Source organism: Anastrepha obliqua, chromosome 5 (genome assembly GCF_027943255.1).
Source record: "Anastrepha obliqua isolate idAnaObli1 chromosome 5, idAnaObli1_1.0, whole genome shotgun sequence".
Lineage (NCBI taxonomy): Eukaryota > Metazoa > Arthropoda > Insecta > Diptera > Tephritidae > Anastrepha > Anastrepha obliqua.
The window spans coordinates 12,781,617-13,025,409 of NC_072896.1; the positions used below are offsets into that span (position 1 = coordinate 12,781,617).

The 243,793-nt window shown below is 36.9% G+C and overlaps 1 protein-coding gene across 1 annotated transcript; it reads right to left on the reverse strand.

Moving 5' to 3' along the window:
* Positions 1-21,574: 21,574 nt before the first annotated feature.
* On the reverse strand, positions 21,575-229,434 carry LOC129249266 (uncharacterized). The gene is made up of 13 exons (XM_054888975.1): positions 229,209-229,434; positions 216,167-216,418; positions 182,844-183,205; positions 171,551-171,723; positions 165,902-165,964; positions 153,037-153,183; positions 152,519-152,648; positions 122,753-122,886; positions 98,079-98,223; positions 72,317-72,576; positions 47,526-47,648; positions 41,181-41,319; positions 21,575-22,459 (listed from the first exon to the last, which is right to left on the reverse strand). The coding sequence occupies exons 2-13, from the start codon at positions 216,231-216,233 to the stop codon at positions 21,737-21,739; spliced, it is 2,466 nt and encodes an 821-aa protein (XP_054744950.1). The 5' UTR covers positions 216,234-216,418; positions 229,209-229,434; the 3' UTR covers positions 21,575-21,736.
* Positions 229,435-243,793: the final 14,359 nt, after the last annotated feature.

Below are 243,793 nucleotides of genomic sequence, written 5' to 3' on the forward strand. Positions count from 1 at the left end.
CAGTCGAAAAGAAACGTTTAGATTGGGGCTTCAAGCATGCACTTCTTTCAAACTGTGGCGCGCTCCCTTTTATTCATGCATGAGCACATTTGTCGACACCTTTTTGAGGTTTCTCCTTTACCCTCTCTGCCCTTTTTCCACTTTTTGGCATTTCGCAGCTTCTACTGAAATTTGCTTTCTCTTGAATATTTGATTGACGTTTTTTAGTTGGTGCCCTCACGCCACGCAGTTCCAATTCCACAGCGCTGAATTTATTATATCCTTTCTGTGGCTGCATACAGGCTTTCTTCATTACTCTTCGGCTTGTTTGTTTTCAATTTTAGTGTCGTTTTATTTTCGCATTCTTTCCATATACTCCTACACTCATAAATTTGCACTGGCAGAACAGATTTCAATTTTTAAAAGTGAAAATTTGCGCTCGTAAATAACGTACACACAAACATTTGTATACCCAAGAATGCTCAGTCTTTACTGGTGTTGCTTGTGCTATTGCCTATAGTAAGAACAAACCGCGCCACATAGCCAAGTGAATTGTAGCACCACAACTGCAATACAATGGCTTTCACATACATACACACATACATTCGCACATGCACAGAATATTTCTTGTTTATGCATGCCGCTTCCCAAAAATGTTCGTACATAATATTATTGTATTTGTGTTTTTTCGCCTGTTTTGCATTTTATTTCATTGCCTTTTCACTTTTCCACTTTTGCCTTACTGACTTTTGCCGCCTTGGGAATATTACATTACTCTCCTTTGATATTACTCATACGCCACGTTGCACTAAAACACCCACGACGCGCTTATACGACAAAGTCAACCAGTTGCCTTTCCCGTCATATTTTTTTGTGCGGATTAAATTAAATTGTAATAAAATTTTTATTTTCCTTTGCGCTAAGGGCAAATGTGCAAGCATAAAAAATGCTAAATTGTATTTATGTATTATTGAGTGCATGTGATTGTGTGTCGGCCGACCAAGCACAGCAGCATCTCTTTCGTGTGATATATGGCAAAAGTCAATTGTGCTGACAGCTTGTCGGACCCATTGCCCTACTGACGACAATCACTTGCGCGCTGGTCGGCTCCCTGGTTGGCTGGCTGGTTTGTTGTTTTTGCCAACTGATTGACTGGCAGACTGCTGGAGTGGCACTCTGCCGCTTCTCAATGACAGACAGGCTGATGTTATGTTGAACTGCGTTTCATGCCATTTTATTTTATTCGCATAGATTTATTTTTCATCCCGATATTGTTTTTTTTTTGGCAGCGTTCTCTTTGGTACTGGCTGACATATGCCGTGCCAGCTGAGAATTTCCTTTCAGTTTGTGTTAATATTGGATTGAAGTGCAGACACGTACAAGTGTTAATACGCGAATAATGTTTGGTTGAATGGACATACTCTCACACATGCATATACATATGTAAAATTATAATATAAAAGTAAAATTTCTTTGGCAGTATTCATTGACACGCAAGAGTGATTGCTTCATAGGTTACATTTGATCAGATAGAAGCATCAAATTTTTTTACGAAATTCAATAAATAATAATTATTTATGTGTGCATATAATTGACGCGTGCACCCTTTTGGGTATTTGGCTCTTCCTATTTGTGGAGTGCGTCTTGACGTTGTTCCACAAATGGAGGGATCTACAGTTTTTACCGACATTTTTGTAGATCTCTACAACACATGCCTAAAGGAAGGCACATTCCCAACTCAGTGGAAGTTACAGAAACTGGTGCTGATTCCAAATGGATCTAATCCTGCGGAAGATCTTACAGGCTACCGCCTCCTTTGCATGTTCGACACCGCAGTCAAAATCCTGGAACGGTTGATCGCTAATCGTCTTGAGGCTGCGGTTAAAACCATTGCGCAGAAGGCAATCGAAGGAACTCGTTGGTTATACGGTGGCAACGAGTACTGTCTAATGGCAACGCTGGACGTAAAAAATGCCTTCAATACCGCGAACTGGAACCAAATCCTGATGGCGCTTGATTGCTTCCAGGTTTTAACGTATATAGTTATTTCACTGACAGAACCCTTCGCTATAATACCAATGCGGGTGTTAGGGAATATAAAATAACTGGCGGAGTTCCACAAGGCTCAGTCCTAGGCCCCTTGCTGTGGAATATTAGGAGTCCTACGTCTCAGTTTAACCCCAGGGTTAAAAACTATTGGGTTTGCTGACGATATCGCTGTTATGGTCGTAGCTAAAGTACTCCACCAAGCTGAAGCAAGCTACAACCAGGCTGTCGGCATGGTAAAAGAATGGCTGCGCAAGAATTTTTTAACTCTTGCGAATCATAAGACGGAAGCAGTGCTCATTAGCAGCAGGAAGAAAGTGGAGTCAGCAAATAAAATGGTGGGCGAAAATACCATGGGATCGAAGCCGTTCATTAAATACCTGGGCGTAATAATCGACTTCAGAGATCACCTATCATACGCGAGCAGCAAAGCAGCAGAGGCAGTAACAGCACAGACGCGCATAATGATGAACACTAGAGGCCCTAAGCAAAACCGCAGGAGACTACTTAATACCGTGGTCTCATCGATTTGTCTGTATGCAGCTCCAGCATGGGCGGAAGCAACTAATTGCTGCTCATATGTGAGTTGTATGAAATCAGTGTATCGACTGAGAGCCCTCAGAGCGTGCTGTACGTTTCGAACGGTATCCGAAGACGCCATTATGGTCATTGCAGGACTACTTCCAATAAATTTAATGGCAAAAGAGTACGCTGAAGTTTACGGCAGACAATACGCAAGGAAGCAAGAGAGCGTAGCTTGCGTTCATGGGTCTATATAGGTTTAAGCACGAAGACGACTCGTACTGTTTTTTTGTGCACCAGCTGTAGAAGACACAGAACATGTTTTGTTTGTCTGTCCGCGATTTGTGTTCGAAAGGGAGGAATTAAACACTAGGGCGGGGAGGCCAATTTCGGCTGATAACCTTGTGGATATTGTGTTAGAGTCAGAAGAATTTTGGTCCGCAGTATGTAATATGGCAAAAATAGTAATCTCCAAACTGCGTCGCGCTGAAGAACAGCGTAGATCTTCAGGAAGAGGCAAAAGGCCGCTCCCCCTCCCGCGAAGTCATGCCAAACGGTGGTCCAGCGGTGGGAGGAAAACGGAGCTGGGGTGCGGTTTTAGTGAGTAAGTCGAAAGACAAGTCCCACACTTTTCGGTTTTCAATGCTTTGTGCCACCTCAACAAAAAAAAAAGAAAACAAAAAAAAAAAAAACAGTTTCAAGCCGATTCCGAACGGCAGATATTTGTTTTTATGAGGAGCTTTTTCATGGCAGAAATACACTCGGCCCTTTGCCATTGCCTGCCTAATAGCTACCGCTATTAGAAACAAACGTTTTCTTTATTTTACGTTCTCTCTATAAATTCCAAATGGTAGTCACGCACCAACCAATTCGGTTACGGCAGCCGCGACTCTTACCTATACTATTAATTAGATTTTGCATACAATCGCGGTATTAATTTGTCTTGATTGACTCAAAAGTGAAATATGATATTTACACCTTTGAAACTCTTTTAAAACGAACCTGGGATCTAGTCATTTGATCTCGCCATCAGCGCTTGAAGAAACTATAGCATTTTAACTGCTTTTCTTTTATTTTTCCATTTCATGTTTAATACATTTTTATAAAAACATAGTTCATTCCACAATCACTATCATATAAATCATATAAAAGTTTCACACTCTGTACAAGACTTACTAAAATCTTACAAATTTCGATCAAAACGTGAAACTTTTAATCAGAGTATAAATAACATTTTTATTACGCATATAATCATTATTATCATATTGATAAGGTCGGTTCTTGGGTTCTGCAAGGCTTCAATAACTAGTTTGCAGCTTTGCTTTATCAAAGGCAGGACACTCACAGAGAAAATGCTCAGTGCTATGCGTCTTCTGTAAGAAAGACAGGCAAATCGAGTCCTTAATGATTTCAGTGGTAATCGTATCCTGCCTGTCCCTATGGGTTATGTCCTATAATAATGCCCACTATCAACCAAAAGTCATTTCTACAAAGTTTTAGAAGAAAGTTCGACAGTTCTAGACTGTTGATGTAAATTGCACACATAAGCGCTGATCCAATTCATGATTCCTGTAGAACCGATTCCGATTATTGGTTCTGGTCCCTGTGGGGTAACCACTAATCCGCAGTTGACCAAATTATCGGCAATTTCATTTCCTTGAACACTGCGGTGTTGTGGAACCCGTATAAGTACAAACTTATTCTGTCTTGAATCTTGCAAAAATTGACTTCAGTGGGGGAGGGATTGGTTTGACTGTTGCTTTAAAATATTCACTTATTTACATTTGCCCCTTTGTTTCCACAAACAAACAACAATACGGGAAGTAATGCACTTAAGTGCATAAATTAAATATTGTGCAGTCAGGCTGAAAACAAAAGCAAAAAAAGAAAAAAATTCTACTTGCCAAGGAACCTTAACTTTTGCAATCCCGTCGGTAAAAGAGTGCAGACGATTGGTTATTATTGAGAGATAACCACGAAAAAGTATATTTCACAGTCAGATAAGCAACCAGAATGCCTAAGAGTACTCGTATGCTGTGCTATACAGACGGGAAAATAACTGTAAACATACTTGTATACACACACGTATACTAGTTAACATATCCGCACATCTATAATGAGTATGCTTACGTGAACACTTCTCATTTTTTTTCCTTTTCTTCTTCGCAGACATATCGGCGATGCAGCAATTACGTGCCACTGCCCGAGCGGTTTTAAAGGCACCAAATGTGAAATACCGGAGATAAATGAAATAACGAGGGGTAAGTGCGTTTGTGTGAATATGTGAGTGAATGTTTGCTGGTATGTCACGCGTGTGTAAGTAAATATTTATGTTTTGGTTCATTACTACACGCGGAAAACTCTGAATATATATTTTTTTTTTTTGTAATTTTCTTATATTTTATTCATTCTCGCTGTTGTTGTTGAAAACTGCGGTAAAGCACGTGTTGGTGCTGGTGTTAAAATTAATTGGCTTTAAAATTCAACCAGATAATGTTGTCACTGTCGCCAGCGGTGAAGACAGTCAGCAGACGCCGAAAGTAGTAAAACGCCACAAACAATTGTAGGCTGTCAGCAGCGTAGTCAGTTGTCTTCTGTTCACGTGACAGTCCCAAACCGCTGCTATGCTGTGCTGTGCTATGGTATGCTGCATACCGTCCATGCACTCCCATGGTTGACCAGCAACGCCGGCTGGGACATTAAGCAGTTACGCACACGCATTGGTGTTTTTTATTTAATTAAGAAAATAATTAAGCATTCATAAATTTACAAGCATGCCAATTCATGCAAGCGTGCTTGCAACAGGCAAGGTGAGGCTGCATGGCGCGCCTGCAAATACGCTTCGAATAAATATTACGTATACGCCGTTTGCAAGCCTACATATGCGTGTACATAAGTATGGCCACAGCCACTTGCACACGCCTTCAACTGCATTTACATGCTTTGCAGTCTCTCGTAATTTGCTGCCGTTCAGTATCCATAGCGAGAATAAAGTCACATTTTAAGGTTAAAGCCACTTTCACGCCAACATTTTCCTTTATTTAATTTATTTTCCTGCTTTCAGTCGCAGTCATTTATTTTATGTTATGTCTTGTTTGTTTTCGGTAAAGTGCATAAGAAGATTTATTGTGAGAAAAAATGTTACATGCGACGTGCTTCCACTTCAAGCAACGTGTGCGTTGATTTATGTACTCTCATATGCTTACGTGTGTGTGTGTGAGTGTGCACGTAATGCAATGAAGCGCAAAATAAAGTCACCAAAGCGATGAAGTGTGATATGAAAAATGTTTTCATTAAAAATATTTTCAGAACTGTAATGTGTGCCTGAATAAATTTGGGTATAATTCAAGGTACTACTAATATTGGGAACCAATAGAAATTCTATAAATGGAATAAGTGAATAAATAAAAAACGAATAATTTATAATAAAATCAAAAATATTGAAAATATTACTAAATTGGGAGAAAAGGAAAAATAAGTACGGCTAAAAGTGGAATAATATTAAAATTCGTAAAAATTTTGCTGAAAGCGGAAACGAATAAAAAAAATTAGAATATTATTAATAAATAAAATATTAAATATACAAAGATAATAAAATAAAAATATTCTTAAAATTGAAAGCAAATAAAAACAAGTTAACAGCATTAAATTGACTCAAAATATTACCAAAATTAGAAACAAAGGAAAAACATAAAACATTGAAATTAATTAAAATATTTAAAAATTTAATTACAATTGGAACTAAATTAAAAAAAGATGAAAAATATTTTGAAATTAAAATAAACTAACTAAACTAAATAAAAATTAAAACTTTATTATAATATATATAGTTTTTTTTTTATGGCAGAAATACACTCATAATATTTATATGGTAACTAACCGGTCGCCGTAGCCGAATGGGTTGGTGCGTGATTACCATTCGGAATTCACAGAGAGATCGTTGGTTCGAATCTCGGTGAAAGCAAATTTAATAAAAACATTTTTCTAATAGCGGTCGCCCCTCGGCAGGCAATGGCAAACCTCCGAGTGTATTTCTGCCATGAAAAAGCTCCTCATAAAAATATCTCCCGTTCGGAGTCGGCTTGAAACTGTAGGTCCCTCCATTTGTGGAACAACATCAACACGCACACCACAAATAGGAGGAGGAGCTCGGCCAAGCACCTAACAGAAGTGTACGCGCCAATTATTTATTTTTTTTTTTTTTTAATTTTTACTAAAACTGTAAAAAAAAAACTCAAAACAATATAATATAAAATTGTGCGAAATATTACTTAAAGTGGACTAAGAAATGGGAAAAGAAAGAAAATAACATTAAAAAATTTTAAATTATTCTTACATAATAGGAAAATAAAAAACCTAAATGCTAAAAATATTCTTAAAATTGGAAATTGGAAAAATATTCTGAAAGTGGAAAAACCTCAAAACAAAAACAAAAAATTTGAAAATTCAAAACAAAAAGAAAGAATAAAAACAAGAAGTAGGACACTATGAATGTAATGTACAATATTACCAAAGTAGAAGGAACTAACTTATGAAAAATGTGCAATAATATTAAAATAATTCAATATTAACATTACTGAATTGCAAACACAAAAACAAAACTAATTAAGAATACTAAATTGACCCAAAATATTACTAAAATTAAAAATAAAGTAAAAACATAAAAGTTTGAATATATTAAAATATTCAAATTTTTTACTAAATATGGAAACAAAACAAGAAGAAAAAGCTTGAATAGAAACATATCAAATTTATTTAAAATATTTCTAGTTATAAAAAAAAAATAATAAGTAAATAAGTAAAATTGAATTGAAAAATATATTATAAAATTATTTAAAATAATATTTTTGTTGCGCATCGGGACAGACTAGCAAGTACAGCACTCAGACACAATGCACTCCGACTTCCTTTTTAAGAAAGTGATGCGCCGTCTCATCCTCTTCTTCACAAGCTGGGCAGAGGGCAATGTCTGAGATGTCCACCTTTTCCATGTGCCTCGCCCATAGAAAGTGGCACATCATCAGTCCAACCAGCCTCCTACTGTCGCCTCTGCTTAGTGACAGCAAGAACTGCGACAGTCGGTCGGACATGACAGATAACATCAGTTTTGTCCATCTGCATCCTCTTTCAGCCTGCCAAGGGTAACCCGTTTGCTAACCGTGGCTTTGATGGCTGCTAAACGGAGTGGCAGAACGGGCTCCGGGCCAAGGAATTTGGCCTCAGAGTTCATTCTGGCTAAAGAGTCAGAGATATCGTTGCCCGCGATACCCACATGTCCTGGGACCCATGTTAACATCAGGATATTATGGCTGCCGGGATAGCTTAACCTGGATTTACACTACTCGTCTACTCTTGTAGTGGTTGGGGGCTGTCTAAGGCCATGAGCGCAGCTTAGCTGGCCCCACAGATACATACAGATCTGGTTCTCCATCTGTTTTCAACAACTTGACTCCCACGAGTGGGATCACTGATGCATAGGTGATAATAGGCCTTATCATAGCCGTGTAGATCCACAAGACCTTGTTATGAGAAAGACCCCACGTTTTCCCAAAGACACATTTGCACTGTCAGAAAGCTGTCAGTGCTTTGGATGCCTTTGTTTCAACGTGTGATTTCCAGAGGAGTTTACTATCGAAGATTACTTCCAGATATTCCTTGGATAGCTGGATTGTGACTCCTTTTAGCTTAGGCAGAACGAGTCCATCAAGCTTCCTCCTTCTGGTGAAGAGGACAATATCAGTCTCCACAAAGACCTTGCCAATAGCCCATTCGCACAGCATCAGCCATATCCAGAGTTTTCTGCACTTTCCTGCAGATGTTCATAAGCGGAAAAATTACAATATATTACTAAAAGTCGAAACGAATAAGTAATCAGAAAAAATAAAAGCAAAAGTAATGAAAAAAAGGTTTAGAAAAACATAAAATTTATTCAAAATATTACTTATAGTCAAAATAAATAAAAATAAAAAATACAAAACAAGTGAAAAAATTTAAGTTACGAGTGGTGGCGTTTCGGATAAACGCAATTAAAATATCAAAGTATCTCAATTGGATATTGAAACGTTAAGAGTTTACATCTATTAGTTTAATTGTTTTCAGGAACCGAATAGCAATTTCTAATACCCAGTTTGTTGCACTATCCAGGTTTAAAGAGATATTAAAAAAAAAAAAACCGTCAACACAATTGATGTTTCTTCAGTAGTCTGCTAGAGCAGCTGCATTAGATTTATTTTTGTTGTTGTATTATTTATCAATGATTTTTTTTACTTCAGAGAAATACTAAAGAAATTGATGTAAAACTTTTGAACTTGATCGAAGGAAACTCATATCTACAAACAGCTTTTCGAGAAGAACTGTTCAACGTGCTTCTTTATATATAAAAATGCTATTGTACTTTATTTTCTATGTAGGTCCTGAGAAGCTAAATTAACTCAATTAACCTTCGGTAGACGACACCAGTGTCGCATACGTTTTTTTGCATATAGAGTCAACGCCAGAAGAAAGTGTACACCATAGCACACTATCATCGTCATCAAAATCAATCATTTCATCATCCAAATCAGTTAAAAGATTTTGCACCTCGCTTTCTTATAGTGACCGACTTCTAGGCCAAATTGCCATTATTGCGCTAAACGAAAATTACTCCTTATAGAGATGGAATTAAAAAACATAATTAAAAAAAAATTGGTTAAAATTTAGCGAAATATATATATGGCATACATACTGTCAGCGTCTAAGGAAAGTTTGCATAACATATTGAAAAGGTCTGACTATTTATTTATTTACTTTTTTAAATTTATAAAAATATAGTTCATACGACAACAAAAACCAAATAATGCATCTAACTAACTAATTAATAATTCAATAAATAATTTATATGAATTTGCTCTTTTTTCGTACTCTTTTAGTTTATGTGGTTTTCGGAAGTCCAAGGGATTTCTCCGCAATATTTTTTCTGTAGGATCCAGATAAAAAAAATTTTTATGTGAATAAAATCCCAGCATGTCATTATATTAATATGTTTGAATAAATTAAATTAAACAGTTCTATCTGAGTAGTTACAAAAAAACGTGCGTGTAGCGTAGTACACATAACAGACGTGAAACTTTCAAGGCAGAAAAAGAAAGAGGGAGAGACCCGAAAGAGAATGAGAGAGAGAGAGAGAGAAAGATTATATATCTAAATAAATTTACAACATTTGCAGAGAATACAAATAGACAAAATTTACAAAACACGAGTAGATAAACACCGGACACAAACCATGGCAACAACGCGCAGTACTCCGAGCGTTTATCACCCGCTCAAATGCAGCAATTCCAGGACCGAAGCAACGGCACAAAGTACCGCAAGGCAATATCAATAAATCCGACGCCAGAATGGATAGCACTTTATAGTACGCACAAGCACAAGCCAGGAAACGGAAATAAGAGCCAAAAAAGTAGGCACCAAAAAAAAAACACCCAAAAAAAATTGAGACTAAACAACGCCCCAAACAGTAGGCACCAGGAAAACATATCGCCAAAAAGTAGCCACCAAAAATATATATCCTACAAGTTTGCACCAACAAACAAGCGCCAAAAAGTAGGCATTTTCTTACTAGAAATTAGCAACCACGAAGAAAAACTCTAAGATATATAAAGTATAGCTCTCTCTCTCCTTTTACTCCACGATATATCTTTTTTCTCTTCCGCGGAACGAAAATGCCCAAAACGTTGCATGACCTTGAAATTTTACTCTCCATTCTCGCTCGTCAATCGACGCCCGAGAAGTTTCACTTCAAAAAGGTGTAAATCCAATTTTTAACCAACTCTGTTTGTGGACAAATGTTTATGAGTTGGGGTGTCGGTTACGTCAAAAAAAAAAAAAAAAAAAAAAAAAAAAAAAATATGAGTGACTACCGAAGATTAATAAACATTATACGACCGTAGCATGTAATTTGGTTTCATCATAAATTCAGCGCTCACACAATACGTTTGACCTGATGTGTATCTGTAAATTCTCATCTAAAGAGTATTCAATATACTCTACTCTCCAACTGATTTTACCACCTTACCTCCAGTACTTTCTAAGATAGTCATATAGACTGAACGCCAAAAACTTTTACTGCTTACTTTATAATAAATCTTCAAACTTGATACTCTTCGCATATAACTATAATTTCCTTACTAAATACCTAACTCCGTCTTGATATTTTCGTCCCGAAATTAATTTTTATGCTAAGGCGATAAAATAAAATCTCTTAAAACGAAGCGTACATTTTTGATGTTAAAAATTTGAAAAATAATTATTTTGGGTCGCTGTTTTAAAGTTACATAATCCATACAAATACAAGCACTGAATATAGCTCCCATCAGCTTTATTTTTTCTACTTCAGTCTGTGGCCTGTAATTTTTTTTCCTTGTTCATTCCTCTCGGGAGCATAGGGCCTCGACAAGACGCTTCCAGCTACACGGTTCTGTGCTGTGGTTTTTGCACCGTCCCATAAGATGTCGGCATCTGCTAGTTCGCGCAACATCGACCTTTGCCAAGTGATTCTTGGCCGACCGCGAATTTTACCGCCTTGCGGGTTCCAGTCAAATGCCATCCTCTAGTCTGTGGCCTATAATATGGCCTTAAAAATAATATCTGAGACCGAGGAAATGAGAGTAAAGAAACCATTATTTGGAAATATTCTAATTTCTCCATTAAATATTGAATCTATGTTACATAAGTTGGATCGCCTAATGAGCGCTCATTTCAGTTTTCTGAATTTTGCTCGAATTGCTCGAACTTTGTGCACATATAAATAACAAACTAAAACGAGTGGATAAAAAAATATTTTTTCCACAAAACAGTCGACGAGAATTTTATATTTTTATTAATCAAACCTTAAATAACTTCTGATTTAAATTTCATGCCATTGACCTTCTTTTCTTAAAACCTTCCAGTTATTCAATTCTATTATTCAACTATGAACTCAAGCCTTAAAAATACTATTAAATTTCTATTGCAGCTGGTGAGTTCTTAGCAAATTCATACCCTTCACTATACTTCCATTAAACTACTATTGGATTCTCGAGCAGGATGAGCGCTTCCACTAACACGTTTTCTCATATCGTTCACGTGAGCCCATAAGTAGACGAAACCATAAAGAGTATGTTCCGAAATTCAATTTGATGTGATAACCTGTGAAATTGTTGCGACACTTATTGTAACAGCAGCCGTCAATCGAACAGCTTCCCAACTGCTACCAACATTACTCTGATTGTCATATGCACAGACATACATACATATTGTAGTTATATGTGCTCATGTGTTTGAATACATATGCATTCACTTCTGCTGTTGTTTCAGCAATAAAAGCGTTCTCGACAAGAACCAGCCCATTGTAGGTAGTTTAGGGCGATGGAGACAAGGAACAAGCGAGCAGAATTGAATGTCATTGCTTGATGTGTGCTCGAGCTCGAGCTTTGTTATTTCAATTTTCTTACAAACTTGTGCGTATACATACTTACACATGCATGTATGTACCGTGCATATGTAGAAATGCTTGTGTTCGTTGTAGAATCTACTGCAAGTGGTTATTGCTGAAAACCTCCAGCACCGTTCGGTTGTGTGTCGCTCCTAAAAAATCTTTACAGCACTTCCTGTGCTTTTGCTTGATGTCAAGCACTCACTCGGCAGTTGCTTCAGTTTCTATTCTCTACTTTTCTACACATTTCTTTACAATTTTTCATCTTTTTTTTTGTGTGTTTTTTTTTGTTATAATTCAATATGTTTCTCATCTGTCGCCCGTCGCATACATACACAGGAACCTGTAAAAATAAGCTCCTTGCACTGTGTCTCGCCTCCTGCATTGCGCCGCTTAACCGCGGCTTAAGCGCTTCAGATTTTCGTTTTAGTCTTTGTTGGTAGTCTGCTTCAGTTTGGTAAATTGTCGTGTATTGCAACATCTCATATGCAATCAGTTTTTGTCATTTACACTCATCTTTTAACAAGTCACTCAAGTGTTCTTAGGTGCTTTTATTTAAACTGAGGCTTAGTGAGTGTCTAGCGGTAAACCGCTAGGTGCTTATTTTTGGCACTTTGCTTTGGATTTTGACACCTGTGAAAGCAGGTTTATTTTTCTCTTTATGATTGGGTGTGAATTTAATGTTTTATAGGTAGCAAAGGCTGTTAGTGTGCTGCCGATTAGCTAAGGAAGCCGTGCACACGAATTGTAAACATAGTAATGTTAAAAAAGATATTTTAATGAGTGACATTGGACTAAGGTGCATTATAAAAAAGGCTTTGATGTCAAGAAACTGTACAACAACAAAAAACAAATGGTTCCAGCAATATAAGCTAACACATGAAAACCCTCACCACCGTGACACATGAAACCCTTTGCTGCAGAGCAGACGATAGCTTAGGAATTCTGCCAAAATGCAAGCGCGTGAACTGCTCGCGTCAGCGTATTCCCACGCCTCCTGCGAATGCTACAACAACAACGTAAGCGCAACCTAACCAACAATGTCAGCGGAAACGTCCACAACAATAACGTCAGCGCGAGCTACACCAACAGCAACGCCGTCGCCGAATTGTGCCAAGAATAGGGACATATAAGTAGGTGAAATTATTTTTAAGTTTTTAGTCGTAATTACTTCTTTAATAAACCAACAGCGCATAGCGCTTAAAAATTAACTTGGGTTTTTCACACAGCGCTCCATAACCACAAGCCAAAGTTTGTTCTCAATGAGCACATAGTGCTCCATAACCACAAACTATAATTTATATTCTGATAGAGGAGAAAAAACAAAAATTAAATAAAATAAAAAATTAAATGAATAATTAGCGCGTAAATATTTGGCATAGCTCCTTCTCCTATTTCTGGTGTGCATTTTGATGTTGTTTCACAAATGGGGCGAACTACAGTCTTAAGCTGACTCTGAACGGCAAATGGTTTTAATGAAGTGCTTTTTCATGGCAGAAATATACAAGGCGGTTTGAAATGCCAGTCGAGAGGCGACTGCTATAAGAAAAAAAACTTTTGCTATCATTTTCTGCTTCATGCACTCCGAGTCACCCACTAACCAATTCGGTTACAGCGGCCGCTTTGAAGTTTACATCTGAATTTTATCATAAATGGGTCCAGGTTTTCAGCATTTTGCAGATTCTTATGGTAAATCGGCGTACGAGGATATGTGATGTTTAAATTTTAGATGCATTATATGTTCAGCGGTTTTATATAAACAATAATGGGAAATATTTTTGTGGAATATTTTAACCCTCCAGCTTTTCAATAGATAGGCCCTTTCTGCGACTTTTTTTGTAAAAGGTAAAAATTATCATAGTAGGTGGATATAAAGTGTCAAAAAAGGACCAGAAAAATATCTGTCATAAACTGTACTGAAGGGTGATTTTTTAAGAGCTATAGGAAAGTTTTTCAAAAAAAACACACGTAAAATTCAGAAATCTGCATGAGATTTTTATTTAAATCGATAGTACGGTCCATATAATTTAATGTTTGAAGATTATTTCATGCAAATGTTGACCGCGACTGCGCTTCAAATGGTCCATCCGCTTAGTCCAATTTTGGCATACTCTTTCCAATGTTTCGGCCGGTATCTCACATATAAATGCCTTAATGTTGTCTTCCAATGCGTTAATTGAAGTAGGCTTATCTGAATTGTCTGAATTGACATCAGCTTCAACATAGCCTCACAAAAAATAATCTAAAGGCGTTATATCGTACGATCTGGGTGGCCAATTGACAGATTGGCAGGTCCCGAATGTGAAATAAAATGTTCACCGAACTCGCCTATCAACAAGTCTATTGTTACGCGTGCTGTGTAGCATGTGGCACCGTCTTGCTGAAACCACATGTCATGCAAGTCAAGCTCTTTCATTTTGGGCAAAAAAAAGGTTGATATCATTTCACGGTAGCGCTCACCATCCACACTCACGTTACGATTCGCAGCATCTATGAAGAAGTACGGCAAAATGATACCTCCAGCCCATAAACCGCACCAAACTGTGACCTTTTCTGGATACATTGGTAGCTCTTGTCAGTCTTCTGACTGTTCTCCAAAATCGACAATTCTGCTTATTTACGTACCCATTGATCCAAAAATGAGCTTCGTCGCTAGACACAATTTTTCGATAAAAAAGTGGATCTTCGGCCAACTTTCCAAAAGCCCTTTCTCCAAAAATTCTGCGTTGAGGTAGGTCGTTCGGCTTCAATTCTTGCACCAGCTGTATTTGAAAAGGCTTCACACCTTAACCCTTTGGCAAAATTTTCCACGTTGTTGAGTAACCGATGCCCAATTGCTGTGAACGGCGACGAATCGATAATTAATGGTCATCATTAACACTGGCCGATACAACTGCGATATTTTCTTCAGTTCGGACTCTACGTAAGCGTGTTGGTGCTTTGATGTCCAATAATGCAAATTTGGTTCTAAATTTAGTCACAATAGCTCGAATAGCCGCTTCAGTGGGTCGATTAAACTGACCATAAAATGGAAGAAGCGCGCGATAAACTTTCTTAACAGAACACGCATTTTTATAATAAAATACAATGATTTGCAAGCGTTGTTCGTTTGTAAGACGATTCATGGTTAAATTATAGACCAAACTGAAGATGTTTGACAGTGAAACAAAACACGAAACGTGCGTCAGCTGTTTAAACCAACTGTTTAAAAAGATAATAGCTAAAAAATCACCCGTTATAAGTCAAAAGAAAAAATGTGTTTAAGGTTTAGTTTCATTGGTGTACACTAAAAAGTATATAAGCGACGCTTCAGTATAAGTTACCGCACAAAAGAAAGCTCAAGATATAGTGGAAATTTCGGTATCTAAACAAATATTTATTTATTGTAATAGTTTTTAACTCTAGAGAGTTGTATACCATCATCATACATATACCTGCTATGTATATAAACAAATGGTGGCTTTAGTAAAGCTCCACATGTTTTCTAATACAAAAATATAAATTCAGCCATACATGTCGAGAATAGCACCGATTTTATTATTTGAGACGAAAAATTCAAGATATAAAATTATAAAAAAATATATATGCAAAAATATCTCCTTCGCTGAAATTATGAATTTATGCGAAATTTTACTAAATCAGATTGGAGGTACTTTTATGGCTACTTACCATACAATTTCTGAAGCAAAGGACTTATTGCGTTGTCGCTTCGGTGGCAATTTGTCTCTCATTTCGGACCAGTGCATTGTCCACCAAGGTCAAGACTTGGACTTTTATTTGAGTAAGTATGTAAAATCGAAATGCTTTGTGGATAAACCAGCTTTGATTGAGACACTGGAAGCCAACATTACTAAAGGCATTCACGAAATATCGACCGAAGTCCTTCAGCGAATCGCGAGTCATTCAAAATTGATGTTTGCCGAAGGATGAATTATGGCGCAGTTGCGGCCAACATTTCAAAGAGATTATCGTTAAGAAATAAACGTCATGAATGGTTTTATACAAAAATAATAAAGAATTCGCATTCAGTTTGAATATTCGTTATTTTATTTCTATTAAAACTCCGATACCTCTAAATTCATTACCCTTCATAACTGCAGACTTTAAACAATTTTATCCATTTGAAGCAAAAATATGTGTGCTCTTGTAACTAATATATGTATGTACAGTAGGTTCTGTTTTTATGCGGTAGATACGTTCCGAAAGAAACAGCATAAAAAAAGCTACTAGTTCTATAGTAAAACTATACATACGTTTCAAAAGTACTAAAACCGCATAAATCTGAAATAATGTAATAAAGTCGCATAAAAAAGGGCACTAGTCCCATATTATAACTATAGATACGTTCCATAGACCGCATGAATCTGAAATAATTAAATAAAATCGCATAAACAAAATATTGTATTTTTGAAAATTATATCTTTATTTAAGAAACGTCAGAATCGAAAAATAAATTTAAGTCAGAAATAAAATCAGACAATACCCACATGTTGCGCGTTCGTTTAGGATTTGGCGTAAAATCACTTTCGTCACTTGAGGAACTGTACACGTCTGATCTAGACAGTTATGCAGGCGGTTCCATACTTGTAGGGTTAGCATTTCTGATGTAATCTGTGATGAGTTTTTGCTTAGCTGGCTTAGAATCTTGTTTATATGTGCAATGTCCGATAGGTCGACATGCATTTTGTAATTTAAAAAAAAACCGCACTATTTCAAAACCGCATAAAAAAAAGCCGCATAAAAACAGAACCTACTGTACATCCTAAATATGAATGCATTTGGACGATTAGTGGGTTAAACATCAAATTATGCACATTTTTTTTGGTATATAAATTTCATAAAAATCCCCGTTAATTTAGTACTTTGGATGTATAGTGTGAAAAATTGTATGTGCATGTGTTGAAAATATATTATACGAGTATGAGACCTATATATCCTAAATTTCATTATAAATATTTATTGTATATTTTTTACAGGTTGCACTTCCAACACCACGTCTAGTGACTGTCATAAAGAATGTGATTTCGAACGCGCTAGTGAAGGTGTCACATTGCGAAAGGCTAGCAAGATTATAGGTAGGTTTAAGAAAATGTGTTTGAAGTGTAAAAATTCAATAAGCAAATCAGATTAGTACAAGAAAATATCAACAATGCATACAAAGACTTAAAAATTATAAGGTCGCACCAAAACACTGTGAGGAGCAACTCAATATGCCGAGACAAGCCAGTTATTAACGATAGCATATCAACATTTTTGACATTTTGAACAGTTTTGACTATTTGTATGTTTTTTGTTTTATTTAAACCATCTATTTTTCTATAATAGTATAGTTAAAGTTTCTAGCAGGAATCACATGAAAAAAATTTTAAAATTTTATATAAAAATTTTAAAAATTCCACGAATTGTTCATCCCAATTCCATGGTTTTTAACTTAAGTTTTCCGAAAAATTTTCGGTATGCAGTTTAATAACTTATTAAATTTTAGTTTACTGAATTGGAAGTTTGACATGTTTTAAAAAATATTCATGATTTAATATAATTTTTTTCCCGGGCAGTATTTTGCATTTGATCCTAATAACAATTGCACGACGTTAGTCAAGAAAGGGATAATGGAGTCAGCGCATTTGCTGTTCATTAAATTATCCAAAATAAGAAAAAAGTATTTATTTACCCTCAAATATTTTTCAACCTCTCTTCTTACAGCACGCAATGGAAAAACGCGCTATGAAGTGACAATACGTTTGGGCGCCAACTTAACTGCCTTCTATCGCAATATGAATCCCGAAAGGCGCCCAAGTGATCATCTACCCAGTTTGCTAGAAAGACATGTGAGTAAAAAAAATATTTGTTAAATGTAAAAAAATACATATAAAATATATAATAAATGCTCGTGTATCAAAACGGCACTATAGTGATACTTGTGGTGTACCCGTGGTAGTCTTATCATCTAATCAAAAAAAAATTTTTTTTAATTTAAAAGGATTTTTATAGGTATAAAATAATAATTATTTAATAAAATATTTAACAGAATAATATTTTTCAAGTGAAGGTGAACCCAGTTAGTATTTTTAGTAGTCGGTCTTTTGTTTCACTCTATCAAATTCTCGAAAAAATGTAAGCATCTAGCTTGTTGAAATACTCACAATCACAATTTAAATTAAAACAAAAATTATCCCGCATTGGCTAAGTGGCAAATTTTATGAAAATAAAAAAAAATTTGTTTCTAAGTGATAATTTTTTTTTTGTAGAAAAATTGCTAAATATTTGGAATTTTTTTTTTCTTATCTCTTATTTTAAATCGTGTGAATTAATTTTATTACCCAATACTTATTTGTTCTTATTTATTTCATATAAATAAATTATAAATAATTTCAGTAATAATGCAACTAGCATGTGGAGCTATCAGTCTTCACACTACATTTGATAACTTTATTTTAATATTCAATTAAACTTTGCAATAAACTTTATTTTTCCAATAAATTATCCACTGGGTTATTTGTGCGATATTAATTTGGGCTATACTTATTTATATATCCGGTCGGTAGTGTTCTCAAGCACAGGGAGGTGAAAGGGTTAACAATTGATCATACATTTAATTCAGTTTGGCAATAGCTTTCAACAGTATCAATTTGTCAATAAAAGTTGGCAACGGCACTAAAAAAAAAAATTCAATTAAAACTTTTTACTCTCTCTTAGATAAATTCCGTTTGATATCCACTCCATAATTTTTAATTGATTTCCATTTTTTGATGTCTCTAATTTAATGGCTAGGTTAGGTTAGTATGGTAGCCCAAGGAATGAGCACACTTGGACGAAAACAAAATGGCTGTACCAGTTTTAAAATCAATTTTTGTTTGTCTATTTTTCCTTTAAAAGAAAGGTGGCAACACCGTCTAAAAAACTTTTTTCCACACTTTTCATTTGACATTCATATTTCTAAATTTAATGCAGTTTAGTATATACAATTTATATTGCTTCTTTAAAGATTAGGTGGCACCACTAAAAATATTTCTTTCTTAAAGCCCGTTGGTTTAACATTTAATTTAAGACAATTCGTTTCATACCTATTGATATCCATTTTCTAATTTTTAAATTATTTCTCTTATTTTTTGCAAATTAGGTGGCAACTCCATTACAAGCAATTTCCATTTTAATTTTTGATTTGTTACTATAATTTAGTAGCTATACCAGTTTTGAAATGAATTTCTATTTGTCTATTTTTCCGTGATAAATCAGGTGGGAACACCGTCCAACCAATTTTTTTACACACTTTTCATTTGACATTCATATTCCTAAGCTTAATACAGTTTTGTATATATAATTTATATTATTCCTTTAAAATTTAGGTGGCAACACCACTATAAATATTTCTTTACTGACACCCCCTTTGACTTAGTATTTAATTTATTTTATTTAAGACAATTTCAATTTTATTTTATTTAAGACAATTTCCATTACAAGGAATTTCCATTTTAATATTTTATTTGTACCTAATTATTATTTTGTAGTTATACCAATTTTAAAATTCGTTTCTATTTGTTTATTTTTCCTTTAAAAATCAGGTGGCAGCACCGTCCAAAGAATTTTTTACACACTTGTCATTCGATATTCATATTCTTAATTTTAATTCAGTTTTCTATACATAATTCAAATTTCTCCTTTAAAATTTAGGTGGCAGCACCACTAAAAATATTTCTTTATTGAAGCTCATTAGTTTTATATTTTATTTAAGACGTTCGTTTTATATCTATTTCCTAATTTTTTAATTATTTCTATGCTTTCTTACAAATAAGGTGGCAACGCAATTATAATTTAGTAGCTATACCTGTTTTAAACAGAAGTTGAATTTGAACATTTTTCCTTTAAAAATCAGGTGGCAACACCGTCCGAACAATTTTTTTTACACCCTTTTCATTTGATATTCATATTCTTAAACTTATTTCAGTTTCGTATATAATTTAGATTGCCCTTTAAAATTTAGGTGGCAACACCACAAGACATATTTTATAATATTTCTTTGTTAAAACCCGTCCATTTAGTATTTAATTTAAATTTAACAGAGCTTCTTCAAAATTTACCGTTTATTGTAAAGATATTTCGAGTTCAGAAATTTTTAGTGATCCTTTCTAAAAAAATTTATGGTTCCAAATTATATGGCCAGAGGAGACTCAAACGGCAGAGTTCCCTTACTACGTTAATGTCTATGTAGTAGTTACTAATAAGTCAGAGATAGTGTCTAATTAATATATCGGCATTAAACTTTTACAATAACATAAATTGAGTATAATCTGTAAGTATTGCAGGTTAAATACTCCTGGAAACCCTTTTCATCCAAAATTTTAGAAATCGAGGACAAAATTTAATATTCCCTTTTATAAGAATGCAAATATTAAATTAGCCATCAAACTTCGCTTTGACTTTCCAGATATTTTACCAGAAATCTCTTAAATTCTACAACACCGTTTTACGACCCAATTTCACTTGGGCTAGCCAAGCGTGCATTCGCCAGTTATTATGATTTTAACAGCTAATTAAATTGTCATAAAAATCTTTTGAAATTAGTGAATAAAGGTGGCAAGGATATTAGACGTAAAGACTCATTTACCCAATTAGCAAATTTTCTTAGCCATAAAATGCGTCTTAAAATAAAGGCATGTAAGTATGAAAATGCTTCATATTTTCGTTTTTTATCCGATTTTATGGCAAATATTAAAAGGTAAAAATAAGTGCCAAATTACAAGCTTAAAATTCAGTTGCTCATTTTGGCATAATTCCACTTACTAATGGCGGGTCCAATTACACTTTATCGGCTTTAGTGCGGCATTTCACTTCCCTTTTGTTCGCAGGTCAGTGATTCAGGAGTCATAAACTTTATTTGCTACTTGCTAATAATGGTCATTTATCACCGTGAGAGACTTGAGTGAGTTGCTAGCTTAAGAGAAATATTAGAAAAAGTTTAAAAAGTTTTGGAAAGAAAAAAGCAGCGTGGAATAAAAAAACGTGGAATGGAATAAAAAACAAAAATGAAGTTAATGAAAAAGAAAAGAAATAAAAATATGTGATTGAAATTTGAACTCGATGGAACTAAAAAAAAATAAATGCACTTACTGAGGGCAGAAAGAGAAGTGCTGCTCGGTAGGTGCTTTTTGAGAACATTTTCGTAACTTTACTAAATTTTTACCTGAATTTAATATTTATTTCTTGAATACAAGAAAAATAAAATAAAATGGAGCCTTTCATATTAAATGCTTTTGGTTTACAATTTCTACTCTCCGATTTTTCCCGATTAATTTTAATTTAAAAAAATCTGCTTTGCCCCGCAACAAAGAGTCAAACTTGCATTGAAAATAATTAGGCTTAAGAACGCAAATTAACCTATCTTTGCATATATTTCCCAAAAATATTTTTGTTTTAGCGCGCAATATCTCCACCAATAATTATTGCTCAAAATCCAATGAAAATACTTTTTGAGTTTTGATTTTTCGCATTGTTCCTCTGAAATAAATTCTGAATATTTACTTACTTTTTCCGCCACAGTTACCTCAAGAGTTGAATGCTTTAAAAAATTCAGACGTATTTACTGTGTAAGTCATTTGTGTATGTTTTCTATATTCCATTTTAATCAAACTAATAACAAATTACAACAACACTGAACAATCATCTCGATATACATTAATTCGATATACCATTCAACACGTGACATCATTTGATCACGAAAATCTTCAAACTCAACATCGCTTAAGGCACATAGTGCTTCGTCAGATTTAACGTTTCCTCATCATTTGTTGACTGACTGCGTCGTTGCGGCGCATTGGCTATAGTACTGAGCGCTTTTCGTGCCGCACGTGTATTTCGCTCCAGGGATGACGACCAACCGTTACCACCACCATTACCACCACCACCACCACCAGCGCCAGCACCCCCACCACTACCACTTCCACTGGTATCAACATCAATGCTTTGCGCCGCCACACCAATGCCAGACTCCATAATCGTTGGCATTGCGCTACCACTGCCACCACTACTGCCAATATTAGGAATACCCATTGCGCTGCTCAGCTCAGTGGCAATGTTGCGTCCGCCACCGCCGACACTGCTGCCGATTTCGGCAAAATTGAAGGAATGCGCTGAACGTGACGTTGGACGCCAACGATTTAATTTAACTGAGGTTTTTCGCTGATGTGGCAAAGTGCCCCGTGCGTTGCCCGACGATGATGGTAATGTTGCGGTGGCGCTATTTACCGCGCCACTTTTGACAGCTGCTGTATGCTGCTCTAACAGATTAGATACAAGTTTGTCGAGTGCCTTCAGGTCGACTTGCATTTTTGAGTTGCGCATCGAATTCATGCGACTGCCAGTGCGGCTGCTGTTGCTGCCGAAGGGGGAGTTATTGCTGACGCCGAATTCGGTGTTTGGGTCGCGCAAATTGAGACCAGCCATGCGTGCCAAGCGTTGTGGTAGCTGAAAGTAGTGAAGTAGAAATGTGCGTGAAAAGTTTCACAAATTATTTTGAGAAATAGTGGAGACATATTTGATGTATTCATTTTGTTTGTTTTGATTTTGATTTATTCAAATTATTAAATTTCAGACAACGAAAGTTGGCTCATCTACTATTATCTACTATTGAGATTAGTCTTATTTTCGCCTCTTTTGAAATGGTGGGTTTTGGGTGTTTCTTTAAAAGCGTGTAAAACGGAAACGAAAAAAAAAGATTTTTATCTTTGTTTTTGGTATTTTATTTCTTAATCTATTGTTAAAAAATAAAAAAAATTTTTTTGGTCATACAAGGTTCATTCAAAAAGTAGTCAGGCTTAAAAAAATTGTTTTACTATTAACTAAAATAATATTACCATACTTATTTTGGAGTACTCGTAGCTCAATGTTTTTGCGAATGCTATTTCGTACAGCAACAACTTCTGCTTGAAAGGTACTGAAGTCGTCAGGGAGCTTTTTGTTTTTTTTTTATAGGTTTTTTTTTGTGCCGGGACAGACGAAGTACAGCACTCAGAAACAATGAAGTCCATTCTAATGCACTCGGGTTCCCTTTTTAATTCTCTGTATATCTACCCGATCTCTCAAGAAAAATGGGTAGATTTTGTGGTGCCAAGAAGTCAAGGTGGTCGCTTTTTAAGACATCGGTGTCAAAGACCTCAAGCCTGATTCGAGCGAAGGTCGGGCAGATGCACAGAAAGTGGGATCTGCGACAGTCGATCGGACATAACAGGTAACATCAGATTAGTCCATCTACAGCCTTTCTCAGCCTGCCAAGCTCGCCTGTGGGTTAAAGTAACCCGTTTGATGGCTTCAAAAGGGAGTGGCAGAACGAGCCAAAGAAGTTGGCCTCAAAACCCATCCTAGCTAAAGAGTCAGAGATCTCGCTACCCGCAGTACCCACGCATTTCGGGACCCGTGTTAGCATGAAGCTATAAGTTAGCCTTGAAGTGGTTGGAGTGCTACCCTCGAAGTGGTTGGAGGGCTGTCTAAAGCCATGCAGGTAGCGTTGCTGTCACTGCAGACACATACAGATCTGCGTCTTTATCTATTTTCCACAAAAAAGTTCATCGCTTCTTGAACAGCACACATCTCCGCTTGAAACACAGATGCGTGCATTTCAAGAGTAAAGTTTAGTTTTGTCCCACTGGATTTCACGCAGACACCAGAGCGGGAATTGTGCTCGGTGCTGGAGCCATCCATGAAAATAAGAAAACAGTGTTTGGTAGCACCACATTGTATCTCTTTTCAAGTACGACTTTTGATGGCAAGGAGTCAAGGGGCATGGAGCGAATCATTGGATCGAATTCATGCCTACTCTGTTGTCCAATGCCGGACAGGGGCCGTACCAATTCCCATTGTGTTTCAGGGTGCAGATGGCCTTCAAGACCTTTCCTTGTATGAAAACATCAAGTTGTGGTATACTAACCAGAGCATCTAATGCTGGGCCTGATGTAGTAGGAAAAGTTCCGGTACAACAAATGGCCACAGTGCGTTCTAGTCTTCGATAAGGTCGTCTTGACTTTGTGTAGATCCATAGATTCTTGCCAGGAGAAAGGCCCAACGTTTTCCCGTTTCAGGGAGCTTATATGGCCGCTGGATGCCTAGGTCTGCGAAATAAATCTGTGCATATTGGAGCTAGGTTTCATGCCTCTTTTCACCGCACCACATAAAGTCATGAGGTAAAAAAATTATAAAAATCGGCAGGACCTTCTAGCAACTATAAACTTCTTTTTCTGAAGCTATACAAATGCATAGCAAGAATTTTTCTAGAAATTGTAATTCAAAACCATTGCTTTTGTGGTACCCCGAGCTATACTTTTATACAAAAAAAAAAAGTAATAATAATGAACATTTAAGACAATTAAAAACAAAACAAAAGCAGTGAAACACTGCCAAAACTATTAAAGATGTTGAGATGCCATCGGCTTGTCCCGAGATGCTTCTGAACACAATCCTTTCCATTTCAAAATAGTTTAAAATTGTAAAATTTGAAGTCAATCGTTTAGATTCACTTGAGTTATGAGGCCGGTCGGCTTTAGAAATGAAGTACGAAACTCAGTCGAGATATGGAGGAGGTGTACCAGGATGTCCTTAACATTGCTTAATTTCGTTGAAATTTTTTCATATTCACGCACTCTGTATAGAAAAGCTATTGAGATAGATAGAAATTTAAAAATTTCAGAAAGAAAAGAAAAAAGTACTCGAGAGGGGTATTTAAACACCAATGTCTGCCTGATCCAACGAACACTCACACGGCTATTCTTCTTCTTCTTCTTCTTCTTCTTGATTGCCGCGTTAGCCACTTAAGCGATTTTGGTCGAGCTTAAACAATCATTCCAGTCATTTCTTTATCTTTATTAAAGAATCTCGAAACTTAAATAAAGAGTGGTTAAATTTCAAGGGCCGATGTTGAATGTGAACCACACCTAAACGTCAACGACACTGTGCGTTCTCTGGGGTTATTTGAAATAAAAGGTGTACGTCGATAAGCCAGCAACAATTCAAGAGCTAAAGGATGAGATAATTCGGCACATTAATGGCATAGATCCTCAATTATGCCTCAGCGTCGTCGAAAATTTGGACCATCGGATGGAGGTGTGCCGTCGAAGCCGCGGCGGCCATTTGGCCGATATTTTGTTCCATGCGTAATTGAGCCATACTAATATTATCATAATGAAGAGAAATGACAATAATTTCCTAAAAAAATTGTATTTTATTCAAAATCAACATCGGCCCTTACAACTTAAACTCTGATTCAGTTTCTGATGGTCTATTGGTTGTGGCCTGTGTAATTTATAATTCATAGAAATTTCGTGCCATATCAAATGCCGCCAATATTTCAATAAAAATGTACACGCTGGCTACATAAATTTTGTTATCTTCAAAACACAACACCTTTTTAACTTATATTAAACCGTTTTTTTTTATTTTTATTCCATTATTTTTGATGATTTCGCAAAAAAAAAAAAAATTTTTTTTTCGAAGACAATTTTTTTTTCTACCACGCTTCTACACCACAACCAGCTTTTCGTTCCTTTATGCATTTATCTTTAACACATCTGCCTAGCGGTCATCGCTTTCACAAATGAAGTGGCTTTTTCTATTTTTATTTCCTTTTTGCTTTACCAAACTCGTTTGATGTTTTTGTTTTGTTAAATGCACCTAACTCAACTAAGATTTTCACAGCATCATTGCATATTTCTTTGGCTCAATTTGTCCTTTTTTGACAGTCATTGAACGTTGAATTTGCTATGAGCATTTTCAATTTGGCTACAGACATCGGCGCAGACACAGCCCGCCTTTTGATACGTCCATGCATACAGTTGAAAAGCACATATACGGAAAGAATTATTTATTCAGCCCATCTGCACACCACCTTCTCTTTCTGAACTGCCTATTGCCCGCTTTTTTTTCTTTTCTTTTTGCAGTTCATCTACTGCGAATACGACGTACCTACATTCCTCTATTACTGCTGTTTGCTTGCTTGCTGCCAGGTCACAGCCGCTTTGACTTTAATTGATGTTTCATTTCCCTAGCAGAGTATTTCCGCCATGTCTGTCCCTTTGGTCACCCACTTTTTTACGCCTCAAAGTCTTCCGCTGCATTTTTGCCCACTTCACTCGGGCCTGTGAATGAGCTGAAGCTTAGTAGCCTACAGCTATCGTTCTTTATGCTACAGTTACTTTGTATGTAAAAATGTAGTTATGCGCCTTTCACCAGCACATTTGTTAAAGTTGGAAGCGACTGTTACCTACAAATTTCTCAATGCTTTCCTGCCATAGCATTTGCTGTTGCTACAATTGCTAGATGACCACTTCGAGCTTTGGTGTTCTACGTTATTGAGTATCAATGTGGTTTAAGTGAAAAATTGCTGTTTCCGTCGTCTTTCAATGAAGTTTCTACAACCCTGGTTGTGTGTTTGTTGTTGCAGTTGTTGTTAGCGCTTCGTCATTGCATTTTTTACTGCATTTTTTCTCAACTGCTTTAGGACTTTACTTGCCGTATGCACTTCATTTCTACTTCGCTGGCAACGGCAATCGATTTCCCTCGACTGTCACTGGTCTTTGTTTATTTTGCGCTTGTTTTTGCCTTGCCGAACATATGCATGTGTCGATATACCTACATACATATACCTACATATAAGTGGGGACGTGAGAATGTGTGATACCCAATAGGAAAATAACTCATCGCTGACTATATCATCAACGCAGTCATCGATGTAATTGCTTTTTAACTAGATAAAAAAAAACTAACTATGGCATAGTTAGTGCAAAATTAATCATCCAATTTTGTTTTTGCATAACTTTTTTACTAAGTAAAAATAAATTGTTTCGAGTCATGGAAAGCGCTCCATTGCTCGTTTGTATGGATACTGCAGCTGTCATGTTCACAAAGGCAAAATATAGCTAATGTGTCTGCAGCGACAGCCAAGCTGCGTTCATGGCCTTAGAGAGCCCCCCACAACTTCAAGGGTAGTCGAGTCCTGTAAATCCAGGCTTAACTATGTCGGTAGACATAATAGGCTGATGCTAACATGGGTCCCGGGACACATGGGTATCACGGGAAAAGAGGTCTTTGGCGGGAAAAGAGGTCTTTGGCACTGATGAGTTAAGAAGCGACCACCTTGGCTCCTTGGCATAACAAGATCTACTCAGATTTCTTCGAAGGTCGAGTAGATTTAAAGAAAATAAAAAAGGGAACCTGAGTGCAGTATAAAGAATTTAATTGTGTTTGAGTGCTGCACTTGCTAGTCTGTCCCAACAAAAAAAAAAGAAACTAACGTACAACGCTATTTGCCACAAGTATAAATCTTCCGGTAGGGTGATCAATTTTGCGCCACCTTGAATAGGTTCCCTTAAACAAAACCTGCTGCTTAGTGAGTGGTAGCAAAACTGAGCATAATAAAAATACCAGTTTCAAAGTGACTTCCCGGATGGCTTGTCAAGCACTAAGCCCGCAATGGCCCACAGCTCGTATACATACAAGACTAATCTTCTCGATGACATGCGATACATACATATTCTACAGAGTAGGCTTCGAAATTTTACATTTATTATTACTATGCGGCTATTTAGCACTACGGCCTGAAAGATCTATTGTAACACTTTCAAGGATTCAGAGTATTTTTCTCTTACACATTAGTAATATTTGGACTTCCAACTTATTTCAATTTTACAGAGATTTGTATCAGTTCAATTAAAAGAATGAGTGTCAATAATCTTAGCAATTTCCCCTTTGTATCACGAAAAATTGAATAAAAATACCCTCTTAATTCATTTTTTAGTATTAGACTATGTACTCCGTGCGATTTGGATAGAAATTTCTCTCTTTCATAATTATTTTATTTACCTTTCAGAGTGTGAAATTATATATTTTTGGCAATATTTTTAAAAATTAAAAATGTCAAATTTTTGTGTTTTTGAAACTTTTTTTTGTCATATGAATCTCTTAACATTTTGGCCTCTTACATTTATTTTGAAGCATATTTTGAATAATAACCACCTTGATCAAAAAGTTGCTGGCATACTAAATTCAGAAAATTCCAAATAAAAGTTTATTCTTTCATTATCGCTTTCAAAGTACTATTCGTCAACTGCCACGTACCTATGGGAACATAATTTTCGGTATAGCCATCAGAGGCTTCATTTCGACTGTTAAAACACGTTAAATTGCGTTATCATGGTGCAAAATCCAAGGCATAGTCTTTATTAACTGTCTGATCTTATTGCAAAAATTCGTGGTGTACTGTGAAACCCATAAAAACCGAGAGCATCGCTATTTTTTACTGAAAACTACGTATTTTTTTGGTTTTGGTTCATTCGAAGCTCTTCACTCACTCGCCTGTTGTCTGGATTTCGTGTCGCTCTCATAAACCCACGTTTCGTCTCTAGTTAGAGATGCGTTTGATGAATGTTGAGTCGGATTCAGTCTGGGAAATAATGGCGTTGGTGAAGTCAACGCGGCCCCTTTTTTGCATGAATTTCAAATTGGTCGTTTGGGACCAACTTTGCAGCAACACGGCGCAAGCCGGATCCAGAAGCCATGCTCAAATCTTCTGCCAAATCTTTGATGGTTAACTTGTGGTTATTGATCAACTGTTCTTTCACTTTATTGATGTTTTTGATGTTTTCATTAGTTTTCGTTGTCGATGGGCCTCCCATATGTTCATCATCGTCGATGATCTCACGACCTCTTCTGAAGCGTTGATGTCACTCTTTAGAACATCATTATCGAAACAGTTTCCCAACATTTCTAAGTCTTTCGCAAAATTTAATACATTTTAACGGAAAATTTACAAAATTCAAATCCATATAGAACATATTAATGATAGCACTAAAAGATAGTACTAAAATATCTGTGATACAAAAAAAATTAAAAAAAAATTACTTTTAATTAACCCTATATCTTTGGTACATATTGGAAGCTGTCGTACATCTATTTTATGAGCTTTTTCCCTTTTTCCTAAAATGGGTAAAAAGAGCCATTCACATATGTTCAGTGAAGGATTAAAAAAATTATCTTTGCGGTTTTTATTTATTTATTGTTTGTTTATCAAATACACAACCAAAAAAGTTAATTACAGTGTTTGAACTTATGACTACTATTCTTAATAATAACTAATAAGTACTCATAAAGGTAATATGATATTTATGGAGGGACTCAGAGGGATCCAGTAGGATATAAAATATAAAATAAAGAATGTTGAAATTGTGAAAGTATAGAAATAAAAGAATGAAAGAGAAGATAAAAGGTAAAACGAAAGATATACGTACATATTAGCAACTATTGGCAACAAAGTCATGTATCTGTTCACTCCTAAGGCACGGTATGCTTCTGATTATTTTGATTTTCAGTGGTAGGAGATTCCAAAGATGGACAGCAAGAACAAAGAACTGACGTTCTGATACTAGGCAACCGTATTTCATATTAAGTAAGTTAAGAGATCGAGACTATTTTGCAAACTGAAGTCGGTCCATAAGGTATTTGGGCTCCAGAGCAGTGTTAAGCATTTTAACTTCAGCAAGTCACTAAATCATATGGAGAATATTATTTTAGAAAAAGCGGATATGAGCTCGCGGCGTTTTATACAATACACGTATCTAGCTGTTGTAAATGATATTAAGCTTACTACGACATAAACTATCACAATCGTCTTACAGTTCACAACCATAAAGTCACGTTGGTATTAAGAACGTTTTTGCTAAAAGCAGTCGAATTTTCACTGGGGTAAAGTGCTGAGTAGTCTATAATGAACGTGGCATCCCATTGAACTCGCATATTGTACTATAGATATGGTTGTTCCAAGTCAGATTTCTATTAAAAGTATTCCACATAAAATTGTTGAAGTTATTTTAAACACAACTAGATTTTCACCGGTAATTGATTTCAAAATTATTATTAATCAAAAAGACTGCCAGTAAATCCGTCACCTGAATGAAGGTTCAGTGGATAAGTTTTGTAAAAAACTTCCTGAGAAAATGTGCTACAAAACATCTTTCACTTATATTGTAAGGCTGTTAAATATTTTACCTAACAAAAAAGAACAAAAATAGTGCTTTATTTTCATTATAATGAACCAATGGGCCACTGCCAGTCGAAAAACTTCAATATCAAGTGCTTACCTCCAAATTTCAGGAGCATTTTAAAAATCAAAAAGTTAGTAAACTTAAAAATTAATTTCTTAATTTTTCTATTCATTTTAATCAAATTTCAGTATTCATTTGTTTTTTACTGCTCTAAATTATTTATTCGTTAGTTGACTTCGACTTATTTTTCTCTCAAACAATGTGTTTGTTGGGTTTGTACTATTGCAATCCGATGAATCCGAGGAAAACGGTAAACGTCTTCTTAACCCAGAGTTTCTCTTGATAAATCGTATTGAAGAATCATCACCGCTTTCCTCACTCACATTATTAGTCTCACTCATCTTGATTATAACGGTATTATATTTATTTCTTCAAAAAAAATCTGGGAGTAATGTTGAAAAGACTAAGAGGCACACAGTAACATTCAGCGTGAGAGATCACAGCTATACTAACTACCGCTTACATTGTGCTTCGTTTTATCTGTTTACCGATGCGATTTTGTTACGAATATTCTTGAGAGGGAGAGAGCATCTTGGGCTGTTTAAAAACAAATAAGCGTCGATGCACGGCCAGAACAGATACGGCGTTACTGAAACGATTTATATTAGAGTATAGAGTTAACTGGCTTCTGAAATAAATTACTTATTATTTAGTTGCGAAAAAAAGTTGCCATTTAACGGTGTTAATATTTATTATTCAGGAAAGTTATTATAAATATAAAAATATATGACTATACCAAGGGCTTTGACACTTAAATTTAAGATTGCAAATCATATTGCAGTACTTCCGGCTGTGGTAGAGAGACAAACTTAGTTTACATAATTGATAGGTGACATGTGATGCTAGGTGTCTTGCATCCACACACGCGGCATTTACTTGAAAAAAAAATCATGCTTGCGTCTTTAGAAAAGCTATCAGTTTGCATAACTTCAGCAGTCACTTTCCAACGAGGTGTGCAGTCAACCTATTCAGTAGCTTCAGCTATTAGCAAACCCGTGCTTTTGCCGCATGCACACACGTGCAGCTATGTTGTTGTTTCAATGCCATTTTTCCCCACTTTCTTTACATTGACTATCTCATAAAATGTAAGAACGATGTCAGTATGTGCCACTGAGCTCTACCCATTTGAGTGTGTGTGCGTGTGTGTTTGTTGTCGCAGAGCAGACACAATAGCACGAATGGGGTTAATTGAGTTTTAGTGGTTGACAGTCTATCCACTTTGCTATTTTAAAGGTAGCAAGGTATGCAACGGGATGCACAGTTATTAAAGTTGTTGTTGACGTTAACTTGTACCGGGTTGAAAAAGTACTTTATCAGCTTGTTGCCTTTGATAAAATTTCAAAAGCATTTCCTGGCTACAGATTTTTTAATTACATATGCACATAGTTTTGTTTTTCCAATGGCACACAATACCCTTTTTTTGTTAACTGAACTTACTAAGGAAGTGTCAGAAATTGTAGATGATTTTTTGTTAGCAATTCCTAAAGGTATTGAAGAAAGGCTTTAATGGCTGACACTTAACATTTCCCGTCTATTCAAAAGTCACAAAGCCGTGTTTGTTTTCTTCGGAGCTTTGGTCCATACATCTAAAATTAAACCATTCGTATCTCTACAGACACTGATACTGGCGAGCACTCAGTTTGATAAAAAAAATTTAGATTTTTGTATATTGCTATTTGTGTACCGAGACCTGAAAGGCTATTAACATACTCTGGAACTGCTGTGGGCTTAATTTTTATTAGGAGGTTGGTATCTATAACCCCGCTTCCCAAGTAATTTAGTTTGCGTCGTGCCACTGCTAAGCAGTCGCATGAAACATGTTTTGTTGTTTCTTGTTACCTTTTTACTGAATCTACAATAATCGTTTTCTGCCACACCAATTTTTTCCATGCAGTAATTAAGATTATATATATATATATATATATAATTGGCGCGTACACCCTTTTTGGGTGTTTGGCCGAGCTCCTCCTCCTATTTGTGGTGTGCGTCTTGATGTTGTTCCACAAATGGAGGGAACTATAGTTTCAAGCCGACTCCGGCTTTTTTTTTATGAGGAGCTTTTTCAAAGCAGAAATACACTCGGAGGTTTGCCATTGCCTGCCGAGGGGCGACCGCTATTAGAAAAATGGTTTTCTTAATTTTGGTGTTATCACCGAGATTCGAACTTGCGTTCTCTCTGTAAATTCCGAATGGTAGTCACGCACCAACCCATTCGGCTACGGCGGCTGCCTCACGCACCAACCCATTCAAGATTAAGATTACAATGCCCTTTTAGTAGTTCAGTGCAGAGTTTAATGCCTTTTATGCTGAGGTCAAGCATTGCCTCTACCTTTATATGTTCTGGAGCAATGAGTGTTTTTCATTGTCGCATGCCCGCTTGGGCTTTCCAGTACTCAATTTGGCCTCGTTGTTCCCGCTGCAATAGAAATGTACTTTCGAAGCGGTTATTTACAACGCAGAAAAGTTCAAGGCCTATGAAGTGAGTGTTTGTCCCGTTTTTCATTAAATTTCTCAAAATTTCATTCCGTTCGTGCCCCTCATATCTAGGGACCCACTTCAAAGTAACAAAGTTTCTTGATGCTAGAGTTATAAACATCACATGGGATATGTATTGAGCCACATTAGTAAAGTGTATTTATTGACTTACGTTCGTAGTGAAGGTCCTTGAAAGCTATATAACGCAAAATCCAAATTAGCTTTGGATATATGAATCACTATCCGCCTTGCTTATTTAACTTTAGCACAGGTTCACTCTGTCCAGCCTCCGTCTAGTTTTTGTCTTCCTTTGCATCTTCTTCAGATGTACCCCTGTAACTCAAAATACCTAGTATGGGTTTCTACTCTACTTTATGTCATTAAAGTATCATTGATCAATTTGGCAGCTCACTTGAAGCAGGTAGCTAGAAATTCGTCCATTGTATTACCGTTAATGAAAAAAGTGGAAAGAAAGAGGAAGTGACAATTGAAGATTGCCGACTGGGAATTGTGGATTTATAAATGCTAAATACTAGAGAGAAAATTCCAAAACTGGCTAGTTCCCAGCCCTGAGAGTTCCTGAGAGCTCTTGAGATATTTGATGATTTCAACTCATCATCTTCCAGAGGTCTGCCGAATCAGAACTCGGATTTATGACCAGGTAGATGATCATTTAGCATAAATTACTATTAATATTGACATATTTAGGAACTTAGTCTAGTCACAAAAGATGTTCAACTATTTCTATCGTCTCTCTGTTGATTGCCTTTCTCAATGTTTTTTTATTTTTTTGCATAAATATCTCGGATTATTCGATTAAAATTTTCAATCCGTTCAGCCTTCGAAGACAAACGTACTTCTAATTCGTGATCGCTTCTTAGTGTCACAAATCAGAACCAATTAGATGATGAATTCGACTGAAAAATATATTATTATTATTCTTTGTTGAAGAATCGTATATACACATCGGCTTTTAAAATGGAGCACATAAAACTCTCGCGTGGTTGTCGAGAAGCTAATCCATCTGCAGATACTTGATGACACTTCGATTTGGATTTTGGAGCATTGGGATGGTTGGTTTGGTAATCGTTTTATTAGCTATCTTTTCGCTGTCAAATAGCGGTCATATGGCGCTGATTTGACATTGCATTGTTTTTTTTGTTAGGGTACCAGTAATAGAAAATAATATTACTAATATTATACAATACGAACAACTTTAGTCCAGCTTCTTAAAGCGGATATCTAAAATTTAATTTGAGTTGTGTATGAATTTCTGGAAATTAGATTCATGAGGCTGCTATTGTTGAGTCAGCGCAGGCAGGCAAATTATCGAAAGCAATCGTTCGAAATTATTGGTGTTATAAGGGGATTTCATACTGCAAACTGAAAGACCTAATTTACCACTTCAAGAATTCATAATATTTCTCTGAGCCTAACTTTTCAATAAATTTTAGAATTTGCCCTCTTTTATTGAGTTCTATTATCACCTCTGGTAAAATATGTCTACCCAGGTGTTTGTGCCGCTTACACATCAGTGCCACTACAACTTTGGCGGTTTCATCTTTCTTCTTACAGAATCTGCAAGTTTCAGTGGAGTACATTCGCAGGCCAGTTAGATGCCAATTCAATCGAGAATGCTTTATTAGAACTACTGGGGGGATTCGAAAAGTGTTCTTAGTTAGTTCCACATTTGGTTAATTCTATCTTGGATTTTGGTTCCGAGAAACCCGGTAGATTATCTCAGCAAGATCTGCTTTGCCTTCCTCGGCAGGCAATGGCAAAGCTCCGAGTGTATTTCTGCCATGAAAAAAGCTCCTAATAAAAACCATTGCCGTTCGGAGTCGACGTAAAACTGCAGGCCCCTCTATCTGTGGAATACCAACATAATTTTTACTTTTCTTCTTTGCCTTTCCTCAACTTCTTGAATAAGAAAGGAGAAGTTACACTTTCTTAGACCACAAAATCGCTTTGTGCAGCTAAACGAGGAGAACGACCCTTTTCCGGTTACTATATTTGCCATTGCAGAGAATATGTACGTATTTGTTCTAATCTAAGATTTTCAGCTTATCAGGAGATTCCAGCGCCAGTTTCTATATAATTTGGAAAGATTTGAGAGGCTTGATTGCTGCCTGCCTGTAAGCATAGCTATGGTTTCTTGTTATAATTGCGTTAAAAATTAAAGTGAGCACATCTTCTTTTCGAAGATTTCAGCTTGAAAAATATTTGTATTCTTATTTAGCGCCTTTGAGTATCTTATCCCCGGTCCGCAGGTACGTGTCTCTGCCCCTTGCTCGGTGAGGATTCGGTCATCGTAACATGTTATCATGTTTTGGTTTATCTTGAAAATTGTATTTCAACTTTCCAAGTATCTTATTACTCAGTTCAGTCTCGAAGCATTTGACAAAACTGCATATAGGTGGCATTAAGATCTCAAGGGATAATTCAGCAAGAGCTGTCGTCTCGGATTGGCCATCAAGATCACACCTTTGGACCTTTATTTGTAAAGTCTAACTTCTTTGTGGATAAACCAGCTTCAGTTGAGACATTGAAAGCCAGCATAACTAAAGTTATTCACGAGATACGGACTGAAGTTCTCCGGCGAGTCATTCCAAATTGATGTTTACGAATAATGGAATTACGGCGCAGTTGCGGCTAACATTTGAAAGAGATCATCTTTAAAAAATAAATGCCATGAATGGTTCCACACAAAATTAATAAAGATTACCCAATCAGTAAGAATTTTCGTTCCTTCATTTCAATTTAAATTACGATGCCTCTAAATTTATCACCCTTTCGTTGATGCCGTGGAGGTTTAATATTATTTTCCTTCAAATTAATATTAAAGTAATTTGCCAGCGTTTGCTATTCCGCTTCCGCTCTTATTATTTGTCTACTTCAAAAGCATAAAACCGAAGCACACTTTCTCAACTTTTATTGTCTATGATTTTATGATCAATTACAGCAACTACATACATTTGTACTTGTAATCAGGCCATGTACTGTCCATTATTGCTATTAAGTTGTAATTTATTTCCCATTTTTGGCACGCCCCTTTACCACTCCCATCAGTACTGTTATAAAGAGTAAAAGTTGTCTCTCTGGTCGAGCTCTGCACCACCCACACATTTAAAGTTAATTACCGGCATTTAAACATTGCCTGCACGAAAACGAATAGTCGTTCGCTCAATCATCATCAGCAAGACGTGGGCGGTGCGGTGGTAGTGCGCACGTATTCTGGTATGATAGAGTAGCGAAGACCAAAGTATAGGCGAAAACGAAACAACACAAAAAAGAAGAAACACACCAAGGAACGACCAAAGAAGTAAATTGCGGAAATGCTCCTTTTCCTCTCAGCTACTTCCGCAATTATCCTTGTCGTTTTCTGTTAATTTTTCGGAGGTTCATTTATCCTTTTGTGTGCATTTTATTTATGTACATTTGTTTGCATGGAAACTTGCATTTTGTGTGGTCTTCATGAGCTGCGCTAATTTATTTACCCGCGCAAACAATAAGTTTTAAATAAAAAACTATGAAAAAAAAAGAATTGAAACCCACAGCATAGCAGAAGAAACCATAAATCAATGGTCGAAATAAAAGGCCAGCAGAGCAGCGGATTTAAAATACGACTACGGCAACAACGCTGCAGCAACTACCGACTGTGAGTTGGTGTGAGTGTGCGTGTGTGTGCGCTTTTTTACATGTATGTGTAGGGTCAGCAGCCCGTCAAGGCAATGGCATAGGTTTGGCCGTCTGACTTTAGAGATTTATAAGTTCAGCATTTGCAGTGGCGTAAAATCAACCTAAAAAAGTGTATAGGCAGTGGGCATCCTGTGTAATTGTGTCGGTAGCTGTGGCCGTATATTGAGTAGGGTAAGGACAATATTCTTTCCTTTCCTTCGTCTTTCAAGTTTGTCTGCCAGCGTGGACGTCCGGAAGTCATTTGTTCGCTTGAACTAGCAAATAAGCGAGGTCAGGCGCGCAATCCTTTCAACTGGCCTTTAACCCCCCCCCCCCCCAAAAAAAAAGATTTAAATGGAAATACTGTGTAAAAAAAGAAATATATCATTTGATTTCAAGAGCGGAAATTTTTTTGCAATTACTTTTGTGCACATTTGGGCAATTTCTTTTGAGAATTTTTTCCATTATTCCATTTTGTGGTCGCCTAAATTGAAACAATTGCCGATAATTGCTTTTTCAGTGATTTGTTTTAAATTGTACGACAAAATAAATCTTGGCAAGAGTCGAAGAATGAAAATTAAATTTTGACCTTGCAAGCTCAAGGTCGTGATTGTGCAGAATTTTATGGTGTAGGCATTCATTATCAACCAACTGGATTTCATTTATATCGTCATTGTATGTATGTCTGGCTTCTCTCTCGATTGCATCCGAATACTTCGTCATCAGGCTCATTTGGGTTCCCGGTCACAGCGGCATAGAGGGAAACTGCTGGGCTGATGAGCTGGCTAGACAGAGAACTTTGGAGACGGTTTCGTCGTGAAATGAGAGAATTGGGGTTCCCCAAAGGACCTGTGGTCTGCTCCTGGAAATATGGGCCTCGAGTCAATTCAGCGAGCACTGGGCTGGTGCGCAAACGTGCAAGGTCGCAAGATCCTTCTGGCCACGGGTAGATTGGGGACGCTCGAGGGAACTCCTAAGGCTAACAAAGCCTCAGCTCTCGAGCTTGGTGGGTATCCTTACCGGATATTGTCCGTTAGGTGTTCATGCCGTGAGACTTGTGGTTGCCTCAAGTCCGTTCTGCAGAAACTCTCTGGAGGACGAGGTGGAATCATCTCAACACCTTCTTCCTTCGCCCTGCTCTCATCTGGCAAATACTTAGACCTCAATATTTGTCCAAGTGTGCCCTTAGCTAGGGCAGCCATTTAACCTAACTTAATGTATGCAAGAGAGTAGTGTTTTCCGGAAATGAACGAGTGTGGGCTCTATTATTATTATTATGAGGGAGTTTAGCATTGAGACCTGAAAGATCTATTGAGTCCCTTTCAAGTATTCAGAGTATTTCCCTGAGCCCAATTTTTCAATAAATTTTAGTATTCGTTCTATTTTGTTGAGTATTGTTTCCCACTCTGGCAAAATATGTTTACCCGCTTTGGGTCATTAGGCAGCCCAACACAAGGAATTTTTTTCTTGATGCTGCTACCAAGATTGGTTCGTTGTACAAAAAATTTGAAATCTATTTTTTTTAATATTTTTTTCCATTTAATATTTACTCGTGCTGCCAAAGCTTTGGAAATTACAATTGAATTTTCATAAAAAAAATGTTTTTTTTATTAATTTCATGTAAAATGTTTACATATCAATATTTTTTAATCTCTCTTCCAATTTCCTGTCACAAATGTCAAAGACCCTATAATTTAATTAAAAAAATTGTATTAACTATTTTTTATAGGAACTCCGAACAAATACAAATTTCTAGGTTAGATACGAAATTAGTTATAAAAAATAAAAAAACAACAACAAATATATGTATAATAGCTTGAACTATGCTCAGCAATCTGTCTACGTCTCAGTCAATTAAACAAGTCTTCGACCGAGCTCCTCCTCCTATTTGTGGCGTGCGTCTGCCTCGATGTTCTTCGATGGAGGGACCTACTATTTCAAGCCGTTATCGGACGGCAAAATGGTTTTTCATGACAGGAATACACTTGGTGGTTTGTCATTGCCAGGCGTGGAGCCACCGCTATGAGAAAAAGCTTCTCAAAAATTTAAAATTGTTAGTGTGTTGCATCAGCTTATTCAGTTGTTTTGTATTACATATTTATATAGAAGCACATACATACATACAATTTTGTTGGTTGATAAACTCAATAGCTTCTATTTCTCACTTGAAAGCAGAAAAAATCATGCATAGGAAAGAAGTGAGAACCAAGGTGCTTAAGTCTTAGTCCCACGAGAGCGGGGCAGCTAAGCAGCAGGTGCTGAGATAAGTCCAACTCATGCCACAAAAAGAACTCGAAGTAATTTTGCGGATAGTGCTGAGCTGAGATTTTGTCATCTTCAGAAAATCCCATGAACGCCTCCGGTTCAGCCGTGGACAGAAGGATTTAGCGACTTTACACGTTTGTGTACTTGTACAGCGTGTGCTGAGTTCACGCCAAGTCTATCTTTCCAGGAGTAGAGGGCAGGTTGTAAAGGAAATCCCCATTATCTCCTTTCGCGAGGACAATACCTCGCAGGCTCCTTGCTGACCAACTCGTCCGATTCGCAGTTTTCCGCAATGGCACTATGACCAGGTACCCAAGTTAGTCTTACCTGTACGTTAAAGAGTTCGGATGCAGTCGAAAGTGAAACCAGGCATTCTCTGACCAGTTTCGTGTGCAGCATAATAGAGCCAGTGCCCTATTTGCCGCTTTTCTATCGGAGTAAATGTTTACCTTCTTAACAGTTATTTCGCAAGTAAGTAGCCAATCAACTTCCTCTTTGATTGCGGCCACCTCTGCTTGGAACGCACTGCATGGATTTGGTAACCAGAATTTGCATCTGATGGAGAGCTTTTTGCAGAATACTCCTCTTCCAACCCTACCGTCCAACTTCGAGCGGTCCATGAACAAGTTAACTAAGACCTATCCACAAGTGTTGCCCCAGATCTACTCCTCCCTTGATGAAATATGAGTGGAGAAAGTTTCGCTTGGACTAAGCAATGGTCCGTTTTTGGGAGGGTGAACCCAAAGTTTCTGAGGATACTAAAGTGTCCGTAAGTGAGGCCAAGCCTGAAGTCCAAACCTCTCAGCCTGACTGCAGTACGTCCAGCGTGAGTTTTGCTCGCCATGTCTACAAGTACCACATTTAACATTACATTAAGCGCTAGAGTAGGAGTAGTTCGAAGCGCCCCACTGATTCCTATCAATACAGAAACTTTGAACTCTCTCCACCTTCTTAAGCGATGTCATCCTCTCCAGTGAGTTCAATCAGACAATGACTCCATATAACAAAATCCGCTTTATTATGGTATTATAGAGCCAAAAACTAACTCAAGGCTAGAGGCCCCATATTTTGCCAATGGCTCCATTGCATTCGTACAGGGCTATTGTTGCCTTCTTAACTCTCTTCTCAATGTTAGGTTTTCACGTTAGATTACTGTGAAGGATAAGGTCTAGGTACTTGTCAGAAAGCACTACTGGAGCGCCCCCTATTGAAAAGAGTTGAGCTCTAGGTATTTTATATTTTATTATTATTAGGAACCAGCATTGCCGATAAGTAGGCAACTGAGCAGTAAAGACCTCTCTCGACGAAAAAAACTAACACTCCACAAGACTCTCATCATGCCCGTCCTAACGTATGGCGCAGAAGCTTGGACGATGACAACATCCGATGAAGCGACGCTTGGAGTGTTTGAGAGAAAGATTCTGCGGAAGATTTTTGGACCTTTGCACGTTGGCAACGGCGAATATCGCAGGCGATGGAACGATGAGCTGTATGGGCTGTACGACGGCATAGACATAGCGCAGCGAATAAAGATCCAGCGGCTACGTTGGCTGGGTCATGTCGTCCGAATGGATACAAGCACTGCGGCTCTGAAAGTATAATATTTGATGCGAAACCAGCTGGTGGTAGCAGAGGAAGAGCAAGGGCTCCTCTGCGTTGGAAAGATCAGGTGGAAAAGGATTTGGCTTTACTTGGCGTGCCCAACTGGCGCCGGTTTGCACGAGAGAGAACCGATTGGCGCGCTTTGCTAAACTCGGCCAAAATCGCGTAAGCGGTTATAGCGCCAATTAAGAAGACGAAGAAGAAGAAGAAGAAGAAGAAGGAGAAGAATTAATTTCGCCATCGAAATAAAGAAAATAAAAATCGTTGAGAACTTTTTTACTCCACCTAATATATTACCGTTATTCGCGCGCATACTGCAAATTAATTTAAAAATGGCTAATCACAACAAAAATGTGTAATTAATTTTACTAGACAAGTGCAGTGTAGGTGTTCACACGGCGCATACTCTCATACAACCAATTATCTTAGCCACAAAAGCATCCACCGGATTTTTTCTTATTCAAATATTGAAAAAACACCAAAAGAATGGCCAGCTGTTAGTTACATAACTGATTTCAAATAATATATTGTAAATACACCCTATTTTAAGCTAAAAATTTATTTTATGACCTCGAAAACTTTTCACTTGCTAATTTTGTGCGCTCAAGCAACCGTCCATAAATGAAAACCACTAATCACCCAACAAATAGCTAATCCTTCACAGCAAGCGCACTTTCACTCACTCGGGAGCAGTTGGTAGTGACGCATTTGCTGTTATCTCCCCCAAGTGCTTAATGCTTAAACACAAATGCACCACCACGAGGGAGCGTGCGCGCACACAATGCACGTTTTAATTTTATTCACGACTTACGCGCATTCATTCATTTATTCCTGTGCATACAATTTATTCACAGCTTTCTATGCACGCTTCAAAATGGGAGATTAACAAAAAAGAAGAAAAGAAAAAAATTGCAATAAAATGCTAGAAAATTGCGGAGAATGGCAGAAAATTTATGAAAATGCGAGAAATAAACGCAATATGCTTATAATGAATACAATGGCGTTTAAGGGTTTTTTTCTTCTGCACACTTTTCTACAGCCAACAATACACCTACATTGAAACAAAACACTTTCGTACTCACCTCACCACCTGCCGCATTGCTGGAGTAACTCATGCGCTTGACCTTCTTGAATGTAGCATCGTCCTCAGCCTCCTTCAATGCCTGCTCCAACACAGTGTCCAACTCACGAGTACGTGGCTCATCCAGCCCCTGATAGCCGCTGTGGGTGGGAAGAGGAAAAGTGAGTGAGCAAAAAAATTTAAGGAAGAGAAATAGTGTAACCAAATAACCCAAAACACTCAAAAAACGAAGAAAAAGACAAGAACAAACAAAAAAAAAAACCAAGCAAAAAAAAATTCAATTCACGAAAGTAGAACAAACACGAATTGAATGAATGAAAGAACGTAGCAAAGTGCACAGGATCTATCCGCTTTAATTCATGCAAAGCTTCACTCCATTTGAATGCCATTTTTTTGTGTTTCTTGTATTAGCGTAGCTACTTTTAGCTGCTGCTTTCCTTGTTACAGTAGAAATGTGTGCACATTAGAATGCAGCCCTCTCCAGTAGTGTTTCTATATCGAAATTATGAAGTGAAGGTGGCGCAAAATTAATCACCCTTAAGAAATATATATAATTTTTGGGTGACATTTGACACTTGTGAAGCAATGAGCTGGAGCTTGCAAAGAGACAAGCTATGGAGGTCCAAATAAAGATTTCTGCCGTTCAAAATAATTTTTTTTTATTTAGTAAAAACGTTACTTAGTACTAAGGTTGGATGATTAATTTTGAGCTTTTCCCAAAATATTTGGATTTACGGAAGGTGCACCGATTTACGAATACCTCTAAAAAAAGAGTTTTTTTTTAATTTAAATTTAATTCTTTAAATATTTGTGTCTCTTTCCATCTCCTCAGATGAGAGCAGATTTTTTTTTTAACCCTCCGTTGGGCACCCGGCACATAGGCTTTTCCGACTTTGGACGTGAATTTATCATATTTCCATTATAGCTAACGACTTGAGCTTCTAGATAGCTTCCTAAAATTTAACTTTCTATCGATTTATGAACAGAACCTTTTAAAAAGGATCTTCGATCAGGATAACAAAAGGCCAGATTCGCGTACCTAATCGAAGGTTATAAAAATAAGGTATTCAACGGAAAGTTAGAAATAAGTTTGAGGAAAATTTTAATAACTCAGCAAGATCTTAAAAGATTTATACTCTTATTCGTTCATTGGTAAAGTACTTTCTCATCCATTTCATTACTATGAAAATTAACTCATTCACGTCTGAAATTTTGCTTCGCATTTATCAGTACACCCCATCAGGTTGCAAAATTGCTTAATATTATCAAGCAGACTTCTCAATTTTTAACTCTTCGGTCATCTATGGTGACTTTTTGGAAATAATTTTTTTTTAACTAGTTTTGTTTTGTAGAAAAAGAACGCTTAAGGTGATGGGAATCCCCCGTCATTCAATTTCCAAATTCATTCCGGAGTTCACTGGTCACTGGGAGATCGGTACTCATACGGAGAAGCCTGGTCTTCCGTACAACCTCTATTGCAGAAGTTTTGTGGATTCTGCAGAGAAAGAGACTGTGGAACACTTTCTCCGCAAATGTCCGGCTCTGGCGGCTAGGCGCTTGAGATTCCTTAGCGTGCCCTTTGAGGATGACTTGAGGAAATTCTCCAGCCTACATCCCTTTTCTCACCTTCACTACATCAACAGCACTGGATAGCTGTAGAAGGTTTTCTCTTCCCAAAAATTTTTCTTTGCACAGGTAATGAATAAATGGTCCACATTATGGTATCAAAACGGCATGTAAGTGTTACTTGAAGTGTACCTGGGGTACCCTTGCCATCCTGTCTACCTACCTACCTAGTGTTGTTTTTAAAAAATCGATTTGATCCTTGGGTGGCAAATCATTGTAGCCAGCTCGCGTTAATCTTAATATTTTCCCGAACCATTTTGGTGGTAGTTTTAAAACATAAACATTTTTCCATCTCGCCGAAAACCCCGCAACTTCTTTTCGTGTGACACCTTAATATATACACATACATACACATATACGTGTGCTTCCACATAAACATATTTTCATGATTTGCTGTCTTTAGCTTCGCTTCAACTTTTACTCTGACTTCACTTATTTTCATTTCGCCCTACTGACTGCTATGCAGCTGCTTCGTTCTTGGATTTGTATTGAGCGACATGGCGTATACGTAATTAAAATTGAATTTTATTTACCACTTTCGCCGTTTTGCCAGTTCATATAAAAATTTCATTTTCGTTTTTATTATCATTTCCATTTGCATTTGTATTCTCTGCTCGTTTTCATTCTCAGTATCATTACCATTTTTGCTTGCCTTGGTGCATTGTACAAAAAAAAAATGTGGCGATTGTATTTGTAATATTTACTAGTTGGGAAACTCAAGCAGCAGTTTGTGTGTTGTGTAGCAACAATTGTTTGCACTGGTTGACATAGTCAGCTGCTGAGTTTTTCTCTTCTGCAGTTAGCGTAAATTTTTTCAGTTGCTGCTTTTTTTGTGTAATAGTTTTTTTGGGATTTTTTTGTTTTTTTTGTTTCGCTTTTCTTAAAATTTCCGCTACGGAACAGCATTTAGCAATTGATACAAATTAGTTGGCTACATACTGGTATATGCACTGCCATAGCAATTTTAATTTAAAACATAAAGTAGAAAAAAGTCGGGTTGAACCCACTCTACCTTTCTCTCTCTTTCGGTTGGATTAATTAAAAATTGTAAAATTTCCGTCAAATAAAGTTGAAATTTACCAGAGCCACACGAACGCATATTTATTTTACTTTACGAAATTTTAAGGTTAATTAAAAATATTTTTAGGAAGGCTTGAAGAAGAAAATATTTGATAAATGGATATGTTTTGGATATATGCTTTCGAGGATGAGGTTGCAATACTGGAATCACTTCTTGCCCTATGCAGATAATTTGATGGAAAAATAATTACATACGACCGCAGAAAAGTGAATAGTCAAAATGACCCAAAAATCTATAAAGGTAGCTCGGAAACACTCATCGTCATGCACCAAACATTTGTCCATTACGTCAGGGGGTTTGGCGTAGCGATTTCCGATGATGCCTCATTCTCAATAGGGATGCTTTGAAGATCACCATCACAAAAGTAATGGCATAATAGCAAATTAACTCAAATCAACTATTTTTTTTTAATGTTTGATTTAATTTTTGTATGGAGCTAAGGCTAACGTGTACTTTCCCACTGGCCAGCTCTTTGTAAAGCTCGAAAAATGTGCCTAGAACCAACATGTTTTTCAACGTTTCTCGTGTACTCTTTATATGGACAAAATTACATATAAGAAGAAAAAGCAAACAAAACCAACTAAATTTTTCAGGAGCTTTAAATTTGCAGTTTGAAAATCTTACTTCAAGTTCTCATAAAATCCACGGAATTAAGATGGAAAGTTAGTTGATAATAATTTTATATTTAATTTAAAATTAGAAACCTCGATTTATATAATTTTTCTGAGACTATGAACTCTAGCTTTACAATACAAAAATAATAATTTAACAAAAATAACGAACATTCAAACAACAAAAAAACCAAAAAAAAAAAAATACTGAACAAATTCTTTATGTGCTACAATTTGGTCGCGGGGTGTAGATATCTTACTTATGGTTCTACTTAGTTAAAACTCTAAATATTCAATCATTATTTAAGACAAAATGGTTTTGAAAATATTTCAGAAAATTCGCATTCATAACCAAATCCAGAAAATGTATAAACTACGACCGAAGAAGTAAAACTAAGTTAGGGAAAAAATAAAGATAAAAAAATTGGAATTTCAAAAATTTTAGTCAGGATGTTTAGGAAATTTTTGTGAATCCAAGGTGATTTTCGTAATTTGTTTTGTTGATGATGCTCTGCATTTTTTGGCACAATGAATGTGCAATCATTTTGTACATGGGCACACACAAAACTACAAAAAAAAGGAATTCGAGAATTAAAGAGATTTCCACTGGACTTCACACTCTCACCTTACGAACTTTATTCACCTTTCTGGTGTAGAATTTCGAAAAAATCGATTTTTTTCAGGTTATCAGGTCAGTCCATAAGTTCGTGCGTTTTTTAAAGGTGGTTTTAAAATTAATAAAAAGATGTTTAAAGTATTTATTAATCAATAATATATTTTCCTTCATTATTTACAATGTCTTCCCAACGTTTAGGCAAATTTTTAGTTCCCTGCTCAAAAAATAGTTTGTCCGTGGCGCCAAAATACGCTTCGATATCCCTTTTTATAGCTTCTTTTGAGGAGTAGTTCTTGTTACTCATATGGCATTGAAGTCCATGGAAAAGGTGATAATCCCAAGGCGCAATATCCGGAGAGTATGGTGGATGCGGCATTAGCGTCCATCCGAGCTCGTTCAGCTTGCCTAATATTTGCCTTGTGGTATGAGGTCTTGCGTTGTCGTGGTGAAACAAAACTTTGCGTCTATTCACTAAAGACGGTCGATTTTTGTTAAGTGCCTCATTTAGGTTTGATAGCTGATGGGAACAATAATTAGCAGTTATCGTCTGGTTTGCTTCCAGAAGTTCATAATAAACAATACCGGCCATATCCCACCAAATAGACAGGAGAATCTTCTTGGGGTGAAGGCCATGTCTAGGGGTCGGTTCTGCTGTTTCATCTTTATGTAACCATTGGCGTTTGTGAACCGGTTTATTGTCAAGGACCCATTTTTCATCACCAGTAATGATACGGTTTAAAAAACTTTCACTTTCAAACCGTTGCAGCAGCTGAGAACGCACATTGACTGTCTGCTGAAGGTTGGCGACAAAAAGTTTATGCGGAACCCATTTTCACAGCTTTCAAACCTTTCCCAACTGAACCAGGTGCCTGTGAACTGTTCCATGCGATGAATTCAACCTCTGAGCTATCATATCGACTGCCAAATTTGGCTAAGCTTCCACGAGTTCGAGCAAGGCGTCAGAGTTAAGGACTTCAGGACGACCAGCGCGCGGGGCATCCTCCACGTCGCAGTTACCACTTCGGAATTTTGAAAACCACTTTTGCGCAGTCCTTAGACTCACGGTATCCTCTCCGTGAACAGTGTTTATTTCTGCAGCAGCAGTTGCTCCACCTTTACCACTTTCATAAAAAAATACAAAATATGCCTCTTATACGCGTTTGAAGACTCCACTTTATTTTTTAACAACACGTGCTTCGATCCGCGATTAAAATCACTTGTTGAATGTGCAATATATCAAAGAAAATATAAATAGTTCCGTTATATTCCGCGAATAATTTTTTGTATGCAAAAATCGTACAAAAGTGAAATTATGGGTAAAATACGCACGAACTTATGGACTGACCTGACATGATAGTTTATACTTTCAAAAATATACTTGAAAATTTTTATATTGAAATTCTTTGTAGTTTAAAAGTTACAGTCCTTTAAAAGGAGAGCTGTTTGGAGTACGTCGCCCAGGTGTAAGCGAGTTAACCGTGGTTTTCTCGAAACTATTTTTTTCGAGTTGACGTTGGTAGTTTCTCAAAAAGTACTGAATCGATTGATTTGAGTTTTCAATATGTTATTGAGTAGACTTCTGGCTCTTGCGGGTAGCAGACTTATAATTTTATAAGCAAATTTTCTATTATTTTTAAGAGCGAGAACATGAAAAAAACCTTTTTTTGTTTTTCCAATAAACAGATAAAATATCTAGATTTTTTTTAATTTGCTACCCACCATAGCGACATATATCCTGATGAATAAGCGACCGAATTTTTTTTTTCAGATGTACCTGATAAATTTTTTTTATTATTGCCATTGAAAAATATTTATTGTTTTTGATTTGTAAATTAAGAACTGATCTAATGAATAAAAATGGTTCTCAATTGATACCGATTGTTTTTCTTGAATTTTCAACACCTTCAATTTTCACGTCTCTATACCAGAAAGGTTCCTTAAAGGTATAGACAGGATATTTGACATTTCACTAAAAATTCTGCTTAAAAATTTTGAAATATGAATGAAATTTAGCTTCGCTAAATTAAAATTTGAGTTGTTTGAAATGTTGAATTTTGTGGATTTTTTTTCAGTTATTTGATTTTTGCTGTGGAATAAGCTATACTTTTATAAAAAAAGAAAAGATAAGAAGCCACAACTTTGTAATTCGTTGCGCTACTAATATTATGCACAGAGGTGTACACACGCATTTGACAAAAAAATCTGTCCACCCTAAAAAAACACAAACGAAAAGACAAAATTTATTTAAGCGCATTCTTTCCAGTCCACAAGCCGCAGTAGCTAATTTCGCCACCCAGTGCGTATACGTAACAAACCATGACTAAATATGTACATATCAACCTCTGCTGGCTAACAAACTTACTTAAGATATATGTACATTTACACAATTTCATTCACATTTTCAACACTTACGGTAATCCCATATCGCCGAAAGCACCACCAGCTCCTGCGCCATATCCAGCACCAGCGCCCTTGCCGCGTCGCATTGTCGAACGATTCGTTTTTCGCACCGTACGGAGGTCGGTTTCCCAAAAGCTAGAAGTGGAATAAATAGAACAGAAAATAAAATGGAGAAATGAAAAAAATATATTACCTCAAAAGAAATTATGAAAAAGACGCTTTAGAAATGATATGAGTAATAAGGAAGAATGAATACGTACGCACATACATACACACATACAAATACACACAAGTCTGCAAGTTATGGGTGAGAATTGGCTTAAAGCGTTTCACATATTAAAATAATATTTAGAAATTGAAAAAAGGTGCGAAAGTAATAAGTACGTCTAGATATTGCGTTGGAAGTGAAAAAGCTGCTGGTGTATAAGACAATTCTATGCTGAAAAAATATAAGTGTGAATGTATATATTCGAATATAGTCCTTCTACACTCCATCGCTGGACGCCACTTTTATTTTTTCAATTTATTTATTTCCTATTTTTCTCTATTTTCTACGAAAATTCTTGAAAGATACGAAGGGTATGCGCATTTTTTCGGTTAGTTGAAAAGTGTGAAGAAAAGCAACTTCTACTTTACTTTCACATTATATCTATTGCGCTAATACGAGAAATAATGGGCAAAAATAAAAACCGTGTGTGTGCAATAACCGAAGGCAGCGTGACTGTAGAATAAATATAGATTGTAGCAGCTGCTACGAGAACGGCCAAGCAGGTAATTGGTGTGGATAAAGTGCAGGTGTGCGTGTGGGAAGTTGAAAGTTTCGATTTTTTCTTAGGTGTGTGCATTGAAGTGGAAATTATTTTCGATTATGAGAAATACGACGTTCTTGGCTTTTGGGTGTACGAAGTAAGCGAAATGACGCACATGCATCTGACTTATATAAAAAATCTACCCTTCATATACATAAAACTACTTTTTCCTACTCTTTCTACTAATTATAATATCATTTAATAATTTATATCAACTGTCACATCGTTTATATAAACTTCAGTTTAAACTCAGCGTAGTCCATATCCATTTAAATTATTTAAATGAAGCAAAGCAATGGGGAATAATTTAAGTGATGAATAATTTCTGGCTACCATTGACCTAAAGGTTCAAAATTAGTAAACAGCTTCAGTTGAGTATACTCATAAGCAAGACCCCGATCAAAGTGAGCTACCAGAGGTGGAAACAGCACTGTTTGAATCAATTGCATTCACCTCAAAGGGTCACCTAATACCGTAGTGCCCGTTTACCGATAGCTGTAGGTTAAATTAGGTTATTGTGGCAGTCGGCTTGGAGTAGCCAACTCACTTAGAATGTGGAGGTTCGCTGTGGTCCATCGTGTAACACGGGCACCTTACTGTTTATTTTTCATGAAACCAGTTAGTCTCTCTTATGAAGCGTAGAATAGGTTTTATCCCAACACCGGATAGTTCCATAAGAGAGTCAAAATGGTATTTTCCTGACAACCTTGCTCTACTCCTAGCTAAGGCTGGACAATAACGGAGAAAGTGTATTCATGAGAAAATGCTCCTAGCCTCCTACAACAGTGTCTACTTAACAGCCAATGACCGGCTATACAAGCCTCGACCGTAGAGATGTTCTCTCTGAAGAAGTTGAGCAATTCTGCTGATCTTTTCTTATCCACTTGCGGCCAAATTAGCCTGATTTTGACACAAGTATTTTCTTCTCTCCGTGACTTAGTATCCTCCTGGAGCATATTATAGGGTGGGCTATGTAAAATTTGCTTTTTGAATCGGCTATAAAATAAAACTAATCAATATTTTTTCAAACTTTTTTTTTTTATTTTAAAGATTGGACATTGTCATTTATGAATGAAAAATAATATCGTTCAAATGACTGCCACGACTGGCTTTACAGTAGTCCATTCGATCAACCCAATTTTTAAGCACATTTTCGATTGTTTGGGCTCCAATTTCATGAATGGCAACTTCGATTTCGTGTTTTAAAGCATCAATCATCTCTGGATGGTTCGCATAGCATTTGTTCTCAACGGCTCCCTACAAAAAATAGTCCAACGGGCTTAAATCACAGCTCCGAGGCGGCCAATTGATATCGGAATTTCGGCTGCTTATTCGGTTTTCAAAAACGGTAGCCAAAAGTTCGAGTGTAACATTTTGACAGTGTGACAAGTTGCACCATCCTGTTCAAACCAAATGACGTCCATGTCATCCTCTTCAATTTTTGGAAACAACTCGTTGAGCATGTCACGGTAACGCACGCCATTTACTGTAACCGCGGCTCCTCGCTCATTTTCGAAAAAAAAAAATGGCCCGATGATGCCGCCAGACCAAAAAACGCACCAAACAGTGACTCGTTGTGGATGCATTTGCTTCTCTACAGTAACGTGTGAATTTTCTGAGCTCCAAATCCGACAATTTTGCTTATTGACGTAGCCACCGAAGTGAAAATCAGAAAAGAAGAAGAAGACTCACCATTTTGGAAATAGGTTTTCAATATTTCCCAATTTTGTTCAAGCGTGTAGCGTCCCATTTCGTAAATGTCAAGCATTTAAGTAAATTATGAACACATTTGACATGTCATTTGTGTTACCATTCTCGAAAAAATAGGTGGTTCAAAAAGCAAACGCTATATGGCCCACCGTATATTTTTATCCCTAATCCACTGATTTTACGGCCTTGTGGCTGTTTGAGAAGATATTTCTCTCTCTTAGCTCACAGTCTGTGGTGGACCATAGCTTCATCAACAATCCTCCTCCAATTCAGTCTCTCTTTTGCCTCATTTCTCCAATTACGAACGTTCAGCGCTTTTAAGTCTGCTTCTACGTCATCAAGCCATCTCTTTTTTGGTCGGTCTCTCTTTCTTCCTCCAATTGAACGCAAAGTAAACACCCTTTTTTGGATTCTTTCGTTGGGCATTCTTATGATGTGGCCAATCCATATAATCCTCTGCGCTTCAATAAAAAGTATTACATTTTCCACACCAATAAAGTTTTTAATTTCGTTGCTATAACGGATGCGATACGTACCGTTTTCAAGCCAAATAGGACCGTAGATTTTTTCACATTATGGATTTTTCAAATCGCAATAGCTGGTTTATATCATTAACTTTCAGTGTCCAGATTTCAGCACCTTATATAAGAACCATAAGTAAGAGAGAGGGAAGAAATTTATTGAAATTTTTGTTACGGCGTGTGTGTCAAGGTACACAGTTACCTCCTTTATGGCTAAGACTTCTGCCTGGTAGCCACTGCAGCAGTCCGAAAGTCGGACAGATAATTCTAATCCTAATTCTTTTGAAAAAACTCCATTCTACTCCACTAGTATAAGATAAATTTCTCCTCTTCTCCATAGTTTTTGAGTTTGCCTTTCTCTTTTCCATCGGATTCTAGTCTTAAAGAGCCTATCGAAGGGGGATTTAGGGAGAGAGTAGTCGATTTCTTGGTTATAACTACTCATAGTATGTGGCATAGAAGCGTTTCCGAACCGCCTGGTCTTCCTTAGCGCCAAACTAGTAAGTCTAAGCGCTGAAGCGGCGGTCACGTGTTTTCCTACAAATTTTAAACAGACAAGTTGACTAGCATCTCGAGCGCTTTATTAGGGGAGGTTCTTGAAGCGTCGGTGTTGCATAAAAATTAAATTCTTTGGAAGTTGCGTTTTTGCCTTCTGAGTTGATGACCTTTTGAGTTGATGGCCATTTGCGTCGTAGCGGCCATGTAGTAAAATAGCCGAACTACCGAAGTGCCGCTACAAGGAATTGTTTTGGGCCGTGCTTGTCTACCTCTGCTTGTGCTCACATAATTAAGCCACTTTATCCCTTTTACAACAGTTATATACCTTTTCAGTTTAAACTTTTTTCCTTAGTTTTTTGTTTTTTTTAGCAAGACCATAGTTCATTCTATAACAAAAATCTTGTAAATTAAAGTTCCAAACTTTGCACAAAATTCACTAAAATTTAATAAGTTTAAAAACTTTTTAATGAGAATGCGTGGAAGAAGCTTGACATCCACTTCTATACAACATTAAATATTTGTGTGTACGGTGGCCGCCATAGCCGACTTGGTAGCGCCGTAGGCTAGGTGCGTGACTACCTTTCGGAATTCAGAGAGAACGTAGGTTCGAGTATCGGTGAAACACCAAAATGAAGCAAAACATTTTTCTAATAGCGGTCACCCCTCAGTAGGCAGTTGCAAACCTCCGAGTGTATGTCTGCCATGAAAAAGCTCCTCATAAAAAAATATATATACAAGTTTGAAATCGCTCAAAAAGTGCGCAGATTTTTTGAAAATTTTGTTCGCAAACGTTTTACTTTTTTCGCTTTGCATCTTTTGTTCTTCGTCGTTATTTTGGGATACATTTTTTTTAAACAAAAATTCTATCAGCATGGCTTGATAGCGTTAACCATTGTAACAGCAGCTTCTTTCGCATTTCGAAAGAAATAATAACCGATAAGCTTCGCGAACACATTTTTTTTGTTCGACGGATTTCGATGACTCTTTGAGCCCATTTCAATCGACGAGGCTTGTCCGTAGGCAACAATCTTTGCGTCAATTGAATCTTATACGGGAATAAATGCAAATCAATGCGGATAATTCGTTGTAAAGTGGTCCGAACAATGCCCAACTGGTGAGAACGGCGATTTTGGGATGTCCTTGGCGACGCCTTGGTCGGTTTTGATTTGGCCTCTTTGGATTAGAAAGAGCATCACCAGTCGAAAACCTTTCGAACAAACGTTTAATGGTGTTCTTAGAAGGCGCACTTTTCACATTATTTAATTTTTTATACGCACGTTGAGTTTTCACAATTGACTTCTTTTGTGGAATGTAAATTGCAATTATTTGGGAGCGCTCGCGTGGCGTGTACTGTTCCATGGTAAAAATCTGCTTGGACTGACGCTACCAACGCGGTATGTCATTAAGCGATCTGATGCCTCTGTCAAAAGATATAGGGTTGCCAGATGGATCCGTCGAATATTGGCAACCCTGTAGTAACCTATATCAATAGTTCTCATGCTGCTAAAAAGCACACGATTGATTAGCTTCGGTATAGCATTTGAAGATGCTGAATAATAAAATTAATTTTTTGTAATATTTTTCCGTGACGGTGTTACGTATTTTCTCCATATAAAAAGTCTTTAAGCTTCTTTGACTTCTTTTTGTTTTATTTGAAAAAGTTGCTGAATAATAAGTTGATTTTTTTTAATATTTGTCCTTGACGGTGTTAAATATTTTCTCAATAAAAAAGACGTGGGACGACTAAACTTCTTTGACTTGAAAAGAGAAACTTTCTATACCAAAAGCACACCCGTTTTTACTGTCGCCTTGCCACACACTATGAGATAGCAATACCAGTATGACCAGCATCAAAACAGAGAAAAAGAAATGCCATTATTGACTTTAATTTTCACAAACGCGTGCGCCCTTCGCTTACTCTGTGAAATAAATATTTACTTACAATTTGTATTTCACACTTCAAACAGCTTGTGAGAGCGCAAGCCAAATCGCATTAAATGAAACATAATAAAGCAATTCTAGAAACTGTTACATTTGAAGTGGTGCCTTCTGAGATAGATCAATTTGAACGTCTCTGTTCAATTATATTTGCTGCTGTTCTTCTTTTGCGCTTTTCAATGCTTTATTTTTGTAATTTTCGAATTCGAACGCATTGCAGCAACGCTCATATTTCAATTTTATTGCTTAATAAAGCGATAAACGAACATTTATCACACCTGCTATGAAGCTGGCGAAGGCGACAAAGGCGGCCACGATAAAGAAACGGCAACGGCAGCAGCAACAGCAGCAGCAGTAAATGTGGCGAATTGCCATTTGTTCTCACTTCTCATTTTCTGGATTTCATGCGGTACACACAAGCACACACACACACACACACATACCTATGTGTAGTTATTGCTCGGAAGTTGTTGGCAAAATATCACAGCGGAAATGGCAGTAAAAGTTAATTTAAAATCGATTACTTAGCCCAAAAATATATTGATTTCATGGAAAATTGTGTGCTTTGTGCATGACCGGCAAAAGAAGGAAAATAAATGAATCAAAATAGCAAAATTCAATTGTAGATGAAAAGCAATAACGTTTGCCAATTTTAACTTTGCCCTACCAGCCTCCCATTTTGTACTCGCTTATGCGATTACATCGTCAATAGGGGGCGGACAATAGGCGTTTTAGCAGCCACTCGCTTGTTCTACCAATTTAATGCAGACAAATGACGCCACACCTCCGATGACACTTCTGGAACGCCTTCGTAAAAACTTTTCAAGTTCAATAACTCACACTGACATGCTTTCATGTACACACACACACTTATGTACATATATTTGTAGGCAACGACTCGACCACTTTTGTAATGGCTTTCTTATATAAAATTGATTTCATTAGTCTATAGTTTGTTCACATTTTGTTTTCCGTTTGTTTTTTGCTCTTTTGTTTTCTTTTTGTTTCTATGTCATAGCCACAGCCAATGCTGGGTGCCAACGACAATCAATGTTCCATGACGTCAGATTTGGGTTGGCCTTATTATTACGAAAATATATTTGAGATGAAGAAAAAGAAAACAATGATTAGAGCAGCGAAAGTTTTCTCATAAAAATCATCGACATTAATTTAGGTTATTACAGGAAAAAATAAAAACAAAAACATTTATGATGTTCAGGCGTAAGAGTGTGAGATGTGTGCGTCATGTAAGAAATAGTCGATACGAAACGCCAATTAGTGGAAAGATTTTTGCTAATAGCGGTCGCCTCTCGGCAGGCAATGGCGATCCTCTGAGTGTATTTCTGCCATGAAAGAGCTCCTCATAAAAAATCATCTGCCAATCTGAATCGGTTTAAAACTGTAAGTCCCTCCATTTGTTGAAGAACATCAAGACGCACACCAAAAATAGGAGGAGGAGCTCGGCTGCACGCCCAAAAACGGCGTAAGGCCCAATTATTTATTTATTTTTTTATATTAAAACTAGCATCGCCCAGTGGGCTTCGCACCACCATACATAAAATGTTTGTTTTATATCGCAAGAAATTTTTCATATTAAGTTTTCTTTATAGAACTCGTAAAATGTTTAAACAGTTGAATTAGTTGATTTTTTTCATTCAACATACTTTCTAAAGATGTCACAATAGCCTTTTCTGTACTTTTTTAAAATTTGATTGTGGTGGTCACCTATATACAGGTAAGGTACCGGTTCAAACACATCTTAGGGTTATCCAGGTCCACGTTTTGGTCTATATCTCGAGACCCTAGTTACGGAGCGGCATTAAAAATACTCTATACTATAGAATCATCAGCAGCTTCCATTTGCTACCCATATTGTACAAACACATCCTAGGGTTACCCGGGTCCACGTTTTGAATTATATCTCGAGACCCTAGTCACGGAACGGTATGAAAAATACTCTATACTATAGAAATCATCAACAGCTTCCATTTGCTACCCATATTGTACGAACACATCCTTAAGTTATCGGGGTCCACATTTTGGGCGATATCTCGAGACCCTAGTTACGGAGCGGCATCAAAAATACTCTATACTATAGAATCATCAACAGCTTCCATTTGCTACCCATATTGTACAAACACATCCTAGGGTTACCCGGGTTCACGTTTTGGCCTATTTCTCGAGACCCTGGTATCCGATTCTTAAAATTTTAAAACACAAACCATCTACTGAATAGTCCAAACAAAGCCTAAAAATTTGGTTTGGATAGGTGAGCCCGTTCGCGAGTTTTAAGCGAATATAGGGACAGATTTTCACATTTATATATACATATATGTAGATTAGTAAGTTCTGAAAGAAATCAGCAGTCAATACTGCCATTGATGATGTGATGAACAAATGAAAGCATGAGGAGAGATATCCTTACTTCCAAAGTTCTTAAAGTATTTGCGGAAAAAGTAGTACAAAGGAATTAAAACATATACCTTAAGTTATGGACACATTCCTTAGGTTAAATTAGGTTGACCTGGCTGGCTGAAAGCCATTACATAGACCTACTGATCCTTAGTGTTACCAGATGAAGCTAGACCCTTACGTTTCTTTGTAGTAGACATCTTGTAATACGTCTGCGTCTTTTGCGAATCTGGCTAGATTATTCCACCTCCTATCTATCCGTATTTTCATGTCCGCAGCGATGTCTTTGTATACCGTATTAAAAGGATTCAGTGTGTCGTTTTCTTGTTCGAATTGTATTTACACAGCGCTTTTGGCAATCTCATCTACAATTTCGTTTCCTGCGGTGCCCTTATGTCCTGGTACCCAATAGATATGCAACCGTCTGTCTGCGGCTAATCTCTCTATGGCTTTCCTGCTTTTTAGAACATTTTTAGTTGAAATTTCATATGAGTTTATTGCCTTTATCGCAGCTTGGCTGTCAACGTATATATTTATTTTGGAGTTGCTTGATGTCTTTCCGATTGCGATCCTACCGCAAAGACTTCTGCTTGAAAGATACTGCAATGGTCAGGAAGCTTAAACGGCTGTCTGATGCCTAGCTGTGCGCAATAGATCTCTGCCCCTACTCCGTCTAATCTTTTCGAGCCATCGGTAAATATATTAAGAATATTTTGGATAGGTTTTATTCCTTTTTTCCACCCATCTTATTCTATTATTGTTCGGCATTTCTTCACCCAATTGCATTTCGGAGTCATATAGTCCGTTTGGACCCTATAACTAATTCCTATTGAGCTATGTCCGAATGTTTTACAGGTAAATTCGCCTGTCGCGCTGAGTCTTACGGCGGGTTTAGACCATAAAACTGCATACCCAAAAAGAGTTGGAGATTTTGATGAAAATTTTATAAATTCTTCGAATGCCCAAAAGTTTTCTAATGATTCGGATTAAAGAGTTTAAACTTCTTGCATTTTTCTGCATTTCTTACGAAGTTGGTAACTTTGTTTCGTATTGACTTGGTTAAAGAATTAAAAAAAGAATACAAGTCCATTAAAATTATATATCTTCTATTTAAACCTAAAACTCCTACTGCACAATGCTTATTTGAGATTCACTTTAAGTGATCGACAGTGGGCTTATATCACTTTTCATATCAATTCTAAGCTAAAATATGCGCACCACATTTTTCACTTTAAATCCCATAAAGGACGAGTATCCCTCGAAAAGGCCTTGCAAAAAAACTATTTAATTGTTTGGAGTAAACTTAATTTATTTTTCGACATAGTCTAGGCTCACACACTTCGTCCAACGCTATTCTAGTTTGCTGATCCGTTCCGAATATTAGGTTTCATCCAAGTATGAAAAATAGCCATTCTCATCTGCAATTACTTCACCGGAACAGCATCAAGACGCACACTACAAATAGGAGGAGGAGCTCGGCCAAACACCCAAAAAGGGTGTACGCACCAATTATATATATATATATATATATATATATATATCTGCAATCACTTCCTTCTTTAAATAAAATCTTTTTTATGCCAGCCATTTCTTCAAATTGGGGCACTATTAGTAGTTCGACTGATCCAAGCCAAGTCTTGAGAATAGGAAAATGTTAATCGAGGGTTGCAGTTTTCATTATTTTTGCGACCACAACGTCTGAGGCGTAAGCTGGTGCGTTGTCGTGATGGAAAAGGAAAATGACATAACTTCCTCGATTCAAACGAATGCCAAACACGAATAAATGGGCCTATCTGACTGAAATTTGGAGTGAGTTCTTCCACGAGATGATACTAATTAAACTTAACCTCAATACCTGGCAGTAGTGCCACTTCTCTTACTTTGCACGGGCTTTTCAAATGACCCTCGTATATGTAATGGTTGTTGTTAAATCAAAACGTATCGAAGCTGATTCCATTAGTCTAGAAGAAATATTTTATACTTTTGAGTCTATTTATAGAAACTTAGTATTTACGTTTTTTTTTGGATTTAAATTTGCATTTAATTTAAAAACAAATATTATATACTGCTGCAGTAGTCAAAAAATGAACGTAGTAAAGGCATATCTCGTTTAAGCTCGAATAACTTGATTCTGTACGAAACACTGCTGCAGTAGCACAGGATTTTTTTATGGTAAATTCGAGTGGGAATTTAAATATCAATCATTTAAATTTTTTTGCAGTTGCTTTAAAATTTGGAACACTTTCTCAATAAAAAGAAGATTTTTGCCATTTAAAAGTAGACAAAAAAAAAAAAAACGTTCTACAGCATTAACAGAATGCAGCTGGTTTTCGTGATAGGCTCCGAGCTGCTGTCTATCTTATGGCAACTGAATTACAAAAAGTGTAATGGTGTTAGCAAACACCGCAGTACACTTTCAGTTTCCAGGATATTTCAATTTAAGCAAAATTTGTGAACTTAATTTTTATTCTCACTAGTTGTAATTTCCACTACAGGGTTTTTTATAGCAAAGCATACATTCGTATATTAAAATCTATTCTCGCAAGCAGTACAAACATTCAACATTTAAAACGTACGTTTTATTTGCTAACCGGCATTCTTGGATATAAATGTCCTACACTTTTTCAAACTACCATCGCCTAAGCCCTTACTTTTATAATCCGTTGCCAGCAAGTGCCACTTAGACACGTCGCATACGCAGTTAGTCAGTTCATCAAAGTCGGTTAAGCAAAAGTACAAAGTAAAGAAGCAAAAGTGAATGAGCAGTGATGAGTAGAAGAAATCTCACAAATTCACGTATGTCCATATATTTTTACGCATGCATACACATATCCATATGACATAAGGACTGAATGTATACATTATATGTACTTTATCCGTTTTAAGCTTGAATTGAAGGCCAGAGGTTAAAAAGAAAAATAAGTTGCGTAGAGCATTCCTGTGAGCAATGAAACCCAAATGAAGAGAAATTTTGTGCATATATACATATTTACTCGCATACTCGTATGAAAGCATCTGATATGTTGAAATGTATTTAATTTCAACGCCTGTGGTCATTTAAAAGTAATCAAGATAAGGAACACTTAGTAGTGGCTGGTGTGTAAGTGTGTAAGTATGTCACACATACACAAATGGTGTGCAGAAGTATGAGTGGCTCTGATGGCAATAGAGATAGGCATGCAATCAAGATTTGGGTCAGTTTAATGTAGAAAGTTGAGGGCAAGGGAAAGGTAATTTGGGATAGGCGGAAGGCTTGATGGAGTAAAATGTGTAATGATGATAGTATTGAGTAATGACAGTAGTACTGATAGCATTAGTAATGGTTGATAGTAATATACTCGTATATTATAAAGGTAGTGGTTATGGCAGAATAAGAGAGGATACTAATATGTATTTTTGTAATGATATTGAACATAGTAATGATAATTGTATTTAGTAATGATTTTTGTAATGATAGAGGTAATGGTACTGAGAATGGTAATGAAAATTTTAAGAATATTTGTAAGGCTTTTGTCAATAGTATTGGTAAGGGTAATGATGATAGTAATGGTTATAAAAATTATTATAGTAACGGTATTAGTAGTGGAGATAGACATTGTGATATTTGTGATAATTGTCATGGTAATGGCAATGAAAATAATAAGAGTAATGTCAGTAGTAGTGGTAAAAGCAATGCCAATGGTAATTATACAGTAATGCCAATAGTAACGGTTTAGTAGTGGGGATGATAATTTTGAAATAGATCGTAAGGATAATGGTGAAGGTAATGATAAAGGTGATGGTAATGGTAATGGTAATGAAAATAGTAATGGTAATGAAAATAGTAATGGTAATGGAAATAGTAATGGTAATGAAAATAGTAATAGCAATGGAAATAGTAATGGTAATGAAAATAGTAATAGTAATGGAAATAGTAATGGTAGTCGCAACAATATTAGTAGTGGAGTTTGCAAAGTCAATAGAAGTGGCAATGGTAGTAATGGTAATGATAATAGTAATGGTAATGGAAATAGTAATGGTAATGAAAATAGTAATGGTAATGGAAATAGTAATGGTAGACGTAACGATATTAGTAGTGGGGTTTGTAAAGTCAATAGAAGTGGCAGTGATAGTAGTAGTAATGGTAATAATAATAGTAATTATAGTGATAACAGTCATAGTACTGAGGATGATAGTTATTGCAATATTTGTGGTAATGGTAATGGTAATACTAATGGTAAGGGTAATTTCAATAGTAGTGGTAATGGTAATGGTGATACTAATGGTAATGGTAATGTCAATAGCAGTGGTAATGGTAATAGTAATGATAATGGTACTTGTGATGATAATATTAATGGTAATGATAATTGTAATGGCTGCATGTTAAGCCCAAATCTGCTGGGAGAAGTCATAAAATATAAAAATTTTTCTTAATTTTCTACATGGATATTTGGGTTTTATATGGATGCTGAGGCCCTTTAATTATTTCTATATTATTATATACAGATGTCAATAAAGTTGAAAGAATCAACTTCCTTTGAGTTTCTTTACTTGCTGCTCGAACTTCACATATTTAAGTCTGAACAAAAAAGGCAAACAACTCAGGCTTTTTAAAATAAGTATTCCGTTCTTCTGGTATTTTATACTACCAAACTCAAGTTAGGATTTTTATACAAAAAAAAAAAATTGCGAATTCTTGCAGATAATGAGAAATTAAGAAAAAATGCACTTAAGGAGAAAATGCCAGTAGGCTTTAGTGCCACTTGCGGAGACTACTAATTAAGCTCCCCATCAGACACATTCAATTGCAACACTTTTTCTATGGCACAATCGTTTGTGTCCAGCTGTGTATTATTAATTATGTGTCAGCGGTTAGGATTGTGCCCAAATCAATTCACGTTTCGCATTCCTTATTTAATGTATGTCTGTAAAAATGTACGGTTGTACAAAAATACAATACACACAAACTACATCATTTGCCATTACACTTCATCCACACTTTTCGCAGGCTCACTCCTTTCCAATCTCTCTCTACTCGTTAGCAGGCTGTACTTTTTCATCCAATTTTTTTTTTTTGTCTTGTCTTTTGTTTTGCACACACTTTCACTTTTACTTCCGAATGTGCTGTTACAAAATACATTAATACATACATATATTTATGCCGCCAGCTATGTGAGAGTACAGTTGGGTGGAAAAGGTGAAGTTTTTACAAGCAAATACAGACTCTTCAAGGTTTCTTTAATCCTATAGATTGATTAGTCTACATTAAGGCGTAAATGGAAATGTATTGCTTAAAGGCAATGGTGTTCGTACGCATTGCTAATATGGATATAATAACTCTTTTATTTATTGTAGATCGGAATTGAATTGCCTTACGGTGGATATTGAAAGGACTACTTTCAATTATCTCAGATACATTTTTCTTCACTTTTTCATGGCTGCGGGCTATTGAAATAAAGGCGTGGAAGGCTCAGAACTTTAGTTAACTCTTTTAGTGGATTTTTATAATGATTATAATCTATAAGTACTCGTACATTTGCGACGCCATGGTTGTGCCTACTACAATATGTAGTTTAAGCTAAATTTATTTTCCAAATTTTATGGGACAATAATTACAAATAAAATACATTGAGAACTCGTTTGTGCCTGCATGACGCAGAAAATCTTCTATCCTGGCATATTTCTCAAGAAATTTACAAACGATTAGTTAATTTTAATTTTAATTTTATTTCACTTCTCATCATTTCGTTTATGTAGCCGTCGCGCGTTCATCTACCTTTGTTGTAATATTAGTTCAGTCCGACTTTCATTGATATCAATAATAAAATATGGATGTAGGGCTTAAGTGGAGCAAGAGGACTCAAAATGCCTTTTTTTAAATAAATTATTTCAATTATTTATTTACTCATTTTCACTAAAAGCAAATGAATTCCTGCTTGGGAGCAATGAAAAATGAAAACAAAAATTTGGGTAGGTAAAGTATTTTCCTTATATTTGGTAGGTAAACATTTATGCGCACATTTAAATTTGGAAGCAACTGCACTTAAGTCATTAGAAAACTGTTAAACAATAAAGATTTAAATCTAAGAGCTGCTTTGCTTGGATGATTATTTGGCATATTTTGAAATATTATACTAATATGCCAATAATTTGCGAAGATGCCAATAATTTGCCAAGAGCAAAATTCTATTTGTTTAAATTGGTTCATTTTTATTATAAAAATAATATTCACATGAAAAAATATAGTAAATTTAAAATAAAATAAAGAATGTTGCAAACATTTCTAGTATATTTCCCTGAAATATCCTAATAACTGAGAGCTTAAGGATTGCACCAAAAATATTAAGTTTCATTTTCCTGGCAATATTTGAAGAATTAAACTTTTTGTATTTTATCAAGCAAAATTTTCCAAAAAAAAAATCTAAAATTAAATAAAAAATGTTGCAAACATTTCTAGTATATTTTCCGGGAATATCTGACAAATTGAGAGCTTAAGGATTACACCAAAAAATCAAGTTAAAAAGGTTTTCATTTTGCTTGCAATATTCGGAATTGAAATTTGTGTTTTATCGAACAAAAGCGAAAAGAATAAAAAAAAACTAATTCTAAAGTTAATTAAAAATATACCAAAATTAATTCTAAAAAATATAAAAAGGAGTTTACAAAAAAATTTCCCATCAATTTTTTCTGGGAACATCTAAGAATTTAGAACACAAAGATTTTACAAAAAAATTGAAAAAGAATAATAAAATATATTTTTTGTGAAAAGTATTTATATACTTTAAATTTGAAGATTTCATCAAACAAATTGAAAAAAGTTTGAAAAAAATTAAAAAACAGTACAAATTATTTAAAGATAATTCAAAAATGAACTCAAAAACTATTTCTATTCTGGAAATATTTATCTTAGGAATGGAAAACTTAAGGATTTTATCAAAGTATTAAAAAAAATGTATGTTTACGATTATTATTTAAACAATAATAAGAAATGATTTTGGAATTGTGAGCGTAAGGATTTCATAAAAAATAAAAAAATTAAAAGCAAAATTAAAGTCAAGCGAAAATTGCACTTTATTTTTCCACAAATATTTTGTAGAATGGAAAATTTAAGTAAAGGGTGTTTTTTTAGAGGTTAGGTTTTCAAGATGAAATAAAACGTATATAATTTAATGTTATGGCCAAGAATTTAGCTTTATTATAAAGATAAGGGTTTGCCATTATGTTTTAAAAATGATTTCGGGCAAGTGGCCGCCGCGGCTGGCTCGAATAAATTCCAGCCGAGAGGCCCAATTTTCGACCACTTTTTGCAGCAATTGGGGCCGTATGTCAGCAATAACGCGCCGAATATTCTCTTCCAAGACGTCAATCGTCTCGGGCTTAGCTGCGTAGACAAGCGACTTCACATAGCCCCACAAGAAATAGTCCAGCGGTGTTATATCGCACGATCTTGGAGGCCACGCCGCAGGTCCACGGCGCGAGATAATGCGCTCACCAAAAGTTTCCTTCAATAAATCGATTGTTGCGTTGGCTGTATGGCATGTAGCGCCGTCTTGTTGGAACCAAAGGTCGTCCACATCAACATCGTCCAATTCAGGCACGAAAAAGTCATTAATCATGGCTCTATAGCGCTCTCCATTGACTGTAACATTATGGCCGGCTTCATTTTTAAAGAAATATGGACCAATGATTCCCTCTGCCCATAGAGCACACCAAACAGTGACTTTTTGAGGATGTTACGGCGTCTCAGCAATGGCTTGTGGATTATGTTCACTCCAAATGCGACAATTTTGCTTATTGACATACCCATTCAACCAAAAGTGAGCTTCATCGCTGAACAAAATTTTCTTCGATGCGTCGCGCGAACCGAACCATTATTTTCGTAATAAATTTGCACGATTTGCAAACGTTGTTCAGGTGTAAGTCTATTCATTATGAAATGGCAAACCAAACTGAGCATAAATCAAGTGACAGCTGTCAAAAAGACCATCTACGAAAAAAGTAGTGCCAACTTGAAAACCTAACCTCTAAAAAAACACCCTTTACCTTTGGTTTTGTGAAAATGTCTGATTTTGTGTCAGGGCTGTTGAACGTCGTTTTTTCGCCTGTGAACAACTGCTCCAGTGGCAAAAAAAGAAGGGTTTTCTTCATCGCATCGGGACGAGTGATGAGAAATGGATTTATTACAGCAATATAATGAAAGGAAAGTCATGGGTACTGCCCGGTAATGCTTCTACGTCGTCGGCTCGGCCGAATATTCACGCTGCGAAAGTTATGCTATGTATTTGGTAGGACCAAGTTGGTGTACCAGAAAGATGGGAAAAAGTAGTAGCCAGCGATGGGCAACAGTTTCAATGATTCACTTGCAACCATTTTTACAGAATAAAGTTGCATTTTCATAAAAAACAGCGAGAACTTAGTTGCACACCTAATATTTTTTATTTTTTTATTATATTTTAAAATTTGGTATTTAGAAAGGAACATAAAATTAAACACTAAATTTTAAATAAAATTAAAAAGTTCTAAATATTAAAAAAGTTAAAAAATTATATATTTCCTTAAATCGTGATGGAAGGCTTAAATATTTTGTAGAAAAATTTGTTTTTATTTTGCTTGAAATAATTTTAAAGTAGAAAATTTTAGTATTTTATCAAACCAGTAGAAGCAAGAGATTAGAAAAACAGTGAAATTTAAAAAAAGTATTAAAATAAAATATATATATATACATATAAAAAAAAATGAAAATTTCTGATTTTAATATTTTATTTCTTTATGCGCTGTGACTACAACTTCGTTCTATTGAAAATATCTACTCCTGAAGTTCTTTCAGAATAATATGACCGCTTTTATGTGCCTGTCAAAAAAGAAACTAAAATTTAAAAATCTGAATACATTTCACAAGCCTTTACTGCATAGTTCCAAATAAATATGTATTTATATCTCATAATAGTTAAAACTGTTTAGCAAATAAATTGAGCTTTATAAAACCTTGCTTTGAACTCCTAATAGTCCGGTTTATTTATGCAAAAATATTTCCTTTCAATAAGCTTTTCCCTCCCCTCCTTACATTAATTTTTATTTGAGTTCATTTTATTGATTTATTTCTACACCAATTTAAAAATTTTTTCCCCTCAATTTTTTTGTACTCCAAAACAAGAAATACCCATAAATAGCCTGGCTTCTCGCAATCTCCTGCTACAAATTGTGCTTTGTGTTGCCTTACTGTGGCTACAATTTAATGTCGCCTCTGAATAGTAGATTATTTTATGAGCAGCTTTTTCATAACAGAAAATACTCGAGGGTATGCCATTCATTGTCTCAATCTGGTAAATATACGCCCCCCGAATCATTGGTATTGTGGCATGCATTGTATATTTTAAGGCGGCTTTGCTTGCTTGCTAGTCGCCTTTTGTTAAGTGTATATGTAAGTTGGGTAGTTGGCGTGTGATTTGAAGCAAGTGTGTTTGTACCAACTGACTTTCGTATTTTTTCGCTTTTATGACTTTACGCATAATAAAGTTTACCGAAGTCATGGATATGGACTTTATGAAGAGGGTATTTCAAGCTGGAGCTTCTTTTTTATATTCAAATTGAAGACATTTTTTGAATGGGGACATTTTTTTGCTATATTTATATGAATGATGAATGATATTTTTAAAATTTGCCTTGCATTCCTATGCTCAATTCATTGGAGAAATTTTCAAAAATATATAGGCATAATTTGGACACTATCTAAGCAAATTGGCGCTGAGTGTTAGCTTTCAAAATTGCAATTTTTCAATTCTGATATGAAATCACACTCATTTTAGTATATTTTTTACTCATCACATTCGAAGCTCTGTAGTGCACTGTCTTGTATTTGAACAGCGACAGCTGCCGAAAAATAAAACACTGATAAGAGTGAAATTCTAACTCGAAGGATCTTGTGCACATATTTAAACATTTTATTCAAAATCTCTTGCACTGTGGTAATTTTTTTTTATTTTTTTATTTCCTTTATTTACTTTCTCAGGGAATAGACAAACAACACATGCAGAAGACGACGCTCAGACTTCATATCGACTATTGTTTTACTGCAGTCTTGTCTGCTTTCGATTCTATTCTGTGCTTATCTGCTTTTTCAGTTACCCAAAAATTCACGTATAATACACAGATTTTTATGGTTTCTGTTTAAGTCTGTGAGTATCAAATAATTGTTTCTCCTTCCCTATTTGAAGAGTAAATTATCGGCTTTTTAAATTCTCGGGCATAAATTCACTTGCTGAGAAGCCAAATTTAAGGTTTCCTTATTTAAAGCTGATTGCTTGTGCGTGGGCTTGTATGCTCATACATACATATATGCATTATTTATATATGTATTTAAACATGTGTGCAATAGAAGGCCCTTGAAATAAATAATAGCCATTTGTAGAAAAATTCTATGAAATAAAACGCACGATATTTATATGACCCTAAATATGCCTCTTATGGTTTCAACGAAGGGAACAACGGATGGCAGTTTAGCATTTTATTTTAATTTTTTCCTATTTAAGTTTCCGTCTTCCGCTATATTCGTTTATATGTCCCACAGGCATCGCCGCGCCTTATAGGGAGACACTAAAATTTTCATCCTCAAGTGATTACCTTATTTTACCTTACTATCTTATTTATTTTAGGTAGACAATTTTGGAAATAATAAGTCTGTAGGATTAAAGCCAGGTAAGGTCGATATAAGAATACTGCAGTGGAATCAGCAAATATACCGGGTCTTTAAGGGGACAATACCTGTAAACGGCCATATTTTCCCTGAGTTTCATTAGAATTATTTAAAATGAAGAAGTCAATATATTTTTTTTCAAAATTGGCATACAGTTTATTTATACATTAAAATACAATTCTTATTTTTTATTTAAATAATTTAAAATGGCGGATGTACACTCAATTCTTCCAGGAAGGTCACAGCGGGGCTTTTCAATCGGCGGGCATTGTTGAATCGGCGTCAGTGACCTGAATACAAGAAACACAAAATTTTTTTGTTTATGAATGTCATAATTTCTATTTTAAACATATAATACAGGGTGGGCCATATAGCGTTTCCTTTTTGAACTACCTATTTTTTTGAGAATGCTAACACAAATGACATGTCAAATGTGTTCATAATTTACTTAAAGGTTTGACATTTACGAAATGGGCCGCTATACGCTTGAACAAAATTGGGAAATATTGAAAACCTATTTCCAAAGTGGTGAGTCTTCTTCTTCTTCCGCGGTTGCAGTAAATGGCGAGCATTACCGTGACATGCTCAACGAGTTTTTGTTTCCAAAATTTGAAGAGGATGACATGGACGACATTTGGTTTCGACAGGACGGTGCAACTTGTCACACTGCCAAAGTTACACTCGAACTTTTGGCTACCATTTTTGAATTCCGATATCAATTGGCCGCCTCGGAGCTGTGATTTAAGCCCGTTGGACTATTTTTTGTGGGGAGCCGTTAAGGACAAATGCTATGCGAACCATCCAGAGACGATTGATGCTTTAAAACACGAAATCGAAGTTGCCATTTATGAGATTGGAGCTCAAACAATCGAAAATGTGCTTAAAAATTGGGTTGATCGAATGGCCTACTGTAAAGCCAGTCGTGGCAGTCATTTGAAGGATATTATTTTTCATTCATAAATGACAATGTTCAATCTTCAAAATAAACAAAAAGTAAAATATTGATTAGTTTTTTTTATAGCCGATTCAAAAAGCAAATTTTACATGGCCCACCCTATATTAAACAAAAATGAAAAAAAAAAAAAAATCGCGTAATAAAATGCTTAAAAAAATGAATTTTGGGGCGAATTTTCCTATTATTTTTGCTTTGAAAAAATTATGTTTTCGAAAAATTTTCGAAATTGTAAATTCAATAACTTTATTGTTTATTATTTATTTGTTTTGTTTGATCATTTATTTGTTTTTATACTATTAATTTAAATATTAATAATTTTTATTTCTTCGTATTAATACTTTTTTATTGAAAATATAGTGCATTAAATTAGAAAAATCATATAAATCCAAGCTTCAAACTGTGTGCGAATTAAAAAAACAAATTCAAGAAATCTTGCAAAAATTTCAAGGTTTTGATATGAATATTTATATGCAGAGAGTTATAGCCCATTAAATTGAAGGTTTACATTCGTCCAGAATTTTCAAAAAAAAAAACGATTTTTTTGTCGATATTTCGAAAGTACGGTAAGAATATAGTATAGTAAGGATATACTGTGGAATTTTCATATTATAGCTTCTACAGCCCATTAACTAGGTAGAGAGCGATCCGCGCGTTCCTGTACCTCAAACTTTAAACTCGTTTTTTTCGAAACTTCTTTTTCCGGCACGGTCTGTATGATAACTCATACCGTTTTTAATATTTTTTGATGCGGTTTTTTTTAATATTCCAAAGTGTTTTCTCTATAGATTTGATTTTTGATATTTTTATAAAAAAATTTTATAAACAAAATTAAAGTGTGACATTTATGACGTTGTTGTGGAAGTGGTTGAGGATTTTCCCTGAAATAATCCTAATTAGTGACCAGCACCGTTTTACTACCACCGTCCTCGTATAAGGATGTTTTTTTTTTGCTTTTTTTTGTTGTTCTAAGTCAGGTCCATTTAGTGAGGTCCAAGTATAGCAGCAAATTCTTTATCTCGATGCCTGAGATCTCATTAGTTTGCTGCAAGAAAGGCTTACCATTGCCCTGGACATTCGCATAAGTAGTGGAAACGACTTTCCTTCGCTCCTTCCGCTTGACAGCTTCTGCAGAGAGGATTGAAAAATAGATTGAGTCTAGCTGCGTTATCCCCTACTTTCCAATGGCATGTAAGGGTTGCAGTGATGCGTGTGATGTTTAGTCGAGAGCATCTTAACTGATCATACGTAAATCGCATACTTTTTTAAAAATACTGTAAATTGCAAAATTTTTCGAAATTCAAAACTCCGGCTCAACACATTTTACAGATCCATCATCATTTCAAGGAGAAATGATACAGACCGTGGATCAACTTTTTTCATTGTACTTAGGGCCACGTGATTTTTTATATACTAATTTTTGTACAAAAAAACTACAATACATTTTTTTATAAAGTTTTAGTACTAGTAAACAATGTGTAACATTTTTTTATATTTATTTCAATTGTTATCCCTTCTACAAACAGTTTTCCTTTTAGAGTATTTTTGGCGCTGCTGGTCGTATGTATGTAAATTTGCTACAATAGAGTGCACATTCGAAGTTACTCAAAAATCGTGTTGCGTTTTGAAAGTTTCTTGTTACGGTTTCGGGTGTTTTCTTCCATATAAAATAGTGTCGAGCATTCCTTATTTCTATAAATATTTTTTTTTTCTATTTGCACTTTATACACTTTATACCAAAATTCAATAGCTCTGCATATTCGAAATTTCTCTAGAAATTTTGATTAAAATGTATAAAAAATTGACGAAAATTTGTTGATTTTTTCCATATTTCACAAGGTTTGACATTTGGATTAATATGATTTTTGGAGTAGAATGAAATAATTAAAAAAGAATAAAATAAAAAAAACAATGAAATAAAAATAAAGCACAGTCTAAATGAAGTTAAAACAATATCAGTTGTAATAGGCTCAACCGGAGCAGAGCAGAACAGTCTATGTAGAGTCTGCGATCCAGGCACTGGATTTGGTTACAACAACCTCTTAACTAGTGCCTTACCACCTTGAGTGTTAACCATAAAGTTACCTTAATCTGGGTCCCGGGAACCCTGAAGGAAAGGAAAAAGCGAACGAACTGGCAAGAAGGGGACCTGCCATGGATAACATTCTTGCAGAATCGGTATTCACGCCACTGGGTGCAATCAAGAATGCAATCTCCTTAAAATGTCTACGAATCGCAGATTGTAGATGGAAGGATCAGACAACATGCAAAGTTAGCACAATGTTATGACGCACCTACAACCACAAACGTCATCACTGACAAATATGAAACGAAGGGATGCTCGCCGACTCACGGCAATGATAACTGATTTCTGGTCCATATGAGAGGAGGCGGCCAAAATTGGCATCATGTACAATATATACTGCCATAGTTGTAAGGATCCGGCGAAAAAAGAAACTATCTTCCACTTTCTCTGTGAATGCTCTGCTCTTAGCAAGCCGCTTTTTGAAATGCTGGAAGACTTGGCCGCCATTGACATAAACAACTTTTAAGGTTTCTCAATAGCACAAACATGGATATAGTCGTGAAGGAATAAAGATATAACTTGTTGGTAGCGAGGATGTGGCAATAAAATATTACAGAAGCACTAATTGGATTCTTGGTGAATCATCACTTCAACTAAGCAACCAGCCTTCAGACGCTGATTCAATTTCAGATGGCGTTGAGGTATTCGATAAACAAAACTTTCAGGAACTCTTTGATGCCATTATTGAAGGTAATAAACAGGAAGTGGAAATTGTAGAAAGCAATGAACTAAATTGCAACAGAACACTATGGCTGGGGCAAGCCACGTGAATTAAGCAAAATCCTATAGAGCGACCACAAGTACGCTCGAAGCAGATGTCCCCCTGATGGTATCGAAAACATGCCATCCCTCGGAAATATTGAAATTTTGCCGTTGAATTATAACATCAGATATTATTGGACATATCGAATTCCAAACTAATTTGTATGTCGGATAATGTGGTAAGTCCCATGTTTCCACAAATGTGTCAGAAATTCGTACTTTCTTTGGAATGAACTTTTTGATGGGAATAAAAACTCAGATCAGTTATCAAGGCTATTGGTCAACTCGGGTGGAATTGAACGGCAGTTATATTTAAAAAAAATGCCCATGAAAAGATGTTACTGCATTTTGAATGACTTTTCTATAATGTCAAAAAGGGGATCACCGTTATTCAATAAAGTCTATAAAGTTCAACCAATTTGGGATATGGTGCAAGAATGGTTGAAACTATGCTGCAATGAGTTTCATAAATAAACCGGTACACACCATGCGCGGTGGTATATAAATCGTAAGGTATTCTTGCAGATAATCCTACAAGCATAATTTTTTTCTCTTTATATTTTATTCAATAAATATCTCAAATGAATGATATTATTGTTATATTTTTATTATTCATTATTAACTCCTCTCGGAAGTATAGGGCCTCAACCAGACTTGTCATGCGTTGGTTTTATTAATATATTTTGCTTTCTGACAAGGTAGATGATTAGCCCGGCGCTATCAGTCCTAAGTATTGGGAGTTCCCACCTGCCGTTGCTTAGGAACAATATCTCCTACTGTTTAGAGCGCTATCTGTGTTTCACATTTTTCTGCCAGAAGGATCGCACAGATGGTTGAGACTTCGCTAAATTTGGTGTGTCTGCGCTATTACCGCGGTTGCCCGCTTCCTATTGCTGGCACCACTGATGCAATGAGTAACTATGTATTTTTCTTTGTTGCTGCTTGTTTTAGCAGCTACAATGCAAATAATGCGCTGATTTTTGTGCGGGAGTAAGAATGGAAAGGATAAGTTGTGTTTTGGGTTGAGGATTCAAATTTTTTTTGTTCGTTTTTTATTTTTTTAGAAACAGGGAAAGTAGGTAAATTTGGAAATGTGTGAGAACCGTGTTTTACATGGGACTCGAATCCACAACCTCTGGTATGGCAGGCTAGTGAACTTACGCTAGATTACCAAGGCCGCAAAAGGAAACTATAACGATTTTTTGCGTTAATAAGATTTGAAAGAGTTAATAATCTTTACATCATCGCTATCAGTCACAGTAGAATCAACTGAACTTTAATTTTTTAAGCCTGCCATAAATTTCTTGACTAAATAAGTAAATGATTTAAAATATACTTTGTATATATAAAATTTTCCTATATTCTATACTCCACTATTTCATACTTTTTTTCCAACATTCGCTCATTAAATGTTTTTTTTAAATTTCTCATTTTTATTTTTGGTGAGACAATCGGCGGACCTATTTTTCTTATATTCCTTCGCTTTCCATGTCATTCGCCCTGCCGGATGTGTCTATCAAATACTCGCCATTTCGCTTAATTATTTTGACAGTCACATTCGTTGCTAAAAGACGACAATGGCGCACATTCCTTATGTGTCTGTACATTCTTCCATTTTCAGTTTTCTATGTTTTGTTGTGCTTGGGCAGAAACAATACCATTTTATGCACAATAGGAGTTGCTGGCAAAAGTATGCTTTGAAAAATGTAATGCAATAAAATTTTTTTGCTAAGCTCATTACTTACAATTTATTTAGCTCTATTACGTTCATGTGAATAATATGTGGCGACGTACGTACATAAATATTTTGGAGGCGTGTTAGTGAAAATTATTACAACAGCAATTACGTTTATGCGCCTAAAAGTGGGCAAAGTGCGTTGTGATGGGCACGCCATGCAACGCCTTTTTGTTGTCACATTTAAGCCAAATAAAGTGCAAAAATCAAGCAAGCCCATTATGTATGTTGAAGTAAATGATGAGTGTAATAAAGGGAAAATTCAGTAGATTCATGTAAGAATGCACATTCAAAAAGAATGTGCAAAATAGTGTATCTGTATTTGTGATTATTAATGATTTGTTGGGACAGAAAGTTGTGAAATATGAAACGTCCAACCGCAAGCTGGGCAAAAGTAATGAGTTGCAGAAAAAAAACAAAAAAAAAAACAAACTGGTCAGCAAATAATGAAAGGTTATAATATTATTAAGTACCGTAAAGTAGGGAAGGTTAAAATATTAATTCAACAGACGTTAATTGCGCAAATGTTTTTATAAATTATGTGATTTCGAAATATACAATAAAATGTTGAGCATCTCCAGAAGTCATTTCTGTATTAATAATTATAATGTTTTCCATTTATTTTCTATCTGCCCACCCATATTTCCAACTTGCAGTTCCTTCTCTCACTCAACCCCTCACTCAGCTCAATCCACTCCTCACACTTACCGCTTCAAATCAGGACTAGCCGTATACGGTGCCGAAACTTCCTTGATTTTCAAAACTATGATGGCTGTTGTGAAAATGCACGTAATATTGACAACCGTTAGCAACGAAGAGATGATGCCATTGACGAAGAACTCCGTCGGTAGATAGTCCGTGTAGAGGAATGGGTATGACGAATTGCCATTCAAAGCCTCGCCCTTCAAGTGCGGTATGCGTATGCCGGGATAGATTAGCCAAATGCAAGCCAATGCCCAGAAGAGACCCTAAGAAGATAGCAGGAAAATAGAAAATGGTAAATAGCAAATATAAGATACTAAATATTGAGAACTTAAAAATAGACACTTAAGGTGACAGAAGATTAATCAAAAGAAGCAAGAATTCTTAATCAATATAAGAAGAGCTCAGAAGAGACCTTGTAAATTCCATCTACAACACGGCATATAAGCTTAATATAGGTCAAATGAAAACTAAAAGTGTCAACCATAGTGAACTTTTTAAGAGATATACAAGGTTAGGTTAGATTATGGTGGTAGCCTATCTGCACTACCAACTCACTTAGACATTACAAGTCCGCTGTGATACCACTGTGCAACATGGGAGTCTCATTTATATATCTTCATGAAACCATTTTGCGGCATTTATGAAGTGCAAGAATGGTTAAATCCCCTCGTCGGACAGTTCCGTAATAGAATTGGAAAAGGATTGCCTAGAAAATCACCACTGATTTTAGCTGAGATTGGGCAATTGCAAAATAAGTGCTCAACTGTCTCTTCCTCTTCCTCGTCTCTACAATTTCTGCAATATTCATGGGAGAAATCTCCTAATCTCAAGGAATGCGTGCCAAATAGCCAATGAACGGTTTTACAAGCCAAGACCTTCGAAATATTCTCTCTTGAAAAGCTAAGCAGTCCCTGTGTCTTTTTCTTTCCTTCCTTTGTCTTTCTTTTTTATTTGCGACCACAGTAGCTTAGCTGTTATGCATGTATCTTAATCTCTCCCTGACCTATTGGTCTCTTAGATAATGGTGTTTTTGATTATTAGCTTGCTCCTGGTCTTAGGTATTCCAATGGTACTCCCATCACGAAGCAGTTGAAGAGTAGTATCTTTCCTGGCTAGCCCATCGACTTTGGAATTCCTCCTCAATATCTCTGTGCCTGGGCACCCAAATAAGGGTAACATTGAATATGACACTAATATCATTTAGGACTCCCCGGCATTCTTATGCAAACTTTGATCTTAGTATAGCCGCATTCATTGATTTAATGGCCGCCTGGCTATCCGAGTATATACAGGTATGCGCATTCAGATACATATCCACTTCTTTTATAGTAGACCTTCTGCCTGAAAGAAATCTGCAATAGTCTGGTAGTCGAACGGATAGTTCAAGTCCTAATTCCTTCGAAAATTCTCCATAACCAACCTTATCTTCCAGCTTTAAACCATCTGTATGGCGATTTGGTTTCCCCCTTCTCAATGACTTTGTTGTTTGCCACTCTCTTCTTGACGGTATGCTTATGTTGAAGAGTCTGTCGAAGGTGAATCTAGGAATAGACTAGTCCATTTCTTATTTGTGACTTTTCAAAGCATGCAAAATAGGAGCGTGGCCGGTCTTACCATAGCGCCATACTTTTAAGTCTATGTTCCAAGGTGGCGGTCACATGCTTCCCTACAAAATTTAGTACAGGCAAATTGATTAGCACTTTGAGCGCTTTGTTTGGGATATGAGTACAAACATTAAAAAAAAAAAATTGGAAAATGGAGTATATAAATAACTAACTATGCTTTCAAGAAGGCGGACTATGCCAGCTTGAATGTCTTTTTTATGAGACCCAATTGGACAGATTTATACCAGCAAGAATCTGTTGATGATAAACTGCGTTGCCTCTACAACATTATTCAGGAAGGTGTTACTCTATTTGTGCCGGTTTACTTCAGAAAACCCAGTAGATTTCCACGCTGGTTTTCTAGGGAATTGACTGAGAAAATCATCCTGAAAAAAGCAGCGCACACACAGTATAAAAAATAGAAAACCCAGCAAAACTACACACTCTTCAGTAACCTGAGACAAGAGTGCAAAAATATCTGCAACAAGTGTTGTAATGTGTATGTTGATAAGGTAGAAAGGTCACATTCCAGCATCCATGGTCTGGGATAATCAATCAGCATCAAGTGGCGTGGAGATCAGTAACTTATTTGCACAGTTCTTTAAAAGCATATATGCATATAGCGTAACCCTGGCACACTCACACCTTTACACGCAATTGGTAAACTTAAGTGACTTTGAGGTTACCTTTTATAATGTCTTCAAGCAACTGAACTCCTTAGATCCTAGTAAAGGTGCGGTACCTCATGGCCTACCGAATGCCTTTCTAAAGAACTGCGCCAATGGGCTCTGCGAACCGCTGGCACGCGTTCTCCAATCGTCTCTGCAGTGTGGTGTTTTTCCTACAGACTGGAAACTCTCGTACGTCAGCCCCATTCATAAAGAAGGTCCAAAGAATACAGCCACGAATTATCAGTCAATCTGCATTCAGTCGGCCTTGGCTAAACTTTTTGAAAAGCTGATCTTACCGCAACTCTCTGCTGACCTTGGTCCAATCGTCACAAGACAGCATGGCTTTATTGGTAGCCGTTTAACGTCAACTAACATGTTCGCCTATACCAACTATTTACTGAACTCACTGAGTACCAACACCTGTGTTCATAGCATCTAACTGACTTCAGTAAAGCGTTCGATCAAGTTATGGCCTCTGCGACAAAGAATTAGACTGGCTTAGGTCATATCTAGCTGGTGGACACATGCAGGTCAAAGTGGATTCGGCTAACTCTGGTGTTCCGCAAGGTTGTCATCTCAGTCCGATTCTTTTCAGCATATTCGTGAATGATATTGGTAACGACTTCAACTCGGAATACCTAATCTTTGCAGACGATCTTAAAGTTTATTGATCAATAACTAGTGTGCTGGATAGTCACAGGACGTCTCTCTACTGGTGCACAAGGAACAAACTGGATCTCAACTTTAAAAAGTGTATTGGGATGTTCTTCTCAAGATCGTGCACTCCCTTAGCTGCAGGGTACACACTCAATGGTGATAAAATAAGGGAGGTGGATGACATCAAAGACCTCGGTGTCACGATTGACACCAAACTAACTTTCCAGAAGCACATAGATGGAACAACTCAGAGAGCTTTTAAGATACTCGGATTTATAACTAGGAATAATAAAGACTTCAAGAACCCCTACTCGCTGATTTGTCTTTTCAAAACTCTAGTTCTTCCAATACTGGAGTACGGATCCATAATCTGGTCTCCATACACTGAAACAGGCATTACTAGAATTGAAAGAGTGCAGCGGAAGCTCTGCAAGACCTTAGCCTTCCGGCAGTCATTATCAACCGTTTCAGCTACAGAAGATATCTACATTCGGTACAACATCAACAGTCTGCGGGCTCGCCGTCGCATAACTGATCTGGCGTTCTTCTATAAAGTGGTAAATGGTATTATTGATGCCCCGGAAGTACGCAGCTCCTTCGAACTTGCCCCGGCTGGTCTCACTCTTAGGAATAGTCGTCTATTAAAAACAGTCGCTACCTACAAAAGCTACGTCTATCACGGCCCGTGCAATAGAATAGCCATCTTTATCATCATATTTCTTACCAGCCCTCTATAAATTCTGATTCTGTATTCTCTTTTTTATTTGTATGTACATTGCCGATTGGCGTTTGTTTTAAATAAACAAAAAAAAAAAAATATATACATTTTCTAGCAAATCTCCCTTTTCTAATTTTCAACCCCAGATCTCAGTTTAAAACATCATTTCTGCCATGCAAAATCGCCTTTCGACGTCAGAGACCTTCAAGTCGTACCATATGCCACCCATCTCCTTGCTTTTGTATGAAACTCAATGCTGTCGGCTGTATAAAAATTGCTGCTTGAGTACCTCCAGATGGTTGTGGAGTGATTTGCCTTTTTGCCTTGGGCGCCAGACTCTTTTGAACAGTGCCTCTAAATCTTTTTCTTCCAATTTTTTGCTTGATCAGACCGCAGGTTTGATATACCAAGTATTATTTTTTAAGGCATCGATACTCGAACTTGCATATTTTAAATGACGGATTGCGTACACAGCAAGCTTCCAACAACATTAGGGTACTCTCATAAGCACTTTTTTCGAATTGAAAAAGGAAAGTAAAACTCCCCGCAGTATTTGTGTATGCAAACAAATTTCAACATTTACATTTTAGTGAATTGATTCATAGAAACGAGTAAAGCCATACGCAGAACCATTGTCTGGGAAATACTTACTTGTACAATAGGTTCGAAGCTCTCTAGCACAACTTAAACTTACTCCTGAAAAATCTGCCATTTTAAAAGTTGTATATCATTACATCATTTTGAGGAAAAAGAAATCCATTATTTTCTCGGTAGATGGCAGTAGTGATCGATATCTCGTAAAGTATGGACCAAACAACTTAAAGTTTATGCTCCTTGTCAAGGTGACATTTCACATCAAAAAAAATTCGTTTGCTGTTTTTTGTTTGTTCCCTTCAATTGTGCGTTTTACATTTTACAGTTTTTCTTTGATAAATGCGAAAATCCAAGTCAGGCCGCGGTAATTGCGAATTCCTCGATTCCGTTGAGGTATTTTTGATATTAAAAAAAATGTCGATAAAATCATAGAAAAAATCGAAGTTCATGTTAGTGGTCGTAGCATCGCCCACAAGCTAAATATCGACCATAAAACAGTTTCAAACCATTTGTGCAAAAATGTTAACCGAAAATAATGGATTTTTTATTACCCGAACTAATATAATGAATGACCCAACAAAATGCTCCATTATTCTTTCAACCTTTCTTTCAATTAGTAGTATGAACAGATGCTTCATCCGCCTAAAGTCCTAATCTAATCTCATATTTATTGCATGTTTCCTTTTAAGATCTGCGAGAGCAACCATCTGCCAAGAACTCAAAATTTTCGACATTTGTTGGAGCCTATAAAAAAAGAAGAAAGTTTGAATTCACAAACAAAAAAGAAAAAATCTGAATAATCACTATCAGTTGCGCATTACTTGTTAAATAAACAAATTATGAAAATATTCATAGGTCCCATTTCGATCTGAATTCATGGTCATTTAAATTCTTTTGTTTCAGTCAGCTTCCTCAGCCTTTTTTATTGCTTGCTATGAAATATTTCATACCCTTAACGGTTGTGCCAAGAGTTTACTAAAATTATTCAGACTCATCATTACCAACGGCCATTTGTTTCCCATTTGTCTAGCATTCGCTGCCTGACCTGGTTTTTTGCCATTCGGTCAAGCGGCTGCCTGTAAATTTCAAGCACTGCCACCAAATAATTTCCTCGCCTTACCACCTACATAGAAGTGGGCATGTATGTATGTATAAGTCATGCTGTGCAAACCGAGTTTATTTCCCTTTTTTATATATTTATTTATATATTTTTATATTTATTTATCGTTTGCAAAATGTAAATTAAAATTGGAATTGAATGCTGCTGCCCATGTGGAAAAATAATAAAATAAGCCATAGACAAGTCTGTCGGCCTTCATGAAAATATATGCAACAAAATATTGTAGTTAAATAAATATGTATATATATATATATTGTACTTATATTAATACCTATACCTATATTAAAGTTGTTGGTGCATATTTTTGAGGCTTTACACAAAATATTTTAAATTTTATTTTTAAATACATAAATATAGAAATATGTATGTAGATTAACAGTATAGGTATGTACTCGTGTATGCACATATGGAACAATTTATTCACTGCTTTGCACTCTGACTCCAACTTAAATGGCTGCTCAACCCTTTTTACTGCTCACTTTTATCAGCCATTACCAACTTTCTACTACACAACTGTTGATAAATATAGATATATTTTATATTCCTGTGTATACATATATATTTGTACTTGTACGAGCTTGTCTGCCACTACGCAATCTGAGTCAGATATAACAAAAATTTCAATGAGTCGCTTGTCCAGTCACATAAATTCTCGACTCGTCTTATTTGTCAAGTGATTTGTGTGCGAGCGAAAGTTTTTTGCACGCATAGTATTTTCTGTTAAAAATTTTAGCTGATGAATTTTTTTGGGAAGGAAAGTCTTAGCCAAAACAACAAAAATAATAAAAACGTGTACGTAAGCACAGAGAGTAATTGAATGGTTTGAATTAGTGGCTGCAGTACAACATACGATAAAAAAGAAAAAAGTTATTTTAGGATTTTTTTAGATGACCTTTTATAAATATATTTTGGGCTAGTTTTTTTGTGGAAACTGGGTTTTAAGTGAAAACTGCCGGTTTTCGTTATAAGATCTGAAAAGCGAAAGCCCTGCGTACAGTAGTGAGAATTGTATTATAAGAATGCGTATTAGTCTGTACAACGTGGCGACAATCATATTTGACACTTATGAACTAAACAACTACAGTACAAAAATAGTCAAGTCATGGGGCGCCACTGAAATAAGATAACGTAAATGGAGATGGCTTTGCCATACCCTACGCATAGGTTGCACTGAAATCAGCAGACAAACGCTGGACTGGAACCCCCAAGGACAGCACAGAAGAGGCAGACTCAGGGGTTCTTGGCGACGCTGAATCGAAGAGGAATACAAAGACGTGGACAAAACAATGAGCTGGCAGCAAGTGGAAAATATATCCATGAATCGTACAAAATGGAAAAAATTTACTTTGACCCTCCGCAACAGAGAGGAAGGAATGATGATGATGATGAAAGGAGCGCCTTAGGAAAAAAATAATGATTTCCACCACTCCAAAATTGTTTATGAAAATTTAACAAACTTTTGGATAGCCGAAATATGAAAGAAGAAATACCTTTTGTCACTCAACTTAACATTTTTCCTAAAATCATATCTGCCCACCTTTGGCTAAAACCACAGAAGTCGAGTTAGCATTTTAAAGTTCTTATGCAATATTATTTAAACTATAATCACTGAAAAATTTACAACAATAGCAATGAATATTGCGGTTAAGAAAATGTTTAAGGTAATAGCCCGGTGTGACGGGTTCAAAACATCAAATTTTTTTTTTACATTTTTCGGAAGAAAAACATCTTAAAAATCTACTATAAAAATTTCAGACAGAAATTTTAATTATTTTTAAAGTTATAGCTAAAATAAGAGAGCGCGCCACGCGAGAAGCAGCTGCTTTAAAACTTTAAACGCGTTTTGCTCAAAACCATGTTTTCGAAATTTCGGGGAATCACTGACTCAAAACTATTCAACCGATTTGCCGCTATTCCAGACAAACATATCTAGATCCCGGACCTTTAAAACATTTAATTTTTTAATAATAAACTATTTAATTTATGAAGAAAAAAAATTAGATTTTGAGAACTTTTTTCACAAGTCCACAATTTTATTTTATTTTTTTTATGTATATTTTAGGTTCGGGACCTAAAATAAAGTCTGCAGAATAATAATCTCTTTGAATTTTTTATTTCAGATGACTTTGGAAGGCTGCGTGTTTCCCCGAACCAACTCATCTTTTTTTTAAGGACTCCACTTTGACGTCAAAAATTTTTAATTAATATAAAATTAACTTTATAAATTTTTTTTTATATACTTCAAAAGACCAATAAAAACATGTAAAAATGATCGCATTTTATTTTCTTTTGAAAAAATATTCATGAAAAAACGTCGAAATTGCGGTCGTTACACCGGACTACTACCTTAAGAATATTTTTGATTTAAATTGGCATTCATTACAGATAAATTTGGTTGAAAGCATGGATCGAAGATTCTCTATTGAACTAAGATCTTTACAAATACTCGGCTATTTGAGAGTTGGAATATCTCAGGGCTCCAGCAAATTCGCTAGCCCCCTTGGGTCAGTGTAACCGCTAAATTATGCCGCTGAAAAATAAACTCAGGAACAGAAACTTCTTTCTCAAAAATAACCAAAAATCCTCACAATTAATTTATCTGTAAGCAAAGTAAATCAGCGTAAGATTTTACTTTTTACTACCAAAGGAAATAAAAAGAAATTGGCTTTTATTCATTAACACATGCACCCCATGCATGCGTCTAACACTTCCTAGGGTATCACAACACATAAACACAAACGACGGACTTGTTCTCATTAGACTTTATTCAGCGCTTTGAATCGGCATTGCATAACATTTTTTGTTTTTCGAGTAGGCAGATGTAAAAGCCGAAATAATCAAAAGAGCAGATCGGGGGTCACTCAGAAATTAGTATAAAAATTTTTTGCATTCCTTCCTACCAAAAAATCTGTTTGTATCTGGTAAGGATTATCATTCAGCCATTTTTCTTCTAGAGACATTATTCCATCAGTGTAAAACTTTTGTGGTTTCTCGGCGAAAAACTGCGACAAGTAATTTTCACAGGCTTCTCTTGAAGCCAACTTTACTCCATTAAGGGAGTTCTGCATTGACCGAAACAAATGGTAGTCCGATGGTGCAGGGTCAGGGCTATATGGTGGATGCATCAAAACTTCCCAGCCAAGCTCTCCATCCACCATTAGTCCGATGGTGCAAGGTCAGGGCTATATGGTGGATGCATCAAAACTTTCCAGCCAAGCTCTCTCAGTTTTTGCCGAGTCATCAAAGATGTGTGTGGCCTAGCGTTGTCCTGATGGAAGACGACGCCCTTTCTGCTAATCAGTTCTGGCCGTTTTTTTTCGATTGCTTGCTTAAATCTCATCAGTTGTTGACAGAAAAGGGGTGAATCAATCGTTCGAGCAGGCTGGAGCAGCTCATAGTGGATGATTCCTTTCCAATCCCACCAAACACACAGCATAACCTTTCGAGGCGTCAATCCTGGCTTTGCGACCATTTGTTGAATTTCACCACCCTTGTACCATGATCTTTTTCGCACATTATTGTCGTATTTGATACACATTTCGTTTCAGCAAAGAATCGCAGATGTTAATTCGGTCCATTAAATTTTTCACAGACAATTCATGTGGTACCCAAACATCGAGCTTCTTTTTGTAACCAGCCTTTTTTAAATGGTTCAAAACCGTTTGATAATGAATGTTTGGTGCCTTGGCGATGTCATGGCAGCTTATGTGACGGTCCTGGTCAATCTTTTCCATAATTTCATCGACTTTTTCAACGATAGGTGACCGGAGCGAGGTGCATCTTTCACATCGAAATTTCCAGAACGGAAGCGAACGACCCACTGTTGTGCTACACGAACTGATACAGCATCGTCTCCGTAAACTTCACAAATTTCATTGGTGGCTTGCGCGGCATTTTTTATACAAAAATTTCAAAATATAGCGAATTTCTTCATTATTTTCACTCATTCTTGAACAGCTATAACTTTTTTTTAACTTCTCCGAACTTAATTTTTTTTTATATTAGTTAAATGAAGCTTAAAATGTCACCTTTCTAACACCATATCATATATGATACGATGTGATTGGTAGCACTGGAGATAGATGAATCCAACGACATCTATTGACAAAATACGAAAAGACTTTTTCGACTACCCAATATACTCTAAGAAAAATTGTATGGTGGAGGTGTGAAACCCAGTTGCCAGTTCTGCTTAGTTTAAGTAACACTTCGGTTTGGAAATGTGTGTTGGCTGTTCTCAATTGCATACCGTCGCGTACATTCCTACCATGAAAAGTTTGTAATATAAGGAATTTCCTAATAGAATGTTTAGAACCTCTACTGATATGACTTGGTATATTATTTTTATTTTTTTGTTTATTTTTAGTCCATACGCACATATCCCTCATTTACTTCAATTGTTTCATTATTCAAAAAGCCAAATTGTTGGGAAAAACGGCTTCAAAATTTTTAATTTACCATGACTCCCTAAGTAAAAGCTAAGACATATTTCCATGTTATCAGATAGTGTTTAGTGATATTGCCATTCATTGATAGGTTATTTTTGCATACTTATTTAATTTTTTTAAATTTTATTTTTTTTTTTAACTTACAAAGGCTATTTCTTCACTTGCATTTCATCTAAGTTTTCTGTCTACAATACACCTCATAAATTCATTAGTCACTAAACAAATACATAAATTAGCCCAAACTTAAATTAGTTATTCCAAATTGTCTTAATTCATTAGCCACTTAAATTTCTACAATAACCAGGAAGCATTTGGAACTACGGAGAGCAGCCGGCTAAAGGAAAATTTGAAGTTTCCCTTACATGGCTGCAGAGATTAGGCTAGCAAATGCAATTTGTTGATTAATTTGCAACTAAGTAGCAACTGAACAAATGGGAATCAGTGAACGAGTAACTTTGAAACGCAGTCTGAGCTTGGCCAAAAAACTTCAATGTCATAAATCTGTTGTAAAGTTCGCAGAACGCACCAAGTCTAGAGTGCCGATTAAATAAGCAACTTTGCGTCACTGGTAAATAGAGATGGGGTTCTGGCGAACAAACTGTGGTGAATGGGCAAAAAGAGAGCTGGGTAGGCGATGGAAAATTCTGCATAAATTTTATGTTGATATGTATGCAAGTGAAGGGTACACCACCCTCGTTTGCATGATAGTTGTATGGTGGCAGTGGCGTGGCACCAGTGGCAACGTTGGCGGTCTGGTTCATGGTGAACTTGAGCGCACGATTTTCCTTGACTAAGTAGCAGCACAAGACACTACTTTGACTCATTACTCATTTTGATCTAGTTTTAGTTGGATTACAAATAATTTTGAATTATTGGCTTGTCGTTGAATAATCATTTATCATGTGGCAGATTGAAAGGAGTGCAAACGCCTTTCGCCAAATAAATGAAAGTGCGGAATTATGCGAGGGAAGCTTTGCGAAAATATCTGTTTGTTTGTATTTGTGTGAGTAATATGCATGAAGTAAATCCCAGAATTTAATGTGTGAGCACAAATGATTGTTAGAGAATGACTAGTTGTGAAGGAGGGAATACGCTGCGGCTGTAGTACTACAAAAAGTTCTCAAATCGAGTGCGGCAATATCTTGAAAATATATGAAAATTTACGTGCGCTGCACTTATTTGGAAATATTTATAGAAATTGAGTTATTTTTTTATGGATATTTTATGAAAATTGGAAGAAATTTAAAGAAAAAAATTGAAAAAAATAGATATTTTATGAAAATTGGAAAAAATTAAAAAAAAAATTGAAAAACATTTTTGAAAAATTACCTTCGCTAATAGAAAATTTTAAGCTTAAGTGGCTTGCCTAAAACTGCTTAAACAATTTTATTAGTGGAATCACCATTGGGATACAATTAGTTTGCGCTCAAGTTCTCGCTGTAATTACCAATGTGATGAAACCACTTCGCCACGCGTCTAAATGATAAAGTACTGCGGAAGGCTGCTGATTCAATTTCTGTTAGACAGCCAAAGAAGTAAGAGATTAGACAGCGATATCGCAAGAGTTCCCATTAGGCAGTGCCCGGTGAGTATACCAACCACCGCACTAATAGAATGCTATTCAGTACTGATTATGGACTTAAATCTGTGCTCGCTCCTTCTAGACCAAACTTGTCTGGTTATCTCACCAGTAGACTCCGTGGTCCATATACCTTTTCCAGAGCTTGCTTGAGGAAAAAGCGATGTGGAATTGGGCAGGACTGAAAGCTTTAAAATCAATTATTCTCTCTTTAAAGGCAATTCTCATTCGCGTTGTAATTTTCAGGATGTCTCTGTGCCTAGGAGACCAGGCTACGTTTGTCGTGTACCGCATAGTCAGTTCATTGGCCAGCTTAATTGCCACTTTGGAAGAAGTGTTAATGCACTGTACAGATGTTACGGCAGCTCGCCTATTAGCGTAGATAGTGATAGGTTGTGCTGCAATAGACGATTTCTTGCCCCACAACGCAGACTCTTTTATAGCTATTAACTCAGCTCCAAAGATGCTGCAGTAGTAACTTAGCCGTAGATTTCAGTTCATCTGCAGCAATTCGGAATGGAGTCCACCCCCAACCTTATTACTTTGTATGGAGGCATTAGTTAAGATAGCCGCTGAGGCTTAAGTCAAACTGGAATAATTTTGAAATGAAACTTCTTAAGCGTCAATGCGAGAATGGAGAGTAAAATTTCAAGGCCATGCAACGTTTCGGACATTTTCGTTCCGCGAGAGAGAAAAAAGATATAACGTACAGGATACTTATATTCTAAACATTTGCATTTCATGGAAAATTTACTATCCAATTTTCTCATATATGTTCGCTTTCACGTCAAGTGTTCCAAATATTTTGGACATTATCGCCAATTTTTATAAAAATATTGACTTGAGTATAATAACGAGTAAACGGAAAAAAATTAAATAATTATAATTAGAAAAATAAAAAAATTATCAAAATAAAATATCCTAAAAAAAATACTTGAGAAGAAATAGTTTTTTTTTTCATAATATTTTTGAAGTTAAATACTTAAAAAAAATATTTGAGAAAAAATTATGTCTTTTTGTTTGTGTTTCTGAAGTGTAATACCACGGGATTTTAATATAACATTCTTTATTTTTTTTAATATTTGAGAATAAAATAGTAATTTAAAAAAAGATTCCTTTTTGTCTTTTTTAGTCTTTTTCCCTTAACATTCTTTTACTTTGTTTTTAATAATTAAAAAAAAAATTTAGAGACATAGTAATTATTTATTTTTTTTTTGTTTTTTTAGAATTTTTGAAATAAAATGTATTTAAAATATTTTTAAAATTAAAAAAATTAGAAAAATTATTAAAAAAAATAATAAGAAAAAATCTTTTTTTTGTTAATGTTTTTGAAGTGAAATTCTTAAAAAAAAAATTTGAGAAAAAAATATTTTTTTTTGTTAGTGTTTTTGAAGTGAAATACCATGGGCTCCTTTTAGCATTATTATTTTTTTTTTTAATATTTGGGAATAAAATAGTAATAAAAAAAAATTTTAGAGACATAATTATTATTTTTTTTGTTTTTTGTTTGGGAGTTTTGAAAGAAAACATCTTTAAAATATTTCTAAAATGAAATATTCTTTTTCTTCAAAATGTAATATACTTGAAATATATTTGACAAATATTTGAAGAAAAAAGTAAAAAACAATTTTTTTTTTTAATTTCAAAATTTTTTTTCAAATATTTTTTTCAAATATTTTGTTTGTTAATGTTTTTGAACTGAAATATTTAAAAAAAATATTTGAGAAAAAATTCTGTTTTTTATTTGTGCGTTTAAAGTGAAATTCCTTTTAACTTTCTTTTATTCTTTTTTTAATAATTTGGAAGTAAAATAATATTAGAAAAAATTAGGGATATAATAATTTCTTTTTCCTTATTTAGTGTCTTTGTTTGGTTTGAAATGGAAAACTTTTGTTAATTTAAAAAAAATGTACTTAAACAAATTTATTTGAGAAAAAACATTTTTTTTTTTAATTTTTTGAAGGTTTTTTTTTAATCACTTTTCAAAATCAAAACCACCCCTTCCCCGGGATTTTCTTGTTTTTCAGGGTAATTCCTGCAGGTGGGACTCCTATAACTTCGCGAGTTTTATTCAATATTAACCTCGCATTTTTCATTCATTTCAGCAGATTTTTCGGAAAACATTTTTAAAACTAATTTTGTTTTATATAAATCCCGATGGTTGGAGTTAGTTTCCAATCATAAATCTTAATATTTTTTCATAAATATTTTAGCGAAAGCCTTAAAATATATTAAATTTTGTTAATTCGATGGAAAATCAGTAGCTATTTTTGTATTTGGTATGGAGAGTACAGCACCCTAATATACTTATATGTATATGTACATTAAGCATACACACATACATATCTTGTTTATCATAACTCAAAGGCTGCTTTGATAACGTTAGTAAATTATTAAATTTGGCAAGACCGTCTGCTTTCACAAAGGCGGCATACTTTCAGAGATACGCTACTCTCATCGATCCCGGCCTACATTTCATGGCACCTAGATTTCTTTCGATCCTATAAGGAAATTTCAAAGCACCGAATTACTTCTTAGTATCCAATTTCGTAATAAGGAGTTTTGCAGTACGTGCAATAAGTGCGCGCAATCGCGTTCGCTGTACAGTGGTCCCATTTGAGAGAGCTACAACTGTAAAATTTTGGGTGCATTACTAACTTAACTTTGACTTTTAAACATAAGTTGCTACATAATTCAAAAACTCTTTAAAATTGTTAAAATTCGTTATCAAAATCAAAGTTCAATTCGCAAAAGGTTCTTTGCGCTGGGTTCAGGATGTAAATTATCATCACTGGCAAGTCCCATTTCGACTAAAATAGCTTTATAAATAAATAATATTGTCTTATTTCGAGCCCAGAATTCACGCCATATTCCACATTTTGAAAAATTTACTACTCGATGTAGATTTTAGTCTCTTATTGCTTCAAAAATGCGCGAGGACATTACGCTCATTGTAAATGGCGACCGATATTGGACGATGATAAAAAGCTCTTTAGTGTACTGGAATGCATGATATGAATCCCACAGACATGGATTTTCTACAGAACGACATCACTAGTCATAATCCACCGAAAACATTAAATTTGTTGGATGAGAAGTTCAATAACTTCATCATTTCGCGTGGCTGAAATATCCACTAGCCACTTGGATTGCGTGAAACCTCTGGCCCATGTTGATAAACCACAGGCGGCTCCCACGCTGAAGGCCAATATAACTAAGATTCTTCATAAGTCCTTTGCGTTCAGTTTTTGCGCAGCTGTTCTCCAAAAGACCACTGCACCATTCAGTCCAGAGTTCAAGTGCTCTTAATAAAAGGATTTATAAAGCCTTTCTAGGGCGGAAACGAATAAGAGCAAATGAAGCTATTCAAAAAGCTTTTATCTCTAGCCCGAGTGCTCTGCTGCACAATCTGCGAAGGTGAGACAAGTACATATAAATAAAGATCTTGCTAGTGACTGACCTTCTCCTAACCTTGCCATAAGATTCTCTCGCTTGGTATATATTTTGTTGGGAAGACAAGAAATGTGGAATAAAAAAGTTTTTCTTCTCTTCCGATTGGAGGTCTCAACTAATTGCTGCAAACTTTTTGAATATCATTAGCAAGTTACATAGAAGTTAATGGGTTGATATCTATAACAGTGTAATTATATTTTCAGAAATTAAATATAAGCGTAATAGTAAAAATAGAGTCGCCTGATGGCACTGGCATCCGAAATCTTACTTATTCTCACAAAGAGGAAATTATTGAAGATTATTTCATTGTATGTTCTAAAGCATTATTAACAAGAAACTAGCCGAACGGCCGCTATTTACGCATAAAAAAAAATAAATAATTGGCGCGTACACTTCTGTTAGGTGTTTGGCCGAGCTCCTCCTCCTATTTGTGGTGTGCGTCTTGATGTTGTTCCACAAATGGAGGGACCTACAGTTTCAAGCCGACTCCGAACGGCAGATATTTTTATGAGGAGCTTTTTCATGGCAGAAATACACTCGGAGGTTTGCCGTTGCCTGCCGAGGGGCGACCGCTATTAGAAAAATGTTTTTATTAATTTTGCTTTCACCGAGATTCGAACCAACGACCTCTCTGTGAATTCCGAATGGTAATCACGCACCAACCCATTCGGCTACGGCGGCGGCTATTTACGCATAATACATGGAAATTTATGCATCTGCACCTTTTCTAAGAGATGGTGAAGAAGTACCAAACGCACCTTTGAGACACACAGCATAGCGATCCTTACAATACAACAATGCAATCTCCGGAAGCTAATAATATTGCTTTTGTTTTCGAAAAATCCGCGCTGGTTCGCTTCATGGTTGATTTTGGATATGAAAACTAAATTTAAAAAATGTAAGCGTAAACGTAAAAAATGTATGCAGTTACCAAACTAAATTTAGTGCCTCTACAGAAATCAAAAAAAGTATGAAATTTATGTTAAAATATTTGTATAGTTGTCCTCTTCAATAGGTCCCATGAGTTAAAATGATTTACTACCTAATGAGAACTTGTTAAATGTGCACGCATTCCCCAACCGCCAGCTAATATTTCATGCCGTCCGAAATGCGAGTACTTCCAATAAATCTCCGCTCAGTGGAAAGGGAATTTCGATTCTGCTGCAAATGCAATATGCAGGCCAAATGTGTATGTGTGTAAGCACGCACACATACATATATGCGCATATGTTATAATACGTATTTAATGACCTAAATAGTATATGCAAAACGCCAGTGCAAACATCGAGTGGCATAGGGATATGGTTTACTTGTAGATGTGTGGGTTTAAGTGCATATTACAAAGCTTTACATTGGTGCTAAAATCACTTAATCATGACTGAATGTGCGGTCTGGATGTGTGGTGAAGGCGAGCATATGTACCAAGCATATGCGTGTGTGTGTGTGTGTATTTGCTTTGGTACAAGCACTCATATAAGTAAAGCCAAATATGTGTTTCCACACGCGAGCTTAAGAATATGACTTAAATAAATCAAATGGACACGAGCATGCAAGCTTTTGTGCGCTTGCATAAGCGGATAAGTAAATATGCAGATGGACATCTTCCTCAAAACGATTTAGTAAGTTTTCTACTTCACCAACTGGTACTTTATGGAGGAATTCAGCCTAGTTACAAAGTGACTCGAATTGTACTAGTTGAAAAATGACCATTTAGAGGTGTATGCAAAACAAAGGTTTTTGTATTATTTTTGTTATTTTTATTGTTGGAATGGAAATATTTAATAAATTTTATTTAGCGCCAGGAAAACCAAAATGTTGCAATAAGTAAAAATATACAATCGCATTAAGTCGACCTTTAAATTTAAAGATGAGAATATATGTTTTGAAAAATTGCCCTTCCTCTATAGGTGCAATCAAATTAAGTGCACAAGAGCTTCTGCTTGTTTTCGTGAATATTTTAAGCACAAAAATTACCTAACGAATTAATAATTATTTCATGAAAATTGGCTGAAATAATATTATGCCGATAAGCGTTGCCTTTTCTCCAAATTTCATGGTACTGCCATTTCTCTATACTAAAGCTGTGTGAATAAAATATTAAAATATTGATGTTCACGGTAATATGCTTGAGAAGTATTTAATGCAAAATTTTTTTTTAAGCTTTAAAATGAAAGAGTTGCCACATATATATAAAAAAAAATTAATTTAAAAAAATCCATTCTCTTCTTCTGTTGAACCTCTTTGTGGAAATTAGCATAGTATTGTTCATTTTCACGGTAACTAGCACTGCATTTAAGGCATGGTGCTGCCACCTAATTTAAAATTTAAAATTAGGTATAAAATAAAATAACAGAATATGGATATAAAATGAAATGTTTAAAAAAGTTTCAATGTAAAATAATTTTTGGGTGAAGTTTCCATATAATTTTCTATGGAAAAATTGGCGTATTACCAAACCTTATTAAATATTAGAAAATGAGTATCAAACGGAAGGGAATTCAGAAAATATTAACACAAAAATATTTTCGGGTAATTTTTATTAAGCAAATGTGATGGATGGTGCTGCCATCTGGTTTTTAAATCAAGTATTAAGTGAAATAATAGAATATGAAGTGAAGTTGCAATTTAATTTTTTATCGAGAAACTGTATTAAATCTTATATACTGGTGCAAAACGAAAGGAATTTGTGAAAACTTGAACACAAAAATATTTTTGCTAAATTTTACTGAAAAAATATAAATTAATTATCGAACGTATTTAGAAATGAGATCAAGACAAAATGTATTTAGGCAAGCTTTAAATTAGAGATTTTCTTGAGTGACATTGTTTGCCAATCTTATATATAAAAATTAATATTTGTTTGCTTGTATGTAATTTTAGAGTTGCCAAGTCAATCATCGGATTGCAATGAAACTTCGTCAACTTATTGCTTGCGATTGCCGGAAAGATTTAGGCATAGTAAAATTAATTTAAAGAAAGGGGCGTGGCACCTCCCATATAAACGAATTTCTTACTATACATATTTACTGAACCATTCGTTTCGGAAAACTGAAATTTGGTATAAGCACATAAAATATTAATACCTTAGCAATTCAGAAAAGTGGACGACATTTGTAAAGGAGGCGTCTCCATATAAATCAATTTCTTATTATTGTACAGCTTCCAAACCTTTCATGGTAGAGTATTAAGCTTTCGCAGAGATATCTAAACTATGAATGCCTTGATAACGCCAAAAAGGAGATGATATTGGTAAATAAGGTGTGGCACTTCCCATACAGACCAGTTTTTATAATTACATAGCTTGGAAACCATTTATGGTAGAGTAATAAAATTTCACATAGCTGTATTATAAATCAATACCCTAATATCTATGAAAAGTGGGCGGTATTGATAAAGAAGGCGTGACATCTCCCATATAAACCAAACTTTAAATATTGCATGATTTCGAAATAATTCAATACCAATGTTTTGGTATTGCCGAAAATAGTTGAAGGCAGCACGACGAACAAAAAGTAAGTACTGAATTAATCTTACAACTGACCTGCACACTAATTTCGAGCTGGACACTAATTTCACATGTTTTCCAAATTTCATGCCATCTAATAATTTTAAATGCCTTAGATTTACTGGTGTATCGCCGCACAAACTGTCACTCAAAGTAGGCGTAGAAATTATTTTATTGCGTAATATTAGACCAACACGATTAAGTTGTTTGGTTGCACCATTTTTTTGCCACATCCTCGCTACTAACTTGTTTAACGGTTAATTACAGGATGGCTATATACCTCCTAATTAGGTTGTTGACGTCTAGGCCATTCAGATGTTCAGATTCTCGAACTGCGGTTTGTCCAGGATTGACATTCTCTCCTTCCATAGGCCAGGCTATTCACAGAGAAAATGAGAATTGTTTCCTTTTTCTCCGGTCGATTACAACTGTGGCAGTATGTATTATCAGGGATAGCCGTTTTGGCTGATTTTGCCCCGGTATACCAAAAGTCAGGTATGACTGCCGTGAGTCTCCAGGTGTCCCATCGTTTCGTGTTTATCAATGTTAATATTTGTTTGAGGTAGTAAATGGGCCATGATGTTCTGCTAATTTTGCACGTCGTCTGGTCTCTCCATCTACAATCGCGTTTCGGAGGTATTTTGGGAAAATTGTTTACTTGATGGCCCCATTGAAGTGAATACCGATTCTGCTAGAATGTTATTAATGGCAGATCCTGGTCTTGTCAGTTCATCTGCTTTTTTGTTACCTTCAATGTTCCAATTTCCCGAGATCCAGATTGAGGTAACGTTATGGTTTTCAGTTAAGTTTAGAAGTTGGATATCCGAAAGAGTAGCGATATCGCCCGTAAAAAAAGAAATCTGCGATTAATAGCCTGCGAGCATCCCCTATTACATGTACTTCTCCTTGGAGGGCTCTGCTAGTATTGGGAAGATCCCCAGAATTTTCAATTCTATGTTTCTGAGAGTATATACCCGCTTCATTCGCTCATGATTGCTATTTTCTCAATATGTATGCCTATTGGAATAACGTGTGTCAGTGGATTGAGAGCCTCCCTAGGACATGATTTGATTACACCGACCGTTATTGAACAGGCTGATCTTTGTACCCTAGTGCTTTCCACCAAACTACCGAATCATACGATAAAATTGGTCGTACAACCGCCTGATCAAACCATAATGTATGCTTAGGTTGAAGACCCGATCTTCGCCCAAGCATACGATACTGGTCGGGGAATGTCTGGTCTCTCTCTCGATTGCATCAGAATTCTTCGATACAAAGATAATTTGGGTACCTGGTCACAGTGAAATTGCTGGAAACTGCGAAGCCGACGAGCTGGCCAGACAAGGGACCTGTGAGGCGGTGTGCCCGCGAAAGGAGAGGATCGGGATCCCCTTGACAACCTGCGCTCTACTCCTGCAAGGATGGGCTTTGCACCAACTCAGCGTGCGCTGGGTAAGTACACGAACGTGTAAGGTCGGAAAGTCCGTCTGGCCACGTTTGGAGGTGTTCGAGGGATATTATGAGGATGACAAAATCGCATCTCTCAAATTTCGTGGGCATCCTCACGGGGCACTGCCCGCGGGGCACACATGCCGTGAGACTCGGAATTACTTCGAGTCCTTTTTGCGTCAGCTGTATGGAGGATGAGGTGGAATCATCTCAGCACCTGCTGCTTAGCTGCCCAGCTCTCGCGGCACTAAGATTTAAGCATCTTGGTTCTCTCTTCTTTTCTCCGCCTGCTGATATAGCAGGTCTTGATAACAAAAACCTGATGAACTTTATCAGGAGCGTAAAGAGGCTAACACAACCGCAGACTAGTCACCGTTCATAGTCCACAAATACTCAACCCTCCCTACCCCTTTCCCTTTCGTCCTATCGCCCTTTTCCTTCACCTCTTTTCCCCTTCTTGCAATCGTATTACAAAGGATGAACCAAACTTTTTTCGTCCAAGCGGGCCCCCTCTCTGGGCAACCATCACTACCTAACCTAACCTATCCAACGTTTACAGACATACATATATAGCAATTTCTGCTTTCCTGACCCGTTCTTCGACGATTATGCAGCAGATGGTTTCAACTGACCGCTGCTCCCGATTCGATTTGTATGCCGTATGTCTACATGCGATGCATTCTTAAACTGCCGAAGATACATTCATACGGCCTTAATAATGGACGGAGTGATGCATGAAGAAAGTTTAAGCGTATAACGGTGGGAAGACAGAGCAGATTGTTAGTAGAAAATCGTTTTTGAAACATTCATTTATCAAGTTTCATTTTTTTTCAACTAGTCCAAACCAGGTGATTTTCACCACAAATCGGACTAGAATTTATTTTTGTCTATTATGAACTAGTACAATGCGATACAGCGGTGGGCTAGCTGGTATAATGCTGATGAAGAGGCAGACAATTGCCATTTGGTTGGACAAAATTAACATTCGAAATGTGGATACTAAGAAGACCACTGGAAACCGTCCGTGTCTCAAACTCAGGGATACTTCGAAGAGTTAATAGCGAAAAAGAGGTTCTAAGATGTATTAAACACAGCCAACTTGGCTCATATATGCCGAAATTAAATAGTCTCCTTCAACCTATACTAAAAGAAAAGATTTGAAGGAAGACGAGGCATGAGAGGAAAGAAAATATTATTGAAGAAGCGAAATATACGTCAATGGATTGAAGTTCAAGATATTGGACATCTCTTGGAGTTAGCCAGAAACAGACATACTTTCTCAAATATTGTAAAAAATTTATAAATTTGTATTTACACATTTTATTGTAAACTCTCTTTTTTGACTATCTTATTTAATATATTTTATTTTTATGCATTTGATTTTATGCATTTTATTCTATACATGAGCGCTTATATTCGGTAACGAATAGCAGTTAAAGAAGAAGGACAAAATACCTGTTGCTAGCATTGAAAAAAGATACTAGACGAACTGCTAAGCAAACTGCTAGGTAAAGTAGTTCAGCACTGGTTGCTTTGACTGCAGAGTTTGTATGCGCAGGTAACTATAAAAATATATGTATGTGTGTGTGTACATCTTCCAACGTATTTAGCTCTGTTTGTTAGCAAATATTTATACTGCATACACATGAGTATGCCAATGCGCAGACACAGCTACAGACACACACCGCCTAAACCATTTCAGCAGCTCATCTAAGGATCCAAAATATGGTGCGACAATTAATCGTTCATCGCGCGGACAATTGTGGTTCTACTGTGAACGCATAGAAGTTTGAATATCCTACAATATCATGACATAAATTCTAGTTTCACTATTTATTTATTTAGTTCCCTGTTTGCTAGCCTATTTATTTGTGCTTTCAGTTTTGGTTTCGGTTTCAGTTTCTGTGGCAGTGAATAAACTGTCTTTGTCCTCGAATTTCTTGCCGCCACAATTACACTGTCTCGGCTGCTTCGCTCTACTTTAGTGTGTAATAAATTGCCAAATTGTGTTTTCCCCTCGGTCAAATAGTGGTCCAGAGACACAAATACTCGTATGTGTCTCATAAATATTTGTAAAATAGACAAGAAGTACATGGATATATTTACTTTTATGTTTGCTCTCTTTGAACTATAGTAGGTTTGTGTGTGTGTATATATTGTGTAGTGTGTGTATTGTGTGTATGTGTTTGTTGTGTGTATTTGCTTGCCAAGTAGACAATATGCTTTTGTTCATTTGTTTGCCATTTCAATTGTGGTGAGTTATAATAGCCTTTGTTGGCGTGGTTGCCCATGTTTCCCTACCTCTCTTACTTGTTATCTTTTCCCCTCGCTCTGTCATTCATCGCCTCATCTGGTGGTTTGTGAAATTTGTTTGTTCTTTTATTGTCCCTAAAAACAATAAAGTGACTATCTTCGCACCACAAAACCACTAGCGGCAAAATGGGCTGCTAGTTGGTTATGCGAAAAAATATTTGCCAACTAACGCTCGCTTGTTAACACATGCATACATACATACATACATACATACAAAAGACAATACACGTGCATGCGAATACGTACACACATTGCTGCTTTACCCAATTCACCAAAGTTTACTAGGCTGGAAAGAATTCGATGCGTTATTTATAGAGGTTTTAATTGCAGCCAAATTCTAACGAAATTAAACTCGAACGAACTCTTAACCGGAATGCTTTAAGAATTTTGAATTCAAATTGAATTTTTTTTTTTAATTCAAAATGATTTCAAAATTAAACTCTAAGCAAAGTCAGTTGGAAAGTATTGTGGCAAACTTGCTATTTATTAATAAAATTAAATGGAGATTGAGAAATAAAGGATGTGAACCACACCTAAACGTCAAGCTCTTTCCTGCACTTCATTTGACATTTTTCAATTTCAAATTAACTCAATTTGAACTATGGAAAGATACACAATCGAGCAACGTGTTAAAGTTATTCAGGCTTATTATGAAAACGGGCGTTCAAATCAAAATGCATATCGCGCACTTCGTGAAGAAAATCATCTTCAGTGATGAAGCACATGGTCACCTCAGTGGATTCGTCAATAAGCAGAATTGCCGCATTTGGGCGAATAATAATCCAGGAGTGATTGCCGAAAAATCAATGCACCCACAAAGAGTGACTGTTTGGTGCGGTTTATGGGCCGGCGGCATCATTGGGCCGTATTTTTTCCAAAATGAGGCCGGTCAGGCAGTTACTGTGGATAGTGTTCGCTATTGTGAGATGATAACGAACTTTTTATGGGCCGAATTGGGAGATATGGATGTGAACGATATGTGGTTTCAACAGGACGATGCCACTTATCACACAGCTAACGAAACAATGGCTCTTTTGCGCGAAAAATTTGATGGCCAAATAAACTCACGTCGCGGCGATGTCAATTGGCCGCCAAAATCATGTGATTTGCCACCGTTGGACTTCTTTCTTTGGGATTATTTGAAAGAAAAGGTGTACGTCGATAAGTCAGCAACAATTCAAGAGCTAAAGGATAAGATAATCCGGCACATTAACGGCATAGAACCTCAATTATGCCTCAGCGTCATCGAAAATTTAGACCATCGGATGGAGGTGTGCCGCCGAGGCCGGGGCGGCCATTTGGCCGATATTTTATTCCATGCGTAATTGAGCTATACCAATATTATCATAATAAAGAGAAATGACAATAATTTCTTAAAAACATTGTATTTTATTCAAAATCAACACCCTTTATATTTCTCAAATAGCCTTTACTTAACTCTTTTATAGATTCTGTAAAGAATTTAATGAATTTGGCACTTTAAATGGAATCATAACAAATTTTTTCCAATAAGTTTCTTGATTTTATTATTGAGCTCCAATTTTAGATTGAATTCTGCCAGCAAAGACAGCATGACTCGATAAATTTTAACAAAAATTTGAAATTATTTAATATGAATTAATAGAAACATTTGGGTTAGCAATTTTATAGTCTATTAAATTTTAGTATAGCAAAATGAAACGTTTAAATTTTTCTAAATTCTCGACGATTTTTGATAATTTTTTCCCTTGACGATTTTGCGAATTTTCTCCTTATAACGAATGCCCGATATTTTGTTGGACGGAGAAAAAGCGAATCATTGCAGAGAAAAAAATATCAAAAATCAAAAAAATTTCAGCGACTTCAAACTTTGATTTTATTTAATTAAAATTTAATTTATTATAAAACTGCGTACCCAAATTAAAAAAAAAATAAAGTCTGATTAAAAATTTGGGAATTTTGAAATTCAAGGGCCTCACCTCATTTGAAATGGTGTTGTTTGGGTGTTTCTTTAAAAGCGCGTAAAACGGAAACGAAAAAAGGTTTTCCATTTCTGTTTTGAATATTTTATTTTTCAATCTATTATTAATAAAAAAAATTAAAAATAAATTTTGGGGCCATACAAGGTACGTTCAAAAAGTTGCCGGCCTAAAAAACATGGTCTTCACATGAAGAATGGATCTAGATATAACCGGTTCTATTGAACTGATTTTGATGAACTAAAACTTAAATGACGTAGAATTGATGTCGTTACGGTACGAACTACGATTATTCGGAAACAACATTTTTTTAGTATATTTTTCGGATTTCTAAAAGAAAAAAAGAGTTAAAAATGGTTTTTCACATTTAAACGTCCGCCATTTTGTCAAATTTTATTATTTTTTAAAGATCGTAGTGCATATTGAGCAAGCACGTTTTTGGCGTTTTGATTTCAGACACCGGTGACTCCCGGAATGCATGTCGTTAGCGACATCCCTTTTTCTAGAAGATCATATTTTGAAGGCTGACAACTTTTTGAACCACCCTCGTATGAGCAAAAAAATTTTTTTTATTTTTTAATAATGCATAAAAAAATAAAATATTGCAAACAAAAATAAAAAACTTGTTTTCATTTTCGTTTCACACGCTTTTGAAGAAACACCCAGAAACCCCATTTCAAATGAGGCGAGAACCTTAAAATTTGTCTTATTAAGTTTTTTGACACGATTTTGTTTGGTGGGCATTCGAACTCAAACTATTTGCTTTTGCCAGGAACTCGCACATTACTCTCCTTCACTTTACTTTAAAAATCTGCCATGTGGTTCACTCTAATGCCTTCAAAAATGTATAAATGCCTCTGTAACTTCAATAGCAAACCCAAAATCTCTCTTGTTTCTCCTTGCATTCTCGTTTTCTTGCCTTCCCATTATCTTATTTTTTTGGCGCGGGTGGAATTGAAAAAGTGCAGTTGGCCGCTAAAATTTATGTTTTGGTCGTTGCCAGGCATAACTCATCGCTACCGCATTATTTTCACATTATTCCGACGCATTCAACCAAAATGAACGGCATTTGAGCAAAAAAAACGGAAAACAATTTTATTTTAACGGTCATGTGTGGCGTTTGAGGTCTCTTCCGGATGTGCTAAGTTGTATGATATTATATTATGAGAGAAAGTCGCAAAAGGTGCTTTATTTTTTCTCAAGTGGAAAACTAGTTTTAGGATAAATATATTTTTTATATAGCGACAGCATTTAAGGAAATGGGTATGTTGCCCTTAGTACCTGAAATATAATATAAATGTGACAGCCACTTCCACATCATTTTTGCTGATGTTAAGCCCATCTGAGTTCCTGGTCACGTAGACATTACGGGAAACTGTTGGGGGAATAAACTAGGTAGACAGGTGATCCGTGAGTTGGTTCGCCTACGAAACAAGAGGCATCTCCTTGACCACCTTTGGTTTAGAGTTTGCCTGACATGAAAATCTGTCCTATAATTTTTTATGCAGTATTTTAATTTAAGTATTTTAAAATAAATAGAGAACTCCTGCATACTGTAATTATATTTCTTATTACCTCTTACTTCTTAGTTCTTTTGAAATGCAAAATTTCGCGCATATTTCCGTCAAATTGCGGCTTTTTATTTCTAGAATTTTTAGCTTCAATAAATTTGCCTCCATTTTCTTATACTCACACAATTCACCATGGGCGGTAAGAGCGATGCGGATATAGCAACTCCAATCAGCGGTCCAGCAGAGCCTTGCAGCAAAGCCACAGCCACACCTGTGCCAGAAGTCAAAGCCCAACAAACGCCCATCCACAAGGAGCGTGCATTGCCTCTGCAAGCAAAAAAAAAAGGAAAAAAATATATATATTAAAAAATACGAGTAAAGGTAAAAATTAAGTAGAAACCTGAGTAGAAAAAAATTCTTGCTTAAAAATCTGCCAAATGAAAAATTAAAATCTAAATAAAAATTAAAATTAAAAACCACCAGTCATAGCTCATTCTTGCCGGCAGCCAAATCACACACCAGCTGTGCGCCCACTTGAAATGTGTTGACAGTTTTTATTTATCTGGTGTGAGGCGGACGCAAGAAAACTGAAAAAATAGAAAATAAAAAAAGTGTGAGAAAGGCTGCGTCGGATGTGCATTTCAAAGGCCAACTTAAAAAGTAGGTACAAATTTCCAAAGGTGTAAAAATGTCCCCACCAGGTGGTACCATTTCAACCTAAGTATATTTGTAGGGTTCAGGCAGGCCACACTTTTGCCAAGTTGGCTTGTGTGACTTTGTCTGTTTTTGTTGTGTGCAACTAGGCGCAAAGTAATAAATGCCAACACATTAACATTTCTAATATGGCACTGTTCAGTAGTAATCTGTTGTTCTCTTATGGTTGTTGTTGCTCATGGCTTTGTCAACATACGACCACATAATTATTCACATCTACGCTGATGTCACTCACCCAGCCACTTCCATGACAGCTACTAAGTGTGAATGTATGTGTACCACCACAGCAAAGGCGACGGTGATAAGGGAGTTAAGTAAGCACTCGGCCCGTGACAAGCACACCGCAATCAGCGTTGACAACACTCTAACGGTTATCAAATTAAGTCGCATTAAGATAAATGTTGGTGGTTTTCATGTGTCAGCGTAATAAGTCGACGAAATTAATTTGTTGTTGGTTCTAGCGAAGTGCGGTTGAGAAGCCAAAAAGTCAATTCTCTATAAAGTCGAATGTGAATAAGTAGAGGGAACTGATTGCCTTGTATATACATTTAAAGGACTGCAGAAACGACCTTTGAGGCTGCCTGAGCTGGTGTTATCAGGAGAAGTAATTTCGGTACGGAAGTCTTCTGCAAAATATAGCACAGACTGCCTTTAAAAGGATTTGCTTTGAACTCAAGTAGGTAAAAATAAAATCTATAAATAAATAAATAAATCTTATTAAAAATCAAGCTAAGAAAGAGAACTGAAAACAGTAAAGAGTCGCAAAGCGCTACTTTTTTCTTATAAAACTAGTTTAGGCGATAACCAACTTAATAAAAAGCTTTTACTTGAACACAGATATCTCCAATGAAAGGTTAATTCACCGCTGGTAAAATTTTAACGATTTTACAAAAAAAACTTGTACATCTTGATGCTCTAATTGCATTTCTTGATGACTTTAAATTATAGTTTATTTGAAAATGCATCGAAACAGGTCATTTAAGCAGGAGGTCATTAAATCAAATACAAAATATTTCCTAGTTAAATTCGGCTGTGACATTCGGAGGACAGAAGTTCAATTTGAAGTGGTTTTATAAATCATTTTTCTGATAAATTAATTCCAGGTTAGTCCAAAATTTCAGACCATTAACCCCCAGGAAAAAAATTCGCCTCTCTGGCCTAGTACCGTCCTCGGCAAAGTAGGTCTGGGAGACATCCTCATTTATAATTAAAAGTGCTACGTGTTGAGTAACCTGTTGGACAGTGTACTCATGAGGTAAATTTTAACTCCAAAAAATATTAAAAAAAAAATAAAGAAACATGAATAAATAAACAAAATTAAAAAGAAAACTAGTAAAAAAATAAATCCTGAGCTCATTCCCCTAATGTGTTTAGTATGTAGAAATAAAGGATAATATATTACCGAGTTTGGCCATCAGCTATGCCAAAAAAGTAATTTCGAGTAATTTCGGCTGCCACGTCACCGGGTACTCGACAGCAGAATTCTGCCCGTTCATTCCACACGTATTTACACACTCATCCAAACAGAAATTATTCACACGGCAAGGAAGTTTTATTCGTTGAGTTTTTTGGATATCACAAACACAATCTCAGTTTTTTTGTAAAAACTGCTGTCATGACTCCTGTTACGTCAGCCAATCAGCTGATTCTTTAAAATTGGACGGTTTGCCACGCCTCTTAAAATCATTTCACCACTTAGTAAAGACAGCTTAACACAGAAATAAGTATGCAGCTTCTATTGGCTCATATTCAAACTTCACTGGTGTCTTATATAGGGTTTTTTAATAAGAGGTGTTATTTGGATATTCAAAGAAAAATGCTATTTTTTAATATAAATAATCGGTTGTTTATTTTATTATAAAGAGAAAGGTATGTCGTTAATAGTGGAAAACAACATCAGGCAAATGACTTCCACGACCACGCTTATATATCCTTTTCATGCATTTTTCCACAACCGAATTACAAAGTGGCTGCCTTATGTGTATGTCTTCGATAGCCTCATTCCATCTTTGAGGTCTTGCATCGACCCTGGGCTGTTGGCGTAGACCTTCTCTTTCACTTGGCCCCAAAGAAAAAAGTCACGAGGTGTTAAATCACAAGATCTCGGTGGCCAAATGTGATCACCTCTTCGAGAGATGACACGGTCCGGAAACTTTTCCCGTAAAAGATCAATGCTTTCGTTGCTTGTGTGGCACGTGGCACCGTCTTGTTGAAAATAAACGTTGTCCAGATCAATACCATCCAATTCCAGCCATAAAAATCGTTAATTATCTGTCGCAATCCATTCACCTGTAACACCTGTTATTGGAAAACACTTTATAATCTGAGAAGCTTGCGGCAGTGGACGAATATTGGATTGTAAATGTTGCCTATTGTGGCCATAGGCAGGACTCATTGCAGTCGTTGCTTATTCGTTCCCACAATGATAATAAATTCAGCAACCAACCTGATCAGCCTATTCAAACTGTCACTAGATGCACTAGTTTTGAAACAGCACCAACAATCCCTGCGTATTTTTTACAGGAATTATAAGTATAAGCGAGTGCTGTAACAGCTGAACTGATATTTGACTCTGGTCTCTGAGCTCATCGTGCAAGTCGTAGCTCCACAGTTCGACAACTCATCACCCTAAAATTCAATTCGTTACCCTAAATACTAAAGTGCGGGTGGCCGCCGTAGCCGAATGGATTGGTGCGCGACTACCATTCGGAATTCACAGAGAGAACGTACGTTCAAATCTCGGTGAAACACCAAAATTAAGAAAAACATTTTTCTCGCCCCTCGGCAGGCAATGGCAAACCTCCGAGTGTATTTCTGCCATGAAAAAGCTCCTCATAAAAAATATCTGCTGTTCGGAGTCAGCTTGAAACTGTAGGTCCCTCCATTTGTGGAACAACATCAATACACACACCAAAAAGGGTGTACGCGCCAATTATATATATATAAATACTAAAGTTCAATTTTCAGGTACCAACATAAGTTCGAACTTGCCTAGCCTAAATTTAGATTGCAGAAGAATTTATGAGCAGGTGCGAGTAACCTTCAGTGTTTTTAGGACAACCTGACTCTCATTGAGCACACCTATCGATTATCCATACCACCCTTACTCAATTGTCCGTTCGACATCACTAAGTATTGCAGAACTTCCAATTCAAAAATATTCGCCGTTATACCCAGGACAATCTCTCAAAAGACACAGTAGCATTTTGAGGCAGTTAACCGCCCTATTTTTCTGAACTTCGGAGAGATTTCTCTAGCCACAAACTGGAGTTTGAGGGTCGTGCCAGAGCAATCTTTCTAACTAGGTAGGATTAGAACGTGAGGAAAATCTGCACCGAAACTGGTACCTCCGTCTTCACTGACGGCCCCAAGATGGAATCGAGACTTCAAGCAGGGATTTTCCCTAAATCGGCCAATTTATCTATATACTTAAAATGACCGAATACTGCTAGTGTTTCTCAGGCAGAAGCCTTTGCGCCATGCAAAATGCTAAGGGAACGTGGGAGCGAGGGAGATATTAATATTTGTTCCCATAGTCAAGTCAAGTCACGATCAAGACTCTGACGATGCCATGGTGTAGATCAAAAATAATTAACTTCAGTAAGGAGGAGATCAAATGTCTTGGGTGTGCAAGTAACATTTCTCTGATCAGGGTTACAGAACATAGGAACATAGAGGGAAATAAAATTGCTGATGAGCTTGTCAGGAAGGGGACTGCATTGGTTTCAAAGACCCCCTACCCGGTCATCTGTATCCTTTTGATTGTAGTTAAAGGGGAATCGCAAACTTATTTCTCAGGAAAGATGGAACTCCATATCCTTATAGGCTATTTCGAAAACTCTTTGGTCCTAGTGCAATAGACGGAGGATTCAGAAAATTCTGAGCCCCCACGCCATTCAACTTCCAAGCTCTTAGCTGTGTTTACTGGTCCTTGGATGATTGGCACTCACGCGGAAAAGCTAGGGTTACTATTGAACCCTAATCGCAGAAGCTGTGGGATCTTTCAGAAAAAGAGGCTGTTGAGCACCTTCTCTGTAAATGTCCGTGTTTGGCAGCTAGACGATTAAGGTGACTGGGTGCTCCTTACTTCGACAGCCTGGGGCAGTGTGCTAACTTAAATCCCATCAATCTTCTCCATTATATCAACAGTTCTGGCTGGCTGTACATATCTGCCTATTGGAGGTCTCAAATTGGTATCAAAACGGCGCTTTAGTGCTACTTGGGTAGAGGCAGAGTGGTACTTCAACCATTCACTTATTGTACCTACCTAATACTCAGTGTATGAGAGAACCTTTGGTTTTCCTCTAAAAATTTAAGTAGTAAACAAATTGGAAAGGAACTCACATATTGTCTAAGAGATGAAACCAAAGGTTCGGTTTTTTTGTAATAAAGGGTGTTTAGTCAAAATCGTTTGTAACCATCTTTGTCTAACACACGCCAATCATTTCCTGCTTCCTTTTGTGGTTTCCATTTGACTTTTCCACTTTGCGCTAGCTTTCATTCGTGTTCATATCTTCTCTTACTTTTTTTTTGTTGATTCAATGTCCTTCTCTCTTACGCCGCCTTCAACGAGCCTCGTGATTACATTGTCGTGGTTATATCACACCATTCTTCGCAAATTGTCAACACCTGCTGTCACAGCACTCACAGCACACTGAGGGGCTCGTTACTGTGCCAACAAAAAGTAGTGGTTCTCGTCAACTGCAGGACATTTGCTTTCAGTTCGGCAATGTACTTTCGCTGGCTGTAAAAAGAAGTGGCTTGGCCTTTGTTTGATTTTAACGGAACTTTTTCATAGTATTTTCATTTTCCTCTATTGTTGTCAACAGCAACAGCAGGCACCTACTGCTGTCAATTTCGGCTGCATTCAGGCAGTTATTCGATTACTAATTTAATGCTTCAGTATTTTGAGGAGGAGAATAATGCTTTTCTAGGGCTTTGTGTTTTACGACATTACTTTAACTTCCTGCTAAATCAACTCGATTTTAGACGATTTTTTACCTTTTTAAACTTTTTGATCCTCTTCAAGTGGAAGGCCTTCAAAGGAAGTGTTAATGGGCAATTTTTGTAATTTTTTCCGTTTTTAACATTTCCTTTGTGAGGTTTGGGTTTTGCGAAATGAAGTTGGTTCCCTTTTAAAACGATTTTATTATAATTAACCATTGATTAGAGATTTTTACATTGTTCTTCCAAAGTTAAAGGCCTTCGAAACATCATCTTTCACTTAAAATTTCTGTAATTTTTTTCTAGTTTAATTTTGCTTTCCTTGTCATTTTTAAACCTAAAAATATGTAATCAGAATTTTTCTCGCCTCCTAGTTGCTGTTTGTCCCACTTAACTTTGCATCACTTTGCTGATTCTTTATTTATTCAAACAATTCCTGCCTAACATTAATTAAGTGGCAAATATTTGCCCGAGATTACATCCTGGTGTCAGGCATTAGAAATCATTCCACAGCACCGCCAAATGTGCTGACAATAGCAGGCTCAGTGTCATTTGCTATTAACAGTTTTTGTTTTTCGGCATTTGTTTCTTTATTTTCATTTACTTCACCCTCCGCTTCCTCAGCTCCTGATAGGATAAGTAACAGTGCAAAGCAAAGCAAGACACCAAGTCATCAAAGCACGCCCACACTGCCTAATGCCGCTCGCCTGCTGTGCGTATTACAGCATTCGTTACAGTCAAGTAGTTTTTGTTTGTCAGTGATGTTGTGTTGTTGTTGTTGTTGTTGTTGTGGTTGGTTTCGTTAATTAACTAATTTTGTAAATTTCGTATTTTGACAGCTGACTGTCAAAAATTGGCAATAATAAGCGTTAGTAGTCACCACGTCAGCACTTAATTAGCTTAACTTCAGTGAAAATGAATGGAAAAAGAAAACAATAAATGGGTAATTAAATACAAAAGTAGACTGGTGGGCTTAGTGGGGAAAGTTAATGAAATGTTTAGTGAAGTAGGGAATGCTTTTTTTTCTTTGACTCAAATTGAGCTTTGAATGATGTCAAGTGTTAGAAATTGGGTGAGTTTTTAAGTTGCTTAGCACCTACTTACTACTCTTTAGATAAAAGTAGACAGTGGGTCACTATCAAACTGTGTCTTGGTTGTTAATAATTAAAATAAAAATTCACATACACTTTAAAGGTTTTTATCTTCCAGATTTTACTATAATGAGACATTTACCTTGAGTTGCTCACGTTTTTTGTTCTATACGAAGTTTCAGAAAATTGTTTGTCCCTCAGAAGCTATTTTTAAAAATTTTGTTTAAATTCTTTACTGGTCTCAAATTTGTGGTGTGCATCTTGATACTTTCCCATAAATGGAGGATCTGAAGAGGAACTTGTACCACCTCAGAATGGCAAATGATTACTATGAGGAACTTTTTAAAGCTAATTTTTAGGTAATTATGTAATTTTTTGAGCAATTTTTTATAGGAAGTTTGTATGCCCATCAGAGTATTTTTTCAAAAATGTCTTGAGTGGTATGTCTCATTTCAGATGATCTTTTTTGTTTAGCATGACATTTTTGGTTTTAAATGACCCTTTAAAAATTTGAGTTTTCTAAATGGTACTTTTTTTTAGATACGCTTTTATACGAGATTTGAGAAAATTGTATGCCCCTGAAAAGTAATTTTTCGAAACTGTTTGAGTTTTGACGTGATAACGTCTTATAATTCGATTTAGCCGGCTGCACGCACGAAAAAATGCTTCGTTATCTTGCTCAATCGTCGTTATCTTGCTCATGTGTCGTTACCTTGCTTGAACTACAAGCGAAAGCGCGGAACGAACGATAAAGAGGCACAATCGGCCCCGCGTTCGGCAACGTTCGACATCTGGCTCTGTCCTACGTGAGTGAGCATATATATGTATGTATATGCGCATTTGTATATAAATTCACACACTTGTATTTGCATATGCCTTCTTCCTGTGTGCATGGTAATGAACCATTTCTCTGTTGAGAATAGGACGATGATAGAAAAAGTAGGAAATGAAAGGGAGTGTTTCGAGTGTAAAGTTTCTTGAAAAAGGCAAATCGATGATGGTGCCTCTTAGTGTTGTTGACTTATTAACGTCTGATGCACAATCGAAATTGAAGATATCTTTCATGAATTTGATAAATGTTTCGTAATTTTTCACTAAAAAGTAATTTTTCAAAACTTTTTGACTTTTTTGTTTTAGATTTTTTATTACACCTCTGAGAAAAATGTATGTCCCTTAGAAATAATTTTTCAAAATTTTTTGGAAATGTGTGTTTTATTTTAGGTGTAAGAGATTTCTATGTTGCTTAAGTTAATTTCAGCTTTTTTGTTTTAATTTTTTTTTTATTTTAGGAGTTCATTTTTTCAATTTTTGTTCCTCTTTCCAGACTTGAGTAAATTTTGTACTCCCCAAATGTTATTATCTACAATTTTTTCTAAAGTTATTTTTATAAATTCTTGTACTCCTGTTACGAAATTTCAAAAAGTTCTGTACACCTTAGAAGTTGTTTCTCAACATTTGTTTGATTTGATTTGTTATGTTTTTAGTTGTCTATTTTTCATTTTAGGCAATTTTTTATAGCGAATGTGAAACAAAAAATTGAAGCCCCTCAAAATAATATTTCAAAAAATTTGTTTTAAGGCTAGATTTTATTTTCGATATTAATATTCACGTGTTGTGAGGAAATGTTATACCCCTTAGAATTTATTTCTGAAAATTGTTTGATTTGTGGTGTTTTTTTTTGCTTGTTTTTTTTTTTCTTTGGAAATTTTTCGTAATAAATTTAAGAAATTTGTATCCATCTCTAATATATTTTGTATTTTTTTTCTTCTTGATTTCAGCTTAGTGCTTTTTTAATATTTCAGAAAATTTTGTACTCTAGGACATCAGTTATTTTTTTTTTTTAAATTTTTTTATTGCATGAGCTGTTTTTTATAAAAAATGTGAGGAAATTTTCTTACTAGATACTGGTAAAAAAGTTTTTGCATTTTCGTAAAGTACCATTCGCACAAATAGGCAGTCGGACTGACACGAATGCATCAAAGACAATCCAGACATTTTACAGGTTGGTTAGAACTTTTTGAAAGCGCCGCCTATTTATCAGTAGTGGAGCATAAATTTATAAGCAATTTTATTCTTTAATTATTAGCTTTACTTTACAATGGCCAAACTAATTGGTTTATGAAAGAAATACCAGCTGCCTGTTATTTTTCGATGTTTCGATTAGTAAATCTGATGGTATTTTTGATTGAAAGTTGTAATTGTGGTGGCATTTTTGGCATTTTTGGAATGTATGGACTGCTTGTACTTGAATAAATTTGGTCTATCCAAATCTAAGTCGGACTCGGCTGGTAAGCTCGTCAGATAAAATGCTGAAATACATGAATGATTGAAGGCGGTACAACCTTGTTTGAGGCTGTAAGTCATTCGCTCCTTGCGTTGGCTGCTTTGTTGACTTTATGTAGTTTTTTTTATGCTGATTTAGGTCAGAGTTAGAATATAATTCACAAGTATCGCTTGCATTGGACTCTTGTATGCAAGCTCCTTTGTCAGCATTTTTACCCTCACAAATATGGCCCAATCATTACCCCCGGGGCGAACACCAAACCACGCAGTGACTATAAGTAGATGTAGTGGCTCTTCGTGTATAACATGCGGATTTTCAGTGACCTTCTTTCCACACTCTCAGCTAAGCGCCGAAATGTTTCCCCAGTTGGCACTACTCGATTAGAAAATCTTCGTCGATATTCACACTGCGCCAACACCACCGACCGATTATTGGTAAAAGAATCGCCTCAATTATTCTACGCACTTGCGGAGCATGGCGCTTCATTGCTTGTCTTTTTGTATACAATAGCTGCACATAGGCGTATTTCAGTCCAAAAACCGGTCAAAATTATTAAGTGCTTTTTTCACATACATTTATTAAAAAAAACACGTTTATGAATCATAATGACAATATATTTCACATTTAAATAAACAATATATCTATTTCACACTTACTTTGTAAGTTAGTGATAAACGGCATATAATTAAAGGTTTCTGATTTTTTTTTCTAATATAGCACTTGAATAAGCTGTGACTTAATATTCATCCATTGTCGGTGTAACCGGAATCAGGAGTTTCTTTGCCTTTTCAGAAAACGGCTTTTATTTTCTTTTATATTTCTTTTTGCAGCGGCCGCCGTAGCCGAATGGGTTGGTGCGTGATTACCATTCGGAATTCACAGAGAGGTCGTTGGTTCGAGTCTCGGTGAAAGCAAAATTAATAAAAAAAAAACATTTTTATAATAGCGGTTGCTCCTCGGCAGGCAATGGCAAACCTCCGAGTGTATTTCTGCCATGAAAAAGCTCCTCATAAAAATATCTGCCGTTCGGTGTCGGCTTGAAACTGTAGGTCCCTCCATTTGTGGAACAACATCAAGACGCACACCACAAATAAGAGGAGGAGCTCGGCCGAACACCTAACGGAAGCGTACGCGCCAATTATTTATTTTATTTTTTATTTCTTTTTGCTAGTGCAGCTCAAGAATGGGTCAGATGTTCAGAATATCTCCGTTGCACTCTACTCTAGAAAATTTTCTGGGAAAAATCCAGGCGGTATTTTCCAAAGTGTTTATTTCTGGCCTCGGCTGCCTCTTCTGATAGCTGTCCAATTGGGAAAATGGCATGAGTGATCACCATGGCACCGTGTATTAATACCTTATGGAGTGTAGGAGGCATTGGATGCCAGTCATACAAGTATGTGTAGAGTTTTGCTTTAATTTGTGCATATCTATCAAACTTAACAGGATCTACATCGTAGCCGCTTGAAATAACTTCTAAAATAACTCTTAATCGCTCTATAAGCTCTTGATTGCCAACGTTGGTGTTACCATAACCGGCTTTCGGAATGTCAACAAGGATACCCATTTCTTCTCTGAAACGTTTTTTAAATTTTTTCTTTGGTTTCCTGCAATATTTTTTTCGCGTCTTTTGATCGTGCTTGCCATTTTTTAATGTTAGCTTATACAATAAATGCAATAGGGACTCGAAGAAACGAATTCTAGCATGGAGAACATTCTTTCTGTCTTTATAGGCGACATTAAAAAAAAATTGTCATAAAAGTGAGAACAAGTGATTTTCGCCAAGAAACCTGTTTTTGCAGCGAATACTTTTAGAACTGAGAAAAAAAAATTGTGGTCATGCATTGTGGACACCTAGTTAAAAAACCTAATATTTGCTAAATTTTAGTAAAAAAGAAATATATATATTACTATTTATTAGAACTTAAAAATCCTCACTTCGAGTGCAATCTTGAAACTAAAAAAATATATTGTTATCATAAAGTACATACCATGCCCTTCCATGCCAAAAAAAATTTTTCGTTCACTTTACAAAACAAAAGTACAGATTGACGAGAACAAAGATGTTTGGTTAAAACAATGACTAGGTTCCAATGGACAATGCTCAGGCACCAAACGCTGGGAAAATTCTGGCGTCTGTCTGTTACTTGATAAACCGATTATCTACCTTCAAGAAGATTGTTTCTGTGATGAGATTAGATATATTTCTTTTTCGACTTATTTTCGACCGGCTTTTCCATACAAATACTCCTATGTGAGATGTCTAGATTACAAGTGTCAAGGATGATTGACGTGTGACGCCATTTGCAAAAATTATACATCTGCCGTTCGGGTAATTAGTTTTGCATAATACTGTTTAAGTCTCAAGTGTCTCTTGTATAAATTGGATAGAAGTAGAAAAAGAAATTAAAAATAAATAAATTTGAAAATAATCTATGCAAACAACTTCGTCTTCGATTTCCACTTAACATAACCAAATGAAAGACAACTCATACTTTCATTTGCAATAATTCGTAAGATAAATGCAAAAAACCGCAAAAAATATAATCAGACAAAATTCCATTGCAAAACCCATAAATTAGCGATTTTGGACTAAGCTCTTACGTGTCACATTTTCGAATGATAATCAAAGTGATTAAAATGCCGGGCAAGTGTTGTCTGCCATTAATTTGCGCTAATTGCTCTTAAACCTCTTGCAATACACGCACACACACATACATATACAAGTATAATAAATACACACACAAAGGCCTATTATGGCATACAAAGTAGTTAATTGTAATGCAAAAGCCATTCAAAGGCAAATAAATTCAAAGAAAAGCGCGCAGCCATGCAAACCGAAACCATCCCAGCCAACTTTAATGCTTTAAAGCGTTTCTATTGTAAAAGAAATAACGGAAATAAGTGTGAGCGGATTTTAAACACTTTCCACTGCCTTAAGCTCAATGACTTTAGAAGACTTTAAAATTTACTGCTGGCGCATTTAGCATGAAAGATCTGCTCCCAAAGCACTGACGAGTACAAAGGAAGAAAGGGGCCAGGCTTCGCTAATATTTATTCGAATTTGCTTTGAGCTTTTTATTACTCTCCTTTATTTGTGTTTGAAAGTAGAAATTTGTGTAGGCACTTCGCTGTGACAGATCGGCTAAAGCAGCTTAGTGGAGTAAAAGTAATAAATTATTGGCAACTAATTCCTTGAGACGCATTTACATTCAGCTATGTCCATGGAGGTTGGAGTCTTAAAGAGGGCATGCTTTAAAGTGTATAAAAGGGGCTTGAAATAATATTAATTTTTTTGTTTTATTAAAATTAATCACCAATTTGTTTTTGCATAACTTTTTCCCTAATGAAAGGAAATGATTTAGAGAGATGGAAATCTTTATTTTTGCATTTACGCGCTTCATTGCTTGTCTATTTGTATACGGCAGGTGACTATTCCACAAGTGTGAAATATGATTGACGTACGACGCCATTCGAAAAAATTATAAATCTTCCGGTAGGGTGATTAATTTTGCACCACCATTTATCTGAAAACCAGAAATGCATGGTGGGTTAGATATATGAATAAATAGCACTCAAGCAGCTCTGGGCTGAATTTTAGAGCTGCCAAAGAAAAATTTATTAGGTCGATTATTAGAGAAGTATGTACATATTTTTTATTTAAAGGGTGATCAATTAAAACAACAAAAATTCAAATTCATACCTTAACCTTCATTATTTTTGTGTTGAACCATTCATGAAATTAATTTTTTAAAGATAATCCCTTTCAAATGTTAACCGCAACTGCGTCGTAATTCAGCCATCCGTACACATCAATTTTAAATGCCTTACTGGAGTACTTCGGTGGGTATTTCATGAATGACTTTAGATTTGCTGGCTTACAATGCCTCAATTGAAACTGATTTATCCTCAAAGCATTTCAACATTAAATACCCCACAAATAAAAGTCCGAAGATGTCATATCACACGAGCTTGGTGGCCTACACTGGTCCAAGACACGATAAAAATCTCTCACCGAAACGACAACGCATTAAGTCCATTGTTTCACGGGCTGTATTGCAAGTAGCATCGTCCGCCGTCTTGTTGAAACCAAATTTCGTGAAAATCACGGGCTTCAATTTCCTGCATCAAAAACTGTATCATGGCGCGATAGCTTTCGCCGTTCACTGTTACACTGGCGCCAGCCTCGTTTTTGCATAAATATGGGCCAATGATTCATCCAGCCCCTAGGCCGCCCTAAATGGTTGTTTTCAATAGATGCAATAGCCATGTTGAATGGCTTCGGGTTGCTCTTCCGCCCAAATATGATTTTTCGCTTATTGAGGTAGCCATTAAGCCGAAAGATTCGTCCTTTATGATACCATTATGAAGGAGGTGAGGTGAAAGGGAAAGACCGATGGGATGCAGGGAGAGGGCGGGGAGAGGTGGTGATGGGATGGCTAGGAGCGTGCGGATTACGAACGATGACTATGTTTGCGTCAACCGCTTTGTGCTGCTGATGAAATTCATCAGGTTTTTAATGTCAGCGCTAGATATAGGTATAAGCAGGCGTTGCTAAGAAGTGAGAGAGAAGATGCCTGGATCTTAGCCCCGCCAGAGCAGGGCAGCTAAGGAGAAGGTGCTGAGATGATTCCACCTCATCCTCCATATATCCAGCGCAAAAAGGACTCGAGGTGACTCCAAGCCACACAGCATGCATTCCTCGCGCATTGTGTCCTGTGAGCGAACCCACTAGATTAGAGAGCTGATATTTTGTCAGCCTCAGAAGCTCGCCCAAGCGCCTCCGGTCCACACGTGGCCAGAAGGATTTCGCGACCTTACACGTTTGTGTACTTGCCCAGCGCTCGCTGAGTTGGCGCGATGCCCATCTTTCCAGGAGCGGACCGCAGGTAGTCAGGGGGATCCCAATTCTCTCCTTTCGCGGGGAAATCACCTCACATGCCCCTTGTCTGGCCAGCTCATCCGCCTCACAGTTTCCCGCAATCTCGTTGTGACCAGGAACCCAGATGAGTCTGATGTCAAAGAATTCGGACGCAGTCGAAAGTGAGGTCGAACATTCCTTGACCAATTCCCAGTGCACCGTCATAGACCCGAGGGTCCTTATGGCCGCTTGGCTGTCGGAGTAAATATTTACTTTCTTGACTGTTAATACGCATGTGACCAGCTAATCAGCTGCGTCCTTGATTGCGGCTACCTCTGCCTGGAACTCACTGCAGTGGTCCGGTAACATGAATTTGAGTCTGATGGGGAGCTCCTCGCAAAAGACTCCTCCGCCAACCTTTTCTTCCAACTTCGATCTACCCACGAACAAGTTCTCCAGGCCCTACCCCCAAGTGTAGCCCTCCGTCCACTCTTCCCTTGACGGAATATGAGTGGCGAAATTTCCGCTTCGACTAAGCGAGGGTACACAATGATCTGTTGTCGGGGGGATGAACCCATAGTTTCGGCGGATACTTGAACGTCTGTAAGTGAGGTCGAGCTTGAATCCCAAATCTCTCAGTCTGACTGCAGTACGACTAGCGGCAATTCTGCCTGCGTTGTCTACGGGTACCACATTTAACATTGCGTTGAGCGCCAGAGTAGGAGTCGTTCGAAGCGCCTCACTGATTCCAATGAGTGCCGACCTCTGAACTCTCTCCAGCTTCTTCACCAATGTAGTCTTCTCTAGTGAGTTACGCCATACTATGACTCCATATAACAAGATAGGCTTTACAATAGTATTATATAGCCAGAAAACAACTCTAGCCGAAAGACCCCATCTTTCCCCAATTGCGCCCTTGCACCCATACAAGGCGATTATTGCCTTCCTCACTCTTTCCTCAATATTGGGCTTCCATGTAAGCTTGATGTCAAGGATAATACCTAGGTACTTCACCTAGTGAGGCAAGTTGAGCTCTGGGTATTTAATGTTTCCTCATAAATACGACGAGCTCCGTCTTAAGAGGATTCACCGACAGGCCGCAATCCGTTGCCCATCTAACAACTGCGTTCAGATATCCCTGCATCAAGTTGTACAGAGTATCCACAAATTTTCCTCTAACAATTAGTGCTACCTCATCCGCGTAGACAATTACGCTGCAGCCCCCTTCACCACCTGCTCCAACAGGTCATTTAGAAGCATAGCACAGGTCATTGAAGCATAAGTCTTTCTATGACGAATACTAAAAAAAAATATGTTTTTAGTTTGACAGTAATCACACGTAATATGTAAAAAAAAATCTTATTGGAAAAAGTATGTACCTCAAATCTGATGCCCATTTATAAGAAGTGTAGAAAAAGGCATCAGAATGAAATAAAATGGTTTAGCGGCTTATTTTGAAGCTACATTCCCGCCAATGTCTATCGAATACCTCAACATTCATATGTATACCCGCCTCGGCGGTCAGTTCAAGCTTTGATAACTCGGTGTAAAATGTTGCCCTCGAGCTCATTTACAGAAGTTGACCAGTTAGCGCAGACTAAGGATTTGACTCAGTTCCAGAGAAAATAATCGAGGAGCATCATGGAGGTCAATTAATTAGCGATTACTTTTCTATGTTTAAGTAAATGTTAGACAAAGGAACAAAGAAGGCGCAAACATAGTCTCTGCTACCCTTAAACCAATTCAGCAAAACATTTTTTCTCTTTAAACTCTCGTCAACTGTTATTAATAAAGGAACGGTTATGATTTTAAGTATAATTATTTTAAACAATGAATAAAAAGCTGCAAGATTAGCACACTTCTGTGCCTCAGTGCCTAAAATCATGCACCATAAAATTAGATTTATAACCGCAAATTAAGGACAAATATATATTTTTGGATGTGTGTGTACACAATTTTCTACCCATCTACGAATTTTCAATTATCAAATTTATACTAATTAAATTACACAAACAAACAAAGAGCAATATGATAATTTTAGAGATGGGAAATGAGAAATGGGGCGGTGACCACAAGCGTAATCACACACAAACTCAAAATTAATCGCCCATAGAAATGTTTTAGTAAGTTGATAGAGTAAAATAAAGAAAATAATGTTAATAAATGCCTGCGTAGTTGTCAGCCGTGGCAATTATTTAGGACGACTCTGCACTTAATTTACTGGCGCAATATTTTACTGGCGCAATATTTTACTGGCTCACACGCATACATACACACACTACCTCCTGGCTGCTGGAGCCTTGAACTTAATTTTGTTATTTTTACCTAAATTAAAGGCAGCACAACTAAATGCTTCTTAAACGCAGCTATGACGGCTAAGCGTAAATCGATTTTGCCTTGAGACTAGAGAAGATTTACGCACTCAACACTAATGAACTACATCCTTCAACTGATTTGGGTGCAGACTAATGCCAGTGTAGTATAAGTAGATTATTGAATTGTTCGTAATTTGTGTCAAGTAAGCATTAAAGACGTATCGATGGCAAACAAAAACTTAACCGAAAGAAGCCAGAAATCTGAATAAGTATGTTTACCATTCGTATAGAGTGTCGGCGGCAAGAACGACAGCTCTGCTTTTTGCGCCTAATATTTATTTGCTGGTATCCTGTGACACTTATTGTATGCTGCTTGTAAATTACTTACTTTGTTGTAAGCGGCTTTGTGAAAGCTGATGCGCTGACAATGCATGTCTGGCAATGTGGGTGAAGGAATGTGTGCGTATATTACCGAAAATCCTCGTTTCTTTATAAGCTGCGCAGACGTAGAAAAGTTGTGGTAACTTTGGTGTGAATTATGCACACACATAAATTCGTTGTATACACCTTTGCGAACAGTAATAGCAGCGTGACATATTGCAACGTTTCGACTCTTTACTTATTTTTTTAATTTTATTTTTTAATTTTATTTTTTTAATTTTTATTTATTTTATTTGATTCAGTGATTCAAACTACACAGTCTCATAATTATTAGTGCCAGTCAATTGTCTTTTTTTTTTTGTAAAAAATAGTTTGCATTACAACAAAAACTATGGAAGTCAACATTTCAAACATCGTGCAAAATTAAAAAAAAAATCAACAAATTTTCGTGAAAATTTCAAAGTTTTTAAACAGAATTTTTATAAAAATCTCAAGCATGGTGCTGTGCAGCCTATTGAATTTTGATGCAACAAAATGTGGGCCTGATGTAGCTTAAAAATCGCGTTGACTTTCCAACATTTCTTTTTATGTACTAGTTATTTGGTGCATTCATTCAATGTGCATAAATGGGCAAGTATTCGTTTCCTTAGTTCGAAGCCGACTAGATAATTATTTATTAATATGGAATCCGTTCTAAAGGATGGTTAAATGTTAAATTTCAAAGGCCGATGTTGAATGTGAACTACACCTAAACGTTAGCGACACCGTTGGACTTCTTTCTTTGAGGTTATTTAAAAGAAAAGGTATACGTCGATAAGCCAGCAACAATTCAAGAGCTAAAGGATGAGATAATTCGGCACATTAACGGCATCATCGAAAATTTTGACCATCGGATGGAGGTGCACCGCTGAGGCCACGGTGGCCATTTGGCCGCTATTTTGTACCATACGTAATTGAGCCATACCAATATTATCATAATAGAGAGAAACGACAATAATTTCCTAAAAAAAATGTATTTTATTCAAAATCAACACCAGCCCTTGAAACTTAACCACCCTTTATTATTCCCTTTTTTTTCGACCCAACTGGCAAGTACATCACCCAGACAACATTAAGTCCATTGAACTGCACTTCCCTTCCCTTCGCTTTTATTTTCTTTAACTCTACTCAACCTCCGAAGAAATCTGAGTAGATCTTGTGGTGCCAAGAAGCTAAGACGGTCACTTCTTAACACATCAGGACCAAAGACCGCAAGTCTGATTCGCGCGAAGGTTGGGGATATGCATAGAAAGTGGTCCGTCGTCTCATCCTCCTCTTCACAGTCTGGGCAGAATACACTGTCTGAGATGCCTACCTTTTCCATGTGCTTCGCCCATAGAAAATGGCCCGTCATCAGCCCAACTAGCTGCATACAGTACCTTCTCCTGAATGATAGGGAGATCTGCAACAATCGGTCGGACATGATAGGTAACATCAGTTTTGCCCATCTGCAGCCTCTCCCAGCCTGCCAAGCTCGCTTTTCGGTTGAAGTTACCCATTTGCTAACCGTGGCTTTCATGGCTGCAGATGGGAGTGGCAGAACGGGCTGTGAGGCCAAAGATGTTGGCCTAACTAAAGAGTCAGGGGTCTCGTTACCTTGGGTACTCAAGTGTCCCGGGACCCATGTTATCATCAGGATATCTATCCATTAGATCTACTGATTTTTGGATTTATGTCTATCTGAATTAAAAACACTCAACTATCCATGAAGTGTTTGGAGGGCTGTCTAAGACCAGATACATATACATAGATCTGCCTCTCCACCTGTTTTCCACAACAAAGTTCATTGCTTCTTGAACAGCATATACCTCTGCTTGAAACACAGATGCGCGCATTCCTAGAGCAAAGTGCAGTTTTGTTCCATTGGATTCCACGTAGACACCAGAGCCTGAACCGTGCTCGGTCCTGAAGCTATCCGTGAAAATGCAATTGCCGTATAAATAAGATTAAGAGAGCCCAAAAGTCTTTACTGAACTTGTGTTTTATAAGCTACGCTGGCCCAAAGATCTCTCCAGTTATAAAGGCAGACGCACCGTCGTCTAAAAAGAATTATCAAAAATCAAGACCAGTTTTGAACTATTTGAAACTGGTGTATTATTATATCAAAATTTTATTTATTTTTTTGGTAGGTGGGGTTCAAAATGCTTTCGCACTTACAGCGACTGTCGTCTACTGCATCGAGTGGTGTGGCCACTAAAACGATTCCTCCTCTCCTTCTGGGGAGACACCCTTCGCGGGACTGTTTTCTATATTACTTCTGGACGGCCCTGAACGGCGTCGTAAAGGACCAATCTATTCACCCACGTCTGAGTCCACCATATTTGTAGCCAGCTTTTATGCTCTAAGCTCGCCTTCTTGCGTCTCTATCTGGCGGCTTCGCTTTGTTACACTGTGTCGAGGTCAATCTTTCTTTTCGTAGTGCGTTCTCAATGTATTTCTTTACCGCCTTCCCGCTGTCCCCGCGATCGAGCATTTTGCTGACTAGGTTGCTCGGTGTGATGTCGCCAATCTGCTCTTTCAGAGCATTTCTTTCCGCGAGCCATCTGCTAGAACTAAGAAACGTGTGCTCAGCGTCATCGTTCGTTCCATCGGCTTTGCCATCGCAGTATGGTTTGGCGTCTCCGTTCTGAGAAGCTGGTGATGAGGTGTTTCCTTTTGGAGTCCCACGCATCCATTCGTTCCTGGGCCAAGAAATTGCAGCATCTGAGTGCCGCTGTTCATTGCACAGCCTCCAGTGCTTTGCGCTTGGCTTTGCAGCTTAGCACAATTCCCCAATCTTCGCTGGCGTACAGGAGAATTGGAATTGTGGCCGCCATAATTAGATTTCTTTTGCTATGTGTTGGCCCACCGATGTTTGCCATTAATCTACTTAGCATACCAGAAAGTAAGCCTACAGTCAAGTTGAATACCTAAGTGTTTTACTACTTTTTGTTTCACTAAGGACGTATCATCTATTTTCATGCTGACCTCGAGTGGCGTGTGACCTCGTGTCATTGCACTGATTTTGATTTTTTATGAATTTGATTTGATGATATTTTTTTTTTTAATTTTGTACAAAGTTTGGAGCTTTGAATTATGCAGCTTTCGTTGTAAAATGCGCTATATTTTTACAAAAAATTTCAATCCTAATTTTAAATGAAATGAAATTCTTTCAGCATAAAAATTAAAAAATCTAAAAAATTAATAAAAACTGTTAATAAAAAAAACAAAACAAAAAAATAATAATAATAAGAAACAAATAAATTTCCAAATAATTAAAAAAATTACTAAATGGTAAAAAATTTGTAATAATTTGCACTGCCTTTATTGTGCCCGCAAATGTAAGTAATCTCAGTCATCCGAAATATGGAAAAATGAATCCGTAGAGCTGTAATGCAAATTTAGTAACAAACTCTACTAAACTGACGCATATCACTCAACTTCGACGTGTAAACATTTTTCTCTATGCTTTGAGAATATGACATAGGGCGATAGTTGAATTCACTTGGCTAGAAAAAGTCATAGTTCCGAGGCGGTTAAAAAGTTTACAGCAATACCCTTTAGTTTTTTTGTAGAACATGCCCCACTGCTGTGCTCAACGTTATTCTGCACTTACTTCCTGTGGATTTGCAGGTTAAATTCATTGCTGCTTAGAGCGCAATCATGTTGAAGGAGCTTTGCCTCTGGAGACAATTTCCTGTAGGGCATAGTAGCATCTTGAAGCAGATCTCCCCTTCCTTCTCTATTCTTCGCATTGATCTCCCCATCCGCAAATTGTGTTTGTGCTCTTTCCGAGCAGGCAAGATGGGAAGGAGGGGAGAGTCGGCACGGATGTAGATACCTCTGTTTTCACTGATGGATCCAAAATGGAGTCTGGAGTGGGAGCGGGGGTTTTCTCTAAATCAGCCCGCATTTCGGTCTCCTTTATACTGCCGCAAACGAGCAGCGTTTTTCAAGCAGAGGTTTTCGCGATCCTGCAGGCATGCAAAATGCTTCAAGATCGCTGTTGGGAATTACCGACGAGATTGCCAGGAAGGGGTCGACAGAACCGGTTTCAGTTGTCCCCTTCTCAGGCAACGGTGCCCCCTTAACTGTTGTTTAAGGGAAACTGCACAATTTTTTCCAAGAAAAGCGCAAGAGAGATCGAGGTCTGTCTCATCGTGTGCTATTTCGAAAACACTATGGCCTCAATACGACAGAAACTGAACGCTTAAGGTGACGGGAATCCCCCGACATTCAATTTCCAAACTCATTGCGGTGTTCACTGGTCACTGAGTGATCGGTACTCATGCGGAGAAGCTTGGAATTCCGTACAACCCCTATTGCAGAAGCTGTGGGGATCCTACAGAGAAAGAGACTGTTGAACACTTTTTCTGCAAATGTCCGGCTCGGGCGGCTAGGCGCTTGAGATTCCTTAGCGTGCCCTTTGGGGATGACTTGAAGAATTTCTCCAGCCTAGATTCCTTTTCTCTCCTCCACTACATCAACAACACTGGATGGCTGTAGAAGGTTTTCTCTTCCCAATAATTTTTCTTTGCACAGGTAATGGTCCATATTATGGTATCAAAACGGTACGTAAGTGCTACTTGAAGTGTGCCTGTGGCACTCTTGCCATTTTACATACCTACCTACCCATTAGTTTAGTGAGTCTTCGCCAGTTGAAGATTAAAAAGTCACAAAGACTCCAATTGACAAACCATTAGGATATTTTATGTCACCTCATATGCCTGAATCCTATCCATAATTAGCTTAAAGAGTGCTGGTGAAATATTCCTTACTGCCTAAAAATGGCAAACATTTGAAAGCCTACTCTGTTCTCTACAGCGACATCTATTGAGCCTTGTAGAACACAACTTCCAATAACAGACCGAGCGTACCCGTTGACAATAAATTTCTGGAATAGTTGTAATTGGGTTATGTTGAACAGCAGAGCAACACGAACAACTTTGCCAACATAAACACCCGCGTAAACAAACAATACATGCACACATGCACATACACACACACATATATTTTAAATTCGCCTGCGCCAACAATAGTCGCAATTTGTTAGCCGGTATTATGAGCCAATGTTGCCACCATGCAATGTTAGAGAAAAGCAACAATATACTTAAAACAGTTAAAGTTTTGGTATATGTATGGGTATTTGTATGTGTGTATGAGCACTTGAATGTGTGGCTTGTGAGGCCTGTCGTTTGAATACAAATTTCGGCCAAAGTCCTAAATATCTTTCGCCGCATGTATGTATGTGTATGCATGTGGGTGTATTAGCTTACTTGCATATACTTGTACATAATTGCAAACAGAGCTTAGGCGTAGGATGTACTCGTATGTATTAGTAGCGGCAGAATGACCAACACCACAACAGCCTGCAACAACTGCACAACAATGGCTGAAAACACGATTATAACCGCAGATTCAGATCCACAAACAAAGTCATCACATACACATACACGTACACACGTGTAAATGCAAATATCTGCACGAACCGTTGTTAGGTTAAAAATATTTTCACCGAATTTACGCAAAATTTAGGTAAATTTGGTCAAATTATATATGCAGCGCCTAAGGCCTATTGTGCGGCTAGCACTTTGATTGTAGATGCGGTTGAGTGGAGTTTATTGGTTTGGGGATATTCAGTGAATTTGTTGGCCGCATGCTGTGCTTAATATTGTCAGTGCTGTTGCTATGGGAATTTGCAAAAATTCTTGCTGCCTGACATTATGTACACACACACACAAACGTGTGTTACATGTAATCCGTTTAACGTTATTTTTAAAAATGAGTCAAATCACTGTCAAGTACATCTTTTAAAATTTAAATAGATTATGTGAATGGAATTTCAATGTTTGTACAATGGAATTATTTTCTTCAACTAATGCTGATACTCTCTTACGGAGACTTGAATAAATTCATTGACTATAATCATTTTCCTATTGCCTTAGCCTACCGCAATGTCTCAGGCGCAGCAATTTTTGTGATCAGCGGGCAGATACCCGTCGACCTCATGGTCCGAGAACGAATGGATGCGTGGGACTCCAAGAAGAAACACGTCATCACAAGTTTCTCAGAACGGAGATTTCACACCATGCTGAGGTGGCAAAGTCGATGGGACACTAAACCGAGTGGCTGATAGATGGTGAAACTTATGCCATCAATTGGCAAATGGGTCGAAAGGAACTTTGGGGAAGTGAAATACTTGTTAACTCAGTTTCTCTCGGGCTACGGATACTTCCGGAGATACCTAAATCGTATGGGCAAGGAAAGCGCTTCCAAGTGCATTTACTGCGGAGCGCCGAGCGATGATGCTGAGCACACGTTTTTTAGTTGTGACAGATGGCTCGCGGAAAGAAATGTTCTGAGGAAGCAGATTGATGACATCGCGCCGAACAACTTAATCAGCAAAATTATCAAACACGAGGACAGCTGGAACGCGGTAAAGACGACACAGTGCAACAAAGCGAAGCCGCACAGATAGAGACACAAGAAGACGAGCCTATAGCATGAAAGCTGGCTACAAATATGGTGGAATAGAATTAAACCATGCGGTAAAATATTTTTGAAGGATTGAAGGCAGCCGAATTTAAGAATACTTCAAATTCAGCCGAAAACATTTGATGATGACCCTTAGTCCGTTGGAAGTTAAAACGGGTTCTTGGCTATTAAAATATACCATTTTATTTGTTTCAAATTATATATTTATTGAAATTTGTTATTGTATGGATCAGCTGTTGAGCTCCTCTGCACATTTTTCCAAAATTTGTCTACCTCCACTTTTTCACATTTGGGGTAGTAACCTTGTCCGAATTCAGTTGTTTCTTATAGCTAACACTTTCAGAAACAAAATTTTACCTTAACTATTAACTTTTTAGACAGACTTCAAGAATTTTTCTGGGTATGCAGTTTTATACACTATCAAATCTGAATTCAAAAAATGCAAGTTTCAAGCAACTAAAAAATGCCGTTGATTTTTGCTAATTATTTTTGTTACAAAAAAAGTGGTGCTAGATTTTTCGTTCTATGAACTTTGTATGAAAAAAAGGTGGAACTGCTCAGCGAAAAAAATTGTCAAAAATCAACCGTAGTCTGCGGTCACTTAAAACTTGCACTTTGTTATGCTAAAATTTAATGGGCATACAACTGCATACCCGGAAAAAGTATAAAACTTTTTTAAAAAAGTTGAAAGTTGTGTTAAAATTCTGGTTTCTGGAAGTATTTCAAGAAAAGGATTATATTCGGTGTTTGGTGGACGTCGTACATACTGCCTAGAGCCTGTTCCTCGAAATAAAATAATTTTTCTTTCGTCTGTCCCCAATATGTTTCGCCACTTTTCTGCGCGCCAGACCAGATGACCGTTTGCAAATCTGAGGCGTCCTTCCACATGCTTCCCTGTCAAAGGGGGTATTTTTCTGGGACTTCTGGCATTTAGATTTTGCTCAATTAGACGGTGACGGTGATGTCACTGACCGAGAGATTCAATTCATTTTTGATAACTTTAGATGATGCTGACGTCCTTATCCTGCTAAGGCGTACAATGCTTCTATCTTCGAGAGCGGTTGTTTGGCGTTCTCTACACCGAATTTCTGTATTTTTTTATAATGAATCACATTAAATATCATGGTAGGTGTGCAGCCAACAATATTTTCAATTTCCTTATACGTTTTGCCTTTTGCTCTTAGGCTAACTATCAAATCTCTTTTCTTAGCCGTGCAATTCTTTCCCCTGCCCACTAGAATAAAAATTGTTACATACCCAATGAAAGTCATTCATCAAAACATTAATTACTATATTACACTTACTATTGAAGTTTTTTGTTGTACTAATAAATTATTATAATTGGTTTGCAACCACTCACACCAAGCACTACTATAATTATGAACAGCCACTTTTCGGTGCATTTCGCAAAAGTCATCAAAAGTTTACACAAATCAAAGGAAAACCAACAGGATTCAATCGCTATTCTCTTCTTTGCATCCTATTCTTAGAACTAAAATGAACACGTGTTCATTTAACACTGTTTAACATGTCGAAAAATGAATACGAATGTTGTGAGGTGCTGCACTACTATATTTTTGTACACAGCTGAATATAGGTACATATATCTCAACTACCTATATGCGGAGTCTCTAAAATACTTTATTATTTGATGCTTCATAGATATTGTTACACCTTCTTCTAATGAAGTTATTTTTACGATAATCACGTTTTTTTAGTACATGTTCTTGCACATATTATTGTAAATATTACCCACCTTCCACTCATCTCCTCTGTTGGCCAGTCACCCGAGCCCCATGGCATTTCCGTTGTACCCAAAAGTAAGCCAAATATGAATCCAAAAACCACCGAAATAAACATTCCAACAGCCAGAGAAATGAAGCCAGAGCGCTGAAAGAGGGGAAAAAATATTAAAAAAAAATAATAAACTCCACAAACCAACAAATATGTTGATATTACTATAGAGATGTACTCGCATATCCGCGCTCAAGGCGTTTTGCATTTAACTTAATACGATCGGCGCTAAATAACATTTGCGTAATTTTTTTTATTAAATTCCAAACAACACAAATTCTATCCGTCTTCACGGGGTCTATGTAAGGCAACTTTCTTGACAAATCTCTGCACTAAAATGTGTAAAATTTGGCTTTGGCTTTGATGTTACGAATGCAGGGGCTATCCAGGTAATGCTTGCGATTCATGGAAATATGAAGAAGCCATTTGTCTGCAATGCCAGTTCGAGTGTAATTAATTTGTAAAATAAATTTTTTTATTTTTAAAAACAATAAAGTTTTAAAAACTGAAGTCACAAAGTTGACTATCAGTATAAGAATAACAATAAGTAACGAAAACCTCAAAGTCGATTCTTAAGTCTAGAGTAAATTCTACTTGAGGGCTTTACCATCCCTACTTCAAATATAGCTCGTAGCTCTAATTCTATGAGTATAAGAGTGTAAAGCAACACCTCAGGAGACATACAAAGTCAAGTACTTAAGTTCTTCCAACAATAAACTATGATTTACTACTGTCATATCTTGAAGATAGAATGAATCGCCTTCAATAAGACCCTACGCTGATCACTTTCAGCTTTAAGCAAATTGAAATTTCTTAAACATCGCTTTAAGTTTTCGGATGTAAGCAAACACATTCTTTTTTAACTCTTTTAAATAATTTGCGTTGTAATATACCGACATCTGAAAATGTGAGTCAAGCGATTTGACAAAATTGCAGCTGCTTGCTTTATGCTTTTTCATGCTGACAAAGGCGCCGCTATTGAGGCAGCCGAGCAGAAAGTAACCATGTGTTGACAAGTTAGTGACTTTATTTTGACATTTTTGTGCTACTATGGCAAGCGTTGAAAACGCGACATACAAACAAGCATGCATATCAACGAATTAGGGGTGTCCTTATATTCAGAGTTTTCACATTTCAATTATTTTATTTATTCATGAAATGTTTTTATTTTTTTTTTTGTAATATTAATTAAGCTTATGCAGCGTAGGTAACTATTATATAAACTGGAGTTGTCATGCAGCGCTAGCATCAGAGGCTATCAGCTGTGATGTATGAAATTTAATCATAAATAATTGCATTGCAGGTGTAGGACAAGTAGCAGCTGCGACTGTTGGTCTGATTAATTACTATTTTTCACATTTCGACATAGCCATTATTTATACATAAAATACCCTATTTGTTATTGTTTTAAAATATTATAATAGGACTATGAATAAGTTCGTGCGGTTTTTTTCGAAATTTGAAACTTTATTGACGTAAACTGGTTACAAATTTAATATTCAAAGTATTGTCCATCGCTTACTACTACTTTTTCCCATCTTTCTGGCAATTCACGGATTCCCTTTGTGAAAAATTCGGTCGGTTTTGCCGCAATCCACGAATCGATCCATTTTTTGACTTCATCGTAATTACGGAAGTGCTGGTCAGCCAGGCCATGTTGCATCGATCGGAAGAGATAGTAATCGGATGGCACAAGGTCTGGACTATACGGCGGGTGGGGTAGGACATCCCATTTGAGCGTTTCTAAGTATGTTTTGACCACTTGTGCAACATGTGGCCGAGCATTGTCATGTTGCAAAATAACTTTGTCGTGTCTATCGGCGTATTGCGGCCGTTTTTCTCGCAGTGCTCGGCTCAAACGCATCATGCATAATACACAACACCCAGCTGGTCCCACCAGATACACAGCATAACCTTCAGGCCATGAATATTCTGCGCCGACGTCGATGTTGAAGCATGGCCAGGGTATCCATACGTTGCCCGACGTTTTGGATTGTCGTAATGGACCCACTTTTCATCGCCAGTCACAATTCGATGCAAAAAACCCTTTCTTTTGTGCCGTTGAAGCAGTTGTTCGCATGCCATAAAACGGCGTTCAACGTCTCTTGGCTTCAATTCATACGGCACCCAATGGCCTACCTTTCGGATCATTCCCATGGCTTTTAAACGTTTGGAAATGGTTGATTGATCAACTCCCAAAGTTTTTGCAACCTCTTCTTGCGTTTGAGCCGGATCTTGATCGAGCAATTCCTCCAATTCGGTATCCATGAACTTTGGCGGCGCACCCTCGCGTTCTTCGTCTTCCAAGCCAAAATCACCACTTTTAAAGCGTGCAAACCACTTCTGGCACGTTCGCTCAGCTAGAGCATGCTCACCATAAACTTCCACCAAGATACGATGACTTTCGGCTGCCTTTTTCTTCATATTAAAATAATGAAGAAGAATTCCCCGCAAAAACACATTATTTGGCACGAAATTCGACTTTTTCAAGTGTGGTAAAAATATTGTTGTTTACGCTTCAAATAAAAAACTTATACTGACGTTTGTGCCTTACAACAGTAGCTCTCCAATGAATGTTTGGAAATGTGGATCGATGGAATAATAATCAAGTTACGCCATCTGTTGTAAAACCGCACGAACTTATTCATAGTCCTATTAACATAAATATACAAACGTTCATATGTGAAAGATTTTAAGTCAAACATCTCCTTCGTGCCGTTGTTCAACAAACCACAGAGGCAAAAACTTTATGCCGCTGCGGAACTTTAAGTGTATATTTTGGAAGCTTTGTCATGCCAGAAATACTCTCTGAGGCTTGTACTTTCTTGCTATGTGGTGAACGTAGATTTGAAAAAGAAAAACGATTTTTAAGGTTGCTGTCGTGCTTTCAATCGAAATCGGAAAAAATAGAGAGAGAATAGAGAAAAGCGAATTGGGAAGAAATACGATACGACCTCGAGAAACGGATGACGAAATCATTAGATTGGTCATAAAGCCAAACAAGAAGGAGAGGTCGGCCAATGCGACGATGCTTAGTAGACGACGATCGTAGACGACGATATACGAAAGATGAGAATCTCACAACATAGAAAAGTGGGCTGTCGAGAAGAATGGAGACGTATTGTAGAGAAGGCACTGGTCCACCTCGGACTATAACGCCAATATGATGATGACATTATTCAGTCGTAGAAAGCTCTGTTTCTGTCGAGAAATTTCAGTACCAACATTGTAATAAATTCTGCCGGTTAGAGGTAGGCCTAGTGAATTGATCGCTATCAAATTCTAGAGAAAATTGAAAATATGGTTTAAGTCTCCCGCAGTATTGTTATATGGGTATCAAATGAAAAGCGAAAGTCATAGCATTAAAAAAAGTTCTATATTAAAATTCTTCTGAAGAAAAAACTGCAAAAAATTAAATAACAAAATTTGAATTTAAAAATTTATGCTTAACCTCATCATGCATAATCAATCATTCTGCTCAATCAAATATTGCTCATATACATAAATACATACATACATACATACTTGCCGTAGTCACTACTTATACGAGCGAATACAACTTCCACCGTAGCCGAATGGGTTGGTGCGTGACTAGCATTCGGATTACATAAGTTTGAATCTCCGTAAAACATCAAAATGAAGAAAAATTTTTTTCTAATAACGGTCGCCCCTCGGCGGGCAATGGCAAACCTCCGAGTGAATTTCTGCCATGAAAAAAGCTCCTGATAAAAAACAAATATCCTGTTCAAAGTTGTCTTAAAACTGTAGGAAAAATATTAAGACGCACGCCACAAATAGGATGAAGAGCTCGGCCAAACACCCAAAAAGGGTGTAAGTGCCAATTGTATATGTATATATATACATATACCACTTCCAGTTTATACAACAACAAAAACGATTTAACACAAAGTCTCAAACTCAAATCGCACCAAAAACGTTAAACTTTTTAACCAGAATTTTTAGAATTTTTCCAGGTATGCAGTTTTGTATACTACAAAATTTTAGTAAAACAAAGTTCAAGATTGAAGGGACTGCAGAATACCTTTGATTTTTAGATTTTTTTTCTCTTGGCGATGCCAAGTATTTCCTTCCATTTATGGAAAAATTGTGCATAGAGTTTGTTTGAAAGAAATGGCAAGACACCTTAACCTTAAAAAAATTAACAAAAATTAATGGAATATAAAACTGCATGCCCGGGAAAATTCTAAAAATTCTGGTTGAGTTGTTGAAAGTTCTGAAGCAATTTTCACAATTTTTTTTAAATTTTCTAAAATGTTTGAAACATTATATACTTATTATATTATTTTTATTGTAGTATGAACAATTTTTTTGTACAAATAAATAATGGAGTGCTTATAATTTTGCAACGGGGTGTATATGAGAACAAATCGTGGGGGTACGAATGAATAGTGGTTTGGGGCAAGTATAGTGATTTGTACATACATTCTGTCAAAAAATTACAGGAAATTGTTCAACAAAACGCAAAATAATTGTTTAATCATCAAAATTTAGTTTGCCGCCTTCAAAGTAGCTTCCATTCGAAGCAATACACATATGTCAACGATTGATCCAGTCATCAAAATCAAAGCCCCTTTTAAACGCGTTTGAAGAGATCTTCTTCAGCTCCTTCAGCGAACTCTCCTTAATGGCCTCTGCCGATTTAAACCAGCGTCCGTGGAGTAGCAATTGAAGTTTCGGGAAAAGAAAAAAGTCACGAATTCCGAGTGTATCAAAGAAAACGAGTAGCATGACTTTCACTTTTGACCGACTTTGACGTGGTTTTTTGGGTTTCGGCTCATGTGGATAGCGCCATTCAGCCACATCAGTCACCTGTTGACTGGTCTGCCTGTCAAATTCATATACCCGCATTTCATTACCTGTTAGGATGCGCTGGATAAACGTTGGGTTCGAGTTCACTTGCTCAAGCTTGTCTTCAGCCACCTTCTTCCGATGAATTTTGTGAAAGAAATTTAACTCTCTTGGAAAGAGTCGAGCAGGCATGCGTCTCATGCCCAATTGATGGTGTAAAATGTTGCGAATTGATACGAGAGACATAGACATAGAGAGCTATCTCCTTCAAGCTTAAATGATGGTTTTGCAGCACCATTTCTTCGACGTTTTCGACGTTTTCATCCATTAAAGATGTTGATGGGCGACCAGATAGGCCCAAATCTTCCATGACTTCTCGGCCCTCTGCAAAAGCCTTACACCACTCGTAGACCCGTGTTTTTGATAAAGTATAAAGCCTTAGGCTTTCAGAAACATTTTCAACGATTCGACATACGAAATCCCCTTCAAAACACAAAATTTAACTCTTTGTTCGATATTGTCATCCATAGTGCAAATCGCAGAGCACACCTGTGGTTGACTGATATAATTAAATGCCAAAAACAAGCTAATTGAGAGATCACGTTCAAACTCTGCGATACTATAGAGGACAGTTGTACCAACATTCTAGAAAAAAAAATTTACACATATGTATGTGTATCGTGCGCTTTTTAAATGAACAATTCCTCATATTTTTTTGACAGAATGTATATATGAAGATATTTTTTCTCGCACAAAATGGGACAATGTAAATTTATACAAAAAAATAATAAGCCCACACACTGGCAGCTCTAATAATATATATAATATAAAATACTTGTGCTACAACCAGACTAATTTGGCTGCAAATAGAGTAAAGGTCAGAAGAATTGCTCAGTGTTGCTTATGTCACCGGTCATTGGCTGTTAGGCAGGCATTCTTCTAGGCTAGGAATATTTTCACATGAATACTGCAAAAATTGTAAAGAGAAGGAAGAGGAAGAACCAATAGAATACTTCCGCTGTCCAGCCTTAGCTAGGAGGCGAGCAAAGTTGTTGTCTTTGGACGCTCTTACGGAAATATTCGTGGCTGGCATAAAACCTGCCCTACGCTACGTGTAAATGGTTCCATGATAAATAAATACTACCTACATGGTCTAAGTGAGTTGGTTATTTTAAAGCGAATGCTACAAAAACCTAACTTAACCTAAAGCCATACACTTGAGGACCCTTTTTTATTTAAAACTAGCTGCACCCGGCGCGCTTTGCTACTCAAACAACTAAAATAAATTTACGAAAAATAATTTTAAAGAAAAATCATTACACAAATATTTTCGATCAACACAATGAATTAGTTCGGTTGTTTAAAACCGCCATTCAACGAATGCCAGCCGATGACTACGCAGTTGTGATTCGAGCAGACAAAAAACTCGTTAGCCAACACGAGAGACAGTTCAATGCACCAACAATCGATGAAGTGGCGATCGTGATAGTTGGCGAAGAATTTGAATCGCGCGACATAATTCTTCATCACAGAAGTGGTGACATTCAGCGAGTCTACGAATATCATCGCCCATACGACGGATTGCAGTATTCGATTCTGTTTTAGCGCGGAGATGATGGATATCATTTCAACATCAAAATGAGAAATCCACAAACAAGTGAGGGAAGGAATAAGAAAGTCAGTGCCAAAAATTATTATTCGTATCGATTGATGATTCGTCAAAAGGCTGAGAACCACATTCTGAAATGTAGACAATTGTTCCATCAATATATCGTCGACATGTACGCGAAGATTGAACCCGGACGGCTCCTATATATTCGATTGTATCAAACCGAGTTGCGTTCTGAAGAGTACATCAATTTACGAGACTCAATCGTTATGTTAATAATGGTAACGTCAATCCAAACGAATTGAGAATAATGGTTGTATTACCGTCTACATTCACGGGGTGTCCACGTCACTGTGAACATGTCGTAATCGTTTCCTCTGTGTAAAATTTCATGGCCATACTAATTTTTATGACAATCGATTGAACGGGGCAGAAGTTGCCACTCTGCAACGCCACCTGGTGGCGAGTGGCAGCAATGAGCATATTCTACAAACCTTCTCCGCGAAAAAATACATATATATACCAATTTTTATGATAATCGGTACAGTAGTTTTTGAGTTCATCGATGACTTGCAGACAAACATTCATTTTTATATATAGGATTTATTCGAATTTATACAACTTTCAAACTGATTTTCAAATGAGCTCAATTTTCAAGGTTGCTTCTTACTCCCTATCAAAAAAAAAAATTAAAAAAAAATCATTAAAAAAATTAAATCAAATCAAATTAAAAATTACACGAATACGTACCCTCTTAACCGAAAATACATAAAACTTCATTGGTAAGGGCAGGAATTTGGTTGGTGCTTGCAGGAATTTTTCCATGTGAATTGTGGAATTCGAAAATTTTAATTTCACACACATTTTGAAGTTCACTTTCTACTCACAAGAAAAAGAAAATAAGGACCCCGGTAACATATACATAAAACTTCACTGGCAAGTGCAGCAGTTTGCATATGCTTTAGGATTACACGCAATTGCTGAGTTTTAGACAAAACTTGTCAGAAACTTATGTCAAACACATTTTATACTTGAAAAAATAAAATAATGCGAAGAAAAATGTGTTTCTAAAAAATTATAAAATAAATTAATACGTATATTTTTTTAAACTAAGACTCATCAAATTCCATGGCGAAACCTATCTGGTACATTAAAAAACAACATAAAAATAAAAAAAAATGTATTTTCAAAAATTAATAAAATAATAAATCTATTCAATTACCCCCCTAATGTGAATGTACAAAGCTTCTCTGGCATGTGCGGGAATTTTTCAGTGTATTAGGGTGACAAGCAGCAATGAAAAAGGAATTTCATGCATGCAATACCCGCGCGCGTAAATACATACGAACAAAATAGTGCGCGACAACGCCAACGGCGACAGTTAGAACAAATTGCTAGCGAAAAAATTAATAAATCGAAATTGAGTAAAAAGCGTCCGCAAGCAGCAATACAACGACAACAAAAATGGTACTGACGAAAGCAACGGAAGGCGAGGAGAGAGTGTGAAATATTGTATATAGCAACCACTAAGCCCCCCATTACTTATGCATAGATATGTATGTATGTATGTACAATCAAACTGCCACTTATATATATAGAAGTACATACGTATAAGTAGTGCCAGTGTCTGTGGGTTTGTGGGCTTGCACTTTAACTGATTTTGGTATTGTCACTTTATGCAGATTTTTGCTGCTGAGTGCCTGGCACTGAACGCCGCCAAAAGCAGCCGCACTCACTGCCGCCACCACTAAACCCGCAAAAAAGAAAAGACGGGGAAGAAGTTGTGCATGTGTGTGACATGTTAACCCAAATTTTGATGCCAACAACTGCATTTGAAAGATGACAATGCCATCAGCGTGTATTTCGCATGAAAGGCAACAAGCACAAGCACAAATAAAAGAAGCAGCTTGGAAAACGGGTTAAATAAATAATAATAAAAAAAGCACAATGGCATCACGAGGAGCAGAGTTGATTGTTGCTGCTGCTGCTACAAAAATATTGCAGCAAAAGTCTTTTATTTTGAACGTACGAGACAGCAGCAAGTGGCAAGATCAGAAGAGCACGTATATATGCACATCTAAATTCTTTTTTCTTATTTGCTCATGCCAGCGAACACTTGAAAACATTGTGCAAAAATATTTTCCTTGTATTTTTTTGCTGCCTTCTTCGTATGTTCCTGAATTTTATTGCCACTTTCATACGACTTTTTCACGCATTTGTTGCGTTGTTTGCATTGTCAGTGTGCACGAAAATGTCTGTTACATGCCAACGCAGCGCGTGCTTTACTTGCCACGAATTTTGATTGCCGTTGAATGTTGGTTGCGAGAGCGCATGCGCGCATACTTTCGCGTAACTGCACTTGAAAAGCTGTCAGTTGCCAGCGGAAAATGTGCGCTGTTGGTAATACTTAAATATAAAAGTGGAATACAAGTTTTTCAATTTGTGTGTATGTGAGTGTGTGTGTGGGAACACTAGATAACTAGTTTGAGAAACCTCTTGGTGTATTTCGGTTATATGCACGCCATTATTCAATGGCATTCGTAAGAAATTCACATAAGAAAATATTTTTCTAAGAACATTTCTATTGCGTTTTATATTCGATTTTTAGAGCGCAAAGAATAAGAAAACATAGAAATAATGCATTTTATTAATTTTATTATAATTTTAAGATTTCTGTGGGATTGTCTTGACTGAAAATATTATAAAGAAATGGTTGTGAATAATGTAAGGGGGATAAAAGAATATAAGGATTCTCCAATAACATGTGTTATGAATGAATGGATTGCGCTATCGAGAGATGATTAACAATTTTTTATGGCCGGAATCGGATGGTATTGATCTGGACAACGTTTAGTTTCAACAAGACGGCGCCACGTGCCATACAAGCAACGAAACCATTGATCTTTTACGGGAAAAGTTTCCGGACCGTGTCATCTCTCGAAGAGGTGATCACATTTGGCCACCGAGATCTTGTGATTAAATACCTTGTGACTTTTTTCTTTGGGCCCACGTGAAAGAGAAGGTCTACGCCAACAGCCCAGGGTCGATTCCAGACCTCAAAGATGGAATTCGTGAGGCTATCGAGGACATAGGGCAGCCACTTTGCAATTCGGTTATGGAAAATTTCATGAAAAGGATATTGTCCTTTAAGCGTGGTCGTGGTGGTCATTTGCCTGATATTATTTTCCACTATTAACGGCATACTCTCCTCTTTATAATGGAATAAACATCCGATCATTGATATTAAAAAATAGCATTTTTCTTTGAATATATTATATAAATATATATAATTGGTGCTTACACACTATTTGGCTGTTTGACCGAGCTCCTCCTCTTATTTGTGGTGTGCCTCTTTATTCCACGAATGGATCCACAAATTGAGAGATCTACAGTTTTAAGCCGTCCGCGAACACCAAATTTTTTTTTATGAGGAACTTTTTCGTGACAGCAAAACACTAGAAGGTTTGCCATTGCCAGCCGAGGGGCAACCGCTGTTAGAAAAAATATTTTTTTTTTTTGGTGTCTTACGCCTACAGCATATTATGAGCCCGGGCACTACCAAGTGAGCACCACTCATTCGGCTACGCGTGTAGAATAGCCTAACCTTATTACTCTGACAATAAATTATGGAAGAATTAAAAGGTGCCTTCGAGTTAAAAGGTTTAGAGTACAGTAATAGTTTCCCTGTGTGAACGCGTTCTAATGAAGTCTGTCTAATTTCAGAAAAGAGAGTTGGCAGCATTGAAAATAGGGAGTTATTCGTTTTATGAGGCATAACCATTCTTGGACGAAACTTGCCCAATAACTTTGTTGTTGCTTTCATATAAAACGTCAAGCGAGCAGAGAAGTAGCGAATCGAAGGCGCCTAAGGTCTCTTAAATGTATGGATACATTTAAAACTTACTTGGGGATGATTTTTTTTAATGCAGTGTCGGTTTGCAAAATTATTGTTTAGTATAATTTTTATTAAGCCTTAATTGCACTAAAAAGAGATAGAAAATGAAAGGGTATGAAGTATAACGCCACGTAAAAGTGATGTGGGTTGAGTGGTAACGTGACGTTAATTGAATATATTTGTTAATAGTAAATTCTGTGCAGGGTTCCTGCAGTACTAAAATCTAAAGTTATACGCCCGAGTTCGGCACGCAAGTGTTTTCTTTCCATGTCAACTTTTTATGCATTTCCACTTAATGCTTCGTTAGGCATAAAAATAAAAATTAAAAAAAAAGAGACTAAATGGTTGAGTCGGAAAGCAATTGGAAATCAGTTGATTACGCGTTGTGGCTATTCAAAATTTTATAATACCATTTTAAAGGAAGAAACTCTCTCTTTCTCTAAACACTGACTACCATTTCATACAATTTCAAAGAACCCGTTAGGTTTTGGTATTAGTAAATTCTCGGAGTATTAAAAATTTTGGCAATGTGACTAAATTAGGACTTTACTCGATTAATAAAATGGCAGAAGTGCATCCGAACTATTAAAAAAAGTATCAGCAATATTATAGAAAATAATGAAATTATGTAAGGTTATAGAACATTTATATGTTAATATTTTCACACAGATGACATAAAAGCATGCCTGAGAAGTACAAGTCTGTGGCGATTCTGACTCCAAGATATTTGATTGTCTTTTTCGAGATTATACCGTGGCTACCTATATTCAGCTCAAAGGACTTTCGCCCACTTATTAGAACTGCTTCGGTTTTGTGAATCTTCTTGGTGATTGAGATCACATCTTGCATTAAATATTAAAAAATCAAATATTTCAAAAATTGAGTACAGCTCCTTTAGTTTACGACTATCAGTCACTTTTCGCAAGAATAAATTTTAATATTCCGCGAAGGTATCTTTCTGCTTCGTTGCCTTTCTATGCAGATAATGATAGAACGAATCATACCCGTAATGCACCTATTTGCGAGTTTGACCAAATTTCAACATCTGTCGATATTCATTTTTTTTGCCTAAAACAATTTTTACTAATATTTGTAATTCGATGCCCTAAATTCGTTTGTTAAATAGCCTGTAAGAAATTATTGTTTCATAGACTATTTATGCAAAATGGGTAAAGAAATAAAAAAATTAAATAAATTTCCACAAAGTTTGAAATTTGGATTTATATGACCCTTTGTAGGGGAATGAACTATATTTTCATAAAAAAATATTATAACTAAATAAGAAATAAATAAGTTACTAAAACTTGTGAATAATGCAGTGAACTTGTTTACTGCTCAGTTAAGTTCCAAATATGTGACTGTATTTATTTATGCGACTTTTAAGACAGTAATCCCCTAACTTTAAATCAATCAGCACTTAAGGATTAGACAATTAAACAAAAACTTTGAGCTGTGTGAGCATAACAGCTGCTCTCCATACTTGTACACATTTCTACATGAATTTGCTATTTAAGTTTTATTCTATTTATTTCCGCCTAACGTCTTTAACTTTTGCTGCCCATTGAATGTTTTAGTATTCCATGTTTTTAGCTTTATTTTATTTTTTTGTTTCCCCCCTTTATTATAAATTTCTTTACTGCGTATTAAAAATGTTCCCATCTAAGCAATAAATGTGTGTCAACAGACTGCAAGGATAAACTCCCCCAACGGTTACAAAGTGCTTTTGATGCCACTGCTGCTGCTGTGGTGAAGGACGGACGCTAAAGTTAAGGCTTACATAGAAGAGGCAAAGTCATCTCCTCCACTTTGTCTTACTTTTCCTTCTAAGCTATTTCTACTCTCTACTTATACTGTTTCTACTGCTTCAAGTACATTTCCGACTCCATTTACTTTCACTTAATTTCTGCGCCTAACTACTTATTTACGCCTGTGGCTTTCAGTGGTGCGCACCTTTGGGAGTTGAAAGATTTATAGTTGAGCTCGGTAGTAGTCGCTCAAGTTTTCCCTTTTACGTCGCATTTTATCCATTCCCATTTATACATACATACATACATACATATTTGTGTAATACATCAGGTAGTTGGGGGAATGGGTGAAGTTATGGCGGTGAAAGCTGCTTAGAAGCGAGTATTGCGACACTCGTAACTCATTTCAAGCGACAAGTTGCTGATTTGGCATAAATTAAAAAAATTCTCAGCGAATGACTGAACGAGCTGACTGACTGAGCAATTTTAGTTTATATGTACGAGTTTGCTTGCATAATTTACCATCGTAAGTGTTTTGGGGCAGCAGATGCTGTTGAGCATTGAGAGTGAATGACAGGTAGGCAGTTGAATGGAAATGTTTGCATTGGCAGTAAGGTTGGCAATCACGAAAACCCCGAAAATTATGCGAATAATTCACACGTTTTTTTATATCCTTATTAACTCCCGTCGCGAGCATAGGGCCTCGAAAAGACTTTTCCACTGTACACGGTTCTGGGCTGTTGTTTTTACGTCGTCCTATGTGATGTCGGCATCTACGCAACCCCGATCTGTGCTCTCTTGCTGGTTCCAGTCTAGTGGCGTTCTCATGATGCTACCTGGTGATTTTCTAAGTGTGTGGCATATCCATCGCTACTTTCTGCGTTTGATTTCCCAGGTTCCTCATTTGGTGATCTCCACAGGGCGTCGTTGCTGATGGTGTTCGGTCGCAATGCTCTACAGATGATGCGGAGGCATTTGTTGCCGAAAGATTATAGCCTCGATGGTATGGTTTAGAGATCAGTCATGTCTCACTTCCATACACCAATACTGACTTCACACATGAACTGAATATTCGCATAGAGTGCCTGGAGCTTTGCGAACTCGCCCATACAGAATGCATTAGCCCGAACGCCGCCCTTCTTTTGCTTATCCCATCTTCTTCCCTTGAGAAGTTGCCTCCGTTCAGGACAAAAGGCATTATCGCGAAGCTGCCCAAGAAAGGCGATTTGAGTGACTGCGGCGAGGAATAACCTTGTTCAACGCCATCTACAAATTGTAGCCACAATCATACAAAGTATACTCCAATGTATCGGACGCCTCTTAAGGGGCGAGCAAGCTGGATTTCGGTCTCACCAAAGCTATATAGACCGAGGCAATAATTGAGCCTGAGCCTATTAACCCTGGGCGTCAACAATGACATCTACCTTCTCTCTCACAAACTCACTGAAATGCAAGCGTAGGCGGGCAGGCTAGTCATGCTGGCACGATCTGTCGAACTGGAGGTCAACACCGCCAAGACGAAGGCTATGAGAGTCAACCACAATAAAGCAAGACATTTCAAGGTTGACGAGTGCCCGGCGAAGTTTGTCGAAAGCTTCTGTTACCTTGCCTGCACTACTGCGGCGCAGAAGAGATGAAAAAATCAATCCATATTTTGAGATAAATACTTTCAGTTTTTTATAAAAAATCATAAGGCTTACTAAATTTTTATCCCGAAATCCCGGGTCGACAATTGTCGCTTATATTAGCATCGCTAGATGGTAGGTATTAATGGTAGTGTAAATGCATGCATATCCTTTTCCAAGCAGTCGTCAGCTGCTTTGTATTCCCAGCTTCCTTTCGTTGTTTTTCATCCTCTTGTGTTATTTGTTTTTATGATTTGTTTACTCTACAGCTGTTGGCGTTTTGATAGAAAGCTTTGAGCTTTTAGCATTTTTTAATACTTAATTAAAAGAAGTTGTTATAAATTATGATTTTTGCAAAGATAACGGTTCGCTACAGAAGGGAAAATAGTACGCAAAAGTAGAAGTCAAAGTGAAAGTGAAACGGAGCGTCTAAGTGCCTTATTTTAAATAAATAAACAAAACTTTACTTTAAACTTTGCTAATTTTACGCCTGATGGGCTTTGAAGTGATCCGTTTTGTCGTGAATAAATTACTATTTTTTACTACAGACAAAGTTAAGGTTAGGTTGTGAGAGCTCGCGCAATATCTTGCGTGTTGATTGGTACGCCTAGGGTCTTTGGTCTATTGTAGTACCACGTAAAAGAGGTTTTGTTTCTCCTTTGCCTTGACATAAAGTTCAGCCACTTAATGAAGTATTATAAAAGGCCGATGTGTCTATGTGCTTTAGGCATTTAAAATACAATATTTTTGGATATATCTAATCTTCATTACTTTACGCTTCTGTTTCGCCATCTCACAAGTCAGTGTCCTAGCTGGGTCTAGAGAGAGACAATCATAAATAGGCCAAGGCTCTTGAACTTAGGAAAAAAAATGTGATACTTGCCCGGCACGTAGCGGAGGCAAGTTTTAAAGTACCCTGAGACCCCCGCTCTGTTGCTCCCTACATTCTAAAGTTCACTGATTTGTTGTCTTAGATCTGCGTCCTTTTTTCATTGAGAGGCATTCATTCAAAACATCAGCAACAAACTAAGGCGGGCAGACAAGTGCACAACGTGTAAAGACATTTCCATACAATTTCTAACTAACACCAAAAAGCAGTTCTGGTCTGTTTAATGCATGTGTGGGAATCATAACCCAAATGTGGACTTAGTTGAAGACCTTTTAAGGTATTTTTTTAGTTTGTTGTGATTGTCACAACTTTCCCGATTTATTAATTGTATTTTTAAATCAATTAAGGGATTTAGTTTCCATGAAGCAACTCAGTTTCATTTTTTTATAAAAGCCAATTAAATTTCGCTTGATAGTTTGGCTGGATTGGGTTTCTGGGGATATAGGTTACGGAGATATAAACAACTCACAGCTGATCATTTCCAAGCTAGGTTCTTACACTAAGCTATTTCTAAGTTATTTTCTAGTCTAAACGAAAAAAAAGTTTAGCTTTATTTATTTTATTTATTTATTTATTTATTATTTACTTATTTATTTTAGCTCAAAAAAAATATTTTTGCTGACGTATGTTGTTTACTAGCGTAGCAGGTACTGTATATTTATCTAATATCTAAAAAGCCACTTTCTAACCTAAGCTCACATAGCCCAAAGGAAAAACTCTGTTAGCTAGTGTAATTTTCCAGCGTAGAGAAACCCTTTTTAGGTTATTTTTTAGGCTTCTGTCAAAAAACAAAAATATATATTTATCTTATGTCTCTGAGATAGTGTAATTTACCAGACCAGATGATAATGAATATGTATATAATCCCTTTGCTAAAAAAAAGTTGTTAATAAGTGTGTTTTACTAATGTTGATGATTAATATTCAGGCCATTTTATAAGATTAGTTTAAACAAAATTTGTTGACCAGTGTAATTCAATAGAACAGCAGGTATTCTATGTATGTATATATATCTAACACCTATGTGACTATTTCTTAAGCGTACATGGCTCCAAGAAAAACATTTGTAAGCCAAAAAAAAAAATTTGTTGACTAGTGTAATTTTCCAGTGTAATAGGTACTTTATATGAATAAGTGCTCGCTTCGAGGATATTTTCCAAACTTAGCTAAACAAAAATTTTGTTGATTAGTGTAATTTACCGGTGTAAAGGATACTGCCCTAATAAAGGACCAGTGTAAAGGATATTAACCTAATACCTTCGAGGTAATTTTTCTAGTTCAAAAACAAAATCTGGTTGACTAGTGTAATTCAGCAGTGCAGAGGATATTAGCCCAATATCTCTGTGCTATTTTTCAAACTTGGCTTAAAAAAAATTTGTTGACTAGTGTAATTTTCCAGTGTAAAGGATACTGACCTAATACCTTCGAGGTAATTTTTCTAGCTCAAAACCCAATTTTTTTTTATATTTTAGGCTATCCGCAAACACAAAATTTATGTTGACTAGTGTAATTTACCAGTGTAAAGCATTCTGCCCTAATATCTTCAAGGTAATTTTTCTAGCTAAAAAATCAATTTTTTTTCTTCTTAATTTTAAGCTACATATGTATGTATGTGCAAAAAACAAGTTAAGTTGGCTAGTGTAACTTTTCAGTGCAATAGGTACTCTAAATGAATAAGTGCTTTCTCCAGGTTATTTTTCAAATTTAGCTTAAACAAAATTTTGTTGACTAGTGTAAAATTACTTAGCACTTATTCATTTAGAGTACCTATTGCACTGAAAAGTTACACTAGCCAACTTAACTTCTTTTTTGCACATACATACATATGTAGCTTAAAATTAAAAAGAAAAAAAATTGATTGCAGAGGGTACTAGCTCAGTACCTCTGAGGTAATTTTCTGAGCTTCGTTACAAAACAAAAGTGTTAACTAGTGTAAAATGCTAGTGTAGCAGGTACTTATTCTAACTAGTGTTTGGGCATCGATTGTTAAGAAGCGGATCCACTGTGCCTCTGTGTAATATACATACATAAACAATGAAAGTATATATGTATGTAATATATGATAATTCTTCAAGAATCCTCATAAAACTTTTAATCCTACAATCTCATGAAATTACAAAATAATTTTCCGACAGTGAATTGAGTGTTGTATTTACTTGTTCTAACTTTGATTTAAATTCTTTACACTTAATTACAATATGTATGTATGTATGTACATTTCGTGTACTTACTATTACTTACATTTGCACTTACATTATTTTTTATACAAATATGATTTACAGGCATAAATAAGCCTGCATATTTATTTGCACTTCAACAATTTTCAATAAATCTCGTAATTAACCCATTCGCTTTATTGTTTAACTATTCCACCTATAGCCTGCTTATTTATGTGTATGTCTGTAGAAAGTTTACAGACTTTTAAGCAATCAGTGGCTGATTCATTCCGTGCACAGCTGAGATAACAGTGCTACAAAAAGTAATGCGCACAAAGCTAGACGTAGGAGTAGAGTAGGCTGTGAGGTAACCTACTTACAATCATAAGCACACGAACACAGACACACAGATACTTACAGATAGAAAGTGATAAATAACATAAGTATCTTGTTTGTAAATCAAATTTTAAATTTGTTTTGTAAATTAAAATAATTTATGCATTATAGACATAGGTAAATAAAAGTATACAAATACATACGTAAGTTAATTTGGTACGAAGGTGAGAGAATCAGTGCGTGTAAAAATACATATATACTTATAGTATTTGCTTGTATGCGTACATAACATGCGTACATACATAAATTTGCAGTAATAAATATATATTTGAAAGTTAGTTGGTTTCTTTGTGCGATTTTCATGCTTCAGTAGATTACCAATAGCTTGGAAATTTTTCGGACAACGCGCTTTGATCCTGAATATTATGCGAATTATAGCGCTATCGAGAGATGATTCACGATTTTTTATGGCCGGAATCGGATGGTATTGATCTGGACAACGTTTATTTTCAACAAAACGGCGCTACGTGCCACGAAACTATTGATCTTTTACGGGAAAAGCTTCCGGACCGATTTATCTCTCGAAGAGGTGATCACAATTTGCCACCGAGATCTTCTGATTTAACACCTTGTGACTTTTTTCTTTGGGGCCACGTGAAAGAGAAGGTCTACGCTAGTATCGCTCAGTATCGATTCAAGACCTCAAAGATGGGATTCGAGGGACATAAGGCAGCCACTTTGCAATTCAGTTATGAAAAATTTCATGAAAAGGATACTGTCCTGTAAGCGTGGTCGAAGTGGTCATTTGCCTGGTTTTATTTTCCACTATTAACGGCATACCTTCCTCTTTATAATGAAATAAACAACAGATAGTTTATTATATATTAAAAAATAGTATTTTTCTTCGAATATCAAAATAACACCTCTGTTTGGAAAACCCTAGCGTTGTTCACTAGGTGCTTATAAAGATAAAGGTCCTGGGAGTTTAACTTTCCGTTGGGCATCTAAGTCTAATATATTTTTACTATAGCTACCGACTTGAGCTTCCAGGTAGTTTTCTAAAACTAAATTTTCTATCGCTTTATAGATATAACCCTTTAAAAAGAATCCTCGATCAAGACGAAAAAAAGAATATAAAAAGTTACACCATCCGTTGGGCTCACGGGTCTGGCCAGACCCCTATGTATTTACATGCGTTTGTACGGGAGTATGTGGCACGTGTGCCACATTCATAATTCATTTTTAGTAGCGCACGAATTTATTTTTAAATTTTTAATTTAAAACTAATCGTTGAAAACATTTTGATTTGAGAAAAAATAAAATTTTTTTGTTTTGTTCTTCATTTTGACTCATTTGCAGCAAGGTTAAAAAAAAGTTGGTTACAATGAAACTTATGGTAAAATATGAAATGATATGTATTTGTGGATTCGGTGGAAGGCAGTGAAATGTGTATAAGAGATTTTTGAGTGCTGTTTACAAACTGGATTTTTGCATACAATGAAATAAATATTAGTTTTTCGACGAAGCTTTTCGCCTGCTTGTAGACTAAGACGACAGTCTCTCTTTGCTGTGAGTGCATCTGCTCCGTTTGATTGGTTGACTACAATTTCCCCAGTGCAAAAACGAAGAAAACTTCACAAGGCCACTTACGCAGTGGCGAAATATCCTTAAGCACCAATTAAGCCAGTACCTGCGTCCAATATGGCGCAATTTCTACTTTACCCATTTCATTAGGCTTTCGCGTGGTATCTGCTGCTCTCTGCCAATTCATTGTAAACTGCTGCTCATTTTTAATTTATTTTCTCGCTTTTAGCAATTTTCTTTTAATAATTTGCCAATATTTTTCAATGGATCGAAATTGTGGACAGTTTGGTGGATTGTGGTCCTTTTGAACATTATTTACCCCGTGGTTTACATACCAGTTCATGATTCATACCAAGACGACTATAATGACACGATGCTAAATCGAGCCAGAGCAGAACTGAGCCCTTATGTTGTTCTATGAATGGCATCAAACGTTGTTGCAAACACCTCTTCAAATGAATTTCTTGATTTTTAGTGCCCGTCGTAATGAACACTTTGATTTTCGTACCACACTGGTAGATGGCTTGGCAAGCCACACATTTTTGAGAATAGGTGTCCAATATTTTTAGCTTTAAGGTACCTGGGACTTCTATGCTCTTCATTGCAGTATAAAAATCAGCGCCCTAAAACTGCTTAAAGTATACTTTGACGTATGTTTCATCGTCCATAACCATACAACCATATTCATGGATATATTGACGGCATAATATTCACGCACGTGCTTTTCCGTTCTTATATTGTTGATCATTTCGATTGGCTTATTACATGATTGTAAATCTTCACTTTTGCGCACTTTTTGGACTTAACCTTTCGACATTTGGATCTGCCTTACCGCATCTCGAAGTGAAAGGCAAGAATTTTTACGAAATAATGGCGCCACTTCTTTGGTTTTTGACTGCGACACAAGTCGTTTATTTCTGCCACTTCTAGGCCTTCGTTTCAACGATAAGGATTCAATCAACTTTTTCAACACACAGTTGCAACAATTTTTGGACCACTTAAGGCCACCCGGTGGTCTAGAAATTTCAAAAAATCGATTTTTTATTTTTTCGATATTTCGAGAGCATAGAATCTTAAGAATATACTGCGAGATTTTCATGCTCAAACTGTCAGTATTATGGCTTCTATAACCCACTAACTAGGTAGAGAGTGGTCCGCGCGCTCCTGTACCTCCAACTTTAAACTCATTTATCTCGAAACGACTTTTTTCGGCACGGTGGGGATGAAAACAAAAAAACTATTCAACCGAATCACTTGAAATTTCGATATGTTTTTCACAACATGTATCGCTATTGTCGGAACTAGAATCATAAAATCATAAATAAAAACTTGTGAAAAACCCGACGCCATTTTGTCAATTTTTCATGTTTTCGATTTGTTCTAGTTCCAACCATAACTGCACTCTTTCTGATTAAGAATCTTCTTGAATTTTGTGTTTCAGATGAGTAGAAGTCTCGAAATCATCAACGCCGTCCGGGTTTGATTTTTCGAGAGGGTCATCTTCAGCGGCATTTTTATAATAATAAATATGGTTTCAAAAGTGAAAAAAAAAATTTTTTGTATGCTCAATAAAAGTACTAATAAGCCCGAAAAGTTGAAACATCGTTTTTTAAATTTTTAATGGCAAAAAAAAATCGGGAAATTTTCGTGCTCTAGACCACCGGGTACCCTTAAAGTTTTTTCTAAGTCATTGTGCGACAAATGAACACTTTCGTGCTTTTTGAGCACAATTTTCGCCGCAAGTTTACACTTAGTTGAACACAATTTGAAAAATACGTAGAAGTTACGAAAAGTGAATACTTAGTAATAATGGCAACAAGCACTATGAATATGCCTACTTATATTTTCTTTTTTTATTCATTACTTATTGCTATAAATTCTATTTAATGCATGCTTAGAAGCATTAGCAATTCAATTATTACAAGAATAAGCAATTGACTTACGATGTTATTTTAAAGTTAGAAAATAAAAATTCCAAAATAAATGAAAATATACTTCAGCTCTGTTAGAGCGCATATACTTTGGCATACACAGTAGCAATTTAACATATATTTATTTAAGTAAATGGAGAAATTTTCCACTTAGAAAAGATTATCTGTTATTCCTGTACGAGCTTTCATACATTTTTGGATCTTTGCGGACTTTTAATAAGCTCAATAAAATGTACTCAGTTTCAACGTATGCAACTATTCTTTGCCTTCACACACGTGCACTACTACTTCCATACATGAATAGCACCTGCTCATATTCCACACAAACAGGCACACCTATGCATAAACATGAATGTATTTGCATGCTCGGTCAAAAGTTCAAGCAAGTTAGTATAAAAATGATTACACTCACATGCGGCAAACTAAATTACAATTTTAATTGGAGAGCCTCATTCTGTCTACTTCTCGACGCACTTCAAATTAAGGTAATGCCACTGTACTCGTATACACATTTTTTATTCATTCCACACTTTCGTTGAACACACCTTTCCTTTCCTTTCCATTCCTTTCATGGCAACGCAGTCTTCGCTTTATACTCGTTGCAATACTTTAACTATCACGACTTTTTATACATTTCTCTACATACTCATAAGAGCACTACTTGTCTTCTTCTTCTTTTGCTACCACACCATATGTTCGCACTCTGAATTTACTCCAGTTACTACTACCAGCTGATGAAGTGCTTTGGATGTACTTAGTGCGACGGCTTGGTTGCACCACAATTTCGCTACTTGCCACCTGCTTGTTGGGACTGGCTGGGCCACCTGCTCTACACCAACTGAAAGACTGAAAATGGGTGTCGATAGACATTTTCTGCATACATATCTACAAATGTGTATGCAGTATTATGTAAAGAAAGGCGTTACTATGCTTCACACTTTGGCTTTACTGAGGCACCACTGGCACTTGTATAAATTTCTTTCATATTCAATGCAATTCTATGCACGTCTCGTATGCAAGCACTTGCTTATATACAAATGGGCGAGTGTATGTGTGTTCCACATTCATATCATATAGATACTTATGTATGTGTGTTAGTATGTGTGCATTCATTCACGCTCCTCTGTGAGTACTTTAATGCATTCGTGCTAGTCTGCTTTTTATAAAGGTGTTGGTTGCTTCTTTACACATTTTTAATATCCTACTTCATTTTCGCTCTCGCCTTTGGTTTCCATAAGTATAATATTTTTGTTTTTGATTTTTTCAAAGCACGATTTTATGGTATATTGCATTAATATAGCAGACCTGCGCGATGTTGTCGGCTTTCAGTCAATAAAAACGGAAATATGAAACGAAAGGAAAGAGGATAACAATATTTGCAAAAAAAAAAAAAAACTCATTGAAAACATCATTTGAATGGGAGTCTGAGAATCATAACACAGATATTAAATATTTAGCGGGTGTTTTTTTTCATTCAAAAGAGCTTTCGCGTACGCACGGAGGCTTTTGCATTTGCATTTTTCATAATTCCAAAACGTGGATTCGAGATGTCGGTGGAGTTTTGATTTCTGTTTATGGATTCACGCGAAAATCGTTACGCGCTTGATACGGAACGCTGTTGGAGTGACAGTCCTCGGCCATTATAAATTCCGCTCGTTCGGGTAACGTACACCCGACTGTCGTGGGAGCGGACGTTAGTTTTTGTTGTTGTATCAGTATAAAAATTCTCCATACCTGTATGGAAAATGCTGCTGGAGCGACAGTCCTTGTCCGGATATGAATCCGGGTCGTTCCGGTTCAAAACGGCGAATCCAATATGAAGGTAAAGTTTTGAGAAATGATTCTCTTGAACCTCAGTATTGGGAGGTTTTTGATTACGAATTCATGGTCAGGTTTCGAAATCAAAAACAGTGAATTCAATTTGGTTGTCAAATTTGTAAAAAAATTTGTCGGATTTGCAAGAAAACTACTGCTCTGGAATTTTTGGGGTCGTTAACTATGAATCAGATAGCACTTTGTTGATTTCAAAATTGCAGATGCAATATGAATATAGCCTTTTTTAAGGATTTATCCGATTCGGATTGATACTCGGAGTTTTTAGTTGTCCTTGATCTCAAATCGGATGTGAGCTTTTTAGAATTCCAAATAGCTTATGGAAAATGACGGATAATGTGAAAAGTAAAAGAAGAAGACAATTAAATCCAAAAACCAATTTGATGTAATGATGGGTTGAATCCGCCATTTTGAATAATTGCGAATCATATACAATTTTAAAAAATTTAATACCGCTCAAATGATTTTTTTTTTTTTTTTTTTGAGTTTAATTTGTATTCGTAGTACTGCCACACCCTTCTGCAGCCATAAAAGCAGCGGTTAGCAAATGGGCTAGTTCAACCCACAAGCGAGCTTGGCAAGCTGAGAGAGGCTGCAGATGGACAGAGCTGATGTTACCTGTCATGTCCGACCGACTGTCGCAAATCCTCCTATTATTAAGCAGAAGGGAGTGACGGGCCACTTTCAATGAGCGAAGCACATGGAAAATGTAGGCATCTCAGACAGTGCACTCTGCTTAGCATGTGGAGAGGAGGATGAGACGAGGACCACTTTCTGTGCATCTGCCTGGTCTTCGCTTGAATCACTGAGGTCCTCTGAGGACTTTGATTTTATTTGACTTTATATGATTTTATTTGCTTTTATTTCATTTTACTTAATTTTATTTGATTTTATTTGATTTTAAATGATCTTATTTGATTTTACTTAATTTTATTTGATTTTATTTGATTTTGTTTAATTTTATTTGATTTTGTTTAATTTTGTTTGATTTTTTTTGATTTTACTTGATTTTATTTGCTTTTATTTAATTTTGTTTGATTTTATTTGATTTTGTTTGATTTTATTTGGTTTAATTGATTTTATTTGATTTTGTTTTATTTTATTTGATTTTAAGTGATTTTATTTGATTTTACTTAATTTTATTTGATTTTATTTGATTTTGTTTAATTTTATTTGCTTTTATTTGATTTTATTTCATTTTATTTGATTTTGTTTAATTTTGTTTGGTTTTTTTTTATTTTACTTGATTCTATTTGCTTTTATTTGATTTGATTTTATTTTATTTGATTTTAAATGATTTTATTTGATTTTACTTAATTTTAATATATTAGATTTTATTTGATTTTGTTTAATTTTGTTTGATTTTTTTTTTTGATTTTACTTGATTTTCTTTGCTTTTATTTGATTTTATTTGATTATATTTTATTTGATTTTAAATGATTTTATTTGATTTTACTTAATTTTATTTGATTTTGTTTGATTTCATTTGATTTTATTTGAGAAAGGTTTTTGGCACTGATGTGTTCAGAAGCGACCACCTTGGCTCTTTGGCATCACAAGATCTGCTGAGATTTCTTCGGAGGTCGAGTAGATTTAAAGAAAATTAAAAAAAGTAACCCGAGTGCAGTAGAACGGACTTGATGTTGTCTGCATTCTGTGCTTGCTCCGGCAAAAATAAATAAAAATCCGTGAGTTATATATTTTGAGCGCATTCAGCATATTTTAATACTCTTTTTGCACTGAATTTATTAACGGTCCTTTAAGGTTCTTGTATTATTCCTTGAAGTAATTGCAAGGATTTGAATGAAATCAGAGATTGGTTACCATCAAAAAGACCGCGTAGTTTTATAAAAAATGAAAATTCTCTTTTCAGACAATGAAACTCTTTGGACAAGGCATATTTACCTACATACATATATCTCATATATTGAATTAAGGCGATTCCTTACTTATCTGAATTACCCAGAAATTTTACTATATTAATAACCTACCACTTTTTTTCACGTTTTTACTAAAAACAGGCTTGTGTACTTTTAGTTATGATATTACAAAGAAATAATTACTGACTCTCTAATGTACAAGTCCGCCTTAATATATTCTCTATCAAAAAGTATTATCTTCAAGTTTTTCTGTATTGCTTTTTAGAAAATTTGTCAGCTTGTAGCAGCTATCTGTGTTGATACAATATGGCGAGCAAATATGCGTACTACAAATCGTTTTGATTTATCACAATTTTTTTTGCATACGATGTTGAAAATTTCCTTTCATATATCTAAAGCTCATCTTTGGAAATCTTTTCGCTTACCATTTCATGCACAATGAACTTCATTTTTGATGAGAAATATTGCGTATATTGTAAAAGAATAAAGTGGCCTATTTATTTCTGTTACTTTCCTACTTAACTATCTACCCTGTTACTTTCCAGAGCTTTGAATGCAATGGACTATTTAGGCTGAGTGGTTTCGGAGTTACCAACATGTCGATGCTTCGTGTCCTGACTTTTTCAAATTTCAATTTTTCTTATGCAAGCACAAGTGTTTACACATATCAGTCAAATAATATATTGGTCACCAAAAATTTTTTATTAATTAAAACCCTGTTCAAAATTTTGCCACATTTTTATCCACGATTTCCGGCAAAAAGTTTTTTTTTGTTTATTTTTTTTTTTGTTTTGTTTTGTTTTTTCCGGTGAGCACTTTTGTTAAAACACTTTTTTTGGTTCATTCTAAATACTGTCGCATATGTCGGCATTACAGTTATGTTGGCATTTACGCACACACATCCACTTACATATTAGTTTTTATAAAAACTAGTTTTGTGCAAATACTCCATTTATTTATCCTATTTACTTTCCCATTTATCAATTCAATACTATTTGTGTCAATAGATTTCAATTTTTTAGTGAACTGTGCAAATATGCCCGCCAGCTTAGCCACATGGTTGGCAGTGGTTGAAGCGTAGTGTGGATCTCATTTGCATGCGCGTGTGCATACTTTTATTTACATCCCAATTTTTTTCTCTTTTATCATTTTTCAATTATTAATGCATGCATATTTTCTACTGCTCTTGTTTATATCTATTTTTACATACCATTTCATGCACTCAGCTTCAGTTGAGGGCAGCGCAAAGCCACTTTGGCCGCACTTGTAAATGTCACATTAAGTATTCGTGCATTTATGTGCATTGCATGGTGCGAAAAATGCAATTTTTATTTAATGAATGAGTAAATAGTGCTGCAACGGAAATGGATTTGAAATTTTCCTTTTTCTGCTTTCTTTTTTCATTTAGTTTTTCCCACACAGTATGCGTGGCAATATCGTGGCTAGTGTTGACAATAATAGAAGATAAATATAATGAAATGAAACTAAAATAGAAGCAAAATTATGTAAAGAGTGATATAAAACCGGATATGAATTGCCAAGCGCAGAGACAGGAGTAAACCATTCATATAAAATACAATTTGAAAAAGTAACTAAGCAATTCGGCGCAATGAATAGTTAATGTAATACTTATATCCTTATGGATTGAAGAAGAGTAAAAAAGGGCGGAAATGATATCTTTCATAAAACTAATTAATATTGCAGTCTGTTTTTTTGTAATGCTATATTAATTGGATCAAGCTAATACGAGTATGTAGCAAATAAAGAAAATTACATGCGCACCGGGGCGTATGCGTAACTTTTGCTTCAGGCGAACATCGACAAACCAAACCCCAGCTGAGATTACAGCCACAATATTTAATAGAAAATATTTAATTGGGATAAGACCAGGTCATTTGCACTTAATTGTGTAGTGTGATCTTACACCGTTCGCGAAATTTTTCTTTGAAACTGATGTAAATATTAATATCACAGGCTGGTATAGATACTTAAGTGGAAAATTTAGTCTTTGGAAGCTATAAATCCCTTTAAAAATGTAATTGACAAGAAAGTAAAAAACCGAGTATGCAGCATTACTACTAAAAGATTATAGTTTCAGGTGCATACGAAATTTTTCCTGGTTAACAAAAGAAGTTGATTTTTGACGAATTGGTTTCAAATATAAGTTCGGTGTAAAGAATTTAGCGAGTAAATTTTTTGTATAACAATTTAATGATGAGGAGTATTACGTTTATTGTAAAATAATAAAGTGGCTTATTTCTTTCAGTTACTTTCCTCCTTGACTATCTTCCCTGTTACTTTCCAGGGCTTTGAATGCAATGGACTGTTTAGACTGAGTGGTTCAGAAGTTACCAACATCTCGGTGCTTCATGTCCTGGCTTTTTCAAATTTGAATTTATTTATGCAAGCACAAGTGTTTACACATATCAGCCAAATAATGTACTGGTGAGCAAAACATTTTTATTAATAAAATCCAGTTTAAAATTAGGGAATATTTTTGAATCTTTAAAGGAAGTCTTGATAAGATTCACTATAAGCAGTGGATTGTAATAAAAAAAAATTGTATGAGGAAAATTGAAATTTTAAAATTTCCCTAGGATCAGCAAAGCTTAAAAATGTTTAGCGCTGGACGAAGGAAAAGAAAATTATCCTAAATAAATAAATTAATTAATTATCCAACACTTTGTTTAGATCTTAGTAAGGGAAATTAGTACAAAGCAATTTGTGCTGCTCGGTTGAAGGCTGTTTATTTCGGCATAAAGACAATTCAAATTTATAAATGGAGCTTCAAATCTTGATATTCCTTTCCGAAACCATTCACAAAATATCAAAGCTCATATTTCTGTGGTTTTCCTTGTAATTCTCTATCAATAAACCCCAACATAACATATGGATGCTGTCAAGAAAAATACCAATACGCGCGCCCTCCAAAAAAGTGGTGCCAATGTCACAAATAGTGATTTCGAGGAGACACAACATATACGATTATTTTAAACCACGATATTCCTATTAAGTTTGACAGTAGCAACTTAATACTTCTTTGCTTACTTAATTTCTCTAAGGCGCTTGATTCAGTGGAACACAACCTGTTTTTTATGAAGCAAAAATACTAATTTAATTTCAAAGACAGTTCGGTGAAGCTTATAGCAAGCTATCTGGAGGATAGAGCGCAAAAAGTCAAATCAAGTTTGTCAATATCCTAACCTAAGTCTGTACAAGCTTGTGATCCACAAGGCTCTATCCTCGACCTGCCTTAGTTTCCTTATAAGTGATGTTTTTTCTTTTTGTCAATAAGGGAAATTCACGCGTTTAGAGATCACATACAATCCCAAAACTTGTCCAGTCTTCTTGGTCTTGTAGAGTTCCCTGGTATATCTCTGTGGCCTGGAACCCAGCATAAGATTATACGATATTGTTTGGCCATCACATTTAGAGATTGGCGACAGCGTAAGACACTCCTTGATGTTGTTTGGAATGCATCCAGAGCCCTTCTGATAGGGTGATTAATTTGAGCCACCTTGTATTTGTAGAACCTTCTTATTCTCTAACTCTATTTTCCACAGTCTATTTTAGAAACTTGTCGAAACAAAGGTGATAAAGTTCCACTATGAGTCGTAATAATCAGTTGTGGAAAACAATTGCTCTTTAAACTCATTTTATATGCCCCAACGTAGTATTTGGCTCAGATTAATACATATAATGTTTCTCCTAATTTATCGAACCCCCTGGTCAAGCGAACACATAGCAGATATGGCGATGAACGACGGATGAATCCACACTAGACCACCCGGGCGGTCACCGAAGAGATGGAACGAATGACGGACATTCGAGTTCACTGAGCTACAGTAAAATTAATCCAAATATTGGACTATGAATAAGTTCGTGCGGTTTTACAACAGATGGCGTAACTTGATTATTATTCCATCGATCCACATTTCCAAACATTCATTGGAGAGCTACTGTCGTAAGGCACAAACGTCAGTATAAGTTTTTTATTTGAAGCGTAAACAACAATATTTTTACCACACTTGAAAATGTCGAATTTCGTGCCAAATAATGTGTTTTTGCGGGGAATTCTTCTTCATTATTTTAATATGAAGAAAAAAGCAGCCGAAAGTCATCGTATCTTGGTGGAAGTTTATGGTGAGCATGCTCTAGCTGAGCGAACGTGCCAGAAGTGGTTTGCACGCTTTAAAAGTGGTGATTTTGGCTTGGAAGACGAAGAACGCGAGGGTGCGCCGCCAAAGTTCATGGATACCGAATTGGAGGAATTGCTCGATCAATATCCGGCTCAAACGCAAGAAGAGGTTGCAAAAACTTTGGGAGTTGATCAATCAACCATTTCCAAACGTTTAAAAGCCATGGGAATGATCCGAAGGGTAGGCCATTGGGTGCCGTATGAATTGAAGCCAAGAGACGTTGAACGCCGTTTTATGGCATGCGAACAACTGCTTCAACGGCACAAAAGAAAGGGTTTTTTGCATCGAATTGTGACTGGCGATGAAAAGTGGGTCCATTACGACAATCCAAAACGTCGGGCAACGTATGGATACCCTGGCCATGCTTCAACATCGACGTCGGCGCAGAATATTCATGGCCTGAAGGTTATGCTGTGTATCTGGTGGGACCAGCTGGGTGTTGTGTATTATGAGCTACTGAAACCGAATGAAACGATTACGGGGGATGTCTACCGACGACAATTGATGCGTTTGAGCCGAGCACTGCGAGAAAAACGGCCGCAATACGCCGATAGACACGACAAAGTTATTTTGCAACATGACAATGCTCGGCCACATGTTGCACAAGTGGTCAAAACATACTTAGAAACGCTCAAATGGGATGTCCTACCCCACCCGCCGTATAGTTCAGACCTTGCGCCATCCGATTACTATCTCTTCCGATCGATGCAACATGGCCTGGCTGACCAGCACTTCAGTAATTACGATGAAGTCAAAAAATGGATCGATTCGTGGATTGCGGCAAAACCGACCGAATTTTTCACAAAGGGAATCCGTGAATTGCCAGAAAGATGGGAAAAAGGAGTAGTAAGCGATGGACAATACTTTGAATATTAAATTTGTAACCATTTTACGTCAATAAAGTTTCAAATTTCGAAAAAAACCGCACGAACTTATTCATAGTAAGTAAACAGGAACTCCCTTTAATAAATGAAGAAGAAGAAGAGAAGAATAATATTGGCCACAAATATGAAAGCTTAATTTTATCAAAAAAAATAATTTTGAGCTCCATGAATCGAATCCGCGGGGGGTTTTGATACACTTTCCCAACGCAGTCATTCTGCAAAATAAATTCCCACCTCCCTTTCCCATTTTGACCTTCACTATGCCGAACAGTGCTTCACATACATAGCACTGTTACATACAGTTTTGTTACATACGACTACTCCAGTTACATTCAGTATTGCGGCAATACTCACAACCAACTGTGTATCCGAAATTATTGTACCAAAAGTAATCGACATCACCGGTCCCATGAGTGGTGAAACCAACATGGCAGCCACAATATTTGTTGCGCTGTTTTCAATTAAACCTAGCGCAGCCAAAGAGCTGAAAGTATACAAAAATATTATATATGAAATCCAATAACTGAAAATATTCTAAGTAAATACATGAAAAAGTGTGGCAAAGAGAAACATTGAATATATAAATAAATTTTTAAAGCAAGTAATTTAAATGCTACGTTATTTCCAGTAGAACCGAACTGGATTAGAACTATTCCGGACCACAAAGTAATTAAATTAAATATTGATTATCTTCATTGAGTTGCTATTTTCATTTAATCTATTCCTGCATAGTTGCTACTTTACTGCTTTTAGCATTAATAAGTATTTCTATTTCTATTGCGCCAATTTCCTCAGCTGAGTTTCCTTTCTATTTATTATTTTTTTTTTTATCCCTCATCCACTTCTTTTTGATTGCTACTACTCATACTCACTCAGCGGTCACAATCAAGAGCAGATAATCGAACGACAACGATCCACCAGAACGTACGCCATCAACCACTTGTTTCACGGTTAGTTTCGATTTAATTGATTCGACAAAGGCATTCCATTTCGATAGCTCTTCAGCAGTGGGATCCTCGCTGTGCAAAAACATAGAAGGGGGAAATAGTTTAAATGTGAAAAGCATTGAAGCAGTTACATTGACATGAGTTTGGAGTAGAAATTAGATATTGTGCAAAATAAAATTGGTAGAATTGTGGTGTGCTTTGCATGCAAATAAGAAGTACTTTGGAAAGGTACTTTGAAATATTTATTTATTTAACTCAATTGACAATGATGACTGATACGAGCAAAATGCATGTAGCTGAATTTTTCAATTAAACTTAAAGAGTTGTGCCACTGTAGAAATATGCAAACGTCGAATTGGGAAGAAGTTTTCAATCAAGCTCTGAATTTACAGGCAAATTCTCTCTCAAGCGCTTATTAAACTTTCGATCTCATAAATTTCAAGACCAGTTGAAGAGGAATTTCTAAAAATTGTGCAGCTAAATAGGTTTTCTAGCTTGTTTAGAAACAGCAAGCCGCTATTAGTCGATTCGAGTTGAAATTATAAATTTCAAGTAAATAACTCGTAATTGACCAATTTTTGTTTGATATATTGCTGGAAAAATGAAAGGAATTAAGTTGTAATTTTGCAGGGAGGAATAATTTATTGGTACACAAAACTACAGGGTGAGGCACTTGAAGTGTAACCATTCAGACAGCTCGCCCATGCATCATCTGTCTGCTAGTTAGTCAATTGACAGTCCAGAGTATTGTTTCTAGCGCGCGGAAGCATTTTGCCGAGAGTAAACACGAAAAAGAAAATCAGTAATGGATTTCAAACGTAACAAAGTGATTGCATTATATTTGGCTGGAAAATCACAACCAGCGATGGTTCGTGAGCTCGAAAACCTTAAAGTGAATAAAGTTTTTGTTTATCGCACGATTACTCATTACAATGATACGGGTAGCATCGCAAAACGTCATGGAGTTGGGCATCAAAAGACTGCAACGCCACGTGAAATGATTCAAATAGTGAAGAAGCGACTTGAGGGAAATCCTCGACGAAGTGTCAATCACATGGCCAAAGAACTGAAATTATCAGACCGTAGCATCCGCGGCATACTGAAAAATGATCTTAAACTCAAGTCATATCTAATCCAAAAGGCGCATGATCTCACATCAAGGCAGCAACAAGTCAGACTTGAGAGAGCGAAGGAGTATCTTCGCTTGGCTGAAAACGATCAATTTCCGAAAACTGTGTTTTCTGACGAAAAAATTTTTCAAATTGAGCAATTCGTAAATTCCCAAAACAATAGTGCTTATTTTTCTTTGTTTGACCTTTTGCTATCCATACGTCTCAGCGAAAAAAATTGTCAAATATTAACCGCAGTATGCAACCACTTGGCACTTGCATTTAGCATTTTCACCTGGCATCTTCTTCATGCTTTGAACCAGCTGTTCTGCGTAGCTCGTCGACAAACAGAACGAGATTTTGCGACCTTGACGCAAAAGTTGCTTCAAATCATGGACTGGCTTTCCGGCAAGATGCGTTTTCATAATTCCCCACATATTTTCAATGGGCTTGGCGTCTGGCGACTGGGAAGGCCAGTCCATTACTTTGACGCCATTTTCTTGTTTTGTTGTTTTTAAATGTGTTTTTCGGAGAGTAGTGGTTTTGATGATGTGGGACGGTAGGATATGTTCGCCTCCTGGTGCTGATACTCACATCTATTCCCTTTTTAGCAAGAATTGGGTGCGCTTAGCGTAGTCGCAAAGAAGGGTGCCGCTTAAAAAGTTGGACGATCTCTTAATTCTGCTTTTTTTCGCCACTCGCTTCAAGCCGCGCTCGGAAAAGTCATCAACATTTTTGTACACTTTGTACCGCTCATTCCACATCACAAAAAATTTTTCTGATTTTTCATTCACTTTTGCAGCCGCGGCGTAAGGTATTTTCGACGCTTTCGAATGCATGCATAAAAATACCGCCTCGAAACGCTACGCGTACTTCTCACTCATTTTTGTTTGGTTGCGTTTACGGGAAAGTTTCGAACGACACTAACCTGAGTTAGCACTGGCGTCGTAGCCCTTAGGAGGGAATTTTACGCAGCAAAATGCAGAACGAGATATACCTTGAAGTTACAAGAAAAAAACCGGAGCTCTTCTTCTAACTGAGACTATACATGCAGACTTGACCTGTGCACTCTGGCCAGTTTTTTAGTTGAAGAAAATGTCGTGCATTTTTCTTCATTACTTCTTTCATAACTACTTCTGTATTTAGGTTTGTGCCAGTATCAAGTTTTTAATTTTGCACTTTGAAATTTTCAATCAACATTTCACAATTTTAGTATTTAAAATTCCTTTCAGCTTTTCATAATTCTCCATAGAGAGAGAGAGAGTACTAAAAAAATAAATTGTTCATATATATGTTCATTAATATTTAACTTGTTTTATTCTCGCGGGTATAACTTAATTAGCGCTTTTAATTGAATTAGTTTTGACAGAAGAAATCCCGTCAGCAAAAGTGAAACTGTGAAGACGCACACACTTGCCCTACAGCAAATAATCTGCAGAACGTACATGTATTGTTTAATGTGTAAATATGTATGCGTGCATGTGTGCATGTGTGTCTGCGTGCTTGTGCTGAATTTAACATCCAACTGTCGAAGCATTCTGCAACAAATTCGCTGCGGGCTCTTGGCTTGTTAACATTTAATTATCCGCAATATTGCTGAGTTAAATTTGCCAATTCAATTGGAGTCGTAAAGTTGCGAAAGATAACCGAAAAACACGTTACATTGATGGCACGTGCACGCGATGGGCGTGGTTGAGCACTGCAGCATGGATTTGTGCTTGCAACATACGAGGACGTAGCCGCAAGTGGCACTTACAAACACACATATGTTTGCGCGCAGACACTTAAGCAGAAATCTGCTACAAAAATCGGCATACGCTTGTATGTAGGTACGCGCTTGGATACGACTGAGGTGTCATAAAAAAGAAACACCAAAAGCTAACGCAGAGCGCAATGCAAGGACACCTTAGCAACGGCGGGGAAAAAAAGAGCAATGCACTGCGGCAATCGCAACGACTCTCACAAAATTTACGACTGAAGTCGGCAAAGATATAAAAATAAAGATTTTCAACCGCTGTAAAGTGCAGAATAATCTGTGCAAATTTGGCTCCTTGCGCACTGTGCACTCGAACTGTGTGTGACTTGCGGCTACAAATCAGCAGTGCATAAGATAAAGTGTTTCACAAAACAATTGCATACATGAGGACTTGCCTTGTAGGGAAAATTGTAAGAAGGGAAATACATTTCAGGCTTAAAGCTAGCAATTTGGCACTTCCATAGCCTCGCATGCCAATTTTGCTTTAGCCGACGCAGAATGCTAATAACTGAACAAAAACTCCTGAATTGAATGACGATATGCAACATGTTTTTAGCCCAATTGATGCGGCACAAAATTAAATTTCCATCGAAAAGCTCTCGAAAAGTTGAAAGTTGCGAAGTACTCATTTATTGGCTATTCCCTCCTATAAATTAGATGCTCGTCTACGCCCTTTAGGTTAGGTTAGGTTGACCTGGTTGACTTGCAAATACACATACAGGGCCCGCCATCTATCGTTACGGACTTGAACTAGGTATTATTTGAAGAATGGTAACACCTAGCTATCATCTGATTCGACAGAAAATTAGTTTTATTCTTCCGCTGAACGAAAATGGTTGTGTATACGCTCAAAGAACGCTTCGCTTCATGGGATTGGGATCGACTTGAAGAAGATGAAGACTTTTACCGAAAAATCATCTTTTCGGATGAAGCTCATTTCCATCTCGGCGGGTATGTTAACAAGCAAAATTGCCGCATTTGGGGCTCAGAAAACCCGCACGCACTCGAAGAAAAGCCGATGCATTCACAACGAGTCACTGTTTGGTGCGGATTTTGTTCGAGAGGCATCATTGGTCCATTTTTCTTCGAAAATGAGCGAGGAGTGGCTGTAACCGTCAATGGAGAGCGTTACCGGGCCATGTTGAACGAATTTTTGTTCCGAGAAATTGAAGAGGAGGTTATTGGTGGCATTTGGTTCCAACAAGATGGCGCTACTTGCCACACAGCGAATGCTACGATCAATCTTTTGCGCACTGTCTTCGAAGATCGCATTATCAGCCGAAATTCGGATATCGTTTGGCCGCCTCGGAGCTGCGATTTGACACCGTTGGATTATTATCTTTGGAATGCCGTCAAAGACCAGTGTTATGCCAACAAACCAGCAACAATTGATGCACTAAAGACCAACATACGCGATGTCATAGCTGAAATACAGCCGCCTACAATCGAAAATGTGTTGAAAAATTGGACCGATCGTATGGGATGGTGCATGGCCATATGAATGAAGTTGTGTTCCATCATTAACCGGAAGGATTGTACTTCAAAATAAAAAAAAAACAGTTAGGAAAAATATCGAGTAGTTTCTTTTTTATAGCATTTTTAATTCCGTAAAATTATATGGCGGACCCGTAGATCGGTTCGGCCCATAACGATACCAGATAGAGTTCATTAGCTATGTGCTTGTGTTTTGAAATAGTCCACCCGCATGGTGCCTGTTTTTATTGCGAATTTAAGGATACATTTTCAAATTACTACTAAGATATCTTCCAGTCTATCCACTGTGGGGCTTAACTGGCGTTTAAGCGTGTTTTGAACACGGACATTCGCAAATAAGATCGTCTATAGTTTCCGTTGAGAGCTGTTCCCAACATTTCCTGCATTTCTTGGTATCCGATATTTCTATCTTATACAGGGTGTGCCATCTTTTATGTCGGTATGTAAACGCTGAATAACTTTGTCATTTACCAACCGATCGACTACAACCTGCATGTTTTCGCTACGTCGATTCAGTACAATTTCAACCATGAATCGCTTTACATCGAAGAAATGCGCTGAAATAGTGACGCTGTACATCGAAAATAGTCGTTTTATTGTGTCTAACTCAACGGGCATATCGCAAAAAGCATCGCGGCAAATAGACACCGTCTGTCTGTCAATACCATTCGTCGTTTGGTGTCGAATTTTTTTGAGGACGGGGCAATAGGAGAGCGTCAACATGCCGTTCATCAACGACCAAGACGTTCCAAGCAACTTGCTGAAGCGGTGAGGGACAGCGTTGCTCAGGAGCCAACAGTGTCGTATCGTCATCGCGCTCAGCATTTTGGCGTCAATGAAACCACAATGCGGCACATTTTAAAGGATGATTTAAATTTGTTTCATTGCGCCATATTTTTACCGAGAAAACGAAACGGTCGATGGAAGCCGATATCGATGGATATTGGCTCATTATATGTGCCCGCAAATGAGTGAGAAAGCTTTAGACGGTGACTGGTTTCAACAAGACGGTGCGCCATGCCACCGGAAATGTTTAAATAAAACAAAACAGAGTTAAATTTCAGGCAAATTTATTTTATCTCCTTCAAAATATGACCCATCTGGAGCAACACACATGTGCCAACATATAACCCAATCCTCCATGCACCCCTGATAGGCTGACGAAGGGATGGCCTTCTTTGATCTCCTCTATCGACTGAAATCTTCTTCCACGAAGTGGTAACTTCAACATGGCAAACAAAAAGAAGTCGCAAAGGGCCATATCAGGTGAATACGGTGCTTGCACCTACTTGGTGTCTGATCAAATAATCCAGTACAATTTGGACTCGGTGTAATGGCGCGTTATCATCATGCAAAATCCAAGAATTGTTTGCCCACAATTCCGGCCGTTTGTGACGTTCAGCATCTCTCAAACGCTTCAAAACGGTTAAATAATATTCTTTATTGACTGTCTGGCCCGATGGAAGCTACTCATGACGCACTACGCCTTGGCAATCGAATAAAACAGTCAACCTGGTACTTTTTGATCGTAGGGTAGGTTAGCTCTTTCTAATAAAATAAAACTCATTGAAAAATATTTAACAATGCTTTTTATTAGATTTTCAAAAGGTGATCTGGGGATGGCTCATCCTTTTCTTGTAATCAAATACAAAATAAAACCAAGCATTTACTAGGAAAACAGAGAATCTGAATAAATTTTGCTCATAGTTAGTAAGAGGGTTAAATGCGAATTAATTGTCTGATTTTCTTTTGCTTTGCAACATTGTAATTGTATTTACGCTGCCCACATTTTCTACTTCCTTGTGGTTACCCAGTTCGTTTTTACCTCATGCAAATGCACAGCGTGAGCAAAGGGATACGTAAACGTTTTTTAATTAGTCTAATGAATATGCAACTAATTTGCTTTTACTGTAGGACATTAGAAGGTGTCGAGTTGCCACAATTAATTATGTTAATCAGTTCTTGGCAGGAATACGAGGAAAATTACAAATTTTATAGAGATGATCTGCAGTGTTCGATAAGGGCTATTGTTCAAATTACTTAGAGGAGAAGGGCGTCTAGGTAGGTGAACAGAGGTGGCTAGAGTCATAGTCATCATATATAAATTTGGTACGAAGATATTATTAAGATAACATAGGTGTTTATAATAAGGTAAGGTAGCCGAACAGATTGGTGCGTGACTACTATTCGTAAAATGCACAGTTTCGAATTTCCATGCATGAGACAAAAAATAACCGAACATTGTTTTCTAATAGCAGTCGCTTCTTGGTAGGCAATGCCAAGCCTCCGAGTGTATTTCTGCCATGAAAAAGCTCCTCGTAAAAATATCTGCCTCTCGAAGTCGGCAAATAGTACGATAACTTGAAGGGGACCCGGTGGTCTAGAAATTTCAAAAAATCGATTTTTTGTTTTTTCGGTATTTCGAAAGTACAGTATCTTAAAAATATATTTTTTCATGCGTAAATTCTCAATATTATAGCTTCTACAGCCCATTAACTAGGTAGAGAGCGGTCCGCGCGCGCCTATACCTTTAAACTCATTTATCTCGAAGCGACTTTTTTCGGTTTGGTGTTGTAAAAAAAATAAAAAACACTATTCAACCGAATCGTCTGAAATTTTAACATGTTGCCAACAACATCAATGGCTATCGCCCGTACTAGAATCTCATCAATTTTTCAATTATTTCGTTTTTTTTTATTATATTAAAAAAACTGAAAAAACCGATTTTTAGAATGTCAAATTCAAAACCGCGCTATTTTGTCAGAGTTTTTTTTTATTCTAGTATGGGTCATAGCTACAGTCATATTGATTAATAATTTATTTGGTTTTTGTGTTTCAAATAAATATAAGAACCAAAATGGACAACACCGTCCAGGCTCAATTTTTAGGGAGGGTCAACTTCAGCGGAATTTTTAAAATAGTTAAAATTAAAAAAAATTTGTTTTAATTTTTGTATGTAAACGTAGTTAAATAAAACACATAAAAAATTTAAATATCATTTTTTATTGTAAAAAAAATTTTTGAAATTACCCAAAATTTTCGAACTCTAGACCACCGGAATTCACAGAGAGAACGTCGGTTCGAATCTCGGTGAAACACCAAAATTAGGAAAAAGATTTTTCTCATAGCGGTCGCCCCTCGGCAGGCAATGGCAAAGCTCCGAGTGTATTTCTGCCATGAAAAAGTTCCTCATAAAAATATCTGCCGTTCGGAGTCGGCATAAAACTGTAGGTCCCTCCATTTGTGGAACAACATCAAGACGCACACCACAAATAAGAGGAGGAGCTTGGCCAAACTCCCAAAAAGGATGTACGCGCCAATTATATGTTATATATAGACCAGCGGGATCCCTTAAGTTTCTCATAGTGACCGAGTGGGATAATGAAACGAAATGTCTGCCAATAAGAGTGTGGGAAGTGAAAATTATTAAAAAAGGCACAATGAAATATTGAGAAAAAAATTTCATTTTCAATTTTTATTTAATACTACCTTGCAAAATAAATATTTTCTGCTTAAATTCAAATAATTTTAATTTATTTTATAAACATCAAATATTTGGGATTAGTTTGGAGAGAGTTGAGTGCGAAGGTTTGAGGGAGTATTGCCTGAGCTTAGGGACGAGCTTATCAATTTTTATTTATCTGAGCTTCATAGCACGAATATCATAAACTTCATAAATTTATGGAGCCTTGTGGGAGTTTTGAAAGAGTCGGTCCTACTGGAAGAGCTTTTTAATGCGTAGTTGTATGCAGTATAAACTTTCAATTTGCCATTTCATAAGCCATTTGAGATTAAGCGATTTTCTTGATAAATGAAATGATAAAAAAGTGTTCCTTATGTATGAAAAGAAAATATAGGGAGATTCGCTTAACTGCTTCTCCATCGTACTATAAGCAGCTAGTTTTCAAAAATTCAGTTATTTTTTTGGGACAGAAATCATACTCAATGGAGGGATTACATGCCAAAAGATCCGTCATTTCTTCTAATTATGCAATTGTATTTGGATATAATTAAAAAATTTGGGGGGGATGTCATTACGAAACTTCCAGAGCATAGTCTATTATACTACAAAAAAAAAACAAATAAAGTGAAATCTGAGCAAAGGAATTTTTTTTCAAATATGGCAAGAAAAAAATGTCTGAGAAAAATTTTTTCCGAAAAATTTTGATAAAAAATAAACATTTTTTTCTGAAAATTTTTCTTGGAAAAGTATATTTTATCCATAAAATGCAAACGAAATTAAGAAAATGTTCAAAACAATCGCAGATATGAAATTTGCAGTCACTGCAGAGAATAGCCTAAGCTAGTAAAAAAGGGAGGAACAAAATCAAAAACAGAAAAAAAAGGAAAACAGGCAAAATATTCTTTCCCAGAAACTTTAATAAAATGAATCCATTTTTTTTGTTTTTGAATTCTTTTTTTTACAAAAGCTATAAAAAAGGTCTTATAAAAATTATTTTGCCATCGCAAATATTTCGCATTCATAAATTCTATACTAAAATTTTCAACATTGAATAAATCTCAATTCTTCAGAAGTGCCATTTTTTAATCCAAAATCCGTCATAAGAAAGGCTAATATATTCCGAACAACAAAATCTATAATAAGCAAAACGAAAATTTCTAAACTGGGTAAAAGACAAATGTTTACAAAATTTGGACAAAAAAATATACATAATTTTTTCCACACATTTTTTTTAAAAAGTGTGTTTTGTCCCACAAAAAAACTATAAAATGCATAAAATAACCCCAGATATTTCACTTCAAAAAGTTGTATACTAAAATTTCCAAGACTGAAAAATTCTCAAAAGCATTTTCTTTTTTCTATAGAAGATTGTTATTTCAATATAGAAATCTTAAGAAGGCGAACTTGTACAGGGACAATACATACCGAAGAACAAAATTTAAAAAAAAGAAACACATTTTTCAAAAATGGCAAAAAACAAAAATGTTTCCCAAAAGTGTTGACAAAACAGTATAAACGTATTGCACAGGGTGAACCAAATAAGACCTACTAATGTTAAACACAAATAACTTTTACAATAATCATTTATTTTGATTAATTGTTTTTATACATTGAATATATTTTATGGAAATTATGTATGAAATATTGCATCAGACAAATGTCCAGTATTTTTCTCGATACAAAGATTGGCTCCTTTTAACGCGTTTTCCATTACACCACAATGATTCGGGCTGAAGGCTCAATATTTCGTCTCGAATATTTTGCTTCAGCAGTCTAATAGTATCTGGTTTATTAAGATACACTTTGTCTTTTAAATATCCCCATAAAAAGAAGTCGGGCGCAATCAAATTCGGCGAACGAAGTGGCCAAGGGAAATCTGAATTTTTGGAAAACAGACGTTCGCCAAAAATTTCATGCAGCAGGTCCATAGTTTACCTAGCAGTATGCGCCGTTGCTCCATCTTGTTGAAACCACAAATTAGGATACTGCTCCTCTATTGGCCGCAAAAAGTTTTCAATCAGTGTTCTGTAAGAAGGTCCTGAAATCGATTTCGGCGTTTCATCCTCATTTTCGAAGAAATATGGACCGATAACTCTAGTGGCCATAACACTGCGCCAAACAGTACATTTAGATGGGTGCAACTGATGTTGGTGTGTTGTCATTGGATTTTTAGAGCCCCACAATCTACAGTTTTGCTTGTTGACATAACCATTTAAATAGAAATGCTTTTCATCCGACATATGCCGATATGTACGATGCGTTCAAACAATTGATCGTTGACAAGAATAGAAAAACTCGATAATTTTAACGCGTTGTGATGTTATTTCTACTTAACATTAGTAGGTCTTATTTGGCCCACCCTGTACATATTAAAAAAAAAATTTAATTTATTAATCCCAATCTCCCTAAAATTTTCAAGACTTAAAATCTTAATATTATAAAATTGTTTCTGTAGAAGATCCTTGTAGTGAGATAATAAATCCCGAATTCTAAAAATAAAACAAGAAATTCAAAAATGGCCCAAAAACAAAAAAGTTTATAAAAACTTTGGTAATAAAATATATGAACTTTTTAAAATAAAAAAAAAATTAAATATATTTTATACTAAAAAATAAATAGAAAAGTTATAAATATTAAAAAAAAAACCAACGATATTTTACTTTTAAATGTTCTATATTAATATTTTCAACTTCGAATAAATTTCAAAATTATTGTTTTCTTATCTCTTTAGTTGTGCCATTTTTTTAATCAAACACTTGAACTGCGATATAATATAATATACCCCAAATTCTGCAAAAAAAAAACAAGTTTTCCAGAAACGGCTAAACAACAAAAATATTTCTCAAAAATATTGATAAAAAGTATACTTTGTTCCAAAAAAAAAAATTCTTAATAGTATTTTTTATACTAAAAAATAAACAGAAAAGTTATTAAAAGGAAAGAAAACCGAAGCTAATTTACAATACTTTTAAAAGTTCTCCTAAAATTTTCAACATTGAATAAATCTCTATTTAAATTTTTTTTTTTTGAAGTTTTTCAGTTGAAGAAATCAGTAGTGCCATTTTTTTAATTATAAGCAGAATCCTTCACAATAAAGACTTTTACTGAGATAATATATTCCACTGAGTTGTTTGCACGGCATTAGTTGGGGCTGTATATGGCGTCCCGGAGGTTACTTCCAACTAATTGCAATAAAAAAACGGCGCACTCACTGAAAGCTTGCAAATCAGCTGATTTTGGCCGTGAAATGCTAAGAATTGATAATGGAACATTTTTACTTACTTTTACTTACATTTTTACTTAAATAATACTTAATTTCTCATGGGATGCATGATTCCCGTGGCAGTGAAAGGGTTAAACAATTTGTATAAGTTCTTTTCTTCCTTTTTTTGATACTACTCAATATCAGTAAGAAAGTCTAATTTATACTGGTGCCTGAATACCAGCCATACTGTTTTGGGCCAAGGATTATCATTAATAGGCATTGCGGGAATGGCTTATCGATGGATTATGCAAATTGTTTTTATATGTAACTGTTTTCCTTTATAAGTGTATACGCGAATCTTCAGCAATCGGTTGGGTAAAGAGCAACCTGCTTCGGTTGTTCCTCTTGATTCTCGATCTGCTTGAACTCACTTTTCTGAGGCACAATGGGCAGACGTATTAGTCGTCTTAAAAAAAAAACTTAAAAAAAAACATTAAAAAACACACATAAGAGCTGCAGCGGATATTGAACTTGCGTTCACTTGACTAGGGCTATCAGTAATGTTTGTATGTCTTTCTTCCTAAAGCGTAGCTATGCACACAGTTTTGCTCACAATTATTTTATTTCCTATGTTGTTGTGGCAGCAGTCGTTAGTTGCAATATTTTTCCCCCCATTTTCTCATCTTCTCATCATTATCTAAATATTTAATGTTAACATTTATTCCGAGTGGATTTCAATTGACAATCCCATCACAAGGCAATCAAGAATCAATGATTTTCCAATCATTGTGGCATAGCCAAGGGGAAATTCAAAGTACATAAAAACATGCAAATGGACGTCGGCACAAAGCATTAGAAAAAAGTGCTCACTGAGAAAAGAGTGCCTTTGCATCTTTTTATAGCATCTATCTTTAAATTGCCGCACATCTCTTTTGCAGTGGTCATGGGTAGCAGCCCCAGCTATTCCGTTAGACTGTTGCAACGACATGCACCAGAGTAGGAAAATTACAAGTGACGAGCTATGCACAAAAGCGAATTAAACTAAATGATTCTGTCGTTTGTGTGCACGCTCGGTGGGAGAGTGAGGCAAGCTGAGAGTTGAAGGAGTATCATAGTTAGATGCAGCTCCCCGTTTTTTATGCAACTCCACTGAATTTCAAAGGTAACAGCAATAGCAGCCCCAAGCCATGCACTTGAATAACTCCGAAACAGTGCAGGGATGGGGGGCATTGTCCAACGCCACCTGAAGAGCGCACAAAACAAACAGTAGCAGACGCTAGGACACACACTTGCCTCTGTACACGCGCCTATATAACCGACCAAAGGCTAGTGCGCTGTGTGATAGGACGGTGAAGAGGGTGAACAATGTTTTTTGACAGCACAGTGACATAGCTGCAGAAGACAGGTAAGACACTTATGGCGAACTAACTGACTGGACAACGGTGCTTGTACACACACACACATAGTTGAAAGTATGTATAACTACTATTTGGCTGTAGTACATTCCGAGCAGCTGCCGAGCGACAGTCTCTATGCGCCTGAATGTATGTTGCCATATGAACGGATGTGTGCAAGCTGATGATAATTGCAAACAAAAGCGCCGCAGCAACGCTCGCAAATGGATAAGAATTTTGCTCGACAATGTGGAAGGATATGAACCTCTGCATGAGAATGAACGTTTACAGGCATATGTGTGAGTATATGTGCATGTGTGAGTGTAGGTACATAGAATACGCTTTTACGGCATGCGACGTTTGACTTACCTGTAGTCATCCTTGTTGACAGCATCTGTGAGGGCATCGTAAGTGACACTGCATGGTATGATGCTGCAAAGAAAAAAACGTAAATGGAAATGCGAAAAAATAATCGAATTAAAATTTGCGTAAGAATGTGAGGAAAGTTGTATTAAAAATACAGCAGAAAAGTGAGCAAAGAGAAAATTCCGCAAGCTTGGTTCAAAACAATTTCACTTGCTTGGACTCGTACCTGATACCTGAAGCGATGAAAAATGTTTTGTGTTTTTGAAATATTTAAAGGAAGTTAAAATATCATAAAATATGGGTTCAACAAAAATTTTATAATTTTTCCCCTTTAAAATTTATGGAAAATGTGCTGTTTTTTTCAACAACATAAAACTGTAAATGCAACTAAGGCAAAAGTTTCATTTTAATGCAGGCCGAGGCGTCCGCAGCAGACAGAGAGAACTTCAAATTGTGCTGTATGCTCCAATCGATTAGAATTTCTGAATCCTTTAAAATTGCAACGATCAACATTTTGTTTGTGGCAGTAAAAGGTTCTGATTACACCAGTCTACAAATTTTGAATTTGAAAAAGTACTCCTATTGCAAAATAGCTTACTTTATCTATTAATTTTCACCGACTGAGTATTAAGTGAATTATAATAAAAGGTTTTCCAATAACAGGTGTTATCTTTCGGAATTGGATGGTATTGATCTGGACAACGTTTATTTTCAAAAAGACGGCACTACGTGCCACAGAAGCAACGAAACCAGTGATCTTTTATGGGAAAGTTTCCGGGCCGTGTTATCTCTCGAAGAGGTGATCACATTTGGCCACCGAGATCTTGTGATTTAACACCTTGTGACTTTTTTCTTTGGGGCCACGTGAAAGAGAAGGTCTAAGGAAGCAGCCCAGGGTCGATTCAAGACCTTAAAGATGGAATTCGTGAGGCTCTCGAGGGCATAGGGCAGCCACTTTGCAATTCGGTTATGGAAAATTTCATAAAAAGGACATTGTCCTGTAGGCGTGGTCGTGGTGGTCATTTGCCTGATGTTATTTTCCACTATTACCTGTATACCTACCTCTTTATAATGAAGTAAACAGCCGAATATTTATATTAAAAAATATCATTTTTCTTTGAATATCAAAATAACACCTCTTATTGGAAAACCCTTTACTTTGGGGGAAAAGAAATCCATTATTTTCTCAGTAGATGGCTGCAGTGATCGATATCTCGTAAATTATAGATCAAAAAATTTAAGCTTGTGCTCGTTGTCAAGGTAGCATTTCACACTAGAAAGCTTCTTTTGCTGTTTTTGGTTTATTCCATTCAGTTGTGAGTTACCGGGTGTTAACAATGGAAGTCAACAAAGAGAAAATTCAGTATATTTTGCATTTTTCTTAATAAAGACGAAAATGCAAGCCAGGCTGCAAGTCACTGAAATTGTGAATGGTGTTTATGTTGCTGATACTGTAATAGCTAAATATTGCGTAAAAATTTTACGCAAAAATAATATACTTATTTCCCCCCAACTAATATAATCCCGAGTGCAATTCACGAATATATTATTTTTATGGCACAAAGTTACACAGCCCGATTCTGAATAGAAACTCCACAGAAACTTTCGCTGTATGCTCTTTCATCCTTTCTTTCATCACGAATAAAAATTCCCAGTAAACCTTGTTTCATTTCTCTTATCACAAATCACTTTTTTTTCCTTGTTCACTCCTCTCGGGAGCATAGAGTCTCGACAAGACTCAGTCTTGCGTTGGTTTCATTAATCTGACAGGATAGGTGATTAGCCTGCCGCTACCAGTCGAGATCACCTGTCGCTGTTTAGGAACAACACCTTCTTACTGCTTGGAGCGCCATCTGTGTTTCACATTCATCTGGCAGAAGGATCGCACAGACGGTTGAGGACTTCTCTAAATTTCGTGTGTCTGCGCTATTACCGCGGTCGCCCGCTTCCTCTTGCTGAGGTCACTAATGCAATGTGTAACTGTGTGTTTTCTTTGTTTTTTGCTTGTTTTAGCAGTCACAAAGCAAATCGTGTGCAGACTATAGTGCGGGAGTAAGGAAAGAATAAGTTTTTGGGGTTGAGGAAGGGAATTGGAGGATTTTTAATTTTTTTTTTTTTTTTTTAAACAGGGAAAGTAGGTAAATTTGGAAAAGTGCGAGGACCGTGCTTTACGTGGGATTCGAACCCAGAGGCTGTGGGATGGCAGGCGAGTGCATTTACGCTAGACTGCCGAGGCCGCTTGTTTTTTTTTTTCATTCTTCTTATCACAAATCACTCAGAAAAAGTAAAATTATGTGTGGAAGAAAAAGTAGGCCTTACGAATGCAAAAACAGAATGAATGTGATGACAATTTCATACAAGATCTGAAGAAGCAATACACAAAAGTTGTAAAAATTCAAATATTTGTATAGAAAACATGGCTAAAAATTAGTTTTCAGATCGAAAAAGCCCCAAAAAGAGTAAGGAATTACTACGGTCGCTCGAAAAGTCCGTGCACAGTCAGCGAGATGGCATTGCTGTCATCTATCGAGCTTAGGTTAAGCATTCGTAATGAAACGCAAATTTTTTAGCGATTTTTTTTTTTTTTTTTTGCATAAAATTTCTTTTTATTATCTAGCATTAAAAAAATAATCTATGATTTTATTTTTCGAGTTTCCTTTTTATCTCTCGGGTCTATTTTTATAGTCGCCTTATTATAGTAGGCTTGTCTTTGTCTCTATTCTTCCCTATCTCTTTCTCTGATACTTTTGTTCTTTCCTCCTTGACTATCTACCCTCTTTTCAATAGGTTTTTTAACCTGATTGTTTTAGAAGCCACCAAATCTCTTGGTGCTCCTTGGCTCGACCTACTCAAATTTCAATTTCAATGGTAAGCTAATACACGTCGTGCAACGCTATTCTAGTTTGTTGATCCCTTTTGGATAATAGGATTTGTCCAAAACTGAAAAATAGCCATTCGTTTCAGAAATCTGATTTCCGGCCAGCCACTTCTTCAAATTGAGAAAAAATTGGTATACTGAGATATCTAAGAGATCCGAGAGAGTTAAGTCTGGAGAATAGCGAGGATGTGAAACGAGTTGGGGCCCTATTTCCATTAATTTTGCGACCACAACTGCTAAGACATAGACTGGTGCGTTGTCGTGATGAAAATGAAAAATCACTCGACCTCCTCGATTCAAACGAATGCCAAGCACAAAGAAATATAAGCCGATATAGGCCAAAGAAAGTATACCGATATGGCTGAAACTTGGCGTGTATTCTTGCAGGAGATGCTACTAACTAAACCTAATCTCGATATTCACCAGTAACGCCATCTCTTTGACTTTTCCCAGACTTTTCAAAGGATCCTCGTTCACTTATGGACCATAAACCAGGTGTACAAAATGTTGACCAGTTTTGCCTCTTATAAAGGGTGGTTAAATTTCAAGGGCCGATGTTAAATGTGAACCACACCTAATCGTTAACTACACCGTTGGACTTCTTTCTTTGGGGTTATTTGGAAGAAAAGGTGTACATCTATAAGCCAGCAACAATTCAAGAGCTAAAGGATGAGATAATTCGACACATTAACGGCATAGAACCTCAATTATGCCTCAGCGTCATTCAAAATATGGACCATCGGATGGAGGTGTGCCGCCGGGGCCGCAGCGGTCACTTGGCCAATATTTTGCTTTACACGTAATTGAGCTATACCAATATAATCATAATGAATAGAAATGACAATAATTAAAAAAAAAAATGTATTTTATGTAAAATCAACGCCGGCCCTTAAAACTTAACCACCCTTTAGATAAGTAACTATTTGCATTTCGTGGCCTTTGGAGGTGTACCGCCGAGGCCGCGGCGGTCATTTGGCCGATATTTTGTTTCATGCGTAATTGAGCTATACCAGTATTATCATAATAAAGAGAAATGACAATGATTTCCTAAAAAAAATTCTATTTAATTCAAAATCAATACTGGCCCTTGAAACTTAACCACCCTTTACTTTTTCATACTTATTGGGTATTAAGTTTTGTATTAAAGATTAACTTATTTCCCAACAAGAACCACATAAGAAGTTTCACCAAACTTAAAAAAAAATTAGAAAAAATTATGAAAATTTTGCACCTAAATTTCTTCAAAAATAAACAAATATTTTAGATAGAGTTTTTAGAGTAATTTTTTATCCGTTGTTTTATAATTCATTCAATTTTAGTATATTAAAGTGTAAGTTGCAAGTGGCTACAAAATATCTCTAATTTTTATTGATATTTTTCGCTATAGGTTCGGTTAGGTAGTGCTGGCTGATCTGTTGAAAGATCTCACTCAGAGCCCTAGTGTTCATTGAGTTGCCAGTGCTATGTATCTGAACTCGAAGATATAATTTTATATATTTCATAATGCACGTCTTTGCTACGGTATTAAAAAAATGTCACGCGTTGCTTATGCAGAGGAAATGCAAAATGCAAGCAATAAACATTTAGAATAATTAAAACCGGTCGATTTGTCGTACACCAATTTTATTGCTCATTAGTGTATGCGCATTTACCAAGCGCAGCATCAATTTTTACATTTTCGTACATTACATTAACTACAAGACCTAGGCATATATCTAAACAGGAAAAAAAATTGTTTAGATGAGTCCATTTCTCACATTTTCTGGCATTAAAAAAAAACCAAGTAATTTATCTCAAAAAAAATAAAAAAAATATTTTTGTTTATACGTCTCCATATCAGTAATATTTTTGGTTCTACTCAAAAGCAGTACTCTTTTATAGGACTGATCAGATAATGATTCTAAGGGCCAAAACCCAATTGATTTTTTACTGAAAACCGGCAAAGCAATTGGAATTAGTGCTGTTTTTCGAACATCTACACATCTCCTCATCAGCCTGCTAACTGAACTTCAGCATGACTCAAAGCTGCGTTATACGAAATTTAATTCGAATTTCAAGTCAATTCGCTACCCACCGAACTAAGTGCTAGTCTTGCAAATCGTCAGTGCCTTTTCCAATTTCATTTTAGTCAACTAACTTACTTAGAAATGATTGCATCTATTCGGCTGAAATTTTCTAATAAACCGGATTTCTTTCGCTCTTTTCAAAAGCTGACCTCCACCGCATGGCAGTGATCAACACTTCAATTTAGGCAAAGATTTAAGATAGCACAGCGACAGCTGCTAACCAAATTTGGGAGCAAAAAAGTAATGGCGCTTAAGAGCTACTAACTGACTACTTAGCAGCAAAACAGTCGCCACGCCTGCCAGGAAGTCTCCACCAATAGCCGGTAGTCCTTTTCCCTTTTTTTAGTTGGCAAAGTCTGCTGTTTATTTTCTTTTGCAATTGAAATGTAACTTGAGTGGCATCAATGTCGCGCAGTGCACACTTTCTAAAACTTGATGCGCTTTTTTTGTTTCCCAACTGTGTTAAGAAATCGCAGCCTAAGTATCGCCACTGCAGCGCTTTGTACAGCCAACTGACAGCCACACCAATGCAAGGACAGTTTACTTAAAAAACTTTATCTCTACTCACATTTCACACTTTGCTGCTGCATTGTCCATTTTACTTTGCTCTATCTTTCAGCTTTTCTATTCTCATTTGTGTATATGTATGTATGTGTTTATATTTATTGCTTGCTCTGCTGTTCGTGCGCATATTCTTTCATTACTCACCTTACACTGGAATTTAATTTCGTGCCAATGCCCAGTTGGGTTAGACAGTGCAGCGTTGTTTCGCATGGCTCGCCCGACTGCAATGGAAAGACGACGTGATGAAAGTAGCCCTTTCGACTCGTTGTCCAAGTGACATGCTCGATTTCCAGTTTGGTGAGTAGCTCCTCAAGCACCTAAGTACAAAAAAGAACAAACAAAAACAACGAAGAAAAAATAAATAAAGAAATTGCATGGCAAAGAGAAACGCGTTAAACAGAAGTTACTGCAAGCATTTAAAAACTTAAACTAAAACTGAACTGACTTTCTTTCTTTTCAAACACATATTTTTGCTTTTCTTCTTAGAAAAATGTTCGCTAGCACTTGAGCAGACATTGAGTAATTGCGCTATAATTTCAATTGCAATAGCATTAACTGAAAATTACGAGCACTAAATTGCATTCCGATTCGCACTATTCGCATCATTTGCTTGCATTACATTTGCTGAAACAAATCTGCAATCAATCACTTTGCTCAGGGAACTGCAAATTTTGTTGCATACCACAAGGCGTTCGGTGTACTTGCGTTTGCTAGATTAATGCAATCTAAAAAAAAATGTTCTTTAAAATTTGCAGACGTAATTGGGGATGTATGCTAGGCGTGCTGAAGGACGGATATGGGTTTTTAACCCTAACACGGATACAACGTACAGTCACTCACACCTTATGTGATACAGATACGATTTTTTTGTAAAGTGTTCACAATATTTTGGGAAAATGGAAGAACAGAGTATGCAAATATTTTACTTGATTTGTTTTATGTCATTTCTCAACTGAATATACAAAAAGTATCCACTCATTTCATGATAATGAAAAAAAACATGCAGAAAATTCACGCCACAGCTTAAATGGTGCAGTTCAAGAAGAGGAAATATTTCTGTATAATTTTTAAAATTTTAAGGTTTTCAAATTTCAAACCCCACTTGACGACATGCCCAACCCATACCATTGCAAGCACCGTGTTTTATACTGGGTCCGGCACTCGCAGTGTAACCAACTTCAAACAGCTCGCGCAGCTGATAATGCACGGGCATCACCTGTCTGTTTGTTGGCTAAATGACAGTCCAGAGTATTTTTTAAAAGTGCACCTTAAAGTAAATAAATAAAGTTTTTGTTTGTCGGCAGCATCGCGAAACGTGATGGAGGTGGTTAGCAAAAGACTGCAACGTCACGCGAAATGGTTCAAAAAGTAAAGAAGTGACTTAAGCTAAATCTACGACAAAGTGCCACATGGCGAAAGAAATGAAACTTTATCTCAAAGTCAAGCCTTACAAGATCCAAAAGGCGCATGATTTCACATCAAAGCAGCAAGAAGACAGACTTGAGAGAGCGAAGGAGTTGATTCGCTTGGCTGAAAGCGATCCATTTCCGTGTTCCGAACATTCTGATTTTTGACGAGAAAATTTTAAAAACTAGGGTTTATTTTACCCACCTTTCATACGAGAATTTGACCACCAGGAGCCGCTGTAACCGTAGATGGGAGCTCTCCAATCATTTTCATCCAGCCTGGCGTCAAGGTAAATGCGAAATAAAGGTTGTCAAAAAAGTCTTGCGGTATTTTTATTGAATTTTCAATTGTTCATAAAATTGGTTATAATAATGCGATTTAAGTCAAATATGCACCGTTTTGTTCGATGACGAGTTCCCAACGAGATGCCAACTTCATAATGCCCCTCTTATAGAAGCTCGCTTCCCTATTGTCAAAAAACTCGGAGAGCCAATTTTCACAGGACTCTCTTGTGGACAACTTCCGACTACCAAGCTCGTTCGCCCTGGACAGAAATAGGTGGTAATCACTTCGTGCGAAATCCGGACTATACGGTGGATGCAGAAGAACCCCCCATCCGAGCTCCCGGAGCTTCTGGCGCGTCACCAAAGATGTGTGTGGCCTGGCGTTATCCTGATGGAAGACAATTCGGCCTCTGTTGATCAAAGATGGCCTCTTCTGCATGAGTGCTGCATTCAAGCGGTCCAGTTGTTGGCAGTACAGGTCCGAATTGAGCGTTTGGCCATAGGGGAGCAGCTCATAGTGGATGATTCCCTGCCAATCCCACCAAACACACTGAAGAACCTTCCTGGCCGTCAATCCAAGCTTGGCCATCGTCTGGGCAGCTTCACCGCTTTTCGACCACGACCGTTTGCGCTTCACGTTGCCGTAAGTGACCACTTTTCATCGCCAGTCACTATCCGCTTCAAAAACGGGTCGATTTTGTTGCGATTCAGAAGCGATTCGCATGCATCCATACGGGCAAAAATGTTTTTTTGCGTCAAGTCGTGTGGCACCCATACATCGAGCTTCTTTTTGAATCCAACCTTCTTCAAATGGCTTATAACGGTTTGATGACTCATGCCCAGCTCTTGGCCGATGCTACCGTGGGGCATCTTCGATCACCTCTGCACCAGAACGAAAAGGTTGAAACCATCGCTGTGCGGTGGAAATGGAAACTGTATCGGGTTCATAAACTGCGCAAATTTTATTGGCAGCATGAGATGCATTTTTGCCTTTATCGTAGTAGTACTGTAAAATATGCCGTATTTTCTCTTTATTTTGCTCCATGTTTGCGACGCTATAACTCACGAACGACTAAAAGCAAACAGCAATTAATCAAACACGTGTTAGCACGTGAAAAGAGCTTTCCAAAAAGCTCTAGCGTGAACCGATGCGACGAATACAACTAGAACTACGCGCTTGCAAAGACAAGCTTGCGGAAATACCGCAAGACTTTTTGGCCAACCTTTATTATCGGGAAAGTTATTCTGAAGGTTGCTTTGAAGCTGTGGGCAGACAAACATTTTGGTGGCAGACCATGGACGGTTCAACAGGACTCGGCACCATCTTACAAAGCTCGAGTGCACCACGTTCCGAACTTCACATCGTCCACACAATGGCTCTCAATTTCACCAGACGTGAATCCGATGGGTTATTTTCTTTGGCCCATTTTGGAGAGCCTTTTCTAAAAGAGAGAGGAGAGCCGAACTAAAAGATTCACCAGCCTCGAGGCGCTGAAAAAAGCCGTTGTCCGCGAGTGGGCCCGAAATAACAGAAAGTCACATTCGGGCAAAAAGGCAAAAGATGGTTATATCGAACAAAAGTAAATTGATTCTTAATTTTGTTTTTTTTTACACATTTTTTATCGGGTGTACAACTAATTAATTTCGTATTTGTTACTAACCTCATATCTATTCATGCAGTCAATATTTTGACAGCGGCAGCTATTCTATGTTAAAGCACGCCAAAAAATCAAGTAAATTTGACATGTCACAGTGAATATTAGTAAACACACAAATTTTTTTTATTACTGTCAAAATGTCAAATTACGTTTCAACAAAACAGCATTTGCGGGGAGGTTTGCTTTCTTTGGTTCTTCAATTTAAAGAAAAGTGCAACAGAAGCATTATCCTGAATATGGTCCACAGGTTAGAGTATGTCAGCAGTGGTTTGCACGATTTAAAAATGGTGATTTTGACACAGAAGACAGGTCCATCAAAAAAGTTTGAAGACGAAGAATAGGAGGCACTACTAGATCAAGATCCATGTCAAACTCAAAAAGAACTTGGAAAAATATTGGAAGTCATTCAACAAGCCATTTCTAAACATTTAAAAGCAGTCGGATACATTCACAAATAAGGAAATTGGGTGCCACACGAATTGAAGCCGAGAGACGTTGAGAAACGATTCTGCATGTCTCAAATGCTGTTTAATCGCCTCAAAAATAAATCGGTTTTGCATCGTATTGTCACTGGCGATGAAAAGTGGATTCGTTACGACAACCCAAAGCATAAAAGATTGTATGTGAAGCCAGGCCAACCAGCCAAATCGACACCAAATCAGAAGGGTGTGTTGTACTATGAGCTGTTAAAATCGGGCCAGACGATCACGGGAGAGCTATACAGGCAGAAATTGATACGTTGGAAGCAAGCAATAGCCGAAAAACGGCCAGAATCGGCGACCAGACACGAGAAATTGATTTTCCATCATGACAATGCTCGGCCACAGGTTGCAGTACCGGTCAAAAAATATTTGGAAAATGCCGGATTGGAAATTCTACCTCACCCGCCTTATAGCCCAGACCTAGCTCCTTCTGATTACCACTTGTTTCGGTCGATGCAGAATCGCCTTTCTGGAATACGCTTCACCAACGTTGAAGGTATTAAAAAATGGCTTGATGACCTTCTCGGCGCAAAAGATGAGAAGTTTTTTTGGGATGGAATCCATAAATTGCCTGAAAGATGGGAAAAAGTGGCCGCTTCCGATGGACAATAATTTGAATAAAATATTTTTTCACTTTTATACTTAAATAAATGTTTTTTTTAACAAAAATTACGAAATTAATTAGTTGCACAGCCAATACTTTGAATTGAATACAAGTAACTTTCTAAAATAAATATATGGCCTTTTTAATTGGTTACACTTTGAGCGCCGGACCCTGTATTATTTGATGTTTCATATACGGGTTAACGGGAACTATACTTGCCGAAATACACAAGTTGCATTGAGGAGAGGGGGTAGAGTACGTCATAGTGTGATGCACTGAAAAAGTCTAGCGAAAAGAAAGCAGTGTTGTCTTCCGCGCCATTTGACCGGGGTGATTTAAAATAAAGTTCAGTAGAATAAACTTTTGATAAGAAATACATTTAAGCTATGCAATTTATTAAATTAACAATATCGAGCTTTTAATAAGTTACTGACTGCTCTTTAAATCTTCAGAAGGCTCGCCTTACAAATAATAGAATTTTGTATCCATAAAATTTAGAATTTTGGCTTAAAACCAAACAACAATTTATATTTTTAGCTGCGCCAGGAAGGCATTAGAAAAATTAAAAAGGTATAAATGAACAGGAACGCAAGAAGGAAATGTATGCCACTTCATTAAGTACGTGACAACGGAATGCGAAGTTCACTAGCGAGACTTTTGTACATTTTAAGGTGAAGAAATTAACGGAAATGAAGGGAAATTAATGATGTGCATGGGTGCAAAAACTGTTTAGCAACCAACGAAGTAAATTCTTAAAAATAATAAATTGATTGATAGTATTTGAATTATGCACCGTGAAACAGTTCAAGTTATCGAGGAAAAATTTCAAACGCAATTGAAGTTAGTTTTTATACTTAGTTTTTCATTTCCTTATCAATTTAGATTTTTAAAGGACTTAAGTATCATAGGAATAAAAAGTTGTTTTCAATATTTCTACTCACTCTGTGCTATCGAAATGCGTATCAACTGAGAGAGGATATAAGTAAGTATTATTAAGCTTTAGCCTTGATCACAAAGGCGGTTCCTCCGGAGCGAGACCTAATCATTGCACAATCGATTGGGTTAACCTCAGCGATTATTTCTAATGCGAATAACTCGTGCGTGTAATTTTTAGTTGCTTATTAGCCTTTCGCTAAGACAAATCTAGTAAATATTCTTCCTTGAAAAATGTATAATTAAATATTCTTATAATTTCAACTGGAGTGAAACAACAATGTTTACTATCACATTTGCTTTTCCCTGTTTATTTAAATGACTTACGAGGTGTGTCTAAAAAATAAGGTAAATTTTTATAATATTTGTCCCAAAAAAATATTTATTTACTCATGAATTTCTATTTTATCGCCTTTAAAGTAGTCCCCCTTGTGTCAGCTTTTCTTCCAATCCTCGAAACAGTTCTGATATGCACTTTTTGGTATGTCTTTGAGCTCTCTCAGCAATTCGGATTTTATCTGCTCAATCATCGCAAAACGCCATCCTTTCATGAGTCTCTTCAATCTTGGGAACAGAAAAACAAATCAAAGGTGGCCAAATCTGCTCACAACCCCGGGTCTTCACGCAAATGGCGCATAACTCCAAGTTAAGGGGTTAGGGGTAGTCAGAGGCACGAAAAAATGATGAGTTTCAATCATTTTCTTTTGCTAGTCAATTGTTTTATTATTCAAAAATAAAAACATAGCATTAACACATTAGGTTTCGACTTAACTTCAGCCAAATTTCAACAAAAAAAAATATATAGAATTGTAAAAGTTATCGCTGTTTGTGTGGAGCCCGTTTCTCCAGAAGTCCCTTGCGGTATCCATCACAAGTCCTTGGAGATTCATCGAAAATCAATCGGACAAGAGAAATTAGTTTTATTAATAGATAATTTTGTGCCTGAACGAAGCTTTTTTTGATTTCCAAAATTAACAATATGGCGGCCTCAGGAAATATTTTTAAGATTTGTAAGAAGTAATTGAAAAAAAAATCGAAAGTTTTGAAGAAAAACCTACGATCAGGCACGAGTTTTTTATGTTTTTCAAAAGCAGCATCAATTTATTGAAATCTACCAAGCGGTTTTGAAGTTACAGTGATCACCAGTTCAAAAAACACAGTTTTGAGAAAAACGCATTTCAAGTTTTGCTATCAGCTCCGGAGCGGCCGAACGCCCTTTGTTAATTGTTGAATAACTCGAAAGGTATTTGTCGGAAGGACTTTAAATTTTCACACAATATTTTCAAGATATTATACTTTAAGAAAATGCAAAAAAAAAGATCAAACTGTTTGAAAATTCTGACTACCCGTAACCCCTCAACACTCCTTATTTACCATATGACCTTTTAGTAAGAACTCCTCATGAACTATTTCATGGTAACCGAAGAAAACAGTGAGCAAAACCCTGACATTTGATCGAACTTGGCGTGCTTTTCCCGGTCTTGGCTCTCCTGGACTCTTCCACTGGAATGATTGGTCTTTGGTTTTGGTTCATAAGCACACACCCTTGATTCGTCAAAAGTTATGATCCTTTATGCAAATCTGGATCATCGTTGCCGTTATTCAACAATTCCTGAGCGATGCTCATGCGACGTTGTTTTGGTAAAAATTCAGCAACTTTGGAATGAACTTGGCTGCCACATGCTTCATGCTAAAAATTTCCAAAAAGATTGCATGGCACGAGCCAACCGATATGCTGACGCCCTTAACAACTTCTCTAATTGTTATTAATATATATATATATATATATATATATAATATATATTATATATATTAATTTTCTTCACTTCTTCAATTTCCTAATCGGAGTGTCTAGCTATCAAGTAAATGGTGCAAAATTACCATTTTATCGACAAGTTCTCTCAATCCTATTTTACAATATTCCTAAGGTTAAACTGACTGCCCGTGAAAGTACAAATCTTGTGATTAGGGAGTGCCCGACGTTCCCTGTCTTGAACCAAGTTCTAAAAAAATCTCATAACATTTAAACTATTGTAGTTGCAGCTTTCGATCGATGCCAGTTAAGTATTAGAGACTCCGTTTACATTCTTAATGCGGTGGTAGAAGCGCTTGGTCTGAGAAGCGATGATTTCCCTATTAACAAATACTCTATTGAGCGAATTCGTACTGAAATTAGAAAATCAAGGGTAGAGCAATAAAATTTGACTTCCAAAACCATGTAACCAAAGTAGTCGCAGTCCATTGGGATAGAACTAACACTCGGTTTAGATATACGAAGAACGCTAGCCAGTTATTGCTTCGTTTGACGATAGAGAACAGCTTCAGTGCCAAAACTAGAAACTTCTTCTGAAGAATATCAAGCTAAGGCTGTCTGAATAGCTCTCTTTGACTGGCCACTACTGGCCGTTTCAATGGAGCTTGTGCTATTTTAGATCAAAATTTAGGAAGAAAATATCTGCTTTCCGCCTATCGTCCTCATGTCTATGAATTAGTCCTAAAAGGTGTATTTGAAACCAAGACAAAGCAAATTAATAGAATCCCAGATATTTCACGTCTTGCCGAGATAGACATTCAAGACTTGTTATTATTTTATAAGGCAGAGTTAAACAAAGGCTTAAGAGGTGACTACCGTGAATTGGTCGAACTGTGCGTAATATATTTTTGGGAGGAGATACACAGGAATAATAAAGCCTCTCGGAGCTATGCATCAGGTACGCTGGATGAGTGATTATTGTTTAAAAATATGTTTTCTTTAGTCTCAATGCAGAATGACTGCGAAGGACAAAAAGGCTCTACAAGATGTTTGATTATTTGTCGTGATGTTGTATGTTAAAGCTTTGCTCGAATGCACAGTGGCAATCAAAGCATCTAACCAAGATTTGCGCTTCTTGAATATGTTAAAAGAGTACGAAAAAGTTGACGCAATAATTTCTAAAGCTTCTATAAGAAAATTTAGTTGTTGGTGCAACAGCATAAACATTCCCCATACTTACATACGAGGAATGCTGCTGGAGTGGCAGTCCTTGGCCGGATAAATCCGGGTCGTTTCGGTAACGTAGAACCGACTGCCGTGGAAATTTAGTCATCTCTTCTGATGTTTATGTGAAGATATAGTCATTCTATCACTGTTTGAGGATGTAGTTGATAATCAAACTAAAAAGAAAATGATTGTTAACTTCAGCAGGGACACAACCTCAGATTTTAGCAAACGTTATGATCCGTCGAAGGAAGAACTGACTCACAAATTGTTTGGTAAGTTAAATTGACTTCGAGATATTTTCAAATCTTTTGTGGAGTTTTTGTTTTTTTTTTTTTTTTGCTATTTAACTTCTTTTTCGTTTTCTTTTTTTTTTTGGCAAAACAGTGAATGATTTCGTATCGGAGAAGGGCAAACAATTTCTATCATGACTGCAGATCGACGACAGTTTTCTAAAGGAAGAGGTATCTTCCTTGGATAATAATGCTGATTTTCTCGAAGCTAAGCGAAGAATAAGGCATTTGAATGTTTTAAACGATACTGCTGAAAGGGCTTTTAAATTAATACACAATTTTAACGGACTTATCATGGAACAAAAACAGTTCTTGCTGAAATAGAAAACTGTAAAAAAAACAACTCTAAACTGACTGTAAAAAAATAGCTCTAAACTGAAGTTACCCTGACTAATCGTTATTATTTTATGCTTTTAATTAATTATTAATGTTCATCTCATTTAATTTTTAATTTTATTAATTTAATTTATTGCATTTGTAGTGAGTTTATAGCAGACTGAAATATCAGGGCAAAGCATAATTTTTATTAAACTTTGAAGCTTGGTCGGCACTAGTTTCGATTAAGCTAGAAATATGAAATTCTGTATTTGAACATCGAGATAACTACAGGGAAAAGAGATCGGAAGAGAGGCGCGAGATAACTACAGGGAAAAGAGATCGGAAGAGAGGCGCCTCCTCAGACGCAAGAAACGAGAACAGGAGAAGCGTGAGCGTGAGCTGCTAGAGGAGTACAGGGGCAGGAATGATGCTCGAAAATTCTATCAACAAGTCAAGCGTCTGACACAAGGTTTCACGACCGGAGAATCAGCCTGCAGAGATAAAAACGGAAATCTGGTTATGGATACACAGTCCACACTGGGCATATGGACGAAACACTTCTGCAATTTACTTGCTGGCGATGATGCACACAATTCCGACCCAGTAGAAGATGACCCGATACCGCCAATCGACGATAATTTGGACGTTCCACCACCTAGTCATGCTGAAGTCAGAGTTGCCATTCAGCGGCTCAAGAATAACAAAGCGGCTGGCGCTGACGGCTTGCCCGCTGAATTGTTCAAGACTGGCGGCGATGTGCTGATAGGGAGCATGCATCAGCTCATCTGCAAAATATGGCTAGCAGAAAGCATGCCCGACGATTGGAATCTCAGTGTCCTTTGTCCTGTACTGAAGAAGGCTGACCCGACGATCTGCACCAACTACCGGGGCATCAGTCTTTTAACCATCGTTTACAAGGTCCTGTCTAGCCTCCTATGTGGAAGACTTAAGCCGTTTGCCAACACACTGATCGGGCCTTGTCAGTGCGGCTTCAGAAGTGGTAAGTCCACCATCGACCAGATTTTCACATTACGCCAAATCCTGGAAAAGACCCATGAAAAGCAAGTCGACACCCATCATCTCTTTCTCGACTATAAAGCTGCGTTCGATAGCCCGATAAGGGATTGCCTGTACGCCACCATGTCGGAGTTCGGTATACCAGCGAAGCTCATACGGCTTTGCAGAATGACGTTGAGCAACACAACCAGCTCCGTCAAGGTAGTAAATAACCTCTCCGAGCCATTCAGTACCGTTTGAGGTTTCAGACAAGGCGATCCACTGTCATGCAACCTCTTCAACTTCGTGATGGAAGGGGTGCTCCGAAAAGTAGGTGTGCATCGTAATGGCACTATTTTCTACAAATGTGTCCAGCTCCTTGCGTACGCCGATGACATTGATATTATCGGCCGCTGTAAGCGAGATGTCACGGCTGCGTTTTCTGCTATCGAGAAGGAATCATCACGAGTGGGTCTGGCGGTGAACGAGGGTAAAACGAAGTATATGCTGTCTACAACGCGGAACACACGGCGTGTAGGAACGCACGTCATTGCGGACAACTATACTTTCGAAGTTATTTATCTTGGCACCGCCGTTAACAGCAACAACGATATCAGCCTGGAGATCAAACGGAGAATCACTCTTGCTAATAGGTGTTACTATGGGCTAAGTAAGCAATTGAGTAGCCGAGCCCTCTCTCGCATGACCAAACTGACACTTTACAAGACGCTCATCATACCCGTGTTGCTTTATGGCGCAGAGGCATGGATAGTGTCACAAAGCGATGCAGCCGCTCTTGGGGTGTTCGAGAGAAAAGTTCTTTGTAAGATCTTCGGTCCTGTGCGCGTTGGCGAAGACTACCGTTCAAGAATGAACCACGAGCTGTATGAGCTCTACGCCGACATTGACGTAGCTCAACGCATCGCCATCCAACGCCTGAGTTGGCTAGGGCATGTCGTGCGTATGGATGAAGAAGCTCCAGCAAAGAAGGTGTTCGAGGGCGAAGTCCAAGGGAGCCGACGCAGAGGAAGACCATTGCTCCGGTGGAAAGACCAGGTGGAGGAAACCCTATGCTCGCTTGGGGTACAGAATTGGAGAAGGCGCGCGCGGAGCAGAGGCGCCTGGAGAGAGCTAGTGAGGTCGACCGTAACTCGGTAACGGGTTGTTATGGCCACCTAAGTAAGTAAGTAAGTATTTGAGCATCTTATTGCATTAGTAAAAAATGTAGAGGGCATGCATTTTTTGCTCCTCCACAAAAATAAGATATTTATATGTAAAATTTGATTGTTGAAATTTTATCTTGTATCTATTCAATTACACAAACAACCCGATTCAATACACCTGACTGCGAAATTACTTTGCCTTCCTTATCCTATGCACTGCCTTACTTTACAATTCAGCAAAGCAACGGTTAATGCACTCCATGTCGTTCAATCAAAGCACTTAAGGCCAAATAAAGAAATGTTGTTAAAATCCGAGTCTTACCTTTTCCAACGGTACAATTACACTCTGTTCATCCAACAACTTGGCCGGTGCCGCTGCACGTTTTCCAACTGGCGATGCTGCACCACGGCCACCACCACCACCGCCGCCAAATTGACCACGACCCGCACCAACACCACGTCCCATGCCGCGCTTGTATTTCGGCGCATTCTTATCACGTAATTCGACTTCGAGACGTAGTATGGCGTTGTTGTTTTCCGGAAGATTGATGTTGAGATTATTATTGCCAGCCATTACTGAAGGTGATGCTGTGTTGGTGGTGGTGGTAGCGGCTGCCGGCAAGGGCGCACGATGAGGTGGTACTGTGGGCGGTGGCACTTCATGGCTGCCAGCAGGCGAGAAACCTGTTGAGAAAAGAGATAAACGAATAAACAGAAAAGTGATTGAATGGAGTTAACGGGAAAAACAACGAGCAGGAACTGTTTACGCACACAAACACATACAAACGTCCGTGTGAAAAAAATTAAATTGATGGCGTACACATATTGCGTGGCGCACTCAAATATGTTGTAAAAATGTATGCCCGATACTATGTATTTTATTTTTATTGCTTGTTTATTTTTGGTGGGTTTATAATTTTTATTGTTTGCGCGCGAGTTATGCCCTGAAACGCTCAGATAAACGGAAAAATAAATTCATGCGGTAGCCATTTTAGTGCATGGTTTATGTTGGACCAGAGTTTATTATTTTGTTGTTTGTTATATATGTGTATGTGTGTGTGCAATTATGTGGCTATAAAATAAAAACGCCTATAACTATGCAATTGTGCGGATTTCGTTTATTGGCAATTGCGCAAATTAACACGAAATTATGAAATATTTGCAGAAATGAACAAACTGATTATGTCGGAAGCTTCAATAGGCTTACTACAAATATTTGTTTATTAATAACGCCGTAAAATATGCAATGCATTTCTAAATCTACTGTATATTTGAATTCCATACAACTTTGCAGGGTTGTGTAGTGACAGAATTTCGGCAGCTGAACAAATTCTATGAAAATTCCTAATTATTTGAAATAATTGTGTTATGTTTGAATATTTTTGAGCCTGCAGTTAGGCATTTTGAAAATGCTGATTGTTTTCAATAACATGGGAAATCAGCCACTTTATTGTATTATAAAAAAACATTTTATTTTGTGTTTTATTTTAAATAAAGTTGGGAATGCGTAATAATGTTGGAAATTACCGTTCTAATTGTGTGAAAAGAGAATTTTGTTTGAACGCATATTTTTTGTAATGAATATTTTTAGTTAGAAACTTGCAGCTGGGCAAAATTATTTATTTCATCCATTTCTGATTGATTTGTAGACTGTGGTTGAAATGTATTTATTTAGGTACGTATGGGTATAAAATTACGGCCAAAATAATAGCAGAAATAATAAATTAAAAATAATAAGAAAAAAATCGTTTAAGTTTTTTTAAAAACATAGTTTTTGCTCCAAAGCAAAATCACAAAATTCAAAGTTCCAACCTTATACAAAATTTGAAAAACATTCGAAAATTTGTTACAGAAATTTTTTAAAAATTACAAACTTTATGTTCAGAATTCAGAATTCAGAATTCAGAAAAAAATGCAAGTTCAATAAAACAAATTGCAGTGTAACATGGCTCAAAATTAATGGTGATTTATGATAATTAATTATATTTTCTTGGAAAATATTTTTTTAAATTTTTGTTTTAGATATTTTTTCATTTCTTATCGCTCTATGAATACTTTAACCCTGTATTTACTGTTGTTGGACATCTTGTGTTATAAGCCAAATGTCTCACTGATGGGACGAGTTACCTTCTTCAAAAGATCTAAGTGGTTTAAGCAAGCCATTACATTGGGGAATAAATTCGTAGCGTTTTTACCGAAAACTTTGTTGAAGCCTTAGTTAAGCTCCTTCAGAATCTAGAAGAAGCCAACTACGATGTGGCTCTAGCCCAGGAACCATGGATTGGTTCGGGAAATCTGGTGTCTGGATTAGACTCACTAAACTACAATACATATTTCCCGATCGCTACAAACAGGGTAAGAGCAGTGATACTCGTTAAGAAAAGTGTATGTTCCTACTTTAATACTAATCTCTCCACAGAGGACCTGACAGTAGTGACAATTCATTTTTTTTTGCGTTGAGCTCTTGAGGCATCCAGGCTCCTAAATTTTGGGTAAATCCCATTTAATGAAGGTGATTGCGAATCGTCTTATGATCACAGTTCATTTTTTCTGCCAATTCACGACTGGTTTGACGATCGGTCATCTTCGTGATTTTTTCGGTCAATTTAATCGTCCAAATGTGCATACAATCGGAAAAATTGTGCAAAAGTTAGAGCAAACCGGGTCTGTAGGAGATGTGAAAACACCTGTGCATGCTCGTACAGCTCGTGCTGCAGAAAATACTGCTGCTGTTCGCGATAGTGTGGTTGAAGAGCCGTCCACCTCAACTCGTCGTCGTGCCCAACAATTGCACCTCTCACGCTCGTCGTTGATGAACATTTTGCACTAAGACTTACATTTACAGGCTTACAAGGTTCAATTGACTCAAGAACTAAAGGCTCTTGACCATTTCAAGCGTCGTCAATGGCCAGAATGGTGGCAGGAAATGGCAACAGTGAATGACCAATTTTCGAAGAAAATCATATTCAGTGATGAGGCACATTTTCACCTCAGTGGATTCGTCAATAATCAGAATTGCCGCATTTGGGCGAATGACAATCCAAGAGTGATTGGCCGATATTTTGTTCCACACGTAATTGAACTATACTAGTATTATCATAATAAAGAGAAATGACAATAATTTCCTAAAAAAATTGTATTTTATTTAAAATCAACACCGGCCCTTGAAACTTAACCACCCTTTATATTAAGAGTTTACTAAAATTTAATGTATTTCATGCTATTTTGTTTTTGGAAATCTGAAATTTGTGACTAACTTTGAGTGGATGTTGCGTATCTTCTCAAATATAGATAAATGTGTTCATGTTTTATTTTTATGGAATGAACCTTTTTAACTTTTTTCTTATTTGTCAATATATGAATTATAGCCCTTTTGATTATCTTATTTTTTTCGAAATACAAGTAATGCAATTATGAACCAAATACTGAATACAAAATACAAATACATTGTCATGAATAAGGAGCTGGCTGTTTATGGCTCATAAACTGTATTTCCATTGATGCCAAAATGATGCATACATCTGTGCATACATGAAATAACAAGCTAATGCATCGCAATAATGTATGTGTGTGTGTGTGTGTGCTACATTACTTACCAAATTTATTAGGCTCAGGGTCCACACATTTAGCAGCGATTTACGATGCCTATTCAATATAAATGTAAACATTAATGGCTGCTGGTAATAGTCACGCTATTAATATCTCTTCGCCATGCAAGCTGTATATGCGCCTAAATGTAGGCCATTGGCAAGCAATCTTACATACCACCACAATTTATGTATTTTACAAGTATTTGGTTAAAGTTATGACACAAAGTCATGGCATGCTTTTGGATGATTTTATAGTAATAACTTTTACGCATAGCTTAAGGGGTTGCGGAGGAAATTTGATAACAAAAGCAGGAATCAGTTGAATAATTAGTCTAGTGCTCCGTTCGAGTATATATAAATAGCATAGTACTTGTGTCGAATAAGATAACCAGAAAATGAGAAAATCGATGATAGAGAGATTTCCGTTACCGAGGGCCTAACTGGAAAAGAATTGAGACATTAAATTATTTCACATATTCTGCTTATTCTTTATCTATAAGAAATCTTACTGAGACTACACCACATTGCGCTTGATTTAACATGCTTTCATTAAACATACTTTTCCGATCGCCTTAAATCTAAGCAAGCCAAATTTTTTTGCAGCCCACAAAATAAAGAGTTTCCAATAACAGGTGTTGTTTTGAATAGCCCGCTATTTCGGTAGGATGTCACTTTTGAAGCTGTCATTCTCTGATATTTGAGAAGTAGAAACTATGCCATTAATAAAAATGGAAGAAGACACGCTTAAACAACGCACTGGAATTATTAAATTTCACCATAAAAATGGTGAAAATTTGGTTCGTAAAACTCGAACACTTTTGGGTCATCGTGAAGCACTTTGTCGGACCGCAATACAGAAATTGGTGAAAAAGTTCGAGCTGTTGAGACAAGTTGGTGATGTGAAGAATAAAACCCGTGCAAGTTGCTCAAGAACAGTCGAAATTATCGCTGTTGTAGCCGAAAGTGTTGAAGAAAACCCAGGTTTGTCTATTCCTCGTCGTCCTTTGGAATTAGGCATTTCACTAACGTCATTACACCGTATTTTGCATAAAGATTTGGGTCTTAAGACTCATAAAGTCCAGTTAATAAAAGAACTCGAGCCGCCCGATCAACAACAACGTCGTGTCTTTGCTGATTGGGTCATTGGAATGCATGAAAATGATCCGGAATTCCATCGAAAAATCATCTTGAGTGATGAGGTGGCTTCGTCAACAAGCAAAATTATCAGATCTGGGGCTTAGAAAATCCAAGAGTTACTGTTGAAAAGCCTCTCTATCCTCAACGTGTGACTGTTTGGTGCGGTTTATGGTCCGGCGGAGTTAATGGACCTTACCTTTTTTCGAAAATGAAGCTGGAGCAACAGTTACGGTGAATGGATTGCGCTATCGAGAGATGATTAACGATTTTTTATGAATATGGTATTGATTTGGATAAAGTTAATTTTTAACAAGGCGGCGCTACTTGGCACACAAGCAACGAATCCATTGATCTTTTGCGTGAATAACACCTCTTATTGCAAAACCCTTTATAGACCCAAATTCACCTTGCTTTAAATTTGATATTCGTCTAGCATATTTTTGAAACATTTGACAGTTTTGTAAGTTATACCTCTTCCACATGCAAGATTTTCAACTAACCCACTGATTGGCAGCACTCAACGCTTCAGTGCGTCAATGACAGGCATTTCTCACACTCTCTCGTATACAACATCGATAAGCCAAGCCACACATCTACATACATCCAAGGCAGCAGCAGTAGAGAAAAAACAAGAACGGAATGCATTTTGGTGATACATAAATTCTCTAGACAACAACAAAGTGAAAGGTAAACACAGTTTTATAAGTTAAAGAACAGACAAAATTATAGAAAAGGCGAATCGGCTGCTGTACTGGTGCTACCTGGTTGATGTCCCTTAGAGTAAACTATTAATGAGTGTGCGGTTTAAAGGGACAATAAGAAAATGGATTGAAGCTGCTTCTGGTGATCTTCAGTTGGTAATTTTGCAAACTGTTACCAAATGGATGATTGCACAATGCTTGCCTTTTCCGTTAGAATCTCCTGTAGTATTACTGAAGTTTGTATTAAAAATGCATTTCGTCAAATAGCTGAATTTCAACATCGCATTATTAAAATTTTTCTTAATACCTTTTAATATATCTTTGTCTTTATCTCGGTTTCTATCTCTAGCTCTACATCTATTTCCATCTCTTTCCTATTTTTCTTGTTTTTTTTTTTTTAGTAGAAGGATAGCGTTGAGAGCCTAGATGGCCTTTGTCGCTATGAGCGATGGACTTTAACCCGAGCTAAAACTCCCTCTTTTCCGAAAATTTGCTCCCCCAGAGCCTTGCCGTTACGTAATATGTCGGGAAGCCATTATGGAGTACTTTAACTCAATTCAGTCAGCCTCTGTCAGCAGGGAATATGGCCGTTGTTTGTCTTGGAACGACTCTTCGGGTTTTCTATCAGCCTGGAGATCAAGTTGTATATGGCGTAGGTTCACCTTTCGGACCCAATCTTCATCACGCAACGTTTTCATGATACGCGCTGCTACACCACTTAATTCTCACCTCTGTAGGAGGTTCGTCAAAAACCCTGCGAAGGTTGTTGTCGCTGTTGTTGCAGCATAAACATTCCCCATACATACATATATGAATACATACATATAGGAATAGCAGTAGGAATACTGCTGAAGTGACAGTCCTTAGCCAGATATAAATCCGGGTCGTTCCGGCCACGTAGAACTGACTGTCGTGGGAACGACCCTGCGAAGTTCTTCTCTTTCGGTGTCGAAACGCGGGCCCAAGAATAGCACATGCCCTGCACTCTCCAGTTCGTCTGAGTAGATCAGACAAAAAGGATCGTTTTCCAAATTAAAGCGGTTTAGATACTCTTTCAAACATCCGTGACCGCTCAGCAGTTGCGACACGTAGAAGTCAACTTCCGCGTGCTTCCTTCTATACCATTTTCCTATGTTTGGTATCCGTTTGTGCGTCCAGCGACCATTTGTAGAAAGGTCCAAGCTCTGCTGCTGCTCTCTGATGGTTCACTGTCTCTCTTCTCCTTTATTAACACCGAACGGCATTTCTCACGATAGATTATGCAGCCTCTGTAGCTCTTTGACCGAAAGATCTATAGGGATTTTCCTCGATATGACTGCCTTCCTCGTCTGAAACCGCGCGATAAGCATTCGCAAATCTAAGCGCACTTAGTCTATGTGTGCTTCTTATTTCTACCATTCGCATGTGTCCATATTGGCGCTGCGTATGTAATCACGGATATGGCGGCAAGTGACACCAGCTGTCGTTTTTCTTGGTCGTTTTTCAATGGTGACTTCCAAGTTCTTCAAGTACTGCTGAAACTTTATAAATCACTCGCCGTGATCGTCGTCTCCTTGCGTGCCCGCCTTGTGCTTAGCAAGACTACTTCCGCCTTCTGCGCTGTAAGGTCCAGCTTTGCTGCTATCAAACATTTTTATATACGCGAAATCCCGTCATTGCATATGGCCGTCCGTATCTGGAAACGTTTATCTACTACCACCAGCGCAATATCATCAGCGTACATAACAAATGTTGCTCCTTCGGGAAAGCTCATTTTAAGCACGCCGTCGTACATTGCGCTCCATAGCGCAATCTCAATCTCTCTCTATCTTTTTTGTTTCTATCTCTATCTCCATTCCTATATCTATCTCTATCTCCATCCCTGTCTCTATCCCTATCTCTATCTCTATCTCTATCTCTATCTCTATCTCTATCTCTATCTCTATCTCTATCTCTATCTCTATCTCTATCTCTATCTCTATCTCTATCTCTATCTCTATCTCTATCTCTATCTCTATCTCTATCTCTATCTCTATCTCTATCTCTATCTCTATCTCTATCTCTATCTCTATCTCTATCTCTATCTCTATCTCTATCTTTATCTCTATCTCTATCTCTATCTCTATCTCTATCTCTATCTCTGTCTCTGTCTCTGTCTCTGTCTCTGTCTCTGCCTCTGTCTCTACCTCCATCGCCATCTCTATGATTTTACTAACAGTCTCTGTAATTGCACTAAAAATTTACATTCAGCCAGCTATTTTTACTTTACCTAATCTGCGACATTCATGTTAATTTTGTTAATTTGCTGTCGACTTTAGAAAGCCATGCCAACTCTACTTAATGTTGACTTTAAGCAAATTATATCTTTGAACTGTTAAGCTAACTGAGCACAGAGAAAATCAAGGAAATTGACTAGTCAACCATTTTGAAAGTAGTCGCTATTGCCAAGAGTGACTGCGAATGAAAAGTCAGCAATTGTGCCAAAAGTCAAACCAATTCAAAAGGGCTGCCGGCAGTTTCACAGAACCTTACACACAAAAAAGCTTACATCGTATGTAACGCTGTATGTTCCCAGCAAGAAATTCAATTGATTCCATGTTGATAATAAATATCACTTAAGTGATTGGAAATGATGGTCAAAATAGAATAATGGAAAAGCTGAAATCGAAGTTTTATAAAAGGAAGGACAACGAAAAGAAGGGTATTTTTTTGGTAGGAGCTTAAAATCAAAATGGCAAAAACAGCGTCAAAGGCGCCATCGCAACAGTGGTATGGGTGGGTCGTCTTCATACTATCACTAACATTTAACGTTCTTCCTCCGAAAAGAAGGCTCTGAGAGGTACAAAACTATAATGACCTTTATGTAGATGGTAGCTGCTTTTATTTAAGAAAGTCTTTATTAGTTTAGGGGAAAAAGAAATCCATTATTTACTTTTATTTTAAGTAGCTCCGAAACTAAGAAAAGCCTATCCGGGATAATTTCCAGAATAATAGATTATTTGCTCTTAGAAAAAACTCATAAAATACAATCATCAATTGCTTTCTCTTTACTTTACTTGCCTTTCTCTTGATAGTTAAAAAACCAATTTGGCTAAATTTTTCCCTTCCTCACCAGCGTCTTTATTCCAACTCATAGGCAATTTCGGCCGAAAGCTTAAGCAAATAGTCAAATGTGTACACAGCTGCTTATTTCTGGGCAAGAAAACTACGTAATAAAATTGAAAAAAAATTTAATTTTGGAATTAAATGTACCTACGTCCTCAACATCTGGACTTAGTTTCGAAAACATCGTTTTTTCAAGGTCGCAAAGTACTTTAGCTTATACTTTGCAATATTTTTGAATCGATTTCTAAGTTTTCTATGCCACTAGAAAATGAATTTATGCACGCTTGTTTTCTTATTTACTATGTTTTTTGTTAAAATTCGTAATATTAGTACCTTAGGTGTAAGAAGAATAATATACTTTTACTCAGTTTAATTGTTTAATTTCAATTTAAGTTTATGTTTTATATGACTCTATCATATTTTGCTTTTATATTTTAAATTATATGATTACCGTTGAACACCTTTTCCACAAGGAAGTTGACGGGCTTAGCTGTTCGAGCTGTTATTTCTCAGTTCATTATTCGTTTGGCTATGGAATCATTTTTCAACAAACCAGTTACTATCCATGAGAAAATTGTAGTCAACCAACCAACCGGAGCCGATGTACTTACAGCGAAGAGAGACTGTCGTCTTTGTCTACAAGCAGGCGAAAAGCTTCGTCAAAAACTCGTTTCTATTGCATTGTATGCAAGAATCCAGTATGTAAACAGCACTCAAAATTGTTTTATACATACTTTGCTGCCTTCCACCAAAACCAAATCATTTCATATTTTACCATAAATTTCATGATAATCTACATTTTTTTCTTCATTCTTCTTTAAAATTACTTAAAATAAAAAATAAAACAAAAAAATCTTTTGTTTTCACAAACCAAATATTTTCAGCGATTATTTTTGTATGTAGCGAAAATGCGTACCAAGACCAATGTAAGAAGTAAAAAATTTAAAATAAATACCTGCGATACTTAAAAATAAATTATAAATGTAACGCATTTGCCTCATATTCCCATACAAATGCCTGTAAATTTATAGGGGCTTGGCCAGACCCAGGAGCCCAACCGAAAATGTAACTTTTTAATTCCGGTTTTCGTCCTGTTAGTAGATCCTTTTTAAAAGGTTATATACATAAATCGATAGAAAATTTAATTTTAGGAATCCACCTGGAGGCTCAAGTCGTTAGCTATAGTAGGAATATGTTAAATTCACGTCCGAAATCGGAAAAGGTCCGGCCAGACCAGGGCGCCCAACGTTAAGAATATAATGACACAGTTCACTTATTATAGAAACTAACCTTTAGAATTTTTTATATAATTTTTTAGCTATCATTTTTTTCTAGCTCAAATCAGAGATTTTCTTAAAAAAAGCAATCAATTCAAAAAAACTTAGCTCGGCTAATTGTAGAGCAAATATCTTTTGCACAGTTGAAGTTGGTTGAGGCTGATTTGAATCTTTAATTTTATAGCGTTGAATCATTCCTGTATACGAATATTTCTTACTATCTGCGTCTGACTGTTTTTTTTTTTTTGTTTTTTTTTTTGTATTTGAGTTCGCTAAAGTTTGAAGGAAAGCATTTTATTATCGCATTTTGTAGTGATCGATATTTCGTAAAGTATCAATCAAACAATTTAAGGTTTATGCTCGCAGGTGCCGATACTGTAACAGCTAATTACGTCGAATTTGGGTTCGTCTATTCCGTTCAGGCATTTTTGGTGTTAAAGATGCACCTCGTACAGTCAGGCCTGTCGTCGAATATGTCGCTACATCCACTGAAATAACCGAACTTGACCGGCATGTTAGTAGTCATAGCATTGCCTAGGAGCTAACTATCGACCGCAAAACAGCTTAAACCGTTTGTGCAAAATGTTTACGCAAAAATAATGGATTTCCTTTCCCCTGAAATAATATTTGAATTAAAGATTTACTGTTCTGCCTACTATACATTTTAAGCTATAAGCTGTTTATTTTCGATATAATTTTGTAAGCAAAATTCTAAGCAATTTTGAATCTCCTAACTAGAACATAACATCCTGAGGGATCTCGCGTCTGGAGCAAAGATCAAGCAAAAGTTAATGGTCAATCTCAATTACTTTTGCACAACCGCCGTTTAAATAGTCTCTACAGCTTTTGTGCGTGACTTAATTCTAATACACCGTAATTGTGTTTCAAATAATCCATAAACAGAGTGCTAAATGTTGCTGCAGAGCTCAGCAGCGATTAATTCAAGGCTTCGCATTTCTGTTTTTCAACTCATTTGGCTGGATTTCTTTTTACTTCTGGCATGCGCTCGCTGTGCGTGTAATAGTTTATAACAGTTTTGCCTTTCTAAGAAGTAGTTTTCTTCAAGAGTCCAACTCTCATTTTTTGCAAGTATTGCCCAGGTTCAGTGCTGCTTATTTGTTATCCACAGCTAATCTACGCTAAATAACTATAGCAGTAAATCTAACTGCCAAGTTTTCACAATTTATTTGTTTCTCTTTTTAATATTATAAAATTTTCGAACTTTGTATAAATTAAAAACAAACACTAAATTAAATAAATTTTTAATAAAATTGCACACTTTTTAATCAGAATTTTATTCAATTTTAAATTATATTTTAATTTTTTATTTATTGCAGTCTACTAACTTCCAAAAGCCATATAAATCAAAATTTCAAACTTATCGTAAATTTACAAAAAAAAAAAAAAAACAAAATTAAAAAAAAAACATTTTTAATAAAATTTCACATTTTTTAATCATAATCTTATTTAATTTTAAATAACATAATAATTTAAATTTCAAACGTAGCGTAAATACAAAACAAAAAAAACACAAAAAAAAAATAATAATAAAATTTCACACTTTTGAATCATTTAATTTTAAATTATATAATACTTTTTTATGAAAATATAATCCATTAGCTTCTAAAACCCACATAAATCCAAATTTCAAACGCAGCGTAAATTAAAAAAAGAACCAAAAGAAAAAAAATATATTTTTAATAAAATTTCACGCCTTGTAATCGCAATTTTTAGAAAAATTTCAACTATGCAGTTTCATAGCCTTTTAAACTTTAGTCTAATAAAATGCAAGTTTTAAGTGGCTCAAAACCGCGTTGATTTTTAGGATTTTTTTCCTAACATGATTGGGTGTTTTCTGCCACATAAAAAATGGTGAGCATTCACAACTTTTTTGTTGCTCTGAATAGTAAAAATTTAGTGCACCTCTTTTTTTAATACTAGCTGCAGTTGTGCTAGTTACGAATAAAAGAAAAAATAATTTTTCTTGCTCATTTTTTTCAATGGGGCACTTATTGCATCGCATGCACTTATTACTATGTAGTACAATCTTGTCCGATGCTATGCACATTCACTCTAACCAACATAAATGCTTTTGTCATATTATTTCAAATCTGCAGACATGTGCCTGCCCATGTATGGAACATTTTGATGTTGCCAATATTTGACTTTGCTGAACAACGTCAAGCGCCCTTTGCATTGTTGCCAATCCCAAGTACAGGGCTGTCGTAAGTATCCATTCCAATATATCTAAATTTCCTGGCAACATTCCTTTCAATAGTTGATGGAAGGACGCAAATACTGAATTGTATACGAATATATATAAATGGATATGTAGAGTAGTTATGCACTATAAATAGAGAGGCACGAGTGTTGATAGAATGGAGGCTGAGGTAGTTGCGCAAAGTAACTAGTCAGTCAACAGCTAGTTATTGGATGTCTTCTATGCAAAAGATGTTTACGAGTGTGACCTACTAAATACCTAGACTCTACATTGCCCAATCTGAAATACTTGAGTTAATACCGGAACGAGTTTAGGCCTGACAGTAGACGCTAAATTAAAATGGAGAGAATACGCAAAGAAGAGAAAGGAGTCCCTGGAACTTAAATATTGAATGATGAGCTGACTTCTAGGTGACGTACGATGCTATCGACATACAGGAAGCTGCTATTATGCAAGCAAGTATGATACTAAAGTCAATTTGCACTTTCGGGGCTCAACTCTGGTGCTGCAGTCATAAACAAAATGTCGATGTTATCCAACGATTCCAGAATAAAATACTAAGACTTTGCGTAAAGGCGCAATATGAAAATATATTAGAAAAAATATAAGAAACTCGGACCTACTTAGATAACTGGAGATAGAAACAATAGATGCTGGCATAAGAAAACCTGCACGCAGACAAGCTAAAAAGCCACTGCAGCTCTGAAGTAGTGAACATGTCAGCTATGAATGGCAAAAAAATTAGTTTTTTTGAACTGGTTATCACTGTAACTTAAAAACCGCTTGGTAGACTTCAATAAAATGTATGCGTGCTTTCGAAAGACATAAAAAACTCGTGCCTGATAAACGATTTTTTTTCGAAAAATTTCGATCGAAGGATTTTTTTTTCGAAAATCTGAAAAATATTTCCTGAGGCCAATATATTGTTAATTCTACAAAACCAGAAAAAAAAGCTTGGATCAGGCACAAAATTATCTTTTAATAAAACTAATTTCTCTTGCCTAATTGATTTTAGATGAATATCCAAAGGCTTGTGTTGATCACCGCAAGGGACTTCTGGGGAAACGGGCTCCGCACAAACAGCGATAACTTTCACAATTATTATTATTTTTTTCTTGAAATTTTGCTAAAGTCAAATCGAAATATTATGCATAATTACTATGTCTTCATTTTTGTAAAATAAAGCAATTGACTAGTAAAAAAAAGTTATTGAAAATCATCATTTTTTCGCGCCTCTGTCTACTCCTAACCCTGAAAAAATTGGAAATGTGAAAAATCCTCGCACCATCCGCATTAAAATTTATTTAAATTTTTAAAATGTTTCTATCAAAAATCATTTACTGTTTTGTTCCGCAAAGGTTTTCAACTGCCAACACCGGCCGGGGGTTTTGACGGTACCATTACTTTGTGTAACCACAAAGAAGGCGCGTGTTTGACTCTCAGTTTTCGCCGATATAAAATTGCGAGTATTCAGCAAAAAGTAGGCGAAACATTTTTGTGACTGGTTTGTTCATAGCACTTATTTGTAGGTGTAGATTGAAGGATACATAATTTATAAATCAGGGAATATGATTGTCCTTCTTATATGTCAAGCCGGAGAATCTCTGAGAAAAAAAATCAGCATTCTACAGCAGACTTAGGTCTCTTGAGCTTTCACTGCTAAAGATACTACTGTTAGATATTTCTATTGAACTTCAGAATAAGCTTATGCGAAATTTTGTGCTTATTTATTTATCACTTCTCCCCAAAACCCCACATGCATTGGTGTTCCGCTTAAAAACAATCAACACCGCATAGTAAGGGGGAAACTGTTAGCATATTTCATGGATTATCCAGCTCACATTCATGAATAAGTTCCACCCGTATGATCCGGATCATTTTATGGCTATTGGCAGCACTGGTAGGTAGGTAGGTAGGTAAGATGGCAAGAGTACCCCAGGTACACTTCAAGTAGCACTTACGTGCCGTTTTGATACCATAATGTGGACCCCTACCTGTGAAAAGATTAGGGAAGAGAAAACCTTCTACAGCCATCCAGTGCTGTTGATGTAGTGGAGGAGAGAAACGGGATCTGGGCTGGAGAATTGCTTCAAGTCATCCCCAAAGGGCACGCTAAGGAATCTCAAGCGCCTAGCCGCCAGAGCCGGACATTTGCAGAGAAAGTGTCAGTCTCTTTCTCTGCAGGATCCCCACAGCTTCTGCAATAGGGGTTGTACGGAATTCCAAGCTTCTCCAGATGAGCACCGATCGCCCAGTAACCAGTGAACACCGCAATGAGTTTGGAAATTGAATGGCGGGGGATTCCCATCACCTTGAGCGTTCTATTTCTATCGTATTGAGGCCATAGTGTTTTCGAAATAGCACACGATGAGACAGACCTCCATCTGTTTTACGCATTTTTTAGAAAGAAATTGTGTAGTTTCCCTTTAACGACGGCCAAGGGGACACCGATGTGTAAGAAGGGGACAGCTGGAACCGGTTCTGCCGACCCCTTCCTGGCAAGCTCATCGCCAATTTCATTTCCCTCTATATTCCTGCACCCAGGAACCCAGATGAGGGAAATGTTTCCTGCACGTTCGATACGTTTAACTTCCTCCTTATAGGAGTTCACGAGAACAGAGCTGCAATACGGCGACGACTGGGCCTTGATCGTAGCTTGACTATCGGGAGAAATATTAATGTCTCCCTCCCAACGCCGATCTTGAAGCATTTTGCATTCCTGCAGGGTCGCTACTTGTTTCCGGCAGTTTAAAGGAGACCAAAATGCTGGCTGATTTAGAGTAAATCCACGCTCCCACTCCAGACTCCATTTTGGATCCGTCAGTGAAAACAGAGGTATCTATATCCGCACCGACTCTTCCCTCTTTCCAATCTTGCCTGCTCGGAAAGATAGCCCTAGCACAATCCTCAAAGCACAGTTTGGGGATGGAGAGGTCAGTGCGAATAACAGAGAAGGAAGGGGAGATCTGCTTCAAGATACTACTATGTCCTACAGGAAGTTGTCTCCTAAGGCCAATCTCCATCAAACTAATAGCACTCTGAGCAGCAATGGATTTATCTTGCAGATCCACAGGAAGTAAATGCAGAATAACGTTGAGCGCAGCAGTGGGACATGTTCTACAAGCACCAGTGATGCCCACACATGCAGTTCTCTGCACTCTCTCTAAGTTAGTGGTGCTGTAGCCCTTCTGACGAGCTACCCACCATATGTCAAAATTGGCAGAACCACTAAGTTGTGCATCCAAAGTACGACACGTGGGTTGAAACCAAATTTTTGACGAACATAGATTTACAGGCGTAAAAGGCTATATTGGCCTTGTGGCAGCACTGTTAAGAAACTTCTATTTTGGTAGTATGAAGAAGAAATGCAATTTCCTACACCCTTCCACAAGAATTTTTGCCCAAAACGCATTGAAATGGAAATAAAATTACAATATTTAGAAACTGAAAATCCCTCAATAGCATATAATATATTTTCAAGAAAACATTATTTCAACTGAAAATCGGCGTTTCGGTTAATCAGTTCCAATTTATCATTTTACCGCCGTAGTTTATGCCAAGTAGCGTAGCGATATTTGTTCATAAAAATGTAGCTCATTGTTTAACAAAAACCATGTAAGTCACAAATTTTTATTACAATTCTATGGGTTTTAATTATATATATATATACATAATTGGCGCGTATACCCTTTTTGGGTGTTTGGCCGAGCTCCTCCTCCTGTTTGTGGTTGATGTGTTTCCACAAATGGAGGGACCTACAGCTTCAAGGCGACTCTGAACGGCAGTTATTTCCTATGAGGAGCTTTTTCATGGCAGAAATACACTCGGAGGTTTGCCATTGCCTGCCGAGGAGCGACCGATATTAGAAAAATGTTTTTCTCAATTTTTGTGTTTTCACCGAGATTCGAACCAACGACCTCTCTGTGAATTCCTAATGGTAGTCCACCAACCCATTCGGCTACGGCGGCCGAGTTTTAATTAGAATTAAAAAAAAACTAAGTATGCAGTTTTATAGTCTATTAATTTTTAGTGCAATTAAATGCAAGTTTTAACCTGCTAAAAATCTGCTGATTTTTTTAAATTTTTCCGCGACGGTGTTGCGTATTTTCTCAATATATAGAATTATTTATAGGATTTATAGAAATCTTTTATAAGAAAAAAAAAAAAAAAGTTGCAGAGGCCAAAAGTGGCCAGTTTTTTCACTTAAACTCACGAATGATATTCGCCAGGCTAAGAACCGATTGTTTTGTAAAGGAAGCCTTAATCGGTATATTCACTTTGAAAATGGACGTGATTACTTTTTTCATAAAAAGCAAATAAGCGTTTTCAAAATTGAGTTACGTACTCTTTTCCAAAAACCATATAAGCATCAGCCATATAAGAGCATATAAGCCATATAAGTGGTAGCGAAAATCTCTCGTAACAACTTCATGCAGAACACGAAATCTCAATTAACATTTTCAAAAGGTTTACTTTTTCTTAAAAAAATTTCTGCTGTCGCTTCAAAATATACTTTCTGGAAGCACTTGCTGAGATTTCAGCGGCAGACTAGTACCATTCTAAAATCTATTAGTCTTGCACTGGTATGCTATCGACTTACTTCGCTGCAGGGTATACGTACGTATGTATGTATGTATTGGCACGGCATGGCAATTGGGCTTTCACCCGATACTAAACACACAGCTATTGCTATGCTTATTGTTTATTTTGTGTTTGGCTACATAAAATCCCAAAGGGTAAGCAATACAATCCAAGTGCGACAAAGCGCAAGGGAAGAATCCATGCCGGTTAACTTTCTGCTGCTGTGACAAACCCGCATTTTTGCAAAGATGTTCTCCGCAGGATTTCTAGCAGTGATATGCATGCAAAAATTTCTATCCAGTAGAGGTATTTGCATTTAACTGGTCACTACCAGCAGCAATTGCAGCAAAAATGTGCTTAGAAAGCACATGCCTACATACCTACACACATACGTGCAAACATATAGGCGCATACATACATACATATGCACATAGGTGTGTGAAAGTGGGTGCGCGCCTTGGTAGCACCAGTCATCTATACACAGTTTGTCATTATTGTCATCGACAGTTACAAGCGCATTATCAGTAAACTATCCATAACCGTTGAGAGTAAAGAGAGAGTAGAGGTATTGTAAGCTTTGTTAGTATGAGAATGCGATAGTCGACCTCTGTGCACACCCATAAAATCTTATGCTTGCATGTTCGCAAAATACTTAACGTTTAGCTATAAATGTCTTCTTTTTTGTAAGTTGTGCCCTGTGCTTGCGCCGGTGTAGGTAAAAATTATAGTAAACGAGAGTAAGTTGTAAGGTCACAGCAACGAAATATTTATTCCAGTTAAGTGGTTTCCCATGGCGTTGTTGCGAGAGTGATAGCTTTTTTTTGGATTTTTTTTTTTGCAATTTTCTCCTTCCGCTTTGATTGTTAATAAGATATGAGAGGAGATATGTTTAGAGCATTTATGGTGTGGGGAACTCTATGTATCGGGTGTTTTTATAAGAGCTTGAGAACTAAAATTCGACTGTCGTAGCCGAATGGGTTGGTGTATGGCTACAATTCGAGAGTGCGTAAGTTCTCGGAGCTCGGCCAAAACCTTAAAAGAAGTGTACGCGACCATAATTGATTATTTATTTTAGAACTTAAACTGATAATGCAAAGTAGAAATATTATTGTAATACATTTTTTTTTATTACAATCTGGTAGATAATTTCAGGTATTTATTTTTTGAATATAATATCTCTCATATGTCCGCCGCGGCTACGAGTTACATGGCCCATTTAAACAGTCCAATTTTAGACTAATTTTTCCAATAAATTACGCCATGTGAGGTCAATGGTGGCTTCAGTATTGCAATAAGTCGTTGGTTAAGCGCGCTGTATGGCAAGTTGCGCCATTTTGTTGGAACTAAGTGTCGTCGATGTTTAGCTGATTAATTTTTGGAAAAATTCCACAATTCAATTCCAATAACATTTGGAAATATTCACCGTAACGCCAGTTCTTTTCTCATTTCGAAAGAAATAAAGACCGATGATGCCGCCAGCGTGTGTTTTCTTTTTTGTCGGGACAACTAGCAAGTACAGCACTCAGACATAACTAAACCCATTGTACTGCACTCGGATTCCCTTTTAATTTTCTTTAAATCTACTCAATCTCCGAAGATATCTGAGAAGATCTTGTGGTGCCAAGGAGCCAAGGTGGTCGCTTCTTAACACATTAGTGCCAAAAACCTCAAGCCTGATTCGAGCGAAGACTGGGCAGACGCACAGAAATCGGTCCACCGTCTCATCCTCCTCTTCACAAGCTGGGCAGAGTACACTGTATGAGGTAGGCGACCTTTTCCATGTGCTTCGCCCACAGAAAGTGGCCCGTCAACAGTCCAACCAGCTGTCTGCAATCCTTTCAGCTTAATGACAGGAGGATTTGCGACAATCGGTCGGACATGACAGGTAACATCTGTTTAGTCCATCTGCAGCCTCTCTCAGCCTGCTAAGCTCACTTGTGGGTTGTAGTAGCCCATTTGCTAACGGTGGCTTTGATGGCTACAGAAGAGATTGGCAGAACGGGCTCCGGGCCAAAGAAGTTGACCTCAGAACCCATCACAGCTTCTGAAATGAGGGTTAAATGGTAAACCTATCATCCACTGGCCGACGAGTTTGGAAATTGAAAGTCTTCAAGACTTTCTATGTCCCCCATCTATTATAATGGGGGTTTTCGAAATAACGTATGAGGAAATGTAGCTTCATCACCAGCTTCGGTGCAAATTTCTCCCTCGTTCCAAACCTGCTTATTTGAAAATATTGCCCTGACACAACCCCAAACTCCCGTTTGCGGATAGAGAGATCTGTCTCAATGCCAAACGCACAGGAGTGCTTGCTAAACCAAGATAAGCATAGCCTTAGCACGTTGATTTCTGTTATAATGGGACAGTGTCTTATAGGTACATAGATACGCTCAGAGGCACGGTGTGCGGATGCAAGTCTTCTGCAGAAGCTGCCTGAACAAAAAAGGGGACGAGATGATCTCCTACATTCTGCGCCACTGTGTTGCTCTATCCAGTCGGTGATTTATCACTTTAGGTACCCATTTTTTTAATAAATTGGGAGATCTCAATACTGTGGAAACTGTTTCTGTCGAAAATGGAAAAATGACTGGCAGACTAAAATCGGGATGTTCTACAGAATATTCCTGACAATATTGCTGCTTTAGCGCAAAGTGTGGCTGAACAACCTTTAACTTCGATATCTCGACGTTCTCAACAATTGGGCATTCATGAACTGACTGTTTGGGGATTTTACTTGTAGACGCGCTGCTCTTGGTGGACATTTAATTGATGTGAGTTTGCACATATAATTATTCAGTGCCGTAGTTAGAAAAAAAAATAGTGAAACCCGAGAGAATCTAAATTTTTCAATATTTTATTTTAAAACAACATCTGGGTGCATCTTTCGAAACACTCTTTCATTTTAAAACATGATTTAAGTGTCATTTTCATGACACAGAAAAAAAACGTTACCTTGGCGCCAAGCCAGCACCTCAAAATTCCCATGCATGCATTCATACACACACACATTCATTGGTGTGTAAATACGGGCATATCCACGCACTCTAATGTTTTTTACAGAGATTTGTGCACAAACATACATACGTACATAAAAAAATACACACATATGCGTTAACTCATGCCGTAGTATATCGAGAAATCAACAATATTGACCTGATTTCTTGCCTTAACCAAAGTCAAAACCACATTTTGATAAGCGGCGAGCTCAAAAACACACACAAAGCCACTTTTGAAATGTTATTGCCACTTGCTTGTGCTTGTCGCCTAGTCAACGATGTGACAATGTTGTATTAGGGCTTGTGAAGAAAATGACATTAATCAAATGATTTGACAATATTTTTTTTCGCGCGTTATAGCGCTTCTGCTATTTCCTCTGATAAATCTGAAATCCGAAAAAATCTGCGAAATTCGAGAAGACTTATTGCTGAGCATTTGATAGCAGACGTTGGCGCGGTTTTTGTAATTTAAGTAAGTATATTAGATAACAGCACGCAAGTATACATCCGCACATACACGCGTTCACACATACATGCATAACACACACATGCATAATACACTTATATGCTTGTATGTGGCATTCCTCTCAGCACCCTTGTCATTGACACGAGTGATTGCTTTGTCAGCTTTGCGAGCAAAAAATTCATAAAAGTAATAAATGGTTTCGCGAATGAATTTTGACTGAAGCCTTGTAACATTATCATTTTAACCCACACACACATAACTACAATTCACGTATTTCCTTAGTTGATAGCGATGACATCATTTTTCATAATGACATATTACTGTTGCATGATTGCTTTTTCGTCCGTTATACTAGAATTTTTCCTGGTTGATTGAGTTAGCAATCGATGGATGGTCTGCGGGTGCGCATTTACCGCTTAATTCATCAAGGTTCATATATTGTAGATTTAAAATTCGTACTTTAAAAATTAAGAAAAAAATATTATATATGGAAATGCCGCTTTAAGAATCAATTCAACAACTTTTTAGTTTTCATGAATGCGCGGGTTAGTAAGACTTGCAAAGTGATATATTAATTAATACTGAAAACAAGGGTGGTCCTATTTTTTTCTAAATTGGAGAGGGAGAGATTTTATATCTGATCATATGATGTCATCACATGATATCGTGATTTGATTTCATCAAAAGGTGTCCTCGTAGAATTTCGTCATATGATCTCATTATAAAGCATTATCTCGTAATATATTCTCACCATTTTTTTTCTTATTTTTGTCGTTTTTTTTTTTCAATTTTCATGAATACGGGCTTTAATACATTTGCCAAAGATATTTAATTAATTCTGAGCTACATTTTTTTTCTAAAGTGGCTGAAGTGATAAAGATGCTCGACTTTGAAGTTTTCTTGAAATGAAACCTGGATCTGATAAAATTATCATTTCGTACGATCCTTACAAAATATCTTACCATACGATTCCCTCACATAATTCTATGGGATTATATGATTTTATCACGTGCTCTCATCACATGATCACATTGTATCATCTCATCATAATCACATCATATGGTCCCGTCAAATGATTGATATTTATTTCTTTATAAAGGGTTTTTCAATTGGCGCGGGTCGATTTTGGCACCCTGTGGCAGCCATTTTGTTTTGGTAACATCTGTCATATCTTTTGTTTATTATTGAGTTGTTTATGACAAATCATCATGGCAAGTTACACGATTGAACAGCACGTTCAAATGATAAAACTTTATTATCAAAATGAGTGTTCATTAACGCAAACGTTGCGCCCTTCAAAGTCGCCTCTTCAAGGTTTGGTGGCCAAATTTGGGACGACCGGGTCAGTAAACAATCAGCCAACACCCGTACGTTCAAGGAACGCAAGATCAGCCGAGAACATTGCCGCGGTCCGTGAAAGTGTACAGCAAAACCCGAGGCAGTCTATTCCTCGCCGTGCACTAGAACTTGGCCTTTCGCAGACTTCAACTTGGCGAATTTTGCGTCGGGACTTGGGCCTACACCCCTACAAGATCCAACTGACCCAGACAACGCCGTTTGTTCGCTGACTGGGCTTCGAATCGTTTGGAAGAGAACCCCAGTTTTGGACGAAAAATCATTTTTAGTGACGAGGCGCATTTTTGGATGAATGGCTGTGTTAACAAACAAAATTGCCGTATAAGGGACGACACCAATCCACACGAGGTTCACCAGGTGATAATGCATCCTCAAAAAGTTACCGTTTGGTGTGGATTTTGGGCCGGCGGCGTCATTGGTCCGGACTTTTTTGAAAACGACGTTAGTGAGGCGGTCACCGTCAACAACGAGCGCTACACAACGATGATAACCAATTTCTTATGGACCGTATTGAACCATATGGACCTAGACGACAAGTGGTTCCAGCAGGACGGCGCTACGTGCCACACAGCAAACGCCACGATTGACGATTTCAACATCTACCCGCCCTTATTGAAAAACCCTTTATTAGGTGTCCAACTACGGCTCTTTGGAGTTTCATATGGTACGGTACAGTGTAGTACAGTATAGTAAAGTATAGTAATAGTATAGTACAGTACAGTATAGGACAGTATAATCAATTTTCTTTTATCTGCGGTTTATTCGCGGATTGAAAGCATCGTTTGAAACTGTGATTGATGGCTACACCGGTTTTTTTTTTGCAAGCTTACTTATACCACCTTTGACCTTTAGTATGAACCGCAATTCACGTGAGCCAATTGTTCTGCAAAGTTTGAAAAATGAAAATCAAAAAGTTGCTACAAATTTTGAATTTACTTATCTGCTCCCATTATATTATATGATCCAAGATGCTTGCGTTTCAATTTAAACAATGGAATATGCTACAGGAAGATTTCAGAATCTCACTAGTCGGCTAAAATTGGTGATAGAAATTCTTTGACGCAAATTTATAACGCTGGAGGAGACAATAGCAGGATTTCGTTTTATAAACTACGCTGCATATAAGTGGCAAATAATAATCAGCCACTTTATAGTATTAATAATACGAATACAATAGATTCAACAAAGAGTCTTAATTCAAACAGTATTTTCGAAAGCTCTAATCAGTTCTGTTGTATGCAGAACAGCACCGTACCACATCGTACTCTTATGTATACTGTGGGCAAAAAGAAATGTAAATTTGGTTGTAAAATGAAAAATCTTTATTTATTCTTGTAAATTAATTTCATCCCCTTCAAAATAGTCCCCTCTCGATGAAATACACTTATGCCAATGATTTTTCCAATCCCCGAAACATGCCAAATAGTCCATTTTCGGTATAGCCATCAGCACCTTCTTCGATTCAGCTTTTATCTCCTCAATCGACTCGAAACGCGTTCCGCGGAGTAGTCTCTTGAGTTTTGGGAATAGCCAGAAGTCACACGGAGCCAAATCAGGCGAATACGGAGGTTGCGAAACGATATGCGTGGAATTTTTGTCGAAATGGTCACGAAGAACGAGTGCAGTGTGAGACGATGCATAATCGTGGTGCAAAAACCAAGAGTTGTGGGCCCATAATTCTGGTCATTTTAGACGAATTACTTCATGTAAACGACGCTTAACGCTCAAATAATATTCCTTATTAACAGTTTGGCCAGGTGGAAGGAATTCATAGTGCACCACACCACGAGAATCGAAAAAAACTGTTATCATGATCTTTATTTTTGAACGACTTTGACGTGCCCTTTTCGGTCTGGCCTCGCCTTTAGCACGATATTCGCTTGATTTATCGGTTGTTTCAGGGTCGTAAGCATAAATCCAAGTCTCATCTCCCGTAATGATGTATTTGAGCTTGTCCTTACATATATTCTGAAAGCATTGTTTCACACACATCAACGCGACGACTTTTTTTCAAGAAATTGAGAGTTTTCGGGACCAAACGAGATTTGACTTTCCGTAGGCCCAAATGGTCTTTCAAAATGGTTTTCACAGATCCTTCTAATATTTCGATCATATCAGTAAGGTCTTTAACAGTCAACCGACGATTTTTGAGCACTACCTCCTTCACTTTATTGACGTGTTGGTCCTCTATTGACGTCGATGGTCGTCCGGAGCGCTCCAAGTCATCAACACGTTCTCGACCCTCTTCGAAGTCTTTGTACCACTTATAAACATTTTTCTGCGACATGGTCGAATCACCAAATGCCTTCTGCATGCTAAACGTTTCCGCAGCCGAAATTGCATTCCGCAAACAAAATTTGATGGCACTTCTCTGCTCAATCAAATCAGACATTGTAAAAATAGTTTTCGATTTTTTCTTGGTCGTTTGGTAACCACTAGCGTAAATATATTACTGATAATGACACTCACATGAAAGTTGGCCCAGATGTTATTAACAGTGCTGCCAATTCATGAAAAAATTAACTAGAGCGAAATTTTAATCCCGCGAAGTTTGACAAATAAATTCACCTTACTTTTTGCACAGTATTATACTCCAATAAATATTCGTATCTATAAAAACGCATCAACACACGCCCTAATTCCTATTCAGCGTCAGTTATACCTACATACCAAATTAGTAAAAAAAAAAAATCTTAAAACTCACACAACTCGATGAATTTTAATTCACTTACAGTCAAATATAGCTTAGTCGACGCAAAATTAAATTTACTATAACAGTAGTGTACTGAAAAAAATCCTCAATATCGGATAATATCGTAAAAACGATGGCAAAGTTGAAAAAATTAAAAAAACTCCAAAAATTCCAAGAAAAAATCAAAAAATTCCAAATGCTTCCGTCAACAACCTCGTCAGTTACCATTTCAGAAAAATTGTCAACCCACTATTGTTTTTCCTCTTTTGAACTAAAAAAAAAATTGGAAATCGGATTAAAATTGGCGAAGTTATAAGTGATTGTCCACATCAACCTTTCGAAAAACGGTTTTTTGGCCATAAAATAAGATTTTGGGGGTGTATTGGAAATTTCTCCTATACCATTTTTCTTAGTTTTACTATGCCTACAAGTTGTGCTAGGTCTCCATAAAAGTATAATACCACTGTCGCACAGTGAAATGTATCGGCAAATTATAAAGAGAATGCATTATACCGTCAACGAAAAAAAATTATTAAAAATCTTTGCAAATTTTGAAGTATTTTTAACTGGGATAATATTATATCGAAATTGCAAACCCAGAAATTTCTAAAAATTCGTTTTAAATAGTTTAATAAATTGATGAAAATTTTTTGAGCTTCTTTAAATGTTGTAAAACATTTGAAACTTGGTTTTGTTGTAGTTTGCACTATACTTTTATTAAAATAAAATTTAATAAATAAATAAAAAATAATAAAAAAAAGTAATAAATTAAACAAAAACTAAATAGTCAACACTTTGCAATATGCCGCTCAGCTATTATTGCGTTTACATTGGTGCACAAATTTAAAGCTCTTATAAATTCCCCTATTTAATATATTTCCTTTCGCCGTATTTGTTAATTTCGTTGTTGTCACCATCGTCACCATTTCTCATTCTCATAGTCATGCAATCTTAAATTACAAAATTGTTTTCTCCATTTTTCATTGCTAGTAACATTCCCTATCATCCACACTATCAGCTAGTTTAGTTACTATACACAAAGCAAAAACAACAAAATAAATGTTCGCAAGTCATTCGCAGTGCCACTTACAATTGTTAAGCACTTGCGCTTTGTGCATACACACACACACACTTAAACTCCTACATGGCTGCATATGTGTGCATTTGCAAACGAATACCCACAAATCTTCAACTTATGCTGGATGTAAGCGCATCTCGAATTCAAAAGTAGCTCACTTGCAGCACTACAAATGATATAAATAAAACATGACAGGTCATAAAAAGTTCGCAGAGTTGTTACACGAGTAGCAAAAGTTAAAGTAGTAGTAGTAGTAGCCCCTCCCTCAAACATGCACGTGTACGCCCCAGCTGGAGAAATGCTGGGAGAGTGGTAAAAACATGAGAGTAGTGAACGCATAAATTGCAAAATCATCGCGAGTTGAAGAGTGCTTAGCATTGGCTGTAGCAGTCGAACGGTTATTGTTGTTATTGCTGCAGCTTCTCGGTGTTGACGGTGGATTAAACGGATGTTGCATTAACACTTAAGTAACTTTTCGCATAAATAGCTGACAAATCTGCTAACGGCATATCCGTGTGTACTCGAGTTGGTTTGTTACTGTTGCTGCTATTGCTACTGTACACTGTTGTTGTATTTGTTGCTGCTGCCGGTGTTCGAGGACATCGCAATTGTATTTGATAACGCTCGCTGGTGACAATTTTCAAAAGCTTTGCTGCATTTAAATTGAAAATGAAATTGCCAGCAGCTGATACTACAGTTTATTAAACTTAGTTTAGTGTGTGCGGGTGTATGTGTGCATACGCGTATGTGCGTGAAAGTTTGTGCTGAAAAAATCGAATTATCATTGCATGAGTAAGCGAATAAAAATAGGTCGCAGAAGGGGACGTAATCGAAGGTGAGATTAATAAGCAACACTTTAGATCCACTTTTTTTTTTGGAAATTATAATTTTACTTGGTTTTATTTGATGATGGTACGAATAGTATTTCAGCGCTGCAAATGCTAGGATAACCATCTAGTTTGCGCTGAGCAGAATGATAGGATAGAATAGGAAGGAAGAAGAGGCTTTGGATTAGAGGATGACGACCAGCGGTAGCGTATTACGTTTGTATTAATAGCTTCAAGGTACTGATGAAATTCACCAATTTGTGATATTTAAACCCGCAATATCCGGAGGTATGGGAAAGAAGGGAGAGCCTATACTTGTATGTCTAAATCTCTGCCCAACGAGAGCATGGCAGCTGAGAAGAAGGTGCTGAGATGATTTTCCGCATTCTCCAGACAGCTTCTGCAGAAAGAACTTCAAGCAATTCCAAGTCGTACCACACGAACACCTAACGGGCAATGTTCGGTAAGTATATCTACCAAATTTAAGAGCTGCGGCTTTGTTAGCCTCAGAAGTTCCCTCGAGTGAAGGATCCCCCGTGGCCAGAAGGATATCGCAAGTTAACATGTTTGCCCAGCGCTCGCTGAGTTGACGCGAGATCCATATTTCCTGGAATAGACCGCAGGTTCTTAAGGGTCCTGAACATATTGACTCAACTAAGAATTAGATTAGCTCAAATGAGTAAGAATCTTGTATTCGAAATTCTTATGAAATTAATTAAGTCTGATCATATGATCCCATCGCATGATTTCTTCATATGATATCATCGCACGAGCTCATCAAAAATTCAATGATATGATGTCCTCATTAACTGATATACAAATTTCATATCAAACGTATTTATTGATTATTGTAACCGAAATCAAAATAAAATGAAAGGTTAGAAAATTGAAGAAATATTGCGAAATCTAATATTTGGCATAATTAATTAAAAAAAAAGATTTTTTAATAGGACTATGTTTAAGTTCGTGCGGTTTTTTTTCAATGAATGTTTGGAAATGTGGATCGATGGAATAATAATCAAGTTACGCCATCTGTTGTAAAACCGCACGAACTTAAACATAGTCCTATTAGTTTAGTAGTCGATAACTTTTAGCTCACATGGTCATTAAAGGATAAAAGTGCTCACAGCCGCTCGCAAAAAAAAAGTGAAGTACGGCGCCATCGTAACATAATGATTTAGGGATGCTTATCTTGGTGTGGAATAGAATCTATTCACCTCATAAACGATAAAATGGACAAATTTATGTACAAGGACATACTTCAAGAAGTGATGCTACCATTTGCTAAAGAAAATATGCTACTCCTCAATGTTAGTGGGTGAATGATTTTTACAAAATAATGTTAAAGTCATGGATTAGTCAAGCCAATCACCCGACCTAAGCCCCATTGAAAACCTTTGGAGAGATTTAAAGAAGCTAATCGAAAGGAAACCGTCAAAAATAAGACGTGTTTGTGGCAAAAAATCAAAGAACTACAGTATTATACTCCCACAGAAACATTCCTTAGGATTATTAATTCTATGCCAAATCGAATACAAAAAGGCGTTGACAATCATGGTGGACACAGTGTTTTTTGATTAAACTTCGGAAAATCAAAATAATTTGCATCAATTGCAATTACAAGAACTCAGAAACGGCTTGAGGGATTTTAATTTTTTTTTCTTTTTAGTTCGTCACAATCTTCATAGATATACGAAAAAATTCACTTACAAAAATAATATGCGATTACAGAGAACTAGGCTTGTTTTTTTCGGAAATTCGGAAGTTTAAGAGCGACTTAATTTTGTTCCTGAAGTTTTCTACATATATGAATTAACAGGCAGATTTTTAAGGTAAGTTTCAAGCCTTTTCTCATCGCTGAGTGTACCTAAATATATCACCGGGACTCGCATGTACACCGTCCTTGTTTTGTTAAGAGCTTGAGAACTTAAAATGATAATACAAAATATAAATATTGTTGTTATTTACTATAATCTGGCAGATACTTTCATGACATTTATTTTTCGAAAATTATATCAGGCATATATCCGCTGCGGCTACGAGTTACATGGACGATTCTATCAGTCCAATTTTTCACTACTTTTCGAATAAATCTGAATAATAAATCTAAATGAGCCCAAGCAAAAAAAAAGCGATGGAACCGATGGTCATTTGGCTTCAGTTCTTTCACGAGCCATATTTTACAGGCACGTAAGCCAAGCTCCTTACGTAAAATTTCCCAAGTAGTCGAAGTGCAAGGCGGGTAGGTAGGTAGGTCTGGTGGCCGCCAATATGACACACTTAGATCTGTCGTAGGTCCGTAGTGATACCACTTGAACTTCTCCTTAAACTATGGGACCCCTTTTGAACCATCCTCTTCTAGCTAATCCTTCACGCTCACAAAGGAAGAGTCTTATAGTTTCTTCCTTTTCTATATTATGACAGCTTTTACAATAATCGTAGCATGGAACTCCCAGACTTCCAGCATTAAACAATGACCGATTAATACACCTATCAAAGTTCTTGTATTCTCTCTGTTGAGTTTTAGCAGGCATTTTGAACGACCACTGTTGAGTTTCAGCTATGACAATTTGCTTAATTTAAATGTTGTAAGGTTTTGCTATTATGAATTTATTTTTCCTCTTTTAGTAGTTTCTCTGTCTTTTAGTAATTTACAAGCGTCTATGGGCATGGGTAGCAACGCTTTATCCGATTGAATAGTTTGGGTTGTATGTTTTCTGGTAAGTTCATCTGCTATACTCGTACAGTTTCCTGCTATATTTCTATGACCTGGCATCCAAATGAGATTTAAGTCGTTTAGGAGTTTATAGCTTTCTATGACTGTCCGCATTCGAAGTATACAAAGGCCAACAAGTCAAGAACGACAACAAATCGACATTTCGGTGTCCTCTTCAATACTCCGCTCTGTGGACTTCGAGAACAGATTTTTTTTTTTCAAAGTAAATTTCCACAATTTGGAATACGGGGGTTTCAATAAGTATCCGCGATAGAAATGAAGACACCATTTGTTCAAAAAAATGTTTGAAGTGGAACTTCTTAGGCGTCGATGGACGAGCGAGAATGGAGAGTAAAATTTCAAGGCCATGGAACGTTTTGGGCATTTTCGTTCCGCGAGAGAGAAAAAAGATATAAAGTAGAGGAAAAGGAGAGAGAGAGCTATACCTTATATATATCTTAGATACACCTTAGGCTACTTTTCCTGAGTTATTCCTTGTGGTTGCTAATTTCTAGTGAGAAATAACACTGCCTATTTTTTGGCGCTTGTTTGTTGGTGCAAACTTGGAGGAAAAATGTATTTTTGGTGCCTACTGTTTGGGGCGTTTTTTGGTTCCAAATTTCTTGGCGTTCTTTTTTGGTGCCTAATTTTTGCGATTATTTCCGTCTCCTGGCTAGTGCGAGTGCGTACTATAAAGTGCTATCCATTCCGACATCGGATTTATTGGTATTGCCTTGCGGTAATTAGAGCTGTTGCTACGGTCCTGGAATCGCTGCATTTGTGCGGGTGTTAAACGCTCGGAGTAGTGCGCGTTGTTGCCACGGTTTGTGTCCACCGGTCGACCCTTCTACGTTTTTTGTAAATTTTGTTTATTTGTATTCTCTGCAAATGTTGTGAATTTATTTAGATATATATTCTTTCTCTTTCTTTCTCTCTCTCTCCCTCTCATTCTCTCTCGGGTTTCTCCCTCTTTCTTTGTCTGCCTTGAAAGTTTCACTTCTGTTATGTGTATACGCACTTTTTTTATTTTTCAAATTAGTCCCCTTTTAGAAAGATACACTTCTCGCTGCGGCCATTTTTTAACCCCTCCAAAAAATAGGATTTGTCGAACTCCTCCAAAATACGTCTCGTTTGAACAACATTTTTCCCCCAAAAAATCGCCGGTATGACCTTTCCGGCCGCTGGAACTGTCTTTGCCTTCTTTGGAGTAGATTCACCGGGAGAAATCCATTGCTTTGATTGTTGCTTAGTTTCTGGTGTGCAATGATGAATGCAGGTTTTATTAATGGTGACAACTCAATGCAAAAGGCCTTCAGATCTCGCTTAAATTGCTCCAAACACTGCTTCGAAGTTAACAGCTGCAACCGCCTGTTGCTGCTTGTGTACCAGCGCGGAACCCATCGGGCCGACAATTTTTTCATCGCCAGCTTATCATGTAAAATATTCATTGCCGTTCCGGTCGACACACCTTTGGCCTCTGTTACTTCACGCACTTTCGTTCGTCGATCAGCGAGAATCATGTCGTGGACTTTTTGAATGATTTCCTCGGTAACCACGTCCGCCGGGAGTCCTGCTCGCTTCTCATCAAAAACTGATGACACTTTTAAATTCATTCAAACAATATCTAACTCTGGTCTTAGATGGCAAAGCGCTCCAATAGACAGCATCCAACTATGCTTTTATCTTCTCGCATTTTTTCCCGTCCAAAAAGGAAAATCGAATTACCGAACGATACAGCTTTTTTTCATTTTAGCGAAAATCACGTAAGACGTCTTACTCGAATAGCTGCCAAATCTGAACTAACCTATCAATCAGTCTGAAATTTGTTGTGTCTTTGTTTGATAGATGGCAGCACACGATGCTAACACCAACTTTCCTCAGGAATTAGAGGAACGCCCTCTGCCATCAAACACGTGTACTTATTAAACCGCCCTCGTATATTGAATTATCTCCGCAAAATCCTTCATTCTGCTCGACGTTGTACTTTAAGCAATGCTTATGGAAAATACATTACTTTTCATATTAAATTGTTTCATTTCAACACTTCACAACGCTGCTTTTTAGCTTCTATTCTTGTGTAATTACTTTCAAATCACTCAATAAAATACTTACTTGGTATACAAAGATATACTCAAATATACAAACAACTCGAAACGATTGTTGCTTATGCCATAAAATTTTATAGCACATTTATAGCCTAGACTTTTATTATGTCATAAAGTAATTAAATGAGATGCAAAGGAATATAAACAGGGGCAGATTTAAATAGGCTTACACATTTTTCAAAATGAGTGAGGAGCTCTAAAAATGGTAAAGCTATCATTTACGTTTGTTTGTGCACATGTGAGTATATTTTTCCGCACACATAAGAGTTCATAAAATAATTTTATGTGCTTGCAAATATGAGTGGATTTATGTATTATATTTTATTTCCATGTATTTTGTATTAGTAAGTCCGTGTGTGCACGTGCATACGCCAAAGCAAAGCGCCGGTGCTTAAAATTACAAATTGCCACTTGCAGTTATTTAATTAAGTTAATCCCTAAATGTAGGAGTAAACTAAGCGCTAGCGGCTTGACTTCACTGTCGCTGTAGTTGAGCCGAGCAAAGCGCAAAGCACGTCTGTCCAAAAGTTACTTAATAATACACACGCGCTGACTTGTCAGAGTGAATTCGTATAGTAAGGATGCGAATATTGCGCAGCATTGCCAGAACCGAAATTTCATGTTATTTTTAATGCAATCCCGAATTCCCGAATTAATCTTGAAATTTAATTTTTCCTTAACTTTACCGTTTATAAATAGTAGTAATCTTTGTTGATTACAAAATGTCGTGAAATTTTTAGTGAAATTTCGAGATCCCGAAATTGAATTTTTCTATAACTTCGCTGATCATAAATAGTAGTGATCTTTGTTGATTACAGAATGATCCGAAATTTTTAGTGAAATCCCGAGATCCCGAAATAGTCCTGAAATTGAATTTTCTATAATAGCTAATTATAAATAGTAGTGATCTTTGTTGATTACAGAATGATGCGAAATTTTTAGTGAAATCCAGAGATCCCGAAATAGTCCTGAAATTAAATTTTTCTATAACTTGGCTGATTGTAAATTGTGGGGATCTTAGTTGATAACAGAAGAGCAATCACAAGATCCCGAAATGCACTTTTTAAATTTAGCAAAATTTTAATAATTTAACTGATTTTTTTTTTAATAAAAACATTTGCAGTCACGCATATTTAAAAAGTAAAATAATAAATAATTAATTGGCGCGTACACTTCTGTCAGGTATTTGGCCGAGCTCCTCCACCTATTTGAGGCGCGCGTCTTGCTGCTGTGCCACAAATGGAGGGGCCTACAGATTTAAGCCGACTCCGATCGGCAGATTTTTTTTATGAGAAACTTCTTCCTGGCAAAAATACACTCGGAGGCTTGCCATTGCCTACCGAGGGACGACCGCTATTAGAAAAAAATGTTTCTTCATTTTAGTGCTTCACGGAGATTCGAACCAACGTACTCCGAATGGTAGTCACGCACCAATCCATTCGGCTAAGGTGGCCGCAAAACCTTCTTTTTCTTCTACTTGACGCGATAACCGCTTACGCGTTTTTGGCCAAGTTTAACAAAGCCCGCAAGTCGTTTCTTTCTCGTGCTAACCGGTGCCAGTTGGACACACCAAGTGAAGCCAAGTCCTGCTGGTACCGCATCGAATACTTAGAGCCGGAGCGTTTGTATCCATTCGGATGACATGACCCAGCCAACGTAGCCGCTGGATCTTTATTCGCTGCGCTATGTCTATGTAGTCGTAAAGCTCATACAGCTCATCGTTCCATCGTCTGCGATATTCGCCTCTGCCAACGTGAAAAGGTTCAAAAATCGAACGCAGAATCTTTCTCTCAAACACCCCAAGCGTCGCTTTATCGGATGTTGTCATCGTCCAAGCTTCTACGCCATACGTTAGGACGGGCATGATGAGAGTCTTGTAGAGTGTTAGTTTTGTTCGTCGAGAGAGGACTTTACTGCTCAATTGCCTTCTTAGTTCACAGTAGCCCTTTTCGGCAAGAGGAATCTACGTTGGATATCCAGGCTGACATTGTTATCGGTGTTAATGCTGGTTCCTAGATAAACGCAGTCTTTTACAACCTCGAAATCATAACTGTCAACAGTGACGTGGGTGCCGATACGCGATTGCGCCGACTGTTTGTTTGATGACAGGAGGTACTTTGATGTGTCCTCGTTCACCACCAAACCCATTCGCTTTGCCTCTTTATCCAGTTTGGAGAAGGCAGAACTAACAGCGCGGTTGTTAAGGCCGATAATGTCAATATCATCGGCATACGCCAACAATTGTACGCTGTTATAAAAAATTGTGGCTGAACGATTAAGTTCTGCGGCTCGTAGGATTCTCTCCCACATCAGGTTAAAGAAGTCACACGCCAGCGAATCACCCTGTCTGAAACCTCGTTTGGTATCAAACGGCTCGGAGAGGTCCTTCGAAATTCTTACTGAACAGAAATGTCGACACAGTTTTTTCATTCTCAGCTGTGAAACCGCGGTTATCGATATCGATAGTTCTTTTGGAGCTGAATAGCACCAGATATGTTTGTCTCAAATTGGTGTTAATAATGAATTTATATTAATAAGTTATAATTAAATGATCAATATGCCAAATTAATAAAGAAAAAAAAAATTTAACACTTTAAAGTTCTTTTAAAATTTTCGCTAAAAGAGCTTGTCTTACACTCTGAACAAAATAAGTGAGTGCCCCATAAACAATTTAAATTTTTATTTTTTAAGGACCACCTTAATTTAATATATGACTACATGCACATATAAGTATTCATATATTTGGTGATAATTTGGTTTTCACATTTTCTGTGTTATTTTACAAAATTTACTAAAAAAATTAGAAACTTTGTCTTACCATAGACGAGTTCGCGTTCGAAGTTCGCCGTCGGCACAACAATGAGGAAAACGACACCACCGCCCATTTAGGATAAAATAAATAAATTCAGCTTTTATATACTCGTACTTCCTTGCTTCCTTTGTTAACTGATGTTAGCGCAGTGACAGTGAGCTGCAGTCTCTGTTGCAAGTTTAGTTAATGAACAACAACAGTCAATGATAAAGTATCCTTGCGAGTCCTGCTGGTGGATTATCAATTGCAGTGAAGGGGCTGAAAAATTGTGGAAATGTGATAAATTATTTGAACTATTTGTGCACATATATTAAATAATTTAATCAGTCATATTAGCATACATAATAATTTTCATACTTCCTTTACAATTTCAATTTATTACAATAGTTTGGGGAAAAAGATTATCGATTTCTCGTAAAGCATCGATTAAACAATTTAAATTTTATGCTCGTTGCCAAGGTGACTTTTCCCACTGCTGATTTTTTTTAAAGGCGAAAATGCAAGTCAGGTCATTGAATTTGTGAATGGTGTTTTTGTACTTTTTTGATATTAAAGATGCACCACGCACAGACGGGCCCGTCGTCGAAAATGTCGACAAAGCCACAGAAACAATCGAAGTTGATCGGAAACAATCGCAGCCCCGTCTAGGAGCTAAACATCGTCGATAAAACAGCTTTAAGTCATTTGCGCAAAGCTGGATTCAAAACGAAGCTCGATGTTTGGGTGCTACAACAATTAACACCAGAAAACCTGATGGACCGAATTTCCATCTGCGAAGCTTTGACCAAACGGAATAAAATCGACCCATTTCTTAAACGAACTGTGACTGGGGATGAGAAATGGGTTACATGCGACAATATTGTGCGCAATCCATCGTGGTCAAGGCATGATGAATCGGCCCAAATGGTGGACTAACGGCCAGGAAGGTTCTACTGTAAATTTGGTTGTACTTGAAAGGTGTCACTTAGTATGATTTGGGCTAACACTAAGTTCAGATCTCTACTGCCAACAGCTGGACCATTGAAGCTAGCGATTGACCAGAAATGGACAGAAATTTGAAGAGGGGTTGTCTTCCATCAGGATACCGCAAGAATAAACGCGACTCTAGTGACTTACAAAAACTCCGTATATACAAGGTGAAGTCCAAACTAAACAAGGCTGAGCTGAAATAGAAACGACAGGAACTTTGTTCTGATAACTTCGAGTTTATTTATTCAAAATAGTTTCCTCTGGCCTCGATACACTGTTTTGTGTGACCTAAAAGCTTTTCGTTAGAGTGTTTCTGATCATTGACCCGAATGTCCTTCAATATGTCGGTACAAGCATTTTGGGTGGCCTCTATGGACGCAAAACGTTCTCCTTTCATGGCCAAGTGCATTTTTCCGAGTAGGTAAAAGTCACAGGGAGCCATCAGGCGAATACCTTGAATGATTGCTGGTTAAAATAAGATTTCTAGTCAAAAAATTAGTCACAAGAGTGGATCGATGGAAAGGTGCAGCTTCCTTCTTCGCGGTATTCAGGGCGAATTCGACGAATGCGATGCAACAAACACTTCAAAACACCAAGATAGCCCGTTGGCACGAACTCCTTGTGAACAATTCACTTGGGATCGTAAAACCAAATGATTTTTGACTTCTTCAAACGTGGTTTTTGGGATGGTGGCTCGTCTGGGGCCTTCCATTCGACATTTTGACGCTTGGTTTCAGGTTCATGTTGGGAACACCACGTTTCATCACTAGTTACAATTTTGTAAAGCAAGTTTTTGTCTTTCCTCGCCTCTTTATTGGGGTATTTCGAATGTTGAATTCTGAGCAATTTTTGGTCCTCAGTTAACTTGTGCGGAATGAAACCTGCACAGACCTTTTGTCTGCCCAAATGATCAGTTAGAATGCAATAGATCGATATTTTTGAGATATTCAGCTCCGATTCCATAAATTTCAACGATGATTTCGGTTTATTTTTGATAGGCTTACGAACAATTTCGATGGAGCTCTCGGAGATTGCTGATTTTGGGCGGCCCGTATATTCACTGTCATTTATGTTCTCACAACCATTTCTGAAACGTGTAAACCACTCATGAACTCTTACACAAAATGTTTCGGTAAACGTTTTACCGATTTTTAAACAAAATTTGATGTTAGCTCTTTGTTCGAAACTCATTTTCGTACCGATGACACAAACATACTGACACTTTAGATGTAATCACTTCACTTCCACTGGACTGAATGTCACCAAGCTTTCACTGGAAGTCAGCTAGGGATGTAACTTCCCATGCACTAACTCATTAATATTTATATCATTTTTATGACGCCAGTCTTGTTTATTTTGGACTTCACCTTATAGTCCAGACCAGGCACCAAGCGATTACCACCTTTTCCTCTCATTACAAAGCTTAATGAGTGATAAGAGATTTGCATCAAGAGAAGTTTGTGAAAATCGATTACTTAGAATTTTTAGCCAATAAGGACCAAGACTGCTTTAAGAGAGACATTTTGAAGCTACTCTTAAAATGGCAACAAATTATATAGAAAAACGGTTAGTTGACCGAAATCGGATAATACGAGTACGAAACATCTTAAATAAAGTTTTGAATTTTACGCAAAAATAATGGATCTCTACAATCGCTTGGGAACAACTCAGGATTAATTTATTGCTTTTAATACCTCTCATCCTTTTATGCTTACGTCATTTACACAGATTTAACAACTACCATTTTGTGAATGAAATAAGTCATCAAATAATGGAACCCTGATACTATGACATACACAAATATGCACACGCAAACATACGAACGGAAGAATTTCAAACTATTCAAAAACTCATTGCCATTGACTACCCACAACTTCAAAGTTGAGAAACTAAGAAACTCATATACTCGTATGAGACACCAGCTGGCATGCCCACCCACACTGCCTATTGCCCACTTTTGCTAGAGATGTCGTGGAGTGGAGTGAACTGAAAGAATAAATGCGCAATCGGAGTCAAGTAAATGTGCCACACAAACAAAAGAAAATTTTCTCAAACTTTGCTTGCTTACTTTAAGGGGCATTTACAAATTTGCTTCCGTCACTTTCGCAAAAATGTGGCAGAGAGAAACAAATGTTGCCAACTTTGAGTAGGTGTGGCCGCTATACATATCTGCCTGCACATACATACATGCACATATCTCTGCGACTGTTATTGCTGCAAATTGTCGTGTGTATGTGCGCTCACTTTTACATGCGGCATCAACCTGTTTGTAGAGTCGTCGACTTGCCACAATGCCAGCTTCAGTGTAAGGCATCAGCGGCGCAATGCTGCAATGCAAACCAAAGTGTTAACTTTTCGGGTAAACCTCATTAGGCGAATGACGCCGGAACAAAAGTTTGTCTGCCCGACAGTCATTCACCAACAGGATCAGCAGATCCGTAGGGGCAAACGATCCAAATACATACAACAATCCGTCTCAACTATGCTATTGTTTCTGGGGCGCGCGTATGTATTTGCCTTGAGCTGCTGCAGTGACAGCTGTTGCAATGTCCATTATATGTATTTTGTTGCATGCCACTGTTGCAACTTCGTCGTCTGTCAGATCATCAACAAATCTGCGAGGATGTGCAAATACTTGGAATTTCTAACGGATGCATTTGAAGGCAGTTAGGCAAATATGCAACATTTTGTGGCACAGTGCGGCTGAGATGAAGCAGATGCAAAAATATTTCAAGTCAGATAAGCCAGACCAAAGGAAACTAACTGAAAATGGTCTAAGGAAACGAGCAACTGAAAGTGAAGTAGAACATTGGGATTTTATGTAGGAAGTGAAAGAAAAGAAGTCTAGTTGTCTGGCTGGTGGTGGACAAAGTGGTTGGAGATAAATGCCTGGAAGTGAAAGTTTCGCTTGGCGAAAATTTGTTGGCTCATCCACGACGAAGTGAACGTACATACTCGTGTGTAAAAGTTGGAAGACAAAGTTGAGAAGATGTCTTATTTAGCTAATTCGTTCCAGGAATTGTTGCATGCGAAAGTGCAAGGTGTGTAACTTGAGGTGGGCATCAGCTGTTTTTCTTTTTTTTACTTTCAAACTTTCCTTTTCTAAGCAATTACTTGTGCGAATATTCGTAAAGGATTAGTTGGCTTCATAGCAGATGTGCGAGTATACACCTGCAAGTAATAATAGAATGAGGAAAAACTTTACTTCTACGGGTAAATTTGTTTCCAATTTAGATGAACTTTAGCTCGTTAGAAAAAAGGAAAGTAATCTGTGTACCCATTTGCTGTCCATTTCGATGCTTGCGAGTTTTAAATTAACACAATCAATATTCAGCCAAGGCAATGCGGAGCAATATGTTCGCGGGACGTCGTTAGGTCGGTCTCTCACAAAACTCATAAGAAAATAACAAAGCTCCTACAATGCATTCTGGTAGAGAGGACCAAAAAAACCCAAAAAATCCCTTATGGGTACTCTGAAAGCCTACGTGCAAATTTTATTTTAGGAAGTGACTTATTTTCAGTGTTCTCGCTTCATTTTGAGTTTTGGTATATTAAGTGACTTTAAGTAGAATTTTCCGATAAATATTTTTGTGGCACATTTATCAACCATTATCCAGGGTTTGATTGAAAAGTAATGAGTCTTCCTGCGCCTGAAAAGAAAGCTGAAGGGGAGGCGTTTCGACTCCATCGAGGCGATCCAAAAAACTGTGACAGCCGAATTGAACGCGATTCCGGCAGATGAGTTTAAAAAAGGTTTTCTGCAGTGGAAAAACCGCTACCAGCAGTGTATTGACGCTCAAGGGTCCTATTTTGAAGAATATTAGTTGTATAATCCAAAAGGTTTAATAAAACTGCTTAAAAAAAATAACACTCATTACTTTTCAATCAAACCCTGAATTCCCTCTGCTATGAGTCACACATTTTCATCTATTGAGGCTTTAGAGGATTAAAATGTTCCATATAATTTCTTAACAAATCATGCTTCTTCTTTACATAGTTTCCTTTGCCGATTTACCATAAAAATGTGCAAAAAGGTGAAAATATTGACTCACCCTGAAAACAATTCAAACCTGGATTTTCTGTCACCAATACAAATTGTTGACAGTTGACAACTTAACTTTGAAAATAAAGGTAAAAATTCATTACATTTTTTAATTTATATTACTTCTACTGAACTCTCTGAAATCGATAAAGACAAGAAAACAAACTGCCTTTTTGCAAATTCACCCAGCGATTCTCTTCATATTTCAAAATTAGTATCAGCATATTCCTCAACACTCAACATTGCCATATCAGTTGACACATATGTTTTTTGTCACCTCTACGAGAATCTACAGTCGAAACCTTATTATCTTGAAAAAAAAAAGGATTTTGCCCTACAGTGGAATGAATTGAGGTAGATGAGGCGGTGGAATTCGGGGATCAATTTATATGTAAATCAAAATTATATCGGAATTGGAGCAGATGCAGTTCTTCATGAACTTTCGACAAACCAAAAACTGTTATTTAGGCTAATTTCAATCGATGGCAAACATTTTTAAGGGGAAAAATACTTATTTGGATAGCAGAGCAACACAATTAAGTGCTCGAATTTGTAATTGAAATAGCAGTCCTTGGATTGAATAAATTGATAAAAAAAAATTATTCTAAAAAAGTTTGAACAACAAAATAAAATCTGTTTCTAAAAAATTAAAAAATTATATTATTAAAAAATTAAAAAAATACAAAATTAAAAAAAGAAGATATTTTACTTTAAAAAACTGTGTACCATTTCATTTGAATAATATCACTGTGCGACAGTGAAATTATACTTTTATAGAGACCTAATACAACTTGTAGGTATAGTAAAACTAAGAAACATGGTATAGGAGAAATTTCCAATACACCCTCAAAATCTCATTTTATGGCCATAAAACCGTTTCTCAGTAGGTTGATGTGAAGAATAACTCTTAACTTCGCCAATTTCCATCCGATTTCGAATTTGTTTTTTTAGTTCGAAAGAACAAAAACAAGCCTTTTTGGCAGTGTGTTGACAATTTTTCTGAAATGACAACTGACGAGACTGTAGACGGAAGTATTCGGAATTTTTTTATTTTTTCTCTATTTTTTCAACTTTGACATAATTTTTGCGATATTATCCGATATTGAGGATGTTTTTTAGTAGACTACTGTTATAGTGAATTTAATTATGCGTCGAATGAGCTATATTTGACTGTAATTGTATTAAAATTCATAGAGTTGTGCGAGTTTTAAGATTTTATTTTTTTTACTAATTTTATAGCAAGTGTCAGTATAAACACATCATCAGTACGAAACAGTACAGGTTTAAAATTTTAAAAGATGTCGGGAAAAACTAATCTTCATTTCAAAAATGTTTGCTAGACCTGCTCCGTTTATAAGAGTCATCACTTGTTTTACGTTTCAAGGACCAGCAGTAATCAGCAAGCATGTTGATGGAGTTCTTCCCTTGAAAACGTTTTTCGATGACTCCTATCTCCTGGTGAAATCTTTCACCCTGTTCATCGCTCATCTGGCCCAGGTTTTCCGGGAAAAAATTCAAATGTGAGTGCAGAAAGTGTATCTTGATGGACATATTGCATTCCGTTTTTTCGTACGCACTCAAAAACTCTTTGACGACTTCAACATAATCAGAGCTCTTTTTATTTCCAAGGAACTTCTCACACAATAATTTAAAACTTTCCCATGCCCGTCTTTCCACTGCACTGAGCTTACTCGTAAATTTCTCATCTCGCATGAGTTTTCGAATCTGAGGCCCGACAACGATCCCTAAAATTGTGATGACTCTTATAAACGGAGCAGGTCTAGCAAACATTTTTGAAATGAAGATTAGTTTTTCCCGACATCTTTTAAAATTTTAAACCTGTACTGTTTCGTACTGATGATGTGTTTATACTGACACTTGCTATAAAATTAGTAAAAAAAATAAAATCTTAAAACTCGCACAACTCGCACAACTCTATGAATTTTAATTCAATTACAGTCAAATATAGCTCATTCGACGCAGAATTAAATTCACTATAACAGTAGTCTACTAAAAAACATCCTCAATATCGGATAATATCGCAAAAATTATGTCAAAGTTGAAAAAATAAAAAAATTCCGAATACTTCCGTCTACAGTCTCGTCAGTTGTCATTTCAGAAAAAATGTCAACACACTGTCAAAAAGGCTTGTTTTTGTTCTTTTGAACTAAAAAAACAAATTCGAAATCGGATGGAAATTGGCGAAGTTAGGAGGGATTGTTCACATCAACCTACTGAAAAACGGTTTTATGGCCATAAAATGAGATTTTGGGGGTGTATTGGAAATTTCTCCTATACCATTTTTTTTAGTTTTTCTATAGCCACAAATCGTGCTAGGTCTCCATAAAAGTATATTTAATTTTATTTTTTTTGTCGCACCGTGTATTCTATATTGAATCAATCTCGAAATTGTAAAATTGTTTCAGTTTACTTCCCATTGTACTCATACTAAAGCAAACAAAGCGGCCGCCGTAGCCGAACGGTTTGGTGCGTGACTACCATTCGGGAGCCCCTTGAAGCGAATCTCCACGCATGAAGCACCAAAATGATAGACAAAGTGTTTTGTAATAGTGGTCGCACCTCGGAAGGCAAACCTAGGAGTGTGCAAAAATTTTCGCTCGGAGGAACTCGGCAAAACATCTAACAGAAGTATACGCGCCAATTATTTATTTATTTTCATTATTTTTTGTTTGAATATAACCAAAAAAGTTACGGGGATCGTAAAATATCGTCATTATAAGACTTTCAAGGACTACTGAGCTTAGACTCAGCTGTTTGCTATTAAGAAAAAATATGAATTATCAAAGAATATTTGCAGAAAAAGACATAATTTGTTCGAGTAAATTAAAAAAAAGTTAAGAAAATTTAATAAAACAGAAGAAATTTCAATTTAAAAACTTTATGTCAGAATTTTCATCATTAGAAATAAAAAAAAAAAGCTATACACAAGTTTTTAAACTTTATAGTACGCGTGAGCACTTGCCAGGAAACGGCAATAAGCGCCAAAAAGTAGACACAAAAAATACGCCAAAAAATTGGGACCAAAAACGCCCCAGTAGGCACCAGGGAAATATAACGCCAAGAAGTAGGCACCAAAAATATATTTCCTACAAGTTTGCACCAATAAACAAGCGTTAAAAAGTAGGCAGTGTTATTTCTCACCAGAAATTAGCAACCACAAGGAAAAACTCAGGAAAAATATCCTAAAGTGTATCTAAGATGCACATAAGTTATAGCTCTCTCTCTCTCCTTTTCCTCTACGTTATATCTTTTTTCTCACTCGCGGAACGAAAATGCCCAAAACGTTGCAAGGCGCTGAAATTTTACTCTCCATTCTCGCTCGTCCATCGACGCCTAAGAAGTTTCACTTCAAAAATAAATTTTAAAAATATCCGAAGTAGTCCATCGACATCTAAGTAGTTGCACTTCAAAAATACAATTTTAAAAATATCCGAACTTATTTCGCTTTCAATAACAGTACACAAAATCTTAAACTTATACAATTTTATTTTTTATTTTTTCAGTATAGGTACTTTTTATCCTCAATGCTACAAGTAAGCCAAATTCCAGAAAAATTGATGACTGTGCCCAAAAGAATTGGATCACTTAACACAGAATCGCTCATTTACCCCATATTAAATATACTTGTATTCAAACTTCAGTAACAGAAAGGCTTCATATTTTAAAACGTTAGATTCAATGTCATAATTTCTTGCTTCAGAAGTAAATATGTACTATATGTATGTACACTACTTGTATGTATAAGTCAAATAAGCATAAATTTATCTATGCATTACTTTCAGTCAACTTTCCGCATAATTTTTATCAAAACAACTAATTTCCACTTAACCCAAATTTTTGGCGCAACACCCGGCTAATTACTTTTATATCTCATTACAATTATTTATGAATTAGCATATTCAAGGTCAAATTTTTGCTGCTGCTCACTGTTGCCCGCAAACCTTAAACACCTAAATAAATACAGAAAAGGAATAAATATTCAAATATAAAAATAAATTAAATGCAAAATTAGTTAGTTGCCGTTTGGCTTTAAAATACCGAGACGGGCAGCTGTGTGCGTACTTATTTAAGTATGGATGTAAATAAAATACCATGACCATAACATATTTCTGAATATTTTCACAGTTTTTCACTGCAATAATTCCGACTTAATTTAATTAAAAGCGGTTTAATTGAAAAATTTAATTTAAGCTACAAACCTTCCTTTTCATTTTCATTTTTTATGTTTAATATTTATAATTACGTCACACTAAAAATACCATGTAATAGTCAATATATGCACATATTCGAAATTTTACAAATATTTATGGGTATTGGCATACATATACATTCCTATTATATATTCATACATATGTGGATGGCAATAGTCTTTATAGTATGCAGTATAGAGATTTATTATATTCGAAAGAATTTATTGTAGTATACGTGTATATGTGTATGAGTGTATGTTTGTATGTAGATATGTCATTATTATATATAATATTCATATACGGAAAAAAAGTACATTATTTTTGAGTAATATTTTGTACGCAAATGGTTTTATGATCGATTTTTAGCTCCTGGGCGAAGCAAGACTACCAACATGGCGGTCAACTTCGATTATTTCTGTGAGTTTTTCGGCATTTTCTTTAACATCGCAAATGCCTGAACGAAATCGATGAAACCAAAATTGCACGTAATTCTACCGAGGAAATAATGTATTTTCTTGCACCCTGTGGGATTATTTAGTCCAATATTTCGGCATTTATTACAAGTAGCGTAGATATTATATTTTTATATAGTATTTCCACACACTAACACATATCTCGAAAGCCCCACACTTCACCTAAGTTAAAGTTACAGTTCGAACTGAATTTATGGATTTTGACATATTTTTGGGTAATCCCTAATTTTGCAATTATCTTCGAAATTTTTCTGAAATTCAGCAAAACTTATTTTAATAAAATTGAGTACAAAATATCCAATAAAGCAATTTTAATAGACATTAGCATGCTTTTAACGTGTTTTGATTTCATATTAAAAATACTTGTACGAGTATACGTGCAATAACAGCATTCATTTGAAAAATATTAAGTCAACTTAGTCGTTATTGTATGATATTTGGCTACAAGTTCCTTGTTATCATCATTCGCATTAAAAAATCTCCAAATAATGAATATTTTTCCATATATTCTGGGACATTTGCAACGCAAGATACGATTAAGCGCAAAATGAATCATTAGTCATCATTTTGATTTAACCACACCGGAAGTATTAAAGCAACTACCCAACAAAAGCCTAGTAAGATTACCCAAGCTATTAAATTCGTCGACCCAACTCCAGTATGTTCCAAGCTTGTGGAAAGCTGCGGAGACGATTATGATTGCCAAACTAGTAAAGGATTCACATATCGTTTTTTCATACCTGCCAAGCTCCTTGTCGCCACAAATTTCAAAACTACTAGAAAAGCTCATTCTAAATCGCCTAAAACCAGTAATTGAATTTCGCAATCTGACACCTTCCCACCAGTTTGGATTCCGTTGTATGCACTCCACCATAAATCAGGCGCACAGAATTACAGCTGAAATAGAAAATTCGGTCGAAGAGAGAAACATATGCTCAGCATTCTTTCTGGACGTCGGGCAAGCATTCGACAGGGTTTGGCATGAAGGCCTTATCAACTCATGCCTTCCACTTCAATGCAGTGCATTTATGAAATCGTGTATAACTGTACGTTATTTTTACGTAAAACAACGGAATGAGTTTTCCAAATTGAAGAAAATAAACGCTGGCGTGCCGCAAAGAAACATCCTTGCACCGCTTCTTTACCTTCTGTATACGAAAGATATACCATTACCCCCAAGCACTATCTATGATCGACACCTTTGCTGATGACACAGCAAGTCTTGCAATAGGAAAAACAGCCGAAGTAGCGGCAGCTAAACTTCAAACGGCTATAGACACAGCAGGCCAGTCTGGCACTCCTCAAGTAGCACTGAAGCGTCGTTTTGATACCATTATGAGACCTCCAACAGGCAGATATCTAAAGTCAGCCAGAGCTGATGATATAATGGAGACTTAGGTTGGCGCACTGCCCAGGCCGTCGAAGAAAGGAGCACCCAGGAATCTTAATCGTCTAGCTGCCAAACCCGGACATTTACAGAGAAAATGCTCCACGCTCTCTTTAGCTGAAAGGTCCCCACAGCTTCTGCAATGGGTGTTAAATGGTAGCTCTAGCTTTTCCGCGTGTGTGTCGATCGTCCAGTGACCGGTAAACACAGCTACGAGTTTGGAAATTGAATGGCGAGGAGTCCAGAGGACTTTCTGAGTCCTTCGTATATTATACTGGGGCCAAAGAGTTTTCGAAATAGATCATGAAGAAATGGAGCTCCATCTTTTCTGCGCTTTCCTGAGAAATAATTTGACACAGTAAAAATAAGGATGAAAAATTGGCGAATAAAATTAAAAAGTAACAAATCAATTCATGTGACCTTCACCAATAAAAAAGCAAACGATCACCCAATAATGCTACTGGGTGCTCCTATTCCATACGCAAACACTGCCAAATATCTTGGTATAACCCTCGATGCTAAGCTACGTTGGAAGGAGCATAAAAAAATGAAACGAAGCGAACTTAATTGGGAAATACTAAAAAACTCTCCATAACTTCTACTCAAATATGAACGAGACGTTATCAATAAAACGGTCCGCGGATGACATATGGCAAAAATCAATTTTTTATTTTTTGGTAGGACTGTTATCAGCTTACATGGCATATTTCAGCGTGATATGTCACATAGTTTGTTTTCTGTGCTACTGTAAACAAGTCAAGCTCGAGTGTGTTCTTCGAATTCTCTTTTATGACTTCAATTGTCTCAAAATGTTTTCCACGGAGCGGCAACTTGAGCTTGGGAAACAGGAAGAAGTCACATGGAGCCATATCAGGCGAATACGGTGCTTGCGAAACGATATTAACATTATTTTTGTTCAAATAATCGCGAACAAGACGTGATGTGTGAGCTGGTGCATTATCGTGATGCAAGAACCAAGACTTGTTGTCCCACAATTCCTTCCTTTTAAGACGAATGTTCTCGCGCAAACGCTTTAAAACGTCGAAATAATATTCTGCGTTAACCAATCGGCCTTGCGGAAGGAACTCCGAGTGCATCACACCTTCGTAATCGAAAAAACCAGTCAGCATAACCTTAATTTTGGAGCGACTTTGGCGTGGTTTTTTGGGTTGATGTACGGCCCTCTTTGAATGATTTGTACCACTGGAAAACACGTGCACGCGATAGAGCAGAGTCTCCATAGGTTGTCTGCAACATTTTTAAGGCGTCTGAAGCCGAAATTTTGTTGGAATAACAAGATTTCAAACAAATTCTTTATTCAACTTGAATTTCCATCGTTAAATTCGAAGAACACACTCGAGCTTGACTTGTTTACAGTAGCACAGAAAACAAACTATGTGACATATCACGCTGAAATTTGCCATGTAAGCTTATAACAGTCCTACCAAAAAACAAAAAATTTATTTTTGCCATATGTCATCCGCGGACCGTTTTATTGATAACGTCTCGTTCATATTAGAGTAGAAGGTATATAAATGATTTAATAATCCACAAATGGAACTCAGATCACAGAGCAAAGTTGGCGGTTGCGTGTGAACTTCCATCGGCTGTTGATGGGCTTCAGCTTAGAGTAAGAAGCCAGTTTTACAAGCAACCGATAGCCAACGATATCTTCTCAGATTGAGGTAGAGCTCCATAAGGTATATGTTTTAAAGTCTCAGAGTACATTCTCAGGATTACATGACAGACTCAAGACTACACCAGTTTCGCCTGACGATGGTTTAGTCAAACTAAAGACTCATTAATCCGTCATCTAACAAAATCACTTCGCAATATTTTTAATCATTTTTAAGCGCACAAAATACTTGTTTTTAACCTTAAGCAATATACGAACAGCTCAGATTTAAAGCCACTTCTCAGGAAAAACGCATTCACTGTAAATGACTCTGCACTTCAAGTGACTTACATTTCAATTTGGAACAGCACCTGTCTCTATATATTGCACTAACACATTTTAGTTCATATTAAAACTTTTATTTCATGAAACTTTCATTGGTGATTCACTTATAGATCCTTAAATTCTTTTTTTTCCGATTATCTCTGTTTTCAACCACCACAAAGTGTAAGTACTCCTAGGCAAGTACTTCAAATTATTTCCTCGCACTTAAGTTGCCAACTTATAAAAATCCACAGCAGCGCACATTTTCACAATGAAATTGAGAAGTGAACTAATTGTAGCCACATTAACCCAGAACTCATTCACACTTTTCGCATTCATTCGTGCCACAAAGAGCGCTAAATAATTAAGGTGCAAAAAGTCACTCAAACAAAAGGAGAGCACGCGAAATTCTATAAGCATTTATATATTTTTAAGAAGACTACCCAACTACTTCAGTATGCACCAATAATTTCACAGCAACTGAGTGAGTATTTGGTCATTTCTGCTCTAATAAGGCTAATTAATATATTTATGTGAAAAATAGCCAGCTGAGGCAAACATTGTTGAAGAATAAAATTAATCAGAGAAATACGTTGGCAAGCCCTTAGTTCTATAATTCAATTGAGAGGAGAATTGAAAAAGGTATAGTTGTGGGAGAAGGAATAGAGAAAATAGCTATCACTTGCCAAATAAAAAGAGAAAAATATAAAACTTTAAATGGAAAATGTAACAATTTTTTTAGCAAAGCACCAAATATTCGCAACAATTTTTCAAGCTCATAGAAATTCTTTCTAGGCACGTGCATTGGAAAAATTTGCATAGGTTAATTTCGTGAATTTCCTATGGATCTACACAGCTGTGATAAGGGTTTTTAGCACCTATGCAACAGTGGTCTGGATGCGTAGACGCTCTCTAGTAAGAGTCAGAAGGACCTTATCCAGACTACAACGCACTGTGGCCATCTGTTGCACCGAAGCTTTTACGAGTACTTCATGCCCAGCATTAGATTTTATGAACTACAGCGGCAGTGTGTACCACAAATGTTTGACAGACGGTCAGTCAGTTAATAAGAACTATTATTTGGACGTTATGCGTAGTTTACATGAAGCAATTCGCCAAAAAAATTGATTTGTGGGAAAAACACTCGTGGATTTTTCACGACATTAACGCACCGTCGCACAGTGCCTTTAATATCCGTGAATTTTTTACCGAGCACGAAAAGATTGCCACTCAACAGCCATCGAATTCACCTAATATGACTCCATGTGACTTTCTACTGTTTGATCGAGTCCAGAAAGTGCTACGGAAAAAAAAGAAATTTAACAGCAGAACGATAGTAATGGAAAAATCGATCTGAATCTGAGCCGTCTCAGAGGCGTTACCGTAAAAAGAGTTTCAGAATCAATTCGAGAGCTGAATCAAGCGCTGGTAAAAGAATAAACTTTTGAAGAATAAAGTTGTATCGTGAATTTTCTGAATCTACGTATTCCGGGAACTTTTTGATGAAGGTAGTATTTTTTTTTGTCGGGACCAACTAGCAATTACAGTACTCAGACAACATTAAGTACATTGCCCTGCACTCGGGTTCTCTTTTTAATTCTCTTACCAGACCTCCAAAGAATATGAGTACACACAGAGAGGGTCCGCCATCTTATCCTCGTCCCCAGATGCTGAGCAGATTGCATTGCCTGAGATGCCTACCTTTTTCATGTGCTTCACCCATAGAAGGTGGCTCTTCATCAGTCCACCTACCTATATTCCATTCTGCTTAACGACAGGAGAATCTGTGACAGTCGGTTGGACATGACAGGTAGCACAGTTTTGTCCATCTGCAGCATCTCTCAGCCTGCCAAGCCTGCTTGTTTGTTGAAATAACCCATTTGCTAACCGCTGCTTTGATGGTTGCAGAAGGCAGAAGTGGCTTCGGGCCAAAGAAGTTAGCCTCAGAGTCCATCCTAGCTAAAGAGTTAGGGTTATCGTTACCCGCGATACCCATATGCCCCGGGACCAATATTATTATAAGAATATTTATGTCAACCGACATTGTTCAGCCTGGATTTGCAGGACTCAGCTCCCATTGAAGTGGTTTAAGGGCTGTCTGAGGCCATGAGCGTAGGTTGGCTGTCCCACATAGATATCGGCCTCTTCATCTCTCCATCAAGGTGGTATAGTAAAAATGTATTCTATCCAAACAGTTATTGTGGGTCTGTGAACATTTTAACTCTGTAGCTCCTAAATAGACGGGTATCTTTTCCTATTTTGCCGGACAGTATACTCATGTCAGAAGGATGTAATACCTATGTTAGGTAAGTTGTTATAATTTTCTTTTTTGCATACTTTTTTTACTGCTAAATCGATACCAGTTAAACTACAGGGTTTTATTGAAAAGTAATGAGCCTTCCCGCGCGGAACGTCTGCCAAGCGATCAACCGAATCGGCTGGTGGGGGAAAATGATCGTTGGACCTTCCCATTCCACTAGAAACTGTTCCCAGTTCGCTGGCAACAGCGGAGCAGTCAACATCGCTCCGCGCGTGAAAGCTGTTTTAAAAGTGTGTTAGGATTTTGCAGTGACGAAAATGCAGCTGATCATCTTTTTCGACTCTTGAGGCATCGTCCACAAGGAGTTTGTACCTCCAGAAAGCACTGTAAGCGCGGCATTTTACAAAGAAGTGCTCCTTCGGCTGAAAAACCACGTCGCCCGGGTTCGGCCCGACCTCGCCAACAATTGGACCCTTCATCACGACAATGCACCGGCGCACACCACCTTCCTCTGCACCTCTTCATTGGCCAAGATGGGGGTTGCGGTGCTTCCCCACCCTCCCTACAGCCCAGACCTGTCCCCTCCGGACTTCTTCTAGTTCCCGCGTCTGAAAAGCAAGCTGAAGGGGAGGCGTTTCGACTCCATCGAGGCGATCCAAAAAACTGTGACAGCCGAATTGAACCAAATTCCGGTGGATGAGTTAAAAAAATGTTTCCTGCAGTGGAAGGACTGCTACCAGCGGTATATTGACGCTCAAGGGTCCTATTTTGAAGAATATTAGTTGTATAAGCCAAAAGGTTTAATAAAACTGCTTAAAAAAATAAGGCTCATTACTTTTCAATCAAACCCTGTATATATAGAGGTACTCTAATCAATTCTGAGTAAAGTCGATATGGGTCATTCACAAAACATTCCCGAAAAAGTGGTTGATATAAATTTATGAAAATATTTTATAAAAATTAGCTGTCTTTCAATGGCATCATAAATCTAGTAAAGTGTTTGTAGAAAAAAAAAGAAAAGTCGCCACAATAATTGCGGAAGCTTCAAACTTACAAAGTTCCATATCTCACCCTATTGTAAATAATACTGGTACTTACAGTCTTGCCTAACTTTAGTGCTGTTTATTTTATTTATTATTTTTCGGTAACCCCATAACAAGCAAACACGAACAATTTACCCACTAAAGTACATAAAATGACCACGTCATAATATTTTATTTTAGTTTTTTGGCTAAATTTCTATGTTTTGCTTTTCTCGCTCCTTTCCTTCTACTTCGCTACCAAACTTTTCCATCTCACAGCTTCACCGACAAGGTCCAATAAACTGATATATACTTGTTATTCTACTGCTATTGCATCAGTTCATTTTGTCTATGTACTTGTTTGTGCCCCATTTTCATTATCACCACCATGCGATTGCCACCACTAACGTATGCTGAGGTTTGTTTGTTAGTTCACGTGCCACTTGGTTTGTACCTCGAGCAACATGCCACCGCAGTCAAATGTTCATATTCCCCCTTTGCTAACTAGTTCATCCTGCTGTTCGCCACAGCCATCATAATCACCAGCAGCTTTAGTAGTAGCAACAATAATAGCAACATCAACAACACTCATGTGGTTGCAGCACTCCAATTAGCGTCATTAATTATCGCAATGTTGTAAAATGAAGATAAAACAAAAACAAAATATATAAAAAAAATAAGAGTAAAGAAGAAACTAAGTACGTACAGAAGCAGTGATGTTTCCCTAAAGACGCCAATGCATGGAAGGAGAAGGAATCGCACGTACAAGTAAGTGAAGGTCGAGCGGAAAAAGTGAAGTGCTGCTGCTGTGTAATGCTGAAAATAATATTGAATTGTAGTTTTTTCCATCGGCATTAGACGGTTAGTCGGTGTTTCTTTAAAGTATTTAATATTTTGAGATCAGGGTGCGTCATGTTGATCTAGCCAAGTCTTGAATAACTTTGAAAATTCTCTAGTTTTAGGAAATTTGTGTTTTTAATTAAGCTTCATACAGGATTTTTTCAAACTGGTGAGATAAAAGCGAGTACTTTTTTGTTATCATCCATCAAATGTGTCTGCGTCTTGGACGTTAACGCTACCAATTCGACTCAAGATGCGTTCCATTTCAATTCAACCGGGCTATTCGGGTCATGTTCTTCGATTTCGATGTAACTCAAATATTTTGCTCTCTGGTCAAGATAATGAGACACGTATTTTTTTGTTCGCCCGAAAAAAAATTTTTTCAAGAGTTATCGGCAGTTTTGTTTTTCGGCTCAAACTCGATTTTTTTAATTATATAAGAACCTTTTTTTTAAATGCCCATAACTTATTCAAAAATGAACCGATTTTAATAATTCCGGGTTCAAAATGATCGTCATTACTTACACGAGCGACTTAATGCAGAAACAATTGCAAAAACGTAGTTTAACTCTTCGGCAGCTTTCGATTTGTTATCTAAAAGTTTACTCTTTAAAAATCTGCACAACGAAAAGTTTGGTGGAGTCCCATCCGGAAGTAGTTGTTATTGTTCTAGTAGTTCACTAGGCTCTACCAGTGCGGTGTAGTCACCGTTCGCCTTTGTCTAACTCATCTAATGATAAGCCCAGAAAACCTGCTATTTCGAAGGGTTGGGTACACTGGAAAAGGGGTGTTAGGTGAGTTAGTTTAGGAAGACATGTGTATGGCTGGTTAGTACCGTGCGGTGTACCTTCACGTGCTGAACATATATTGAAAATGTCCGAATCGATTTTGGATAGGTAGGAGTTTATATATTATATATATATATAATTGGCGCGTACACCCTTTTTGGGTGTTTGGCCGAGCTCCTCTTCCTATTTGTGGTGTGCTTCCTGATGTTGTTCCACAAATGGAGGGACCTACAGTTTCAAGCCGACTCCGAACGGCAGATATTTTTATGAGGAGCTTTTTCATGGCAGAAATACACTCGGAGGCTTGTCATTGCCTGCCGACGGGCGATCGCTATTAGAAAAATGTTTTTCTTAATTTTGGACTTTCACCGAAACTCGAACCAACGTTCTCTCTAATTCTGAATGGTAATAACGCATCAACCCCCTTCCGCTACGGCGGCCGGCGTAGGAGTTTAACTTGCTAAAATATCCAGACCGTAGTTGAGCCAAAGTTACGCGGGTCTCACGAGGCAGCTGAAGCCCTTCGTCCGTGGTGGTAATTTGATAATGGCATTTGAGGGCTTCATTCTCATAACAGCCAGTCCTACAGACCGGAATGTTTCGCATTTTTCCCGACTAAGGGCTACTGTCCCAGTAAACTAACCCTGTCTGGTGCACAGAACCCCACCCCTCCTATCTGGAGGTCTCCGTGGCCATTTAAGTTCTGGCGCAACAAGTCAACTGCTGCGCGTTTAGTGTGAAATATCGAGCTATGCCGTTGGAATCAGAAGCTTTCGTCGAAACCGCATTCATTTTTTAGCTCGAAGGTATTCTTTGAAACCTTCTCCTCGGCTCACCAGGTTCACTTTGCTCTTTGAAAACCGCTTAAAAAATATCCAACCGAGGTAAATCCAGAGCCATTAAAGGCTAGTCAATAACTCCCTCTTCCACACCATTTGCCCAAGGAGTGAACAATTATTGAGCGTGTTGAGCCTGCTACGCCTTCTTGCTGGAACACGAAGATTTCCATCTGTGGTGACGCAAAATCTCAAGGATAATGGATTACCAGGTTTGGTCATCTGCTGTAGTGAAAAACAAAATTGTGAGGGGAACTTCGGCTGCTACGTAACAAGGGAAATTCGGCAGCCGAATACTGCCTGCTCATTTCACACGTATTTACACACTCGTCAGTCACACTCAATCAGTCGTTGTTCAGACGGCAACGCAGTGTCATTGGTTGATTTTTTTCGTATATCACCAACACAATCTCAGCTAGTTTGTAAACACACCCCAAATGTTCGCTCAGACCCGATCTGTGCAAGAGCTCACTTTTAAAATTTTTTCTCTATGCACGAACCGGTGTCAGGTCAACCAATCAGCGGATTCCTTCAACCTATGCAATTTTTTCCCCATGACATGTATCAATGTAAATCGACTGACTCGCTAGTTTGGCAGAATAATGTCTCGAAGATTATTTTTGTGAGTGAAGTGAGGATTATAGTTGCGCCAGTAGCGGCAAATATGTTATTGACGACGTCAGGAAGAGTAACGTGAATATGTGCTTGGGTTATTTTATTCCCGCCACATTTATAATTCATTTTCAAGTATCGCACCACTCAGCACTGTCAGTGTGTGTATCGGGAACGTTTCCCTCAGTCATGGCTGAGATTTTGGAAAGGTCACTGGCTGTACTCAGTCGCTGGGCTGCCACTTGAGGCCTCCGAGTCAACTCTGACAAAATGGAGCTGGTGCTATTTGCCAGAAAATATAAACCTCCATCCTTTCGACTTCCCAAATTAAACAACCACGTTTTCCCGCTTTCATCGGAAGTTAGGTATCTTGGAGTGTTACTTGACCCCAAACTCCATTGGAAGCTACACATTGAAAATCGGGTAAAGAAGGCCAGTATAGCCTTCTACTCCTGCAAAGCTATGTTCGGTATAAAATGGGGACCCAACCCACACGTCGTGCTGTGGATGTACAGAGCAGCGGTTTTGCAAATTTTAACGTATGGTTGCCTGGTTTGTTGAGAAGCTCTTCGGAAGGGCTATAATAACACTAAACTGGGGAGGGTGCAAAGGACTGCGTGCATTGTAAACCTTACTCCAGTGCAGCCCCTAAATGTCTTTTTGCACTTACTTTCCATCGAACTTTACATTATTTCCATCGCAGCTCAAAGTGCAATCAGGATAAAGCAGCTTGGCCTCTGGAGGAATTCTCTCAAAGGACATGGTAGCATTTTTGGGCTGTTAATACAGTATTTCTCCGAACTTCGAACAGATCTCTCTATACGCAAAGTAGACTTCGAGGATCATGCTAGGGCATTCTTTTCAAATAGGCAGGATTGGATCGAAGGGAAAACTGCACCGAAGCTTGCACCTCTGTCTTCACTGACGGTTCGAAGAAGGAATCGGGAGTCGGAGCAGTGGTTTTCTCTAAAGCAGCCACTTTATCTATGACCTTTGAACTGCCGAATACTGCTAGTGTTTTTCAAGCAGAAAACTTTGCGATACTGCAGGCATGCAAAATGCTTAGGGAGCGCGAGAGCGAGGGAGATATTAACATTTCCCCGATAGTCGAGACGCGATTAAGGCTCTAACGACGCCATGGTGCAGAACGAAGTTTGTAAACCCCTGTAAGGAGGAGATCAAATCTCTTGGGTGTGCAGGTAACATTTCTCTGATCTGGCTTCCAGGACATAGGAATTTAAAGGGAAATGAAATTGATGTTGAGCTTGCCAGGAAGGGGACTGAATTGACCTCAAAGACCTTCTACCCGGGCATCGGCATCCCCCTGACAGTTGTTAAGGGGGAACTGCACAGATTATTTCTCAGGAAAGCGCAGAAAAGATGGAGCTTCATTTCCTCATGAGCTATTTCGAAAACCTTTTGGCCCCAGTACCATACACGGAGGACTCAGAAAGCCCTTTGGACTCCTCGCCATTCAATTTCTCAACTCGTAGCTGTGTTTACCGGTAACTGGACGATCGGCTGATACATGTAAACGCTTACTATTTAACTCCCATTACAGAAGCTGTGGGACCTTTCAGAGAAAGAAACTGTTGCGCACTTTCTCTGTAAATGTCCGGGTTTGGCAGCTCGACGATTAAGATCCCTGGGTGCTCCTTTCTTCAACAGCCTAGGCCAGTGCGCCAACCTAAATACCATCAATCTTCTCCATTGTATCAACAGCTCTGGCTGCCTGTAGATGTTTGCCTGTCGGAGATCTCATAATCAAATCAAAACGACGCTTTAGTGCTTCTTGAGGAGTCCAGACTGGCACTTCAACCAATTTACCTACCTCCCTCCTAACACTTATCTGAGCTCTTCAACTGCCTTGCAAATACAAAACGTTGCCAATGCCGTGACATCCAATATGTTGCAAAGAAAGTAAAGGTACATCGACTTGGCGAGACCCAGGTGCCCAACCGAAGGTGCAACTTTTTAAATCCTGCTTTTCGTCCTGTTCGATGAGCCTTTTTGAAAGGTTATATGCATAAATCGATACAATTTTAAATTTTAGGAAGCTGTGAAGAAGCTCCAGTTGTTAGCTATAGCAGAAATATTTTAAATTCGCGTCCAAAGTCGAAAAAGACCTGAGTGCCCAACGGAGAGTTAATGATGTGAAATACGGAACATTATTAAATTTCATTAATTTAAAAAATTATCAAGCAGCCTTTTTTAACTGTCGAAGCTTGGTTCTAATTTTACTAATGATTTTTATTAATTATCATAGTCTTTAATTAAGGGGTTATATACAGCTAGAATTTTCAAAAAATCGAATTTTTTTTATTTTTTCTTAACGTGCATATATTTAAGAATAAACACAGAAAATTTTATATCGTTCCGGTGAATATTTTCGAAGGTACACGTGGGCTGAAATTTTGGTCAAAGATCGATTTTTTTTTTTTTTGAGAAACCGCCATTATGTCAAAAAAATGTATTTTGCTTATTTCTTCGATTAATTACTTGATTTAACATTACTTTAACGAACTCTGTTTGGTTTTTTAATTTCAGAGGATTCAGTTCAGAGATGTAGTGACCCCAAAACGTCTTTTTTGAGGGAGCTCCCGGAGATCAGCAGCAGCTCCTTTCCAAATTTTTACTAATACTAAGTCTTCTTCGACCTTTTTCGGCCGTCTAACTGTATATAACCCCATAAAAACAGAAAGAATAATCGGATCCCTGACCTAAAGTTAAAAACAAGTGGACGCTGAGAGGAAAAATGTTTTAAAAATAACACTTACAGTCGAATATCTCGCGAGCTAATAATATTTAATATCATTTTACATGACTAAATTAATGAGAAATTAATCAGAAATTACCCAAATAGAAATACCCTCAAAAGAATACACCGGCTTTCACGGAAGACCTGCACTCTTCTTGAAATACCTACCTTCACCTTAAACACATTCTTAAATTGCTGTATTTGGATGATTGTTTGTGAAAACAAATAATACTGCTCCTACGTCCACATACATTTTGCCACTCTTCTACCTCAAAAAACAAATTCAGAGTTCAATGAACCTTTGACCACCCTCCAATCGACTCACTCTCGCGCTTCATGTGATATGATTATGCACTTATGTACTCAAATACCTACTTAAGCAACTCGCCCTTTACGTGAGCGGTAATGAAGCCCCAATAAATCCAAAACAACATCGTCACTTGACTTCCAGACATCGCATCATGAGAGCATCTGATCGGAGCTAAGTCAATAAATAACCAATTTTCGCCATGAATACACACTTGATACATACAAACACCCTTTTAAAATTCTATCAAGCAAGAAATTTTTAATTACTCAGCAGCCACATTATAAGCTTTTCTACCAAACATTAAGCTTTTCGCCGCCTTTAAGCGCGCAAGCAAGCCAACTGCTGCTACTTATCGAAAGCGCACTTACAGAACATAAGCAAGTGCACACATACATTTACGTATGCATGTGTATGTGTTGCTTAAATCTCCTCACGTTGACTGGCTTGTAAAAACCGCAATTTTTCATTTGACTGCTGCATTTAATCCTGCTACATGCCACATAAAAAGCAAAAGACGCAACACAAAATAAACGAATAGTAGTTGAAGTGAATTCACTTGAAAGAGCATAGTTTGTATTTGTTGCTGTAGCAGAGCGAGCGGGCAGGTGCATTAGTGAAGGGGAAGGAATAGAAAATGTTTGCGCAAGAAATGCTGTGCAAAAACAAGAAAGGTGGCAAAAATAACGGAAGCAGCAGACTGTCAGCGCTAAGTAGACAGTGAGAAGCAACGGTTTTTAGGTGATATGAACTGTGGCAAGATGCCACGTCAAGTTGTCGGCAAAGCAATTATTCAAGCAAAAATTAAGCGCTAAGAATATCCAGAAGAGAATGAATGTCTCGGAAGTGAAGTGGAGTTATTTCTTTAAGATAATTTAATTGTTGGGAAAATGACGGGGAAATAACTTGGAAAATGCGTAACAATTTTTAAAGAATCATCACTTAGTCGTGTTAAGGTGAACTAAAGTAGAGTATGGAATTTTAACGCAACATAAATTTTCCTATGGATGCCGTACTTTATAGCTTTAAGTTTACCGGAGCTATTATTTCTTCTCTTATATTAGTTTAGCGAATCATCTTTTGGCTCTACAGCTCTTTGTGAGCTTTGGCCTGCTGCACGTGGGACCTCCATACGTCTCGAACGCTTGTGACTTTTTGACGTGATAACGTCTTATAATTCGATTTAACAGGCTGCACGCACGAAAAAATGTGTCGTTACCTTGCTCATTACTGTTCATATGTAGTTACCTTGCTCATATTAGTGTTACCTTGCTCATTACTGTTCATATGTAGTTACCTTGCTCATATGTAGTTACCTTGCTCATATTAGTGTTACCTTGCTCATATGTAGTTACCTTGCTCATATGTAGTTACCTTGCTCATATGTAGTTACCTTGCTCATATGTAGTTACCTTGCTCATATGTAGTTACCTTGCTCATATTAGTGTTACCTTGCTCATATGTAGTTACCTTGCTCATATGTAGTTACCTTGCTCATATGTAGTTACCTTGCTCATATGTAGTTACCTTGCTCATATGTAGTTACCTTGCTCATATGTAGTTACCTTGCTCATATTAGTGTTACCTTGCTCATATGTAGTTACCTTGCTCATTGCATTGAATGAACTGCAAGCGAAAGAGCGGAAGGAACGACAAAGCAAACAAAGCAAACGAACGGCAACGTTCGACATCTTGCTCTCCCCTACTTAAGTGAGCGTATATATGTATGTATGTATATGCGCATATGTACATATATAAATTCACGTATTTGTATTGGCATATGCCTTCTTATTGATTATTATTATTTTGATTTACTTGAGAATTTCAAATAAAACCAAGTTTGTTAATAATACTTGTTGTTTTAATGTTATTATTATTATTTTTTTATTATATCTGAAGGAAAAAATGTATGGTAATATTTACCATATCTATACTAATATTATAAAGAGGAAAACTTTGTTTGTTTGGTTGTAATGAATAGGCTCAAAAACTACTGGACCGATTTTAAAAATTCTTTCACCATTCGAAAGCTACATCACGAGTAACATGGATTATATTTTATTTTGGAAATAGGGCTCGAGATATAGGTCAAAACGTGGACCCGGGTAACCTTCGGATGTGTATGTACAATATGGGTATCAAATGAAAGCTGTTGATAAGTGCTTTAATACGGGGTAATTTTCATACCTATTGATGACTAGGGTCTGGAAATATATGCCAAAACGTGGACCCGCCGGGTCTTTGCACCGAATTAAACCAAACTTACACACATTGTTAAGGAGGTATTGAAGATGGTTTCCGTATTGTTTGGGTACATATTGGTAGATATGGTCTCGAAATATAGGTCAAAACGTGGACCCGGGTAACCTTCGGATGTGTATGTACAATATGGGTATCAAATGGAAGCTGTTGGTGAAAGCTTTAGTTCAGAGTATTTCCATCCGTTCCGTGACTAGGGTCTCGAGATAGAGACCAAAACGTGGACCCTAGAATGTGTTTGTACAATATGGATATCAAATGAAAGCTGTTGATAAGTGTTTTAATACGGGGTAATTTTCATACCTATTGATGACTAGGGTCTCGAAATAAACCAAACTTACACACATTGTTAAGTAGGTATTGAAGATGATTTCCGTATAGTTTGAATACCTATTGGTAGATAGGGTCTCGAGATATAGGTCAAAACGTTGACCCGGGTAACCTTCGGATGTGTATGTACAATATGGGTATCAAATGGAAGCTGTTGGTAAATGCTTTAGTTCAGAGTATTTCCATTTGCTCTGTGACTGGGGTCTCGAGATATAGGTCAAAACGTGGACCCGGGTAACCTTTGGTTGTGTATGTACAATATGGGTATCAAATGAAAGCTGTTGATAAGTGCTTTAATACGGGGTAATTTGTTATGTTATGTTATGTTATGTTATGTTATGTTATGTTATGTTATGTTATGTTATGTTATGTTATGTTATGTTATGTTATGTTATGTTATGTTATGTTATGTTATGTTATGTTATGTTATGTTATGTTATGTTATGTTATGTTATGTTATGTTATGTTATGTTATGTTATGTTATGTTATGTTATGTTATGTTATGTTATGTTATGTTATGTTATGTTATGTTATGTTATGTTATGTTATGTTATGTTATGTTATGTTATGTTATGTTATGTTATGTTATGTTATGTTATGTTATGTTATGTTATGTTATGTTATGTTATGTTATGTTATGTTATGTTATGTTATGTTATGTTATGTTATGTTATGTTATGTTATGTTATGTTATGTTATGTTGTGTTGTGTTGTGTTGTGTTGTGTTGTGTTGTGTTGTGTTGTGTTGTGTTATGTCATGTTATGTTAAGTTATGTTATGTTATGTTTTGTTATAATTCTATGTAGCCGGCTGCACGCACCAAAAAATGCGTCGTTATCTTGCTCATGCGTCGTTACCTTGCTTGAACCGCATGTTATGTTATGTTATTTTATGTTATGTTATGTTATGTTATGTTAAAGTATATTATGTTATGTTAATGTTAACTCATTCTCTATATCCATACAAAATATGTATCAAACAAATAAAATTAAAATTTTCTTTTGAAAAATGCAACCATTCAATCAGTATTTTCTTATGACGTTATCACGTTAAACTATCGTCAGTAAACCGACTTTGCAGACAACCTCTTTTTTTCCAGTTCGTTAATCTCAGTTTCTTGATGTCGTCCTCTAGTTCGTCGGTCCATCTTGTTCTCGGCCTTCCTCTTGCTCTAGTGGTGAACGCTCTGGCTTCTACGATTTTCTTCTGCACCCTCGTACCGTCCATTCCTGTAATGTGACCGAGCCATCTTAACCACTGCGCTTTAATGAAACGTGATCTTTGATTGCTCCGAAAATTCTTCTGAGTACTTTTCGTTCGAAAGCTTGCAGTTTTGTTTTATCTGCTTCAATTAGCGTCCACGATTCAGCTGCATAGCATAATACTGGTCTAATGATGGTTTCATACAGAGTCAATTTGTCGGTTTAGTAGTTTTGCTTTGAAGAGTTCCGTTAACGACGCATACGATCTGTCCGCTGCTAGAATTCCCTCAACGAGGGTGAAGCTCATTGAATTGTCTCTACTCAGTTTGAAGCCTAAATAGGTAAAGGATTCAACGTTTCCGTATAACCGACCAACACCAAACATTTATAGGACATGTTTTATGTAGTTATCACAACAACAACGGTTTCAAAATGGAATTCGTTCCTTATGTAGGAATAACCGTATGAAAATGAGTTTTTCACTTCCACCTCATGGCCTTTTGCGCCCTCTACTCATCACAATACCTCATTCAAAACCAGTTCCTTTGATAAACTTAAAATATAGCTGAGATAAGCTAAACGCAAGCGTATCTTTCCCGGCCGATATGTCGCAATATTCTTCGCGCTAGAGCGCCACATTCGAGTCACCGAGGACTAGTCGGCGAAACGACAGGAGTCAGTGGGCCAAATCCGAATCTCGGGCAGATGATTACGCTATCTACAGCAACTTATGAGAATGAACGTGAGAATTCTCGGTTCATCCTTTCGAAGGGTTTCAAAGAGTTGTTTCAGCCACCTTTGAGTATACTACGCCCACGGTAAGAACGTCTCTTAGTTCAACTCGTGTCTCTTAGCTTTAGCTTTTCACATCTAAGCTCTCCTTTAATGATGTGTGGTTCCATAGCAAGGAAGGGCTCGCGTCCTATTAATAACAAATCCCCAGCCTTTCTAGCCAATGAATCCGCTACCTCGTTCCCAGTTCCCCTATATTCCTTAGCCTGGGACCCGTTTGAGACGGATGCGATTGTGCATTCATAGCAATTCCAATTTCTCAATGCACTCAAGGGTGAATGAGGGCCTAACCTTTAGCGCCTTGAGTGCCGCCTGAATGTAGCTCAGAATACCAATTCGCTCATTCCGGAGGTTTCTGCCTAAGTTGGTCTGAGCACAGACAGAAAGAATACCACTCCACTTGGAAGATGCTGGGAAAACTACCCATCTTCTTTATTTTGGGACCATATATTCCAGCACCTAGCCGCAGAACTTAATAGCTCAAGCACAATTTTTTGAAAGATGACGTTGCTCAACAAACGAGGTTTCAGACATGGTGACTCCCTGTCGTGTGACTTCTTTAACCTGATGTTGGAGAGCATCGTACTAGCCGCAGAACTTAATCG

Excerpts from the sequence above, each read along its gene's own strand:
- LOC129249266 (XM_054888975.1), bottom strand. The coding sequence starts at position 216,233 with ATGGGCGGTGGTGTCGTTTTCCTCATTGTTGTGCCGACGGCGAACTTC. Across the intron at positions 98,224-122,752 it reads ACAGAGGAGATGAGTGGAAG|AGGCAATGCACGCTCCTTGT; the intron begins GTGGGTAATATT and ends TTTTGCTTGCAG. Across the intron at positions 72,577-98,078 it reads TACCGCCCATGGTGAATTGT|GGTCTCTTCTGGGCATTGGC; the intron begins GTGAGTATAAGA and ends CTATCTTCTTAG.